The sequence below is a fragment of the Oncorhynchus mykiss genome, chromosome 19, assembly GCF_013265735.2.
Source record: "Oncorhynchus mykiss isolate Arlee chromosome 19, USDA_OmykA_1.1, whole genome shotgun sequence".
In the NCBI taxonomy this organism is placed as follows: domain Eukaryota; kingdom Metazoa; phylum Chordata; class Actinopteri; order Salmoniformes; family Salmonidae; genus Oncorhynchus; species Oncorhynchus mykiss.
Genome location: NC_048583.1, coordinates 28736395 through 29008438, shown reverse-complemented (window position 1 = coordinate 29008438; position 272044 = coordinate 28736395). Strand labels below are relative to the sequence as shown.

Sequence of the window (272044 nt, the reverse complement as noted above, 5' to 3'; positions counted from 1 at the left end):
TGGATGACAACATAGCAACACGCAATATTACCAGTATGCATGACTGACTAGCTCTAAATTTGAATTTTACGGGGACCACTAATCTCACTCTGCCCCTGCCTGTGGTATTTTACTTCTATAGTATAGACACATGCATTTACCCACTGGCTCCCATACTTTTCACTACATCATATGTGTAGGCTATAGGACCCAGGTTATACAGTACCATGCCCAATAAGATTCTCATCTCATACTTAGTATAGTAAATTACTCTTTGGCTGCTGGGGCCCAGGTGTATGAAATGGACAACCAGCGCTCGCTATACAGTAGAGAGAGAACAGATGACTGCAACAAGAGAGGACATAGAAGAAACGATAGAGAAGCAGCATCAGTTGAGGAGAATCAGTGGGATGCAGAAAGCAATTTAGTGTCTGCTGATTGGGTGGGTCTGCCAGGTAGCGCCGCTGGATCCGGTGATAAATAATAGTCTCTGTGAGCCTGTGTCTGCTCATCCATCACATCACAGCAGAGCACAGGCCGGGTCTCTGGGTCACTTGCTGATTCTGATACTGTGGCCACTTCCCCCTGGACAATGAGGAGGCAATACAGGAGGTCCGAGTGTAATGTTTTAAAGTAAAAGCCCTGCACACACATAAACGTACACGCATGCACACACTCAGACACATATACACTACATGACCAGAAGACCATTTTTCCTCCTCCGCCAACTTTACAGTTGGCACTATGCATTGGGGCAGGTAGTGTTCTCCTGGCATATGCCAAATCCAGATTAGACCGTCGGACTGATAGATGGTGAAGTGTGATTCATCACTCCAGAGAATGCATTTCCACGCTCCAGAGTCCAATCGCGGCGAGCTTTACACCACTCCAGCCAATGCTTGGCATTGCACATTGTGATCTTAGGCTTGTGTGTGGCTGCTTGGCCACAGGCCTACTACTTTGTGGCTGAGCTGTTGTTGCTCCTAGACTTTTCCACTCACAATAACAGCACTTACAGTTGATCTGAGAAGCTCTAGCAGGGCAGAAATTGACGAACTGACTTGGAAAGGTGGCATGCTATGACAGTGCCACATTGAAGTAACTGAGCTCTTTAGTTAGGCCATTCTACTGCCAATGTTTGTTTATGGAGATTGCATGGCGGTGCGCTCGATTTTATACACCTGTCAGCAACGGATGTGGCTGAAATAGCCGAATCCACAAATTTGAAAGGGTGTCCACATACTTTTGAATATATTGTGTACAAACAAACCCACATACACATGTACACACTGACATACATGGCTCATCAGCGTTGAATGATATCTCTCTTCTCATTATAGCTTACCTAAGCCACAAGTCTGCCTCTATTGTCAGGAGCACATGTAAGACATGATTATAAACATTATGGGGTGAGAGAGAGAGAGCGGTAGAGAAAGAGAGTGAGAGAGGAAGAAAGAGAGAGACCAGCTGAGAGAAAGCGGGGGGAGTGAGAGAAAGAGAAAGAGGCCAGCTGAGAGAGAGTCAGCCATAAAGTATAACACAGATAGAAAGAAGAGAGAGAGACAGATAGAGAGATAGACACAGACAGACAGATAGACAGAGGGAGAGAGAGACAGAGCGATAGAGAGAGAGAAAGGCAGACAGACAGAGAGAGAGAGAGCGAGAGAGACAGAGAGACAAAAGAGCGAAAAGATTAACTAATAAATCACAGGTCTGTCACATCATCAAATGAATGGCCCACTCGCCGTAAGTAATGGGGTCAGGCTGGTGTATTTAGCTCTGGCCCCATTTATTTTCTCAGCCATAAGTTTATTCAAATATTCAATTTTAAACACATCATAACTCAGGGTGTTGGAGGAATTGATCATCATCTGCAGTCCAAGGTCTTGGCTAAGGGTCTGTGCCCTCTAAGAGACACGCACACATGTACACATGTACACATACACACCACCACCTTCCTTTATCACCCTGCAGATTTGACTACCTCTCCTTTGAAGTCTGTCTCTTTCTCTCTGCCGGTGTGAATGATGCCATCACTATACTGTTTATCAGGTTTGGGGTGAAATCCATTTAAATTCAGGTCGAGATTGAATTTGAGGCGCTTTGTCGAGCGCTGTCGGGCAATGCGCTTTTTAAAGGCAATATCCCCGCATGAGTGGAGATCCCGTTCACGATACACGCTGCAGATGTCGGCTCAATCGGAAAGTACCTTCAAATGAAACACCCTGCAACCCACCTCAGATTGAATCCATTCAAGAAGTAAACAGAAATCACAATTGTTTTTCCAATTTACCCTACCTCTGCTGTACCTGATACCTTCCACCAGAGGGCATCAGTTTGTGGCGTAAAGCTAAAAAACTAGAAAGTGACTGTTTGACAAAAATAAACTAGAACACTTGAACATAGAGGAACAACAACCATATTAATACAAGACATGATCACTTATTTGCTTTATTTCACACTCAATAATATTAACAATGTCTAAAGAGTCCTATGGTAGACCCTCAGCTGTACAACAGCACCTCCCAACAGCGCCATCTTAGTGGAAGTATCTCAGTGTATTTACTACGTCAATCAATAATTCAACTGGATCAAAACGATCATATCAACATAGGCATGTAAATCCTGTGTCAAATGATGCTTTATGTCCAGAGTTAATTCTTCATCAAACGTCACACAAAAGGTCTGATAAAAATCTTTATCGACTTTTACATTCGGAGTAATCAAATTGTAATTAGTACGTTATTCTTTTTTTTTTTTTTTTTAAATCAGGGCATGTTATTAACATTTTTTTTTTAAATCAGGTTCCGTCATTTATACGTAGGCTTAGCAGTCATCTTATTACTGGGAATTGACGACCAACAGTTTCTGCATGTAGGAGTTAAGCCACTTCTGTCTCTCCATAGCTGTGAGCAGCTTACTCTTCTCTCTGAACGCTGCATCATCCGCCACCACGATGTTCCTCTTCTCCTCATTGTTGGAGCCCTGCGGAGCCCAGTCGCCCAGCCAGCCCTTGGCCATATCCTCGTCCATCTGCCACTGGCCCACCACTGGGAGCCACTGCTCCCCCAGGAGCTCTGCTTTGCTCTTGGCCTCACCAAAGTATGGGGCTGACATCATCTGCATGCTCCAATCACGGAGCGAGATGGAAGGGTAGAGCACCTCCCACTCCTCCCTCTTGTTGGAGTCTCCTGGATCACTTGGAGAAGAGCCTCTGGAAGCAAAGAGTAGAGCAGGATGATAGAACAATAGATCTCATTAGGAACAATACAAACACGTCTATGGATAGAACTACCATATAAGAATAAGAGTGCTCACTACCGTACGTTGTGTCTCAGTCTCAAAATACAACAGTAAAAGGGTAGATTCAGATGAAAGGAAGGCACACATCTGAGGAGAAGGGGGAAAAAGCTGCCCAGGCGAATGTCAAAATTGGTCCTGTTTCCACGGTCCTCACCTCGCCTCCTTTTCAAAATGTCAGAATGAAACAAGTTCTGTCCTCAACTCCTCTCCACGCTTCCCTCTGACATTTGGAAAAGGAGACATGGAGAAGACAGAGGATAGGCGACACAAGCGTCTCGTCATTATACCCAGTATGTCAGGTCATACCTGTGTATGGGTCGGAGGCGTGGCTGAGGGTAGCTGGAGGTCACCAGGGTCATGGCCATAAGGGTGAACAGCAGGAGGGCAGGGCGTGAGGCAGGGGGAGGAGCCACACCAGCCATCCTTAAACCCACACGACTGGCCTAACCGGCAACACAACCCACCAATCAGAATAGCACAAATTAGTGTTTTATAATTTTACCAAACAGCACATTCATAGTCACTCACTCTTTGAAATAACTCTTTCACATTTATGTTCGGTGTAAAAAATAAGCTCACACACTTTAAGCTCCTACTTTACAAGCTATATACTCAGTACCTTCTGAAATGTCAACTGTCTAGCAATCAAGGAACAAATATATAACACACACACTATCAGTACACTAGATATTCTCACTGATTTATAAAACAATGGAATTCTCGCAGAATTCTAGAGAACCCTCATTAACGTACTGGTGCAGCATAAGGAGCCAGCACTCACGTCACACAATTCAGAAATCCACATGAACTGTGAATAAATACATGAGTTACCTACTCATCTCAGGTGTACTATGTTTTATACCATCTATTGCATTTCGTCTATGCCGGTCGGTCATTGCCCATCCATATATTTATATGTACAAATTGTGTACTTAATGTACTTATTCCATCCCTTTACATAGATTTGTGGGGTAGTTGTTGTGGAATTGTTAGATTACTTGTTAGATTACTTGTTAGATATTGCCACACTGTCGGAACTAGAAGCACAAGTATCTCGCTACACTTGCAATAACATCTGCTGAGCATGTGTACGTGACCAATACAATTCGATTTGATTTGATTTGTTCTGTTCTATGCTAAGTTCTATGCTAAGAAATAAGTGCTAAATTGCTGCCAGTGGTATTTCTACTCTGCCTACTCTATTTCTTCTGCTGTTGTTTTTGTGTGCCTTTTCTTTGTTGCTTTCCTTCCGTCTTAAAACATAAGCAATCCAAAAGACACCAGAGAGCAGATTCAATTCATCATAGAATACTATAAATATATACAATATTTAAAAAAAAAAAAAAAAAAAGCACAAAAAAACTAACATTAACTTGAATGATAGGGCAAAATGTAGATTTCCGCCTAAATCGACATACCCGAACGTAATCATTTTTCATGAGATGGCCATAAACAATAACTGGCAATGTTGCATAGTCTCAGAAAGGTCTAGAACTCACCTTACTGTAAGAAAATATATATAATAAGTTGCTGAGCTTTAAAAATTCTGAAATTGACATATTTCGTGAATTCATTCAAGTCAAGCAATGTCCCAAGATTTTCCTAAACGTTGCACTTACTTTTGTTGATGAGCAGCGCCTTGTCGCCAGTACGTTGTGGCCGGGAACCTGAGTCTTCAGCTTTTTTTCTAACTTCAGGCTGGTTAGCTCTTCTGTCGTACAGCGTGGTGAAGACCGTTTGGAAGCTCCTCCAGTGGTGACCTGAGTCTCCTGTCCCCTGGGCTCCAGCTCAGACTCAGGTAATGTACCACAGGTGAACCGCTCTTACTGTGTGCGTGTGTGTGTGTGTGTGTGTGTATGGTGGAGAGGTTAAGTACTCTCAAGTGTGAGTGTGTGTGCCCAGGGGTATGTACAGCCCACAATAAAGGGAGTCAGAGTTTGCCTGCTTATATACTCCTGCTTCTGACAGGGGGTAGGGATGATGTAGGGAGGGTAGGGGTGGTAAGATGGTATGAGATAAAAAGGCCACATCTCATTGTCTCCTTTAAAAACAGACCTGAAACATCATAAACAACACCGCTGGATGGATGTCCTGTTTGGTACAATTCTTAATATAGAGACAGGAGGAATCAGAGAACGAGAGAGAGAGAGAGAGAGAGAGAGAGAGCGAGAGAGAGAGAGAGAGAGAGAGAGAGAGAGAGAGAGAGAGAGAGAGAGAGAGAGAGAGAGAGAGAGAGAGAGAGAGAGAAAGCCTGGCTTGTACCTCACAGAACATAATGATGTCTTGGGAAATCTAAAAAGTGTTTTAATCTAATAGCAGCACACATGTTGAGTCCATAACCCCGGAAGTCCTCATTCCCCGTGGTGGAATATCAGGTGGACGACATAGGGGCTAAGGGCTTGACTCAAACGGTACACAGAATACAGAGTACACAAGAGTGGTGTTTGTAGCATTAATTCTGTCTACTGCCTACGCACACCTTGGAATACGGGGAAGCAGGGAGAAGCAATGCATTGGTCTCGTTAAAATTGAAGAGTCTTTAGACACATGTCAAATACGACAAATCACTCTCAGCAAACAAAGACAGAGACACACACACACAACAGAAAACATGCACACACAAAAAAATGCGATCTTCTCTATGTGACAACTATGACGTACCGTTTACACTTCACTTTGTAAATGGTTTCTTTAGCTATCTATTGGCCAATCAAATAAATAAATATGTCCCAAAAAAGCCTCATGCAAAATGTACCGTTTCAACACCTACACTTATACCCATACCTATATTTCAACATCAATGAACACCTTAGTCATAGAAGCAGAACCGGTCTGATTGATGGCCAAAGTACTGGACATGCTCCTCTTTGTGAGACGATCAAAATGCATTTTCATACACCTGGTCTCGTTACCCAGGTGGAACTTCATTAGGTAGTCATTTAAAAATAATGGCCAGCATGGAAGGAGCTGTTTGTCAGAAGTACAGGCCCTTATACCTCCTTACCTGACGCTCATTATGGACAGACAGAGCGGAAGGAAGGAGAGGTAGAAAGAAAGACAAAGAGGGGAAGTAGGAGAGATGGGAAAATAAAAACACAGAGGGAGAGAGATAGAGAAACACAAGCGGGGAACTTTTTTTCATTTGCTTAAATCATACTTAATTAACATATATTAAGTACAATATAAATGATCTAAATTGGAACAATTGTAAATACATTTAATGCATTTAATGTCAATTTTATTTGTATTTTATTAGCATTTAAGTATATTAAATACTGTACATTTAAAATGATCTAAATTGGGACACTTTTTTTGTACCTAAGTATATTCTTAGTATATTGGACAAAGAGCAAAACAAATAGACTTTGAATACACCTGAAGAACATTTGATGTATGGTTCTTATAAATTAGAAATATACTAAAATGGTATTTGAATTTGAATTCCTGTATTTTCTTTACAAAAAAAGTGTACTTATTTATGTTTTTCAAGTATACTTTTACAAGTATACTTTTACTAATGAACCACATTAGCTATTTTAATTAGCCATGTAAAGGTTACCTTAATTGACCAAGACATCTTCTCAGCCAATGTTAACATGTTCTTTAGAAAGCAGTTGTGGCTGGAGCAGCAATTTACAAGTAACTCTTTTGAGAACTGTGCACAATTTGCATTTAACACTTTAGTTGTTCACATTATGGTAATGTATAATGTGTAATGTGTAATTAAAAATGCAACATTATTCAGTTTGAAAATGAACATCAAAACATGTGAATACTGCAGAAAAGGATGCTGGGGAATATGCACATGTTTGTGCACATGCATGAAAGTATACCTAAAATATATTTTGTGGACATTGAAGTTAAATATACTTTTTTGAAAGTATACTTTAGTATTCATACCTCTTGGATTTGTTCATTTTTTTGTTACGAAGTGAGATTAAAATTGATTTAATTGTAATTTTTTTGTCAACAATCTACACAAAATAATGTCAAAGTGGAAGATTTGTATTTAAAAAAAAAAATATTATTAGAAGTTAAATAACTAAAATATAGTCGTTGCTCCCTGAGTCAATACATGCTAGGAACACTGTTGTCAACGATTACGGCGGTGAGTCTTCTTGGGTAAGTATCTCAGAGCTTCACACACCTGGATTGTGCAATATTTATCCATTCTTTTTTTCATAATTCTTCAAGCTCTGTCAAGATGTTGGTGCTCATGACTACACAGAAATGTTCAAATCTTGCCTTTGATTTTCAAGCAGATTTAAGTCAAAACTGTAACTTGGCCACATTCGCTGTCTTCTTGGTAAGCAACTCCAGTGTAGATTTGGTCTTGTGTTTGTATGTTAAAATGTCCTGCTAAAAGGTGAATTCCTCTCCCGGCGTCTGTTGTAAAGCAGACTGAAACAGGTTTCCTCAAGGATTTTGCCTGTGCTTAATGTTAACTCCATCCCATTTCTTTTTATCCTGAAAAACTCCCCAGTATTTGCCAATGTCACGCATAGCCATACCGTGAAGCAGCCACCACCATGCTTTAAAATAAGGAGGCAGTTACTCAGTAATGTGTTCTCTTGGATTTGCCCCAAACATAAGGCTTTTGCATTTAGGCCAAAAGTTTTTTTGCATACAATATCTACAGTATATTTTGGAAAATGTTGATTGTGTATATTTGTATTATTACTTTCCCTCTGTCTTTTAAATCATTACTGTGGAGTCACTATAATGTTGTTGATCCATCCTCGGTTTTCTCCCATCACAGCCATTGAACTCTGTAACTGTTTTACAATCACCAATGGCCTCATGGTAACATTCCTATCATGACTCAGGATGAAACCCAGATGCAGAATCTTGAGGCAGATGGTTCAAGTCTCAGAGATTTACTGAATATACAGGGGCAAGAAACAAAAAAGAGACCATGTTAATATGCGGCTTTATTAACTCAACGATATGTATTTTTTACATTGTTTGCAAACTGATATGTGACACGTATTAATGCCAAAATAACATGCAACACAGGCATGCTGCCCCCAAAAAATTTAAATAAATGTTTTTTGTGTTCATTGTTGACAACGAATGACAATTAAAATTAATGACCATCGTTATGTTTGGAGGAAAAAGGGGGAGGCTTGCAAGCCGAAGAACACCATACCAACTGTGAAGCATGGGAGTGGCAGCATCATGTTGTGGGGGTGCTTTTGCTGCAGGAGGGACTGGTGCACGTCACAAAATAGATGCCATCATGAGGCTGGAAAATTATGTAGATTTATAGAAGCAACATCTCAAGACATCATTCAAGAAGTTAAAGCTTGGTCGCAAATGGGTCTTCCAAATGGGCAATGACCCCAAGCATACAGTGCCTTGCGAAAGTATTCGGCCCCCTTGAACTTTGCGACCTTTTGCCACATTTCAGGCTTCAAACATAAAGATATAAAACTGTATTTTTTTGTGAAGAATCAACAACAAACTGACATTTTTTCCCATTCCTCCTTGCAAAACAGCTCAAGCTCAGTGAGGTTGGATGGAGAGCATTTGTGAACAGCAGATTTCAGTTCTTTCCACAGATTCTCGATTGGATTCAGGTCTGGACTTTGACTTGGCCATTCTAACACCTGGATATGTTTATTTTTGAACCATTCCATTGTAGATTTTGCTTTATGTTTTGGATCATTGTCTTGTTGGAAGACAAATCTCCGTCCCAGTCTCAGGTCTTTTGCAGACTTCATCAGGTTTTCTTCCAGAATGGTCCTGTATTTGGCTCCATCCATCTTCTCATCAATTTTAACCATCTTCCCTGTCCCTGCTGAAGAAAAGCAGGCCCAAACCATGATGCTGCCACCACCATGTTTGACAGTGGGGATGGTGTGTTCAGCTGTGTTGCTTTTACGCCAAACATAACATTTTGCATTGTTGCCAAAAAGTTCAATTTTGGTTTCATCTGACCAGAGCACCTTCTTCCACATGTTTGGTGTGTCTTCCAGGTGTCTTGTGGCAAACTTTAAATGACACTTTTTATGGATATCTTTAAGAAATGGCTTTCTTCTTGCCACTCTTCCATAAAGGCCAGATTTGTGCAATATATGACTGATTGTTGTCCTATGGACAGAGTCTCCCACCTCAGCTGTAGATCTCTGCAGTTCATCCAGAGTGATCATGGGCCTCTTGGCTGCATCTCTGATCAGTCTTCTCCTTGTATGAGCTGAAAGTTTAGAGGGACGGCCAGGTCTTGGTAGATTTGCAGTGGTCTGATACTCCTTCCATTTCAATATTATCGCTTGCACAGTGCTCCTTGGGATGTTTAAAGCTTGGGAAATCTTTTTGTATCCAAATCCGGCTTTAAACTTCTTCACAACAGTATCTCGGACCTGCCTGGTGTGTTCCTTGTTCTTCATGATGCTCTCTGCGCTTTTAACGGACCTCTGAGACTATCACAGTGCAGGTGCATTTATACGGAGACTTGATTACACACAGGTGGATTGTATTTATCATCATTAGTTATTTAGGTCAACATTGGATCATTCAGAGATCCTCACTGAACTTCTGGAGAGAGTTTGCTGCACTGAAAGTAAAGGGGCTGAATAATTTTGCACGCCCAATTTTTCAGTTTTTGATTTGTTAAAAAAGTTTGAAATATCCAATAAATGTTGTTCCACTTCATGATTGTGTCCCACTAGTTGTTGATTCTTCACAAACAAATACAGTTTATATCTTTATGTTTGAAGCCTGAAATGTGGCAAAAAGTCGCAAAGTTCAAGGGGGCCGAATACTTTCGCAAGGCACTGTACTTACAAAGTTGTGGAAAAATGGCTTAAGGACAACAAAGTCAAGGTATTGGAGTGGCCATCACAAATCCCTGTCCTCAAACCTATAGAAAATGTGTGGGCAGAACTGAAAAAGTGTGGGCGAGCAAGGGGGAGATCATGACAGAAAGAGATGTGGAATGTGTAAGACTGCGAGATGTATGGAGACCGAGGGAGGCCAAGAGAAGCAACGTGATGAGGGGTAAGTAGTAAACGAGAGGCCACCTTACAAAGACATGCTGGGGTCACACTATTCTAAAACGTCCTTACAGTGCCATCGTGTCGAGCAGAGCAGGGCTAAGATAGTTACTTCTGTAGCAATGACACTAAGGGCCTGGCACAAAAAAATGTAGTCCCGAAAAAGACAGAAGAGGAAAAAGGGAAAGAAGAAGGATGAGTAAATGAGGTGCGTTTGACTCACCTCGTTTCAACGCACTCTTATGACGCTCACATAGCCTTAACCTCAACCTCTTTCTCACTGGTCTCTCTTTTTCTTCCCCTTTTTATCGCCCATGATCATTTCGCTGTAAGCTTCTCGGTACTGTCTCCTTACTGTTGTTAGCTTCATCCAATCAAATGCAAGTATACATTTCCAAATGGAGAACGACATAAAGACACTTTGTGGCATTGCATAATACCAGTTCAATGATTCTGAAACCATGTCATCTCTAAACCTCTGTGTTGCATTGCAAAGAGGATCCAAACAAAGAACTAACATATTGCATCATCGCCTTGTACACTTTATGCAAATAGGGATTCAACCAGTGGAAATGACGTCAGTGTGCTGCTAACAGCACAGCTTCCTCCACTGTCCCTGCCTCTGCTCGTAGCAACCAATTAAGCTATAAAAAAAATTGTTTTAATTTGATAATTTGATAGTTGTCGCCATTGGCGACATTTCAAGCTAGATGTGGAGTGAGCTTTCGGTAAGTTCTCAAAGCTAAAATCCATAGTTGCTACATCCATTTTGGGAATTTGAATCCATGATATTATACCCATTGATTCTTGAAGAATATAACGTATAAATGCTTTATGAGCTTAGCTCGTTTGGCAAACCCCATCAGAACCCTAAGTAGAAGCTTGTTTTACTCCATTGGTTATAAACACTGTAAATGTAAACAAACACTGTGTAGCCTCAAAACATGGTTACAACTATACTTGTGACATCATGGATGGTCAGTCCTTGCAGATTACCGACCATTTCGAATCCCACCATACCTTCTCCGCTATGCAATCTGGTTTCAGAGCTGGTCATGGGTGCACCTCAGCCACGCTCAAGGTCCTAAACGATATCTTAACCGCCATCGATAAGAAACAATACTGTGCAGCTCTATTCATTGACCTGGTTGCCTCGCCTGGTTCACCAACTACTTCTCTGATAGAGTTCAGTGTGTCAAATCGGAGGGCCTGTTGTCCGGGCCTCTGGCAGTCTCTATGGGGGTACCACAGGGTTCAATTCTTGGACCGACTCGCTTCTCTGTATACATCAAGGATGTCACTCTTGCTGCTGGTGAGTCTCTGATCCACCTCTACGCAGATGAGACCATTCTGTATACTTCTGGCCCTTCTTTGGACACTGTGTTAACAACCATCCAGACGAGCTTCAATGCCATACAACTCTCCTTCTGTGGCCTTCAATTGCTCTTAAATACAAGTAAAACTAAATGCATGCTCTTCAACCCATCGCTGCCTGCACCTGCCCGCCCGTCCAACATCACTACTCTGGATGGCTCTGACTTAGAATATGTGGACAACTACAAATACATAGGTGTCTGGTTAGACTGTAAACTCTCCTTCCAGACTCACATCACATCTCCAATCCAAAGTTAAATCTAGAATTGGCTTCCTATTTCACAACAAAGCATCCTTCACTCATGCTGCCAAACATTCCCTTGTAAAACTGACCATCCTACTGATCCTCGACTTCGGCCATGTCATTTACAAAATAGTCTCCAATACACTACTCAATAAATTGGATGCAGTCTATCCAAGTGCCATCCGTTTTGTCACCAAAGCCCCATATACTACCCACCACTGCGACCTGTACGCTCTCGTTGGCTGGCCCTCGCTTCATACTCGTCGCCAAACCCACTGGCTCCAGGTCATCTACAAGACCCTGCTAGGTAAAGTCCCCCCTTATCTCAGCTCGCTGGTCACCATAGCAGCACCCACCTGTAGCACGCACTCCAGCAGGTATATCTCTCTGGTCAACCCCAAAACCAATTCTTCCATTGGCCGCCTCTCCTTCCAGTTCTCTGCTGCCAAAAATCTCTGAAACTGGAAACACTTATCTCCCTCACTAGCTTTAAGCACCAGCTGTCAGAGCAGCTCACAGATTACTGCATCTGTACATGGCCCATCTATAATTTAGCCCAAACAACTACCTCTCCTCCTACTGTATTTATTTGTTTTGCTCCTTTGCACCCCATTATTTCTATCTCTACTTTGCACATTCTTCCACTGCAAATCTACCATTCCAGTGTTTTACTTGCTATATTGTATTTACTTCGCCACCATGGCCTTTTTTTGCCTTTACCTCCCTTATCTCACCTCACTTGCTCACATTGTATATAGACTTATTTTTCTACTGTATTATTGACTGTATGCTTGTTTTACTCCATGTGTAACTCTGTGTTGTTGTATGTGTCGAACTGCTTTGCTTTATCTTGGCCAGGTCGCAATTGTAAATGAGAACTTGTTCTCAACTTGCCTACCTGGTTAAATAAAGGTGAAATAAAAACAATTTAAGAAATCCATAGCTCTGCCTATGAATTTGAGAGTGGTTACATTTCTCCAGTCCCATCCCTCAGCTTGTTAGCAAAACAGAGGCGGGGTGGCGCTTTGTTATTGTTTCAATTAAGGACTCTGTTACGTGTGCAAACTGATAACCTCTTAGACGTCATCTCGCGTACTCTCCATCTCCCTCTCTCCTCATCTCTCCATCTCTCCCCCTCTTTATCTCTCCCGCTCTCCATCTGACATACAGACAACACACCCCCTCATTTCTTTGTACCCCCAAAACGTCATAGACAGAAAGACACCACACTCACCAACACAAATAACCTGATATATCCTTGTCCTGTCTCCTTTTGTAAGACAATATTTCACTTCATTCTGATTTTTTTGGAAAGCAAGCCAATATAACATAATTTTCCACAGAATTCTACACGGGTAAATTAGGGATTTTGTTATTCAGTGTGTGGATCAATTATATTGATACCACATTGGAATTTCTGAAAGGATCAAAAAATGTATATCCAGCATTTCTTCTCCGGATACGTCCACATGAAACAGTTTGCATACGAAAAACGACACAATTCACTTATCAAATGTGTGAAACAATAAAAGAGACACACTATATAAAGTCATGGTGACAGTTTAATTAATTACAGTATAATATGGCTTAGCACCATTAACCAATGTAAACCATGAGTGCCTGGTAGACTTAAGGGAATTGCGTTTGACCTTAATGGATGGTATTGTAACAGACACCTTCTAGAATGAGACATCAAAGGTTCTTTCAGGACATTGATGAAACCTATCCACAGCACAGCTGCAAGAGTATACAAATCCAGCAGAGCAAATACGGATATACAGAGAGTAGCAGTCTTTCTTGAGCATATAAACCCACTCAGATAATATTGGCAAGGATATTGTCATGCAAAATTCAATTAGCTAAACCATTGAACAGCTCATTGTCTGTCGGAACTGTTGAAGAAGCGTAAAGTCGGTTAAATATGAAAATGAACACCGACCAGACAGGATACACAGTCGGCCCAAATTAGACCCTATTCCCTACATCCCTACATACATATTCCCTACATAGTGCACTTAATGGTCCCCCCGGTCAAAAGTAGTGCACTACTAGGGAATAGGGAATAGGGTGCCATTTGGGATCCAAGCTGAGTCTCCTTGTCCTGATCCTTTATCTTTTAATTATCCATGCCATTGTACCCTTTCAAACTAGAGGAGGACAATATCCCTTTATCGCTGCAGCTTTGGTCAACCTTGCAGGGACTCACTGAGCAAGATGAGTCAGCGCAGAAGTCATACAGAAGCCAAAGTAAACTTGAGTGAAATTTAGACCTGAGGTCCTAGGTGTGGTGATGGTTCTCTTCTTTCACAAAGTCTCCACATGTTCTCAAACCTGAAGATGGTATTTTTATTGAAGATTGTATGGTTTGGCAGAACTATCATGTCCATCTTGGACTTGAGTCCATTTTGCTCCACTAAAGAAAAAAATCCATGTCTCGTTTTAAAATGTCTGTTGTGGTTGAGGAGGATGCCATTGCATTCCCTTGAGCAGCTCCTCAATCATTTGAGCTTCGTCTAGGCCATGCATGCACGCACCACACACACACACCTTAATATCATATCTCGATCAGACTCTTCTCCTCGTCAGGCTCTGTCTCCGCTGTGGGCGCTGGCTCCTCACTCTCTGCCTCCTGCCCTTCCGACTCTGTCCTTCCAGGCCGGTAGACAAAATGGTACTCCTTGCGGGGCTCACTGTGGTGGAAACTAGACTTGATGGTGAGGGGGGACTCCCCCGGGGCCAGGAGCTGGTAGTGGCCCTCAACTAGTACACTCAGGCTGTGGAATAGAATAGAATAAAATAGAATCAATACTTTATTGTCCATTTTGTGAGAAAGGTAAATGTATCTTTCGCCTACATCAACCATCGCAAAAGCATACACATACACTATTGACAGGCACAGTGTCAGCCGCAGAGCAGCATGCCTGGATGGAGACGTTTTTAGGGGTTAAATGCCTTGCTCAAGGGCACAACGTCAGGAGATTGTACCTGTAGAACTCTGGCTCCAGCACCTCGAACTTGTCAGCACACTGGGCACACAGGTCCTGGGCCGTGGTGGTGGGGAGAACCCCCAGGGTCTTAGTGTTAGACCCCGCCTCCAGGAACGACACATTGATGAAGTCCTGGAATGGGACCAGAGCAAAAAGCGGGAGGACATCAGATATCATGGGACGATTGTTTTCGTAGTGACAATTACAATTTCAAAGAATAATCATATAGTCTTAACTATCCAATATCCCAATACTGCGGTGACATATTGTATTGTACTCATATGGTGGTCCAAACGGACCTGTACAGATGAGCGTGACACCCGAGCCTTGTTCAGGGTGCGTCTCTTCTCCCAGCGGTGGATAGAGTCCTGGATCTCCAGACTGAGCTGCTGTGTCACCGCCTGCTTGTCATAGTTCTTTATGTGCTCCAAGGCTCCATACGTGGTCGTCAGGTAGTAGGAGCCTGGTGACACACACACAAAATATAGTCACCATTAACAGTGGTACTATCTGTGTGTTTGGGTGCAGCAGTTGGTATGAGTGTGTCCGCATGTGTGCTTGCGTGTGGTCTGTGTGTGTGCTTGTGTATGGCATTTCGTTTCTCCCTACCTTCTCCTAGCTGCAGTGCAGGGTCCATCAGCTCCATCATGTACTCTACGTCCAGTAACAGGAAGGCCATGTTGCTCCTGGCCAGGACGTACATCAGCACTGGCAGGAAGTCATCTACACCAAAGGCTTTTCCTGTTGGCAAGTCAACCGCCATCCCAATCAGTTCACGTGACAGTCAGGTATTTGTAAACGTTGGTGTCGTCAGGCAGTAATGATCGCTCATCATCAACTTCAATCTGCACTCTTATACTAGCCTTGATTTCCATGCTTCCTAACGTTCGTTTGGAGGTAGTCGAGGAAATAAGCAAGACTTGGAAGGATGGTATTGTGAGACTACTGTTACACTAGCAAACATGACAAAGATCATTATAATTATTATTATTATTATTGGCTAATTGGCTAATTCAGCTAACTGGCTACAAGCTATTTAGTCATTGTTAGTTTTCTAACCTGGATAACACTCGCCAGTCCAGCTTCCCTGCCCCATCCACCGCTGCCCCTTGGACACTGATCACTTGGCTACATAGCTGATGCATGCTGGACTGTCCATTAATTCACGGTAATCCATTCTGCTTGTTTATGTTTTATCTGTCGGCCCCAGCCGCATTTAGGCTCTGTGTGTAGTTAATCCGACCCTCTCTGCCTAATCAATCGCCATTCTACCTGCTGTTGTTGTGCTAGCTGATTAGCTGTTGTTGTCTCACCTACTGTTTTAGCTAGCTCTCCCAATTCAACACCTGTGATTACTGTATGCCTTGCTGTATGTCTCTCTCAAATGTCAATATGCCTTGTATACTGTTGTGCAGGTTAGTTATCATTGTTTTAGTTTACAATGGAGCCCCTAGTTCCACTCTTTATACCCCTGATACCTCCTTTGTCCCACCCCCCACACATGCGGTGACCTCACCCATTACAACCAGCATGTCCAGAGATACAACCTCTCTCATCATCACCCAGTGCCTGGGCTTACCTCCGCTGTACCCGCACCCCACCATACCCCTGTCTGCGCATTATGCCCTGAATATATTCTACCATGCCCAGAAACCTGCTCCTCTTATTCTCTGTCCCCAACGCCCTAGGCGACCAGTTTTGATAGCCTTCAGCCGCACCCTCATACTACTCCTTCTCTGTTCCGCGGGTGATGTGGAGGTAAACCCAGGCCCTGCATGTCCCCAGGCACCCTCATTTGTTGACTTCTGTGATCGAAAAAGCCTTGGTTTCATGCATGTCAACATCAGAAGCCTCCTCCCTAAGTGTGTCTTACTCACTGCTCTAGCACACTCTGCTAACCCTGATGTCCTTGCCGTGTCTGAATCCTGGCTCAGGAAGGCCACCAAAAATTCTGAGATTTCCATACCCAACTATAACATCTTCCGTCAAGATAGAACTGCCAAAGGGGGAGGAGTTGCAGTCTACTGCAGAGATAGCCTGCAAAGTAATGTCATACTCTCCAGGTCCATACCCAAACAGTTCGAACTACTAATTTTGAAAATTACTCTCTCCAGAAATAAGTCTCTCACTGTTGCCGCCTGCTACCGACCCCCCTCAGCTCCCAGCTGTGCCCTGGACACCATTTGTGAATTGATCGCCCCCCATCTAGCTTCAGAGTTTGTTCTGTTAGGTGACCTAAACTGGGATATGCTTAACACCCCGGCAGTCCTACAATCTAAGCTAGATGCCCTCAATCTCACTCAAATCATCAAGGAACCCACCAGGTACAACCCTAACTCTGTAAACAAGGGCACCCTCATTGACGTCATCCTGACCAACTGGCCCTCCAAATACACCTCCGCTGTCTACAACCAGGATCTCAGCGATCACTGCCTCATTGCCTGTATCCGCTACGGAGCCGCAGTCAAACGACCACCCCTCATCACTGTCAAACGCTCCCTAAAACACTTCTGTGAGCAGGCCTTTCTAATCGACCTGGCCCGGGTATCCTGGAAGGACATTGACCTCATCCCGTCAGTTGAGGATGCCTGGTCTTTCTTTAAAAGTAACTTCCTCACCATTTTAGATAAGCATGCTCCGTTCAAAAAATGCAGAACTAAGAACAGATATAGCCCCTGGTTCACTCCAGACCTGACTGCCCTCGACCAGCACAAAAACATCCTGTGGCGGACTGCGCTAACATCGAATAGTCCCCGCGATATGCAACTGTTCAGGGAAGTCAGGAACCAATACACACAGTCAGTCAGGAAAGCTAAAGCCAACTTCTTCAGGCAGAAGTTTGCATCCTGTAGCTCCAACTCCAAAAAGTTCTGGGACACTGTGAAGTCCATGGAGAACAAGAGCACCTCCTCCCAGCTGCCCACTGCACTGAGACTAGGTAACATGGTCACCACCGATAAATCCATGATTATCGAAAACTTCAACAAGCATTTCTCAACGGCTGGCCATGCCTTCCGCCTGGCTACTCCAACCTCGGACAACAGCTCCCCCCCCCCCGCAGCTACTCGCCCAAGCCTCTCCAGGTTCTCCTTTACCCAAATCCAGATAGCAGATGTCCTGAAAGAGCTGCAAAACCTGGACCCGTACAAATCAGCTGGGCTGGACAATCTGGACCCTCTATTCCTGAAACTATCCGCCGCCATTGTCGCAACCCCTATTACCAGCCTGTTCAACCTCTCTTTCATATCGTCTGAGATCCCCAAGGATTGGAAAGCTGCCGCAGTCATCCCCCTCTTCAAAGGGGGCGACACCCTGGACCCAAACTGTTACAGACCTATATCCATCCTGCCCTGCCTATCTAAGGTCTTCGAAAGCCAAGTCAACAAACAGGTCACTGACCATCTTGAATCCCACCGTACCTTCTCCGCTGTGCAATCTGGTTTCCGAGCCGGTCACGGGTGTACCTCAGCCACGCTCAAGGTACTAAACGATATCATAACCGCCATCGATAAAAGACAGTACTGTGCAGCCGTCTTCATAGACCTTGCCAAGGCTTTCGACTCTGTCAATCACCGTATTCTTATCGGCAGACTCAGTAGCCTCGGTTTTTCGGATGACTGCCTTGCCTGGTTCACCAATTACTTTGCAGACAGAGTTCAGTGTGTCAAATCGGAGGGCATGCTGTCCGGTCCTCTGGCAGTCTCTATGGGGGTGCCACAGGGTTCAATTCTCGGGCCGACTCTTTTCTCTGTATATATCAATGATGTTTCTCATGCTGCGGGCGATTCCCTGATCCACCTCTACGCAGACGACACCATTCTATATACTTCCGGCCCGTCCTTGGACACTGTGCTATCTAACCTCCAAACGAGCTTCAATGCCATACAGCACTCCTTCCGTGGCCTCCAACTGCTCTTAAACGCTAGTAAAACCAAATGCATGCTTTTCAACCGTTCGCTGCCTGCACCCGCACGCCTGACCAGCATCACCACCCTGGATGGTTCCGACCTTGAATATGTGGACATCTATAAGTACCTAGGTGTCTGGCTAGACTCTAAACTCTCCTTCCAGACCCATATCAAACATCTCCAATCGAAAATCAAATCAAGAGTCGGCTTTCTATTCCGCAACAAAGCCTCCTTCACTCACGCCGCCAAACTTACCCTAGTAAAACTGACTATCCTACCGATCCTCGACTTCGGCGACGTCATCTACAAAATTGCTTCCAACACTCTACTCAGCAAACTGGATGCAGTTTATCACAGTGCCATCCGTTTTGTCACTAAAGCACCTTATACCACCCACCACTGCGACTTGTATGCTCTAGTCGGCTGGCCCTCGCTACATATTCGTCGCCAGACCCACTGGCTCCAGGTCATCTACAAGTCCATGCTAGGTAAAGCTCCGCCTTATCTCAGTTCACTGGTTACGATGGCAACACCCATCCGTAGCACGCGCTCCAGCAGGTGTATCTCACTGATCATCCCTAAAGCCAACACCTCATTTGGCCGCCTTTCGTTCCAGTTCTCTGCTGCCTGTGACTGGAACGAATTGCAAAAATCGCTGAAGTTGGAGACTTTTATCTCCCTCACCAACTTCAAACATCTGCTATCTGAGCAGCTAACCGATCGCTGCAGCTGTACATAGTCTATTGGTAAATAGCCCACCCATTTTCACCTACCTCATCCCCATACTGTTTTTATTTATTTATTTTTATTTTTCTGCTCTTTTGCACACCAATATCTCTACCTGTACATAACCATCTGATCATTTATCACTCCAGTGTTAATCTGCATAATTGTAATTATTCGCCTACCTCATGCCTTTTGCACACAATGTATATATAGACTCCCCTTTTTTTCTACTGTGTTATTGACTTGTTAATTGTTTACTCCATGTGTAACTCTGTGTTGTCTGTTCACACTGCTATGCCTTATCTTGGCCAGGTCGCAGTTGCAAATGAGAACTTGTTCTCAACTAGCCTACCTGGTTAAATAAAGGTGAAATAAAAAAAATAAATAAAAAAAATAATTGAACCACCTAAATCTACCCGGCAACAAAGACAGTGCCTCACCTGGGCAGCCTATGGACATGGACTCATAGATGATCTTGCAGGTCTTGAGGAGCAGATCAATCTTCTTCTGAGGGGAGTACTCAAGGTGGAGGGTCATCAGCTTCAGCTGGATCTAAGATAGATAGATAGATAGATAGATAGAGAGATAGATAGATAGATAGATAGATAGATAGATAGATAGATAGATAGATAGATAGATAGATAGATAGATAGATAGATAGATAGATAGATAGATAGATAGATAGATAGATAGATAGATAGATAGATAGATAGATAGATAGATAGATAGATAGATAGATAGATAGATAGATAGATAGATAGATAGATAGATAGATACAATATTTTGGTTATGGAAAATATATTTCACAGCGGTTTAGATGGTACAATGATTCTCTACACTATACTTGTCACATATACTGAAATTAAGATAACTATTCAAATTTTAGCCATGATCCCCAACACCTTGACAGAGCTTGAATTTGTTTGTTTAAGAATAATGGGCAAATATTGCACAATCCAGGTGTGCAAAGCTCTTAGGGACTTACCCAAGACGACTCACGGCTGTAATCACTGCCAAAGGTGATTCTAACATGTATTGACTCAGGCTTGAATACTTATCTAATCAAGGTATATTCGTGTTTTAGTTTATATTCATAATTCATCTTCCACTTTGACTTTACAGAGTATTTTGTATAGATCACAAATAAATCAATTTGTAGCACAATAAAATGTGAAGAAATCCAAGGGGGGTGAATACTTTTGACACCCAGTATAGATAGGTACTTTATTAATCCCAGAGGGGAAATCCACATCGGACAAAAACACACAAGACAAATAGTCAGGAGCCATAGAAAGTGATCAAGGGGTCAAAGCAATAGCCTGCACAGAGAATCATGTGCCGTTTCAGATGCAGCCCTGTCTACCTTCTCCATGACAGGGATCTCTGGAACACTGGTGGTGACCCCCAGATCTGTGGTGGTGGTGCCCAGGACCACACTCTGGTTCTCCTTCAGCCTCTTCAGAGAGCCCCCCCTGGAGTGGATGTCCTTCAGGCCGGAGTAGACAGCCTCCCGCAGAGGCTTCAGCACAGCCTTACACAGAGCAGCCTCCATAATCACCTCTGGAGAGGTACAAGACAACAAAAAACCACGGGTTAGAAATCATTGGGGAGAGAGCATGTTGGGGCCACAGTTACTCTTCTGTGCAGTGCAAAGAGTAAAGGAGGAAACTAGAATGTGGCTACTCATGGCTGCTGGTTATTATACTCTCTACGCAAACACGGAAGCCGATTAATTAAAGTGTTTTTGGAACTATTGTCATTTTGCCTGCAATTATACTGTAGTTCTTTATGGGGGGGAAACAAATCTATCCAAATGGTTATTAATTCAGTATGAATATTATCCTCCCTTTAATATATATTGTATTCTGTATGTTACACTGTGTAAGAAAACCTGACATTCAGCATTTCATGCTGGAGGCAAAATAAGTTGTATCTCAAAGGGGACTTCTTGTAAACTGGCAACCCAGTTAAGCCATCAAATGTCAACGGTGACAACCCTCACTAACAACGATGTCTTCTGTCCCTGTTGTAATTTGATAGGTGCCACTACAAAGTCTAATTTACCACGCACAAAGAGAAGACTGGTAATGACAACTGCCTCCTGTTTGACAGGGAATAATGGTAACATAATGGGAACATTTTTGCCAAAAATCTTCAATATCCAGTGTCCAACAGGACAATTAAAGTAAGGAACAAGTGGAACTTTGACCGTGTAAGGAATGGAGGAATGGAGTGGAGTCTTTAACGCTGGGTATTGACAGATGAATGTTGAGTATATCGAGGGGAATTATGTAAGTAAGCAGGTACCTAGTTTGTCCTCTGTGTAGACGTTGGGCTCCAGGAGGTTCTGCAGCTCAGTGCTCTGGATGAGGTAACTCTTCAGCTGGGTCATCATCTGCCTGATCTCCTGCAGCAGCTCAGTGCTGGAGCTGTGCTTCCCCATGGTCTCCAGAATGTACACCCTGGGATAGATTCACTAATTAGTCGATCGAGGGTTTCTGAAGTGATCTTTATCTTGTGCCAATTTTAAGGGACATTTTCCGTGGCTGGACAAAGATAAGAGTTGAAATGAACAAGATTCTGCTTTGAATGAAAATATGTTCGGCCCTAATCAGCCCATCAACTAAGCGATTCTAAAAAAAAATCTGGTGTTGAACTGGTCCTTACCTGTAATCCTTCACCAGGTTCCCGAAGTAGGAGCTCCCGTCCCGGGACAGTTCCACCATCCTCTTCTGCAGCTTGTGGTCAGCGCTCATGAAGTTGGTGAACACACTGGAGAAGTTGACCATGGAGAGGCGTTGCTTGGCCCGGTCCAGCATGATGGTCGGGGTCCTTTTCATTGACACCTGGGGTTTGTTGGTTTTTCAATGATAAGTACTTTATTTTACAGGAAAATGTCGTGCAAATTCTCAGACAGCAACAGCAGCAAGTTAAGATTGTGGTTAGGATCATGTTAGTTACACAGCTGAGCTGCATAATAATGTTAAATGGGACTTCCTGGGGAAATAAAGGTTGAAAATAAATCAATGAAATGAATATATATACTTTGGTATTGTTGGTCCCAACGGCCCCTCCAGCCTGACTGGCCACCGTGTCGGCCTCCTCCTCTGTGCTGCTGGTAGAGTAAGAGTCATGGTCCAGTGCAGGGAGGGCCGCGCCACCATCAGGGGCGTACAGGGACACATCTGCCCCCCTGGCCTCCCTCACCTCCCCCTCAGCGATGGAAATGGCCCTCCGGGCTGGCGAGGGGATGCTGGAGGTCTGGGGGGTGTCGGATGATGCATTGATTGAAAGAAGTCCTCCACCTATCACGTCTGGGGAGAGAGTTGTAGTGGGCGTGGCCTGGGAGGGCTTATTCTTTCTGGGAGGCGGGACTGGCGGTGCGGCCCTCTTCGTCAGAGGCGCTGGTGCAGCCACGCTAACAGCGTCACTGCTGTTTGAAGTCTCTGATGTCCCTTGCCTCTGCAGTGTCTCTGTCTCACCAGCATAGGGCTCCACTCTTAACTCCTTCTTCTCCTCTACCATGTTGGTGGTGCCGTCGATGCACACCAGTGAAGCAACAGGCACTGTGCCCACACTGCCCTCCTCCTTCATCTTCCTCTTTGAGGGTGTGGTGAGGGTCAGGGGGCCTCCTTCTGGCTGGGGCGGCTCCTGTCCTGGGGGTGGGGGACGCTTCTCTGAGGGCATCCGCCGTAGGGGCACAAGTGGTATCCTGTGTGGGGGTGGCCGGGGTGCTGGGTGCTGATGTCTAGCTGTTGCTCCGTGTGGTGACAGATGCTGTAGAGGCTGAGTAGCTGCTACTGAGTCAGTGGCTGTAACTGACACCTCTCTCTCTGAGAAAATCTGAGAAGCAGCTCTCTCTCCCTCCCCACTGCCTTTGCTGCTGTTTCCTTCTCCTTTCTGCCCTAACTTGGTTGTAACTCTAAGAGGTGTGGGTGGTGAGCGTGGGGAGGGGGAATCAGACGTCCCTCTGTTCCCATGCTTGGCCCCCTGTGACAGTAACAATCCCTCAGGGGCATTAGGGGGTCGGGGTGGGGGGCGTTTGAATTTGGGGGGTACTTGGCCCTGCCCTTGGCCTGGGGTGTTCAGGCTCTGGCTCCTGAGGATGGGAGCAACGACGGGAGTGGAGGCCTCCAGGCTGCTGCAATACTCCTCAATGAAGACGGGGTTAACGTACCACAGCCGCTCGTTACCGGTCCCAGCAGACAGATGGATCTCACACGAGGAGCTGTGACCCCGGCCCTGGTCTACTGGTGTGTCCCTTTGTCCTGGCTCCTCAGAGGAACTGTTCAGCTGAGAGCCCCAGAAATCTGACAGGAGAAACTGACATTTACCCATCACACTATCACTAGAGAGCTGAACCCCAAACTGACAGTTCCATCATTAGACATTCATGTTACTCTTATGTTCAAAATATGCTGGATCTTTGTTGAATCTGGAGGGTTGTGTTGTGTGGCTATTAAAGGAGGAAGCTCGCCTTAATATATTCAGTACAGGACACTTCACTGTCTGAACATCCGCTCACTCACACATCAACACGGTTGTCACACTTCCTCTCTATTTCACCAAAAGGCTCCTACACTTTTATTTTTGCCTTACCGTGAGATAATGTGCCCCTACCCCATAGACACACCAAAGGAAGATACATTCAAAGTACCTGAGCCTAACTCCGATATCGTCTCTATATCTTCATACTTGGTTGCCTGGACGATGACCTCAGGCAACCTCAGAGTGAAAGGGAGAATATCCCTGGAAGAGAATAAATTATTATTCATTTAGAACAAGTGAATATTTTGAGTGCCAGGCTGTAGGATTTGAAGTATCAGTCTTGTCTTACCGGCTGACACAGTAGAAGGAGATGAGTTTGAAGATGGTGTCAAAGACCAGGACAGACCCTTCCAGGTAGATCACTGTTACGGGATGGAAAGGGTGGTATAACGCAAAACTGTATCAATATTGACACTGTATCAATACTGATACTAGATACTGATACTGTATAAATTCTGAAGCAACTGACAGTCATGCTTGTATACATGTTTAATTGATGGGTGGTCCTTTGGGATCAAACGACACACCCTATCCTGACATTGCAAGCGCCATGCCGTTCCAACTGAGCCACAGAGGATCACTCTACATCACAATGATCCCTTAATCATGTAGTAGGGACAGATTGGGTCTCTCTCTCTCTCTCTCTCTCTCTCTCTCTCTCTCTCTCTCTCTCTCTCTCTCTCTCTCTCTCTCTCTCTCTCTCTCTCTCTCTCTCTCTCTCTCTCTCTCTCTCTCTCTCTCTCTCTCTCTCTCTCTCTCTCTCTCTCTCTCTCTCTCTCTCTCTCTCTCTCTCTCTCTCTCTCTCTCTCTCTCTCTCTCTCTCTCTCTCTCTCTCTCTCTCATATCGTGCATAACTACACTATGGTAACTATCAATGTGCAAAGTGAAACTTAAACCCATCCAAGCCACAGACAATAACTATTTATAGAGGGGAGAAAACTTTGAAAGTTGACAGAGATGAGCAAAAGATAACAGCTTTGTTACAAGCACTTCCCAATCCTAGGCCAACACATTTACTGGACGTAGCTGCAAGGACATGCATACCAAGTGCATTTCATGCACTCCTTGACAAATATAGATTCTGAACATGCAGATATTGTTATACTGGATACTTTACATATCTGGACATTTCTCTCTCACACACACACACCTACCTGGACTCAGGGGTAGACGTAACATAGTAAATGTAAATCGGGGACATTCCAATTATACTGTATGTTGCGTTTTGTATGGTATGTATTATGGATTAGGGTTAGGGGTTAGGGTCAAGGTTAGGGTTAGTTAAGTTTGGTGGTTATATAAGACAGAAGGTTATGTTGTCTAGTCTATGAGACCAGGCTGCACACACACACACACAAACACACACACACACCTCCCTACACTGCGGCCGGGGTCTGGTGAGCTCAGAGTATCAGGAAGTCCTGTACTGTCGACATACAGCCCAGAAGAGCAGGGGACAGGAAGTTAGTACCCTCACCCTCCCCTCTCCACCACAGAAGTCACACATGTCACATAGGGCAGCTGTAGTAATGTGTTCTGTGTGTGGATGGATGGGCAAGCATCATGTGTTCTGTGTGTGTGGATGGATGGGCTAGCATCATGTGTTCTGTGTGTGTGTGGATGGATGTGGTAGCAGGACCAAGGGCTTTAACACTGATATTCCCCATATCTATTTACCACTGACTGTTCACTAGGGTTTGAGGACAGGACACAAACAGACATCCCCCTTGAGTGGGAAACTGTGAAGGCTTAGGGTTAGGACAAAGTTGTTACAAGGTGCATTACAACATTATAGACCATCTCTAGTTAGGATACTCACATGACTTCTCCTCTTTAACCAGAATGTCCTGGACCTGAAGCTCCCCCTGCTGGTTAGACACACGTACTGACAGGACCATGGCCTTCTGGTCCGGGCTTTTACGCACTAAAAAGATCTGGGTGCACAAAGTCACGCTATCAATATCATAAGGAAATATCTCTACAGTGATATTTGTTATGTCAGAAAACGATGTCTGGCCCTTCATGTGTTTGTGTGTGTGTATGTATTTGACGTCTATGTTTGCAAGTCTATGAAAGGGTGTTTGAGTAATAAATGAATCCAAATTTGAGGCTCATTATCCTCAGACAGTAACAACATGTGCCTGTGTGTTTGTGTAAAGAGAATTTGTCTGTCACTCACCCCAGGAGTTTCTTTCTTCAGTATAAGTGAGGATTTCTCCTGGGCCATGGCTAACTGCAACCACACGGGACATGTTTTGATCAGCTTCTCCAGGATACTGATGCTAGGTGGTGGGGCTGTGGCTGTGGCTGGGGTTGGGGCTGGGGCTGGGGCTGAGGAGGGCTTAGCTGAAAGAGGGACTAGTGGGGTGGGGAGAGTGGGAGACGAGGGCTTGGTAGATGGAAGAGGGGGTCTGGGGAGAGCAGGGGAGGATGGCTTCGCTATCGAGTGAGGGTGAGGAACAGGGGGTCTCGACTGGGATGGACCTGAGAGTTTTCGAGTTGCTGAGGGTCTAGGAAGAGGGGCGGAGGAGAACTTTGAGACCGGAGGAACAGGGGGAGAGGACAAAGGAGATAAGGAGGGTTTTGAGAGAGGATGAATGGGGGGAGTGGGGGGAGGGGGTTTTGCAATAGGAGGTACACAGGCAGAGGAGAGAGGAAGTGAGGAGGGATTTGGGACTTGGTGAGAGGAAAGTGCTGGTACGATTGGCTCTGAAGAAGAGAGCTCTGGGACTGAAGAGGACATATCTAAGGGGAGAGGAGGAGGAGAGACATCCAAGATATTAGGAAAAGGGATTGTAGAGGGTACTGAGACTTGAGGGGATATTGGTGTGGGGAGGAGTGAAGTAGATGCCTCTGCTAGGGGTTTGGGGAGTGGGGGGGTACAGTCCTCTGGGACAGTGGCATGAGGGACATCAGTGGTGTCAGTGGAGCCAATGGTCAAGTCAATTTGAGGAGGGAGCGGTTCAGATGCTGAAAGAAGGGGTGGTGTGGATGAGGAGGGTGAGGAGGGAGTGAGGGGTTTAGGGGGGAGGGGGGTGGAGGAGTCTAAATGGAATGGTGGTGAGGGAGTGGGGTCAGCGGGTGAGACAGGGGGTGGGGGTGAGACAGGGGGAGAGGAGGGTTTAGAGGGGGGAGTCGGGGGAGTCATCACGGGTGGTCCTGAGGAGAGGGGGGTCTAGGTGGAGGGAACGGTGCTGTTGACCCTGAAGATAAGTTAGGGGTGAGGGGGGGTCTAGGTGGGGAGCGAGGCTCAGCATTCACCCTATGGAGAGAAGTGAGGGAGAGATTAGATTTCCTTACTAATGTCCCTTAGCCATGAGTAAAGTATGGTTATATTACCCATGGCTGTGTATATCATGTACTCATTGGTGCAAAAAGTACCTACATGTAATTGTCATACTTGTGTGAAAGCGAATGTAATTGCTAAAATATACTTAAGTATCAAAAGTAAAAGCATAAATATTTTTCAAGTTCCTTATATAAAGCAAACAAGACGGCACCAATTTTTTTAATTTTTTTTGTTACACTCAGACATCATTTACAAACGAAGCATGTGTGTTTAGTGAGTCCACCAGATCAGAGGCAGTAGGGATGACCAGGGATGTTCTCTTGAGAAGTGTGTAAATTGGACCATTTTCCTTTCCTGCTAAGCATTCAAAATATAATGAGTACTTTTGAGTGTCAGGGAAAATGCATGGAGTAAAAAGTACATTCATTTCTATAGGAAATGTTGTCAAAAATACAAAAAGTAAAGTACAGATACCCAAAGAAACTACTTAAGTAGTACTTTAAAGTATTTTTCCTCAAGTACTTTACACCACCGCATGCACTGTATATTAGTCACATGTGCAGTACATAACGCACCTACGCCTGAAATATCCGTGGCTAACAGAGATCCAAGAACAACGTTTTCAGTCGTCTCAAAGGTAGTGGAGAGATCATGAAAAAAACATGTCAACCATGACTCATGCATGCCCGTCTGCAATCCTCCTCTCCAGTTAGGAACATTTCCCCACATTTCTCAGCAGATTCAGCAAATACATTTCCCCCCTGAAGCTGCCCTCTTCTCGTTTTCATCTGGATCCCCCACCCCAACCTCTTGGCAGGCAGCCCTAACTTAATTATACCCTAGAAAGATTTGTGCATGTATCAAATACTATTCATACATCATATGTTTGCTTTAAAACAATCATGTGGCCAAGGGCGGGGCTATCTTTGACGCAAGCTTTTCAAAAAAACTTTTGCAAAGTTAGGATTGTTCAGCTAGAGGCACACAACCAAAACAGTTGCTGAATTATTGTCTTCTCTTAGGTTCAGAAAAGAAAAGAGGGCGAGGCCTTGAGCCCCGAGTTGCATAGACTAAACGCCTGTCCATTTAGTTTGCCCTTGAAGAACAGATTGTTTCTACTACAGACCCTGCAGACCTTCTAGTTCTACAGCAGATTGTTTGTACATACCCAGCCAGCAAATGCTCCGGTTTCCTTAGCGAGAACAGCTGTTTTCATAATTATTTGTTTGGACGCCAAACCTATCCCTGCGTCAGTCACACACAACTCCACTGGAACAATCCATGTTGGTAGACTGAGAACTCCAAGTCCTTCTCTCTTTCGCCAATATCCTTCTTCTATCTTTTCTATTTCACACTGTGTTCCTAGCCTAAATCTGTATTTCTCACACTCCAGTCCAGCACAGTTTGCAAGAAGTTAGGTGACAGGAAAAGTATTCTTCTCTTTCTCTCTCTCTCTCTCTCTCTCTCTCTCTCTCTCTCTCTCTCTCTCTCTCTCTCTCTCTCGCTCTCTCTCTGTCTGTCCGTCTCTCTCTCCCGTCCCCCCTCCCCTCTTTCTGTGTGTCTCTACTTCCTGTCTCTGTGAACTGCAGTGCTGTCAGGAAGAGGCAGATCAGGGTGGTCAGCCTGCCCTCCCCCCTCCTCGGTCCTCTCCTCCACTCCTCTCTTAAACTCCTCCCCCCTTCACACAGCTATACTTCAGGTATGTAAGTCTTAGTTCTATACCTACCCTCTCTTCTCCCCATGTCCCACTTCTCTATCTCTCTCTCTCTCTCTCTCTCTCTCTCTCTCTCTCTCTCTCTCTCTGTCACTTAGTTCCTCAACAGTCACATCTGGCTTTTTCTTATTTTCTCTGTAAGGAGTTTGGAAACTAAAACTATAACACAGCATTACGTCTTGATTGGGTTTAGCACGAAGAAGAAGGCGTGTTTTAGCTTAAACAGATCCAGATGCCGACCCCTTTAATCCCCCCTCAAACCCAGATCCAGACACGGGGAATGTAGGGTAGTATAGCATGTGGTCGGTTTCACAGCTGCTAGCGCACACACTGCACAATGCCATTCTCATTCCCCCCTTCTTTTATAACCTGGATCGAGACTTGAAACTATAGTGAAATGCAGGGTGTGCAGAGTTTCACTGCTAGTGCACAATGGCATTCCCCCTTCTCTATCTAGCCTGGAACCCAACGGAGTTCTTCCCTCTATTTACAGCGTTTCACTCTATAATAAAAACGAAGCAATTCAATGTACATCTTTTCTACTCCTCATCTCAATCCTTACTTCTGATCAAACACATGCAACATATTTCCGAGTTGCGTATGCCTATGAACTGCATACTGTATTGGGAAATCAGTGACTAAACAGATCCCTGGCCATAGATGTCTTGTGTTTGTAATGTAGGCTACATTTAATTGAAATCTTCGCCAAACGACGGCGTAGAACGTCTTGGCGTTTCAGCCAGTGCGATTGCTTTGATTGTTTTTGATTGAGCTGTCACTATAAAATCTAACTGAGATCGGAACAAATGATTTTCCTCTTTTTGTTTATGTAACGCAAGAGCGTAGCGGAGCAGATGCTTCCTGTTAGCAGTGTGTGTGACCTCTTCTGGGCAGTGGGTTAGAGAGATAGAGGGGGGTTAGAGACTGAACCACAGTGAGCTAGTGCACCATGTGTGATCATCACAGTATGCAAGTTCCCGCTTAAATACATCACTCTAAATTAAAGGGCAATTCCATGCCGGCACCGTCCAGAAATACTTTTGATATCACATACAATATTGTTCTGGCAAATCTCACATAATAACGTAATTGGGAGAAAGGGTGTTTAACATGCTTTTTACATTTGTATCACACCCATTTAAAAAAAAAAATCATGACGAAAGTGGACATTTTAGGCTCTTTTTAGTTATAAAAATGAAAAACAAACACAGCTGCCACAAATGAAATGCCTTTTGGAGGGTCCGTAGAGTGGGCCGTCAGCTATAGGTGTCACGGACACGGATTACGCACACCTGGTCCCTAGTCCCATTGATTAGTAATTGTATAAGTGTGATATTTGTCCGTTGGTGCGTGTGAGTACCTGTGCTGTGTGTTTTGGGCTTTCGTGCCCTTGTGGATTGCGCAGACGATTACGGGTCTCATCCCGTGCATTAATCACTGTGCACTGGTGTTTTTTATTCAAGGTACTCCTCACTCTTTTGTTTTGGTTTCAACCGAGTGTTTTGTTACGTGTTTGTTTGGTCTTCGTCCCAGTGCCTTTACACGGCACGCCGTAATTTGGCCTGAGTAAAAAAAACTATTACGTATTCCTGCGCCTGTCTCCCGAATCTCTTCATACCAGCGTGACAATAGGAAAGATAAAACTTGGACACGAGACTGTCACGTTCTGACCATCGTTCGTGTGTGTTTTCCTTGTTTTAGTGTTGGTCAGGACGTGAGCTGGGTGGGCATTCTATGTTGGATGTCTTGTTTGTCTATTTCTATGTCTGGCCTGATATGGTTCTCAATCAGAGGCAGGTGTTAGTCATTGTCTCTGATTGGGAACCATATTTAGGTAGCCTGGGTTTCACTGTGTGTTTGTGGGTGATTGTTCCTGTCTCTGTGTTTGCACCAGATAGGACTGTTTAGGTTTTCACATTTCATTATTTTGTAGTTTATTCATGTATAGTTTTCCTTTATTAAACAAACATGAATCATCACAACGCTGCATTTTGGTCCGACTCTCCTTCACCTAAAGAAAACCGTTACAGAGACAGGATATGGAACTACAACAGGACATGACTTTATTCCAGTTCATCAATGATGAACATCCATGAACATCCAAATATCATCCTTACTCCTGTTAGACTATGATCTGTGAACCGTACATGGAACAGACAACATCTTGGTGTCATTATAGTCCTTATAGTGTGCTCTAAAATAGACAATATGTCTATATTCTGGAGAAAAAAATGATCACTTTAATTTATTCAACATGAAAAAATATTATCGTTAATTTCCGTTTTGCTTATTTTAACAAACTCTTCAAACACATCACATTTACAAAGAGGGCTCTCTGTTACTTTTAAAGAACTTATCAATTTTATACATACAATTGAAGTCGGAAGTTTACATACAGTGGAGAGAACAAGTATTTGATACACTGCCGATTTTGCAGGTTGTCCTACTTACAAAGCATGTAGAGGTCTGTAAGTTTAATCACAGGTACACTTCAACTGTGAGAGATGGAATCGAAAACAAAAATCCAGAAAATCACATTGTATGATTTTTAAGTAATTCATTTGCATTTTATTGCATGACATAGTATTTTATACATCAGAAAAGCAGAACTTCATATTTGGTACAGAGATCATACGTTTCCTGTAGTTCTTGACCAGGTGTGCACACACTGCAGCAGGGATTTTGGCCCACTCGTCCATACCGACCTTCTCCAGATCCTTCAGGTTTCGGGGCTGTCGCTGGGCAATACGGACTTTCAGCTCCCTCCAAAGATGTTCTATTGGGTTCAGGTCTGGAGACTGGCTACGCCACTCCAGGACCTTGAGATGCTTCTTACGGAGCCACTCCTTAGTTGCCCTGGCTTTGTGTATCTGGTCGGTGTCATGCTGGAAGACCCAGCCACGACCCATCTTCAATGCTCTTACTGGGGGAAGGAGGTTGTTGGCCAAGATCTCACGATACATGGCCCCATCCATCCTCCCCTCAATACGGTGCAGTCGTCCTGTCCACTTTGCAGAAAAGCATCCCCAAAGAATGATGTTTCCACCTCCATGCTTCACGGTTGGGATGGTGTTCTTGGGGTTGTACTCATCCTTCTTCTTCCTCCAAACCCTGGCGAGTGGAGTTTAGACCAAAAAGCTCTATTTTTGTCTCATCAGACCACATTACCTTCTCCCATTCCTCCTCTGGATCATCCAGATGGTCATTGTCAAACTTCAGACGGGCCTGGACATGCGCTGGCTTGAGCTGGGGAACCTTGCGTGCGCTGCAGGATTTTAATCCATGACGGCGTAGTGTGTTACTAATGATTTTCTTTGAGACTGTGGTCCCAGCTCTCTTCAGGTCATTGACCAGGTCCTGCCGTGTAGTTCTGGGCTGATCCCTCACCTTCCCCATGATCATTGATGCCCCACGAGGTGAGATCTTGCATGGAGCCCCAGACCGAGGGTGATTGACCGTCATCTTGAACTTCTTCCATTTTCTAATAATTGCGCCAACAGTTGTTGCCTTTTCACCAAGCTGCTTGCCTATTGTCCTGTAGCCCATCCCAGCCTTGTGCAGGTCTACAATTTTATCCCTGATGTCCTTACACAGCTCTCTGGTCTTGGCCATTGTGGAGAGGTTGGAGTCTGTTTGATTGAGTGTGTGGACAGGTGTCTTTTATAACGAGTTCAAACAGGTGCAGTTAATACAGGTAATGAGTGGAGAACAGGAGGGCTTCTTAAAGAAAAACTAACAGGTCTGTGAGAGCCGGAATTCTTACTGGTTGGTAGGTGATCAAATACTTATGTCATGCAATAAAATGCAAATGAATTACTTAAAAATCATACAATGTGATTTTCTGGATTTTTGTTTTAGATTCCGTCTCTCACAGTTGAAGTGTACCTATGATAAAAAATGACAGACCTCTACATGCTTTGTAAGTAGGACAACCTGCCAAATCTGCAGTGTATCAAATACTTGTTCTCCCCACTGTGTAAATTCAGTTTTTCAAAATTCCCGACATTTAATCAGAGTAAAAATTCCCTGTCTTAGGTCAGTTAGGATAACCACTTTATTTTAAGAATGTGAAATGTCAGAATAATAGTAGAAAGAATGATTTATTTCAGCTTTTATTTCTTTCATCACATTCCCAGTGGGTCAGAAGTTTACATACACTGAATTAGCATTTGGTAGCATTGCCTTTCAATTGTTTAACTTGGTTCAAACATTTCGAGTAGCCTTCCACAAGCTCCCACAATAAGATCGGTGAATTTTGGCCCATTCCTCCTGACAGACCTGGTGTAACTGAGTCAGGTTTGTAGGCCTCCTTGCTCGCACACGTTTTTTTAGTTCTGCCCACAAATTTTCAATAAGATTGAGGTCAGGGCTTTGTGATGGCCACTCCAATACCTTGACTTTGTTGTCCTTAAGCCATTTTGCCTTAACTTTGGAAGTATGCTTGGGGTCATTGTCCATTTGGAAGACCCATTTTCGACCAAGCTTTAACTTCCTGACTGATGTTTTGAGATGTTGCTTCAATATATTCACATAATTTTTCTTCCTCATGATGCCATTTATTTTGTGAAGTGCACCAGTCCCTCCTGCAGCAAACCACCCCCACAACATGACGCTGCCACCCCCGTGCTTCACAATTGGAATGGTGTTCTTCAGCTTGCAAGCCTCCCCCTTTTTCCTCTAAACATAATGATGGTAATTATGGCCAAACAGTTCTATTTTTGTTTCATCAGACTAGAGGACATTTCTCCAAAAAGTATGATCTTTGTCCCCATGTACAGTTGCAAACCGTAGTCTGTATTCTTTATGGTGGTTTTGGAGCAGTGGCTTCTTCCTTGCTGAGCGGCCTTTCAGGTTATGTCGATATAGGACTCGTTTTACGGTGGATATAGATACTTTTGTACCTGTTTCCTCCAGCATCTTCTCAAGGTCCTTTGCTGTTGTTCTGGGATTGATTTGCACTCTTCGCACCAAATATGTTCATCTCTAGGAGACAGAACGCGTCTCCTTCCTGAGCGGTATGACGGCTGCGTGGTCCCATGGTGTTTATACTTGCGTACTATTGTTTGTACAGATGAACGTGGTACCTTCAGCCGTTTGGAAATTGCTCCCAAGGATGAACCAGACTTGTGGAGGTCCACCATTTTTTTCTGAGGTCTTGGCTGGTTTCTTTTGATTTTCCCATTATGTCAAGCAAAGAGGCACTGAGTTTGAAGGTAGGCCTTGAAATACAGGAACATCTCCAATTGACTCAAATTATGTCAATTAGCCAATCAGAAGCTTCGAAAGCTATGACATAATTTCCTGGAATTTTCCAAGCTGTTTAAAGGCATAGCCAACTTAGTGTATGTAAACTTCTGACCCACTGGAATTGTGATACAGTGGGTTATAAGTGAAATAATCTGTCTGTAAACAATTGTTGTAAAAATTACTTGTGTCATGCACAAAGTAGATGTCCTAACCGACTTGCCAAAACTATAATTTGTTAACAAGAAATATGTGGTGTGGCTGAAAAATGACTTTTAATGACTCCAACCTAAGTTTATGTAAACTTCCGACTTCAACTGTATATATGTTGACATTATAGGTCATTAACCAATGACAGTCCTTCTGTAGCATTGCACTTTCAGCAAATCTCCAGCAGAGGGAGTTCCCTTTAAATGCATTTTCCCATTCACAGTGCTGGTGGTGCTCATAAAATGTATCAAAACTTCAAAAGTTGCAGAGAGCTCACTCTGACAAACCAGGAGAAATTAGGAGACAGGAGAACATTACTATTTATAACCCTTTTAGTTACATTGTACTTGTAATGTAACATTCTTTAACAACCATCTCTGTAGTCAGTGTTGTTACAATTTACCCAGGAGCAAGCAACTTAACCCATATGTAAAAATAATAATAATAATAATCCCAGACATGCCACTATGAAAATATTGTGTCATTTGTAACCCTAACATGTAATACATATTGCTGTTACCCCAAAGCCCGAACAACCACATGCCAATACCTTTATATTGATACAATCAAGTACCGATACACCCATCTCCTACCCTTAAATGCCCTATTTCTTACTTATAGCACCCGGTTCCTTTGCCAATACACCACATCCCTCTTACTTGCCTATCTCAGCCCTGTTACCCACTTCCCATAGGCCTGTATTCCTCAAGTCACCAACAGTAACCCTGTATCCAGCTATTCACTGTACACCTCAACCCTGTTATTTGCATATCTTAATCCCATGAGCTCTGACCTGTATATGCTAATCATTTCATAGATAAACTCAGAGTACAGTGGTATAACACATGTGACCCATCCTCATTTACTTTTTTCCGACCACAAACTTGTTGCCAGAAATTATTTGAATGGGCAAAAATACGGTGAAATCGGTGAAATAAAATGATAATAAAAAATATGTAAATCTGGACCCATTACCTGTAGGAACGTTGTGTATCCCTACACCCCATTACTCATATAAACCAGATAAATCCATGGGCATACTCATATTAGACAGGTCCACCCCAGTGCTCAAGCCTTCATAAAAAAACAGATCTAAACTTGTTTACACATGCACATGCACATTTTTTGTTAACTGGTCTACTGCTATATGTCCTCCCAAATTGTCATAAAAATAGGTGTACTTCTGCATTTCAGCCCCAAAATTCATACAGCCATGGTCTACACCTGTACTTCAGCTCCAATTTATCTACCTACACAGTCTGCACCAGTGCTTGAACCCAATTAGTAATCTAATCCAGGTCTAAATGTGCTAAAGCCTGAATACCCATAAGATGTAAACCAGGACTACCACTGCACCTCAACTCCAGTAGTCCTATAAACCAGATGTACAATACTAATATAAACAAGATCTACACCTGCATATATCAGCACAAATGACGATACATGTTATGCACGTGAGTGAGGACCCAAAAGCGGTTTAACAAAAACAGAGTCCTTTAATGTCAAAACACAGGGAAGACATAGATCCTCTTCAGATGTATATAATGGCAAAATAGACAACCCGCAGAGAGGGCGACAAATGAATCATAAAGTCCTTCTGATAATCACAGAAGTGTCCCCCTTCTTAGCAGCAGAGGAGAATAGCTGGGTTAGAGTCCCCTTCTTAGCAGCAGAGGAGAATAGCTGGGTTAGCGGCGACAGACTGCTGGTCTCTCTGGGTAGGCGCGGGTCGTAGAGGACAGAGGTACCTGATCACACGTAGCATCAGATGAACAGGCAGATTCCGACAGGACAGGACAAGGGTGAAGCAAACGAGACGATAGTTTGGTTCTGGCATGAGAAACTCAAACGAGAATCTGACAAAGACAGAAGCAGGAACAGAGAGAGAAATAGAGACCTAATCAGAGGGAAAAAGGGAACAGGTGGGAAAAGGGTGAACGAGGTAGTTAGAGAAGATGAGGAACAGCTGGGGGAAGGAGAGGAAGAGAAGGTAACCTAATACGACCAGCAGAGGGAGACGGAGTGAAGAGAAAGAACAAGACATAATGACAATACATGACAGTACCCCCCCACTCACCGAGCGCCTCCTGGCGCACTCGAGGAGGAAACCTGGTGGCAACGGAGGAAATCATCGATCAGCAAACGGTCCAGCACGTCCCGAGAGGGAACCCAACTCCTTTCCTCAGGACCGTACCCCTCCCAATCCACTAGGTACTGATGACCACGGCCCAGAGGACGCATGTCCAAAATCTTACGGACCCTGTAGATAGGTGCGCCCTCGACAAGGATGGGGGGGGGGAAGACGAGCGGGGGCGCGAAGAACGGGCTTAACACAGGAGACATGGAAGACCGGGTGGACGCGACAAAGATATCGCGGAAGAAGAAGTCGCACTGCGACAGGATTAATGATCTGAGAAATAGGGAACGGACCAATGAACCGCGGGGTCAACTTGCGAGAAGCTGTCTTAAGGGGAAGGTTCTGAGTGGAGAGCCAAACTCTCTGACCGCGACAATATATAGGACTCTTAGTTCTACGCTTATTAGCGGCTCTCACAGTCTGCGCCCTATAACGGCAAAGTGCAGACCTGACCCTCTTCCAGGTGCGCTCGCAACGTTGGACAAAAGCCTGAGCGGAGGGGACGCTGGACTCGGCGAACTGAGACGAGAACAGCGGAGGCTGGTACCCGAGGCTACTCTGAAAAGGAGATAGCCCGGTCGCAGACGAAGGAAGCGAGTTGTGGGCGTATTCTGCCCAGGGGAGCTGTTCTGACCAAGACGCAGGGTTACGAAAAGAAAGACTGCGTAAGATGCGACCAATAGTCTGATTGGCCCGTTCTGCTTGACCGTTAGACTGGGGGTGAAAGCCGGAAGAGAGACTGACGGAAGCCCCAATCAAACGGCAAAACTCCCTCCAAAATTGAGACGTGAATTGCGGACCCCTGTCCGAAACGACGTCTGACGGAAGGCCATGAATTCTGAAAACATTCTCGATGATGATTTGTGCCGTTTCTTTAGCAGAAGGGAGCTTAGCGAGGGGAATAAAATGAGCCGCCTTAGAGAACCTATCGACAACCGTAAGAATAACAGTCTTCCCCGCTGACGAAGGCAGTCCGGTGATAAAATCTAAGGCGATGTGAGACCACGGTCGAGAGGGAATGGGAAGCGGTCTAAGACGGCCGGCAGGAGGGGAGTTACCGGACTTAGTCTGCGCGCAGACCGAACAAGCAGCCACGAAACGACGCGTCATGCTCCCGAGTGGGCCACCAAAAACGCTGGCGAATGGAAGCAAGCGTACCCCGAACGCCGGGGTGGCCGGCTAACTTGGCAGAGTGAGCCCACTGAAGAACGGCCAGATGAGTAGGAACGGGAACGAAAAGAAGGTTCCTAGGACAAGCGCGCGGCGACGGAGTGTGAGTGAGTGCTTGCTTTACCTGCCTCTCAATTCCCCAGACAGTCAACCCGACAACACGCCCCTCAGGGAGAATCCCCTCGGGGTCAGTGGAGGCTACTGAAGAACTGAAGAGACGAGATAAAGCATCAGGCTTGGTGTTCTTAGAGCCCGGACGATAAGAAATTACGAACTCGAAACGAGCGAAAAACAGCGCCCAACGAGCCTGACGCGCATTAAGTCGTTTGGCAGAACGAATGTACTCAAGGTTCCTATGGTCAGTCCAAACGACAAAAGGAACGGTCGCCCCCTCCAACCACTGTCGCCATTCGCCTAGGGCTAAGCGGATGGCGAGCAGTTCGCGGTTTCCCACATCATAGTTACGTTCCGACGGCGACAGGCGATGAGAAAAATACGCGCAAGGGTGGACCTTGTCGTCAGAGAGGGAGCGCTGAGAAAGAATGGCTCCCACGCCCACCTCTGACGCGTCAACCTCGACAACGAACTGTCTAGAGACGTCAGGTGTAACAAGGATAGGTGCGGATGTAAAACGATTCTTGAGGAGATCAAAAGCTCCCTGGGCGGAAACGGACCACTTAAAGCACGTCTTGACAGAAGTAAGGGCTGTGAGAGGAGCTGCCACCTGACCAAAATTACGGATGAAACGACGATAGAAATTCGCGAAGCCGAGAAAGCGCTGCAGCTCGACGCGTGACTTAGGAACGGGCCAATCAATGACAGCTTGGACCTTAGCGGGATCCATCTTAATGCCTTCAGCGGAAATAACAGAACCGAGAAATGTGACGGAGGAGGCATGAAAAGTGCACTTCTCAGCCTTCACAAAAAGACAATTCTCTAAAAGGCGCTGGAGGACACGTCGAACGTGCTGAACATGAATCTGGAGTGACGGTGAAAAAAATCAGGATATCGTCAAGGTAAACGAAAACAAAGATGTTCAGCATGTCTCTCAGGACGTCATTGACTAATGCCTGAAAGACAGCTGGAGCGTTAGTGAGGCCGAAAGGAAGAACCCGGTATTCAAAGTGCCCTAACGGAGTGTTAAACGCCGTTTTCCACTCGTCCCCCTCCCTGATGCGCACGAGATGGTAAGCGTTACGAAGGTCCAACTTAGTGAAAAACCTGGCTCCCTGCAGGATCTCGAAGGCTGAAGACATAAGAGGGCGCGGATAACGATTCTTCACTGTTATGTCATTCAGCCCTCGATAATCTATGCAGGGGCGCAGGGACCCGTCCTTCTTCTTAACAAAAAAAAAACCCGCTCCGGCGGGAGAGGAGGAGGGGACTATGGTACCGGCGTCAAGAGCTACAGACAAATAATCTTCGAGAGCCTTACGTTCGGGAGCCGACAGAGAGTGCAGGATCTTGAAGGAGAGACCAGAGTAGTAGCGCTCACCAGTAGCCCTCCGCTTACTGATGAGCTCTGGCTTTTACTGGACATGAAGTGACAAAATGACCAGCGGAACCGCAATAGAGACAGAGGCGGTTGGTGATTCTCCGTTCCCTCTCCTTAGTCGAGATGCGGATACCCCCCAGCTGCATAGGCTCAGCACCCGAGCCGGCGGAGGAAGATGGTAGTGATGCGGAGAGGGGGGCAACGGAGAACGCGAGCTCCTTTCCACGAGCTCGGTGACGAAGATCAACCCGTCGCTCTATGCGAATAGCGAGTTCAATCAAGGAATCCACGCTGGAAGGAACCTCCCGGGAGAGAATCTCATCCTTTACCTCCGCGCGGAGACCCTCCAGAAAACGAGCGAGCAAAGCCGGCTCGTTCCAGTCACTGGAGGCAGCAAGAGTGCGAAACTCAATAGAGTAATCTGTTATGGATCGATTACCTTGACATAGGGAAGACAGGACCCTGGAAGCTTCCTCCCCAAAAACAGAACGATCAAAAACCTCGAAAGCCCTGGAAGTGGCCGGTGGATCGAGGCGGAGATGGTGAATCTGTTCTGTGAGGTCGTAGACTTGGGCGGCCAGGGTCTCAACGGCATGTCGAGCAGCAGACAATTCCTGCTCGTGTCTGCCTAGCATCGCTCCCTGGATCTCGACGGCTGAGTGGAGAGGATCCGAAGTCGCTGGGTCCATTCTTGGTCAGATTCTTCTGTTATGCACGTGAGTGAGGACCCAAAAGCGGTTTAACAAAAACAGAGTCCTTTAATGTCAAAACACAGGGAAGACATAGATCCTCTTCAGATGTATATAATGGCAAAATAGACAACCCGCAGAGAGGGCGACAAATGAATCATAAAGTCCTTCTGATAATCACAGAAGTGTCCCCCTTCTTAGCAGCAGAGGAGAATAGCTGGGTTAGAGTCCCCTTCTTAGCAGCAGAGGAGAATAGCTGGGTTAGCGGCGACAGACTGCTGGTCTCTCTGGGTAGGCGCGGGTCGTAGAGGACAGAGGTACCTGATCACACGTAGCATCAGATGAACAGGCAGATTCCGACAGGACAGGACAAGGGTGAAGCAAACGAGACGATAGTTTGGTTCTGGCATGAGAAACTCAAACGAGAATCTGACAAAGACAGAAGCAGGAACAGAGAGAGAAATAGAGACCTAATCAGAGGGAAAAAGGGAACAGGTGGGAAAAGGGTGAACGAGGTAGTTAGAGAAGATGAGGAACAGCTGGGGGAAGGAGAGGAAGAGAAGGTAACCTAATACGACCAGCAGAGGGAGACGGAGTGAAGAGAAAGAACAAGACATAATATGACAATACATGACAATACAAACCAGGTTTACACCTGTGGTTATGTCTCAATACTCTGATAAACTAGGTCTACCCTTGTGACTATACAGAACAACTCACATAAACCAGGTCTATGATTGTGCAAGAGAGAATAAATAAACCTATTGAAATTAAATATTTGTTATTACACTAATTCAATATACAGTCGTGGCCAAAAGTTTTGAGAATGACACAAATATTAATTTCCACAAAGTTTTCTGCTTCAGTGACTTTAGATATTTCTGTCAGACGTTACTATGGAATACTGAAGTATAATTACAAGCATTTCATAAATGCCAAAGGCTTTTATTGACAATTACAGTGGGGCAAAAAAGTATTTAGTCAGCCACCAATTGTGCAAGTTCTCCCACTTAAAAAGATGAGAGAGGCCTGTAATTTTCATCATAAGTACACTTCAACTATGAGAGACAAAATGAGAAGAAACAAAATCCAGAAAATCACATTGTAGGATTTTTAATGAATTTATTTGCAAATTATGGTGGAAAATAAGTATTTGGTCACCTACAAACAAGCAAGATTTCTGGCTCTCACAGACCTGTAACTTCTTCTTTAAGAGGCTCCTCTGTCCTCCACTCGTTACCTGTATTAATGGCACCTGTTTGAACTTGTTATCAGTATAAAAGACACCTGTCCACAACCTCAAACAGTCACACTCCAAACTCCACTATGGCCAAGACCAAAGAGATGTCAAAGGACACCAGAAACAAAATGGTAGACCTGCTCCAGGCTGGGAAGACTGAATCTGCAATAGGTAAGCAGCTTGGTTTGAAGTAATCAACTGTGGTGGCAATTATTAGGAAATGGAAGACATACAAGGCCACTGATAATCTCCCTCGATCTGGGACTCCACGCAAGATCTCACCCCGTGGGGTCAAAATGATCACAAGAATGGTGAGCAAAAATCCCAGAACCACACTGGGGGACCTAGTGAATGACCTGCAGAGAGCTGGGACCAAAGTAACAAAGCCTACCATCAGTAACACACTACGCCGCCAGGTACTCAAATCCTGCAGTGCCAGACGTGTCCCCCTGCTTAAGCCAGTACATATGCAAGCCCGTCTGAAGTTTGCTAGAGAGCATTTGGATGATCCAGAAGAAGATTGGGAGAATGTCATATGGTCAGATCAAAATATAACTTTTTGGTAAAAACTCAACTCGTTGTGTTTGGAGGACAAAGAATGCTGAGTTGCATCCAAAGAACATCATACCTACTGCGAAGCATGGGGGTGGAAACATCATGCTTTGGGGCTGTTTTTCTTCAAAGGGACCAGGACGACTGATTCGTGTCAAGGAAAGAATGAATGGGGCCATGTATCGTGAGATTTTGAGTGAAAACCTCCTTCCATCAGCAAGGGCATTGAAGATGAAACGTGGCTGGGTCTTTCAGCATGACAATGATCCCAAACACACCGCCCGGGCAACGAAGGAGTGGCTTCGTAAGAAGGATTTCATGGTCCTGGAATGGCCTAGCCAGTCTCCAGATCTCAACCCCATAGAAAATCTTTGGAGGGAGTTAAAAGTCTGTGTTGCCCATTAACAGCCCCAAAACATCACTGCTCTAGAGGAGATCTGCATGGAGGAATGGGCCAAAATACCAGCAACAGTGTGTGAAAACCTTGTGAAGACTTACGGAAAACGTTTGACCTCTGTCATTGCCAACAAAGGGTATATAACAAAGTATTGAGATAAACTTTGGTTATTGACCAAATACTTATTTTCCACCATAATTTGCAAATAAATTAATTAAAAATCCTACAATGTGATTTTCTGGATTTTTTTTCTCATTTTGTCTGTCATAGTTGAAGTGTACCTATGATGAAAATTACAGGCCTCTCTCATCTTTTTAAGTGGGAGAACTTGCACAATTGGTGGCTGACTAAATACTTTTTTGCCCCACTGTACATGAAGTTGATGCAAAGAGTCAATATTTCCAGTGTTGACCCTTCTTTTTTAAGACCTCTGCAATCCACGCTGGCATGCTGTCAATTAACTTCTGGGCCACATCCTGACTGATGGCAGCCCATTCTTGCATAATCAATGCTTGGTTTGTCAGAATTTGTGGGGTTTTGTTTGTCCACCCACCTCTTGAGGATTGACAACAAGTTTTCATTTGGGATTAAGGTCTGGGGAGATTCCTGGCCATGGACCCAAAATGTCAATGTTTTGTTCCCCGAGCCACTTAGTTATCACTTTTGCCTTATGGCAAGGTGCTCCATCATGCTGGAAAAGGCATTGTTTGTCACCAAACTGTTCCTGGATGGTTGGGAGAAGTTGCTCTCGGAGGATGTGTTGGTACCATTCTTTATTCATGGCTGTGTTCTTAGGCAAAATTGTGAGTGAGCCCACTCCCTTGCCTGAGAAGCAACTCCACACATGAATGGTCTCAGGATGCTTTACTGTTGGCATGACACAGGACTGATGGTAGCACTCACCTTGTCTTCTCCGGACAAGCTTTTTTCCGGATACCCCAAACAATCGGAAAGGGGATTCATCAGAGAAAATGACTTTACCCCAGTCCTCAGCATTCCAATCCCTGTTTCTTTTGCAGAATATCAGTCTGTCCCTGATGTATTTCCTGGAGAAAAGTGGCTTCTTTGCTGTCCTTTTTGACACCAGGCCATCCTCCAAAAGGCATCGCCTCACTGTGCGTGCAGATGCACTCACACCTGCCTGCTGCCATTCCTGAGCATGCTCTGTACTGGTGGTGCCCCGATCCCGCAACTGAATCAACTTTAGGAGACGGTCCTGGCGCTTGGGCGCCCTGAAGCCTTCTTCACAACAATAGAACCCCTCTCCTTGAAGTTTTTGATGATCCGATAAATGGTTGATTTAGGTGCAATCTTACTAGCAGCAATATCCTTGCCTGTGAAGCCCTTTCTGTACAAAGCATTGATGACAGCAAGTGTTTTCTTGCAGGTAACCATGGTTGACAGAGGAAAAACAATGATTCCAAGCACCATCCTCCTTTTGAAGCTTCCAGTCTGTTATTTCAACTCAATCAGCATGACAGAGTGATCTCCAGCCTTGTCCTCGTCAACACTCACACCTGTGGTCCTTTTGTGGAAGGGCTGAAATGCAGTGGAAATGTTTTTGGGGGATTGTCACGTCCTGACCTTAGTTCCTTTTTTATGTCTCTGTTTTAGTTTGGTCAGGGCGTGAGTTGAGGTGGGCATTTACTGTTTTTGTCCTAGGTTTTGTATTTCTACTTTTGGCCTGGTATGGTTCCCAATCAGAGGCAGCTGTCAATCATTGTCTCTGATTGAGAACCATACTTAGGTAGCCTGTGTTCCCACTATGATTTGTGGGTAGTTTTGTGTTTTGTGTATTCACCTAACAGAACTGTTTCGTTTCTTCCTTTCACTTTGTTATTTTGTTTTGTGTGTTCAGTCTAATAAATTAACATGGACACTTAACACGCTGCATATTGGTCCGATCCTTCATACTCCTCCTCAGACGACCAAGAGATTTGTTACAGGGATTCAGTTCATTTGCATGGCAAAGAGGGACTTTGCAATTAATTGCAATTCATCTGATCACTCTTCATAACATTCTGGAGTATATGCAAATTGCCATCATACAAACTGAGGCAGCAGACTTTGTGAAAATTAAGATTTGTGTCATTCTCAAAACTTTTGGCCACGACTGTACTGTATGGGTCAATACAAGGCCAATTCTCCCTAAAATATTACTTTTTAGAGTCAAAACCATTGATTTAAACATATGTAAAGGCTAAGGGATGGATTGAAATTTACATGATGGGTACCTGGAGGAAAATGGGGGAAGGTCATGCTTTTTCAATTTCAGTCAAGGGGAGTGTTAAGTATTTTTTTAATCTAGTCCAGGGGAGGGTCATGTAATTTGTAATGGATGAAATGTAAATATTTATCAGTGTTTAAGAATGTGTTGCTTATTAGGCTATATAACTGTTAAGTTCAAATCAAGACTCACATTGAGGGGGTATGAGAGGGTAAGCCATAAGCCTACTTTTTATTAAAGAAAATGGCAAAAAGCACAGGCCTTATTAGTTTAACATTTTGAAGAACATTAAACAGATCAGATTATATAATGTGATCTATAACAGCACTTTGGTCCGTGATGATTTATGCTAGAAACAAAAGACTCGGGGAAGACTCCAAAGTAATATGGGGGATATCATTGTTTTATTTCATTGACATTCAGAGGCTGAGCTACAACCTTCTTCAGCCGAGGAGACTGGAAAAATTGACTTTGCTTGGGAAGTAACCAAATTCTGTCACTATCAATTGATTAAGCCTTTCACTTTCTGTACAACAGAAGATGTTTAAACCCAGCCAGCTTTTAAGGGTGACCTTCTCTCATTGGGTTAAGCCACGGAAGAATAGTAGCCAGCAGGTAAAGCTTATATTTTTCTGCGTCAGTAGGCCTACTCTGTCTGTGGTGGAAAGATAGGCCTAACTTTTGTTTGAAAGCACCATGCTCAGATTCCTAATGAAGTCTCAGGTTGAATTATTTGCGAAACAAGACACACTGATTTGGCAGTAAATAAATATGATACGATGAACACATAGGCCTATCTCTCTGTCCATTCTTATCCTGTAATTTTGGTAATATTTGTGGTATTAAAAAAGATTCTGCTAATATGTAAAATGATGTAGAGTTGCATGAAATGTTTAAAAGGCTATTTTTTTTAACCTGGCCTGCAAACACGATGAGAGATTCATGCAGTGCTTTTACTATAAAGATCTATCCACCCCTAATCTTGTCCACGGTGGTCTGCGAACCCACAACCTTCTAGCCTGCAGCCCTACGCACTATCAAAATTCCTGCTTTGCCATGTAATGTTTTCAAGACGAAGAAGAGGTTATGAAACTGTACTACTAAGGCTCTGGTCTTTTCAATAAGTGAGGGTAAACGGTAGACATGTTCTCTGCTATCCACTTTATGTTTAAAGTATTATTGTGGGTATAGGGGAGGGTCACTTGTTTTTTTCAAGCGTTCAGGGAGGGTTTAGGTCAAATGTATTTTGCTAAGGAAGGCCAACCATTTTTATTTTAAGGGGGTCCGATTTTCTCTGTGTAATCCTTATTATAAATAACGTTCACTCCCTATTGGATAAGGGCAAAATCCTCTGTAAGATCATCATGATCGAGTATATTCATAACCCAACTCAACTTCAATCTAATGAAAAAAGAATAAATCTCCTATGATTAAATATACACTGAGTGTACAAAACATTAGGAACACCTAGTCTTTCCATGACAGACTAACCAGGTGAATCCAGGTGAAAGCTACAGTATGATCCCTTATTGATGTAACCTATTAAATTCACTTCAATCAGCGTAGCTAAATGGGAGGAGACAGGTTTAACAAGGATTTTTAAACCTTAAGACAATTGAGACATGGATTGTGTATGTGTGTCATTCAGAGGAAGAATGGGCAAGACAAAGATTGTGCCTTTGTACAGGGTATGGTAGTAGGTGCCATACGCACCAGTTTGAGTGTGTCAAGAACTGCAACGCTGCTGGGTTTTTTCCTGTGTGTATCAAGAATGGTCTGCCACCCAAAAGACATCCAGCCAACTTGACACAACTGTGGGAAGCATTGGAGTCAACATGGGCCAGCATCCCTGTGGAATGCTTTCGACATGGAGTCCATGCCCCTACAAATTGAGGCCATCCTGATGCCAAAAGGGGGGGGGGGGGTGTTGCAACTCAATATTAGGAAGGTGTTCCTAATGTTTTGTACACTCAGTGAATATAAAAAGTTAGAGCCACTGTATTTTCCCATAAGTCATAAATGTGACTGCTAAGGAATTTTCATATACAGTCTAGTGGCGACGCGTCATTCAAAATTAGCTAATAAAGTCGCTTACAAACATGGTCTCTTTCTTGAGTCAGGCAGCTCCAAAATGCAGATGTTTCAGCCTAGCTCAGTGGAGGGGCAGCCGGCGGAATATACAGAGCGTAGGCGTTGGTAATATTCTCTAGTTGCGCCGTGATTGGCTCGGTGTTCTGTCACTCTCCAGAGATGTTAGATCGGGTTGATGATCCAGGCTCTGGCTGGTCCACTAAAGGACATTCAGAGACTTATCCTGAAGACGGGTGTACTTCTGGAGGATTCTCCCATCTCCACAGAGGAACTATAGAGCTCCATCAGGTTCTTGGTCACCTCCCTGACCAAGGCCCTTCTCCCCAGATTGCTCAGTTTGTCCGGGTGGCCAGCTCTAGGAAGAGTCTTGGTGGTTCCAAACATCTTCCATTTTAAGAAGGATAGAGGCCACTGTGTTCTTGGGGACCTTCAGTGCTGCAGAAATATTTTGGTACCCTTCCCCAGATCTGTGCCTATACACAATCCTGTTGGAGCTCTACTGACAATTCCTTCGACCTCATGGCTTGGTTTTTGGTCTGACATGCACTGTCAACTGTGAGACCATATATAGACAGGTGTGTGCCAAATCATGTCCAATTGGTTGAATTTACCACAGTTTGACTCCAATCAAGTTGTAGAAACATCTCAAGGATGATCAATGGAAACAGGATGCACCTTAGCTCAATTTTCGAGTCTCATAGCAAAGGGTCTGAATACTTATGTAAATAAGTTATTTTTGTTTTTTTATTTTAATATATTGGCTAAAATTCTAAATTCCTATAATCGCTTTGCCATTATGGGGCATTGTGTGTTGATGAGAAGAATTTTGTTTTTTAAATCCAATATAGAAGAAGGCCGTAACAAAAGGTGTAAAAAGTCAAGGGGTCTGAATGAATACTTTCCGAATGCACTGTATATACAAAAGTATGTGGACAACCCTTCAAATTAGTGGATTTGGCTATTTCAGCCACACCCATTGCTGACAGGTGTATAAAATCAAGCACAGCCATGCAGTCTCCATACACAAACATTGGCAGTAGAATGGCCCATACATTCTAGAATGGCCCATACATCACAGGATGCCACCTTTCCAACAAGTACTTTCGTCAAATTTATATCATGCTAGAGCTGCCCCGGACAACTGTAAGTGCTGTTATTGTAAAGTGGAAACTTCTAGGAGCAACAACAGCTCAGCCGGGAAGTGGTAGGCCACACAAGGTCACAGAACGGGACCGCTGAGTGCTAAAGCGCATAGAGCGTAAAGATCGTCTGTCTTCGGTTGCAACACACACTACTGAGTTCCAAACTGCAATGGCAGCACAATAACTGTTCGTCTGGAGCTTCATGAAATGGGTTTCCATGGCTGAGCAGCCGCACACAAGCCTAAGATCACCATGCGAGTGGTGTAAAGCTCGACACCATTGGACTCTGGAGCAGTGGAAATGCGTTCACTGGAGTGATGAATCAGGCTTCACCCAGCGACACAAAACTCCCAAACAAGTGAAATGCCTTTTAGAGTCGCTTTGAGGAATATAACACTGTGTCTCGTTTTTCATGGTCTGAGAGTTCTTTAGGTGCCTTTTGGCAGACTCCAAGTGGTCTGTCATGTGCCTTTTAGCATCTGGCCACTCTCCTATAAAGGCCTGATTGGTGGAGTGCTGCAGAGATGGGTGTCCTTCCACCACAGAGGGACTCTAGAGCTCTGTCAGAGTGAGCATCAGGTTCTTGGTCTGCTCCCTGACCAAGGCCCTTTTCCCCCGATTTCTCATTTTGGCCTTTCCAAATCATGTCCAATCAATTGAATTTACCACAGTTTGAATCCAATCAAGTTGTAGAAACTTCTCAAGGATGATCATGAAAACAGGATGCACCTTAGCTCACTTTCGAGTCTAATAGCAAAGGGTCTGAATACTTGTGTAAATAAGTTATTTCTGTTTTTAATTTTTCTACATTTGCAAAACATTCTAAAAACCTGTTTTAGAATAAGGCTGTAACGTAACAACATGTGGAAAAAGGATAAGGGGTCTGAATACTTTCCAAATGCACTGTACAATCACAAAGCCACCGGGATTATGCATTACCAGGACGTGACTCAGAGCATGAGCTGACCAGCTAGCAAGTGTCTTCATTGACATTTCCAACCTCTCCCTGCCCCAGTCTGTAATACCTACATGTTTCAAGCAGACCACTATAGCCCCTGTGCCCAAAAATGCCAAGGTACATGCTTAGTTCCTTCCTCCACTCCCTGTTCACCCACGACTGCGTGGCTATGCACGACTCCAACACCATCATTGTTTGCCGACGACATGATGGTGGTAGGCCATGAGAAAGACAAAGGAGCTAATTGTAGACTACAGGAAAAGGGCAGAGCAAACCCCATTCACATCGACTGGACTTTGGTGGAGAAGGTTGAGAGCTTTAAGTTCCTTGGTGTCCACATCACTAGGAACTATCATGGTCCAAACAAACCAACACCGCGTTGAAGAGGGCATGACAACGCCTCTTCCCCCTCAGGAGGCTGAAAATATTTGGCATGGGTTCTCAGATCCTCAAAAAGATCTACAGCTGCACCATCAAGAGCCTCATGTACCCACTGGACTCTAACCCCACACTCACACATACTACACTGACACTCCAACACACACACTGATACACACACATTCCTTAACACTCTTCACACATGCTGCTGCTACTCTCATTGTTGGTTAATGGTAAGTAAGCATTTCACAGTAAGATCAACACCTGTTGTATTCGGCACATGGGACAAATAAAATTTGATGTGATGTAGATGTTTTATTAAGAGAGCGCTGCAGGCAGAGCAGGGGTCTGGGTGAGTGATAGGAGATAAGCACCAGCACGCGTGCATTTCATGACATGCTGTGTGAAAAAAAATGGCCTAGTTTTCAGTGTTCGTGCTACCCGGGTTCCTTGGGACGTCCACCCAAAAAATAGATATGTTTTATTGTCACATACTCCAGATAGTACCGTTTTACGAAGCATGTTACAAATACAATTTGACTTGATGAGCTTGGCACCTTAAACATTGTAATGGGTGCTGGACAAAAGCTCTCATGGGATTACATCCTAACTTGATGTTGGTGGGTAAAGACTCTGCACCAAGAGAGAGTGGGTGTTTCTCAATATGCATAATACCGTGCTCCACACTCTAATTCTCCGAGTACGTTCTTGTGAGGACGAGAGTGTGGAGAACGCATAAAACATTACATTTGAGATTACATCACTCTGCCTAGCTACTGTATTACCTCACGCTGCACCTCCCCATTCACTGAACCTTCTTCCAGCTAGGACAATGGCAACAAAAGAGACTAAATAAGATATACACAAAGCAAATATTTTACTTCATAATTATCAGCTAGCTGTATGTGAATTGAAATAATCTAGCTAGAAAGCTAGTTAAACAGGAAAAAATGACCTAAGACGAATGTTACGCAAGGTAGATGCAACCAATTATTTGTGGCTATCTAGCTACCTAACAGCAGTAGCTAGCCAGTTCACCTTATTGAATTACTATGGGCTTGCGATCTACACACACTACAGCGGGTATAGTAGGCAGGTTAACATGCCAAAATGAACACGGTATGTATTTATTAACATATCAAGATAAAATATTGTAATCAGGCTACATATGAGATGTGAATGGGCAACATTTCATTCTGAAGTCAGTTTATTTTTCTCTCGCTTCAGCTCAAATAGTGGCCATCATTGATTTCAATAAATTGTTCTTGTTTTTTTACATGGTTGCATCATAGTTTTGTGCATACTTTCTGTTGAAGCTTGCATACTTTTATTTCCCTTTTGACCTACTTTTTTTATGACATGATAGACAATCTGGGGAATCAAGTGTCAAACAAACATGAAGATGGCTAGAGGCAATCAAGATGGCGTGTCCTCGACAAAGGAGGTGGGGACGTTACTGCAGCAACCAAGGGGGGGAGCCACACGAGGCAATCACACTGTTATTGGAGACAAACACCAACCCGTTCCTGCTTGGTAGGCCTTCATCAGCCCTGCTTTTAGCAGGGGGGAGACTGAAATATAAAAATCATAAATATAAAATATGTTTGGTATATAATCCACTTGTCATTGTAATAAAATATCAGAACAGTAGCTACAGATACCACTGTAAACAGTAGGGTACACAAACTTAGCTGTTAAGGTGTGATCCAACGCATGCGCAAATCGCCTTCCGCCACTTGTGGAATCATATGACAGGACATGCGCACCATCGACTCTCAGTCCATATCAATGAATTTCATAAATTGCAAAGATCACATACGGATAACCTGAAGAAGGAGATTTTTTCCTACTTGGGAAGCGTAGCAGTAAGTAGCTTTCATCCAGAAGACAACCCATTGTCATTATGTGTTCATCCATCAAATTATCTACAGTCGGGGAGTTTTACGCGACTTGTCTGTGTTTTGTGAGAGGAACTAGCAAGCCTAGCTGGCTTCCACTGCTAGCGGATCTAACAATTACTAGTAGTATGCTGTGTTGGGCTAGCACAACATACTCAATTACAGGAAGACGTGAATGCTTTTAGTGTGTCGGGACGAAGTTTAGAGCATTAAAAGTTACTTGGAAAAACTGACACCAACCAGATTCCTGTTGGAACGTTACACAAATTATACCCACCCAGCGAAGTTAGCAAAATAAAGTTGGTGACAGTTTTTCCAAGTAACTTTTAATAAGTACAAGGTTGCCAACAAACAACGCATACAAAGTAGCAACGCATACGAACCTAGCTAACTAGCTGCCGAATAGGCATCAACTCACCACGTAGTTTATTCTTAATGTTTGTCCATAGGCTACCAGAGTGAGAACAGACATTTATCGGAATAAACGCGATGAGTGAAAAACGGAATGAAATAGCCCACTCCCTACCCTGTATCTTATTCTGCCGCTATACAACTTTGTATGCGTTGTTTGTTACCAACCTTGTTATTTACAACGTTTTTGGAACAGATTCCTGTTGGAAGGTTCCACAAATAATACCCACCCAACTTCGCTAGCTAGATCACTTTTGCTGGAATACCTAACAACTCCTTTGGTGGTTGGGTGTCTGTTTGCGATCACCTTGTTACAGTACAGCTGGCCTAACTGTACTTGTCAGCTGATGACCAAGCACGTCCAGCTAGTTACACTGTAACTGTAGCTAACCCCAATGAACTCATACATGAATATCAGCACAGACACTGCAGTGGAATCACCCACATTGCTACAAGTTTGCAGATAAATGATTAACAGGTGTCATGATCATGAGGTTGTGTTTGCAATAGGGGTCGACTGATTATGATTTTTCAACTTCGATACTGATTATTGGAGGACCAAAAAAAGTGTATTACAACAATACTGAATGAACACTAATTTTAACTCCGTATAATACATTATTAAAATCAATTTAGTCACAAATAATGAAACCTGTTCAATTTGCTTAAAATAATGCAAAAACACAGTGTTGGAGAAGGAAGTAAAAGTGCAACATTTGCCATGTAAAAAAAAAAAAAAAGCTAACGTTTAAGTTCCTTGCTCAGAACATGAGAACATATGAAAGCTGGTGGTTCCTTTTAACATGAGTCTTCAATATTCCAAGTTAAGTTTTAGGTTGTAGTTGTTTATAGGACTATTTCTCTCTCTACCATTTGTATTTCATATTCCTTTGAGTATTGGATGTTCTTATAGGCACTATAGTATTGCCAGCCTAATCTCGGGAGTTAATAGGCTTGAAGTCATAAACAGCGCTGTGCTTCAAGCATTGAGAAGAGCTGTTTGGATTAATGCTTACGAGCCTGCTGTTGCCTACCACCGCTCAGTCAGACTGCTCTATCAAATCATAGACTTAATTATAATAAACACACAGAAATACGAGCCTTTGGTCAGTAATATGGTCAAATCCGGAAACTATTGTTTCGAAAACAAAACGTTTTAGTCTTTCAGTGAAAATACAGAACCGTTCCATATTTTATCTAACGGGTGGTAACCCTAAATCTAAATATTGCTGTTACATTGCACAACCATCAATGTTATGTCATAATTATGTTAAATTCTGGCAAATGAATTAGTCTTTGTTAGGAAGAAATGGTATTCACACAGTTCGCAACGAGCCAAGCGGCCCAAACTCCTGCACATACCCATATCACCCGTTTGTCGAAGTAGGCTGTGATTCGATAATAAATTAACAGGCACCAAATTGATTATATGCATCGCAGGACAAGCTAGTTAAAAGAGTAATAGCGTCAACCATGTGTAGTTCGTTTTTTTTATACGTTAAGTTTAATGCTAGCTAGCAACTTACCTTGGCTCCTTGCTGCACTCACGTAACAGGTGGTCAGCCTGCCACGCAGTCTTCTCGTGGATTGCAATGTAATCAACCATAATCGGCGTCCAAAAATGCAGATTATCGATTATGAAAACTTGAAGTCGGCCCTAATTAATCGGCCATGCCGATTTTTAATCGCTCAACCTGTATTGCCATCAAATGATATGTTGACCAATGGATACCTACTGAATGTAATGTTTTAGCTAAGTGGATTGATAGTTATATGTACTTGTTGACAAAATTAGCTATTTCTGATTTATTGGCATAATTACCAACTATAACTTTTACCTGTAAAGACTTGTACATTTGTTCTGATCTGGGATATGAAACCCACAGCTAAATAATTATACTCAGCAAAAATATAAACACAACCATTCTACTGAGTTCATATAAGTAAATCAGTCAATTTTTAAGTAAATTAGGCCCTAATCTATGGATTTCATATGACTGGACAGGGGTGAAGCCATGGGTGGGCCTTGGAGGGCATGGGCCCACCCACTGGGGAGCCAGGCCCAGCCAATCAGATGGCACAATTTTATTTTCTTTCATTTACAGATATCCCGGGGCACAATTCAACAGTCAGACATAATTTACAAACAAAGCATTTTTGTTTAGTGAGTCTGCCAGGTCAGAGGCAGTAAGGATGACCAGTGATGTTCTCTTTAAGTGTGTGAATTTGACAATTTTCCTGTCCTGCTAAGCATTCAAAATGTAACAAGTACTTTTGTGTGTCAGGGAAAATGTAAGGATTAAAAAGTACATTATATTCTTTAGGAATGTAGTGGTGTAAATGTTGTCAAAAATATAAATAGTAAACTACAGATATCCCAAAAAACTACTTAAGTTGTACTTTAAAGTAGTTTTACTTAAGTACTTTACACCACTGCTTTATTACAGACACAAATACTCCTCAGCCCGTCTAGATAATCTTACAGGTGATGAAGCTGGAGGTCCTGGGCTGGGGTGGTTACACGTGGTCTGCGGTTGTGAGGCTGGTTGGACGCACTGCCAAATTATCTAAACCGATGTTGGGGAGGTGGCTTATGGTAGAGAAATTAACATTAAATTCTCTGACAACAGTTCTGGTGGGCATTACTGCAGTCAGCATCCCAATTGTGCGCTCCTTCAAAACTTGAGACATCTGTGGCATTGTTGTGACAAAACTGCACATTTTAAAGTGGTCTTTTATTGACCTCGGAACAATGTACCTGTGTAATGATCATGCTGTTTAATCAGCTTCTTGATTTGCCACACCTGTCAGGTTAATGGATTATTTTAGCAAAGGGGAAATAATTACTAACAGATGTAAACAAATGTGTGCACAACATTTTAGAGAAATAAGCTTTTTGTGCATAAGGAACATTTCTGGGATTTAATTTCAGCTCATGAAACATGGGACCAACACTTTACATTTTTATATTTTTGTCCAGTGTATTAGGCATTATAAGAAGGTGGTGAGAAATTGATAAACTTTTCTGTTCTGGTCATTTTTACCTATCTTGTACTAGACATCTCAAATCACTTGGCAGACAAATGCATGGACAGGTAGTGCCATATGCTACCTCTGTGTGTAGCCATTGTCATACTGTCTATTGCCATAAGACATTGTCAGCATGAACAACCTCAGTATGAAAGAAAAGAACGGAACGGAGGGATGTCATGTTGTAGTTGTTGAAACCTAACCTGGAGGAACTGGTTTGAGTAGAAGAGCAGGAAATGTGTGTCGTGGAGGCATGTATGGATCAGCAGGCTAGGTAAAACACTACAGTAGTTGGGCTGTATGGAGTGGAACGGTGGAAAGATGAATAGGTATGTACAGTAGATTATTTAATTGCAGTTAATCCTCATTGTTGTCATAATCATAAATGTGTGTGTGTGGTGTATTGCTGCTGGGTGTAGTGTGACAATGTATTTTTATGGTGTGAAATTGAGGACCATTTGGTGGATCATAGGGTGATGTAGCAATAGCCTATGTGTTAGGCTTACCATAAAGAATGAGCAGCAGGTTATTGTTGAAAAATAATTTGATCTCTGAGAAATTAAGGGAATTGATTGCACCTAAATTGGCCATTTTAATTTATAGGATTCAAATAATATTAAATAATTTCCGTGTCTAACATCCTATTTGGACAACTTTTTTTCTAACAATGGGTAAGACATGAGGAATCAAAAGTGGTTAGGTCATTCTACACTTCATATCCAAATAATCTGTAAGTAACATTGTTGAGTTTACACAATACATTTCTAGATCATTTTAGGATGATTTGGACATGAATTGTGATGATGCTAATATAGGTACCATTGACACACATGCTGAAAAATTACCATTTGAAACAGTGGCCAGGTATACAACCAACGCATGGGTCATACCAGAAGGGTATCCTATGGGTATACTACTCAGGGTTTTCTAAAGCTAACCAGCTTCAGTTAGCTTTACATTCCAGCTCACACTTCATCCGCACTACGACGGTGGATATTGATTGTCCACCTGCCTCTAAATCTAGCAGGTTAGAGAGGGGGAAAAAATAGGATTGACCTAAACATACAGTGGGGTCTGAAATCGACACCCATGATAAAGATCAAAAAGTGACTAAAATACTGAGATGTATTGTTTGCTCAGACAAATGGGGAGATTATATTAATTTGTGCTAATGGAATTGCTCAAAGAAAGATTTTGTTTCAGAAGAAAAGTGTACTTACTATGCCTGTGATATGTGATTGTCCAAACTAGCTATCTTAAGATGAATGCACTAAGTTAACTGTAAGTCGATCTGGATAAGAGCATCTGCTAAATGACTCAAATGTAACTGCGTGTGCATGTCGCACATCGAATGGTAAACTCTTCATTGATACAACAATGAAACGTCAATGCATGGGTGAGTCAGTGCCACATTTTTAATTTGTGCCGAAATCAAAATGAAGAAAGTTACCTTGCAAATTTAGCAGGTTATAGTGTGAAATAGGCTTTTAGAAGTGCTGTCTTTTAATTTATTACTAATCCTTAAAGGGATACTTCAGTATTTTGCCAATGAGGCCCTTAATGAACTCGTGGATAACATGTTCATGTCTCTGTGTCCAGTATGAAGGAAGTTAGAGGTAGTTTCACAAGCCAATGGTATCTGGCATCTTAAAATAATAATCACCTAATAGCAGGAACACCACCATCTAGTGGTCAGAACCTTGTAATATTAGGATGTAGAATGGGACATAAACCCAACAATTTAAATGACTAATTTCTCAGAACGGGGGGAGAGGACATCACCAAATTCACTGAGAACACGTTACATAGGATGAAGAAACAATACTTTGAGACGCAGCTACACACTACTTGTCAAACAGAAAACTGATATTATATACTCATTGTCAATTTGAGTGCAATTAATTAGGTTTATTTCACAGATATTATATTTTAACAAAATAATGTTGCAGGAATGCTAATCTTGATTAGATGATTTCAGAAAAATCTGAGACGGTGGGTGTCAATCCTCTTTCTTGTGCTTTTTGAAGTGGAACGACCCAGCACTCCGAAGAGTGAGACATTTCCTGTCTGAAATGTGCTGATGTGTTCTTAAGTTTGAGATGGTATCTTTACAGAAATATAGCCTCTCGTTTTTATAATCCAACTTGAAATTTAGAAGTTCAGCATTTAGGCCAACAATATTTAGGGAAAGGCTAAAGTGTGAAATAGGCTTTAAAAGTGCTGTCTTATTTTATTACTACTAATTAAAGTAATACTTTGGTTTGTTCTGAAATCATTTCTGTTCAGTTTTCTCAATTCAAAGACTCAATCATGGACATTCTTACTGACAGTTGTGGCTGCTTTGTGTGATGTGCTGTTGTCTGTGCCCAATAATGTTTGTGCCATGTTTTGTGTTGAAACCATGATGTTATGATGTTTGGCTACTATGCTGTGTTGTCTTAGGTCTCTCTTTATGTAGTGTTGTCTCTTGTTGTGATGTGTGTATTGTCCTATATATATATTGTATGTATTTTTAATTTGTTCTTAACTGACTTGCCTAGTTAAATAAAAGTACGCAGTTAGGCATGTGAAAAGTCAACTGAACATCACTAACAGTCAGCCAACCATCCCCTTTCCCTGTTTTTGTAGTGTGTGTGTGTGGGGAAGTTATAGTTCAGGGGTTATTGCAAAAACAGGAAATAGTTACTCTAAGCAGGTCCAAAGGAAAAGGGGGGAGCAGGAGAGGCAGAGCGAGCACAGGGGACATGTGTCCTGAGAAATTAGTTTTCAGGTTGTATACTTGTCAGCAGAGCCCTAGATACTGAACTTCTACTAGACCCTCGATAGGCCTACATCTAGGGCTAGGCTATGCCTGCTGGTCCAAACTGTCAGTACCCCTCTGGTACCAAAACATCTTAATTGCAACGGTCTTCCATCAAAGAGCTGGTCAGCATTTCACACATGAACCTTGAACAGAACATACACTACATAACTAAAAGTATGTGGAGACCTGCTTGTTGAACATCTCATTCCACATTCAGGTGTTCGATTGGAGCTGAGATTAGGGCTGTGTGCAGGCCAGTCAAGTTCTTCCCCACCGATCTCGACAAACCGTTTCTGTATGGACCTTGCTTTGTGCACGGGGGCATTGTCATGCTGAAACAGGAAGGGGCCTTTCGCAAACTATTGCCTCAATGTTGGATGCACAGAATTGACAGATGATTTTTACGCGCTTTTCAGCACTTGCCGGTCCCGTTCTGTGAGCTTGTGTGGGCCTACCACTTTCCGGCTGAGCCGTTGTTATGCCTAGAAGTTTCCACTTCACAGTAACAGCACTTACAGTTGACTGGGGCAGCTCTAGCAGGGCAGAAATTTGACGAACTGACTTATTGGAAAGGCGGCATCCTATGACAGTGCCACGTCAAGTCACTGAGCTCTTCGGTAAGACCATTCTACTGCCAATGTTTGTCTATGGTGATTGCACGGCGGTGTGCTCGATTTTTATATACCTGTCAGCAACGGGTGTGGCTGAAATGGCCAAATCCACTCATTTGAAGGGGTGTCCACACTATATATACACACTCACAATTATATCTTCTGCTGCTTTTCTCAAATGCAGTCCACAGGAATAGTGTTGTGATGTCATGTGAGCCATTAAACACTCTGGCTCCGTTCCAATATCTATGCTAGTTTAGATATTGGAACACACTGGCACTAAAACATGTGACTGAAACCGTCTCTCTCTGTCATAACCCAGTGGAGAATCCAGTGCAGCTTGTCAACCCCGAGTGTGACATCCAGTGCTAATGTGTTCCTGACTGTGGCTGCCACGTTACAATGGTGCCAAACGCATGATCCTCATTTCCCTATCAAGCGCTCCTTATCACCAGCCTCCTCATTGTCAGCATGCTTTCTGCTTAACAACACCAGGCCCTAATGTCACTGACAAGGAACCCGCCTGCTGCTGTTTCTTTTTCCACATTCCAACATTGGGCTGGCAGGAAAATAATCTCATTTGTTTAATGTTTTGCATAATTTCCCTTTATGTAGGCCTAAGTCAAACAACCTTCTTTTTTTTTATGTAGTTCCATAGTATGCCATTTCTGTCCTCAAACTTAAATGGTACCTTTTTCAGACAACTTTAAAATGTATATCTGTGATCCTGATACATGACTTATGACCCCTCGCTCTCCCTCTCCACTCCTTGTCCTTTCCCACACTCCTTCCATCCCTCTCTCTCTCTCCCTCTCCACTCCCTGTCCTTTCCCACACTCCTTCCATCCCTCTCTCCCTCTCCACTCCCTGTCCTTTCCCACACTCCTTCCATCCCTCTCTCTCTCTCCCAGGCCTCAGAGTGTAGAGCTTGGTGTGTCAGGAGGAACCTCCAACTTTGACAGCAGCAAAATGGCAGACATGTCAGTGGAAGAGATCACCATGAGGGCCAACCAAGTGACCGATGAGGTACAGCTGCCACCCGTATCCATGGGGACACCATAGGAATGCTGGGGGAATGGGGGTAGTAGGTGTTTACAATTAGCATACATTTTCCACTTCAATTTAACTAGGCTACTTAAAAAAAAAAAAAAAAAAAAAAAAATATTGACCTTAGTAGGGAATCGACTAAATGTATTACATTAATTAATTTGTCCCAAGTTTATCATAAGACATGAACAGAATGCGTCCATGATTCATATTTCCTTCAGCCTTCTGAAGAGGCAACGGGAATGTCCTTGTCTGTGTGTGTGGTGTGCGCGGCTACCACTTTGTGTATCTGTTAGCGATGATGCTAATGAAAATGGTAGTGCTGAGCGATTTAGTGCTTTTTGAGGTAAGTTCGATTATTAAAAACTAATGACGGTTTTCAATTTTGGTTTCTATTATTTTTACATGAATTGCACTATGTATTATGTGGGTTGAATTCTGAAAAACAGAATAAAATAAGTTAATAAAAGTCCCATAATGGTAGTGACTGCCCATTACTGTTCATCACTTATTAACCATCATTTATTCACATTACTTTAATAGAATATTTGTGTAAATGATTTGTTTAATTTTACATTATTTTATTCCAAGGCATCATCTCATCTCTATAGAGCTGCTGTCTGACATAATCACAATTTCAGTAGTTCAAAAGGAAATATGGCATACTTTTAAATCAAATCTAATTTTATTTGTCACATACACATGGTTAGCAGATGTTAATGCGAGTGTAGCGAAATGCTTGTGCTTCTAGTTCCGACAATGCAGTAATAACAAGTAATCTAACTAACAATTTTAAAACTGCTGTCTTGTACACAGTGTAAGGGGATAAAGAATATGTACATAAGGATATATGAATGAGTGATGGTACAGAGCAGCATAGGCAAGATACAGTAGATGGTATCGAGTACAGTATGTACAAATGAGTATGTAAACAAAGTGGCATAGTTTAAAGTGGCTAGTGATACATGTATTACATAAGGATACAGTCGATGATATAGAGTACAGTATATACGTATGCATATGAGATGAATAATGTAGGGTAAGTAACATTATATAAGGTAGCATTGTTTAAAGTGGCTAGTGATATATTTACATTTCCCCTGGAGTTGAGTCAGTGTCAGTGTGTTGGCAGCAGCCACTCAGTGTTAGTGGTGGCTGTTTAACAGTCTGATGGCCTTGAGATAGAAGCTGTTTTTCAGTCTCTCGGTCCCAGCTTTGATGCACTTGTACTGACCTCGCCTTCTGGATGATAGCGGGGTGAACAGGCAGTGGCTCGGGTGGTTGATGTCCTTGATGATCTTTATGGCCTTCCTGTGACATCGGGTGGTGTAGGTGTCCTGGAGGGCAGGTAGTTTGCCCCCGGTGATGCGTTGTGCAGACCTCACCACCCTCTGGAGAGCCTTACAGTTGAGGGCGGAGCAGTTGCCGTACCAGGCGGTGATACAGCCCGCCAGGATGCTCTCGATTGTGCATCTGTAGAAGTTTGTGAGTGCTTTTGGTGACAAGCCGAATTTCTTCAGCCTCCTGAGGTTGAAGAGGCGCTGCTGCGCCTTCTTCACGATGCTGTCTGTGTGAGTGGACCAATTCAGTTTGTCTGTGATGTGTATGCCGAGGAACTTAAAACTTGCTACCCTCTCCACTACTGTTCCATCGATGTGGATAGGGGGGTGTTCCCTCTGCTGTTTCCTGAAGTCCACAATCATCTCCTTAGTTTTGTTGACGTTGAGTGTGAGGTTATTTTCCTGACACCACACTCCGAGGGCCCTCACCTCCTCCCTGTAGGCCGTCTCGTCGTTGTTGGTAATCAAGCCTACCACTGTTGTGTCGTCCGCAAACTTGATGATTGAGTTGGAGGCGTGCGTGGCCACGCAGTCGTGGGTGAACAGGGAGTACAGGAGAGGGCTCAGAACGCACCCTTGTGGGGCCCCAGTGTTGAGGATCAGCGGGGAGGAGATGTTGTTGCCTACCCTCACCACCTGGGGGCGGCCCGTCAGGAAGTCCAGTACCCAGTTGCACAGGGCGGGGTCGAGACCCAGGGTCTCGAGCTTGATGACGAGCTTGGAGGGTACTATGGTGTTGAATGCCGAGCTGTAGTCGATGAACAGCATTCTCACATAGGTATTCCTCTTGTCCAGATGGGTTAGGGCAGTGTGCAGTGTGGTTGAGATTGCATCGTCTGTGGACCTATTTGGGCGGTAAGTAAATTGAAGTGGGTCTAGGGTGTCAGGTAGGGTGGAGGTGATATGGTCCTTGACTAGTCTCTCAAAGCACTTCATGATGACGGATGTGAGTGCTACGGGGCGGTAGTCGTTTAGCTCAGTTACCTTAGCTTTCTTGGGAACAGGAACAATGGTGGCCCTCTTGAAGCATGTGGGAACAGCAGACTGGTATAGGGATTGATTGAATATGTCCGTAAACACACCGGCCAGCTGGTCTGCGCATGCTCTGAGGGCGCGGCTGGGGATGCCGTCTGGGCCTGCAGCCTTGCGAGGGTTAACACGTTTAAATGTCTTACTCACCTCGGCTGCAGTGAAGGAGAGACCGCATGTTTTCGTTGCAGGCCGTGTCAGTGGCACTGTATTGTCCTCAAAGCGGGCAAAAAAGTTATTTAGTCTGCCTGGGAGCAAGACATCCTGGTCCGTGACTGGGCTGGATTTCTTCCTGTAGTCCGTGATTGACTGTAGACCCTGCCACATGCCTCTTGTGTCTGAGCCGTTGAATTGAGATTCTACTTTGTCTCTGTACTGGCGCTTAGCTTGTTTGATAGCCTTGCGGAGGGAATAGCTGCACTGTTTGTATTCGGTCATGTTACCAGACACCTTGCCCTGATTAAAAGCAGTGGTTCGCGCTTTCAGTTTCACACGAATGCTGCCATCAATCCACGGTTTCTGGTTAGGGAATGTTTTAATCGTTGCTATGGGAACGACATCTTCAACGCACGTTCTAATGAACTCGCACACCGAATCAGTGTATTCGTCAATGTTGTTATCTGACGCAATACGAAACATCTCCCAGTCCACGTGTTGGAAGGAGTGTGGAGTCAGCTTGGTCGGACCAGCGTTGGACAGACCTCAGCGTGGGAGCCTCTTGTTTTAGTTTCTGTCTGTAGGCAGGGATCAACAAAATGGAGTCGTGGTCAGCTTTTCCGAAAGGGGGGCGGGGCAGGGCCTTATATGCGTCGCGGAAGTTAGAGTAACAATGATCCAAGGTCTTTCCACCCCTGGTTGCGCAATCGATATGCTGATAAAATTTAGACTGCTAAATACCAACCATTAATCACTTAGATGATTTATTTTCAGCTAGAGATACCTCGCAAAGCAACTGCTTTCTATCTCTCTTGCACGTCCTCTTCTCTCAGGCCGTGTCATGACTTGACAGTCCATGTAGCCTATGTTGACCTGGCAGAATTATATCAGGATTGTTTTTCATTAATCCAGTGGGTATCTGTTTCGCAAACTCAACCATCACATGTGGCTTCAACTCAGCTTAACAGCAGCCTTTTGCTAGACCATGCACACTTGAATTAAAGGGTAACCACACCCCAAAATAAAAATGTATCAAAAAGGTGCATGTTGAAGACATTGGAAGAACTGTCCACATTTACTTTTCATCAGCCAACAAGATGAGTAGGCCTAACAAACAGCAAAAGTAGCCTGTGTCAATCTACTACCCCCCCCCATAGTACAAAAGTTAACCTACTGTATTCTGTGTGAGAAATAAATAACCAAACATAGTCTGGGAAAGTTGTGGGATGCGATAGATCCCAAATTAATACAACCACTAGCATCAAAACAACTTATTTAAACTATGTGGCTGACGCAACAGATCAGAACGTTTAGCTTAAAATGTTGATCAACTATTAGGCTATTTCTTCACTTTATGAGTTCACCAATACGCACACGGCAAGTGTATATGTTCCAAAATGCAATCAATTAGCTGAAAAACACCATTCTCAAAAGTGACCGCAAATGAGATTATACATGTAATTATTTTATTATAAAGGTGCATTTTTACGGTGAAAATTAACTTCCCCAAACTTGAAACTCGCTTGCTGTGTGTGTGTGTGTGTGTGTATATATATATGCGCCAGTTAGGCTCTACACCCCTTGTAAAGCGGATTAATGTGTTTTAAATTTAAGATGTTATTTGGCCAGTTGTGATACAAACCTTATCAAAACATATAGGCCAGGTGAGTGACTGATTGGAGAAAGTTGCAAAAAAAATGAATGTGCTGTTTCTTTCCTTACGCCACACAATCTGGGCATCGTTCACAAGTGATGGGCTAATATTGTCACCCATCAGACTATTCTTGATTTATTCTGGTCTTCACATACACCTAAATAATATAGGTGTGAAATTTGTTTTGATTTAGAATGGACCATTATCATGCACCTGTCTCAACTGGCAATGGGAAAAATACATGTCTTCTGTACACTTGAATGGTTTTCCTGTGGTTTATTTTAATTGCCAGCCAGGTAGGTTATACTCCTGTTGTAAATATAAGCAATGTGCTTAATATTAGGAAAGTTGAGAAATAAATATAGTAGGCCTAGCCTATAGAAAGCTCGTGGGGGTCCTCCTCTTTCTATTAGCGGCCATCACTCTGTTTTCTCCCGCATAGCCTATATACATTTTGCGAAACATGGGCTCTCATTAAGTGTTTGATCACATTTGCATTGATGTCAGAGGGATTAGAGGGACAATAGAGTGCTGAGCACCAGGCAGTTAGCAAGTTTGGTAGGCTACTAATGACCATCCGCAGCATCAGAGCTTGGAGAATGTCTACACGGTTTGACCGCAGTCAACAAGTGTTTGCAACTCTTTGTGAATTGCAGTATGTCATTCATTAAAAATAAAATACGTTTTTTTTTTTTTTAACTGACCCACAGATTATTCTTAAAGAATCCTGTAAAAGTCTGCCAACTTCCACAGGCTTCAAGCTTCCTTTTAAGAGGCATTTTCTCAGCTATCTGTAATACAGGTATGATTGAAGAATGAAGCGGGTGCTAATCAATGGCTTTGCTCCACAGAAAGCCGCAATTGACGTCTCCATTGTCAATAGTAGACCCATATAATATCTTTGAAAATACCATACAAGTATCATTGGCTTTTAACAATCATATTTTGGACCATATTTTCTCTCTATTGGCCTAGGTGAATCCTCACTGCGTGAATAACATCTTTATCAAAAGTTTTCATAATTTATCTGCAGGTAATCACCAAAAAGCCTACCAGCGCAAATTATGGCGCCAAATGTACGGCTTTCTTACCGATTCGGTAGGCTACTGACTACAAACATCTTTAGTTTAGAATCTTTAGTTTACTTGTAACGCATCGGAACAACACAGTTTTGTCCATTTTATATGATTTATGAATGGGGGAGGATATGAGATCGGCTTTATTCAGTCAGTACGACACCATTTAAAAACTAGTCAAGCTTGCTGTTCGTCAATCATAGCACAGTAAGCCTATGCACCAGCACTTTGTGGCTGCATATGAAACACGCTCACTTAGATTGCTAGAAGATGCATATCGTTCATTCTAGTGGGAGAGGGCTCGGGCATACTTTTTCTCTGACTTGCAAATTGTAAACAAAAAGTAGCCTAGTTAATCTGTGGGAAAAGTACCCGGCTGAAAACGATTGTGTAGCCGACAGCCGGCGCTAGTGGAAACCACTGATCTAAGCAAAGAAGTTATTCAGGTCCAGGTTAGTAAAACTGTTCTATTAACACTATACTAAATAGTGTGGTCCTCTGACATTTTGATTCTAATCTTTATCTCGTCTTACCAACCTGAATTTCTCTCTCCGTCTTTCTCTCTCTCTCTCCTTGCTGCCTGACTGACAGACTGATACCTATGTGCTGGGTTTAGGACAACATGGCTTGGGGTAAACTGTCACAGTAACCTCTTACTGTACCACACACACACACACACACACACACACACAGTTTTGAGTGGTTCGGACAAAAGGTAAGCTTAGAAATGTCAGGGGTGAATCATTTTCAACTCTGTTAGCTTAAGCCATTTTAGTGAGGTGGCATAGTGTAGCCGCTCATACTGCTGAAGTCGTCATACCCTGAGTCATCCTTTCTCCTAGCTCTACCTCCTAGTGCTCCTCTGCTGTAGGCTACACCTTTCAGAGTCTTTCACACTCAGTCCTGTCCTGCCTCTCTTGTTGTTATTATTAGGTCCTCTGTCTCACCTGACTGCATTCCATCATTACGCCATGTCACCTGCTGCTGCTGTTATGTTGTGTATTGATGTGCTGCTGGGAGGGAGATGGTTCCTGCCTGATTTGAATTATTCTACCTCGCCTGACCAGGCACAGTAAACTGGGCTAGTCACGGGGTATACCGTGTCTCTTCCTCGCCTAACTGATTTTAAAATGAGGCCATTGTTGTATTTTAGACCAATAGAACCTAGTCTTTGTGTTTCCTAGACCTAGAGCATCCGCCCAGGATTGCCTGTACCCCTAAAAGACACTGACGTCTGTCTGTCCAGCTGTCATGTTCATGCATTCGGAAGGAATTCAGACCCCCTCGACTTTTTCCACATTCTTGTTACATTACAGCCTTATTCTAAAATGGATTAAGTCGTTTTCCCCGTATTAATCTACACACAATACCCCAAAATGACAAAGCAAAAACAGGTTTTTAGAGATGTTTGCAAATGTATAGAAAAATTTGGAAATATCACATTTACATAAGTATTCAGACCCTTTACTCCATACTTTGTTGAAGCACCTTTGGCAGTGATAACAGCCTCAAGTCTTCTTGGGTATGACGCTACATTTTTGGCACACCTGTATATGGGGAGTTTCTCCCATTCTTCTCTGCAGATCCTCTCAAGCTCTGTCAGATTGGGTGGGGAGCGTTGCTGCACAGTTATTTTCAGGTCTATCCAGGCTTTGTCCCAAAGCCGCTCCTGCGTTGTCTTAGCGGTGTGCTAAAGGTCGCTGTCCTGTTGGAAGGTGAACCTTTGCCCCCAGTCTGAGGTCCTGGGCTCTCTGGAGCAGGTTTTCATCAAGAATCTCTCTCTACTTTTCTCTGTTCATCTTTCCCTCGATCCTGAATGGTCTCCCAGTCCCTGCCGCTGAAAAACATCCCCACAGCATTATGCTGCCACCACCATGCTTCACCGTAGGGATGGTGCCAGGTTTCCTCCAGACGTGACGCTTGGCATTCAGTCCAAAGATTTAAATCTTGTTTCTCATGGTTTGCCTTTCGGCAAACTCCAAGTGGGCTGTCATGCTTTTTACTGAGAAGTGACTTCCGTCTGGCCGCTCTACCATAAAGGCCTGATTTGGTAGAGTGCTGCAAAGATGGGAGAACGTTCCAGAAGGACAACCATCTTGGTTACCTCCCTGACCAAGACTCTTCTCCCTCAATTGTTCAATTTGGCCGAGCAGCCAGCTCTAGGAAGAGTTTTGGTGGTTCCAAACTGCTTCCATTTTAAGAATGATAAAGGCCACTCTGTTTTGGGGGACCTTCAATGCTGCAGACATTTGTTGGTACCCTTCCCCGGGTCTGTGCCTCGACACAATCCTATCTCGGAGCTCTACGGACAATTCCTTCGACCTCTTGGCTTGGTTTTTGCTGTCAAGTGTGGGACCATTATAAAGACAAGTGTGTGTGTGTGTGTGTGCCTTTCCAAATCATGTCCAATCAATTGAATTTACCACAGGTGGACTCCAATCAAGTTGTAGAAACATCTTGAGGGTGATCAATGGAAACAGGATGCAGCTGAGCTCAATTTTGAGTCTCATAGCAAAAGGGTCTGGATACTTATGTAAATATAAGGTATTGCTGTTTATTTGTAATACATTTGCAAAAACAATTCCCTGTTTTCGCTTTGTCATTATGGAGTATTGTGTGTAGATTGATTTAATCCATTTTAGAACAAGGCTGTAACATGGAAAAAGGGACGCGGTCTGAATATTGTATGTACTACTTGTAACATTACTGCTTTGTTCCTCTATTGTCCTCCCCCCAGTCCTTGGAGAGCACCAGGCGGATGCTACAGATGGCTGAGGAGGTGAGAAAGATTATTGCCCTTATAAGTTATCTGAACTGTGGTCTTTGAGTTCCTGATGTGGTGCTGAACTGTGGTCTTTTCTTGTGTCCACAGAGCAGGCAGACTGGTGTCAATACCATTGAAATGCTGGACCAACAGGGGGGTGAGTCAGAGATACATGGTTCACCACTACCAAGTACCAGCTCTGGAACGCCATCTTTTGCTAGAGGGCGATTCCAAAAATATTTATCTTACAGTGGTTGCTCAACTAAAAGTTTTGAGATTATGCTGTGGGATTTAGAGGTAATGTGTGGTTTAGTATGGTACCCTGTGCCACTGCTTCAACCCCTGAGGGTTTTTTTGTTGTTGTAGAAACACTAGAATGTTAGGCTACACTTCTTAAAATCAATCCCATATACTAAGGTTTTAAATTCTCTAGTACAGACAATATTGAAGGCTATCAAATGCTTCTCAAAGATGCCCTCTGGTGGTCAAACTTGCATTAATGGCAACAATGGCTGACAATTAAATAACATGCCGCAATATTGCGACAAGGTGTGCTGCGGTATGACACAGTGGTTCTTCCTGTAAAAGTTGCATCTCATATTGTTCTGGTAGTTCTCACATAGAAATTTCACTGGGAGGAAGGATTTTTAAATATTATTTTTACATTTATATCACATTATTTTGGGCCATTTTAATTTTTAATTATTTTATGTAAAACTGAATTCAAATTTCAACAATCTTCAAGTTCTGGAATTGGTATTAGACTGACTTTTTAAATTGGAATTGTAAAACATTTAGTTTAATTTGAATTCAGTATTTTTACATTTTCCAGTAAATGGAATTAATGCACATAGTATCAAACATTGGCTACAGGATTTGTTCTAAATCATTTCAACTTGTATTTCTATATTTCCAGTATATCATAAGTATTCACCCCACTTTGATCAAAACAATTCTAATAAATACATGCCAGTGGAATTGAAATGGATTTAGTTCTGATTTCTTGTTATTGATCTATTCAAAATACTCCAATGTCAACACATTTTATTTAAAAAATAACATATAGCTGTTGTGGAAGTGTTCACCCCTTTTATTAAGGCACGGGTAAAATAGTTCCGGAGTAAAAATTGGCTTTACATATCACATAAATTACATTAACCCTTCCTCTGTACCCCATACATGTGTAAGGGCCCTCAGTCAAGTATTGCATTATAAGCACAGACTCAACTACAAAGATCGGGGAGTGATTGGTAGAAGGGTAACAATAAATAAAATCTGATATTGAATGTCTCTTTAAGCATGGTCAAGTTAATAATTATGTTGTGGATGATGTATTAAACCACACAGACACATCAAAGATAGTCTTTCTGAACTGAGCTGCAGAACAGGAAGGAAACTGCCTAAGTGGTGTCACCATGAGGCCATTGGCCATTTTTAAAGCAGCTGCGGGCTTCAATGACTATGAAGGGAGAAAACAACTGAGAATGGAGCAACAAAATTGTACTTACTCCAGAATAATGACCTAAATGTGAAAATAAGAATTAAAGTATACAGAAGATATTCCAAAACATGGATCCTGTATGCAACAAAGGAACTACAGTAATACTGCATAAAAACACCACAAAGGAATAAAATGTTTGGCCTAAATGCCTGCGAGTAAGCATTTTATTGGACAGTGAATACCATGTGTATCCTGTACATACCACTAATAATAATAACTTCAAACACAACACATCACTTGGTAAATGCTTGAAAATCTATGGCAAGACTTGAAAATTGCTGTCTAGGTGTGATCCCCCAACACCTCGAGTATGTTTATATGCACACTAATAATTCGATATTAAACTGCTTATGGCAGTAGGCAGATTATGCAACAGTCATGCAAACGCCTTACTCTGCCTACCTTAATCGGCGTACGGTCAAGATTGAAGTAAGCGAACGTCGGTTAAAACACCCGGTTTTCTGCGCCATCTTTCACGTTTACCAGGACCCGTAAACGCCTTACTCGGCGTTCCAGCGGTGCGTTTGATCTGCACGTGTTTGAGAACCAGCCAAGTGAAGCCTGCCTCATTTTAAAAGAATAATGGGCAAATATTACATCATCCAGGTGTGCAAAGCTCTTCGTTACCGAAGACTCACAGCTGTAATCACTTTTTTTTTGTTCTTCTTCCATTTTGGTATTGTGTCGATCAAGGACAACAAAAAAATCACATTGAAATGATTTTTAATCACACTTTGTAACGCAACAGAATGTGAACAAATCCAAGGGGTGGGGGAATGCTTCTGATACCCACTGTAGCTATGCTGTCTGAATAGTGATATGATACACCTGAGGGAATTGAATTCTAATTGGAATTTGTGGAATTGTTGGGGATAATATTGAAATACTGGAATGTACCTACAATTGGAATTGAGACGAACCTGGAATTTGAATTAAATTGAATTTACAGGGAGAGAGAATTTAATTAGACTTGAACATAAATATAATTATTTGTGCACTGTAAATTGACCACAACTAAGCCCAATATGAAATTGTATTTTAAAAATAACAAGTTCATACCTTGATTCCATTTAGACACAAACATTTAACTTTATTTGTGGGAATACTTGGGAACATTTCCTAAACTAAACGAATTTTCCTGGTGATTCTAGTCTTTTTAAAATTATTTTTTAATCTAAAAAAAAAACATCCCTTTCGGGCAGGTTTTGCCGCGCGGGCCGCTCGTTTCCGACCCCTGATACTGTCTAAAATATGTCAAAACATTTACTAAATCAAAAAGGGTACTTTTTGAGATGGTCATGTTGAATAAATTGAATGTGTATTTCTAAATCTAGACATTCTCCATATTTTAGGGCACACTATAAGGAGTCATTTTAAAAAGGGCCTAAAATGGCTACTTTCATCATGATTTGTAAAAAGCATATCAAACATCCTTCCTCCCCAAAGTCTCTACGTGAGAATTGCCAGTGCAATCTAAGATACCAAATATATTTCTGGGCCTTCCTGTTGTGGAATCGCCCTAGAGAAGACATTGTCATTGATCATCAAAACCATTAAACATTTTTTTTAAAAACAAGCCAGGTTTTCATTTCAGTAATTTGTTTTTAATGTTGCATTTCCCTGAGCTGGATCTTTTTGATGTTCTGTTTGTGTAACAGAGCAACTGAAGCGTACGGAGGAGGGTATGGACCAGATCAACCAGGATATGAGACAGGCTGAGAAGAACCTGACTGACCTGTCCAAGTGCTGTGGCCTCTGTGTCTGCCCCTGTGACAGGTAGCAAACTGTAACCTAACCTTTCAGCTACCTAACCTCACTTCTGTCTGCTACGCTGGAAATGAGTCGTCGTAACTTTCTGTACTGTACCTTCTGTAGTGATAGCTCTCACAGTTTCCTAGCATGTTTTAATCTATCTTCCCCTGAAGTTGTCCCCTGATTTGATTGGCGGACTGAATTACTTTTATTGATCTTGTCCATCAGGGTAACGTCCATAGAGCATGACTCTAAGTACAAGCGTACCTGGGGAATGGGTGATGGTGGCAGTGCAGGTGGAGGAGAGGGAGTGGACAGCTCGGTGGTGTCCACTCAACCAGCAGGCATCCGTAATGGACAGGCCAACCAGCAGCAGTCCACGGGGGGACCTTACGTCAAGAGGTGAGTGAAACCAGTCAACCATATAATACACACCTAGAATTTATTAGCCGGTCCCAAGTCACTCTTGCTTCCTTTGCCCTTTCAATGTTTGCAGATCTGTAAGGTGGCCGGCAATATGGTGGAAGGTCCATCGCTACATTGATTTTACTTATCTAGACCCTTCAGATCTGGTAAAATTGAAGGGTTTAGAGCTATCAAGCAAGAGCAAGAAGTCTCATGAAAATGCATATGAGATTAGTAGATATTTATGTAACGTGTCCCTTTCTCTCCCCCAGGATAACCAACGATGCTCGGGAGGATGAGATGGAGGAGAATCTGGACCAGGTGGGCAGCATCATAGGCAACCTGAAGAACATGGCCATGGACATGGGCTCTGAGATAGACAAGCAGAACAAACATATCGACCGCATCACAGATAAGGTGGGTTGTCGTCATAGCTGGGCTGTGTTATCCAATCCATACACTGCCTCACTCCTTACGGCTTTATTATACTGCGAGGCTCTCTTTCTATGGGCTATCTTCTTTTTTTTTCTCTCACTAATTGGTCTTTGGACAAATCTGATTGGACAAAACACCGAACCGGGCTGCCTGTATAAACGCAGCCGTGGATGTCACCAGTATGCTCTGGAGGTCTTTGTGAGCAAAAGTTTACCATGTTAGATCAATGCAAACTTCAGTCATTTAAAAGAGAAGAGATTATTATGAAGAGATTATTATTATTATTATTTTTTTTTAAATTTTTTACAGTTTAGTCTTTCACCTTCCTACACCTCAGATACCTTAGTCAAGTCTGTGGTATATTTCTCTAGTGTACCATGAGGCTGCCTAACGTTGGCCTCCACTGTCAAGGAAGTGCTACTGTTGCACTAAGTGATGGAAATGTAGACGTGTTCATCCACCTCTCACCTGGTGTCTGTACTGTCTCTCTCTCTCTATCTCTCTCTCTCAGGCGGACATGAACAAAGCACGTATCGACGAAGCCAACCAGCGAGCTAACAAGCTCATCAAGTAGACCTACCTGCTCTCGCTTCAGCATCCACTTTGACTCTGCCTCAGCTTGCATGTGCACACATGTACAGACTAGTGTTTTAAATATACAATACATACTCACACGCACACCTTGAACAAAGATAATCAACCAGCACAAAAACCCATTGAACCACACTTGCCTTCTCTGTAATGATATATGTAAATATGCACACACACACACACACTCTTATTGTGCCTTTTATGACTAGATGAAAGTCCTCGCCCGGGGCCCAATCCCTAGTATGTGACCCGGTGAATCACTTCTCCAGGCGTTGTGAGATCTGTGCCCATATTCATAAAGCGTCACAGAGTAGGAGTCCTAATGTGGGAGAAGTTGCGCAGGACAGGGGACCCGCTCCTAGATCAGCACTCCTACCCTGAAATGCTTTATTTATACAAGCCCTGATAATCCTCCGTGCGTTCTAGGAGTATAACGTGGAACGCCACCAGATTCACAGCCATATGCGTCTGTCGCCCCCCGGAGGTCTAAAGGTGTCACAGAGGCTGTATCCGCTTCGGGGTATGCAGGGCAAGGTTGTGAGAGATGACGCTTTAGGTCATGGGTGTCAAACTAATTTTTTCCCGGGGGCCGCATTTGATCTTTAATGAGGTCCGGAGGGCCACACTGAGAATCGATTATATTTCCTCACCGTCAAAATTAGCTTTTGGCATTTTCAATGCTCCCTGACTGTCTAGTTTTCATTTCGGTGATTCATTGGCGAGCTGGACACTGTCAAGAAACTGTATAAATGTAGGTCCATTTAATCTTTACAGTTTCGATTTGGTCATTTGTCATTATAAAGTGTATGGAGTTTTCTGGACCCCCCCCCCCCCCCCCCCCCCATCCAGCCGTATGTTTAACACCCCTGCTTTAAATCCTGTCATTTGGTTCCTGGCTCTTGTAATTATTGTAATTGTATCCAATTGTTATTGTTTGAAATTATGTGCCTATTTAATTATTCAAATAAAGTTAGCTTTTTTTAACCTCCCCCCCATTTATCCCCCTTTTAATGCAATGGTTGATCTATTAAGTTCTATGCTGGAAGAATTGTAGCAATACCTCTTTGATCAAGAGTAACAACTAATATTAATGGAAGATCTTAGCATGGTTTGGCACTCAGGCTAGCAGAGTCTGTCTGTTTGTGCAAAACTCCTTGTTCCTCATTTGCTTTACAATGAGCAATGGAGTTGGTAACAGTACAAACAGATCTGGGACCAGGCTACACCTCTGCCACCAATGGATCAAGTGCTGTACTTCATCTCAATGTTATTTCACTCATTTTCATTTGAACTGCCTCGTTGTCACCTGAGAGGCCTTACTGCCTGTTTCTTGGAAAGGGCAAAGTGGCTGTGTTGTAACAGCCTTGTCCCCAAAACGGCTCTTCTGTCAGTAACCTACTCATCCAGAAATGTCCCATCAGTGTCTTTCCTTACTTTCGCCTATAAATATTTGTAAGAAAATGTCAAACAAAATGTTATTTTCTTCTGCATTCAGGTATACTTTTGGTCAGTTATTGGTTTCCTACAGAGTGAACTAGACTGTTATCCAAGGCTGTATTTAAACCAAAGTGACACTGAAAGACTTCAGAGTGTCTTAATATTAGTCGTTAATGCTACTGCTACATTATATTTCTGTCTTGATGCTGTTGGTTCAACACCAGTGTGGGGTTACCGACTGTAATGTAAACTCAGCAACGGCCTCTTTAAGTTTGAATATGTCGAGGAACACAGCTTGTTCTGTCTGGATGATTGTTTAACATAATAAAAGTGCCTTTTTTTATTTTTTATTTCAGCAACAGATTTGTTCTTTCTGTTTAAAAGTTGTTATATTTGTATAATTCATTAAACTCTTCAGTAAAACCTCGTTTGAGCTTTGAATTTACTCAAGCAAGGCACCCTTATGGCGGCTGACCCCGCTGCTCACCTTGCTCTCTACCCAGTGTGTGTGTTGCCTGGGGGGAACATACAGTAACTCCAAACTATCGGTTTATGAGTTTATTTTCAAGTTCACCTCTCAATGTAATAGACATTTTCTGTCAACATTTTGGGATATTTTACATAGCTTGTAGAGAGTAGAAAATGCTGATTTTAAAAACCACTACACAGAGGACTGGAAGATCAAGACGTTGAGTTTAGTATGTGGTGAGTAGATGTGAGGGTGGGAAAGTGTAATGGATGAAGGATCTAGAGGGACAGTACAGCCAGTACATTTTAAAAGGCAATGTGTAGCAGGTTTGGGGTCAATTCGATTTAGAGTGATTACCCCTAAAAAGCAACTTCGCGTTTTGGACACAACCTATGTAGTATCAATTTCAGTAAAACATTTATTCTAGTGTCAAAATGGATTACAATGTGACATGTACAGTGCATTCGTAAAGTATTCCGACCCCTTGACTTTTTCCACATTGTTGTTTTTCCAGATGGTTGTTGTTCTGGAAGGTTCTCCCATCTCCACAGAGGAACTCTGGCTCTCTGCTGGAGTGAACGTCGAGTTCTTGGTCACCTCCCTGACCAAAGCCCTTCTCCTGCAACTGCTCAGTTTGGCCGGGCGGCCAGCTCTAGGAAGAGTCTTGGTGGTTCCAAACTTCTTCCATTTTAATAATGATGGTGGCCACTGTTCTTGGGGACCTGTTTCAGAAATGTTTTTGGTACCCGTCCCCAGATCTGTTTCTCAACATATTCCTGTCTCTGAGCTTTACGAACAATTCCTTCGACCTCTTGGCTTGATTTTTGTTCTGACAACTGTGGGCACCTTATGTAGACAGGTGTGTGCCTTTTCTAAATCATGTCCAATCAATTGAATTTACCACAGGTGGACTCCAATCATGTTGTAGAAACATCTCAAGGATGATACAATGGAAACAGGATGCATTTGAGCTCAATTTCGAGTCTCATAGCAAAGGGTCTGAATACTTGTGTAAATAAGGTGTCTGTTTTGCAAATGTATTAAATAAAATGTTCTAAAAACCTGTTTTCACTTTGTCATTATAGGGTTGTATGTTTATGTATATATGAATATATATATATATATATATATATATATATTTTTTTTTAAATCCATTTTAGAATAAGGGTGTAACTTAATGTGGGCAAAGTCCAGGGGTCTGAATATTTTCTGTAAATAGGTCATTTTGTTTTGGCATTCGATATCACACACCAGCAACCAACCAACCAGCACAAAGGAAGGGGGTATACCTGATTACAAAGGAAAAACAAACTACACAAACAATGTTGGACTGTCAGTAGTCAAATATATGAGTATATTTTCCTAGTTCCATTATATACTGTACATGTATAGATTTAGGTGAAGTAAAAGAAAATATTTGAGAATGGATTCCTTTTTAAAATATGTATCATTAACTTTACTAATGTCATTGAGGGGAAAAAAATGAAATTTGAATATTCTGACGGTCGATTTCAAATTAAATACTTTTTTTTCTGGTTTTCCACATTGCACATCGTTGTCTTTACCCGTCTTCAACGCTTTCTGTATTTCCATACATACATACATACATACATTCATTTTGACACATTCTTCCATTATGAATTTTCATACTGTGTGGGTTTTGGAAAAGCAATTTAGATTTGATTGACCCCCAATTTTTATCCTCGATTTGACAGACTAAAAAAGTATTTCTGTCTCCGATTTATGTAATTGAAGATGTTTTGAGTGAAACCAAACAAAGTGTGATAGAATCAGTTGCATATGTCTCTGCAGTCCAAAGTAAAAGACCAATCGGGTTGGTCTAGTTTGAGTGTGAGTCCTAGATTCAATCAGATCAAGCGTTTACCGGCAATAGCAGACACTCGCATAGAGGATGTGGATTTGACAAATCTAACACAGTTCCATCACCTACACTGTCAAAAACAACCGCTATGCAGAGGTTGGCTAAAGCAGAGCTGATTGAAGAGCCCGAATAATATCACGACACTATAGCACCATATAAAAAATAAAAAAAACATGCATCTTTAGATACAGTACCAGACAAATGTTTGGACACACCACCTCATTCAAAGCTGGTTGAGAGAATGCCTTGAATGACTAGGTGTGTCCAAACTTTTGACTGGTACTGTGTATAGATATGAGATTCGATACACAGGTGTTTTAGGCATAGGCTATTTCAAGTTCTCAGCAACAGAGATGGCCACAGTGCTATTCTGGTAAAAGTCATGTTTGAAAGTAATTGAGTTGATTTTTGTTTTAGGTAAAAGCACGACAATAATAAGGTATCATTATTGTCTTTCAATTGTGTTACTTTCATCATCTCAGCTAAAACAGTCTATAACATCCAATTTCGGTAATGTTATTTGGCTTTCACAGTGCATAGGACAATTAGTTTGCATACTTGCTGTTGTACTTGTCGTGCATGCAGGTATTGTGCTGTGCAGCACTGTACAATGTCTCACTCTCTTTCAGGCAACACTAGGCCTATCATTGAATTAGCTAAAATAGCATTTACAAAGCTCTACAAAGAAAATAGCTACCATACCCAAACCTGATGATTTTATGACATGAGCTCCAAATGTACAAACATTCTTCAGTTGAGTGTCAAAAGAACATTCCTGTGCTTTTAATTAACTATTTAAAAGTAGCATATTTAGTCAAAGAGGAAACAAAAAGAGAAAGAAAAAGGTGGACATTTGCGTTGCTACACTGGCTTTAAATACACTCCGCAGCATGAGCGAAGGTTTAAATCTAAAAACGACAATATCTCATGTATTTTATTGTAAAAAAAAAAAATCAATATTTTAAGGTGATAAAAATCTGTCTTACTGATTGTACACTACTTCTGCCCATGTGACGGAAATATCGTCAGTCAGTCCTCACTTCTTCTTTGTGAAGCGACTGAACCCCCTCTTCTCCTTGTCTTTCTTGTCTTTCGCTGGCTCTGTGGTGGTGGAGGAGGAAGGAGGGGGCAAGCTGTGGGCCCGGGCCCCTGCGGACCCTGAGGGTCCTACCTCTTCCTGCGCCAGGGGCTTCACTGCCTTCTCCATCGCCTGGGTCCAAAGATCCAGCTCCTTCTGAAATAACCATTTATGTTCAATATATTTCATTGCATTCGGGTGTTGGGGTTAAGATTGCTACAATATTTAACGTTCCTAATACATTGACAGATGTAACACAGCTGCACTGTGATTTAATTCCAGAAAGAGCAGAAAGCTGATCTTTTAGATGGTTCAACAGAGCTGTATTTTGCTGACTGATTGACTGACTGATATAGTATAACATGAGTATTTAGAAGTGCATGAAGAACTCACCTTTTCTTTACACTGGAACAAGTACTCACTACCATCGCCAAGCCTGGAAGAGAGACAGCCCAAAATGAACAACATTCAGTACGGAATTCAAACAAAAAGTGCAATTAACGGAGCGTGTGAATCACAGGTGGTTGGTCGGCAACTTAATTGGGGAGGACGGTCTCGCGGTAATGGCTGGAGCGGAATGGGCGGAATGGTATCAAATACAGCAAACACATGGTTCCCAGGTGTTTTGATGCCATTCCATTCGCTCCGTTCCAGCCATTATTATGAGCCGTTCCTCCCCTTGGCAGCCTCCACTGATGTGAACTATGTAAACTGAGAGACTCCGGGATCCTCGCCTCAGTTTGAATACGTGCTTCTTCTTCTTGTAGTTGGTCAGGACTTCACAACTGGCGTTGCCGAGCGACAGAGGGTCCTCTCCGTGGTAGGTGGAGCCATGGCTGATGCTCTTGGCGTCCTTATAGACAGACAGCTGACCAGGCTTCAGCACACAGTACAGGTTGTTCCAGGACCTGTGAGAGGACAGGAGCACAAACACATTTAGCTGGAGGAGACCTTAACCAAGATACATAGGCATCCCAAGCTTACCCCAAACTATTTGAATTATCTTGCGGTAGAGCCATGAACTTGAATGATATTAATTTGAACTATACTTTATATCCTATCTACTGTAAGGCCTCGATTCAATCCGATTGAGCGCTAACCTGTGTTGGCAGATATCCGCATAGCGGATGTTTTGGAGGTGTAACTGCGGTATGAGCTGACAAATACACTATTTAGACAAAAGTATGTTGACACCCCTTCAAATTAGTGGATTTGGCTTTTTCAGCCACACTCGTTGCTGACAGGTGTTAAAATCGATCACACAGACAGGGAATGTCCATAGACAAACATTGGCAGTAGAATGGCCTTACTGAAGAGCTCAGTGACTTTCAACGTGGCACCGTCATAGGATGCCACCTTTCCAACAAGTCAGTTTGCCAAATTTCTGCCCTGCTAGAGCTGCCCCGGGCCAACTGTAAGTGCTGTTATTGTGAAGTGGAAACATCTAGGATCAACAACGGCTCAGTCGCGAAGTGGTAGGCCACACAAGCTCACAGAATGGGAACGTCAAGTGCTGAAGCGCGTAGCGCGTAAAAATTGTCTCACTACTGAACTGCCCCTGGAACATCAGCACAACAACTGTTCGCCGGGAGCTTCATGAAATGGGTTTCCATGGCCGAGCAGCTGCGCACAAGCCTAAGATCACCATGTGCAATGCTAAGCGTCGCCTGGAGTGGTGTAAAGCAAGCCAACATTGGACTCTGGAGCAGCGAAAACACGTTCTCTGGAGTGATGAATCACGCTTCACCATCTGGCAGTCCGACAGGAATCTGGGTTTGGCGGATGCAAGGACAATGCTACCTGCCCCAATGCATAATGCTAACTGTAAAGTTTGGTGGAGGAGGAATAATGGTCTGGGGCTGTTTTCATGTTTTGGGGAGGTCCCTTAGTTCCAGTGAAGGGAAATCGTAACGCTACGGCAAACAATAACATTCTAGACAATTCTGTGCTTCCAACTTTGTGGCAACAGTTTGGGGAAGGCCCTTTACTGTTTCAGCATGACAATGCCCCGTGCAAGGTCCATACAGAAATTGCTAGGTCCATACAGAAATAGTTTGTTTAGACCGGTGTGGAAGAACTTGACAGAGGCCTGACCTCAACCCCAGTGAACACCTTTGGGATAAATTGGAACGCCGACTGCGAGCCAGACCTAATCGGCCAACATCAGTGCCCGACCTCACTAATCTTGTTGTGGCTGAATGGAAGCAAGTCCCTGCAGCAATGTTCCAGCATCTAGTGGAAAGCCTTCCCAGAAGAGTGGAGGCTCCATATTAATGCCCATGATTTTGGAATGAGATGCTTGACGAGCAGGTGACCACATACTTTTGGTCATGTGATGTAGATGAGCGGCTGCTCTTGTATGTCACAAACCACTCCCTTCCTTATTATCACTAGCAAGTTAGATGTTCAAAACGGCAATAGAAAGTTGACTCTTAAGGCATGTTTTCATGTTCATTTGGACGGGGGATGTTTATCTGTCTAATTGAGGTGTAGACAATAGAATACGTGGCTGCATAGGATTTGTCCGATTAGAAAGTTGGGTGGTTTCATTGCATCCAATTGCAGTGTCCACAGCAAGCTAAAGCAAGGAGCCACTTGTGGATTTGATGGTTCTAACACAGTTTTACCTCTTACACCGCCAAAACAACCCTTGTGCGGTTGTGCGGGTGTTGGTTAGCGCGGATCTGATCAAATGTAGCCCGCAGTCGAGTGAGTGCAATGGTACCTTCTTATAATACCCCAAATGATAACAAGAATGTTACACGTTATGTGGATAGTCCATCTATAGATGCTCTACAGACTCACTAACCTTTCCACTATCTACTCACCCTAGCTCTAACCCTAACCTTAACCCTTATCCTAACCCAAAACTTCACCGTAACCCTAACCATAGCCTTAGCAAGAAGTTGTTAATGAGCAGATAGTTTGTTGATTGTATGGCCTTCTGTAGAGCATCTACAGATAGAACATCTGGTCTATCCAAATAAAGTGTGACCTAAAAAAATAACTGAATTCTACGCAAATCATTTTCGTATCTACCTGTTAGAAGTCTTCTTCCCAGCAGCCTCCAGGTCGTGTTTGCGTCCCAGCATGCCCTCCTGCAGAACAGCCTTAGCACTGAGGGGTTCAGCGGGCAGGGTAGTGGCCCTGATCTCCCCCTCCCTGAGGGTCTGTCCAGACACAGAGGCATCCAGCAGCTCCAGAGAGCTAGCCTCCTGCAAGCCAGCCTCCTGCATCTCAGAGAGCATGGGCATTGTGGAGTCACCTGCTGTCCCCTCCAACTGACCTGAACTTGCCTCCACCACTGCTCCAGATGCAGGCTGGGAAATGAGTGAGGGAGAGAGGGAATATGATATATATTTTTTTTTAATGTATAATCAATATCATATCCTTATATACAGATTGGGAATAATATTGTCAGAGATGGTCATTTTGTCAGCATACATTAGCTCAGTACGAACCAGTGTCTGCTCTTCAATGGTGTAGAGCTGAGAAGAGTCCTCAGCAAACCCAGTGTCTTCTCTCCTGCTCTCCATCTGTGAGCGCTGCTGCTCCTCTGTTACAATCTGCTGCATCTCCTGCTGCTGCTTCCTCAACTCCAACAGCTCCAACTGAGAGAGAGACACAGACATAGAATGGAGTCATTTTCACCCGCAAATAGAGGTAAGGCATAGATACACACACACACTGCACTTGTTAATGTGAAAAATGGGGACATCAGGATAAAAACCGGCTAAAGGAGACAGATTTACACAGATCACAAACAAACAACACCCCCCCCCCCTACCTCCCCCTCCCAAACACACACACAATCCTATCCACAATATACCGTAGTAAGTCTCTCCAGTGCTGAGAAGCGCTCCTCCCAGGTGGCGGTGGACTTCTCAAAGGCTTCATGTCTCTTCAGCAGTTTCTCCACCTCGTCTACCGTCTGTCCCAAGTCCTTGCTGGCCACGTATGGCTCCTGAGCCACGAGCCACGACTCCGCCACCGAGGCATCCCGTGCAAACTGGCACACCTCCAACACTGGGACATCACACAAGAGAAGACCGATGTGTAAGTATGCTATATGGACCCAGGCCTTGTGTTTTTGTGTTCACTCTGATCTATAATACCGTATCAGGAAGGAGGGGAAAAGGGAGGGTTGTTGTTGTTGCTGTACTCACAGAGCCTGAGCCAGTCCCACCGGTCCTCCCACTTGATCATCATTTCCTTTCTCTTCTCCCTCTGCTGGCTCAGCTTAATACTTATCTGACAGAGAATGAGGATGACAGCAATAGGGATGGTCAGATGAATTCAGTTTTCAAATGAGGTAGAGTCACAAGGTACGGAAATAGCCACATATCTGAAAGAATTTAGTAGAGCCCCAGGCTCTTCCCCAATTCAACTTTACTTGATTGCTTGCATACGCTCTCCTCGCCTTCTCAAAACACATTGGAGGAGAAGATCTGAGGGAAGGGAGAGGCGTGGAGATTTGATATAGAGCCCTGGTGTTCCTCACCTCAACAGAGTCTTTGTGTTTGCGAGCCAGCAGAGCTTTGCCGTGCTCCTCACATTCAGAGAACTTGGGTCCACGCTGGTTGATCTCTGACATAATCCCTTGGTGGTATTTCATCAGCAACTCTACTGATGACACGTCCCTGAGGAGAGAGAGGTAGAAACAACATGTGATCATCTAGCTTTATCGCTCTATCCTATATCTCTCCATCCTCTATTCCTCCACCCCTCACCCTTCCTTTCTCCCTTCATCCCATCTCCCCTCCGTTTCCCCAGTCCACTCTCTCCTCCGTTTCCTGTTGTTTAGTCATTTTGAAGATTTTTTTCTCTGCATATATTCAGTGTGTGTGGTATACACCTTGTGACAATTAAACCCACAACTGTGGTTGCAAATACCTGGCTCCAACCAACAGAGCCATGGGATCCCCTTTCCTCCCCTGTCCTGTTCACCTTAAACTCAGAACACAGAACAAAGTTTCGCCTGCACTAGCTAGCTAGCATTTATGTTAACAGTCTGTCACATGAGATTACCGTGGTTTCTCCTGTGTCTCTATCTGTTGTATGGTGCTCTCCATCCAGGCCATGAGGTCTCGAACCATGGTGAAGAAGCGGAACTTATCAGCTGTCTCCTCCAGGCGTCTCCTGCGGCCGTCACAGGCATCCAGCAAGGCTTTCCAGGCCTCCACCACCTCCTTCTCCTGGGTCTGGATCTCCACAGCCTGGTCCCCAGCGTACTGGGCATGCAGACGGACCGCTGTCTCCTGGAATTGCTGCACCTGGTGGGGGAGGAGGAGGGAGGTTGCGGTGATGAACTTAGATATAGAATCTCTATGGAGGTGATTATGAGAGAGCAACCCTTGTGAGAGCAAAAGTACAAGATGGTGTTATAATACTGTTATTGCATCAAATGGTTGTTTTATGGAATATAATAGGGCTCTTAGAACACTCATCTGTGCGTAGTCTTCTGAGTTGGGCCTCTGGGGGCTTAATGCTCACAGTGGATTTACAATGCCTTTGGTGATTTAACCTAAAGACCGCATTCCATAGCATGAGTTGGTGTTTGTGTACTGGTTGGTACCAGGGCGGAGATGGCTCAGGTGTGTATAATGATGAGGGGAACCTTGTTTTTGGGGCCAGACCCTGGTTTCCAAACAATGAGAACAGTTTTTACAGCAGATACTGTCTGCTGTGAATTATTCATTTCTTTCATACGAATCCTAACCTTGTGACCCATTCCACACATCTGTTGTTTGTCATGTAGACTCTGCCACCGATCTTGCCATTTAAAAGATCTTTGTATCCTTTGTGTCGGGGCGCTCAATGAATCATCTAAGAGTGGTTCGTTGACCAGCCATCGTAACTGCAGAGCACTCACATCATTCACTTGTGTGTGTGGTGTGACATGCTTTCCTTATTAATATGTGAATAAAGATGTAGTTTAAGTATAACTCTGACTTGTGTGATGAGTTTGTCTCTCCTCATTTGATAATACAGAAATGAACCACGACACCCTCGATGTAGAAGACTTTCAATCCCATTTCCCATATTTTCTTTATCGTCCTTCGAGACGGATTCGAGCGACTCCAATCACGACTGGCGTTCAGTGTTATTGCAATGTGTTGTTACAGGGAGGCCACCAAGGCATACAAAAACAAATGCTGTCTTACAACTACTCACCTTGATATAACTTGAAATGTACATGGCTGTACACTAAGTCCTATCTCTAAATCAGCATAACACCTCTTAATATCTTAACGCTGCCTCTCCCATTGACCTCTCAAACAAACTCCAGGCTCCCCAGGTAGTAGAGGGTTAAGGTGTACCTGTTTTCCCAGGGCGCTGATGTCCCTCTCGAAGGCGGCGTGCATGCGGTGGAACGTATCTGCCTTGCTGAAGTCTTCTCCCAGGTCAGCAGGAATCTCATTATGTTTCTCCTGGATCTGAGCCACCAGCTCCTTCCCATCATCGAAGTACCTGAGAACCACCAGGGCATTCACTGCTGAGCACTCACTGTACCACTACTGTAGTATACAACTGTAATCTGTCAGAAGTCAGATCTCAACTGTCTATGAAAGGAAAAATTAAACGTCTTCACTGTCTAAAAAAATGACAAATGATTGTCTTGTGTTTGCCTTGTGTGTTTGTCTTGTGTGTTTGAGCCTAGGCATACAAAGCCAAAAACAGTTAGGGGCATTAATGGACTATTTGCCAACCAATTGTGTCCAGACTCACTTGAGCAGGTCATATGAGGCTTGTAGGAGCTGAGCGCGAGTGTCTATGAGTTCCAGCAGGTCAGCCCAGCTCTCATTGACGCTGTCCTTCCACTCGGCCATGGCAGAAGCCTCTGTGTGGCCCGCCTCAATCAGTTCGTCTATGGTCTGATTCACATAGTCCACACGCTCCTGCCCCACCGTCCCTGTCTCCCGGGCAAAGTCACGGAACTTGTCCCTCAGGAGCTGGACGGTTTAGATTTGGGGAGGGAAAAGAAAAAGGAAATAGTTTCAAAAATACGAGAGCTCAATCACAAGAGCTCTCAAGCTTGGATATACTCCATGAGAATACAGAACATTACAGAGAGAACCAATGCAAGGTGTGACTTCACATTCGTGCTTGGACCATTCTCCATCCCTTCAGCCACCTAGAAAGACCCATTAACTCGATCGTCTCCCCCCCCCCCCCCCCCCCCCCCCGCGCTTTTTCAAGAACCCCATGGAAGCTCATAGAAACCCTCCAGAGGTCCTAGACTGAGAATCCCTGGCCTCTGTATTTGGTATGTATTCCACCCTCACCGTGACATGGTCCAGGTCCTGTCCCATCTCCTGGGAGGAGGCCACCACATCCCTCTCAGCGATCAAGTGCTCCAGATCCTCCACCTCTCGGCTCAGCAGGAAGTGATGATAGGCATGGTCCAGCTTCCTCCTGCGGTCCTCTGCCATGTCCTTCAGACCAGCGTACTGCTTATCTACCTGGCCCTGACGACGGATGACAGACTCACTATCGGGAGGGAGGAAGGGAGAGGGAGAGAAAGAGCGAGTGACTGACAAGAGGAGACAAGTCATCATCATGCATCAAGATGTATCATAGCTGTCTGATCTTTGTATGGTAAGGGACCCAATCGTAACCACACCCATCACTCTCAATACTGTTACACAGTGAGGAACAAGAGACCAATCCTAAAAAGGGAGGATTCTCCACATGTATGCAACATAGTCTGAGGCCTACAGAGGAGGTAGTGATACTATACTGTGGTACTATACTGTACTATACTGTAGTACCCAAGGTAAGCTGACTGAACCCTAAATATCTAGGTTCCACTCACCCATCAGGGTGGTCCTCGTTGAGCATCTTCTGTGCGCGGTCAGCCAGCTTCTGGATGGCGTCTGAGTAGTCATCTACAGCCTCCTTCATGATCAGGTGACGCTTCAACATCAACATGGCTCCCCGCTCATCCTTAAGAGAGGTGGAGAGGGGGAGAAATGAACACTTTAAAGCCACAATCTTTTATATGTTTTTTTTTCAGCCAAACAGCATCCCCACCGCTTGGTTTACTATGAGGGATGAGATTGGACAAATGTCACCACTCTCGATTCACCAGTGGAGCTATCGTTGCAAGGACTGACAGTCCATAAGATCAACTTTATCGTTGTAAATATATTTGGAGTACAATGCCTTGGCCTTCTCATCAGCAATCATGTAGAGTTCCTGCTCTTCTATTCAAATCTCAGCCTCCTCCCCTCCTCTCCCATCTCTCCTCCCATTTCCTCTCCTCCACTCAGCCTCCTTACCTTGGCTTTCTCATCAGTGATCATGTATAGCTCCTCCTCTCCTATCCAGGCCTCAGCTTCATCAGCGTCATTAAAGTACTGTTGGGCCAGGTTAGATCCGTTCAGCCTGTCTCTCCTCTTAGCCATCTCATCCTGCAGCCGAGACCACACCTCCTCCAGCTCCTTCACCTGGAATCAGGGACACAATACATAACAAAAACAGTATCAGTAACACACCTTTTTCAAAAACCAACTGTTGAAAACAAGCAAAAAATGGGAAGAGGTGGAAGGAACAGAGGGCGAGGAGACGGGACACAGGGTAGAAAACAAGAAGTGTGCACGGGCATGTGCACGTGCAATCGTGAGCAGGTGCACACCTGCTGTCCAATACGCTCAGCCTCCGGCCCGCCCGCCTCTGTTGCGGCCGATGTCATCCTCCGGCCACGCTCCAACACCTCATCCACCCGGGGCTGGTGACCCTCCATCTCCCTCTGTAATGTCTGGTTCTTCTTCAACAGCATTTGGACCGCTTGGAGATTGTTGCCGTGTTCATCTGACATCGCAAGGGGCAACCTCTCCTCGACCCAGAGCTGCGATAGAGAGAGAAAAGGAGAGAGAACAGAACGGTGAAACACATAGTGTTCATGTCAGCATTTCTCTGAGGAAGCATTCTGACACGTTTCAGGTGGAAACAACAGCGCCGTAGTGGCGATGATGATAATCTGAAAGGCATCCTCACAATCTCATCAGCCAGGTCCCTGTAGAACTGGTGCACGGACTTGGCTGCCTCCAGCTTGCCCCTGCGCTGGGACAGGGGGTTGAGGAGCTGCTGGAAGTCCATCTGGATAGCTTGCTGCTCAGTCTCAAGCTGGTCCTCCCTGCTCCCGGCTAGGCCTCCGTGCTTCTCGACAGCCTTCTGGAGCTCTTCCAGCTCCCGCGCACGGTCACGCACCTGGTTCTCTGTTTGCTAGAGGAGGAGGGGGGGGGGGGGGGGGTTAAACTAGTGGCTGGATAGACTCAACAAGAAGATTGGAACTCTACGGCTTTTGGTCCGGAGTCTAAAGTGTTATTGTTTGATCAACCTCCGAAACTGGGGGAGGGACATTAGACAGACACACCCCTTCACACACACACACACCTGGTGCTTCTTGAGCAGGATGTTAGCGTTTGTGAGGTCCTTGACCTCCTCGTCTCCCTGTAGCTCCTTCTGCAGCTCAGCCAGCCACTTCTTGATGTCGGCCTGACTCTGGTCAAACAGCTCGGAGCGGTTAGCATCAAACAACAGACGGGCCTTGTCCTCGGCAGTGGACTCCAGCTTGTCCCACAGCTCGTGCAGCTTCGCCAGACGCTCTGTCACGATGGGCTCGAACTCAGGTTTGGCATCCATCAGCTCCTGACCCTCCTGTGGATGAGAAGACGGGACAGCGTTAGAAAGGACACAGGGGAAACGCTCATACTTGTTATATCATCCATCAGCGTCTGTGGCACATGTATGAGAAGTAATATGGATGGGATGTGCACCAGGAATAATTCAAGTAGGCTATATGGTTACTGGGATAGACTAGCGTCATGTCCAGTGGGTGTACGTGTACATTAAGCTGCCTCACGATCCACAAACAGAAGATCATGCCTTTTGGGACATTCTGGCTCGCTTTGTATATTACTATTTCAATCCAAAATAAGCATGTTAAGAGAACAGAAACCGAAGCCAGTTCAGCTAGATGCCTTTGCGAAGAGCAGGGTTGATGTTAAAACGTCACATGGACAATATTCTTACTTATTACACCATGTGGCATATAGCAAGGATGTGACCACAAGGACACATAGAAACTGATACTGTAGTGGAGCGAGTGTACAGGCTCTGACAGCTCAGTGTAGCTACGTCACTTTGCACCTTGCGCGCGCGCACACACACACACACACACACACACACACACACACACACACACACACACACACACACACACACACACACCTGGTCTATTTTGTTCAGCCAGTCTTTGTTGGAGGACAGCTCAGCCATGAAGGCCTGATGTTTCTTCCACTTGGTGTGAATGTTCCTGTCCCCGTCATACGACACGTCCTGAGCCGTCAACATCTTCTCGTTTATCCACAGAGTGAGCTGGAGAGAGGGAGAGGAGAGAGGGTATGGAGAGGGGGGGGGGGGCGGATGGACATAGGGATTGAGAGGGGGAGAGGAGAGGATGGAGGGGTGGGGAGATGGAGGTGAGAGGCGGATTGAGAAAGGATAGTTGAGAGGATGGAGAGAGGGAGTGGAGAGGGAGAGGATGGGGAGAGGGAGTGGAGAGGGAGAGGATGGAACGGAGACGGAGAGGATGGGGAGAGGGAGTGGAGAGGGAGAGGGAGAGGATGGAATGAGGGAGTGGAGAGGATAGAGAGAGGGAGTGGCGAGGTGGAGGATAGAGAGACGGAGATCAACACAGAGTCAGCACAGACAAGAACAGTAGTAAGAAGTAAGACAGGAACACATTTGCTGTATCGTGTTACCAAAAAATGAATAAAATATCTTACATCCTGTGTGTTTTGCAGGAAGTGTTGAAGATCACGGTTATCCTTGAGTACCCCTGTAACCTCGTTGGCTTTGTCTCTGTTCTTGTGGTACCTGCAGATCGAAAACACACAGACACAACAGAACAACACGTTAGACTCAATGTTTGAAAAGACAACTAAAACGAGCATCTCTTATTCGAGTCCCTCCCTGTTTCAGTCCATTTTTCTCAGTTTGGTGCCTAATGAACATGACCCAAGTCCCCACAACAAAGACTGATGGTAGGGTGTAAACAACACATGCAATCCCCTCTAATGAACCTTTCCAGTTCCAGCCCCAGCGCCACACAGTAAAGAGTATTTACTAAAGACCTTACTTCCACAGCCCCCCCACCCCTCCTGATCTCTCAGTATAGCTATCACTACCTCCTCTGGGTTGAAGAAAACTCTCTCTGCGATCAATACCCATCATAGCAGGCACCCGGTGCCCTCCAACCGTCTCCCTCCCAGCAGAGTAGAGTGAAGCCGGATGGGATGATAATGGTGTGTGTTAATGGGAGAAGGAGCTCCCTCCCTCGCCTCTCCCCCCTCCACTAGAACAATGTTAACACGAATTATGTATTGCTGACCTAGCTGACTCAGAATGGCAGGCTAATAGCAAGCTGAACTACTGTACAGTATGTCTACGTCCCAAATGGCACCCCATTCTCTTTACAGTGCACTAGTTTTAGCCAGGACACATAGGGCTCTACGTAGGAAGTACTGCACTATGAAGGGAATGGGGTGCCATTTGGGACACAGACTATGTGTTTCATGCTCCTTAAAGTGGAAGTATGATAGCTAGCTGAACTACAGTATGTGATTAACACTCACTACTGAGGGAACAGACAAAACAAGTATAGGTCAATAGGTCAGATAAAATAAAGTAGAGATTTTCTCTGTGAAAGTTCATTACAATATGTACAGACAGATCCTCTTATAAACCCATGGCTGACATTAGAATTAATTGAATGAAAGAGAGCCATTTGTATTCATTTATAGTTATTTATTTTAATTTTATTAATCAAGCAGATATTAGAGCAGAAAAAGATCCAAGACTAACCTGTCATGGATTAGGTCCATCTTATCTTGGACCCTGGGGGAGTAGAGGTTCCCCCTGTCAACCAATTTCTGTCCCCCCTCCAGCATGCTGGCGATCTTCTCTATGTTCGCGTCCATGGTGCAGACAAAGTCCTCGTGTCTCTTCAGGGCCTGCTCTGCTCCGTCCAGGGTGTCAGGCTTGTCCGTGTGGGCCAGAGTGTACTCCTGAAGTAAAAAAAGAAAGAATCCACAACCATTACGTTTGGTGCTGACTAACAGAAGATAAGCTACATCAATGTACTCTTGACCCACCACAGTCACAAACATAGCACAGCACCCTTCAAATTGTTCACTTTCTGCTTTACAGTTTTCGATTTTCATTGGGGTTTTTAACTCTATTCATATTCCATGTTTAAATGTTAAAAACGTTATTTGCCATGTGTAATGAATACATCGAAAATCATACTCACTCCAGCATTCACAGTAAAACCCACAATAAAAACACAATACAAAGACAACAGGGAAATGGTATACTGTAGTAAAGGGGAAATCACAATATTATTGGTTTATCTTCATACGTATGTAAACCTTTATTTCGCTAAGTTAGTAATTAGCTAGGTTTCCATCCAATTGGCGACAGATTTCCATGGGAATATTCTATAATCCACATGAAACAATATGCGTATTTTCCCACCAGAGATGTATTTCCATCAAATTGACTTGTTGTGGACAAAACGGCTGTGGGTGATGACGTAGTGCACATAAAAAAAACTTTTGCAGTTCAATTTCCATGTTCAGAATGAAAAAAACAACTTAAACTCACATTTTCAACTCCACTGACGTCACATTGTTTTAAATATATATACAGTGCCTTGCGAAAGTATTCAGCCCCCTTGAACTTTGCGAACTTTTGCCACATTTCAGGCTTCAAACATAAAGATATAAAACTGTATTTTTTTGTGAAGAATCAACAACAAGTGGGACACAATCATGAAGTGGAACGACATTTATTGGATATTTCAAACTTTTTTAACAAATCAAAAACTGAAAAATTGGGCGTGCAAAATTATTCAGCCCCCTTAAGTTAATACTTTGTAGCGCCACCTTTTGCTGCGATTACAGCTGTAAGTCGCTTGGGGTATGTCTCTATCAGTTTTGCACATCGAGAGACTGACATTTTTTCCCATTCCTCCTTGCAAAACAGCTCGAGCTCAGTGAGGTTGGATGGAGAGCATTTGTGAACAGCAGTTTTCAGTTCTCTCCACAGGTTCTCGATTGGATTTAGGTCTGGACTTTGACTTGGCCATTCTAACACCTGGATATGTTTATTTTTGAACCATTCCATTGTAGATTTTGCTGTATGTTTTGTCTTGTTGGAAGACAAATCTCCGTCCCAGTCTCAGGTCTTTTGCAGACACCATCAGGTTTTCTTCCAGAATGGTCCTGTATTTGGCTCCATCCCATCTTCCCATCAATTTTAACCATCTTCCCTGTCCCTGCTGAAGAAAAGCAGGCCCAAACCATGATGCTGCAACCACCATGTTTGACAGTGGGGATGGTGTGGTCAGGGTGATGAGCTGTGTTGCTTTTACGCCAAACATAACGTTTTGCATTGTTGCCAAAAAGTTCAATTTTGGTTTCATCTGACCAGAGCTCCTTCTTCCACATGTTTGGTGTGTCTCCCAGGTGGCTTGTGGCAAACTTTAAATGACACTTTTTATGGATATCTTTAAGAAATGGCTTTCTTCTTGCCACTCTTCCATAAAGGCCAGATTTGTGCAATATATGACTGATTGTTGTCCTATGGACAGAGTCTCCCACCTCAGCTGTAGATCTCTGCAGTTCATCCAGAGTGATCATGGGCCTCTTGGCTGCATCTCTGATCAGTCTTCTCCTTGTATGAGCTGAAAGTTTAGAGGGACGGCCAGGTCTTGGTAGATTTGCAGTGGTCTGATACTCCTTCCATTTCAATATTATCGCTTGCACAGTGCTCCTTGGGATGTTTAAAGCTTGGGAAATCTTTTTGTATCCAAATCCGGCTTTAAACTTCTTCACAACAGTATCTCGGACCTGCCTGGTGTGTTCCTTGTTCTTCATGATGCTCTCTGCGCTTTTAACGGACCTCTGAGACTATCACAGTGCAGGTGCATTTATACGGAGACTTGATTACACACAGGTGGATTGTATTTATCATCATTAGTCATTTAGGTTGGATTTGGATCATTCAGAGATCCTCACTGAACTTCTGGAGAGAGTTTGCTGCACTACAAAGTATTAACTTAAGGGGGCTGAATAATTTTACACGCCCAATTTTTCAGTTTTTGATTTGTTAAAAAAGTTTGAAATATCCAATAAATGTTGTTCCACTTCATGATTGTGTCCCACTTGTTGTTGATTCTTCACAAAAAAATACAGTTTTATATCTTTATGTTTGAAGCCTGAAATGTGGCAAAAGGTTGCAAAGTTCAAGGGGGCCGAATACTTTCGCAAGGCACTGTATATCGAACGTGACCACTCCGGTGTTGGCACGTGCGCTCTAGCCAACAGCTCGCATTTACAGTGTGGGTATAGCCTATATGATGAGATTATTATAGACAAAAGAGCGAGATTATTTTTATTTGTCAAACGGCAACCAAGCATCGATCGTTATGTTACCAGAATAAGACTCAATATTTATTGGAAAGGGGCATCAAGCTCATAATAATAGATACATAATAGATACATCTATACATAATAGATACATCTATACATAATAGATAAAAGCGTCTGCTAAATGACATATATTATTGCATTATCGTCACCTTGCACATTCACCTACCTGTGAAGTTCAAAACCAATTTCATCTGTAGCCTAATAAACTGCGTGCTTTCCCAAGTCGTATTGCATCGCTTGCCATGTTATTAAATTCTAATTCAAATCAAGTTTTTACTTACCGGTCCATTTCAAACTATGCTGAGTTAATGATACAATAGAAAAATATAAATAGTGACACGAGGAATAAATACACAGTGAATAAGGAATAAAAATAAAGTAAAAGTAGCATGACTATACAACGCATTCAGAAAGTATTCAGACCCCTTGACTTTTTCCACATTTTGTTACGTTACAGCTTTATTCCAAAACGGATCAAATTGTTTTCCCCCGCATCAATCTACACACAATATCCTATAATGACAAAGCAAAACATGTTTTTAGAAATTTTGGCACATTTATTCAAAATAAAAAACTTAAACATCACATTTACAGGCAGCGATTACAGCCTCGAGTCAAGCTGCAAGCTTGGCACACCTGTATTTGGGGAGTTTCTCCCATTCTTCTCTGCAAATCCTCTCAAGCTCTGTCAGGTTGGATGAGGAGTGTTACTGCACAGCTATTTTCAGCTCTCTCCATTGAAATTTGATTGTGTTCAAGTCTGGGCTCTGGCTGGGCTCCGCAAAGACATTCAGAGACTTGTCCTGAAGCCACTTCTGCATTGTCTTGGCTGAGTGCTTAGGGTCGTTGTCCTATTGGAAGGTGAACCTTTGCCCCAGTCTGAGGTCCTGGGCGCTCTGGAGCAAGTTTTCATCAATGATCTATCTCTCTGTACATTGCTCCATTCATATTTCCCTTGATCCTGACTAGTCTCCCAGACCCTGCCACTGAAAAACATCCCCACAACATGATGATTCTTCCACCATGCTTCACCGTAGGGATGGTGCCAGGTTTCCTCCAGATGTGACTCTTGGCATTCAGACCAAAGAGTTCAATCTTGGTTTCATCAGACCAAATAATCTTGTTTCTCATGGTCAGAAAGTCTTTAGGTGCCTTTTGGCAAACTCCAAGTGGGCTGTCATGTGCCTTTTCCTGAAGAGTGGCTTCCGTCTGGTCACTCTACAATAAAGGCCTGATTGGTGGAGTGCTGCAGAGATGGTTGTCCTTCTGGAAGATTTTCCAATCTCCACAGAGGAACTGGATCTCTGTCAGAGTGACCATTGGATTCTTGGTCACCTCCCTGACCAAGGCCCTTCTCCCTCGATTGCTCAGTTTGGCCGGGTGGCCAGCTCTAGAAAGAGTCTTGGTGGTTCCAAACCTCTTCCATTTAAGAATGATGGAGGCCACTGTGTTCTTGGGGACCTTCAATGCTGCAGAAATGTTTTGATACCCTTCCCCAGATCTGTGCCTTGACACAATCCTGTTTCAGAGCTCTACGGACAATTATTTTCGACCTCATGGGTTGGTTTTTGCTCTGACATGCACTGCTAACTGTGGGACCTTATATAGACAGCTGTGCGCCTTTCCAAATCATGTCCAATCAATTGAATTTACCACAGGTGGACTCTAATCAAGGAGGATCAATGGAAACAGAATGCACCTGAGCTCAATTTCGAGTCTCAAAAGCAAAAGGTCTGAATACTTACTGTGTGAGTGTGTGGGTAAAGTGTGTGTGCATAGAGTCAGTGCAAGAGAGTTAGTACGAAAAAGGGTCAATGCAGGTAGTCCAGGTAGCCATTTGATGATCTATTTAGCAGTCTTGTTTACAAGTCTTATGGCTTGATTCTTTGACCATGTTTTGGGCCTTCCTCTGCCACCGCCTGGTATAGAGTTCCAGGATGGTAGGGAGCTCGGCCCCAGTGATGTACTGGGCCGTATGTACTACCCTATCAATACCTGCCCATAAAAGCGTTTCCACCGCTATTTCTCACATAATTAATCTTACCAACACAAAAGATCCCACGTCGTCTAGGGAATTTTTGTTTTGTCGACATTGGGAAAGTTTACCGAAAAATGTGCTGTTTCCATCAGGCTGTGACAGCCTATACTTTATTCACATAAAACGGTTGGATGGAAACCAGGTTAAGGACAACAATTGCTTTCTTTCAATATAACAACCTGGTATCACAACGTTGGTTTATCTCACCTGGTTGTTGAGGATGGTCTCCACCTGCTTGGCGTCCCTCATGAACTGCTGGAATCCCAGGCCCTGGTCCAGGAAGCCCTTCCTACTATCCCACATCTTGTGGAGCTCGTCCCAGCCGCGGTCCAGACCCTTCAGCCTCTTGTCCAACTCCTGGTATTGAGGGTCATCCAGCTGGCCCTGGGTCACCGCCACGCCCATGTCCCTCACCTAACGTAATAATAATCATAATATGCCATTTAGCAGACATTTTTATCCAAGCAACTTACAGTGCAGTGACTGTAAACATTTCAGTATATGTGGCTCCAGCAGGAATCCAACCCACGACCCTGGCATCACTAGCACCACGATCTTACTAACGGAGTCCCACAGGATCCAATTTTTTTGTCACTGCCTTGACAACTCTTTGTAAAACTATCCCCACTGTTCTTAACAAACTTCACAACTTGAAACTAACCTTGTAGTAGTCCTCCTCGTGTGTGCCCATGTCATCATGCACGGCGTCATGGAGACTCAGCAGCTGCTCTGCCTGGGGCAGAGTCTCAGGCATGTCCTCGGACGCCACAGACTTCTGGGTCTTGAAGAGCCAGGACTGGAAGTCATCCATGTCCTGCAGGAAGTTCTGCAGCTTGGACACCTCTCCCAGAGACTCCTACAATACAACTGTATTAGTCCATTTGTTATGGAGAAGTGCAACCACAAAAATGTGTTTTCTGCTTTTTTCCCGACACAGACACACACGCACAAAGATACGCACGCATGCACACACATACCTCCCGGTCCTTCAGGGTGGCCTTCAGGTTATCCCAGGCTGCGTCCAGCTCGGCTCGTCTAGCCAGGATGTCTGCAGCGTTGTCCGGGTGATCCTTGGCCAGCTGGTCCGCCTCACTCCGCAGGAAGGTGAGCTTGTCTCCGATGGCGGCCAGGTCGCGCTCCATGCCATAGAGTTTCCTCTGGATGGTCATGACAGCGTTCAGATCATTGCCCAGTTCCTGGGTGGATTCGATGACCCGGGTTTTGTCTCGAATCCAGGACTCTGTCTCGTCACACTCCAGGCCATAGTTGTGGTAGCTGAGAGCAGAGTCCACCTTCCGCTTCCTCTCTTCAAACATGGCCTTGAAGGCCTCCCACCTGGAAGAGAAAGAGACAGACCAGAGGGTTAATACTAATGTTACTGTAGACTGTGGATCATAATGACGACATGTCCTTTTTGCTACGAGTGTATACTACATCTACACATGAACATCACATCATCATGAGTCTCACCTCTTATTTAGTCTCGTCTGGCATTCCTTCACCTCTTTGGTACGAGGGTGCCTGCTGTCCTCAAGCTGCTTCACTGCTTTGTTGACATCATCAACCCGTGACTGGACGTTAGCCATGTCTGAAGAAAGTATACTCAACCTGGGAAGGAAAGAAATTGTAAGCACTAAATCAAACAGTATGTACCAGAGCAAGCAGGTTACATTCAGAGAAGCGACCAATGCCCATCAGTCAGTCAAAACTGTAACCCGCATTTGCAGAGATCTGATAGAGATGTGATTGGTGTCAGATTTATACAACTGTAAATGTACTGTTTAACATTGCTGGTACCCCAACAATATGACATGACGTCATATCTGTGGTTTGTACCTGTTCTGCACCACCTCCAAATCCTCTAGTTTCTCAGGCACATCCAGCCCTACCAGCCAGGTCTCCTTCTCGCCCATCCACAGCTCACAGGCGTCTGTCTCGCTGAAGATGATGTACAGGGCCATGGCATCATCCAGCTTCTTCTGTCGCATGTCGCACAGGGACATCAGCTCCATGTACAGGTCTCTGATTTCCGTCAGACGTCTCTGGATGTCTGGCGTGTTACGCAGCTCCTCGGGTAGCGCCGCCGCCTGGTCACAGAAAGTTCTAGGTTTATTAGCCATATGTAATAAATACATTGGGGAAATCTGGGGAAATCATCAGAGCTCTTACAATAAAAACAGCATTAAAAACAGTAAGATTAATCTGGACGAATTTCAACAAATATACACATATGTGACAACTAGCGGTTAAAATCATGATGCTAACATAATCTAGTAGATCCGAATTGTAAAGCTATGTAGAGTATAGTAGCACAGGTTTTATAGGCAAGAACCAGCCATTTGGTCAGTCAGGTATTTTACCTGTTTGGTCAGAGCGTCAATGGTGGCTCCGTTCTTGGCCACGCTGTCCCTTAGGCCTCTGTGTCTCTTCAGCAGCCTCTGGGTGGTATACTCATCATGACCCACTTCATCACTAGTCATCTGCCTCTTGGCATCCAGCAGCCAGGCCTTCAGGTCATCAGCCTCTCCCTGGAACTGGAAGAACCTCTGGGTGTCCTGAAGGTTCTGCCTTCTGAACGCCGCCAGCTCCTCCAGCTGCTGCCACTGCCTCCTCACATCCTCCATGCGATCCCCGACCTTACGATAACATAAACAAAAAAAATATGACTTTATTGTCCCCATGGGCACATTGTATTTGTGGCCATGTGCATACATATATTAAAGACATGTATAAACACATGGTATAGACAGTTACAAACAAAAGAAATACAGTCAACGTGGGGGGAAAAAAGTTACTTGTGGTGTGTCGAAGTGTCCAGCCTGGATTATCTTGTCTCCTTCATCCATGATCTCCCGCAAGTGGACACGGCGGGCCCCCAGCTCGTCCTCGAAGGCACTGTGTTTGCTCTGCAGAGTCAGCACACTGGTCAGGTCCTTGCCGTAGTCCAGCGAGGAGAGGATGTGCTCCTTCTCCTTGATCCAGCTCTCCAGCTCGGCCATCTAAGATAAAACAAGGTACACTTCATAGTCATTTATCACAGAGACACTGAAATGTGCATTTTTCTTTATAAGAAAAAAAGCAGATATATTTTATAGTCAATTATCACAAAAACCCCTTGAGAAACCCACGGAGAGGTTGGAGGACAGGGTCCGCCGCAGTGCGTCGCCCCTGCCGTAGGCCCTTGCTTAAGGGTAAGACCTTTCAGTTGCCTACCTCTGTAGCCTACATACCTCCCAGAAGAAGTTCCAGAGGCGTCGGGACTGCTCCAGTCGGGCACGGCGCTGGGCTGCCAGGGCACACAGCTCCTGGTAACACAGGTCTAGGTGTTGCACCCGGTCCTTAATCACCTGGGGGTCACAGGGCTTGTAGCCTGGGAGGTGAGGACGGGGGAAGATTTAAAAACAAGAGCTTTTTGGCATGATTATGTACTGTGTCTTTTGGGTTAATACTTGACATGAAGGTATCTTTCGGGTTACACGTTAGAAAGGGAAAGAAAGGGAAAGGGCGATACATAGTCAGTTATACAACGGAACGCATTCAACTGAAATGTGTCTTCCACATTTAACCCCTAACCCCTCTGAATCAGAGAGGTGCAGGGGGGGCTGCCTTAATCGACATCCACGTCATCGGATGAAGGTATCTCTTGGGTTACACTTCACCTGAAGGTATCTGTTGGATTACACTTAACATCTAGGTATGCTAAAAAGGATAATGTAAAGTGTTACCCTCTTTTGTTAGATGGGATGTACGGTCCAAGTACAAGACCAGTTGCTAAGGAGGGACAATTCAATGAATAGGAAAGTCGACTGCACTCACTGTCTCCATTGGCAAACTTGAGAGCAGCTGCATTGGCGTTGTGAACTCTCTCTGCCTGCACTGCGATGTCAGCCTCCACCAGAGCATGCTTCTGGAGCAGGTCCTCCACCTCCAACAGGTGCTTCCCAAAGTCAGGAGACAGGAGCCGAGCCTGGGGACATACCACAGGTTCAGGGGTCAGGGTTGAGAGGAAGAGGTGGCGGGGGTAAGGAAGGGGTCAAACATGGCAAAGGAATGTTCTGGCGTACAGATGTGGGAGCGTAATTTGACCCGTAGTTTTGTCGCAACAAAATATTACTGCAGAAACGGGATGTGAACGTTTAGTCCATAATGATGCTTGATAGGTGGTTAGGCTAAAGTGCAATACTGTTAATATAACCATGTGTTAGTGTGGGTTTTCAGTGAATTTATGAACATCATGAATACATCTGCATTTCCTGGTGCAGGAAAATTCTCAGCAACAAAAGAGTGATTAAATGAAATCCTACATCTATAGCTATAGCAGGGAGAAAGCTAACATATTCTTCTGTATGAATATAGATTCTAACCTTTAACCAACATGGCTTTTTCAGATTCATAATTTATAGATTCTGCACAGTGGTAGGCAACTAGATTCAGTCGCGGGCCAATTTTCAAACAAAAATGTCCAAACTCTCTCTCTCTATATATATATATATATAATACTAAAACTTTGGGGGTCCCAAAAAAGTTTTTGGGCCTACGGACCACCTGTTGCCGACCTCTGGCCTATGATGTCTGTTTCCAATGGCTCAGTGGGTTAGCTAGCAAGTAACACAAGGGTTATAGGTTCGATTGCAGCAGGGGCTAGATATAGTGAAAACAACATGTACTATCAACATCTATAATTCTGCAAGTCACCTTCGATACATCATTTCTATGACCCTACTATTAATAATCTACCTTCATCTCATCGATCCAGTTGATAATGTACAACATCTCCTGGAAGATCCTCTGCAGGGTGAGGTTCTTGTCCAGGCGTGCTCTGCGAGCATTCAATAGTTCCAGTAGGTAATCCCGTAGCCTCAGGATGTTGTCCTTGCGCACGTCGATGCGCTTGGCGTCATGGTAGAGCTCAGACTGCAGCTCTTTCGAGATAGCCACTATGCCCTGGATGCGTTCCTCGTAGGCAGCGATGTCCGTCTCGATGGCGTCGTGCTTCTTCTTCGCCGCTTCCACCGCCGGCAGGTCGTAGCCAAAGTTGTCCTGAAGGGGGAAGGTGGGGGATGTTTCAGAGGTGAAGAGGTTAAACTGTTACGTATGTCTATTTGGAGAAGGAGGGTATTCTGACTTGAGATCTGTAAAAGTTTTCGCTCAATTATTCCACTGACATCAATGAAGGAATTTCGGTCCACTTATCTCAGCTCTGAATTGGCCCCAAAATGAATAGCGCATGTCTGTTTTGTTATGGACTATATGTGTGAAGGTGTGCTGTCCAAGTGGACATATTACCTGTGCCACCAGTCTCTGGTTCTCCAGTAGCCAGGTCTCTCTCATGGCAGCTTTCCTGTCAAAGCGTCTGGCCATCTGCTCCAGCTTCTCCTGGCGAATCAGCTCGTCTCTCAGGACACGCTCCCTCTCATGCTCCTCGCGTTCTAGGTGCTCCCAGGCCTGCAGAGGGCAACATGGTTGTTTAAAGTGCCAGCTGGCTACCGTAGGATCTCGTTATAATAAGTAATTATTCTATCTTTGTGCTTGTTAGCTTTGTCGGTTAATAAATGACCCATTACTGAATTGACTAAATGTGTCTCCTCCATTCCTGAATCCTGGCAGACTCAAAATAGCGTCAGTAAGTACGGAACCAGCCGACTAAATCAAACTTACACTCTTTGTTTCAGTATTACTGAAAACCCAGGTCTCTTACCCTGTTGATATCAGCCACTAGAGCCCCGTCCTTCGGGGTGTATACCCTCTGGTTGTTGGCTCTCATACGGCTCTGGATTGTGAACAGCAGCATCTCAAGGTGACCTTTCTCCTGGAACCTTGTCCATCACAGACAAAACAATAAACACTGTGTCAGAACCAGTACTTGTTGACCAGCACAGGAGGTTGGTGGCACCTTAATTGGGGAAGACGGGCTTGTGGTAATGGCTGGAGCGGGACAAGTGGAATGGTATCAGACGTGTTTTCATGCTAGAACTAGTGTTACAAACTTGCGGAAATGTTCCCCAAATTCCCAGTTTCGCATTTGGAGGATTCATGGAGGATTTCTAGAAAAACTTGATGTTTTGGGGGAAAATATAGTGGATTTGTGCAACCCTAGTTGGGGTATATTGTATTAAGGCATGCTGGTGTGACTAACTTGGGTGGTTTCTCCACTGTGCGGTAGGAGTTGAAAGCTTGGAGCTGCTGCTGGACACCAGTTAGAGAGTTGGCCAGTTTACGGTTGTTCAGGACGATGATGGTCTGCTCTATCCACATCAGCAGGTCTGACGATAGGGTCTCGTACTTGTCAATCATCTTCTCTGTCTCTATGGCATGGTCTAGCACCTAAAGGATGGACACAGAGGGTGAGGTTACCCAAGCGCTTTGATGTTTGGGTAAACAAAGCAAGCACGGATGTACACACGCACACACACAAGCATATACACACTGCATTATTTATCCCATCCTTACCTTGCCAACTCTCTTCCCCTCCACTGCTAGTGCCTTCATCTTGGAGAAGTAGTGGTAGAATGCTACAACATATGTGATGATGGACTTCTCATCTGGGTTCTCCGTGAACACATCTGCAAACAAACAGACAGTCCATGAAAGTTAGAAGATCACTGGACTCTTTTATTTCAGCCTTGAGTTCAGCTCATAAAGACTAGAAAGGACCGGTTACCCGAACACAGGTAAAGCGTAGTCCTGGACTTAAAAGCTATTTCAATAGAGATTATCCATTAAGCTTTTTAGTCCAGGTCTAGGTTTAATCTGTGTCTGGGAAAATGGCCCATAGTTCTAGATGAGGGAACATGAAATTGTAACTTGCCTTCGGGGTCTAACAGTTTGGTCACGCCAAGCTTCTGCTCTGCTACATTGAAGGCATTCTGGAGGTTATGGGTTGGGTTGGACTTCTTCAGGCCACCATAGTCCACCAGGTCTGGCCTGAGAGATTGAGAGAGAGTGAGAGTGAGAGTGAGAGTGAGAGTGAGAGTGAGAGAGAGAGAGAGAGAGAGAGAGAGAGAGAGAGAGAGAGAGAGAGAGAGAGAGATTTGCCTGCAAGGAGATCCATCGGAGATGGTATGGCATTATACACGGCATTATATCTCTTCTTACCTGTGTTTGTGTATGAGAGCATTGAACGCAATGCCATCTTTCCAACTGGTGGTGAAGTTGGTGATGTTCACATTCGGATATCTGTAAAAACACAAGAAGGACAAAGAGTCAATGTCACGGACTGACCTCAATCACAAACTGATCCCAGTAGTTTAGAGGACTTAGCAGCGTAATCAGATAAACTGATCTCTAATCAAGATGGCGTTATCCAGGCAACCCTGATCATTGATCATTTTGCGGTTCCAATGTCTCAGTGAGTTAGAGCATGGTTGTTGGCAACATCAGGGCTGAGGGCACAGAATTCCATATAGAAGCTCTATGGGTCCTATTCTCACACGGGCCAAACATCCTGAATATATGTGTCTCTGTCAACGCTGACAGTTCTGTTAGCTGCTTTGGATAAAATAGTCTACTAAATAAGACTCTTTTTTTCAATCTCACCCAGCAGTCTTCATCTGGCACCAGAGTAGCAGTGCGTCCTTGGCTGTGCGGCTTTCCCGTTGGGTCCCGTCTGCCTGTCCCATCTCCACCACAATGTCTTGGATCTGTAGGTCAGGGACAGGCAGGACAGACAGTCAACTACAGTAACGACAATGGAGTGGACACTAGACCAGATTGTTCTTACGTGGTAGAGGAGACAAGACCTACATAATGAAACCTAAATGTTATAGGGCATGTAGTGTATACATATTGTACATTTGAAAATGGAAGAATGTTTAGGCATAAACTGCCCATTTCCTATTTTAGGTTGAAGTACGAAGTGTATATTTTATCAGTATGAACCTATGAAAACAAGGTTGATCAAGTAATGTTTTAATTTACACTAATCGTAACCTTAGTTAAAACTGTTGATTTCCAAGGTTCCTATTTTCCCACTAACTGCACACACACACACACACGCACGCACGCACGCACGCACGCACACACACACACACACACACACACACGCGCACACGCACACGCATACAAATGCATGTACACACACAAACACACACAGCTATTTTCCCACCAACACACACACCAGAACGAACGAACGCACACACATCCAGACACACCTATTTTCCCACACACACTGTCAGTAATTAGAACAGTGATTTTATCTGTGAGACATACCGCTCCTCAGAGAGGCTAAATTTAGCACCGCTTTGCTTCTCTTCTCCTCCGTTTGTTCTGATGCTACGTAGGGATGCCGACAGAGGCTAGCTAGTCGTCTCCTCTTTTTCCCTCTCCTCCTTTTTGAAGGTGTGAATAATGCAGCAGCAAGGGCATATTGTTTGAACTAGCAAAGCTAAAAATAACAATAGGCTGTCAAATTGAAAATAAATACTGGATCAGCCTGTTCCCAGATAAAATAATCTAACACACGGTATGTTTTGTTTGGGATGTGGTTTTAGTTCTAGCACCAGATAAGGTCAGCTGTTGGCTGAAACCAGACCGTATACAGCTCCAGCCAGAGGGGATTTACGTTGAGTTCTAGTTGATTTTGTAACCAGTGTTGTTGTTATAGTGGTTAGCTAACTCACCAAGCCTAGTGGTCCCAAATCAGTTTGTTCTATCTTGCCACCTAGACAAAGAAGTTGGCAATACAGAACAAACAGATCTGGGACCAGGCTAGCAGAGGGTGGTTTAAATTTAGGCCATTTTGTAACCTGTGTTTTTTTTGTGGTTGGCTAGAAGAAGAAGAATCCTAACTCACCTGGAATCTGAGGATGATGGTCCAGATGAGTCCCAGGATGAGGCGGTGGTTGCCGTCGACGATGTCGTGTGATCCCATGTTCTCCAGGTGGACCCTCTGCTCCTTGAGGAACTGCAGGGCCTTGTCCACGTTCTCCAGGCAGTGGATACGCATACGACCCTTAGTGGGCTTGGGCTGGGGGGAGAGAGGGAGAGGATGGAGAGTAAGGGGCGGAGATAGGAAGGGAGAGAGAAGAGAGAGAGGAATAGAACGTAAACGTGTATTGTGTTGTGTGTAGTGTGTAGTGTGTTGTGTAGTGTGTGTTGTGTGTAGTGTGGTATTTAGTGCAGTGAAGTGATTAATGAGACTGCGACGAGTATTTCCATTCTGATCTGGACATCATCAGATCATGTCATAACAGGGACAAAGAAAGCACGCAGACTAAACACACATACAATACATCATAAATACACATACCGTCCAGGCCGTCCACACACACGCCCACGTACCAGTTTCTCTTCGGAGAGGACCTCCAGTAGTTTGATGAGCATGCGTCCATCCCTGAGGTCCAGGTACAGGTCAACGATACGGCAGTTGACCCGCGACAGGATGGAGTTGACCCACTTAGTGAAGGTCTTCTTCTGGACCGCCTCGCGCTCATCTGGAGGTAGACAGAAAGAGAACTAGGTTAGACAGTAATAACCTAGGAGTTTGTTTTGTTGGGGTTCATTCACCCAAGCACCTCTATACCAGTGGAATCTGAACTGTAAAAGAAGTGTTATACTTTTTGCTTTATCCTTTACGGGGGGGGGGGGGGGGGGTGTACATTATGGAACGTATCAACGTAGCAGGACACAAACCAACTGTGGGCAGTTGCGTGAAGAAAAACTCAAGGCTTGACTGAGTAATTGTTGAGAACAGACATTAGAATCCACAAGGCCTCTGAGAGTAGGAACATCAACGTTGTTGTGAGTTATGTAAGTTTGAATATCATGTCTCCCTACTGGTTAAGAGCAGGAGATCACAGTCACACTTTAAAGTCCCCATCAACACACTGTCAGCGTTTCAAATGGCACCATATTCCTCATTTAGTGCAGTACTTTTGACCAGGGTCCACAGTGTGTGTGTGTGTGTGTGTGTGTGTGTCCCAAATATAAGAGTGCAAAATACTGCATCCTTAATGACTTGTACTATAAATGATTCAGGCCCTCAGCCTGTGTAGAACAGAGACAGAGAGAAAGACAGAGTGAGAGAGAGGGAGAGAGAGAGAGAGACAGAGAGAGAGGGAGAGAGACAGAGAGAGAGAGGGAGAGAGAGAAAGGGGTAAGAGAGAGGGAGACAGAAAAGAGGGAAGATAGAGAGAGTGAGAGATGGGAAGAGAGGGAGAGAGAAAGAGAGGGAGGCATGGGAAGAGTGAGAGAGCAACACACACTAAGAGAGTGGAAGGGAGGTAACCCCGAGATAGAGGGAGAAAGTAGGAGGACAAGCAGCTAGAGGGAAAGGTGAATGAGAGAAAATGGGGATAGAGAGAAAATTATACTGGTGGGGACAAGAGAGAGATGTAAGCTTCTAAGCCTGGTCTGTAGAGACCAAAATAGGAACATTTTTGACAAAAAAAAGAGTCCTTGCTTTTGAATCACTCAAAATTACATGTCATCATTGCTCTCACATCTATTCTCTGCATTGCCAAAATGTAACAAATCTGTCACCTTTGGCCATGTTATATAGTCCTATATTACATAAGAGACCAGGCAGTATTGTTAAATGAGTCATGTCCCATTCTGTTTCTTGCCTGGTAAATAACAAGGAGCCTACTGCACAACATTCACGTGGATCACCCCCACCATAATGAAAAAGTCATGACAAATAAAACGCACAACGCGCATCACAAATGGCCCCCTATTTCCTACGTAGTGCACTACTTTTGACCAGGGCTCACACTTCTCCCATCCAGGCCAGGTCTGTATCAGTACAGGCTGAACTAAATACTACTATGTTGTTTCACATGCTGCTGCTTCCCACTGATTTCCAGCCCTATCCGCACTCTGACTCCAGCGAGCGACAGCCACAAGACACATGACTTATTGATGCTGATGGGTTTTCCCCTGTACACAGGCAGAGCCAGAGAGCCAGAGAAAGAGCCACGCTCTTAGAATAAAATGTGTTCCCTGTCCCCATAGGAGAACCCTTTAAAGAACTTTTTTGGTTCCAGGTAGAACCATTTTGGTTCAAGGTAGAACCCTTTCCACAGAGGGTTCTACCTGGAACCAAAAAGGGTTACCTTGTGGGGACAGCCGAAGAACTCTTTTGGAGTGCAGAGCCAGGCTGTTTCCCCACAGTTAGCAGAGAGCTGGGCTAGCCACATCCAGCAGAGTCAGCCCAGCCGAGTCAGCCCAGCAGTCAGCCCAGCAGAGTCAGCCCAGCAGAGTCAGCCCAGCCGAGTCAGCCCAGCAGAGTCAGCCCAGCAGAGTCAGCCCAGCAGAGTCAGCCTAGCAGAGTCAGCCCAGCAGAGTCAGCCCAGCCGAGTCAGCCCAGCAGAGTCAGCCCAGCAGAGTCAGCCCAGCAGAGTCAGCCTAGCAGTCAGCCCAGCAGAGTCAGCCCAGCAGAGTCAGCCCAGCAGAGTCAGCCTAGCAGAGTCAGCCCAGCAGAGTCAGCCCAGCCGAGTCAGCCCAGCAGAGTCAGCCCAGCAGAGTCAGCCCAGCAGAGTCAGCCTAGCAGAGTCAGCCCAGCAGAGTCAGCCTAGCAGAGTCAGCCTAGCAGTCAGCCCAGCAGAGTCAGCCCAGCAGAGAGCCCAGCAGAGCAGAGTCAGCCTAGCAGAGTCAGCCCAGCAGAGTCAGCCCAGCAGAGTCAGCCCAGCAGAGTCAGCCCATCATAGCCTGAGACCATAGGACGTAAAGAGGAAAGGACTGGTAGTGTTACCTGCGGGTATGTAATCTCGGTTAACCCAGAACTAAAATCATGGTTTATGTTTACGTAGATGTCCACGAGAGATTAGTTTAGCTGGTATGTAACCTCGACTTGGAATCCATAACTAAATCAACTGTGTTGACGAGCTACTCCATTTGTCATATTAATGTTTGAAGTCTGCCATGAGAGACTATAGCGGCCTCTGCAACCGCCCACGGCTAAACACAAGAGCAGAGAACACAACACACTGTAAAAAAAGCCAACCAATTGCTTAACCAGCGTTATTCTGGGAGTTGGGTGGACTTCATAAGGACAGGAAATGTAGCTAATGTGTCAAAGTTTGTTCACTCAACAAACGTTGCTCACAGTGAGCTGGATGTATAAAACCTTGTCGAGTGAATGTTTTTCAATGTGTGTTTGCCTTTGTAAGTCAACACTGTATGTTGGTTCAGCTATATGCCCAAGTGTTGAGCAAACTCACAATCCTATCGCAGCTGGTTACCTTGCAATACGTTGAATCAGCAAACTCTGCTCGAAGTGAGCTGAATTAGAACAAGTTTGTTGAGTAAAATGAGAAATGTTTGTTTGCCCAAAACCAAGCAAAACCACGGCCATCGCTATCATATTTCTCAGCGCGCTCTATTGATTTCCACAATTGTTTGTTTCAATACCTGTTTTTTTTGCGTGTACATTGATTGGTTGATTCATTTTATGCTACACAAGCATCAATAACATTTATTTTTCTAAACGAATCCAATCTCTTAGCAGTTTGACTTTTTGCACTCGTTACTGAGATGGCTGTTCCAGTTCAGAGGCCCTGGCAGTAATCACTCTTCCATGCCCTGGCAGTCATTCTCAATGCAGGTTGTGTGGGAAACTGGTCAAATTATGTTTGTAGTGTAGCTAGCCACTGCATGGCTCTGAATTGTCATAAAGAGTTCCGTTTTGCACCGGGAAATATGCAAATAAGGCACAATAAATTCTCAAGTTGAATTGTATGTTCACGCAACCCAAAATTCTAAGTTGAGGGAACATGCGATTCAAACTTGAGAATGTGTGTTGGTTCAGCTAAAGTCATATGCCCAAATTCCCAATCCTATTGCAGCTGGTTATTGTACACTGAATTACCTTTTTTTTACAGTGCACAACACAACGAGACAACGGGCAGAGCACAACGCAACACATCTGCAGCAGTCAAAACAGAGTCAGAACAAGCCATTAACAAAACCTGGCGGAGCCCGTGGTCTAGAAGCCCGGTTCAATCCCCACGTCCACCCTTTCTACTATTCTCCCACTTGCCTGTCTCACCCCCCCCCCCCCCCCCCACAAAAAAACGTAGATATCCTTCTATAACCAGAATACAACCTGACAACCTGACCAGTTTAGTCCGTTGGGAAGAGTGCTGCAGGAGTCTGGGTCTGGTGTGGAGCATGGTTGATGAGAGGACAGACTGACAGAGACACCGGGGTAGCAGAGGCACCCAGCACAGCTAAGCAACACCCACCCAGGCAGTGGGGAAAGACTTTTTAATGACATCATTTCAACTCAACACACAAGCCGCCTGAAGGAATCTGGAACAGGAGCAGGGTGAGAGGACAGAGACAAAGTAGAGGTAGAAATAAACAATGCATTGCAGACAGGTACAATGTATGACATTGTTACTCTAGCAGATACACAAAGACACACAACAGAGACAGAATGAAGTACAGTTGGCGGAGCGCAGCACAACGGAGATATAACACGCAGACAAGACAGAAAGACGTAACACTAACAAACGCATGATGGAATAACAAAAGCATAGGTCATGAATCAATATGAGGCAGGAGAGATGATGAAGACATAAACAGAAACACAGAGAGAGTACCAGGTTACATCATGGGAAAGAGAGTTGTGTGCATCCGCATTTGGGTGAATCCAGGGGGCTTTATTCAAAACACTCTGACTTTGAAGAGTTTCACATCTCTATAAGAATCCCCTGAGCCCATTAGACAGCAGCGGTCGGCTAAATGTTGAAATATACCAGAGAGAATAAATGAAAGTATGTCTCTCTCTTTCTCTTTCCAACCTGTCCTCTTGTCTTCCTCCTCTCCTCTCTCCTCCTCCTAATGTGTTTATGTCATCAGGGAGCTGGCTAGAACAAGCTAACGTAAATTCACAGTGACGGACAACCGCTCTCTTTGAAAATCGAATAACGGAGAGAGAAATGAGCAGTTAGGAGAGGAGGAGAAAAGGAAGAGAGGAGGGATGGATTATTCAATAGCTGTTCAACACAGTCATCTGTGGCAAACATGACGTTTCTGAATAGTCCCACAGCTCATCAGGAGAAAAGAAACCAAATGAATATGAATGCAGCTAGTGTTTACGTTACGTCATACCACGGTGGCGGCAGGTGAAAATAGTTCACGTGAAAGGTGAATGTGGCTAGTGTAACGGAGGGGTGGTAGCGCTGCTAACAAGGCAATTCGGGGAACACGATAATCATACATAATCAATCCCGCTCTGATGAAATGGGAACGAAAGGTTGCAACAACGGCCTGCCGTGAATGGTAGAGGGGGAAAAGAAAAACACGGCGTGTCCTTTTTAGGAGTTTGCTCCATGAAATATTCAGATCAAACTCAGCGAACAATTGGTGCATAGCCACTGCTTCCTGAACAAGAAATAAATAAATGCACACACATTAAAAAAGGGCCACTACAGTGGAAGCACAGCTCTTTTCCCCCGACTCTCCAGCTCACACGCCAGCAGGAACAATCAAACCACCCACATGCTCGCTTGCATCACAAGCTAGACCTCGCCATCAACCCCTCCCCCGCCTCAATCTGTCCCAAACACAGAGAGAGGGATGGGAAGGGCACACAAGGAAACGGTGCTCTCTTTTTTTACCCACTGTGGGGTTGGAGGTGAGAGGTGGGAGGGACAAATTCCCATCACCACCATCCCCACCACCACCACTGCAAGACTGGACCTTAACCCTAACCCTGAGCGGTGGGAATGAGAGAGGGTGGGCCGTGAACCCACCTCTACCATCACCACCCCCAGCCCCAGACTGGACCTCGACAGTAACTTGTAGCTAGTGTCCAACCCACTACCAACACCATCACCCCCAGACCAGTCTGGACACCAGATACCTTGCAGCTGCCTGAAGCGTCCATCCAGGATGGAGTTGAAGCAGATGTTGGAGGTACTGTAGCTCAGCCACCTCGCCTTCTTCATACTCCTGCCAGAGGTGGAGGCGTAGGAGGAGGTGGTAGGGGGCGGAGCGGGGCGCGGGAGAGAGGGGACATGACGCTGCTGACGCCTGGCGGGGGTGCAGGTGGAGGAGGACGAGGAGGAAGAGGAGATGGGGGAGAGACCCAGACCCAGTCTCAGAGGATGAGGTGCTCCAGATCCTGTCTTGGATATAACCCGGAGGGTCCCATTCCTCTCAGGCTGGTTCTCTGGCTCCTGCCTGGTCCTCCCATCGCCCTTAGCTTCCCTCCTCAGGGCTCTGTGGATGGGTGGGGTGCTCCGGCTGCGGCTGCTGCTGCTCAGAGTTGCCCGGAGCGGGGTCTCTCTTCCTGGGGTGATGGCTCTGTCCCTGGTGGCCTCTCTGTAACTGTCCCTGTCCCTCCCTAGCGCCACTCCACTGGATCGGAGGTCTGTGGAGGTCTCTCTGTTGGTTTCCCGGGTCACCCTGGTCTTCAGGCTGATCTTCACCTCTCGGAGCCGAGGCTGGGTGACGGCACGCAACAGACATGGAGACGGGCTGCTCATCTTGAGTCCTGAGTCCTGACCCCAACAATGGAGGGAGTCTGCAGGACCTGGAGTATGGAGCTGGGAGAGATGCTCAGCTCAGCAGCACTCCACTTCTCTCCTCTTCTCTCTCACACTCTCTCACTCTGTCCTCTTCTCCTGTTCCCTCTACCTCTCCCGTATGACTCTCTCCTGTTCCCACCCCTCTCTCTCGCTCTCTCTCTCTCCCTCACTCTCTTTCTCAGCTCAGCTCGGAGTGGTTCTTTCTCCAGCGCACCAGCCATGCATACAATATGTTCCAGGCTGCACACAAGTGTTCCTGACAAGGCTGTGCACCCCCCCCCCCCCCCCAACTAAATGGGACGTGTAGGTTGGAGGGCTTATCCTTTGCACATGCCTCAGTGATCATACATTTTAAACAGTGGGTGAACATCTTCATCACAGTGGATCAGACAAGGCATTCCCAACCTGAATTTTAGAAGGTTATGACTTTAGATGTAGAGTCGATGTTTGTTGTAGGGTCTAACATGTTGTGTCATGTAAGTGTAATCTCATTATGAACAGCTCAGACAGTAGATGTAGCTCACACTACTACTTCCTCTTTCCATTGCCTACCTCATTCTCTCTCCCCCTTCCCTCTCTCTTTCATTCTCTCCCTCCCTCGCTCTTTCTCTGGCATTCTCTCTTTCATCCCCCCCCTCTCTGTCTGTGACAGGACACTGATTGCATTACAGAGACAACAGTGCAGTAACACAACACACCAGCTAGCTACACTCTTAGAGCATAAGGTGCCAAAAGGGTTATTTGGTTGTCGCCATAGGAGAACCCTTTGAAAAACCATTTCTGGCTCCAGGTAGAACCTATTTGGTTCGGCCTCCCGAGTGGCGCAGCTGTCTAAGTCACTGTGTCTCAGTGCTAGAGGCGTCACTACAGATCCAGGTTCTATCCCGCTGACACGGTCGCCAGTTGGACGGTGTTTCCTCCGACACATTGGCGCGACTGGATTGCGGGTTCAGCGAGCAGTGTGTCAGGAAGCAGTGCGGCTTGGCGGGGTCGTGTTTCTGGAGGGCGCATGGCTCTTGAACTTCGCCTCTCCCGAATCCGTACGGGAGTTGCAGCGATGGGACAAGACTGCAACTACCAATTGGATATTGCGAAAAAGGGGTCAAAAGTACCAACAAAAATTTGAAATAATGTGGAGTTGTCCATGGCATCACTGACCCTACCACTGTGTGTGGCTATAGAGCTATGTGCCCCTCACCTCTGCATCTCCAGTCCCATGGTTCATCTGTTCCCATGTTCCATAGACGGAGGTACTATTTAAAAGGCCTTCAGAGTGAGTACTTATTGGCCCCAAAGGTGTGTCACTGATTACAATCTCAGGCAGATATCCCAGAGATCCAAGCTATCCGCATCTTTCAAACCCTATTTCCATATAGTGCACTACTTTTGACCAGAGCCAATGGGTCCTGGTCAAAATGGCGCAATAAATAGGGAAACATGGTGCCATTTGGGACTCGGGGGGGGGGGGGGGGGGGCAGCTGTCCACATCGCTCACACTGGAGCATTCTGGGAATGTGCAAATGATCCCAGCAACTTTAGGGGTATGTGTGTGTGTGTGTGGGGGGGGGGGGGGGGGGGGGGGGTAAGAGAGACTGTACGTATGATAAGTCTCAACTGCTCTGCTGGGAGTGTGTGTGGCTGACAGCCAAACTCAGACATGATGATACAAGGCTCAAAGCTATCAGGGACTTATTAAACATACTGCACAGCATAAACAAGCCTAGATAGTATTCTGCCACTGCCATCTTTCATGTTTTCTTATATGGACAGAATATAGACATTGAAATAGATGAGACATATGGATGGAAATGGAAATACAAGGAGTGGTGGGACTAGCATTTGATCCCATGCAGGCATGCACTGTAAGCGGTGGTACTAGCTGCTCGTGGCTAGCTAGATCATCCCCAGGCTTAGCGTTTTGCCAAGAGGCTGATTCATATAATAGCTGATTCCAAGAGACAGTAGGTGACAGAGAACGACCCATAAGGGAAAAACACCCCAATAACACAACCCAGCCCACATCAGAGCCCTAGGTCTCCCCTCCCAGCTCCAACTCACCTGTTAGGGTTTTGATGCGTGACCTCTCAAAAAGTCGTACAGAGCTCTTGTCATTGTCCAGCTCCTCTTCCAGCAGCTCGAAGCGCGTGTTGATGCGGCTATACTGCTGAGTGATCTCCACGTTGTCGAAGTCCGTGGTGGACGTCATGGCAGCAGCCAGCTTGGCGGTGGGACGGGGGCCGTTGGCTGGGGTGAGGTAATTGGGGGCCAGGGACAGCCTCAGCTGCTCTGGGAGGGGAGGATGAGGAGTGGAGGAGGGAGATATACAGTAGAATGGACCTCACACAGCAGGACGTCTGAAAGAAGGAGAAATAAAGAGCTATTAGCATTGATGTTTTTTCCATCTTTGTTTCACAGACATATGTGTGGAGACAGGGTTTTCTATCAAAGGTCAATGGCTGTATTATGTTCTGGGTAGGATAGTTGTATTATGTTATGGGTAGGATAGTTGTATTATGTTATGGGTATGATAGCTGTATTATGTTATGGGTATGATATATGTATTATGTTCTGGGTATGATATCTGTATTATGTTATGGGTAGGATATCTGTATTTTGTTATGGGTAGAATATCTGTATTATGTTATGGGTAGGATATCTGTATTATGTTATGGGTATGATAGCTGTATTATGTTATGGGTAGAATATCTGTATTATGTTATGGGTAGGATATCTGTATTATGTTATGGGTAGAATATCTGTATTATGTTATGGGTAGAATATCTGTATTATGTTATGGGTATGATATCTGTATTATGTTATGGGTATGATATCTGTATTATGTTATGGGTATGATAGTTGTATTATGTTATGGGTATGATATCTGTATTATGTTATGGGTAGAATATCTGTATTATGTTATGGGTATGATAGTTGTATTATGTTATGGGTATGATATCTGTATTATGTTATGGGTAGAATATCTGTATTATGTTATGGGTATGATAGTTGTATTATGTTATGGGTATGATATCTGTATTATGTTATGGGTATGATATCTGTATTATGTTATGGGTATGATAGTTGTATTATGTTATGGGTATGATATCTGTATTATGTTATGGGTAGGATATCTGTATTATGTTATGGGTAGAATATCTGTATTATGTTATGGGTAGAATATCTGTATTATGTTATGGGTAGGATATCTGTATTATGTTATGGGTATGATATCTGTATTATGTTATGGGTATGATATCTGTATTATGTTATGGGTATGATAGTTGTATTATGTTATGGGTATGATATCTGTATTATGTTATGGGTAGAATATCTGTATTATGTTATGGGTATGATAGTTGTATTATGTTATGTGTATGATATCTGTATTATGTTATGGGTAGGATATCTGTATTATGTTATGGGTAGAAAATCTGTATTATGTTATGGGTAGAATATCTGTATTATGTTATGGGTAGGATATCTGTATTATGTTATGGGTAGAATATCTGTATTATGTTATGGGTACAATAGTTGTATTATGTTATGGGTATGATAGCTGTATTATGTTATGGGTATGATATCTGTATTATGTTATGTGTTATGATATCTGTTTTATGTTATGGGTAGGATAGTTGTATTATGTTATGAGTATGATATCTGTATTATGTTATGGGTATGATAGCTGTATTATGTTATGGGTAGGATAGTTGTATTATGTTATGGGTATGATAGCTGTATTATGTTATGGGTATGATATCTGTATTATGTTATGGGTAGGATAGTTGTATTATGTTATGGGTATGATATCTGTATGGGTATGATATCTGTATTATGTTATGGGTATGATATCTGTATTATGTTATGGGTAGGATAGTTGTATTATGTTATGGGTATGATATCTGTATGGGTATGATATCTGTATTATGTTATGGGTAGGATATCTGTATTATGTTATGGGTAGAATATCTGTATTATGTTATGGGTAGAATATCTGTATTATGTTATGGGTAGGATATCTGTATTATGTTATGGGTATGATATCTGTATTATGTTATGGGTATGATATCTGTATTATGTTATGGGTATGATAGTTGTATTATGTTATGGGTATGATATCTGTATTATGTTATGGGTAGAATATCTGTATTATGTTATGGGTATGATAGTTGTATTATGTTATGTGTATGATATCTGTATTATGTTATGGGTAGGATATCTGTATTATGTTATGGGTAGAAAATCTGTATTATGTTATGGGTAGAATATCTGTATTATGTTATGGGTAGGATATCTGTATTATGTTATGGGTAGAATATCTGTATTATGTTATGGGTACAATAGTTGTATTATGTTATGGGTATGATAGCTGTATTATGTTATGGGTATGATATCTGTATTATGTTATGTGTTATGATATCTGTTTTATGTTATGGGTAGGATAGTTGTATTATGTTATGAGTATGATATCTGTATTATGTTATGGGTATGATAGCTGTATTATGTTATGGGTAGGATAGTTGTATTATGTTATGGGTATGATAGCTGTATTATGTTATGGGTATGATATCTGTATTATGTTATGGGTAGGATAGTTGTATTATGTTATGGGTATGATATCTGTATGGGTATGATATCTGTATTATGTTATGGGTATGATATCTGTATTATGTTATGGGTAGGATAGTTGTATTATGTTATGGGTATGATATCTGTATGGGTATGATATCTGTATTATGTTATGGGTAGGATAGTTGTATTATGTTATGGGTATGATAGCTGTATTATGTTATGGGTATGATATCTGTATTATGTTATGGGTAGGATAGTTGTATTATGTTATGGGTATGATATCTGTATGGGTATGATATCTGTATTATGTTATGGGTAGGATAGTTGTATTATGTTATGGGTATGATAGCTGTATTATGTTATGGGTATGATATCTGTATTATGTTATGGGTATGATATCTGTATTATGTTATGGGTAGGATAGTTGTATTATGTTATGGGTATGATATCTGTATGGGTATGATATCTGTATTATGTTATGGGTAGGAGAGTTGTATTATGTTATGTGTATGATAGCTGTATTATGTTATGGGTATGATATCTGTATCATATTATGGGTATGATATCTGTATTATGTTATGGGTAGGATAATTGTATTATGTTATGGGTAGGATAGCTATATTATGTTATGGGTATGATAGCTGTATTATGTTATGGGTATGATATCTGTATTATGTTATGGGTAGGATAGTTGTATTATGTTATGGGTATGATATCTGTATTATGTTATGGGTATGATATCTGTATTATGTTATGGGTAGGATAGTTGTATTATGTTATGGGTATGATAGCTGTATTATGTTATGGGTATGATATCTGTATTATGTTATGAGTATGATATCTGTATTATGTTTTGGGTATGATATCTGTATTATGTTATGGGTAGGATAGTTGTATTATGTTATGGGTATGATAGCTGTATTATGTTATGGGTAGGATGGTTGTATTATGTTATGGTTATGATATCTGTATTATGTTATGGGTATGATATCTGTATTATGTTATGGGTATGATATCTGTATGGGTATGATATCTGTATTATGTTATGGGTATGATATCTGTATTATGTTATGGGTATGATATCTGTATTATGTTATGGGTAGGATAGTTGTATTATGTTATGGGTATGATAGCTGTATTATGTTATGGGTATGATATCTGTATTATGTTATAGGTAGGATAGTTATATTATGTTATGGGTATGATAGCTGTATTATGTTATGGGTATGATATCTGTATTATGTTATGGGTATGATATCTGTATTATGTTATGGGTAGGATAGTTGTATTATGTTATGGGTATGATATCTGTATGGGTATGATATCTGTATTATGTTATGGGTAGGAGAGTTGTATTATGTTATGTGTATGATAGCTGTATTATGTTATGGGTATGATATCTGTATCATATTATGGGTATGATATCTGTATTATGTTATGGGTAGGATAATTGTATTATGTTATGGGTAGGATAGCTATATTATGTTATGGGTATGATAGCTGTATTATGTTCGGGTAGGATAGCTGTATTATGTTATGGGTATGATATCTGTATTATGTTATGGGTAGGATAGTTGTATTATGTTATGGGTATGATATCGGTATTATGTTATGGGTATGATATCTGTATTATGTTATGGGTAGGATAGTTGTATTATGTTATGGGTATGATAGCTGTATTATGTTATGGGTATGATATCTGTATTATGTTATGGGTATGATATCTGTATTATGTTATGGGTATGATATCTGTATTATGTTATGGGTAGGAGAGTTGTATTATGTTATGGGTATGATAGCTGTATTATGTTATGGGTAGGATGGTTGTATTATGTTATGGTTATGATATCTGTATTATGTTATGGGTATGATATCTGTATTATGTTATGGGTATGATATCTGTATGGGTATGATATCTGTATTATGTTATGGGTATGATATCTGTATTATGTTATGGGTAGGATAGTTGTATTATGTTATGGGTATGATATCTGTATGGGTATGATATCTGTATTATGTTATGGGTATGATATCTGTATTATGTTATGGGTATGATATCTGTATTATGTTATGGGTATGATATCTGTATGGGTATGATAGCTGTATTATGTTATGGGTATGATATCTGTATTATGTTATGGGTAGGATAGTTGTATTATGTTATGGGTATGATATCTGTATGGGTATGATATCTGTATTATGTTATGGGTATGATATCTGTATTATGTTATGGGTATGATATCTGTATTATGTTATGGGTAGGATAGTTGTATTATGTTATGGGTATGATATCTGTATGGGTATGATATCTGTATTATGTTATGGGTATGATATCTGTATGGGTATGATATCTGTATGGGTATGATATCTGTATTATGTTATGGGTATGATATCTGTATGGGTATGATATCTGTATTATGTTATGGGTATGATATCTGTATTATGTTATGGGTATGATATCTGTATTATGTTATGGGTAGGATAGTTGTATTATGTTATGGGTATGATATCTGTATGGGTATGATATCTGTATTATGTTATGGGTATGATATCTGTATTATGTTATGGGTAGGATAGTTGTATTATGTTATGGGTATGATATCTGTATGGGTATGATATCTGTATTATGTTATGGGTAGGATAGTTGTATTATGTTATGGGTATGATAGCTGTATTATGTTATGGGTATGATATCTGTATTATGTTATGGGTAGGATAGTTGTATTATGTTATGGGTATGATATCTGTATGGGTATGATATCTGTATTATGTTATGGGTAGGATAGTTGTATTATGTTATGGGTATGATAGCTGTATTATGTTATGGGTATGATATCTGTATTATGTTATGGGTATGATATCTGTATTATGTTATGGGTAGGATAGTTGTATTATGTTATGGGTATGATATCTGTATGGGTATGATATCTGTATTATGTTATGGGTAGGAGAGTTGTATTATGTTATGTGTATGATAGCTGTATTATGTTATGGGTATGATATCTGTATCATATTATGGGTATGATATCTGTATTATGTTATGGGTAGGATAATTGTATTATGTTATGGGTAGGATAGCTATATTATGTTATGGGTATGATAGCTGTATTATGTTATGGGTATGATATCTGTATTATGTTATGGGTAGGATAGTTGTATTATGTTATGGGTATGATATCTGTATTATGTTATGGGTATGATATCTGTATTATGTTATGGGTAGGATAGTTGTATTATGTTATGGGTATGATAGCTGTATTATGTTATGGGTATGATATCTGTATTATGTTATGAGTATGATATCTGTATTATGTTTTGGGTATGATATCTGTATTATGTTATGGGTAGGATAGTTGTATTATGTTATGGGTATGATATCTGTATGGGTATGATATCTGTATTATGTTATGGGTAGGAGAGTTGTATTATGTTATGTGTATGATAGCTGTATTATGTTATGGGTATGATATCTGTATCATATTATGGGTATGATATCTGTATTATGTTATGGGTAGGATAATTGTATTATGTTATGGGTAGGATAGCTATATTATGTTATGGGTATGATAGCTGTATTATGTTATGGGTATGATATCTGTATTATGTTATGGGTAGGATAGTTGTATTATGTTATGGGTATGATATCTGTATTATGTTATGGGTATGATATCTGTATTATGTTATGGGTAGGATAGTTGTATTATGTTATGGGTATGATAGCTGTATTATGTTATGGGTATGATATCTGTATTATGTTATGAGTATGATATCTGTATTATGTTTTGGGTATGATATCTGTATTATGTTATGGGTAGGATAGTTGTATTATGTTATGGGTATGATAGCTGTATTATGTTATGGGTAGGATGGTTGTATTATGTTATGGTTATGATATCTGTATTATGTTATGGGTATGATATCTGTATTATGTTATGGGTATGATATCTGTATGGGTATGATATCTGTATTATGTTATGGGTATGATATCTGTATTATGTTATGGGTATGATATCTGTATTATGTTATGGGTAGGATAGTTGTATTATGTTATGGGTATGATAGCTGTATTATGTTATGGGTATGATATCTGTATTATGTTATGGGTAGGATAGTTGTATTATGTTATGGGTATGATAGCTGTATTATGTTATGGGTATGATATCTGTATTATGTTATGGGTATGATATCTGTATTATGTTATGGGTAGGATAGTTGTATTATGTTATGGGTATGATATCTGTATGGGTATGATATCTGTATTATGTTATGGGTAGGAGAGTTGTATTATGTTATGTGTATGATAGCTGTATTATGTTATGGGTATGATATCTGTATCATATTATGGGTATGATATCTGTATTATGTTATGGGTAGGATAATTGTATTATGTTATGGGTAGGATAGCTATATTATGTTATGGGTATGATAGCTGTATTATGTTCGGGTAGGATAGCTGTATTATGTTATGGGTATGATATCTGTATTATGTTATGGGTAGGATAGTTGTATTATGTTATGGGTATGATATCTGTATTATGTTATGGGTATGATATCTGTATTATGTTATGGGTAGGATAGTTGTATTATGTTATGGGTATGATAGCTGTATTATGTTATGGGTATGATATCTGTATTATGTTATGGGTATGATATCTGTATTATGTTATGGGTATGATATCTGTATTATGTTATGGGTAGGAGAGTTGTATTATGTTATGGGTATGATAGCTGTATTATGTTATGGGTAGGATGGTTGTATTATGTTATGGTTATGATATCTGTATTATGTTATGGGTATGATATCTGTATTATGTTATGGGTATGATATCTGTATGGGTATGATATCTGTATTATGTTATGGGTATGATATCTGTATTATGTTATGGGTAGGATAGTTGTATTATGTTATGGGTATGATATCTGTATGGGTATGATATCTGTATTATGTTATGGGTATGATATCTGTATTATGTTATGGGTATGATATCTGTATTATGTTATGGGTATGATATCTGTATGGGTATGATAGCTGTATTATGTTATGGGTATGATATCTGTATTATGTTATGGGTAGGATAGTTGTATTATGTTATGGGTATGATATCTGTATGGGTATGATATCTGTATTATGTTATGGGTATGATATCTGTATTATGTTATGGGTATGATATCTGTATTATGTTATGGGTAGGATAGTTGTATTATGTTATGGGTATGATATCTGTATGGGTATGATATCTGTATTATGTTATGGGTATGATATCTGTATGGGTATGATATCTGTATGGGTATGATATCTGTATTATGTTATGGGTATGATATCTGTATGGGTATGATATCTGTATTATGTTATGGGTATGATATCTGTATTATGTTATGGGTATGATATCTGTATTATGTTATGGGTAGGATAGTTGTATTATGTTATGGGTATGATATCTGTATGGGTATGATATCTGTATTATGTTATGGGTATGATATCTGTATTATGTTATGGGTAGGATAGTTGTATTATGTTATGGGTATGATATCTGTATGGGTATGATATCTGTATTATGTTATGGGTAGGATAGTTGTATTATGTTATGGGTATGATAGCTGTATTATGTTATGGGTATGATATCTGTATTATGTTATGGGTAGGATAGTTGTATTATGTTATGGGTATGATATCTGTATGGGTATGATATCTGTATTATGTTATGGGTAGGATAGTTGTATTATGTTATGGGTATGATAGCTGTATTATGTTATGGGTATGATATCTGTATTATGTTATGGGTATGATATCTGTATTATGTTATGGGTAGGATAGTTGTATTATGTTATGGGTATGATATCTGTATGGGTATGATATCTGTATTATGTTATGGGTAGGAGAGTTGTATTATGTTATGTGTATGATAGCTGTATTATGTTATGGGTATGATATCTGTATCATATTATGGGTATGATATCTGTATTATGTTATGGGTAGGATAATTGTATTATGTTATGGGTAGGATAGCTATATTATGTTATGGGTATGATAGCTGTATTATGTTATGGGTATGATATCTGTATTATGTTATGGGTAGGATAGTTGTATTATGTTATGGGTATGATATCTGTATTATGTTATGGGTATGATATCTGTATTATGTTATGGGTAGGATAGTTGTATTATGTTATGGGTATGATATCTGTATTATGTTATGGGTATGATATCTGTATTATGTTATGGGTATGATATCTGTATTATGTTATGGGTATGATATCTGTATTATGTTATGGGTAGGATAGTTGTATTATGTTATGGGTATGATAGCTGTATTATGTTATGGGTATGATATCTGTATTATGTTATGGGTAGGATAGTTGTATTATGTTATGGGTATGATAGCTGTATTATGTTATGGGTATGATATCTGTATTATGTTATGGGTATGATATCTGTATTATGTTATGGGTAGGATAGTTGTATTATGTTATGGGTATGATATCTGTATGGGTATGATATCTGTATTATGTTATGGGTAGGAGAGTTGTATTATGTTATGTGTATGATAGCTGTATTATGTTATGGGTATGATATCTGTATCATATTATGGGTATGATATCTGTATTATGTTATGGGTAGGATAATTGTATTATGTTATGGGTAGGATAGCTATATTATGTTATGGGTATGATAGCTGTATTATGTTCGGGTAGGATAGCTGTATTATGTTATGGGTATGATATCTGTATTATGTTATGGGTAGGATAGTTGTATTATGTTATGGGTATGATATCTGTATTATGTTATGGGTATGATATCTGTATTATGTTACGGGTAGGATAGTTGTATTATGTTATGGGTATGATAGCTGTATTATGTTATGGGTATGATATCTGTATTATGTTATGGGTATGATATCTGTATTATGTTATGGGTATGATATCTGTATTATGTTATGGGTAGGAGAGTTGTATTATGTTATGGGTATGATAGCTGTATTATGTTATGGGTAGGATGGTTGTATTATGTTATGGTTATGATATCTGTATTATGTTATGGGTATGATATCTGTATTATGTTATGGGTATGATATCTGTATGGGTATGATATCTGTATTATGTTATGGGTATGATATCTGTATTATGTTATGGGTAGGATAGTTGTATTATGTTATGGGTATGATATCTGTATGGGTATGATATCTGTATTATGTTATGGGTATGATATCTGTATTATGTTATGGGTATGATATCTGTATTATGTTATGGGTATGATATCTGTATGGGTATGATAGCTGTATTATGTTATGGGTATGATATCTGTATTATGTTATGGGTAGGATAGTTGTATTATGTTATGGGTATGATATCTGTATGGGTATGATATCTGTATTATGTTATGGGTATGATATCTGTATTATGTTATGGGTATGATATCTGTATTATGTTATGGGTAGGATAGTTGTATTATGTTATGGGTATGATATCTGTATGGGTATGATATCTGTATTATGTTATGGGTATGATATCTGTATGGGTATGATATCTGTATGGGTATGATATCTGTATTATGTTATGGGTATGATATCTGTATGGGTATGATATCTGTATTATGTTATGGGTATGATATCTGTATTATGTTATGGGTATGATATCTGTATTATGTTATGGGTAGGATAGTTGTATTATGTTATGGGTATGATATCTGTATGGGTATGATATCTGTATTATGTTATGGGTAGGATAGTTGTATTATGTGTATGCATAAAACAAAATAAAGAACCCAGAAGACTACCTGTTTATGTGTTGTGCATATGTTGTCTGTCAATGGTTATTCTTACTTGTTTTGTACACCAGAGGGCACTATATGTTGGGGTCATGGGTCACTGGTCAGTGTGTGTATATAGGTAGCACAGGTGACCAGGAAGTGTTAGCACAGGTGAGAGGAGAGCACATATAGTTGTTACCGTGTCACAGATATAGCTTTTAGAATGCATCTCTCTCTGCACCTCTTCTATAGGAATATGTGTTTTGGAGCTATTTATATTTTATATACCCAATAAATGAGAATTTCACCCAGAAAGAGTAACGTTTGGAAAGTTGATTTTTGTGGACGTGTTATGGACAGCTCTCTCCTGTGCCAGTGGCTTTTCATAGGGAATCGCCTCTACATGAAGTCTTGCTAAAATATACTAGTGGCAAGTAGCCTAGCGGTTAAGAGCGTTTGGCCAGTAACTGAAATGTTGCTTAGTTGAATCCCTGAGCCAACTAGGTGAAACAAATCTGCCGATGAGCCCTTGAGCAAGGCACTTAACACTAATTGCTACTGTAAGTAACTCTGGATAAGAGTGTCTGTTAAATGATGTTAGGGAAGAGAGGGAAATGGAAATACAAAAACACCTCCCTTTATATGTTAGTATTTAGTATAAAAAAAGACTGCCTGTCCAAAATCTACAATTTCAAACAAAAAGATGGCAGACTATAGGAAGACAAGAAACTGTTCTGAATGTAAAGCAAAAATTCCAAGAGAAGAAATGCTGTAACATACATCCTAGGAATGTATACTGTTTTGTTTACAATCTTTTGCTGCTATTTAGGAATCACAAGTAGTTCCCTTCACTCCTCAAGTCACTCATCCCTCATCAGCCGTGGCCATTTTGAGCCTGACATATCCCCCAACCGTCACAGAGTGGGGTGTGTGTGTGTATGGAAAGGCGGGTAAAGGTTAGCCACCAAGATAGCTCTATCTTAGTGCAGCGTGCCGCTCTTATCACCCCACACAAGGGAAGGGCAACCCCCTATCTGTCTCTACTGGGGAACTTGATGAATGTTACGCACAAACCGCCGTCCTGTGATGCTGTACGGTCAACGTTTCAACTGTAAATGTGGGTCTGTGTGTTTCTGCTGGCTACATCTGGTTTCATGTTAGTGTGGCTGGGAGGCAGGTCGCCTAACAGTAACAGAAAGGTCAATGGTTTGAATCCATGAGCTGACTAGGCAACAAAAAAAATTGGTTGATGTGCCCTTGAGCAAGGCACTTAACCCTACTTGCTCTGGATAGGAGTGTCTGCTAAATATTGTGTGGGAATGTGTCTGTACAGTCCAATGAATATAAGCATTTTATTGGACGGTGAATACCATGTTTATCCTGCACTTACGAATAAAATAATACAACTTGAAACATACTGTGTCTCAACTGCATCTCAAGGATTCAGTCCAACCCGGTATGATTACTTTGAGTTCTACTCACATGTTCAGAGGTGTGACTGTACCATCTTTGTTGTGGAGATACAGTCACACTATGCACATTACCTCTCCCCTCCCCTTACACGACAAAGTCAACCTCTGGTTTTAAGGAGATAAAAGGATGACTGGTTCTTTTCCATTCAGAGAAGGGGCCCTGGTTGTGGTTACGTAGTATACAGTGGTGTGAGTCCCGGTGGATTGAGACTCAGTTTAGCCTTTATAGATCATAATAAATAAGAGGGAGGATCGTAGATCAGCACTTCCTTTTTTTAATTGTATTTTATTTATTTCACCTCTATTTAACCAGGTAAGACCCACTGAGGTTAAGAACCTCTTTTGCGAGGGCGACCTGGCAAGAAGGCAAAACAGGGAAATGGCAGCGTGTCCATAAAATATTACCAAAAGAAAACATACAAAATGCAAAACAAAAGACAACGTGTCACAAGTTACGAATACAATTGAATATTACAAACAGCTGCGGTTATCACAAACAGTGTTGTCAATCAGAGTCTTAAAAACAGGCAAGGACTAACTCCCTAATTTCACTAACTATCTTTTGAAGCATGGTCCAGGATGAAGGGGCATTATGGGAAAAATATTGTTTCCCCATTTCAGTTCTAGCTGTAGGAACAGACAGGGACAACAGCGACTGTGAGCGAAGACTATATTGAGTGACTGATCTGCTCGGTAAGGAACAGAGATACTCTAAGGCGCTTTGTGAATTCAGGCCCAGGTCTCCCTCCTCCTCATCTCTGTATCAGTCCCGTGCAGGGGGATGTTATCAGACATAACCCTACCTCCACCCACTGACTAGCAGCACAGGGGATCCCCTTATCACCGCACACACAACCTGGGCTAGCTCCAACAGAGCAGGCATGTCCCTACGCTATGTGACGTGCACGTCTGCTGACACCATTAAATCCACTAGCCTAACTGCATGAAACCCAGGACGCCATGTTGCTCTGGGCCAAACTGACGACAGGAGCACATGTCATGGCATAGCCTCTCTGGATTCTACATGGCATGGACAAAGACTACCTCTTCACTGAACTGGCAACCTCTACCCAGGCACAGCTTAGTTCAGGTGGAGGCAGAAACCTTAGCCCCATTACAGTCCTTGCCAATTATAATATCAAAAACACCAGCTGGGTACATTCAGCAAGATACGTCTTTCAATCAATCATCCTGATTGAATAGTGATTAGACCGCCTATTCAAACCTTTTCAAATTAATTTCATGATAGCTAGAGAGGGGAATGGAAATACAAAAACACCTCCCTTTGTGTAAAATATAAAGGCTAACACAAAACAACCGAGCAGGAACCATGGCAACTAACTAGAGAACACAGCCAGACAATGTTCCATCTGTAATTCTTGGATTTTCTGAGTAGCATGGAAAGTGGAGAGGGAGAAAGGAGAGATGGCAGATGGGTGTGGTTAGGAGGACTAGCGACTCAACGTGTGGGAAAGTGTAACAGCAACAGCTGGAGTGAGGTCTTGTGTCATCTCGTCTTCGCATGGTGAAAATCTGGTAGAGGCAAACACTGCCAGGGAAGCTGCCCCACAGTGAATAAAGAAAAAGCTATATCAAAGAGTGTGACAGAGAGAGACAGGAGGGGCAATCATCTACCTTGCTCCCCTACACTCGGGGGACAGTCTGAGATCTGTCATTCCTGCTTCTGATAGATTGTTAATATCTATAGATTGTCCTCTAATGCACAACTATACCTGCCACACAGACAGAGACAACACTACACCATATACTTTTCATAGACACTACCACAACATATCAATCTACACATAAAAAGATCGCACTGGGCACAGACGTCATTTCAAGGTCTATTTTTGATTTACATTTGAGTTGTCATGAATTCAACGTGAAATCAAAAAAAAATATCACCATGACATTTGATTTGGGTAAAAAAAATCTGCACATTTAAATTCGGGGGTTGAAATTACGTTGCTGGTTTTGAATTCCTGAGCTGACTAGGTGAAATCTGTTGATGTGCCCTTAAGCAAGGTACTTCACCCTACGTGCTCTGAATAAGAGTGTCTGATAAAAATGACTGAAACGGAATGGTCAAGTGGCTTCATGTTGATTTTAATATTGAGTTAAACCCTCATTAATTTAGGATATGAACATGACAGTATATTATATTACTATACCATTTGTAGCCTACTAGAATGGCAATACTAAACCCTGTTTGGACCGCCATAACATGTGAGTTTGATCTTAGGTGAGGTTAGGGACAGTATTGGGTGTTCCAAAATAGGGGAGGGTTGTCAAACTTCTGGGGGGCTTTGGGGAGGGTTGTATGGTTTTTTATTGGGCACAGGGGAGGGTAGAGAGTTTTCTCCCAGGTTTGCATTCGCTCTTTTGCAGGTTGTACTATATCATTTCTTCCATCCTAGCCAAATGTCTTCATCTGCTTCCATGCGCCTCCCCCATATCAAGGTGTTTTGGTACTACCCTCATGCGCAACATTTTTCTGCGAGGTAACTTTTACTATACCACAGGTCAATATAGTCTACCAGTCTGTCTATCCTGCCCACTATCCACTATTAATAGTGACAATAGTGGTAGGTGGAGCATTTGTACATATTTGCAATAGGCTATTAGCAATCATACCACACGTAAAAGCATTCAAAGCTGCAATTTTCAATATGAATCCACAATAACAACTATGAATAGCTGATAGGCAGTGGAGAGGCCAGGTGCATCACTGTGCATGAAAGAACAGTGAAGACATGAGACACACAGCTGGAAATGATCCCCTATTAGATCTTGTTTAGAGACAATACAGGCAGAGCAAGCATTAAGCCTCCTCTCCAATACGAGGGCTTTTCCTCGCGCACCTAGAACGCTTCAATATAGCCTAAATATTTGTCATTTGAAATGTGTTACACTGTATATGTGGCATAAACACAACCCGTCACCATGTTTTCAATCTGATTTGTCTACTTTAAAAGTCTCCTCTGGGCATACGCACATTTGTCCAAAATATCATTCCAGCATCCTCAAAATGGCTTGATATCAACCAGGTCTCCATCCGACCTTTTTATGCAAGTAAAGTACATGTTGGATTACAAATTGTCACCACATCCTGGGAAAGAATGCAGTTTATCAGGCCAGAGTTTCCCAAACTCGGTCCTGTCCCCCTGGGTGTACGTTTTGTTTCCCCCTGGGTGCACGTTTTGTTTCCCCCTGGGTGTACGTTTTGTTTCCCCCTGGGTGTACGTTTTGTTTCCCCCTGGGTGCACGTTTTGTTTCCCCCTGGGTGCACGTTTTGTTTCCCCCTGGGTGTACGTTTTGTTTCCCCCTGGGTGTACGTTTTGTTTCCCCCTGGGTGTACGTTTTGTTTCCCCCTGGGTGCACGTTTTGTTTCCCCCGGGTGTACGTTTTGTTTCCCCCTGGGTGTACGTTTTGTTTCCCCCTGGGTGCACGTTTTGTTTCCCCCTGGGTGCACGTTTTGTTTCCCCCTGGGTGCACGTTTTGTTTCCTCCTGGGTGTACGTTTTGTTTCCTCCTGGGTGCACGTTTTGTTTTCTCCTGGGTGTACGTTTTGTTTCCCCCTGGGTGTACGTTTTGTTTCCCCCTGGGTGTACGTTTTGTTTCCCCCTGGGTGCACGTTTTGTTTCCTCCTGGCTGCACGTTTTGGTTTAATGCCCTAGCACTACACAGCTGATTCAAATTACCAACTCAGCATCAAGCTTTGATTATTTGAATCAGCTGTGTGGTGCTAGGGCAAAAACCAAAATGTGCACCCAGGGAGGGCCTCAGGACTGAGTTTGGGTAACCTTGTATTAGGCTACATGTTAAATAATGATGAACTTCACAGGGTGGTAAAAGTGCATGGGGATGATCTTGATGCTCCATTCAATAAATATCGAGGGTCTTATTCTTGTGACATGTTGATTGGCTGCCATTTGACAAATTAAATTAATTAAATAAAACAAATTGGCCTGTAGGCTGCAAGTTGGGGAACCCGAAAGACTGTGGAAATAATAGTATTAATAGTATTAATTGAACTTGAAATTGAACCACAGAATTATCACTGACTCAGCCCCCAGGTACCTATCCAACAAAAAATTCATTTGTTAGTGTCCAAATCAAATCAAATTGTATTTGTCACATGCGCCGAATACAACAGGTGTAGTAGACCTTACAGTGAAATGCTTACTTACAAGCCCTTAACCAACAATGGAGTTTTAAGAAAATACTAAGAGACTCTAATATTCACTGTTTTAAATATGCGTCTATCTGGTAGGAATACATTGTCAAATACCTGCGCTTTTGAGTGGAACAAAGTACCACAGCAACTCAAAGCCATACCAACCATAACCACTTTTTAAGGTCAAAAGCTGCCTTATGTGTGAACAGTATATATTTTTGGGATTGTTTCTCTGTAATATGTCTGTATCTATGTCATTTATATGTATTTATATACAAAAAAAGATAGGGACCACAATGGAAATAAGTCCTGACTTTATTGCACAATCATGGTCACTTTTAAAAATCGTTGTAATGTGTGTATATACAGTGCATTCGGATACTATTTACACCCGTTGACTTTTTCCACATTTGATTACGTGACAGACTTATTCTAAAATGTATTAAATAGTTTGTTTTACCTCATCGATCTACACACAGTACCACATAATGACAGAGCAAAAACAGGTTTTTAGACATGTTGGCAAATGTACTAAAAATACAATTATGAAATATCACATTTACATACAGTACCAGTCAAAAGTTTGGCCACACCTACTCATTCCAGGGTTTTTCTTTTTTTAAAATTATTTTCTACATTGTAGAATAACAGTGAAGACATCAAAACTATGAAATAACACGTAGGGAATCTTAGTAAACAAAAAAGTGTTAAACAAATCAAAATATATTTTATATTTGAGATTCTTCAAAGTAGCCACCCTTTACATTGATGACAGCTTTGCACACTTTTGGCATTCTCTCAACCAGCTTCATGAGGTAGGCACCTCGAATGCGTTTCAATTAACAGGTGTGCCTTGTTAAAAGTTCATTGGTGAAATTTCTTCCCTTCTTAATGTGTTTGAGCCAATCAGCTGTGTTGTGACAAGGGAATGGTGGTACACAGAAAATAGCCCTATTTGGTAAAAGACCAAGTCCATATTATGGCAAGAACAGCTCAAATAAGCAAAGAGAAACAGCAGTCCATCATTACTTTAAGACAGTCATTCCGGAAAATGTCAAGAAGTTTCTTCAAGTGCAGTCGCAAAAACCATCATTCACTATGATGAAACTGGCTCTCATGAGGACCGCCACAGGAAAGGAAGACCCAGAGTTACCTCTGCTGCAGAGGATAAGTTCTTAAGCGTTAGCAGCCTCATAAATCGGCAATTAACTGCACCTCAGATTGCAGCCTAAATAAATGCTTCACAGAGTTCAAGTAACAGACACATCTCCCCATCAACTGTGCAGAGAAGACTATGTGAACCAGGCAAATTGCTGCAAAGAAACCACTACTAAAGAGAATCTGTTCTTTGGTGTGATAAATCAAAATTTTAGATTTTTGGTTCCAACCGCCGTGTCTTTGTGAGACGCAGATTAGGTGAAAGGATGATCTCTGCATGTGTGGTTCCCACCATTAAGCATGGAGGAGGAGGTGTGGTGGTGCTTTGCTGGTGACACTTTGCTGGTGACACTGTCAGTGATTTATTTAGATTTCAAGGCACACTTAACCACCACGGCTAACACAGCATTCTGCAGCGATATGCCATCCCATCTGGTTTGCACTTAGTTGTACTATCATTTAATTTTCAACAGGACAATGACCCAAAAACACACTTCCAGGATGTGTAAAGGCTATTTAACCGAGAAGGAGAGTGATGGAGTGCTGCATCAAATTAACTGTGTGAATTTAAGGATGCTCCCTCTAATTCTCTCTCTCGCTTTCTCTTTTTCTTCTCTCTGAGGACCCGAGCCCTAGGTGACTCCTTGCTGTCCCCCGTCCACCTGGTCGTGCTGCTGCTCCAGTTTCAACTGTTCTGCCTGCAGCTGTGGAACCCTGACCTGTACACCGAACGTGCTACCTTGTCCCGGACCTGCTGTTTTCGACTCTCTCTACCGCACCTGCTGTCTCTAACACTGAATGATAGGCTATGAAAAGCCAACTGACATTTACTCCTGAGGTGCGGACCTGTTGCACCCTCTACAACCACTGTCATTATTATTATTTGACCCTGCTGGTCATCTATGGACGTTTGAACATCTTGGCCATGTACTGTTATAATCTCCACCCGGCACAGCCAGAAGATGACTGGTCACCCCTCAAAGCCTGGTTCCTCTCTAGGTTTCTTCCTAGGGAGTTTTTCCTAGCCACGGTGCATCTACATCTGCATTGCTTGCTGTTTGGGGTTTTAAGATGGGTTTCTGTACAGCACTTTGTGACATTGGCTGATGCAAAAAGGGCTTTATAAATACATTTGATTGCTTGATTGGTTGATGAACTGGCCTCCACAATCACCCAACCTCAACCTAATTGAGATGGTTTGGTATGAGTTGGACCGCAGAGTGAAGAAAATGCAGCCAACAACTGCTCAGCATATGTGGGAACTCCTTCAAGACTGTTGAATTCCAAGCTACTTTGAAGAATCTCAAATATATACAAAAAATATTTGTTTAACACTTTTTTGGTTACTACATGATTCCATGTGTTATTTCATAGTTTTGATGTCTTCACTATTATTCTACAATTTAGAAAATAGTAAAAAAATAAACAAAACCCTTGAATGAGTAGAGTGTCCAAAATTTTGACTGGTACTGTAAGTATTCAGACCTTATACACAATTGTTTGTTGAAGCACCTTTGGCAGCGATTACAGCCTCGAGTCTTCTTGGGTATGACACTACAAGCTTGGCACACTTGTATTTGGGGAATTTTTCCCATTCTTCTCTGCAGATCCTCTCAAGCTCTGTCAGGTTGGATGGGGTTCATTGCTGCACAGCTATTTTCAGGTCTCTCCAGAGATGTTCGATAGGGTTCAAGTCCGGGCTCTGGCTGGGCCACTCAAGGACATTCAGAGACTTGTCCTGCAGCCACTTCTGCGTAGTCTAGGCTGTGTGCTTAGGGTCATTGTCCTGTTGGAAGGTGAACCGTCTCCCCGCTCTGTAGCAGATTTTCATTTAAAAAATCCTGTTCTTTGGCCGTTCATGTTTGTCACGTCCTGACCTTAGTTCCTTTTTTAACTATCTCTATTTTGGTTTGGTCAGGGCGTGAGTTGGGGTGGGCATTCTATGTTTTGTTCTATGTTTTGTATTTCTGTGTTTGGCCTGGTATGATTCCCAATCAGAGGCAGCTGTCTATCGTTGTCTCTGATTGAGAACCATACTTAGGTAGCCTTTTCCCACCTGTGTTTTGTGGGTAATTATTTTTCTGTGTGTGTTTGTGTGCACCTCGGTTGCGTCACGCTCTTTGCGGTTTACTTTTTGGTTGTTTCGGTTTCACTTTCATTAAAAGATGTGGAACTACATGCACGCTGCGCCTTGGTCGATTTATGACAGGGAGTTTGAGGATAACGAGCGTGACAATGTTTCCCTCGATCCTGACTGGTCTCCCAGTCACTGGCGCTGAAAAACATCCCCGCAGCATGATGCTGCCACAACCATGCTTCACTGTTAGGGATGGTGCCAGGTTTCCTCCAGACGTGACGCTTGGCATTCAGGCTTAAGAGTTCAATCTTGGTTTCATCAGACCAGAGAATCTTGCTTTTCGTGGTCTGAGAGTCCTTTAGGTGCCTTTTGGCAAACTCCAAATGGGCTGTTGTGCTTTTTACTGAGGAGTGGCTTCCTTCCGTCTGGCAACTCTACCATAAAGGCATTGGTGGAGTGCTACCAAGATGGTTGTCCTTCTGGAAGGTTCTCCTATCTCCACAGAGAAACTCTGGAGCTCTGTCAAAGTGACCATCCGGTTTTTGGTCACCTCCCTGACCAAGGCCCTTCTCCCCCAATTGCTCAGTTTGGCCGGACGGCCAGTTCTAGGAAGAGTCATGGTGGTTGCAAACTTCTTCCATTTAAGAATGATGGAGGCTACTGTGTTCTTGGAGACCTTCAATGCTGCAGAAATATTTTGGTACCCTTCCACAGATCTGTGCCTCGACACAATCCTGTCTCAGTGCTCTACAGACAATTCCTTCAACCTCATGGCTTGGTTTTTACTCTGACATGCACTGTCAAATGTGGGAACTTATATAGACAGGTGTGTCACTTTCCAAATCATGTTCAATCAATTGAATTTACCACAGGTGGACTCCAATCAAGTTGTAGAAACATCTCAATGATGATCAATGAAAACAGGATGCACCTGAGCTCAATTTCGAGTCTCATAGCAAGTACTTTTGTAAATAAGGTATTTCTGTTTTTTAATTTGAATAAATTAGCAAAAGATTCTAAAAAAAACGTTTTGCTTAGTCATTTTTGGGTATTGTGTGTAGATTAATGAGGACATTTTTTTATTTAATACATTTTTAACTGACAATTTACATCTATCAATCTAAACTGTGTAGCAGACATTTGATGAATGGAAAGAGACATCTGTTACAAAACACCAACAAGTTTAATGACATTCATAGATTGTCAAGCCAAGCCTTCTGTACTGGGTAGGCCTACAAGGTAGGGAGGGATGTATGTTCTGTTTGCCGAGATTGACATAGTCTATTTATTGTGGTGTTGAAAACGTAAACCATGATATTAAAGCGCCCGAAGTCGGTACGCTTTGCTGATTGATTGATTAAAGCACAGAAACCTGTTGGTGAAAAAAATTGTTATATAGTTATAAATAGGAATAAAAATGTTGAAAATATAATTTCCCCCTAGCTGGCCATTTTGTGCAGCTGGCTCTGATCCTGGTGTAGGCCTAGTGAAACAGGCAGGGAGAGTGAGCTCGTCGGTGGTAGTGATCCGCGAAACCTCAACCTTCTGGCTGGTAGCCCTGCGTGGCACCGACTGCGCCACAAAAGCATGCTGGTGTGGTCTATATCCACGTTTATAAACACACGGTTACTATTTGTGGTGGTCAATATTATTTTTAGTTAATTCTATGATGGGGAGGGTGTGCAATTATTTTACACTACAAGGGGAGGGTCATGTGAAAATATAATTTATGTTGGGATTGCATTTTTTATGACACCTTGAGTTGGTATGGACATTTTTTCGCCTCAATACTGCATCCCGCTCTTGTAGAGTAGAGTGCAGCGTGTAAGTAAAATTATATAACAGTTACATACTCCTAGAGTGGAGAGGAGCACCTAGTCTGTGTATTCTTGCAGCAACCGAATTGCCCTTTAAGGAAAGAAAATATATATTATATTTTATTATATTATTCTCCATGTGCCAAAGGCAAGGAGTGGAGAGAGCTCTATGTGGCCTTGTGTATGAAGAGGATTAAAGAAAGTAGTATCCCTCCAGCAGTCAACAATTTTGAGACAATATTTTTGTCTTCATCTCTCTCCCCTCTCTTTGAAAACGATGTAATGTTTCCAATAACACTAGAAAGGATGGGCAGCAAGCGAAGCGCCCTTTGGATTTCTGTCAGTAGAAGCGCGCAGAATATGCATCAAGACCGTTATGACCCCGCATAGCGCGCGCGCCAAAAGTTCACCTAAACACCCGCCTACCGAGTACCGAATTAAATCCTTTCAAAGTTAAAATGATAAAATCTGAATAATATATGTCAGAACAATAAGCAACAAATACAAAACTGAAATGTAGCCTATGATACAACAGTTTATCTATCGTGGTATTTGAAAGGAAGGGAATGTCCTTCACCAAGTTTTGCATTGAGCAACAACAGGTGGTAAGCAAAATTTGTCTTTGGTGTCTACATTTAGAAATGAATCGCACTGAAAGACCACTATGTCAATAAATATATTTGTAAACAGTATTCTCAATAATAATCTAACACATAACCATTATCATTTTAAGAATGTAAATAGTTCACCTGTATGAATTTACATGAAACGTTTCCCTATCAAAGAAACTCACCTTTGCTTGATTTAATCCTGTAGGAAAATATACACCTTCTGATGTCCCTCGAATTAAAAGCCAATTATAATCCCATTGAAGCTTCCCACCGGTCCTGGTCACGGCAGTGGACTCCGCACAGAGGGAATGGTCTTGGAGAGCCAGAGGGGCAAGGTGGAGAAAGGGGTTGTAAATCTTGCGGTCCAAAAGCTGCGGCCGAGCACACAGCACGCTCATTTCTCATTTCCGTCAGCCAGTGAGCCATCGGTTGACCCATCCAATGTGTTAAAAATAAAGTAGACGCATCTAGTACATGATCTCCGTGCGCAGGGGACAGACATTCCTGTCATGAGCTGGTGACTTTAAATGGCAGCTATAGACACACTTCTGTGTGGTGGGGTGCGCCCCCTCCCCTCCTCTCACCGCCTGGCTGTCGGTCTGGTCTAATTGGAACGCATAACAACCTCCGCCCCCGCCAGAAATGTCACCTCCACTACTCTGCTCCCACCGGGTCCTCATTCAAACAAGCCAGTGCTTCACTCCAGCAAGCTATAGCAGTGTACATACAGTGTAGACGCTCCACTATTTAATGTAATGATTCATTGATTGTGGTCAAATTTAAAACATTGTTGATCATGGCCAACATTGCATACCATACAAATAAATTGGAGGGCGGCAACAATCAGCATACACATGGACATACTGTTGAGTAGGCTAAGTTAGTACATCATGGATATGTTTAAGTCTAGGGGCTATAGTCAGGAACTGGACAACAGCCCTGCAATTTACAATGAATATACCTCATATTTACACAGCTAAACAAGTGACAAGCTGCAGCAGGTATGTACACATTTTAAAATATGTCAAGTTTATATAGGAAAATAACACACACTCATTTGCATTTCTTTAGGATTAGAATATATAGTTATTAAAATAAACAACATAATAAAACAAAAATAATTATACATATTGACATGGTGTTATACATTCATGTCACATAATAGGCACTTGTAAAAATATGGATAAAAATAAAACTCAGTACAAAAAGGTTGTCAGTCAGCTACTTCATTGTTCTATCCCCGGGGAAACTAGATCTTTCATATCAGTTCCTTCTTCTTTTGGTTTCCCCGGGGACCTTCTTCCTGTGACACTGTGCAGTACAACAACTAGAGCAAAACTAATGTCCTGAACCGTCAACAAAACACATAATATGGCTTTTTAAAGGTTGGATCTCAAAAACGGTGCATGACTTGCCTGAAGCGTCAACTAATTAACAGATGAATAGGCTTGGTCTATTATTGGCCGACTAATATGTCTTCTCTCTATCTCACCAACACCATTGCGAAACACCTTCCATTATAGCATGGTCAGAGATCTGTTTGTGCTGTCTTGTTAATCAACGTTCAGAGAAAAACCCATTGTTCATTATATCCTCAAAGCATATGGTTTACTACATGACTCTATGTGAAATGACCAGTATTGCATATATGCAGGGCTAATAACATTGTCATTGGGAGACAGTAGAAACAAAGTAGTATGGTACATACAAATCTGACTAAGAAACAGATAAGGACCTATAGACTCAGCTTATATGGTTTTGGGGCTATAGTTTACAGTATGTTACTTAGTGTTAGCTTTACAGCTACACCAAATAAGTGGTTGCATATTTTTTTCTTCCTTTAGACTACAATTCTTAACCCTTTAAAAGTGCTCACCCTGCTTCTGTTTTTGGTTCAAAAAAATATTTTAAAAAAGATGAGGGACGGGCCTGGAGAAATGTAACCACTCTAAAAATGCACAGACAGAGCTGTGGATGCAAGGACTGACCATCCGTGATGTCAACATTGTAGTTCTAATCACGTGGTTGAGGCTACACACCGTCTGTCTACATCTACATGGTTTACAGACATTGGAGTAAAACAAGCTTCTATTTTGGGTTCTTGTCGGGGTACGACAGTTGAACTAAGCTCATGGGGCATTTCTAAGTTATACTCTTCAAGAATCAATTGGTATATAATCATTAATTTGGAAGTCTGAAAATGGATGTGGACACTAAGGATTCTAGCTTTAATGGTAGTGAGTGGGTAAAGTGTGCTGTGCCTTGGGACGCTACCATAGGATTCAGAGGATAAGAATCATGTCATTAAGTGGTCTTTATAGTGGTTAGGACTGAGGCTGAGGCCTGTGAAATGGGAGGCAAATCATGTTGTATCATAAATCAGTAATTATGGAAGTAGTACAACTGAGTCTCACAGTACAGATAGATTAAATAGAGGAATGGGCAATAGGAGACATCATTTTGCGTTATATATAAATCGGTGTTTTTATGAAACGTTTGGGGAATTGTAAACCTTCAGGAGCCTGGGGTCTCTCTGATCAGAAGTTGCAGTAACGCAGTAAGATCTGTTGGATGGGCCAAATCTAGGAGCCAGCCCCTCAAATCCTCCCTGACACCCAGTCCACACCACTTAAACTTTAGCAAGATACGATTAAGATTGCTAAAAGCATACATATTAAACACAGATCTACAATTAACGATTTTAAACACAAAATACTCAAATATGTACTGACATACATATTTTTATAAAAATAAATGTACATAAAAAAAGCTGCATGATACTTCGTATCACAAAATCAATGTCATCAGTGCTCTTCATAAGGTTAAAATCAAGTACATAAATTCAGGTGCAAATTGAAAGAGAGAAGATCAGATTCCGGACATAGGTCTAAGTGCTCACTGTTACATCTGTGGCCTTTAACCTGGGGCCTGTTCATTAAGGCCCACCGTAGCAAAATGTTTTGAAACATAACACAAAAATGATTATTTCTTATTGGACAAGTCCAAATAGCCCCTCACTTTTTCAGTCAGTTTTCTTCAATTTGGTGACTAATGAACACGACCCTGGCCAGCTGTCAGTCTCACAGAGAGAAAAGGGAATCGAGCTCTGCCAGGACTGCAGCCTGTCTCCTAGCCACTGTTCCCAACAGCCTCTGTGGGAAGGATGGAGTGCCAAGGTCGACCTGAAAGACAGGAGGACAAAAAGTGAGCCAAAGGGAGGGATGGAAAAGAGAAGGGGAGGGGAGGAAGAAAAGAGAGAGGAAGAGAGACTCCACATTGACATAAGGAATCATTAAGCATATCTGCATCTGAAGTGCTCTTAAGAACTGTTGATGTAAAACAAGATTGATAAATCATTTTGATGAATTGATTGATAGATTTTTCAGACCACTCTACATTGACATACAGTACACGGGTTCCTGTCTCACCTGCAGCAGGTAGATGACCCTGACAACCTCTCGGCCGTGGCGTGTGATTGGCTGAAGGACCCAGGCGCTAGGCAACATCTCCCCTCGGATTGCCTCCACACTGGGCCGAGGGAGAGACTCCTCGAAGACTGACTGCACGGCCAGCACACAAAGGTCATCCTAGGAGAGAGAAGAGGGCACTGAGTTAGGCTTTTTCCTGACCATGTAAAAAAATAAACATGTTAAAAAAACATGTAGCCTTTTGCTGCACCTATCCGGTGTATGTGACAATAACATTTAAACTCCTGGCTATAGGGCAGTAAGAATCATTGCCCCTGAAATGATGTTCTCTGTCCCCCTGATTCCACATAGCAAATTCTCCAGTGTTAAATCCACACTGACAGTGTTCAATTTCACACTGGTACAGTGTCTACACGGGTCCACACTTTTCTGTATTAAATGAACACACTGCTTAGTGCCTTGCCTTTCAAGTGAGAAACCGCTCATCACTATATTTGTTAGTGACAGAGACATCCATTTTCAGTCCTGTGGCCTTCACCAACTGAGATCCTATGCTTATTTATGTTATCATGATGTAGAATTCCTATTGGAATCGAGCCAGGGTGGGGAAATTCAGCAATTTACATTTTTATTCACCCACAACCTGCATTCAGAATTACCTTAAGCATCTAAACTGGAACCACCATTTCAGTAACAGGTGCAATAAGTCCAAGTAACAGATTGGATAAGTTTAGAAAAATAAATTTATATTTGAGTAGCATAAGATTAATTAATAAATGTACAGTACATGCTAAAACATAGATTTTAAGATTTTAAAAAATCTACCTGCAACAGCGCATGCTGGGAAATATGATAATGATGGGCAAGGTTTTTGTTTAACACTGGTTATTACCACCATTACTTATGTTATTTTACACCAATGGGTGTTAATTGAACACTTAAGAGAGTTAATTTAACACCTGAATCAACTCTAGAAATGTTACACTGAAAAATCAACACTAGGTAACACTGGCCAATTTGCTGTGCAGTTAAACATTTAAAACAATTCTTAGTAAGAAAGAGCAGTTGGGACTTGGAAGTCAAGTGGTCCATTAAGTGTGTAGCTTCTGACCTGTGACCTCTGACCCTACTGACCTGTCGTGACTGGGTGCTGATGCAGCAGAAGTCTCTGGGCTGTTTGAGGTGGCAGCAGGACGGGTCTGTCAACAGGTACACTGAGGAGAAACACATGGAAAAGCATGAGGAAAATTACAATTGGATTCTGAATTTCACTTTACTTCCTGGAAGTAATTTGTCTGAACTGAAACGGAATGACTCCGACATGGAAAGAAGGTGCATTTGCCAAAACGCCTGTTTTAACATGGGCAGCAGCATTGAAGGCTTTCACCATTTTCAAATAGAGAATTGACCTCAACCCTGCTATACTCCAGCCAGCAGACTCACCCAGCTGAGTGCTGTCATCTAGTGGCCGTGTCCGGGCTGAGTGGATAGCCTTGTGGTACAGGTGGGTCTTGGAGTGGTCTCGGACCATGCTCCACAGGCTGGCCAGGGGCCTCTCTAGCTCCACCGCCCCCAGGAAGGAGTGCACTGACGGACTAGAGGAGGGCTTGTAGAAGGCCTGGACACCTCGCTCTAGCCCCTGGTACCTGAGAGAGAGAGGACAGGGAGGTAGTTAAAACATAGTATCTCATTTCTGTGTACCTACAGTCACGTATAACATGTTTTGCTGACACTTGACTTAAAGCCTGCAGGTGTGCTTTCTGATGCTTTATAACTTAAGGGTGTATGAGCATTTGTCCTGTGTTATAATATGGGTTATGCGGAGTGTTAACCATGTGTTCTCTCAGAAGTCTTTACAAATGATTATGAAAATGACAGGAGGAGAAACCATAGTGCAACTCACCTCCAACCAGCAGCAGCCTTCCCCCTTACTAGGTTCCCCATGTCACCAGCAGCAGCCAAGCGCACCTGGAGGCACAGGTGAGAACAGCACAGCTGTTTATTCTACACAATGTTCACATAAATAGTGTTGACATGAGATAATTACTCAGCTGATGGATTTGGTCAGAGCATGCAGTACATCCACAACAACGGCTGAAGGTTGTGTAACAGGTGGATGGGCGAGGAGGAGAAGCCATAGAAATAGGATGAGCACATTCTACTTTTAATGGAGAAGCGTCATATTCTACCTCAGCCATAGCGCGGCCAAGCAGACAGGATGTGAGGTCCTGATAGGCTGTAGATAAAGAGGAGGCAGAGCCGAAGGAGGCTGTGCGCGGGCGTAGGCTGGTGGGAGATGACGGTGAGGATGACATCAGAGGGTCAGACCCTGACACACCGGGCTCCAGCCGTACATCTACAGAAGACACAGGAGAAGAAGACACGAATGGCAGTGTTTCCGCTGCAGTCATTTGAAGATGCTGGAACTGTCCGCCTTTTCTTTTCCTTTGCAAACAAAACCAGTAATGAACAGACATAGAAGAATAGTCTATTTGCCTAGTCGGCTTGTTGTTGTGTGTTCTATTCGAGAGAATCATTCATCTCGAGGCGCTTTCAAGTTGCGAGTGCCATCGGGAGGGAAATACATATTCTGACAAGCAGTCAATGGACAACAATTCCTGTAATCGCGGGTGAAAACAGCTTTAACGGTTTTAAATGGGGTGAAACACCAACCTACCAACAAACAAACAAAAAGTATAATTGTCGTGACTTAAAACATAGTGATGAGACAGATGACATTTTTTGTTGAGCGAGACTAGTAGCAACCAGGGAAAGTGTTGGGGGGGGGGGAATTGCGACATGAAGTGGTTTCTGTGAAAAGTACAGGTGGGTGGCAGGTCACCCAAAGTTACCCTAACAGGTCAGCCTACGTTATATTCACTGTGTTTATGCAAGTTTTGTGGGACCTAAAATTCAACAGGATGCTAACTATACTGAACAAAAATATAAATGCAACATGCAACAATTTAAGTGATTTTACTGAGTTACAGATCATATGAGGAAATCAGTCAATTGAAATAAATTAATTAAGCCCCAATCTATAGAAGTCACATGCGTGGGCATATAAATATGCATCTGTTGGTCACAGATACCTTAAAAAAAATGTCAGGGACGTGGATCAGAAAACCAGTCAGTATCTGGTGAGACCACCATTTGCCTCATACAGAGCTACACATCTCCTTCGCGTATGTCACGTTCTGACCTTAGTTCCTTTGTTATGTCTTTGTTTTAGTATGGTCAGGACGTGAGTTGGGTGGGTTTGTCTATGTTTCCGTTTTCTATGTTGTGTTTTTGCTTTTGGCCTGGTACGGTTCTCAATCAGAGGCAGGTGTCGTTAGTTGTCTCTGATTGAGAATCATACTTAGGTAGCCTTTTCCCACTTGTGTTTCGTGGGTGTTTATTTTCTGTGTCTGTGTGTTCCACACAGAACTGTTTCGGTTGGTTATTTCACGTGTCGTTTATTGTTTTGTTTCAGTGTTCGATTGTTTTAGTAAAGAGCATGAACACGTACGTGCGAAGTTGCTGGATATCGGCAGGAACTGAAATACGCTGTCGTACCACATCGATCCAGAGCATCCCAAACATGCTCAAGGGGTGACATGTCTGGTGAGTATGCAGGCTATGGAAGAACTGGGATATTTTCAACTTCCAGGAATTGTGTACAGATCCTTGCGACATGGGGCCGTGCATTATCATGCCCATACATGAGTTGATGGCAGCAGATGAATGGCATGACAACGGGCTTCAGGATCTCATCATGGTATCTATGTTCATTCAAATTGCCATTGATAAAATGCAAATGTGTTTGTTGTCCGTAGCTTATGCCTGCCCATACCATAACCCCACCGCGAGCATGGGGCACTCTGTTCACAAAGTTGACATCAGTAAATTGCTCACCCACACAATGCACGTGGTGTGCGGTTGTGAGGCTGGTTGGATGCGCTGCCAAATACTCTAAAACGACATTGGTGGCAGCTTATGGTAGAGAAATGAACATTAAATGATCTGGCAACAGCTCTGCTGGACATTCCTGCAGTCATCATGCCAATTGCAAGCTCCCTCAAACTTAAGACATCTGTGGCATTGTGTTCTGTGACAAAACTGCAAATTTTAGAGTGGCTTTTGATTGTCCCCAGCACAAGGTGCACCTGTGTAATGATCATGCTGTTTAACCATATTCTTGATATAGAATTAGTTAGTGAGAAATGCTCACTAACAAGGATGCAAACAAATTTGTGCACAAAATGTGAGAGAAATATGCTTTTTGTGTGTATGGAAAATTTCTGGGATCTTTTATTTCAGCTCATGAAACATGGGACCAACACTTTACATGTTGCGTTTGTATTTTTTGTTCGGTATAGTTAAAATATCACGTTTAGATCCAGCTAATGATGAGCCCAATAGGGTAAATGCAGATAGGCAACCCCATGCTTCAGCCTATTTGTTTATAGCCATAATGCTGCATCAGTTGGGCTACAGGTGATAATGCTTATTGCTAATAGCATACCTGATAATATGAACCATGCACAGTCTACATGCATGGTCCAATGTTTTACCAATATATTATTGGGCTCGTTTCTGGAGGTGGAAATTCTATTTTAGAGGGTGTCAGCATCATTCTATTTTCATTCATTTTGGAGTAGAACATCCTTTTAAAAAGTCACCATAACTGAGATTCAGCTACCTTTTCTCCTCACTGAAAAACACATTTTTCAGAGGAAACACTGCTAATGGTTAATTTGAGTAATCAAAATATTACAATTGTTTGTTGAAAATTAGGAAGTAGAGAGTGGCTCAGGGGGACTCCAGGCGGAAGATGCAAATGTAGATGCCCCAAAACAAAACAGTTGAAGCTCCGTTTACTTTTATTTTTTACTTAACACTTATTTTTCTTAAAACTGCATTGTTGGTTAAGGGCTTATAAGTAAGCATTTCACTGTAAGGTCTACCTACACCTGTTGTATAACATGTGACAAATACAATGGGATTTGACTTGATAAAGGAATTGATGCCAGGCTGCCAAACAGGCTTTAGACCATCAGAAGTTGGAGAGATGTTGTCTCTGCCTTGTGTGCATGAAGAAAGCGGCTGTTGGTAATGGTAGTGAGTCACTCAATCCTTACCTTGGGCAGAGAGCCAGGCACGCTGGGTCGTCACACTCTGAGAACCACAGATGGGAGGGCGAGACCTGACCTTCAGCCCATTTATACCGTTATCCGGGACCCCAGTGACCTTGGACCAGACAAAAACCACACAGAGAATTCCTTAGACTCTTATTTATTTGTAGTTGATTTAAATAGGGACAAAAACAAACTACGACTGTCAAACTTAACGGGCGGGAAGAGGTGGGAAACATGGTTTCCAGGTGGGGAGGGAGGATGCTAATGTTGTTTTTCAAGTGGCAGCCCACATGTACCGTAAAGTATGAAATATGAAAGGCAAATATTATAACTGAATGTATGAACATATCTGAATTAATATTATTTTGAATGTTATTCCTGTACCCCCCGTCTGAAAAAAATGACAAGCTAAATAAAAAGTTGATCACAAAAAAATATAAGTAGCTAGCCTTATCTGCTAACGTTAGCTAGCTACTGTAGCTAACCAAAAAAATACGATTTACAAATGCCTTGATTCAACTAACTTCCCACAATGACTTTAATCTGAACAGGACATCCATTCTTTTTAGTTACTGTTTTTGTTGTAGTTCTCAGGTCAAAAGATTTAAGCAATTGTAGTAGTAGTAGCTTGGGACTAGTTTATGTTGAAGAACATGAATAAGTAGCCCAGGCTAGATCTAATATCTGTATTATATTTTACATGAACTCAGACCTGGTTGATCTGTTGTTATTGTCTTCTGTGGAAATAATTATGATTTTTTTTGGAAGGATCTACACACAATACCACATAATGACAGAGCAAAAACAGATTTTTAGAAATGTTTGCAAATGTATTAAAAATACAATTCTGAAATATCACATTTACATACAGTACCAGTCAAATGTTTGGACACACCTACTCATTCCAGGGTATTTCTTTATTCAGACTATTTTCTACATTGTAGAATAATAGTGAAGACATCAAAACTATGAAATAACACATATGGAATCATGTAGTAACCAAAAAAGTGTTAAACAAATCTAAATATATTTCCATTTTGAGATTCTTCAAAGTAGACACCCTTTGCCCTGATGACAGCTTTGCACACTCTTGGCATTCTCTCAACCAGCTTAATGAGCTAGTCACCTGGAATGCTTGAAGGAGTTGCCACATATGCTGAGCACTTGTTAGCTGCTTTTCCTTCACTCTGCGGTCCAACTCATCTCAAACCTTCTCAATTGGGTTGAGATTGGGTGATTGTGGAGGCCAGGTCATCTGATGCAGCACTCCATCACTCTCCTTCTTGGTCAAATAGCTCTTACACAGCCTGGAGGTGTGTTTTGGGTCATTGACATGTTGAAAAAACCAATGATAGTCCCACTAAGTGCAAACCAGATGGGATGGCGTATTGCTGCAGAATGCTGTGGTAGCCATACTGCTTAAGTGTGCCTTGAATTCTAAATAAATCACAGACAGTGTCACGAGCAAAGTGTCACACCATCACACCTCCTCCTCCATGCTTCACGGTGGGAGCCACACATGCAGAGATCATCCGTTCACGTACTCTGCGTCTCACAAAGACACGGCGGGTGGAACCAAAAATCTCACATTTTGACTCATCAAACCAAAAGACAGATTTTCATTGGTCTAATGTCCATTGCACGTGTTTATTGGCCCAAGCAAGTCTCTTCTTATTATTGGTGTCCTTTAGTAGTGATTTCTTTGCAGCAATTCGACCATGAAGGCCTGATTCACACAATCTCCTCTGAACAGTTGATGTTGAGATGTGTCTGTTACTTGAATTCTGTGAAGCATTTATTTGGGCTGCAAACTGAGGTGCAGTTAATTGCCGATTTCTGAGGCTGGTAACTCTAAAGAACTTATCCTCCGCAGCAGAGGAAACTCTGGGTCTTCCTTTCCAGTGGCGGTCCTCATGAGAGCCAGTTTCATCATAGCGAATGATGGTTTTTGCGACTGCACTTGAAATCTCTTGACATTTTCTGGATTGTTGTTTCTCTTTGCTTATTTGAGCTGTTCTTGCCATAATATGGACTTGGTCTTTTACCAACTCTACCTTGTCACAACACAACTGATTGCCTGAAACTTTAACCAAATAGGGCTATTTTCTGTGTACCACCATTACCTTACAGCTGATTGGCTCAAACACATTAAGAAGAAAATAAATTCCACCAATTACCTTTTAAAAAGGCACACCTGTTAATTGAAATGCATTCCAGGTGACTACTTCATGAAGCTGGTTGAGATAATGCTAAGGGTGTACAAAGCTGTTATCAAGGCAAAGGGTGGCTACTTTGAAGAATCTCAAATATAAAATATATTTAGATGTGTTAAACACGTTTTTGGTTACTACATGTGTGTTATTTCATAGTTTAAATGTCTTCACTATTCTTCTACAATGTAGAAAATAGTCTAAATAAATAAAAACCCTGGAATGAGTAGGTGTGTCCAAACGTTTGACTGGTACTGTATGTTACAATGCAGCTTTACTGTGTTGGAATGGTGTCAGCGTACTCCAAAAACAGAATGATGTGGGTGAATACCGGTCATTCAAAATATTCATGCGAGGTGTCCACTGATTAGCCAGCTAATCCTCCTCAGGAGGATGACATCATCCTCTATGAGAAAATAGCAAGCCTTTTTTAAACAGTCTGTTTTAGATACGGGTTTGAAGTGGGGGGGTTTTCCCTCCAATTTATGCTTTGGCCATAAGTATAGGATGTGTCAACAGCAATATTTGCGTCTGAGTTAACAGAATACGAACTTTTAAAAAGTGAGATTTTCACTGGACAGTTACTTTAAGTTTGGTTTACAGTAGGTCTACCGTTAGGCTTTACTTCGTAACATTTCGTTTTTCAGGGACAGTGCACATGAATCAACATATCTGTAAGTGTGCCCGTTTTGGGCATAAAAAAGCAACAAAAAATGTCTTCAAAAACTAGTACAGTACCTCCTGTGTCAGTGAGGGTCTACTGCCGTCCCTCAGCTGAGCTGTGTTGCCACTGTTGTAGCCAGAGGTTGGTCCAGAGGATAGGCTCAGACTCGACCCAGTGCATAATGTACTGCTGCTGACTCTGGTCCGATACCGCAAGTCATCCTAAATGTGAATGAATAATCAGTAGACAGAGAAGAAGAAAGATAGATGTTTTAGGAAAACAGCACAGATCAGGGGACAGCACACACTACATATACAAAATTATGTGGACACACTTTCAAATTAGTGAATTTGGCTATTTCAGCCACACTCGTTGCTGACAGGTGTTAACAATCGAGCACACAGCCATGCAATCTCCATTGACAAACATTGGCAGTAGAATGGTCTTATTGGAGAGCGCAGTGACTTTCAACGTGGCACCGTCATAGGATGCCACCTTTCCAAAAGGTCAGTTGGTCAAATTTCTGCCCTGCTAGAGCTGCCCCGGTCAACTGTAAGTGCTGTTATTGTGAAGTGGGAATCTCTAGGAGCAACAGCGGCTCAGCGCACAGAACGGGAAGCGTGTAAAAATGGTCTGTCCTCGGTTGCAACACTCACTACCGAGTTCCAAACTGCATCTGGAAGCAACGTCAGCACAAGAACTGAAACATGAAATGGGTTTCCATGGCTGAGCTCCTAGAGCTCACACAAGCCTAAGATCACCATGTGCAATGCCAAGCTTTGGCTGGAGTGGTGTAAAGCTTGTCGCCATTGGACGCTGGAGCAGTGGAAATACATTCTCTGGAGGGACTATTCACGCTTCACAATTTGGCGGATGGCAGGAGTTTGGTGGATGGCAGGAGAACGCTACTTGCCTGAATGCTTAGTGCCAACTGTAAAGTTTGATGGAGTGAGAATAATGGTCTGGGGCTGTTTTTCATGGTTCGGGCTAGACCCCTTAGTTCCAGTGAAGGGAAATCTTAATTCTACAGCATAAAATGACATTCTAGATGATTCTGTGCTTCAAACTTTGTGGCAGTTTGGGGAAGGCCCTTTCCTGTTTCAGCATTACAATGCCCTTGTGCACAAAACGAGGTCCATACAGAAATGGTCCATACAGAAATTGTCTGGCCTGCACAGAGCCCTGACCTCAACCCCATCGAACACCTTTGGAGATGAATTTGAACGCCGACTGCAAGCGAGACCTAATCGCCCAACATCAGTGCCCGACCTCACTAATCTTGTTGTGGCTGAATGGAAGCAAGTCCCCGCAGCAATGTTCCAACATCTAGTGGAAAGCCTTTCCCAGAAGAGTGGAGGCTGTTATAGCAGCAAAGTGGGGACCAACCCCATATTAATGCCCATGATTTAGGAATGAAATGTTCGATGAGCAGGTGTCCACATCATTCTGGTCATGTCGTGTAAGTCTTTCGATATAAGGGGAGATCTTGTCGTGAAAAAGAGCTCCACCTTCTAATCAATTGTATTTATGGATGTATCCCTTGAACCGTCTCTCATTGAAAAACATTGAAACAATTATTTCACCTTAAATTCCTATTACTATCAACTCAAATATGAGTTCAGGTGAGCCTTCGCTTCTTTTATTATTATTTGATTGCACTTAGCTTGTATGTATAGCCTAGTGGCTCATTGAGATAAAACAATTTCTAATGATTATGTTTCAAGGTAAATGGCAAATTCTAGCACAAAATAAAAATATAAATAGTGTGTCTCGTTAATCAATAGGCCACGTTAAAATATACCTGGGTGATATTTGGATGTCTGTGAATCAGGAGACACAGAGACACCCAAAAAAATCAAGGCAACACCCATTATAGAAACGAGGACAGTGAAAAATCATCGTTTAGCCCCTTTGGATTCGCATTGTCTAAGGATTATGATCATTTTGTATGTCCAAACATTAATATTCAAATAAAATCCAATGTTATTTGTCACATGCACCGAATACAACAGGTGTAGGTAGACCTTACAGTGAAATGCTGATGACAAAGTGCCGTTTTTTATTACTATTATAGGCATTATTTTATAGGTGACCTTAAGTCGGAATATTGATTAATTGACCCCATGAAATGTGGATTAACCAATTTATGTCGCCTAATATAATGTGTTGTCAGCAATTCAATCACACCTTTTACCAAAATTAGTATATATATATATTTTTTTTTAAATGTACCTTATTCTTAGTCCACCGTCCTTTTTATCGCCGCATTTGAACTATTATTTTCATTTTCCTACTCTTCAAGGACTCTACTAACAGGAATGGTGCACTTTTAATCCCTGACCAGGGAATCATGTTCCCCCCCGAGTCCATTGTCAATGGATACGGAGGGAGGTGACCGAAAGGCTTTATTATAGAATTAATGGAGAAAATATGCTGAATACATCTTGAGGCTTTCGACTAACTATGGAGTGTGAAACTAGGACTTCCTGCTGGGACTAACCTTGACCACCTGAGACAGAGCCTGTTGCTGGAGACGTCTCTTCTCCTGCTCTGTCCTCTCGCGGAGCCGTTCCCGTGCATGCGCTATTTCCGTCCTGGCTTCCTCGCGGGCACGGCCGTAGTCACGCAGCAGCTGCTCGATCTCAGAGGGATAATGACCCTCTCCTCTGGGGGGATCTGGGATCCTGGGGAAAGACAGATTTACAATCAATCAATTGATAAATTAATCCACAGATATAACCCTCTTTACAACAGAGACTAAATAATCTGACATTGAAAACTGTTGAGCAATTTAGCACCAAAATATTATTTGGTCTGGATCCGGTCTTACCTACTGCCCTCCATTTCTTCTTGGCGGAGATGTTGGAGGCACTCTCTGCGTTGGCTAGGCAAGGTTGAAACCCTGGAGGAGGATATGGCTTTTTGAGGAGGGGATCGGAGGTGAGAAGGGGATCGGGATTGAGGAGGGGAATGGGGGTAGTTATGTTTGCTGGGGCTGAGGCTGCGAGCCCGACGACAGTTCTGAAGCCGAGTGTCCCTCTCCTGCCTCAAACCCTCGATGCTGCTCCGGTGCCTGAAACAAGAGGAACATAGAGAAAAATGTACATTTTAAAAAAACTACAATTTTATAGTTATCTAATTACATCATAATATCAAGACAATCACATACATAAGGCCTTTTTCTTTCTTAATCACATACATACGGCCATTTCTAGCCTTACCGTTCATAGAGCTGCTGTTTAGTAGGGACAGCGGATGGTTCCTCCTCCTTGGTTCCTCCAGAAGTTAGGATCTTCAACAGCATGTCTGTCTCTCCCAGACCGTAGTGTAGCTTTGCTTCGGTCAGCTCCACGGTCAGCTGATGAGGGTTCATGTTCAGTTGGACTGTAGCCATGACCTGCTCTCGCTCCTTACGCAGCCTCTCTATCTCCCTCGTCTTCCTGATCTTCTGGAACGTGAACTCTGGACTCAGACTGGACCACTCTGGCTGGTTCCTCTGTGCTTTGTGACCAGTGGGTAGATATATGGCTGGTTTCATTGAACTACTAATCTGTCCTCTGTCAGATGGATGCTGGCTGATACCGGACCAGTTGGTAAACTTGTTGTGCACCGGTAGGTCCTCAGGGAGACACTGGCAATCTCGCTGCTGTGGCGAGTGTTGGAAGTTGGAAGTGTGGGTGACTGGGTTGATGTTCACAAGGACGTCTGTGTTGCACTCACTTGGGGCCAATGACACCATGTCATCCTCCTGAACCTGGACGGTGTTGTCACTGAGAGGGGAATGATCATAAGCACCACTGAAGCACTCTACTGGGCCCTCTGAGGGTCGACAGTGGTGGTAGTCTATTGAATGTCTCCTGTGGCTTAGTTGATCTCCAAAAGAAGAGATGGATTTCTCCTCCTTTTTGGACACATCCGTATGCCTGAAGGTGAGAGAGGTGTGGTTCAGTAGTGTGACTCCATTACTGCTTAGAACAGAAGGAAGAGAACATCTTGGACTTTGGCTGGTTTTGTGCCATGTGCTCATTTCCCCTTCTTCTTCGTGGCTGACAATTCTGGTTTCATTGTGGATGTATTTATCAATGGACGAACTAAGACTTTCTGAGCGTCCATCATCAGACCCTTTTGGGCTTGAATTGCTGAGGGCACTCACGTTCTCGAGAGATAATGATCCCGTTGATTTTGTGGTGGACATATCACAAGGCTTCTCACACAGATGAAGGGAGTCATGTCCTGATAGCTTATCATTCTTTGTGAAAGATACGCATGTTTTCTGTTCGCTGAAATTTAAACAAGGTGTTGACTGGCACTCTTTTTGGGGCGAAATGTGTTCTTTACTTCTATTTTGCATCTCAAGCTTCTGTTGTTCTTTGAGACTCTGTAAAGACGTTCTACTGCTCTGGTTGGAACCAGCCCTAGGACTTACAGTGAGAATGGGTGAGCATGCGCGATCTGTGGAGCTCGCTTGTTTTATACAGCCTATTCCTGGGTCACTCCTTCTCAAGATGTTACGGCTTTCTGGTCTGAGTATTTCTGACAAATTATTGCAGACTTCAGAGACTCCCAAGCTTTTGGAGAAGGACACTCTCTCAGGTTTGCAGTCCTCATTGCTTCTACAATGAACGGCAGGACTTGAATGGCTGTGACATTGGACAACAGTCTCCAGAGAAGGCACTTTGTGAGGGACACTCTCTGGTTCCAAGATATATCTTTGGTTAACAGTGGAGACATTGAGTCGCAGGTCAGGAATGCTCTGAATCCTATCATCTGGACTGTTCTTGAGTTGATGTTGAAGGGGGAGCTCTTTCTCTTGTGACACATTAAGAACTTCTGAGCCAATCACTTTGACTATCACATTAACTTCATGAGCTTTGGACCTCTCCGTGGACAGAGTTTGGTTGATAAACATTTTGTCTTGAATGGTTGTTGAAGTCCTTTCAGTCTGGATCCCAATATCTACTGCAGTTTGTGTTGAGCAGTCTCTCTTGGTCCAATCTCTGGAGGAGTACAGATGAGATGAATATTTAACATTTCTTATCGGACTATCGCCAGACCTCATACCCTGAACATTTCCCAGAAGATCGGAAGTGTTGTGTATCAGCTGAGAGAGATGCTCAGACATGTTTTGAAGGCTGGCCCATGTGGTGGTGTTTCTACTGGCCTCTTTATTCTTCTGCAACACTGGTACCTGAGTGCTGCTCAGTCTGTGATGGTTGTTCCTCCTCTGTAGATCACTATGGTTGATTGTTGTCTTAGTCATGGTTTCTTGAGTCATGGTTGTCTGGGTGCTGTGGTCACATGTGGTGTGTGTTTCAGGACTCTGAAACCCCTTAGACTGAGACTCCTGCTCTGAGGAGTAGACCAACATGATCTCATCTACCTGGCCAGAGCTGTTACCAGGATCTCCAGATACATCATGGCAAGAAGAAGAGTTACAACTCATGGTCCGGATCAGTGGTTGATTGTGATCGTCAATACTAGAGACTTGGTTAGTACATCCTTTCAGATGGGCTTTGGGGGACGTTTGACCTTTTAAATCTTCTTCCATGCTGCTCAGGGTGCTGGAGAGTCCCTTGTTGTTGGCGTAAGTGCTCAGGTGGGAGTTGAAAGGAGAGTTCTGTACGTTTAAACCGTTGTCGACACTGCAGCATCTAGTGATGCGTTTGTCAGTGGAATCCAGCATGGGGGATTTGCAAGATATGTCAGCAGCACTTCCAAACACTTGGTTCTTGTAGCACCTTTGGTTTGGCTCTTCTTCTTGCCATTGGTGAACAAAGGGATTGACGTCACTGGAGGCAAAATGCATTGGCGAATCCTGAGGCTTTGGTGTGTAGTGTGACATCTTATTTTCTTTGATACTGGAAGCCATGATTTTCTCCCGAATGGTCCTTTTCTCCATTGCAAGAGTATGTGCTGATTGTCCATTGAGGCTGTGTTCTTTCTTACCCAAACTGATGCCAACTCCAGCTTTATCGTCATATTCAGCCGGGGTCGGGACAGTACAAGCTTCCATATTGTGATTGTCTTTTGACTGTGGTGATTGTCTTTTCACTGGAGGAATTGCTGCACCATTGCATTGATTGACCTCTAATTTCCCATGAGTTTGAGATTCAGGCTTCATTCTTGTTGATGAAGATCTGCTTCGATGCAACCTGGGAATTATTTTCTGTTCTTCGTCTGAGGAAGACTTGAGTGTGGAGTCAGAGGATGAGCTAGGAGGTGCCTGGACTTTGGACCTTCTGAACCTCTTGGACGTTCCCTTTTTGCAATGAACAACAGTACCACCACTGAACTGATGGGGTTGCCTGAAATTAGATGTTTTGTTATTTCCCTTTCTGGACATGATATCTCCGCAAATGTCCCCCAATATCTTCATATTAGCATCACTACTTCCCTGTGTTATTTGGGATGTAGAAGATCCCTTACTATTCATTTCACTTGGTACGTCAAAGGAGGATACAGGAGACTTTGTCCGTGTTTTTTCTGTCATTGACCCCTGTTCATTGTTTGCTATTTGGCAATCTTTGGTATTGTCCGAGGCAAAGTTTCTCACATTGCACTGAGCCTTCAGCCATTTTTCAATATGGCATTTGTTGTGTTTTACACTGGGATGTTTATTTTTAGGATCAGGATCGACGGTTACACAAGTGTTATGAAATGTGTCTACCTGAGTTTCAGATGAGCACTTTGACTGTGGTAGTTCCTTACTGAGATTTGTGGCATAAGGGGTGTCTTTTTGGAACTCTTTTCTGACCTCTTTCTCCTCTAGCTTCTGTGATTCACATAAAATGTCACAGTGAAGACTGACAGTCAGAGTTTTTATAGCATCGACAGACTGTGGATTATTTGAGCGTATTTGACTGTTGTGGTGCTTGTCAATGTCTTCTGGTGTACGTTGAAGTCTGCCTTTGTTAGAGAGTGAATCTACAGCTGCATGCCGATCACGATCCTTTAGATCAAGTTGTCCACCTGCACCTGTTGGGGAGATCAATTTGCATTGGTTCTTGTTTTTGCCTTGAACCTCTGAATCCATTATGATGTCCCTTAAATGTGCAAAGGCCTTATTTGGTGGCGTAGTCACTGAGGACATTGTTCCTTGGCAGTTCTGGAGAGGTTGTAGAGCACTAGGTTTCAGGGTTTGCTGAGGTGAACCAGCCTGGTTGACAGTTTGCTTATCATTATTACCAAGACAGTTAAGATGAGGATGATACTTCTCAGGACCTGTTTGTTTCTTTATGTTGCCCATATGTTGAAAAGGGACATCTCTTTCCAACCTTTTCCCTTGAGAAACTAAGCATTCTTTGGGTATGGTGGTAGTGAAAGTAGACCCTGAAGAATGTCCCATTGGTAGCAGTACAGGTTTGTTGATGTATTCAGGTTGCCCTTGGTTGTTCAATGCCAGACTTAATTTGATCTCATGGCTTTTTACAATGAAAGATGCAGCACCAGAATTTACACTTGCTTGATCATTTGCTGCTATGACAGCACAGCCAGAAGCATCCAGACCCTTGTCAACATCAGTTATTCCATGTTTCAGTGGCACCTCTCTTACTTTCTTTCGAATGCTCTGACTTAACTGGGACTCGGAGGGGATCTTTGTCGTACCGTCTGAATCATTGTCTTTGGTAATGAAACTTGATTGTTTCATGGAAATTAATATGAGGGAAGTAGAGTGTCTAAGAACTTTTTCATGGCTTAGATTTTCCATGTCTGTCATGTTGTCCATCTTCAGCTTCTCAGAACAGATAAGAGACTTTTCTGATGTCGAACAAGAGACAGGCTTAATGCTCCTCAGTGGGGCGGCTACTTGATGATTACTAACTATTTGTAGATCCTTTGGGGAATCACATTTGTTAGGATTACTGGTTGGCAAGGCATTAAGGCTTTGACTACTTTGACTCTCTAGTTCACTGTTACTGTTGTCTCCATCCCCATCTATACCTGACATCCTCATATGCTCCTTTACCACCTCTGAGATTCGCTGGTCTATTGGACTACAGTTACTGTCCCCATGGTGAGGTCCCCATCTACCATTTTCTACATCTCTTCTCTTGCCATCTGAGATCAGCTTTTCACCCTGCCTTTGAACTTCTATTTCTTCACCTTGATTTACTTCTCTTGTCTTTATAATAACTGCACTCTCTCCGAAAGGAGTGCCTTTATGGCCATCTGTTTCAATGGTTTTATGGTCACATGGGGAGAAATGTTCTTGGGATATGTGCACAGACACTGACATTGCTGAGGTATCTTGTTGGAAGTTATCTTCATTGCAGCCCAGATTTAGTTTAAATGAATCAACTGCAAATGAGGTTTGTTTGTCTTTTAATTCACTAGTGTTATTTTTGTCATCTGACCAAATAACTTCCTGGCTGTTCTTGACAGTGGAGAATGTACAAAAATCCCCTTCATTGCTCCTCTTTGGAATTTTCAAGCTGCCAATGAAACTGTCCTGCAGGACTTTGTTCCTCTTTCTGGGATTTTTACAAGATGCTTTGAAAGACTCCTGCTCTGGTGACAAACAATTCTGCTCTGTGACTTTGGCTCCAAGATTTTGCAGCAATTTAAACTCACTTTTAATTGATGTGTCTTTGGTATTGCTAGCTTCACAAAACTCCTCCTCTCTGACTTCTTCCACGTCTCCATCTACATTGAATAGGTCATTATCTCCAGAAGGATTCTTTGGGGCACTTTCAATGTCCAATGTCTCGTTCAACATGCCAACTTCAGGTTTAGGTAATGTTTCCTGCTGCATCTGATGCCCATGGAACATTGCAGCCTCCAATGTTGACGGGATGCATTGAGTCTTATAGTCAATGGTTGGAGAAAATGCAGATCTATGCGAAGGAATCTCTGATGAGACATCTCCATTTTCATTGTTGCAAAAGCCTGGATCATCAATAGACACCTTCAGCAAACCTTCTGTACTGACTGTCTGCCTTTTAAAATAGTCTTCGCAACATACTGGCTCCTGAATCAATGGTATCATTATATGTGGTGCTGCCGTTTGGAGGAGCTGAGAATTATGTAAATTCAAAGTATCAGTTGTCCCCCCTGAAACCCCAAGTCTTTGTTCCTCTACTGTGACATATTCTCCCTCTGTTCCATCAGTAGATGCGGAGCTATGGGATTCAGTGGATCCAAATACACTCAGAGAGTCAGATAGATCGGCACTGACGGGGCTGGGACAACTGCTGCTGTCCAATGCACCGTGACTAAACACCGTCCTCCTCCTCAACACGGCAGAGTCCCTGGGTATCCTGGGACTATCTGCTGCATCAGTGGAGGACCAGGCGTCTGTAAGCGCTAGCAAACTCTCTGGCTCCCTCACACTACAGCTACTTAGAGAGCGAGGACTGCCGGTCAACATGGTGTGGACGTGCCCAAGCTCCTCACTCAACTTTGATACAGTGTCTCTACACCTGGGTTCTTTCGCTGACTGCTTCTGGTACCGTGATTCCTTCGTCGTGCCGGTTGCTTCATTGACTCCTGTTTTAGGACCGCCATGATGGCTCCAGTGAACCTCTGCAGGCATTTCATTTGGTTTCCCAATGTCTTCGATTCCCTCTCCAGTTTGCTGAATATCTGAAGCCATGCTCATGGTCTTTTCAATCGAAGGATTGAGACCCCTCGCCACAGAGTGACTGGGTACTTCCCCAGTCCATCTCTGTGCCAGCCTAGATACAACATGTTTCCCTCTGCTCTCCATAGCGAGTGAGTCCTTTGACATCTGACTGTCTTCGCTCTCTGCTTCGCTCTGGATAGCCTCCTCCTGCTTCAGCTGCTCTGCCAAAGCTGTGGCATAGGCCGAGGACAGGGAGTCCATGGAGAACAAGCTGTCACAGTCTGAGGAGTGGTCACCCTCCCTTTCCTCTTCTTCCTCACTGTCATACTCCTCCCATCCTGCCAGTCCCTGCGGTCTCTGCACCCACCTTAGGATGCTAGTCTGGTTTATCAGAGTCTCTGCACTGTGCCACCGTCTTTGTCTCTGCCTACAATCATGCGAAGGAGTCTTCTGATCAAGATCCTCACACGAGACAGTTGTTTTCATCGTGCATTTCTTTCTGCTCATATTGGCTTCTTCTACACCTCGGTTTTGTTTCCAGTGAAATCGGCTAGCTGTTTTAACAGTGGGCTTGGTCCTTCTAATCAGTCCTGATGGTGGCTTTCTAAACACCCTAGCCAACACGGTCTTTATTCCAGGGCCGACTGAGTGTGATAAGACCTTCCGGATGGTCTCCAAGCCCTTTCTACCTCCACGGGGAAGGCTCTTCACTGCCTTACATTGAGTCTTCTGAGTCTGACTGCTGGATTTGCTTACTGTAACTGTTGGTTCCTTCACGATGGCATTACTGCTTGACTGTAAAGTCCCACCACTTTGTGATTGCGATGGGTTCGGATTGTTCTTGAATGTAAATTCAAGCCCACGTTTTGGAAGCAGTGGTTTCCTCTCGGGTCTTTCACGACATGGTGGCTGAGCTAGAGCCTCCTCCTCGTCCTTCACAGGCAGCTTAAGGTTCTCAGAGGAACTGGTTCTGCCCCTCCACCCCTGCTCCTGACTACTGGGTCCTGTTCCTGAGGAGAATGTGTTGGAGCGACTCCTCGTCCTTTCGCGTGGAAGACATTCGTCAGACACCCACTGTCTTGAGTTGATGGATCCAAATGTCAGTTCAGATGGTTTGTTTCTCTTCAGGAAGTGGCTGTTGGGGAAAACAAAACGGGGGGTAAAGAAATACATTATCCTTTACACCATGCCTGTGTAATTCCTTTATACTAGTCAAATATTGGCTTGAATATATATATTTGTGAGAGACTTCATACTGACCTGAAGATTGGGGTGTGTTGGGGGTACAATCGGGACAGAAGGTCCGATGAGAAAGAATGCCTGCGCAAGACAGGTTGAAGTCCTCTGGAACTTGAGGAGGACACTAGTTCAGGGGAAGCAGGGCTCTCTAGACCTGGTGGCAGGGCCTTCTCCAGCCGCTGCAGTTCCCTCTTAGCTTCTAGTAGATGGCGCTTGCGAGCGATCCTCTCCAGCTGGTAGTGAAGTCTTTTGCGTTGAAATCGGGTCTCGGCGCGCCGCAAGGCGTGATGTCGTAACAGCTCCTCCTGAACAACCTTCTTCCTGTTTAGAACAACTTTAGAGGGAGGGGCCACTGTTTGACCACACCCTTCCTCAGAACCTTCCGAACCTTCCGTTAGCAGGCTGTCTAGGATGGGAGCTGGAATAGGATCAGTCTGTACACCAAACTCCTGAGTTCCTTTTTCCTCTAACGTTATAGCTGCCAGACGCTGCTTCTCCTGCAGAATCCACTGCTGGACTATAGACAGGAAACAAATGACATGCATAAATTAAATAAGCACTATCTGCACATACAAACTTTAACAACATATTTTTCAGATCCGCTCCCTTACGTATTTTTTTTGGACAGTGAAGCTAAAACTTTTAATTTGGCTCTATTCTTTAGCATGTTTTTTTACCATATGTTTCATATGAGGCGACAGTACATAATGTCACCTTTTATTTAAGGTTATTTTCATACATATCTGTTTTACCATTTAGAAATGAAAGCACTTTATGTGTCTATTTCCCACATTTGAAGGTGTATTAAGTAGTTTGACAAATTCACTTACACAGGTATGTGTATTAAAGTAGTCAAAAATTGAGTATTCGGTACCAATATTCCTAACACAATGCCTACATCAAGCTTGTGACTCTACATGTCATGTACTGTCATGTTGTGTCTTGTTTCTGTCCTTTCCCTTCACCCTGTCTCCCTCTGCTGGTCGTTGTTAGGTTACCTTTTCTCCCCCTCTTTTCCCCAGCTGTGCCTTGTCTCCTCCTAACTACCTCGTCACCCCTTTTCCCACCTGTTCCCTTTTTCCCTCTGATTAGGTCTCTATATCTCTCTCTGTTCCTGCTCCTGTCCTTGTCGGATTCTTGTTTGTGTTGTTCATGCCTGAACCAGACTATCGTCATGTTTGCTGCAACCTTGTCCTGTCCTGTCGGAACCTGCCGGTCCATCTGAGCCTACGTTTTGTTTTGTTATTAAAGAAGCTCTGTTTACGTTAATTCGCTTTTGGGTCCTCATTCACGCACCGTAACAGAAGAATCCGACCATTAATTGGTCTAGTAATTCTATCCTCTCCTGGAACGTCTCTTGTCATGTGAAATGTTTAATGTCTGCTATCCCTCCTGTTTCCTCTGTCTCTTCTTCACAGGAGGAGCCTGGTGATTTGACAGGGGTGCCGGAGGAATATCACGATCTGCGCATGGTGTTCAGTCGGTCCAGGGCCACCTCTCTTCCTCCACACCGGTCGTATGATTGTAGTATTGATCTCCTTCCGGGAACCACTCCCCCCCGGGGTAGACTATACTCTCTGTCGGCTCCCGAACGTAAGGCTCTCGAAGATTATTTGTCTGTAGCTCTTGCCGCCGGTACCATAGTCCCCTCCTCCTCTCCCGCCGGAGCGGGGTTTTTTTTTGTTAAGAAGAAGGACGGGTCCCTGCGCCCCTGCATAGATTATCGAGGGCTGAATGACATAACAGTGAAGAATCGTTATCCGCTTCCTCTTATGTCTTCAGCCTTCGAGATCCTGCAGGGAGCCAGGTTTTTCACTAAGTTGGACCTTCGTAACGCTTACCATCTCGTGCGCATCAGGGAGGGGGACGAGTGGAAGACGGCGTTTAACACTCCGTTAGGGCACTTTGAATACCGGGTTCTTCCTTTCGGCCTCGCTAACGCTCCAGCTGTCTTTCAGGCATTAGTCAATGATGTCCTGAGAGACATGCTGAACATCTTTGTTTTCGTTTACCTTGACGATATCCTGATTTTTTTCACCGTCACTCCAGATTCATGTTCAGCACGTTCGACGTGTCCTCCAGCGCCTTTTAGAGAATTGTCTTTTTGTGAAGGCTGAGAAGTGCTCTTTTCATGCCTCCTCCGTCACATTTCTCGGTTCTGTTATTTCCGCTGAAGGCATTAAGATGGATCCCGCTAAGGTCCAAGCTGTCATTGATTGGCCCGTCCCTAAGTCACGCGTCGAGTTGCAGCGCTTTCTCGGCTTCGCGAACTTCTATCGTCGTTTCATCCGTAATTTCGGTCAGGTGGCAGCCCCTCTCACAGCCCTTACTTCTGTCAAGACGTGCTTTAAGTGGTCCGTTTCCGCCCAGGGAGCTTTTGATCTCCTCAAGAATCGTTTTACATCCGCACCTATCCTTGTTACACCTGACGTCTCTAGACAGTTCATTGTCGAGGTTGACGCGTCAGAGGTGGGCGTGGGAGCCATTCTTTCTCAGCGCTCCTTCTCTGACGACAAGGTCCATCCTTGCGCGTATTTTTCTCATCGCCTGTCGCCGTCGGAACGTAACTATGATGTGGGAAACCGCGAACTGCTCGCCATCCGCTTAGCCCTAGGCGAATGGCGACAGTGGTTGGAGGGGGCGACCGTTCCTTTTGTCGTTTGGACTGACCATAGGAACCTTGAGTACATCCGTTCTGCCAAACGACTTAATGCGCGTCAGGCGCGCTGGGCGCTGTTTTTCGCTCGTTTCGAGTTCGTGATTTCTTATCGTCCGGGCACTAAGAACACCAAGCCTGATGCTTTATCTCGTCTCTTCAGTTCTTCAGTAGCCTCCACTGACCCCGAGGGGATTCTCCCTGAGGGGCGTGTTGTCGGGTTGACTGTCTGGGGAATTGAGAGGCAGGTAAAGCAAGCACTCACTCAAACTCCGTCGCCGCGCGCTTGTCCCAGGAACCTTCTTTTCGTTCCCGTTCCTACTCGTCTGGCCGTTCTTCAGTGGGCTCACTCTGCCAAGTTAGCCGGCCACCCTGGCGTTCGGGGTACGCTTGCTTCCATTCGCCAGCGCTTTTGGTGGCCCACCCGGGAGCATGACACGCGTCGCTTCGTGGCTGCTTGTTCGGTCTGCGCGCAGACTAAGTCCGGTAACTCTCCTCCTGCCGGCCGTCTCAGGCCGCTTCCCATTCCCTCTCGACCGTGGTCTCACATCGCCTTAGATTTTGTCACCGGACTGCCTTCGTCAGCGGGGAAGACTGTTATTCTTACGGTTGTCGACAGGTTCTCTAAGGCGGCTCATTTTATTCCCCTTGCTAAGCTTCCTTCTGCTAAAGAGACGGCACAAATCATCATCGAGAATGTTTTCAGAATTCATGGCCTTCCGTCAGACGTAGTTTCGGACAGAGGTCCGCAATTCACGTCTCAATTTTGGAGGGAGTTTTGCCGTTTGATTGGGGCTTCCGTCAGTCTCTCTTCCGGCTTTCACCCCCAGTCTAACGGTCAAGCAGAACGGGCCAATCAGACTATTGGTCGCATCTTACGCAGTCTTTCTTTTCGCAACCCTGCGTCTTGGTCAGAACAGCTCCCCTGGGCAGAATACGCCCACAACTCGCTTCCTTCGTCTGCGACCGGGCTATCTCCTTTTCAGAGTAGCCTCGGGTACCAGCCTCCGCTGTTCTCATCTCAGTTCGCCGAGTCCAGCGTCCCCTCCGCTCAGGCTTTTGTCCAACGTTGCGAGCGCACCTGGAAGAGGGTCAGGTCTGCACTTTGCCGTTATAGGGCGCAGACTGTGAGGGCTGCTAATAAGCGTAGAACTAAGAGTCCTAGATATTGTCGCGGTCAGAGAGTTTGGCTCTCCACTCAGAACCTTCCCCTTAAGACCACTTCTCGCAAGTTGACCCCGCGGTTCATTGGTCCGTTCCGTATTTCTCAGGTCATTAATCCTGTCGCAGTTCGACTTCTTCTTCCGCGATACCTTCGTCGCGTCCACCCGGTCTTCCATGTCTCCTGTATCAAGCCCGTTCTTCGCGCCCCCGCTCGTCTTCCCCCCCCCCCCCCCCCATCCTTGTCGAGGGCGCACCCATCTACAGGGTCCGTAGGATTTTGGACATGCGTCCTCGGGGCCGTGGTCATCAGTACCTAGTAGATTGGGAGGGGTACGGTCCTGAGGAGAGGAGTTGGGTTCCCTCTCGGGACGTGCTGGACCGGGCGCTGATCGATGATTTCCTCCGTTGCCGCCAGGTTTCCTCCTCGAGTGCGCCAGGAGGCGCTCGGTGAGTGGGGGGGTACTGTCATGTACTGTCATGTTGTGTCTTGTTTCTGTCCTTTCCCTTCACCCTGTCTCCCTCTGCTGGTCGTTGTTAGGTTACCTTTTCTCCCCCTCTTTTCCCCAGCTGTGCCTTGTCTCCTCCTAACTACCTCGTCACCCCTTTTCCCACCTGTTCCCTTTTTCCCTCTGATTAGGTCTCTATATCTCTCTCTGTTCCTGCTCCTGTCCTTGTCGGATTCTTGTTTGTGTTGTTCATGCCTGAACCAGACTATCGTCATGTTTGCTGCAACCTTGTCCTGTCCTGTCGGAACCTGCCGGTCCATCTGAGCCTACGTTTTGTTTTGTTATTAAAGAAGCTCTGTTTACGTTAATTCGCTTTTGGGTCCTCATTCACGCACCGTAACACTACAAAGATGTTGGATGCATTTGCAGTTTGTCTTTGCTGTGTTTCACATTATGTTGTGCCCAATATACATCACTGGTAAATAATCTATTGTGTCATTTTAGAGTCACTTTCACTGTAAATAAGAATAGAAGATGTTTCTAAACACTTCTACATTCATGTGAATGCTAGCATGATTATGGATAATCATGAATGAATCATGAATAATGAGGAGTGAGAAAGTTAGAGGCGTAAATATCCTACCCCCAAGACATGCTAACCTCTCACCATACCCCCCCCCAAAATGCTAATATTGGTTATGATATTTAAAAGCCTCTAACTTTCTCACTGTTCATTATTCACAATTCATTCATTATTATCCGCAATCATGGTAGCATCCACATTAACGTAGAAGTATTGTGAAATTAAAACATTTGATCTTCAAATATGAATCATTTAGGAAAGGGGGATACCTAGTCAGTGGCACAACTGAATGCATTCAACCAAAATGTGTCTCCCGCATTTAACCCAACCCCCCCTGAATCAGAGAGGTGCGGCGGGCTGCCTTAATCGACGTCATCGGCGCCCTGGGAGCAGTTGTTGTTGTGGGTTAACTGCCTTACTCAAGGGCAGAACGACGCATTTTTCCACCTTTTCCGTCTCGGGAATCCGAACCAGCGACGTTTCGGTTACAGGCCGAACGCTCTTAACGCTATGCTACCCCCAGCATCCAAAATGCTGGAGTGTAGAGTCAAATTAAAAGTCCTAGCTTCACTGTCCAACTAAATACAGAGGGGAGTGTATAATGTTCTGTGACAAAAATGCAAAACATGTTATCTATTTCTCTTTACATCTCTAATGTATCAAAACATGTCTCTACTGAGAGACAGGTCAAATCCACATTCAAGCTATTCTCTCAAAGTATTCTGTACGTTATGTATTGTACTGAGTACCGTGTGACTCGATGAAGGTGTGCTACTCACTGTCAATGTGTTGTTGTCTCAGACGGGCCTGTTCGCTCTCCAGGTCTCTCTCAGCCCGTCTCTGTTCAGTCTGGATCTCCTGGCGTAAACACTCCACGTACCCCCTTCGCTCCTCCACGTACTTCACCTGGACCTCTACACACTGCGGCTTGCTGGCTGGATCCTCTCCTTCAGCCACACAGTACCCGGTCTGTCCCAGGACCACCTCTCCTCCAAGCCTGTTCACATAGACATAAATACAAATGAGTGAGAAGTAGGGCCAGAACACAGACGTCACCAAATACCAAATAAAAGCAGAATTCATTCCAATGGAATAGAGATAGTTGAAAACAAATCTTCATCGAGCCTACACATTTTCAGTAATCTGTTCAAAGACGTTCTACGACAATTTTACCTCAGCGCAGTAAAGCTTTCGTTAAGGACAGAGATCCCTAAAACACTGAGACCTCTGGCTCCTTGCCTAAGCAGAGTTTTAATGAGAGCTAATGTTAGAGTTTAATGCAGCGTCTCTCCTGTAACCAAGCAACGGCCCAGCCGTGTCTGTAAACAACAAACTATGATTCCACCAAGACACTGATAAAAAAAAAATGAGAACACCTTCCCCATGCTGGCCCATGTTGACTCCAATGCTTCCCACAGTTGTGTTAATTGGACCATTCTTGATACATACAGGAAACTGTTGAGCGTGAAAAACCCAGCAGCGGTGGAGTTCTTGACTCAACCCGGTGCGCCTGGCACCTACTGTACTACCATACCCCGTTCAAAGGCACTTCAATCTTTTGTCTTGCCCATTCACCCTCTGAATGGCACGAATACACAATCCACGTCTCAATTGTCTCAATGCTTAAAAATACTTATTTCACCTGTCTCCCCCCCCCCCCCCCCCCCCCCTTCATCTACACTGATCGAAAAGGATTTAACATGTGACATCAATAAGGGATCATAGCTTTCACCTAAATTCACCTGGTCAGTCTGTGTCACGTCTATGTACATTGTAAGCACTCGCTCTCTGTCGTTCTGTACACAGAAACATGCATGAAGCATTACTAGCCATTAATCCTTTGTACCAGTGGTAGGTTGTACTACATAAAATACATAGAAAATATGTATTCCATGAGTCTACTATGAGAGCTCAGCAGAATCCTTTCAGCACATGGTGTAGTGTAGTTCAGAGATGCTCCTGGCCTGTGCTTGTCAGTGGGTGCTGGTTAGTTTAGATTGAGTGTGTGTGTGTGTATTCGTTTACCTGGGGTCCGAGGTTAAGGATCGAAGGTCACTGTAGCTGCAGTTCAGTGCACCCTCACTGGCCTGTCAAGAAGAGGATGTCGTTAGGTATCATCATCCCCACCACCATCACTATCGTCATCATCATCATCATATTTATGCTCAGGAGTACCCACCCGTCTGCGTTCCCTCAGGACTGCAGCCTCTGCTGGGTGGTTGAACCGGAACTTGTGAACACCTCCAATCGTGATCACTGACCCTGAAGACAGAGAGATATATACCAAAAAATGTTACACAGTTGTTGGGCCTCCAAGTGCTACTCTACACGCTCCTAGCTGCACAGCTTACTCTGGCACTGTTGTTACTGTAAACTGAAGTGTAACAAGACAGACACTCTTTGACAAGGGATTCAGAAGAGAGTGTTTGAGAACTAGGTGAGGGCCTACCTTGGGCCAGTCTGCAGGGCTCTGTCACCTCCCTGTCGTTGACCATGCAGACACTCCCTGGCAGCGGCCTCAGGGTGACCACCCCAGACTGGTTTTCTATCTCACAGGTGGCGCCGCCCTGGAGGACTGGAGGGGAAAGACATACACTAAGGAACTCCAAAAATCAAACACATTTGAAGTTGCAAATGCTTCTCCAAAAGACATGTACTGCATGCACGAGATCTATCTAATACTCACGTAGGATATATCAATATGACAGATAATAAACAGAGAACATAGGAGATATCAATATGACAGAGAACATAGGAGATATCAATATGACAGAGAACATAGGAGATATCAATATGACAGATAATAAACAGAGAACATAGGAGATATCAATATGACAGATAATAAACAGAGAACATAGGAGATATCAATATGACAGAGAACATAGGAGATATCAATATGACAGATAATAAACAGAGAACATAGGAAATATCAATATGACAGATAATAAACAGAGAACATAGGAAATATCAAGATGACAGATAATAAACAGAGAACATAGGAGATATCAATATGACAGAGAACATAGGAGATATCAATATGAAAGATAATAAACAGAGAACATAGGAGATATCAATATGAAAGATAATAAACAGAGAACATAGGATATATCAATATGACAGATAATAAACCGAGAACATAGGAGACATCAATATGACATCAGCCTACCTATTTGTGGTTCAACCAGTTTGTCCTGAGGTCCAATCGTGGTCACCCCCTCCTACAACAGAGGGTAGTGAAGAGTTCAGGATGACAGAGGGTTTAAACAGTGGATGGGAGAAAAAAAACATGTCAACAAACGCACGGTTGGGTGTGCCTAAAACAAACATTTCATAACAGAACATTGCCACATGACGTTCTACTACACTAAGCATGACTCTCACAGGCCTCAGAGCCCTACACTTAGGCTTGCTTTCAGGAAAACAAGTATTTGTTTACCAAATGCTATCTTGTGGGATAAAAAGGCTAGCTTATGTAACTACAGCCCCACTACAGGAGCAGTATGGATTCCAAGGTGGTTTCTGCTCTTTAAATACAGGAAGTGGCATAATCATCGGCCCTAAAGCCATTCTAGTCGTTGTCAGAATCAGGATAGGCGTAGGTCCACAGAGCCCGTGCCTCACAACGGGGGGAGAAAAGGAGAGGGGACAGAGTGAAAACGCACCTCGTCTTAACATCGAGCAGTACAAAGAGAGAGAAGGAAGAACAGGGAGGGAGAATCTAGTAGACAAAAAAAAAGAGAAACATTTCAGTCATAGAAAGAAGCAAAAGAAGAAGTGTAGTGCAGAGAAACATGTAGAATGTGAGTTCCGTGGATGTGTGTCTGTGTCTGTGCGTGTGTGTGTCTGTGTCTGTGCGTGTCTGTGCTCGCGCGCGTGTGTGCCAGCGTCCATGCGTATGCACGCTCGTACCGTGAGCTGATAGAAGCTGACTCCGGTGCTGAGTATGTTCCGGTCCAGGGAAATAGGGTGTGGTACCAGGGCGTGGATGAGGATATGTGTATTAGTATCCGAAGGTGTGTATTATATATACCCTGAGGTGATAGAAGGTGACCCCGGTGCTGAGTACATCCCGGTCCAGTGTAATAAGGTGTGGTAACAGGGAGTGTATGAGAAAACCAGCCCGGTCTCTGTTGATATCCACACTGTACTGTTCCAACAGCTCCTTCTTGTCCCGCCAGCTCTCTGACCAGTCCTTCGTCAGCTGATCCACCTGGAGGAGGGAAGATTAGGGTCAGGCAGAGTGGAGAGGAGTCAGGAGCATAGATTGTGTAAAGAAGACAAGACGTGGTAATATTTACTAAAAGTGACGGTACACAGTTCTAGCGGGAAGTCTGATAGATGAGCCTCTCTACCTTTAGTTCGTTCTGTAACACCATGTCGGACAGACTGCCGTCTCGCTCGTCGCTCAGAGAAGGGCTGGGATTCCGCTGCTGTGAAGGAATTACCACAGACATTTTGGTCAACGTCACAAGACAAAGGCAGTAATAACCTAGAATTGAAATGACTTCAAATCGTTTTTTCCCCCCAATAACACTGCTGGTGCATGCGATTATAAATCCTAGTGAAAACCCCGATCCCGTGGAACCAGTACCATCTCGAAGCTGAGCAGCATGCTCTTCAGCCTGTCAATCTCCTCACGTAGCTCTCTGATCAACCTCACACTGGCATCCTGTCGGGAGGCAAGACAAGATCCTTTACGATATTCAGACACTAGCACAACCAAACACTCAGAGGCAATGGAAAGGACGCAAAAGCAAACTCTACCACTAATATTGTAGCCCCAACCGGTACACAACCCCAGGTCCCTACAACTGTCAGTCCGACACCTCTATCGTTACGTCGAGAGGTCATAACCTCTTGACAAGGCTCACTAGGTGGTGGACGAAAGGTCGCAGCAACATACAACAGAACGCTCAGAACACTCGCCTCGTTGACGCGTGGCTTGTTGACGATGTTCCTGGCGTGAGCAGCATAGCGCAGGGTGCTGAGAGTCTCGTTGTAGCTTCTGCAGGACGGGGACACGGCTGCAAGACAGAGGCAGGGGGGTCAGATACATAGTTGGGATAATAACGCTACAGTACCCTCATTCCAACCACTGACTGGACTCATTCAGCGACAACGGTCTTTCTTCAGTGCTGTCGTCTAGACAAACGATTGCCCATCGTACATTGCCAAATGACTAAATCATAAGTGCACCAAGAGAAAACGTGATCACTATTCCCACTCCCACTAGTTGACGCAAATGTGCAACGCAATGCCAATATTCCTCACTCACTGGCGATCATGATGGTCTTGGAGTTTCCTCCCAGGCTGTCTTTGAGGAGCCATGTGAGGACAGAGTCCCTGTAGGGGATGAAGCAGTGTCTTCTCCCTCCTCCTCCTCCCCCTCCTCCCCCAGACAGAGAGCTGGTCTGGCTGCCCACAGTGCTGCCTGCATCGCCCTCACTGGCCACGCTGTTGATGCTCTGACAACTACTGGACATCTGGGAGTTCTGGGCTGGAAAGGGACCGACGTAGTTCAGGATTGATGTTTTATTGGAGATAGCCGTACACAGGGGAGACAAGGGGAGAGTTAGGTTACAGAGACAGAGAAAGGGAAAGAGACGGGGACAGGACAGAGACAGGGACAGGACAGAGACAGGGACAGGACAGAGACAGAGAAAGGGAAAGAGACAGGGACAGGACAGCGACAGGACAGAGACAGGACAGAGACAGGGACAGGACAGAGACAGGACAGAGACAGATAAAGGGAAAGAGACAGGACAGAGACAGAGACAGGACAGAGACAGGTGCAAAAGATAGGGACAATGAGAGGAAAGGACAAGAGACAAGGACAGGGAGAGATACAGGGACAGGGGGGGAGGATTGGGTTAGGGGTAGGGTAGTCTCACTTGGCTAGTCTTACAGAACAGAAGATAAGTAGGGCACTGGGTCAGTTACGTGAGGCACAGTGCTGTACGGAGAGCACATCTACAAATATCAGCCTGTACGAATGAAAGATGTGCATGTATGTACAGCATGATCTGTGTACTGAAAGCTAAGTGGATTCTGACAAGGAGATGGTAGAACACAGATAGGAAGACAGTACTTCCCAATAAAAAAGTCCCGTTTAATATTTACCCAGAGCAGAGATGACGATACCCAGGGTCACCAGAGATTTGTTGATGTTGGATCCCTCAGTGAGTCGGTCTCTGCAGTAGTGGGGGTCTGCTCTCTCGCTGTCAGGCAGAGCAACAACAACACACTGGAACATCGCAAATTCTAGAGAAACGCAACGCTGGAAATGGTACCATAGCAAAAAGCTACTGTGTGATAAAAAGAGACTGCCGGGTCAGTGAACCCACAGTCATGGCAGAAGAGATCCACTAGGAGGCAGCTTGCTCATGGATACTGAGACCTGTATCTGGGATGATTAGGCATCTGGGAACACGCAGGGCTAACCTCTTCAACAAACTCACCTGCCAGCCAGGTCTACCAGGTGGATCTTGCTGACGATCTCTGAGGGAAGGTTATTCTCCAGAATAGCCTGCATGGGGACGAATAAACAGACTGGAATAACTACTGTGACTGATGGATCGGCAGGGTCGTGACCTGGGCGAGTGAATCCAAGTGCTGGGATTGGATTGACGCCGGGTTGGGACCTCACCTGGGTGTACTGGATGGTGAAGATGGCATGGGATCTGCTGCTGGCATCGTGGATGTGTGTTGCCGCGGTGATGCGGTTGGCGATGCCCTCCTCCAATAGCTCCACCGCCTGCTTGTAGTCAGACACTACGTGCTGGGACAGGTCTGTGGAGAGGAGAGGAGAGGAGAGGAGAGGAGAGGAGAGGAGAGGAGAGGAGAGGAGAGGAGAGGAGAGGAGAGGAGAGGGACAGACAGAGACAGACAGACAGAAAGCAGTTATCAATACCACCTAAAAATATGCAGAATCATATCAAACAGAATAATAACGTTTAATTGAACAACATTGTCTGAGTTGGCAGTGATGTGCGATTAGGAAGTGTTGAGGAACTAAGTTACTACAATGTGGTTCAGCTGAATCACGTCTGGTGTCTCGCACAGCCACAAAAACCCTCCAATCGCTTTTAACTTCCCAAGTGATGATGTAACATCATCCTTTTTCTGCAGTAAACTTAGAAGTCAATGGTGAGGAAAACTATTTTTGCACATTTCTTAGACCAAGAGACTTAATGGTGGTAAGGGGTTGGGGGAACCAGATAGAGAAAGAGAGAGGAGACTCTGGAGAACCAAACATTATAATCTGGTCTGTGTGTAGAGTACAGCAATGTGCTTCATGCTGCCACCAGGAAGTGACATCCCTTCCTGTGATGCTCGGGGAGTTTTCCTGATACAGACAATGAGTGGATGTTGGGCTTGAGGGAATAGAGGGAAGAGGGGGAGACGGAGAGAGGGAGAGAGAGAAAGAGAAGTGATGAAAGAAAAAAGAGAGAGAGTGAGAGAGTAAGAAAGAGAGAGAGAGGCAGAGAGAACGAGAGAGGCAAAGGGAGAGAGAGAGCGAGGGAGGGAGAGGGAGAAAAAGAGAGAGCAAAGTGCAGAGCCTGGGTTCAAGCCGAGATTGCAACTGAACTCTAAAATAAGCATGCAAACCCTTTATCTTTACACTGCTCACCACAGCTACACAACATATCCACTGAGTTGGTGAGTGAATCCTATCCCGCACATACGCATTCCACCCCACACATTGGATCGGTGTAAATTTGGACTTAATGGGTATTGTATCTACCAACCACTACGGCTTCATGTAGTAGACACTTGTTCGGTCCCCTCACCTTGTACGTAGGGTCCCTTCTCAGGGTGCTCCCTAACCCGTAGGGAGTCTGTCTTCTTCCGCTCTCTGCCTCGCAGCAGGTCACGGACACGCTCATTATAGACCTCCAGAAAGCTGCAGGTGAAGGAGAGTAAAATGCACCGTCACAAGGAACTGGCACGACACCTAGATACCAATGTGCGCTCACTGAGAGCTGGAGTCAGGCGATCACTCAAGGAGAAATAGGCAAACACACAGCCCCCTCGTACCTGATCTCAACCCTGCTGGAGTTTTGTCCTTCGGGGAAGGTGGCGTCAGATCTGAACAGGCCCTGGAGAGAAAAGATAAACAACCAAATCAATCTGGCGCTGAGTCGTCTTGTGTGATCCACAGAGCAGAAATAGTACAGCGCTCCTGTGAATAACTTGAATGAACAACTTATTACTGCCGAATGAGGATTTCGGGTATGAGCCCTGGTTCAGCGTGCATAGGAGCGTGCATAGGAGCGTGCATAGGAGCGTGCATAGGAGCATGCATAGGAGGCAACGTCACGACAACTATACCGGTCCTGGAGATACCAGACAGGTGGAACAGGTCAATAAGCCAGAACACTACCTCACGAGACCCTCTAGACTGAATTATGGGACCGATTCCTTACCTGACAAATCCTGGGGGTCAGGCCCATGGAGTCCTGAGAGGAGAAGAGGAGGAGGAGGAGAGCGCGAGGGAGGAAAAGAGAAGAGTCATTCACTTTATTGGCACTGTGCCTCCAAATCAAATCAAATCACTGTGCCTCCTTTCAACACACAGCAGAGAACGCCAAACGGGGGTGTTCCAGATTATATGAGAGGTAACACTGTCCTGACAACACTTTATAAGTGCCGTCGTAATGCATTATACCTGCATAAAGTCAAGCGTTATAACCCTTCCTCACCTGCGTGCCCATCATGGTGTAGGTCTTGCCGGTGCCAGTCTGCCCGTAGGCAAACAGACAGACGTTGTAGCCCTCTGACGCCCCGGCCAGCACCGACACTCCCAGGTCCTGGAACACCTACAGGAGAGCACACAAACACACAACCAGTATGAAGAAAAGACGACATGGTGTCGGGCGACAAGAAGACTACGGACAAGCAGTGTTTTCTTAAATTCTACGCGTAAAGGTCGACAGTTAAAGGGCAGAGGCGTGGGCGAGAGCAGCTGGCGCCCTCGGTGTGATACATGGTGTGCTTCTATGGCTGTATTCAGAATAAGTTCAGCCAGACACAACGCTGAGGAACCCAGCCGGTGGCCTCGGTTGTTGCTTCCCTGCAGAGGTGTTCGGGTAAGAAGCAGAGCCAGGGAAGTGCTAAGGAGAACAGAGTCAGGAGGTCAGCTAATACTGAGAGCAAACACTCTGCTAGAGCTAGGAGGAGGGCCGGGAGGCTGGGTGGCAGGGCGGGAAGGTGGGGGAGTTGAAAGCGAGTCGCCGAGCAGGCAAATAAACCTCTCGAAAGGAGCGTAAGAGCGCAGTGTCCCTGAGGAGGTCCCATACCTATAGCCACATAGCCAGTATGGGCACATTGCTTCCCTTCCACCCCTCGGCCAGGGAGAGATCAGAGAGAGGGGGTTGAAGGAGTACCCGCTGCCCAGGCCTGAGGACATGCTTGACCCCCAGCAGCCCAGCCAGCAGGCCCAGACCCAGGTAAACACACCAGCAGCAGCAGGAAGTTGATCCAGAGCCAGACCCTAGACACAGCACATTCTCCTTCATAACCACAACACAGAGGATCCGTGAGGGGGGCCCAGACCCACTGAGAGTTTAGGGAACATTGAGACGGCATGAGGGGAGGAGTTCTCCCACACTGCTCCCCCAGCACAAACAATCACACAGGTTTCAACACAGATCCACTCCTCCCTTAGAAGCTCTCAGCCAACAGAACTGGAGCTATACGTTACTGGAGCTATACGTTACTGGAGCTATACGTTACTGGAGCTATACGTTATTGGAGCTATACGTTATTGAAGCTACACGTTACTGGAGCGATACCTTACTGGAGCTATACGTTACTGGAGCTATACGTTACTGGAGCTATACTTTACACAAACCCAGATCAATCAACAGCATCACTACTGCAATGCATCCTGTCTCTCCTAACAGCTAGCAGCAGGCCAACACACGTGAGATTTGAGGTTTGGTTACGCGATCACTGCCTTGTGTCTTATCTAATGGTTATTTCCCCACATGCCAACACAGAAACAACCAAACAAGCACACACACACACAAAGTATCTCAGACGAAAATCAACAGCATCAATGCATCATGTCTCTCCTAACAGCTAGCAGCAGGCCAACACACGTGATATTTGAGGTTTGGTTACGCGATCACTACCAGTAGCCTTGTGTCTTATCTAATGGTTATTTCCCCACATGCCAACACAGAAACAGTCAAATAACTACAGCACCCAGTAACCCAATAAAGACGTGTACATGTCTACGTGCCAACAGGCAAACCCTTACGGCAGTAACAGTCTATCAACGTCACCATAGGATGCCTCAACAGCAGGAGAGAGGAGGAGAGAGGGTACTGGGTAGGCTGTTGTTATCCTACAAAGGAATGCACAACAAACCTATTGCAGTGGGTTTCAACCCACTAATGGTTTTATTTTAGATTTAAAAAAAATTAAAAAATTGATAATAACAGTGGGAAGTGTAAATGGTATTATAAGCTTTTGACAATGCAAAATATTTACAATAACAATAATAGATCACTGCTAAAATGAACTAAATTTGACCTCTGAGATATTTTATGTTTAAAAAAATCCTCGACTCGTGAATGGTGGTCCTCAAGAGCTTTTGACAGTGATTTTGGTGGCCCCCGTGACGGAACAGGTTGGGAACCGCTGACCTATTAGTTTGATAAGTGCACAGAGGGTGGGAGCACTAGTCTGGTCCCAGATCTGTTTGTGCTGTTTAGCCAACTCCATCATGACCATGATGAACATAAGAGCTGGCAAGACAGCACAAACACATGTAGGGCCAGGCTATGGGAGCAGTGGTTGTAAATTCAAAGTGTGTTTGTGTGGAAAGTCAATTAGCAGAGCTAGCAAAAAAAAGAGTATTCATTACGAATGCTGTGCTGTTGTAGTCAGTCTACATGATGTGTTTGGCTGTTGAAGAAGCGAGACTAGTACATTGTGTGTTTGGTTGTAAGTTATGCTGACTGTAGTGCAGTGGAATCCAGAACACCAAGCTATGCCCCCCTGTAACTCTGCTGCTTGAATAGGGGTTCCCCACCCACACCACAAAGGGCCGTGACACTCCTGTCCCCGTAGCATTCGTTACGCTGGACTCTGTCTCTCTCCCTCCCTCCTGTCCCCCTCTCTCCACCTCAATCTTGCCCCCCCCCCCCGCACTACTGTCCCCCCCCTCCATCTCTCTCGATAGATCAAACTCTCCTCCCTATCCTCACTAGCAGACAGAATCAATAGTAACCTTGTTAAAGCAGAAACTCTCAGCACACAAAAAGCACGAAACTCCACGTCACCGCACTACTGTCAACTCTTCACTCTTTCTATACTGACCTTGAGTATGCACACACCTCTCCATTATCACAATGACTTCTACAGGCAGGGAGGTATTACTGAAGATGAATAACACAGGCCCTGACATCATCTGAATCAGTCTATTGTGTCTCATCATTGTCATGTAACAATCATTTTGGCAGAGGGCTATCCCTGCTGCGGACGGCATCCCTGAAAGACCACAATAGGCTCTCACTGCTCCAACCTACTTTCGCAGAGCCCTGGCCTGGCGGCACAGCAAACTGGGAGGTATGTGGCCAACAAAGCAGACCTGTGTGGTAAGGGACACAGTGCATTATGGGGCTGCTGACTAACTAACTATCCAGATTCAAGCAGGTCATAAAGAGAATTGCCTGCCTGTCTGTCTGCCTGCCTGCCTGCCTGCCTGCCTGACTGACTGCCTGACTGCGAGATAGTGCGAGAGTTCGTGTGAGAGTACATGTGTGTTTGTGTAGGTGTTGCTATGTGTCCAACCAGCCCAGAGGAAACTGTATCTGAATACAATGACTAAAGGCTTGGCGTTTGCATTCCTTCTCTTGACAAAAACAGAAACAAATACAAACCTACTTCACAATGAAGGGAGGAAAGCAGAATATAGATTCCACTCTGGCAAGGAAGCACAGGTCAAAACCATCAGGCCAAACAGGGGGACAGGAAGGGGGAAGCAGTGGGAGACCATGGTGACCGACTGAAGGTTTAGCTGGTGTGTGTCTTCAAGTTATAACAATCGGAAATCAGTATTTTTGGGTGCAGATTTTAAAAAACTTTTTTTTTATACCTTTATTTAACTAGGCAAGTCGGTTAAGAACACATTCTTATTTTCAATGGCGGCCTAGGAACGGTGGGTTAACTGCCTTGTTCAGGGGCAGAATGACAGATTTTCACCTTGTCAGCTCGGGGGATGCAATCTTACAACCTTACAGTTAACTAGTCCAACGCAATAACGACCTGCCTCTCTCTCGTTGCACTCCACAAGGAGACTGCCTGTTACGCGAATGCAGTAAGCCAAGATAAGTTGCATTAAACTTATCTTATAAAAAACAATCCATCATAATCACTAGTTAACTACACATGGTTGATGATATTACTAGATATTATCTAGCGTGTCCTGCGTTGCATATAATCTGACTGAGCAAGTATCTAAGTATCTGACTGAGCGGTGGTAGGCAGAAGCGGGCCCGTAAACTTTCATTCAAACAGCACTTTCGTGCTGGCAATACTAAAGTGCCTATAAGAACATCCAATAGTCAAAGGTTAATGAAATACAAATGGTATAGAGGGAAATAGTCCTATAATTCCTATAATAACTACAACCTAAAACTTCTTACCTGGGTATATTGAAGACTCATGTTAAAAGGAACCACCAGCTTTCATATGTTCTCATGTTCTGAGCAAGGAACTGAAACGTTAGCTTTCTTACATAGCACATATTGCACTTTTACTTTCTTCTCCAACACTTTGTTTTTGCATTATTTAAACCAAATTGAACATGTTTCATTATTTACTTGATGCTAAATTGATTTTATTTATGTTTTATATTAAGTTAAAATAAGTGTTCATTCAGTATTGTTGTAATTGTCATTATTACAAATACATTAAAAAAATTAAAATCAGCCGATTAATCGGTATCAGCTTTTTTGGTCCTGTTGAAAAATCCTAATCGGTCGACCTCTAGTGTGTACTGTAAAACCAAGTGTTTAGGATCTGAACACACAACGAAACACTTTCCTGTAACACTTTTTAAACGCGCCAAGGCATTTAGAATTTCAATGAAAACGCATCAGAGTGTTTAGATTGTAAACCCCAGAACACGTTTATTTGCTGTAACACTTTTTAAACACATGAACATGTTTATTCAGCACAAGGAATTTAGAGGGGGGGGGGGGGGGGTTAGGGTTAGGGGTTAGAGGGGGTTAGAGGGGGGGGGGGGGGGGGGGGGGGGTTGTTCTAAAAATCTAGGGCGTAAAGCCATATCTGCATATTTCCCAACAGGCCTTTCAAGTGAATGTGAGAGATGCCCACCCATGACTGTGTTTGTTAGTGACAGACGTATGGTTGTTGAATTCAATAACTTCTCTTCCTGAAGCTTTCACCAAGTGACTGCATAAGTTAAAGTGTTAATTACAAGTTAGCCCTCTATGACCACATATTATACATTTCATAAGGCATTTAGTTATGACCTACTCATCCTCAACATTGTGGTCTCCAGCCAGAGCGAGGAAATCCAACAATTGGAATATTTTTTCATGTCATGTTCAGTTGGGCTGAAATGTAGGCAAGGTGACAGACATTCCTAACACTGATGGAATGGAAAAGTCACATCAATTTCTAATGACTGAATGCAGGACGATCGGCAATGAAACACTAGTGTTTAAAATAGATATAGGTGTTCTCCTGGTTGGAAACTGGAAACCGCTGACTATTATGTTTAATCTGGCATTCTAAACCCCTGCGTTTAAGACGAGGACACTTATTGGCTAATCTAAATGCCTAATCTTTAAGTTTTAAACACTGACGTTTAGGTTATAAATGGGTCACGTGTTTCACGGATTTACAGTGTGTCGGCATGTGTGAGTGCGTGTGGGGACAAGGAGAGTCCACTCCAGAAATGGGTCAGTCCAAGCAGAGGTCAGATCTGGAGCGAGCCGACCCAGAATCCCCCCCTCTCTCAGGACCATGACGTCTTCTGATAAACAAGGGAAGGGCAGATTTTGTCGGCAGAAGATCTGAACCTGGATAACAGCTGTTTATAAGAGCTTGTTTTGAAACGTGGATACTTTTTTAGATTGGAAGCCTGTAATGTCTGGAGCGTGTCAATGGAAAGGAAAAACAGAACGGGTGGGGGGAGAGAGAGAGATTGGGAGAAGAAGGAGAGAGAAAAAGAGAGATGGAGGCAGGCAGCTGTAATGGTGCTTATTAATGGTCTCAGTCTACTAATCATTGGCTGTGGTGGACTGACTACAGTGGCCGGGTCTGTTTTCATGTGGCCTGCTCTACACCAGCCCCTGGACTGGAAAACTCCTTACTTTTCTCTGTCTGTCTGTCTGTCAATGCAAGTGCTCTTCTATGAAGCCAAGAGACAAAAAAAAACACAATTACTTATACTTTCCTACTACTACACACACACATTACACATCTCATATAGTAAGGGGGATCCTTGGGCTAAAACAGTGGGCATTGGTTGGGCAATTGGGAAACGTAAAGAAACAGACACAGCAGCCATAATCCAACAGAACCAGGGCCGTATTCACAAAGGAGAGCTGAGCTAGAATCAGGCCCCCCTCTTTCTATGTAATCTTACTCTAAAAAGGCAAAACTGATCCTATATCAGCACTCCTACTTTAAGACTCTTTGTGAATACAGGCCCAGGTCTCACGGTTAGTGCTGCACTCTCGCCAAGAATGGACAGGACAGCTGCATTGGAACTGGAACCTACAACATGGGTCAGTCAGTCCGTTTCAGTCCCACACTTTCCAACTAGGTTGACACCAACACTGCAGCTGGACCCTGAGCAGATATTAGACAAAAGTCTAGCTTTTGTTTAGCATGAGGAATACATGCTGTTATTGGAGATGGGAGTCGACTAAACTCGACTCCACGATTATGGAGTTGAGCGGATACTAGTGCGGCTACTACCGACGTCAGATAAAAGGACGTTTTTGATCAAAAACTACAGATTTCAGCGATTTAATTTCATGTGACGTCGGAGCTCCTGTATGCCCCCACACTAGTCGCCGGCTCAACTCCATCGTAAATTGTGAAGCTGAGTTTAGTCGGCTAACGTGTATCCTAACTTTCTGAGATATGAGCGAGAGAAAAAGGGTAAGAGGGACAGATAGTGAAGCTGGGGGAGGTGTTGAGGGAGGGGGCAGGAAAAACTAGTGAAACACAGAGAGAGGCAGAACGACGACAGAGAGAGAGAGAGAGATAGGGAGGAAGAACATTGGCTGGAGTTCAACAGTGTTCTCATTCATTTGACATACTTTGACAGAATTTGTAGGTCAAATTAGCATATAAGGGCAGGGAGGCGGGAGTGAGGGAAGGGAGACACTGCGGGTTACACAGATAAGCTGTTAGACATTATTCATGCCTGCCTACACATGGGAGGGAGGGGGTGAGAGAGAGAGAGTGCGAGAGAGCGAGAGTGCGAGAGAGAGAGACAGTTGGGAGGATGAGGGGACAGGGATATAGTAAAGCGTAGGGAGAAAACAACTGAGTTTTTTTAGATTGTTTTATTCTTTAAATTTGATGGAACCTATATTTAACTACGCAAGTCAGTTAAGAACAAATTCTCATTTACAATGACGGCCTACACCGGCCAAACCCGGACGACGCTGGGCCAATTGTGCGCCGGCCCTATGGGACTCCCAATCACGGCCGGCTGTGATACGGCCTGGATTCAAACCAGGGTGTCTGTAGTGATGCCTCTAGCACTGAGATGCAGTGCCTTCTACCGCTGCGCCACTCGGGAGCCCTAAAACAGCATAGATAAAGAAGGCATTCAACTTTTCAGCAAACATTTCTAACTCCAACTGTCACCGCAACAACTGACACTGGGGCAAACGCTCGACCTTAAACATATAAATAAAACACTCGCCCATATCTGTAACGACTCTGTTGCTCCTCCCTCTACCGCTTGTTAAAGCAACCAGAGAGAGGGAGCGTTAACGAGAGAAAGAGAAAGAGGGAAATAGCCGTGTTAATGGCAGGGTCCAGGGAATGAGAATGTTTAAGCACCCAGAACCCTCTCTGGCCGAAAGGTTTTAATGACAGGGAAAGAAAACAGAGAAGGGGAAGGTGGACAGGGAATGGCTTCCCCAGACTGTAGCCTCCCTTACAAAAAAAACACATATTACATTTGCATTTTCACAAGTTCTGCAACATTGAAGGTCCCCCAAAACACAGTGGCCTCCATCATTTTCAAACAGAAGAAGTTAGGAACCACCAAGACTCTTCCTAGAGCTGGCCGCCCGGCAAAACTGAGCAATCGGGGGAAAAGGGCCTTGGTCAGGGAGGTGACCAAGAACCCGATGGTCACTCTGACAGAGCTCCAGAGTTCAAGAAGGACAACCATCTCTGCAGCACTCCACCAATCAGGTCTTTATGGTAGAGTGGCCAGACGGAAGCCACTCTTCACTAAAAGACACATAACTGCCTGCTTGGAGTTTGCCTAAAGGCACCTAAAGACTCTCAGACCATGAGAAACAAGATTCCCTGGTCTGACGAAACCAAGATCGAACTCTTTGGCCTGAATGCCAAGTGTTACGTCTGGAGGAAACCTGTCACCATCCCTATGGTGAAGCATGGTGGTGGCAGCATCATATTGTGGGGATACTTTTCAGCAGCAAGGACTGGAAGACTAGTCAGGATCGAGGGAAAGATGAATGGAGCAAAGTTCAGAGAGATCCATGATGAAAACCTGCTCCAAAGTGCTCCGGACCTCAGACTGGGTCGAAGGTTCACCTTCCAACAGGACAACGACACTAAGCACACAGCCAAGACAACATAGCAGTAGCTTCGGGACAAGTCTCTGAATGTCCTTGAGTGGCCCTGCCAGAGCCCGGACTTGAACCCGATCTAACATCTCTGGAGAGACCTGAAAATAGCTGTGCAGCAATGCTCCCCATCCAACCTGACCGAGCTTGAGAGGATCTGCAGAGGAGAATGGGAGAAACTCCCCAAATACAGGTGTGCCAAGCTTGTAGTGTCATACCCAAGAAGACGCGAGGCTGTAATTGCTGCCTAAGGTAAAGTAAAGAGTCTGAATACTTATGTAAATGTGTTATTTCAGTTTGTGCAAAAACTTCTAAAAACCAGTTTTTGCTTTGTCATTATGGGGTATTGTGTGTAGATTGATGAGGGGGAAAAAACATTTTTGAATAAGGCTTTAACGTAACAAAATGTGGAAAAAGTCAAGGGGTTTGAATACTTTCTGAAGGCACTGTATATTATTTTTTTGTATATATTTCCCCCTAACCCTACCAACCCTCCCCTAATTGGAGAAACTAATGGACAACAATTATTAGGATTCTACTTTCAGGGTAGCCTAGTGGTTAGAGCGTTGGACTAGTAACCGAAAGGTTGCAAGTTCAAATCCCCGAGCTGACAAGGTACAAATTTGTCGTTCTGCCCCTGAACAGGCAGTTAACCCACTGTTCCTGGGCCGTCATTGAAAATAAGAATTTGTTCTTAACTGACTTGCCTAGTTAAATAAAGGTAAAATAAATATATAAAATATATATACATTTTACAGACAGTGTATTTTAATACCAACCTTCATCTACCCTCAACCCCTCTCATCCACCCTCAACCCCTCTCATCTATCTCTGAAGACCATCCAGACTAAGTTCCTCCATTTATTTTTGTTCTTCTTGTAACTTATTCTGTCCCTCCATGCCTCAAGTTAACTATTTGTATATCTTTTTTTCCGCATTGTCTGAAAGCGTTTAAAATTCACTGAAAACATCAACATACATCATCTATATAGCTAAAAACAATGTGATGGCAAAACCAATTGACTTTGAGGTTAAAGAAAGTGTGTTCATCAATTTACCCGATTTTGCTAACCGTTACTTTGAACAAAATGAGAACGCAATTATTATTGTAATACTTTTTGTAAATTACAGCTCGATTTGAGCAAGTGACGAATTTGCTGGTAATCCCAGCAAATCCTGCGATCAACTCGATTACATTTTTGAATCGTTTGACAACCCTAGTTGACATTAAAATGTGGAAATGCACATGTGAACGTGTATCGGACACGAGCCGGTCGTGTTTGCTCACGGTCACGTGATGAGGTAGCCCCGCCTGCGCCTTATTAAAAATGAGTGTTGTCCTTCATGGTCAAGACGTTGGCTTCTCCTGTGGGAGTCACGGGTTCTAAACCCGCCGGTTACAAAAACACACGTGATACTTATACTGGACTGGAAATATTGGGGAAACACACACAGTATGTCTGTAATTTGTTCACGCGTGTTCTTTCAACAGTGTGATTTTTTTTTTTCATGTGTTTTTTTTTGTATGGCGTGGCTGTCTCATCTGCTATACTCTCTGTAGGGGTGCAGTATAGGGGTTTATTCTGGTCTGCTATTACCATCACTGGTCCAGAGAACTGCAAGTATGCAGAGATACGGGCAGCAACACCATGTGCTTACTAAGATAAAATTAAATTAGAATACTTTTTTTTGTCCATCACAGGTGCTCCACATTTTTTTTTAAATCAGGATTTTATAAGCGTCTAAGCAAGACCAAACTATTGATGTCTTTGTGGCTTGTGAGTGTCCGTACCTAGTCTAATTGTCTGCCATTAGATTAAATATGTGTGGGAGTCATGGTTCCTTTGACCAGTCCGTCAGTAAAGTGGATTCAAGCTCACTAGTGTGGAATACAGTGTGAGAGGAAAATGCACACCAATCACTGTGAAGCACAGAGCCGTTCTGCTTCTTCCTATAGCACGACTAACACACAGACCTAGAAATACCAAGAGCATAATCAAGTCATGAACACAGCATGGGGGGAGGGAGGGAGAGAGAGAGAGAGAGAAAGAGAGAGAGAGAGACGAGAATGAGAGAGAAAGAGACGAGAATGAGAAAGAGAGAGAGAGACGAGAATGATAAAGAGAGAGAAAGAGACGAGAATGAGAAAGAGAGAAAGAGTGACGAGAATGATAAAGAGAGAGAAAGAGATGAGAATGAGAACGAGAGAGAGAGAGACAGAGAATTCCAGAGGTGGAGGAGGGGAATGGGCAGGGGGTCGACAGAACCGCCCATTTCTCGTCTGCCAAACTCACAGCTGCTCCACTAAGTCATTTTTCACAGTTAGATTTCAGCCCAAAAGACGTCATTGGACAGGATCTGAATCTGGAGCTCAATGCTGGGTTTTATTACCAAATGAAGTCAGCTTGGAGCTTGGACCGGGGTGTTTTTGCTCTCCCTCCCTCATTCCCTCCCTCCTCGTTCTCTCTTCTCCATCTCTCTCTCTCTCTTTACCCCAATATATTCTCCTCCTCCCCCCTCTCTCTGTCTCCTCTCATCCCCCCTCTCTCACTCCCTCTTCCACCCTCCTCTCTCTGTGCTCCAGATGATTCCCGGTTCTCAGCTATTTCCGTTTTCCATCTATTTAAATGCCCCAGTCCTTCAACGACTTTTGGTTAAATGTCCCATGTTAATTAAACATAGAAGAGAATATATTACGCAGTAAGTATACACATCTAACACTTACAAAATGAGTGCTTAAATAAATAGGGCCATTTTCTCTCTCTAGTTCACCACTACCTCAACAGCTGGGCTCCATTATGGATTATATCTCTTATTCTGCTCTGTTCCAAAGCTTAACTCCGTAGTGAATACCTCGGAGCTCTCATTCTCTCTCTTTTTCTCTCTCGCTCCCTTCCTCCTCTCACCTTCCCCTCCTTTCTACTCTCCCTCTCTCTCTTCTCCAGTTCACTCCTTCTTTCTGACTGAGTGGAGAGCATGCAGTTAAACCTCCTCTGGAGAACACTCCACCAGCCCACTGTCACTGCAGCATGTACCATAACAAGTCAACGTCATTGACACCCCTAAAGATCCCTATAAATAAAGCAGTCAAATGTTTCGTATTTGGTCCTAAATTCCTGGCATGCAATGCATCAAGCTTGTGACTCTACAAACTCGTTGGATGCATTTGCTGTTTGTTTTGGTTGTGTTTCAGATCATTTTGTGCAAAATAGAAATCAATGGTAAATAATGTGTAGTGTCATACTGTGGTGACGTTTATTGTAAATAAGAATAGAATAGGTTTCTAAACACTTCTACATTCATGCGGATGCTACCATGATTACAGATAATCCTGAATGAATCGTGAATAATGTTGAGTGAGGAAGTTACAGAGGGGTCAAAGATCATTGCGTGCTAGGAATACTGGAACAAATACTAAAAGTTTAACTACTTTATTTATAAGAATCTTTAGCGGTGTCAATAATTTTGACCCCTGCCTTTTTGAGAGAAGAAAAACACGACTTTCTCTTTTCCAGAGCAATTTCATTAGTATAAAACAATATTATTTCCCCAAATGTTTTTTTTGCATACAATACATAGCTCGGCATTTGAATTATTTACTTTGTACAGTCATTATGGCTAAGCTTTATCAAGGGGTGTCAATAATTGCAGACCCCACAGTATGTGTTCTTTTTCATTCTGTGGCATATACAACACATCCAGACAGTACAGAGCAACACAGCAGAGCTCTAGCAGCTCGGAGTGGTGGGAATAGGGGGGGTTTGCTCTGGAGCAGTCTCAGAGGGGTGTGGTCGGGGTAGAGACTGGAGGAGCAGGAGTTAGGTTGGAGTTTCCCCTCCCCCCTCCATGGGTCTCAGATTGGCTCAGTCCCTCTGGGCTCAACAGGAAGTTAAGCCAGGAGGACAACGTCTTCTCTGGACACACACGACTACACTACAGCGCTCCGACATGTTGCTTGAGAAAAACACAAGGCTAAGTCGTGACTTTAGTGCTTGGCACCAGTGGGAAGAAAATGAATCTGTCGCTTATCTAAAATGGCGAGACTTTTTTAATGGAATTAAAGATTATAGGTAGGTCTATTACACGAGTGGTACTATTAAGGGAGAAAAACTCTTTTTTTAATAAGTAGAGATGAAGTCGGAACCTTAGCCAAATACATTTAAACTCAGTTTTTCACAATTCCTGACATTTAATCAGAGTAAAAATTAGGTCAGTTAGGATCACCACTTTATTGTAAGAATGTGACATGTCAGAATAATAGTAGAGAGAGTGATTTATTTCAGCTTTTATTTCTTTCATCACATTCCCAGTGGGTCAGAAGTTTACATACACTCAATTAGTATTTGGTAGCATTGCCTTTCAATTGTTTAACTTGGGTCAAACGTTTCGGGTAGCCTTCCACAAGCTTCCCACAATATGTTGGATGAATTTTGGCCTATTTCTCCTGACAGAGCTTGTGTAACTGAGTCAGGTTTGTAGGCCTCCTTGCTCGCACACGCTTTTTCAGTTCTGCTCACAAATTTTCCATAGGATTGATGTCAGGGATTTGTGATGGCCACTCCAATACCTTTGACTTTGTTGTCCTTAAGCCATTTTGCCACAACTTTGGAAGTATGCTTGGGGTCATTGTCCATTTAGAAGACCCATTTGCGACCAAGCTTTAACTTCCTGACGGATGTCTTGAGATGTTGTTTCAATATATCCACATAATTTTCCATCCTCATGCCGCCATCTAATTTGTGAAGTACACCAGTCCCTCCTGCAGCAAAGCACCCCCACAACATGATGCCGCCACCCCGTGCTTCACGGTCGGGATGGTGTTCTTCAGCTTGCAAGCCTCCTCCTTTTCCCTCCAAACATAACGATGGTCATTATGGCCAAACAGTTTTATTTTTGTTTCATCAGATCTTTGTCCCCATGAACAGTTGCAAACTGTAGTCTGGCTTTTTCTATGGCGGTTTTGGAGCAGTGGCTTCTTCCTTGCTGTGTGGCCTTTCAGGTTATGTCAATATAGGACTCGTTTTACTGTGGATATTTGATACTTTTGTACCTGTTTCCTCCAGCATCTTCACAAGGTCCTTTGCTGTTGTTCTGGGATTGATTTTCACTTTTCATCTCAAGGAGACAGAACGCGTCTCCTTCCTGAGAGGTATGACGGCTGCGTGGTCCCATGGTGTTTATACTTGCGTACTATTGTTTGTACAGATGAACGTGGTACCTTCAGGCGTTTGGAAATTGCTCCCAAGGATGAACCAGACTTGTGGAGGTCTACAAATTTCTTTCTGAGGTCTTGGCTGATTTCTTTTGATTTTCCCATGATGTCAAGCAAAGTGGCACTGAGTTTGAAGGTAGGTCTTGAAATACATCCACAGGTACACCTCCAATTGACTCAAATTATGTCAATTAGCATATCAGAAGCTTCGAAAGCCATGACATAATTTTCTGGAATTTTCCAAGCTGTTTAAAGGCACAGTCAATTTAGTGTATAATCTTCTGACCCACTGGAATTGTGATACAGTGAATTATAAGTGAAATAATCTGTCTGTGAACAATTGTTGGAAAAATTACTTGTGTCATGCACAAAGTTGATGTCCTACCCGACTTGCCAAAACTTTAGTTTGTTAACAAGACATTTGTGGAGTGGTTGAAAAACGAGTTTTCATGAATCCAACCTAACTGTATGTAAACTTCCGACTTCAACTGTGTGTCTGCGTATGAAAGTCTGGGGAAAGTATGAACTGCTGAGGGTATTAAGTGTTCTGAAACTGCACAAACAACACAGACTTTTTGTCATCTGCCCTTACGACCAGTCCTTCGTGTTAGCCTCAGGTCACCTAGTCGTTTTATTCAACACTGTACTCAAATGTTGTCAACATACAGCACTGTAAATAGTGTTTCGTCTACATTATTTGGGACAGAACCTAGAGAGAAGGGTAGACCTAGCAACTATCTGTGACGTGTGGCCAGTAAATGTCAGCTCTGTTGCCACTGTCAGAGTTTGCGTGGAACAGCCACACACTTAAAGGCCTCAGAAAGAGGTCAGATTGTGACCCTGCTCCACAGAAGTAAAGAGAAAACACACACACTAACAACAATATATTGTATCTCTATGCCGTGCCCCTGTTGCCCCTCCCCCTCGCCCACCACGGGTCACCAGAGGAATGTAGTGGCAGGGCCACCCCACCAGCACCCTCTGACTGGGCACAACTCAGAGATGAAGAGAATGGGGCAATAGAGAAAGAGAGAGACAGAGAGAGAGGGAGGGATGAAAGAGTGACACAGACAGAGAGAGAGAGACAGAGAGAGAGGAAGGGATGAAAGAGTGACACAGACAGAGAGAGAGAGACAGAGAGGGAGGGAGGGATGAAAGAGTGGCACAGACAGAGAGAGAGAGACAGAGAGAGAGGGAGGGATGAAAGAGTGACACAGACAGAGAGAGAGAGACAGAGAGAGAGGGAGGGATGAAAGAGTGACACAGACAGAGAGAGAGAGACAGAGAGAGAGGGAGGGATGAAAGAGTGACAGACAGAGAGAGAGATACAGAGAGAGAGGGAGGGATGAAAGAGTGACACAGACAGAGAGAGAGAGACAGAGAGAGAGGGAGGGATGAAAGAGTGACACAGACAGAGAGAGAGAGACAGAGAGAGGTGAAAGAGTGACACAGACAGAGAGAGAGAGACAGAGAGAGAGGGAGGGATGAAAGAGTGACACAGACAGAGAGAGAGAGAGACAGAGAGAGAGAGGGAGGGATGAAAGAGTGACACAGACAGAGAGAGAGAGACAGAGAGAGAGGGAGGGATGAAAGAGTGACACAGACAGAGAGAGAGAGACAGAGAGGGAGGGAGGGATGAAAGAGTGACACAGACAGAGAGAGAGAGACAGAGAGAGAGGGAGGGATGAAAGAGTGACACAGACAGAGAGAGAGAGCCAGAGAGAGAGAGAGAGAGACAGAGAGAGAGAGACTGTATATAGACATAACAAGACATTTGAACTGAGGGAGGGATGGGAGGGATGACAGAGAGAGAGAGACAGAGAGAGAGATACAGAGAGAGAGGGAGGGTGAAAGAGTGACACAGACAGAGAGAGAGAGAGACAGAGAGAGAGGGAGGGATGAAAGAGTGACACAGACAGAGAGAGAGAGACAGAGAGAGAGGGAGGGATGAAAGAGTGACACAGACAGAGAGAGAGAGACAGAGAGAGAGGGAGGGATGAAAGAGTGACACAGACAGAGATAGAGAGACAGAGAGAGGTGAAAGAGTGACACAGACAGAGAGAGAGAGACAGAGAGAGAGGGAGGGATGAAAGAGTGACACAGACAGAGAGAGAGAGAGACAGAGAGAGAGAGGGAGGGATGAAAGAGTGACACAGACAGAGAGAGAGAGACAGAGAGAGAGGGAGGGATGAAAGAGTGACACAGACAGAGAGAGAGAGACAGAGAGGGAGGGAGGGATGAAAGAGTGACACAGACAGAGAGAGAGAGACAGAGAGAGAGGGAGGGATGAAAGAGTGACACAGACAGAGAGAGAGAGCCAGAGAGAGAGCGAGAGAGACAGAGAGAGAGAGACTGTATATAGACATAACAAGACATTTGAACTGTCTTTATTCTTTTGGAACCTGTGTGAGTGTAATATTTACTGTTCCCTTTTAATTGTTTATTTCACTTTTGTTTATCCATTTCACTTGCTTCGGCAACGTAAACATACGTTTCCCATACCAATAAAGCCGAGTGAATTGAATTGAGAGCGAGCGAGAGAGGAAAGAGCGCTGTGTTTTGCTTCAGCGAGTGGGCCGTCACAGCTCGTACACACACACACACACACACACACAAAGACACTTCTCAGGGGAGAGACAGCAGAGGAGAGGCAGAGAGGGTGGAGGAGAGGGTGGAGGGTGGAACTCTCCAGTCTTCACAGACAGAGACCAGAACAAAATCATTGGATCTAGACCAAGCCATGGTGGTCCAAGGCTTTTCCCATGTCATGGTACTTGTCTTCAACACCAAAGGCAACATTCCTTGCATAGCTTGTCCTTAATTGAAATGCTTGTTTGTAAATAAATCAGCCAGGAATCAGAACAAGACAATGCAGAATACATCAAGTTTGAGTTGTATAAACGGAGGTCCAACTAACATGACACAATGGCCTCTGCTAGTCTGGATCTGAGGGGGTGGGTCTTATTCTGGCTCCTCCTCCCATCAGTACCAGGAAAAACAGTAGCACCCACCAATCAAAGCAGCACAAACAGATTTAATCAGCCAATCACAGAGACATAAAAGAGAATCTAAGGCCCGCACAAATCAAATCAATATCCAAGACATTTTGTTTCTTTCCAAACACAGTATTATTTCCCTTGGACGTCTTCCTTCAGTTCAGGTTGTGATTCCCCGTGCCTGCCCAACGTCCCCCCCCTGGCTGCCTCACACACAAATGCCAGGGTGGTGTTCCTTAGGGCACATCATGACCGTGGAAAAACACTTGATTGGACAAGTACAGATAGTACATTTCACTCCCATTTCGTGCTTACTGACACCCACCCCTGCCAACACCCCCAAGGCTGCCTGGGCACGCACATGCCCGATGCCGCCACTCAACCGGCACGAAACCCGGTACAAGAACAGCTCAAATCAAAAACAAACAAACAACACGCAGGACTCCCTCTTACCTCCTCCTGTGAGGCGTAGTGTGGTTCCTCTGGGGACACAGACCAGTAACAGTAGTCAAAACCAAACTCCAGCACCTTCTCCCTGGAGTCTCCATGGACGTCCTGACGTCCATCCAGCTGGGGGGGGGGGGGGGGCACAGACAGAGAGACAGTGAGACAACAGACAGTCAGTTAGGGACAAATGTCAGAGGTACGGTTTAAGCTGTACTGACACACGTGCCCGTTTTGCTGTACATTCAAATCGGGTCTTCAAAATAACGTGACGAGGCGTATTCTTTACGGGACTGAGGTTACAGGGTTACAGCCCAGACAAGAGAACCGGCGTTACCCTGTGTTACTGCTAGAAACAACCACTTAAAATCAACTACAGTGTCAGCATTACTAATGAGACTGACTGCCCTGGTGTTGACTGTTGACTAAGGGCCATGCCACGAAGGGGGCAACTGAAGCAGAGCATGTATCTACACGCCCGGACAGAACTGTTGAGCTGTTGCTCTGGACAACTTTAGTTTACAGCCAACTGAGCATCATTTCACAAGCAGTACTCTCATCTTGTGCGCGAGACCTTACAAACCGTCGACCTCGTACGTATCTTCACCGTGATACTGTCAAGCCTTTCTCTTAACGCGTAGATATCGTTGTACAGTGCATTCGGAAAGTACTCAGACCCCCTTCCCATTTTCCACATTTTGTTACGTCACAGCCTTGTTCAAAAATTTGATTTCTCATCAATCTACACACAACACCCTATAATGACAAAGTGAAAACAGGTTTGTAAAAATGTTTGCAAATGTATAAAACATTTTATTTTTTTTACATAAGTATTTAGACCCTTTGCTATGAGACTCGAAATTGAGTTCAGTTGCATCCTGTTACAGCAAACGGCAAACACTGGTCTATATAAGGACACACAGTTGACTGTGCATGTCAGAGCAAAAACCAAGACATGAGGTCGAAGGAACTGTCCATAGAGCTCCGAGACAGGATTGTGTCGAGGCACAGACCTGGGGAAGGGTATCAAAACAATTTTTTGCAGCATTGAAGGTCCCCAAGAACACAGTTGCCTCCATCATTCTTAAACAGAAGAAGTTAGGAACCACCAAGACTCTTCCTAGAGCTGGCCACCCGGACAAACTGAGCAAACGGGGTAGAACAACCTTCGTCAGGGAGGTGACCGAGAACCCGATGGTCACTCTGACAGAGCTCCAAAGTTCCTCTGTGGAGATGGGAGAACCTTCCAGAAGGACAACCATCTTTGCAGCTCTCCACCTATCAGGCCTTTACGGTAGAGTGGTCACTCTTTATGGTAGGACGCCACTCCTCAGTAAAAAAAAGCCATTTGGAGTTTGCCAAAAGGCACCTAAAGACTCTCAAAACATGAGAAACAAGATTCTCTGGTCCGATGAAACCAAGATTGAAATATCTGTCCTGAATGCCAAGCGTTACATCTGGTGGAAACCTGGCACCATCCCTACGGTGAAGCATGGTGGTGGCAGCATCATACTGTGGGGATGTTTTTCAGCAGCAGGGACTGGGAGTCTAGTCAGGATCGAGGGAAGGATAAACAGAGCAAAGTACAGAGAGCTCCATGATGAAAACCTGCTCCAGAGTGCTCAGGACCTCAGAATGTGGGCGAAGGTTCAACTTCCAACAGGACAACGACATTAAGCACACAGACAAGGCAACACAGGAGTGGCTGGAACCCGATTGAACATCTCTGGAGAGACCAGAAAATAGCTGTGCAGCGACTCTCCCCATCCAACCTGACGGAGCTTGAGAGGATCTGCAGAGAAGAATAGGAGAAACTCCAGAAACACAGGTGTGCCAAGCTTGTAGTGTCATACACAAGAAGACTCAAAGCTGTAATCACTGCCAAATGTGCTTCAACAAAGTACTGAATAAAGGGTCTGTATACTTATGTAATTATGGAAAGATTTTTATTTTTAATACATTTGCAAAAATGTCTAAAAACCTGTTTTTGCTTTGCCATCAAATCCAATAAAAATCCAATAAATGTTTATTTGTCACATGCGCCGAATACAACAATGCAGTTAAGAAAATATTTACTAAATAAACTAAAGTAAAAAATAATAGTAACACAACAAAATAACAATAACGAGGCTATATACAGGGGGTACCGAGTCAGTGTGCGGGGGTACAGGTTAGTCGAGGTAAATAGTACATGTAGGTGGGAGTAAAGTATTGTGTGTAGACTGATGAGGAAAAAATAAATTAATTGAAATACATTTTAGAATAAGGCTGTAACGTAACAACATTCGGAAAAAGTCAAGGGGTCTGAATACTTCCCGAATGCACTGTATGTACAGCTGACATCACCATCGTTTCAGAACACACTCGGTTTAAGGGGATCAGGTTGAGCAGGGCCCATACGAGTAGTTATTTGGGATGCACAGTTGTAGATCAGGGATTCTGCACAGTCTGACAGTAATCAAGTCGATCTCCAATGAAGTTTCTAACAGCAGCATTAGGCCACACTAAAGCTATTCATTCCTCACAGCCAATTGACTGCAGTGAAAACCTGCTACTTCAGCCATGCACCATTGTTATGATACTAAACAATAGCCTTGCTTCGGATGGCTGATCTGAGAGTGAAACCACATAGCACACAGGCTTAGATATGGTGTGTGAGCTCGCCTCTGTGGTCATTACTCTATCCATCCGTCTATCTCCATTTCTGCCTCCTCCGTTCCTTCATTGCCCTGCTCTCCCGTCCTTCTTCAACGTTGCCCTCTCTCTCCCATCCGAGCGTGTGTGTGTTCATTCTCCTCTTCCCCTCTTTTCACTTTCTCCATCTTAATCCAAACTGTCCCACTTGCCTAAAATAATTATTCCCATAACAGCAGGACACCATATGTGGCTCGTCTCTTTCACATCATTTCTAAAAACACATATCCTCTCCCTTCTCTAACTTCTGCCGTAAACATCTCCAGCCCTGAACAACCAGCGATAATATTGATAATATTGCAAAGCTGAACATTCACACTCAAGAAACTTGATTTTGAGTCACTAAGAGGGGGTAATAAAGCATTGTCCTCCTAATTGCTGGATCTGGGAGGCAATAATTAGATTGGGGGGGGGGGCTGTCACAGATACTCAGTCACGCTACAGAGACGGTTTTAAACCACTTGCTCTAACAAAGGTATGAGGGTTGTAACTTGGGTTGTAACAACTTCGAGTGTCCTATTGGAGTGTGTGTATGAGTGTCGTGGTGTCTGTGGGAGGATCCCTTTGCCTGTGTGTGTGTTTGTGTGTGTGTGTGTTTCTACATGTGTGTGCGTGCCTGTGGGCCCTGTGTATGACAGTCCCTCCCTCTAAGTGTCTCTGAGTGTGTGAGGCAGTGTGTGTGAGGGAGTGTAGGCTCTGCATAATCATTATAAACAATATTGGATTGAGACAGCAAAGGGCCCAGTCCTGAGTGTAAACATCCTGTGTGTAAGAGACACATACCCTCTGGATGCCCCCACCTCCTCGAAACCTGCTGCCCTCAACCTGCCCTACACACATAAACAGTCCGTCAAGATCGCCGCCTCAGCTCTGATGTTGATTGAGAGATACAGTGGGGAGAAGTATTTGATACACTGCCGATTTTGCAGGTTTTCCTACTTACAAAGCATGTAGAGGTCTGTAATTTTTTATCATAGGTACACTTCAACTGTGAGAGACGGAATCTAAAACAAAAATCCAGAAAATCACATTATATGATTTTTAAGTCATTAATTAGCATTTGTAGGAAAACCTGCAAAATCGGCAGTGTATCAAATATTTGTTCTACCCACTGTATATTGGCCAATATCAAAGAGCAATAGAACATGAGAATATCATATACAGTATCAGGGGTTCCTCAAGGGTTCTTTGGGAAGGGTGATGGGTTCTTTGTGGAACCACGATGACTCAAAAAACCCTTTGAGCTCTTCGATGGTTCTTTACAGTTCATAAAGGGGTTCTTTGCTCTTTTAGTGAGGAGTAAAATGTTGGGGAGGCGGCTGATTACAATGTTTTGGGGGCGTAGTTTGAGCACAGCTCTTTTTGTGCAACCGTGAGTGAGAGTGTCATTCCAGTTGATCTCATCTGTTGTGTTATGCCATTCTATAAAACCATGGCCAGTGATGTGTCTTGTGAAAGACTCATGTGTGGCCTTGTGTCAATTGAGGACAGTTGACTAAATCAGCCAGGGATCCCCAGCTGTTCCAGAAGGTAGCTCGCTTGTTTGAACTAGCCAATTAACACAATAATAACACCTATGGAAATGTAACAATATAATATGGCTGAGCAGAATAAAAATCCCTGTATGGTTCTACAAAAGGGTCTACAAAAGAACCTTTCAGATTTTTTATAGAACCCACCTTTCTCATTCTCCATAAAGGTTCTATAAAGAACCATAAAAAAGGGTTGTAACTATAGTAGAGCCCTTTTCCGCTATAGTATATAGAACCTTTTTCAGTGGTTCTTTATAGAACCTTAGGAAAGGGTTCTTTATACCCCCATACAGGTTCCATTTAGAACCTTATGACCATGGTTCTTTATTGAACCTTTAAGAGATGGTTCTATATAGCCCCAAATAAGGGTTCTGCTTTGGTTACAAGAAAAATAACCCCAATCTAATACTATTTAGGAGACATTTGTGTGTGTGTGTGTGTGTATCAGAGTCACCTGTGCAGTTACATGCTGGGTAAAAAGCCAGTATGGCACTCACCTTAGTATTCTTTATCCTAACCAACTTGTCCTCCACCTGCACAGCTAGCCTCCCTCCATCCACACCTTCCCTGTGAAAGGCAGAGTGATAGACATTGTGTTAGTATACTTTCCTTTGTATAGTTTCACGCATTTGCCCACATTAACTACACATTATAATTGCCCAGTCAGGGGGTGTATTGGGGAGACGGGTAACAGATGTGGGGGGAGACGGAAAGTCGTGGTGGACAGACATGACCACGAACTGGTGGTCCTCTGTAGCTGTTAGTAGAGCACGGCACCTGTAAAGTCAGGATAGTGGGCTGAATTCCTGGGACCACCCGTACCTAAAAAAGTATGCACACCTGATTGACAGTCGCTTTGGATAAAAGCGCCTGCTATATTATTATATATTAGCTGAGTGTGAGAGGTAATAACAGAAACTAATAAATGTGACAGGCCATGTCCTTCATTCATCAGCTCTTCTGATCTACCCACGTTGCTCAGTTAGACAGGAAGGCTACATGAGACCAATCACTAATTACATTAACGATCGTTACAGAGACATCATTTCATCGGCGCTACCTTTTCAAACTCTGTTTTATGTACTTTGCCTTTGTGACGTTTAAAGAGGGAGGGACACCAGACAAAAATCTAGCAAGCGCTACTTGAGACTAGTGACATGAGACTATTACATGGTGTCAAAGACAATCCCCAAAATCTAGGAATTGGGGAGAGTTGGAAAAATACTGTCCAGTTCTTATTCAAAAGAAAACAGTCCAAACGGGCCCTGCAAAGAGTCCCTCGGGTGAGAAAGCTTGAGCCATTCCTTGGACAAAAGCCCATGTTTGTGTGTGTGTGTGTGTGAGAGAGTCTGTGTGTGTGTGTGTGTGCTCCAGATGCTGACTCTGGACACATATGATGCAACAGAATGAAATCTGAGGCTGTAGAAGAGTAGAGCTGAATGAGTTTAAAACTCCTTGAGCGACAATGGGGGATTGCAACAATGAGGGACACTGTAATAGTACTTAGAACTTCTCTGTCCTTGGTCTGGGTGTGTGAGGCGGGGTAGATACATCAGACCAGGGACTCTGTTGGAAGTTGTAATAAGCACATGCTCCACCACGTGGGATTCATTTTGCCAACCCCAGCAGCCCAACCCAAAACCACGACAACCTCAAGAGAGACGGCTTCTAACTGGGGTTCGACCAGCATGAATGGAAGGAGGAAGGAAGGAGATGGAAAATAAAATGAGGCCTCTTCTGTTTTGACACAAACTGAAATATTACTCAAATGTATTGACACTTTGTAACACATGCAGTAGCTAGTGCTGTCCTCTCTGTTTCTCTGTCTCTCTCTTTCTCTCACTCTCCAAAGTGTTCACAACATACTGTAGCCAATTGGAAAGAGTCGGATTGGCTGTCAGTTGGCAAAGGATAGATTACGTAGGGCCCTATTGGTCCTTTGAGAAACATGTAACAGCTTGGGTTCTCCTGTTATCTCTGTGTCTCAATGCAAAGCCTGAATGATGGCATGACAGCGACAATTACACTGTACCGAAGGGCAAAACACCTTTCCATTAACACATGAACACACACACAACAGCACCAACTTAAATCCCTGTAAAAGACACAACCAGGAAGCATGTATTTGCATGACAGTGAATTTGAGCTATTAAGTCCCCCTTTGTAATGCAAAGCGCAAGGAAAGGATTTAAAACAACCAATGATGTTCAGGCAAAGACTTTAAAAAAATAAGTTTTATAGTTAGGCCTATATTTCTTGGCCAAAGGCAATGGCAAAATATAGTTAACTTAAATTTGATTTAACTGTACAACCCCACCCCCTAAGCACCCCAAAGGACCTTTAACTCGACATACTGTTGTAATTTGGGCTAATAGGAGGGTGCTTGTGGGGTACAGTGCTTACTACACTAGTCTAGCTACCCCAATAAAAACATGTTTATGCCGCTGTAAAATAGACACACAAAAAAGTTTTCCCATGACTGTTTCGCCAACAAATGTAGCTTGTTAGATTGCGATATGGGTGATATAACAAACGGGATACGTATTCACTAGAAGGCAGCACACATTAATTTGTTCTAACACGGTAATTACAATATTGTTGTTACTGTGGCATATAGATTACTACTTCAGTAATTGCATAATAATGGAGACAATAGATTTTTCAAAATGTCAACGTAAATGTTTTTATTCTGACAGTGTAGCTTTGCCCTATACCTGCTGTCAGTGGCCTTTCAAGAAGTAACCTGCAAACTGAGACCGAGGATGTATGCACAGTATATAAATCATGCACATTTAAGGCATATAGGCGACCTACATCTTATCATCATGACATTAAATACATTCTATCGGAAAGTAGGCAAGAGATCGAATGAGCTGGGGCTGCCCAATTCAGTCCAATTCCCATGCGTAGTAACACTGACAACACACAACAGCAGAATAAATCACAGCTATTGTCATCTACTCTAAAAATGATCATTTGCATACGAAGCAAGGCAAGTTAGTAGTCCAACTTTATTGACAGTGAACTCAGAATTGAAGAGAAATAGGCTGAATTTACCTTGCGTTGAGAGGGCGAACTCGAATGGCGACTTTCACGTTTGCCATAGTTCCGCTCTTGGTAAAGGCGACTAGTTATGCTATAAACACCCCTTAATAATTACATTCACCCGTTAAAACGGGAAAATGTGTATTCACCGTCCGTCAATTAAGACATCGCTCACGAGAAAGAGCCTCTTCGTCCGGACGCTCAACGGACAGTGAGACACACTGAACGCAACTTCCTGCTGGCCTGGAGTCTGTGTTGAGAGACCGAGTGAGGCGGAGCAGCTCAGAGGACGCTTGCCTTGCCATTAGAAAACATGGGGCATATAAGATTTCACAAGTGCATTAAATTCCCTGATGAAAATGTGTTCATGCAAATACAGTAGGCCTACAGTGACAAAGAAAAATGACAATGAAAAGGACCCACCCCCAATAATATATCTTCATTAGCTCAATCAAAAGCATTGAAAAGACAGCCAAAGCCTACATACAGAAACACTTCTAACCGTTTAGTCTCAAAGAATACATATTTATTATTTTTCAATATGTGACAGGCAGCATGCGAAAATGTAAAGTTTAAAAGCAGCAGACAATCGTGGTACCATTAAGTCCAACGTGAACTAAACATTATTACAAATGCACAGAAAGCATCCATGAACACACAAAATCACGAGTGACGGTTAAAGGCATTGTGTTACACTCTTAAGTGCTTCTGAGACCAACACAAATACATATTTATCTGTGAACATTTAGAAATGGCACATTCCTTGGCCCAATAACAAATCATCCCCCAGCCAGCCCTTACCCACTATTGCTGAATGTTGACACATACAGTATCTACTATAATCCTTTCAGACCTACATATGTCTAGGGCAGTAGGGGTCGAGTAGGGATTGGTTTCTCATGTTTTTGTTGTCCATTTTTGATTTACTAGTGTCTGTCCATCAAGTTAGTTATTATTTTATTGATGTTGCACCCCTCGTTCTCAGCCTTCTGGTACACCCTTCCCCCTGGCCTATGGCTCCACCACAAGTCCTGAGCAGCAGGACTTTTTGGTTCCCATTTGCACCTCTAAACAGGACAGTGTCAGCCGGTCCCAACTCGCTCCCTACTGCATCCCTTTGGCCCTAACCCTTACCCTAACGATGTTTGCGGCTAGGGCTTAGTCTGAACTGACTGTGGCTGGCTGTACAGAGTGATGTTCCAGGTGATTGTCTCCTCTGTTCTGTACACAATGGCTGTTCATCTAAACACGGTCTGTGTGTGTTTAACATCTCAGGAACCTAGAACGGCACTATGGACTGACTGGCCAGAGTAGTAGAGTTCAGCTACACCTGTCAGTGACATATGTCTTCTAACAGACTGGGCAGTGTTGGCCAACAGAGCATGTGTCTCTCAGAGCCATGTGTTTTTTTTTGTCGAGATGGTTAGTTGGCTCCCTCTACAGGTTGTGGTGAGACCTGCAACATGTCCATGTGGTTCTGAAGCTCAGGCAGAGGAAGGGATGTGGTGGAAGAGGACTGCTGCTGGATCTTCTCTATGAATTCCTAAATAGCGAAAAGAGAGATAGTTATTCACAAGCAGCCATAGAGTGTATATCTAACAGTTGTCAGGTTTCGCTTGACTAAATTCTCTTGAACAGTTATTACAATGAGCACCACCGATTTCCAGTTCCACGCAGTGCGGAGGAGACAGACATGTTTCAAGTTTCAAGCAAACAATCACCGTTGGCCAGGGTAACTGTGACAGCTTCCTCCAATGAGAGACCACTTCTTCTTCTCCCAGAATCTCCCGCTCTACCAGCTGTCTGACCAGGAACAGAAAGTTGTCCCACTGTAGAGATATGACAGAGAGCATGCTGGTTTATCTGGGGGGCATAAAAGCTGAGCTTCCCATACTCGCGTCTACAGAATTGTCGATGAAATAAGGTTGACATAATTACATTTAGGATGACATTTACATGTAGACAATTTAGCAGATGCAATTTTCCAGGGAAACCACCACATATCAGTCAATGCAAGTCATTTCTTCAATACATACACAACCGGTCAAATGGTCAAGGGTTTTTCTTTATTTTTACTATTTTCTACATTGTAGAATAATGGTGAAGACATCAAAACTATGAAATAACACATAGTATTGTTGAGATTCTTCAAAGTAGCCACCCTTTGCCTTGATGACAGATTTGCACATGCTTGGCATTCTCTCAACCAGCATCATGAGGCTTCACCTGGAATGCATTTCAATTGACAGGTGTGCCTTCTTAAAAAGTTAATTTGAGGAATTTCTTTCCTTCTTAATGCGTTTGAGCCAATCAGTTGTGTTGTGACAAAGTAGGGGGGTATACAGAAGATGGTCCTTTATCAAACAGGGCTAAGTCCATATTATGGCAAGAACAACTCAAATAAGCAAAGAGAAACAACAGTCATCATTACTTTAAGATATGAAGATCAGTCAATGGGGAACATTTCAAGAGTGCAGTGGCAAAAACCATCAAGCGCTATGATGAAACTGGCTCTCATGAGGACCGCAACAGGAATGGAAGACACATAGTTACCTCTGCTGCAGAGGATAAGTTCATTACCAGCCTCAGATATTGCAGCCCAAATAACTGCTTCAGAGTTCAAGTAACAGACATCTCAACATCAACTGTTCAGAGGAGACTGTGTGAATCAGGCCTTCAAGGTCAAATTGCTGCAAAGAAACCACTACAAAAGGACAACAATAATAAGAAGAGACTTGCTTGGGCCAAGATACAAGAGTAATAGACATTAGACGGGTGGAAATTTGTTGTTTGGTCTCGAGTCCAAATCTGAGATTTTTGGTTCTAACCGCCGTGTCTTTGTGAGATGTGGTGTGGGTGAACGGATGATCTCCACGTGTATTTCCCACCGGAAAGCATGGAGGAGGTGATGTTATGGTGTGGGGGTGCTTTGCTGGTGACAAGTCTGTGATTTATTTAGAATTCAAGGGACAAGTAACTAGCATGGCTTCCAATCTGGTTTGGGCTTAGTGGGACTATCATTTGTTTTTCAACAGGACATTGACCCAACACACCTCCAGGCTGTGTAAGGGCTATTTGACCAAGAAGGAGAGGGATAGAGTGCTGCATCAGATGACCTGGCCTCCACAATCACCCGACCTCAACCCAATTGAGATGGTTTCGGATGAGTCGGACTGCAGAGCGGAGGACAAATCAGCCAAGCGCTCAGCATATGTGGGAACTCCTTCAAGACTGCTGGAAAAGTATTCCAGGTGAAACTGGTTGAGAAAATGCCAAGAATGTGCAAAGCTGTCATCAAGGCAAAGGGTGGCTATTTGAAGAATCTCAAACATGTTTAACACTTTTGGTAACTACATGATTCCATGTGTTACTTCATAGTTTTGATATCTTCAGTATTATTCTACAATGTTGAAAATAGTGAAAATAAAAGAACCTCTTGAATGAGTAGGTGTTCTAAAACTTTTGACCGGTAGTATACATATTCTGCTTCAACTACACACAGCTGAAGTCGGAAGTTTACATACACCTTAGCCAAATAAATTTAAACTAAGTTTTTACACAATTCCTGACATTTAATCAAAGTAAAAATATCATTTCTTAGGTCAGTAAGGATCACCACTCATTTTAAGAATATGAAATGTCAGAATAATAGTAGAGAAAATGATTTATTTCAGCTTTTATATTTTTCATCACATTCCCAGTGGGTCAGAAGTTTACATACACTCAATCAGTATTTGGTAGCATTGCCTTTCAATTGTTTAACTTGGGTCAAATGTGTTGGGTAGCCTTCCACAAGCTTCCCACAATAAGTTTGGTGAATTTTGGCCCATTCCTCCAGACAGAAAGGGTGTAATGGAGTCAGGTTTGTAGGCTTCCTTGCTCGCACACGCTTTTTCAGTTACAGTGCCTTGCGAAAGTATTCGGCCCCCTTGAACTTTGCGACCTTTTGCCACATTTCAGGGTTCAAACATAAAGATATAAAACTGTATTTTTTTGTGAAGAATCAACAACAAGTGGGACACAATCATGAAGTGGAACGACATTTATTGGATATTTCAAACTTTTTTAACAAATCAAAAACTGAAAAATTGGGCGTGCAAAATTATTCAGCCCCCTTAAGTTAATACTTTGTAGCGCCACCTTTTGCTGCGATTACAGCTGTAAGTCGCTTGGGGTATGTCTCTATCAGTTTTGCACATCGAGAGACTGACATTTTTTCCCATTCCTCCTTGCAAAACAGGTCGAGCTCAGTGAGGTTGGATGGAGAGCATTTGTGAACAGCAGTTTTCAGTTCTTTCCACAGATTCTCGATTGGATTCAGGTCTGGACTTTGACTTGGCCATTCTAACACCTGGATATGTTTATTTTTGAACCATTCCATTGTAGATTTTGCTTTATGTTTTGGATCATTGTCTTGTTGGAAGACAAATCTCCGTCCCAGTCTCAGGTCTTTTGCAGACTCCATCAGGTTTTCTTCCAGAATGGTCCTGTATTTGGCTCCATCCATCTTCCCATCAATTTTAACCATTTTCCCTGTCCCTGCTGAAGAAAAGCAGGCCCAAACCATGATGCTGCCACCACCATGTTTGACAGTGGGGATGGTGTGTTCAGCTGTGTTGCTTTTACGCCAAACATAACATTCTGCATTGTTGCCAAAAAGTTCAATTTTGGTTTCATCTGACCAGAGCACCTTCTTCCACATGTTTGGTGTGTCTCCCAGGTGGCTTGTGGAAAACTTTAAACAACACTTTTTATGGATATCTTTAAGAAATGGCTTTCTTCTTGCCACTCTTCCATAAAGGCCAGATTTGTGCAATATACGACTGATTGTTGTCCTATGGACAGAGTCTCCCACCTCAGCTGTAGATCTCTGCAGTTCATCCAGAGTGATCATATGGGCCTCTTGGCTGCATCTCTGATCAGTCTTCTCCTTGTATGAGCTGAAAGTTTAGAGGGACGGCCAGGTCTTGGTAGATTTGCAGTGGTCTGATACTCCTTCCATTTCAATATTATCGCTTGCACAGTGCTCCTTGGGATGTTTAAAGCTTGGGAAATCTTTTTGTATCCAACTTCTTCACAACAGTATCTCGGACCTGCCTGGTGTGTTCCTTGTTCTTCATGATGCTCTCTGCGCTTTTAACGGACCTCTGAGACTATCACAGTGCAGGTGCATTTATACGGAGACTTGATTACACACAGGTGGATTGTATTTATCATCATTAGTCGTTTAGGTCAACATTGGATCATTCAGAGATCCTCACTGAACTTCTGGAGAGAGTTTGCTGCACTGAAAGTAAAGGGGCTGAATAATTTTGCACGCCCAATTTTTCAGTTTTTGATTTGTTAATTAAAAAAGTTTGAAATATCCAATAAATGTCGTTCCACTTCATGATTGTGTCCCACTTGTTGTTGATTCTTCACAAAAAAAATACAGTTTTATATCTTTATGTTTGAACCCTGAAATGTGGCAAAAGTTCAAGGGGGCCGAATACTTTCGCAAGGCACTGTATGCCCCCAAATTTTCTATAGGATTGAGGTCAGAGATTTGTGATGGCCACTCACATTTAGAAGACCCATTTGCAACCAAGCTTTAACTTCCTGACTGATGTCTTGAGATGTTGCTTCAATATATCCACATCATTTTCCATCCTCATGCCGCCATCTATTTTGTGAAGTGCACCAGTCCCTCCTGCAGCAAAGCACCCCCACAACATGATGCTGCCACCCCCGTACAGATGAACGTGTACAGATGAACGTGGTATCTTCAGGCGTTTGGAAATTGCTCCCAAGGATGAACCAGACTTGTGGAGGTCTACAATTTTTTTCTGAGGTCTTGGCTGATTTCTTTTGATTTTCCCCATGATGTCAAGCAGAGGCACTGAATTTGAAGGTAGGCCTTGAAATACATCCACAGGTACACCTCCAATTGACTCAAACGAGGTCAATTAGCCTATCAGAAGCTTCTAAAGTCATGATATTTTCCAAGCTGTTTAAAGGCACAGTCAACGTAGTGTATGTAAACTTCTGACCTACTGGAATTGTGACACAGTGAATTAAAAGTGAAATAATCTGTCTGTAAATCATTTTTGGAAAGATTACTTGTGTAATGCACAAAGTAGATGTCCTTACAGACTTGCCAAAACTATATTTTGTTAACAAAACATTTGTGGAGTGGTTAAAAATCGAGTTTTAATGACTCCAACCTCAGTGTAAGTAAACATCCGACTTCAACTGTATAAACAAAAACATAACATACACCAAGTAGCTATGCACATGTAGGCTATACTGAGACGTACCTGTGAGTCGCTGGCCATGAGGACAGCACTGAGTGTCATTTCTGTGAAGAGCAGGTGGAGGGGGGCTGATGAACAACAGTCTCTCCCCCACAGGAGGATCAACTGCTCCAGCAGGACTTTGATTGAACAGCCTACCCTTTGGACTGGTGAGTCTGGTAATACTGGATCAGGAGACACTGTCCTATCACATTCCTCCTGTGGGGACACCATGGGCAGCTCCCCTGAAACTGTGCATACACACAAATTCAACGATGATAAACAGTAGGTCTCATCTGGCTTCATTCCATAATGTATATGCTGTAGCCAACCCTTGTCCTACAGGACATGCACTGAGGGCATGATAACAATGGAGGTCTTGGCAACAGGCAAATTAATGTACACAGTGTACAAAACATTAGGAACACCTTACTAATATTGAGTTGCACCCCCCTTTTTCCCTCAGAACAGCCTGAATTTGTCGGGACATGGTGTCAAAACCGTTCCACAGGGATGCTGGCCCATGTTGACTCCAATGCTTCCCACAGTTGTGTCCAGTTGGCTGGATGTCCTTTGGGTGGTGGACCGTTCTTGATACACACAGGAAACTGTCGAGCGTAAAAAAACCAGCAGCGTTGCAGTTCTTGACGCACTCAAACCGGTGCGCCTGGCACCTACGACCATACCCCATTCAAAAGGCACTTAAATATTTTGTCTTGCCCGTTCACCCGCTGAATGACACACAATGCATGTCTCGAGGCTTTAAAATCTGTCTCCTCCCCTTCAATCTACATTGATTAAAGTGACATCAATAAGGGATAATAGCTTTCACCTCCTCCTCATGGAAAGAGCAGGTGGTCCTAATGTTTCATACACTCAGTGCATCTCCCCCCGACCTGGTTTCTAGCCGTAGTCCCAGCTCTCGTCATCTTACCTAGTTTACAGGCTAGTAGGACGGTGCAACGTATCAGCATCTGTTCAGGCATTGGGAATGAGAACTGTGAAGTAATAGGTAGGAGGGAGAGGGGAGAGAATAAATACAAATCAAAAACAAAACTTGTAGCATACATGTCTAGGTCTGTGGCCGTCATGACATTCCGCCAGCCGGTAACTGTCATGCAAATGACAGCCGTTCTCACGTTTATTTGACCATTATTTAACAAACACGTTTAGCATCTCCAAGCCGGCACGCATGCAAACCGCTGATGGCCGCAGTTGAAACATCTACAGTGCATTTGGAAAGTATTCACACCCCACATTGTTAACTTACAGCCTTATTCTAAAATGGATTAAATACATTTTTTCCCCTCATCAATCGACACAAAATACCCCATAATGACAAAGAGAAAACAGGCTTAGATTTCTGGCAAATGTACTAAAAATAAAAAACCGAAATAACTTATTTAAATAAGCATTCAGACCCTTTACTATGAGACTCAAAATTGAGCTCAGGTGCAGCCTGTTTCCATTGATCATCCTTGAGATGTTTCTACAACTTGTTGAGTCTACCTGTGGTAAATTCAATTGATTGGACATGATTTGGAAAGGCGCGCACCTGTGTGTGAGATATATATATAAATATAAATATAAGGTCCCACAGTTGACAGTGCATGTCAGAGCAAAAACCAAGTCATGAGGTCGAAGGAATTGTACGTAGAGCTCCGAGACAGGATTGTGTTGGGGCACAGATCTAGGGATGGGTATCAAAAAATGACTGCAGCATTGAAGGTCCCCAAGATCACAGTGGCTTCCATTATTCTTAAAATGAAGAAGTTTGGAACTACCGCCCTGCCAAACTGAGCAATCGGGGAAGAAGGGCCTTGGTCAGGGAGGTGACGAAGAAGCCAATGGTCACTCTTGGTCCAGTACTACTCTCCCATCTCCTCTGTGGAGATGGGAGAACCTTTCAGAAGGACAACCATCTCTGCAGCACTTCACCAATCAGGCCTTTATGCGGAAGCCACTCAGTAAAAAGCCACGACAGCGCGCTTGGAGTTTGCTAAAAGGCACCTAAAGAACTCACAGACCATGAGAAACAAGATTCTCTGGTCTGATTGAACTCCTTGGCCTTAATGCCAAGAGTCACGTCTGGAGGAAACCTGGCCCCATCTCTACAGTAAAGCATGGTGGTGGTAGAATCATGCTGTGGGGATGTTTCTCAGCAGCAGGGACTGGGAGACTAGTCAGGATCGAGGGAAAGATGAAAGGAGCAAAGTACAGTGAGATCCATGATGAAAACCTGCTCCCGAGCGCTCGGCAACTCAGCCTGGGGAAAATGTTCACCTTCCAACAGGACAACGACCCGTTAGCACACAGCCAAGACAATGCAGGAGTGGCTTCGGGACAAATCTGTGAATGTCCTTGAGTGGCCCTGCCAGAGCCCGGACTTGAACACGATCAAACATTTCTGGAGAAACCTGAAAAAAGCTGTGCAACGACGTTCCCCATCCAACCTGACAGAGCTTGAGAGGATCTGCAGAGAAGAATGGAAGAAACTCCCCAAAAACAGGTGTGCCAAGCTTGTAGCGTCATACCCAAGAAGACTTGATGCTGTACTCGCTGCCAAAGGTGCTTCAACAAAGTACTGAGTAAAAGGTTTGAATACTTAAGTCATTTTATTTTTAATACATTTGAAAACTCTTCTTAAAACCCGTTTCTGCTTTGTCATTATGGGGTATTGTGTGTAGATTGATGAGGGGGGAAAAAAACACTTGAATACATTAGAATAAGGTGGTAACATAAAATGTGAAAAAAGTGGAGGAGTCTGAATACTTTTTGAATGCACTGCATTTATTTTAGGGTTAGGCAGGTCTAAAAAAAAAAACATTAAAATGTATTTCATATTAGTGTATTCTGAGTCGGCCTAATGCACGTTATCTGGCCATGCCAATGGCACCCTCGGCCTGTAGGTAGTCTGTTAAGATATGCTTATAAATCCTGTGACATTATTTACCTATCCCCCCCATTCCCGAGCGAGCGCACACTGCGCATATGTAGCGCTATGTTGAGAGTAAAAGTGATCATTTGAAACAAGTCCTATACACTAGATTTAGAGTTACTTGGCAACTTTAGTTGTGAATGACACAAACCTTAGAAAAGATATATGGGCTGCATGATGTGATTATAGGGTATTGATGATTTGGGAAAGTTGCAACAAAAAAAGAAGAAGCTGGTGCTCTGTTCCTTGCTTCAGGCTGAACATGCCGTTCTCTCGTCAAGTGATCATATTTTCACTATTCTAAATGTAATCTTGTCTTTACTATCATGTAAAAGTAGTTTTAATTTAGAATGGGCCATATATCAAAATGGGCAGAAACAGGGGCATGGGAAAAAATACATGTCCTCCACTTGCACTTGAATAGTGAATGGAGGTTGTGCTTTCTTGCGGTTCCTTTTATGCTGGGTAGGCTACTCCGGTTTTACAGTAGAGCAATGTGCATAATATTAGCAGCTGAGAAATAAATATATTAACACTAGAAAGCTGGGATCCTCTTTCTAGTGGCAACCATCAGAACTCTGCTTTCACACAGGATTGCATGTAGAAATGTCTGGGCTCATAAGAACACTTATTTCACTTCACGCGTCAACCCGTTTGAGGAGCAAGCCTCTCGCTGCGTGACAGGTGATATTCTACCTAAACTCTGTATGCCATGGGCTCTCTAACCCAGTTCCTGCAGCTACCCTGTGCTTCATTTGGGAAAGCAAGCGAAATCTGTTCACGAACATCGATAGTAACATGTTTAACCAACGAAACACATTTCATTAAACTGTTGACAGCCCCCGTCTCCGCGTCCTCGAGAAAGTATTGAAGGAGAGAGAAGAGACGGAAACGCATGGTGGTGAGATATTAATTATGATAATATATTTTTTTTAAAGACCCTATTAGTAGGCTATTCAAGATCAAATACAAATTCACTATAATTGTAGGCTAACTATACTCGGTAAGTGAATGAACCAACTGCATCACCTAGGCCTATACGTTCTCTCCCAGACTCATGGATAGAACATTTGGAGCGTATCATAAGGTAACCATGCCATTCAGTATGCATAATAATACAGTCCACACTCAAAGGTGATTACTAGAGTTTTGTTGAATTTTGGAGTAGCCTAATAGGCTAGACAATTGTTTACCAAAGACATCTTAAATCTGTTGTATTTTTTTAAAATGTTTTTCTGCCGTGCGTAATATGCGGTAGGCTATATAGGCCTATTGTATAACGCCATTTTAATTCAGGCTTTATACAGGCCTATGCATAAGCTTTAATATGCCAATGGGTGTTCTACATGAGATGCCTTAAATGCTTTGCATTAATCATCACCTTAGAAAGCTCTGTCCATTTAGTTGTGTTTGGCTTTGAAACAACATCCACAACGACCACGTTTTCCACTCAGTTTCCACCTGTTGTTGAACTTCTTTCTTCAGAGTGATCGATCACAGTGAGGTCAAACAATGTAGACTAACAGTGAGTTTCAAAAGCATGACACTGTTTTGATTAGATTTTCAATTGGATTTGCATTGATGTCAGAGTGGGTTAGAGGGACAACCGAGACCTGAGTACCAGACCATTAGTGACCTGATGATCGTTAGAGAGTTGGGTACTGCCAACGCATCAGTGCCATTCATGTCAAAGCGCACAGATTACCGTGACTCAAACGGTCACGTGGAATTTTGACTGCGGTCATGACTGCAAGTGTGGAGGTAATACGGTCACCACAACAGCCCTATGCAGGACCTCTATCTGAACCATAAGCCCATGTTCATTGCGGGAGTATAAAGCATGTGTTAATCAGGACCAAGGTGATAACAGCTTGCGGTACCTTTTTGCAGCTCAGTGTGTCTCCTACTTTTCCCAGTAGAGCGTTCAGCTGTAGACAAGTCAACGCCTCCTTTTCAGACCTCGGACCTACTGCAATACTCAACACCTCCTGTAGGGGGCACAATCATCCTCTTTTATATTATCATCAATAAGATTGATTCACCAGAGCTGAACCTCACATAATCTACCATTATTCTGATAGAAGTATGAGAGCATAAAATCAATCTATCAAAGTCAAATCAAATTTTATTGGTCGCATACACATATTTAGTAAATGTTTTTGCGGATGTAGCGAAACGCTTGTGTTCCTAGCTCCAAACTAGTGTCTATAATAAGGATAGCATTACATCCTGGCATTCTTCATTCATTAGAACATTACCTTAATCTCTACCAGGACATCAGATGGTAGTGGTGCACTGTGGGGGCAGTCTGGAGGGCAGGACGTCACAGCCTCCTCCTTGCCCATGTCCCGTTTTGGGGTACGTGACTGCTCCTGGGAGACTGCTGCAGTTCCAGCTCCAGCTTTAGCCACAAGACCAGAACCTTCCACACCACTAGCCTCTGGGCTGGGAAGAGACTTCATCACACGGTCAAACGTTGTTTTCCACTCTCGCTTGACCAGGGCTGTGATGTTGGAGGAGAGCCAGCTATAGGCCTTCTCAGTGGCCAGGCGCTTGGTGATGTTCTCAGACGTAGTGAGAACCTGGCGGGAGAGACAACGCATGTTAGCATCGTCAGCAAGGACTGATTTAGCTATAGCTATTTTATTAAGAAAGAAAATGTACCGCAAGTGTGACACGCGGTTGTCTCACCTAGCGATCTTTAGACCGATGCACTAACTGTATGTCGCTCTAGATAAGAGCATCTGCTAAATGACTAGACCAGAGTTAAAAGAGCAACGCTGAATAGACTTACAGCGGGAGACGTCTCGTCAGGAAGAAGAACCCGGATGGCTTCTGGACCCTTCTCACTGCAAAACCTGAACGCACAAGAGTCTGTAGTCAAAGCACTACAAAAATTATAGTCACACCCCATACAGACCTGGGTTTAAAAATAGTACCATAGGCAGGGCTTGCACTTTAGGGACCATTTCATTGGCAAGCTCCATGAATCAAGTTTATAACCACATACAGACAAAACCATGTGTACCTGGTAGCTCTCTCTAGAGCCTCCTGGCCCCCGTCACAGAGTTGAGCACAGATGGAGTCGTTGAGTATCAGAGGGTTGGCCCCTGGTGAGATCAGCCCCTCCCTCAGCAACCTCTCTCCACCACGGACCAGCTCACACACCAGCGTGACCCTGCAACACACAGTCACATGATACTACACGTATCAACACAGACACCTAAAAAAACAGTAGATACATACGACCACTATATTATGTACGAGTGTACAAAACATTAGGAACACCTCTTTCCATGACATAGGCTGACCAAGTGAAAGCTTTGATCATCTATTGATGACACCTGTTAAATCCACTTCAAACAATCTGGATGAATGGGAGGAGGTGGGTTAAAGAAGGATTTTTAGGCCTTCAGACATGGATTCTGTTTGTGCCATTCAGAGGGTGAATGAGCAAGACAAAATATTTAAGTGCCTTTGAACGGGGTATGGTCGTAGGTGCCAGGCACACCGGTTTGGGTGGGTCAAGAACTGCAAAGCCGCTGGGTTTTTCACGCTCAACAGTTTCCCGTGTGTCTCAAGAACAGTACACCACCCAAAGGACATCCAGCCAACTGGACACAACTGTGGGAAGCATTAGAGTCAACATGGGCCAGCATCCCTGTGGAACAGTTGACACATTGTAGAGTCCATGCCCTGGCAAACTGAGGCTGTTCTGAGGGCAAAAGGGGGTGCAACTCAATATTAGAAAGGTGTTCCTAATGTTTTGTACACTCAGTGTATACTGTGTACACACACACACACACACACGACAGTACCCACTTCATATGTTTGACACAGTTGGATCCCACCCTCTCAGCTACAAACTCCACCGTTCGTCTGAGAGATGGAGGCTGGTTATGGAAGAAGGCTTGCTCCAAATCCACCTTTACAGACAAAGGTGACAACACAGTCAAATCAACGTGCTTCTAGAGACACTTTTCTTCGTATTTAGTATGCTTTGCTGGGAAGAGGAGAGACGGTCAGAAAGATAATAGGAGAGTATCACATAGGCAGTACGTCAGATTGGAACCCGGGGCACTAACCACTAGGCCAGCTACTCCTAGAATCGTACCTGTAGTTTTTGCTGTGACCTGGTGGTGGTGGGGGTACCTCTTAGCTCAGCAGAGGTAGGGGTGATCTTACGGATGAGGCCTCCACCCCTGGCAGAGCTACCGGCCACAAAGGCAGCGAGGAGCTTACGGAACTCACCTGAAAACAACAGATAATCAAACAGCTACAATTGTGAGAACACCATTTGGGGCCCCTGCAGAAGACTTTGCACACGTAGAAATAGAATAACTATTGTCTATTGCCGGGGTTGGGGAGGAACGGATTAGATGTAAGGGATTACAAAAACAACGGTAACTGTAATCCGTTACCAGCAAAAATATTGTAATCAGATTAGATACTTTTGAAAAACTAGATGATTACTTTTAAATTCAGAACGGATGTTTGCGAGAAAATTTTTAAAAAAACGGACACTTCTGTTGTTTTCTCAATGACATTCAAATCAGCATTGAAAAAAGGCGCAAGCTTAAGTTTGTTCCACCTGAGCGACTCGGCTACAGTCCAAGCTGTGTCTTCCAATGGTGCGACTGCTGTCGGCATCCAAAGATTATCCAACTTGAATAAAGGCTTGGAGGTACGGCTGACAGCAGGGGTGTAGTCTACGGCGATACGGATATCACTTATTATTGACATCTACATAGCGCATTGATGTGAATCACACAGCTACTCTCTGATTTAGCTATTTGCGCCTTACGGATTGTGGATGGCTGTTCACAAATCTAAATGTGTATTTCAAGAAGTTTAAGCTGCCTATCAATCATTATTCTTGAAACCAGTGGACAGCCAGTGAAAAATGCACTCTTGCAACAGCTGCATAGCTCGGATCCAAGCCTATGGAATAAAAGTGGGGCTTTTATTGCTCAATCTAATTCATTAAAAAAATCCATAGGCTTAATGGACACATGCTCAAACTCGCACACTTTTGATAAACTTAACAAGGGGCAATCTGTAGTTGCTACATACATTTTTGGACTTATAAATTATATCAATGTACAGATATAATTTAATGTAGCAGTAAGTGATGGTTAGAAGAAGCTCACATAACCAACCCATAAAGTACAATTTTACCTCCATATATGGCCAGCTATGTAAACATTAACATTGATTTATCCTGCAATAGATGTCGTTCAATTGGTAACATACATTTTTGTCTTCCTAAAATGCCTCTCAAGGGCAAAGTAATCTAAAAGTAATTGAATGTAATCAGATTACATTACTGAGTTTTGGTAAACCAAAAGTTGCGTTACTGATTACAATTTTGGACGTGTAACTAGCAACTAACGGATTACATTTAGAAAGTAACATACCCAACGCTGTCTATTACTATAAATTACTCCATTTCTATGGATGTACCCACCCAGGAAAGGACAGCAGGTGTAGAGGAGCTGTTGGTCCACCAGGGGGAGACAGTCCTAAAATAAACAAAAAAACAAGTTCATCAAAACTCATGAAAAGACCGTGGCATTTCGCCTTCAAATGTAATTGAGAAGAGCCATTCCAGTTTACTCACAAGTCCCTGGACGTTGGTCTGGCTCTCCTCTAGCTCGACAGCTACAGCGAAATCAGTAGTGAAGAAAAGCTCCTCCGGGATCACTGGGATCTGGAACAGCCAGCCTAGAACAGCCACCATGAGAAGCTGATTCAGGTAACACACCTCTCCTTCTCTGGACAGCACCATCCGCCTAAGAGACACACACACACACTGGGTCAGGACTTCAGATCACGAGAGAGACGGGGAAGCAGAGTGGAAAGGGAGAAATAGAGGGAGAAGGAGAGAGATGGGTAGAAAGAGAAAGGGAGAAATGAAGGAAGAAACTAGAGACAGGAAGAAGGTAAAAGGAGAGGGGAGGAGTGAGAACACATGCAAGAGAGAGAGTGAAAGCACTAAAAAAGGAGAATGATAGAGAAAGTAACACACACCTGTATAGGCTGAGCAGCAGTCCCAGAACGGTCCTGTAGCAGAGGAGGAAGGGACCGGTGAAGTCCAGCATGGAGAGGAACTCCACCAGCCAGGGCACAGTCAGGATGGTCCGTCTCCTACGAACACAGCTACGCAGGACCGCACACACATCCAGCACAGACATACTCTGAGAATGGAGGGAAGGAAAAAGCACAGAGGAGGGAAGCTTGTAATAAAATTGTTATCTTCTGCAGATGGATGAAAAAATATGCCTCTTCCAACCAGGGTGAGGGTCAGTGACATTTCAATTCAGTCAATTCTGGTTTGAAGTCTACTTCCTGAATTGCTTCCACCGACTACTATTCCAAGTCTGGTGCCACAGTACCTTGCTGCGGAGGTTGGCAGTAGCCTCCTGTATCTCCCTGGAGGGCCTCTCAGAGGTCTGGTATGGCAGGAAGGAGATATAACCCAGGAACTTAGCTAGGAGACGAGCCAACAGCAGGACAGAGGAGAAACGCTGCTTCTCATCCTGAGAGAGAGATGAGGTGGCACAGAGAGAGGGCGAGAGAGAGGAGATATGGGAAAGGGGGGTATTAAAACAAGAAAATATATTCTCCACCAAGCCCCATTCTGATTGAGGTGAGAGATCTTGCACCAGGTCTACAGAGTAATCAGTGCTGACTTGTTGTTCCATGTCTCCCTCGGCACTGGAGACCACGGGAGCCAGGACAGACACCTCGTCAAGCTGGAGGAGCTGCTGACACAGACTGTCCTTCAGGTGCTGGTTCAGCTGGCAGCTAGGACAGAGAGGTATGGTTATGGGTAGACGTTCACCCAAATGACAAATCAGGATACTTCCGCATCTGTATAGATCTGAGAACAATCAGTCCGTATAAGATCTCTGCAAAATGCATAAGTAGTGTTTAACACTGCAGGAACTCGATCAATATGATTTGACAATCTGGTAATCTGCAAAATGCGACTGCATTGTATCCAAGCTGGAACACCACTGTCAATCTCACCAGCTTGCGGTCTTTAAGAAGTCCCTGAAGAACTCCTGGTGTCCCGGGAAGGCGGGTGGAGGACAGGGTCCCAGAATGCCTTGGGGCTGGATCAGACGCTCCTCCAGACGCTTTAGACGCCCCAGGCTGTCTGCTCCCAGCATGCCTAGTAGGTCCGCGTCGGGGGTGTCGCCCGGGGAGCCCAAAGCACGGGGACCTTTGCACATCTAGAGGGAGAGAGGGGTGTTAGCGAGAGAGAGAGCAAGAGTGTGTGTGTGTAATTGCACCATCCCAATTCCATACCTGCACCAACTGCTTGAGGAAGAGTCTGGCGAAATGAGAGTGGTTTCCAGTGGAGTTCAGTTGACTCACCATTCCTCTGAAAGGAGGAAGCACAACAGCACCACCATTATAACATGACCAATAACAAGGCCTACTCCTATAAAAAAGACATCACATTTTGCTGGAACCAGAGCCTTTTTATAGTCCAGGAATAGGCTTAAACTCGTTCTGTGAAACTGGCCATTAGTTTGCTACCACTAGTATTGGTCTTACCTGACCCTACTGCCTAATTCAGCTTCAAACTCCCATCTAGGTTCCTTGTGGAAGTCTTCCCACTCTCGCAGCACCTCGTAGAAAATATCCCTCTGCTTCTTGAAGGTGTGGAAGGCCTTGTCACTGCTGAAGTTGGAGCGGTTGTCAGTGGCAGGCTGGAACGGGACAGAGTGGATGAAGGTGTCCACAGAGGGCGAGACCTGGAAGGGAAGAGAGAGAGGGCTGGGCTCAATTACATTCCAATTCATTGCTTTGCGAGTAGGAAAATGTGAATTCCTGTTTACTTTGGAGTTGACTGAAGAGAACAAAACATGAGTGTATTAGTGTTCTTGTCATGTTGGGTTATGTACCTTGGCTGTGCTGGAGTCCTGGGCCAGAGTCAGTCTGTTCCTCAGGGACGGAGAGAAGCAGGTCACCCTCTCGTTCTCAGCCAAGAGACGCAGGGTGTCTTTGTCCAGGTGAGACACCAACCTGACACAGACAAAGATTGTTTTAACCTTTATTTCACCAGGTTGTCACATTGATGTCAAATTACCTCTTTTAAAGGGAGACCTAGCCAAGAGTGCAGGTCCGGTATAAACACATATGGAGCCAGACTATCATAGGATTCAAATCTTAAATGTTCAGTATAATATGCCCAGGAAGAACTCACTCAAACTGATTCTCCAGCACCCTGACAGAGAAGTAGACACAGTTGTGCACCTTGCTGAGATAGCCTCTTTCCAGGACATCTGTGTAGATCAAACACAAAGGGTTTAGCAGTCATATTGTCACCAATAAAATATTATTAACCCACACATTTAAATAAATACATTTGCGCTGAAAGAAAGAATATTACAAAACTCCATCCATACTGATTACTGGTCATGTTGAAGAATCTCCACCTCTCACCTAACGTCCCCATACTTAGATCCTTGTCCTCTTCCTCTGTGACGGCTGGTGTTCTAGATGTCAGAAGCTGCAGCACAAAGAACAGTTCCAGGAACACGTTGGGAACTAGGTTCTCTGTCAGAAAGAGATAGACCAAACACAACATTAGAATCTTCACCAGAATTAATGTTATTACACAACAGTAATTAAAAAATATATATTAATATATTTTTTTTTTTAATCGCACTAAATGCACATTACTTCAACTAAAGTACTTAAAATCTTACAAAAAAGCAGATTTCCAAAAGAACACATTTTGATTATATAACTAGCCAACCCTAGCCTGGTTACAGATCTGTTGTGCCAACTTCTATGATCAATGAAGACAGCACAAAAATATCTGGGACCAACACAAGGACCAGGTTAACCCCCCTCTGGCATGAAACACTGTCTCCCCCTACAGGTCATATACCAGAGATGCAGGTGCAGTAGAGGTCAGCCAGAAGGTCCAGTTCAGAGGTCAAGGTGACTTTAGAGGGGTCAGGATTCAAACCCAGGGTGACAGGGGTAATTTTGGAGCCTGATACTGGCCGGAGCCCTGGTTTGGTAGGGGTACAGGGGTCCAAAGAGGTGGGTAAAGGGGAGCCCTGCTGGGCTCGTTTACACCTACAAGAAACAAGTAACAGATTGAAAATGACAGCAAAGGAAAAAATGAGATAATTGAGATTGACAGAGGTAGAAAAAGGACTGGTTTCATGATCCCAAATAAGACTACTCCTGGATTTTTTTAAAACTTTCAATTGAGATTTTCCATTCAAAACAATTTTTTGTCCAGGATTTGGCTGTGTTTGGGAAATCAGTCCTAGAAGGTGTGTGTTATAAATGGTGACTGGCCTTCTTAACCCACTTACTTCACTTTCTTTAGCAGTTCTCTCTCCTCCTGCAGACTGAGAGGGGGGCTGCCCACGTTCAGGGCCCCAGTGATGCTCCCTTCGATGGCCCCAGTGACTGCCTCGGGGACTGGGGAAGGGCTGGAGGGCCTGGTGCTGAAGGGGGTGGAAGTGAAACAGGTCTTCGGTCTGGAGTGAGGCCGCTCTGCACTGACTGGGGTTGGGTTGATCCTCCGAGATGGTTTTGTATGCAGTCTAGTGGAGAAAGAAGTGGGGAGGACAGAACAGTATGATAAAAATAACATTGTTGTTCATTGTTTTGGTTGAAGTAAGATATTTTTGATTGATCTCTTATTGAATTCACAGGTGAGAACGTTTCATTCAGTGTTCTTAAATTCAATTCAAGGCATAGAACAGAACTCACGCTGGTGATGCATGCGACATCCCCATAGGTGGGAAGTCTTCCAGATTGGTTAAGTTGAGCTGGACCAGAGTTGTCATCTGAGCCATTGGAGGTGACACAGCTGGGTCACCCATTTTATTAGCCCCTCCTCCCCTTCCCTTCCTCCCACCACCCTCAGATCTTCCTGGCCCCACCTCGTCAGTCTGGAACACACCACGCCCCCCACCCTGCCTTCCCTGCCCTCCCATCCCAGCACTCCTCCTGCGGCCACGCGGCTGCTGCTGGACCCCCAGGCTGAGACTGTGGTGGTGCTGGAGCTCTGGAGGTGACGGCATGAAATCCCCCAAACTGGCTCTCTGGGTGGAGCGGCGCTCTGAGGGAGTGTGCCTGGAGGTGGAGGATGGAGCAGGGCTCCTGGCTGAGCTGAAGGAAGGACTACTGAGGGCACTGATCCCACCCAGGCAGTGGGAGCCAGATGGGGGTTGGGTAGTATCCCACTCAGCCCCAGGAGACAGGGAGGGAGTGGAGGAGAATAGCTGTACACGGCTGGCACTACGAGGACCGGTTCCAGGTCCGGTAGATCTGCAGTCCCCCCTATGCTCACTGGAGAAGCCTGGCCCCTGCTGAGAGGGCTGGGAGACCCTGGGGTGGCTGGGGGTCTTGGCGGGTGTGGCAGGGCCATGGGTGAGGGTGGAGCAGCTCTGCTCTCGCAGGAAGTTCAACAGGAAAGGAACAAACTCCTGTCTTTCGATCTTCAGTGGCTTACACCATGCCAAGCTGTCACTGTCCTGTTGTGACAATAACAGTAGGAAGAATGTATGAGAACATCTCAAGAATATCTAGCTACATAACGTTAACTAGCTATCTTGAAGTGGTCATCATTAGCTAGCAATACTTTCATAAAGAACTAGTTACGTTAGTTGATGACCTGATTTACATCATTCTGAAGATGATACGACAGGTAGCGAGTTGTCAGTTGACTAGCTGGTAAGCTATTGATTTCTTAACAGTTAGCTAGCAAACTGGCTAGCTAGCCTAGTTTCCATATTGAAAACAGCAGGTGAGCGAGCAGTGGAAAAAGTTTTGTTTACATCCGTTCCACGATGACATTTCGCAGCGCACGCAAAACTATTGAAACCAGGCCCCACGAAATCCACTTAATCTCGGGTTTGCAATTGTCACTTACCCCGTCGTGTTTTAACCATTCTACGGCCTTGATAGCTTCCACTTCCTTCTGCAGCAGCGATTCCAAAAGAGCCGCCATTCTGGTCTGAGCAGGCGCCGTCTGGCACTCTGCCTGCTGCTTGGAGTTGGGGGCGTACCAGAATGGGAGCAGGCGCGCGAATGTCGCTACTGCATTGCCCTGGGGCGCGCTCCAGAAACAGGACAGCATGTCTACTTCCGTCAGATCATTTCCTGCGACGGACAAATCAACGTTTAAGTGCAAACAGCACTCAAACCGGAACCGGTTCCAATATTACGTGAAAATACTAGGCAAATGTGACATTTGCATTACAATAGTGCACTGTTGCAGACCACTTCTCAAATAAAATAAATAGGCAAACAGTTTAGGTGTTTTCTGCATGCTGAATGAGTATTTTATTTATAACCAGTTTATAAAAATAAAATACAAAATAATTGTAAACGAAAAAAAAAAACACTGTACAAGGCATTGATATGGTACAAATAATAAAATAAGCATACATAATTACAGTTATGTACAATGTCGATCCTCCTCTTGTTACATTCTTTCCTTGTGACTGTACATACATTTCAAAACCGTTACATTGCAACACAGGACTAAAACGTGAAGCATCTCAAGAAATATCTAAAACTGAAGTCACACAGGCAATGGGTCTCAACGATGAGCATCACTACCCAATACATCAATAAATCAATTTGTTGTTGTTGTTGTTTTTACATTTGGCCTTTTGGCCCAAAAACACAGTATCTGTGGCCATGAATGAGTACAATCAATGGACCACAGATACAGGTAGGCTATGACACGTGACACCTTCACAATCACACCACCATACAGTCAGTGGCAAATCATAATCTCAGTCCAAAAAGTAACATTATAAACTGGGTGCTTTGAGCCCTGAATGCAGATTGGCTGACAGCCATGGTATATCAGACTGTATACCACGTGCATGACAAAACATTTATTTTTACTGCTCTAATTACGTTGGTAACCGGTTTATAATAACAATAGAGCAACAGGGGGGGTTTGTGGTATATGGCCAATATACCACTACTAAGGGCTGTATCCAGGCACTCCGCATTGCGTAGTGCTTAAAAAGAACAGACCTTAGCCGTGGTATATTGTCCATATACCACACCCCCCAGGCCTTACTGCTTAAATATACCACTTTTTTGTGCAATAATAACAATAAAATGCAAATATTATGAATGGATTGATATTTTCCCAAAATCAGCAGCACTTTATTCCTTCAGCACTTTCCTTTTATTAAAGCCTTTAGTAAAGCAATAAGTTACGGTTAATCAAGATGACCTTTTAAATAAATACATTAAACTTTTTACAGGTATATAATAAACATTTTGAGCAACTACAGCTGAAGTCAGTTAGCTTATGGAAGTTCCGAATAACCTAGAATTGAAAAGATCACTCACTGCTTGGTGTGGTACTACTGTATATGTACTGTACATTCGTATCACAATCTCTGGATGTAAAAACAGAGCTTTATCATACACCTTAAAACACATTTCTGATTCCAGAATCCAGACACAGCTCAGTGGTCAAATGGCTATTGGCTACTGCCGGTGACTTCAAACATTCTGTCCAGTCAATGGACAACTTGATTGGATCAAATTGGCCAATAAGAGCAGAGGTGCCCACAGAAAGAAAAGCTAGATATCTGAAAGCCAAACACCAATACTCTGCCTCTAATCTGCTGGATAAATCATTTCCACAGATCTGTAAAGGCAGGCAAGACGGGACTGACAACACGCCTATCAAGGATGGAAAGGGACTCGGGAGAACCCTATACAGTCTATGGAAGAACCTGACAGTAGCTTGGTGGCTAAGCAGTGGAGTGATCCTCAGCACAGAGTAGACAAACAGACAGACAGTTCAGTCATCCCTTGCTTACACAGCCAAGGAAAGAGAAGAGACATGATTAAGGCGGCCGACTGACTGAACACTGTCTGTGTCTAGCCTTGGGATAAGTCATATCATAGCTGCTCTGTGAAACGGTTCCCACTAGATGGGCAGGCTGCAGAAAAACAAAATTTGCTTTTTGGTCTTAATTGAAGGTTAGGCATAAGGTCAGCACTGAGGTTAGGGTTAAGGTTAGGTTTAAAACCAGATTTTAAAAAGAGAACTTGTAGAAATAGGCTAGGGCTTATGACTTTGCAACTTGGCCAGATAGTGACGACGCTGTGAGACAGAGGGGTTTTTCAAGGTTGCCCACATGTTGCATAGATCATCAGATCATGAAGTAATTGATGGGGTTCCCGCTATGTTAAACACTACGCCCACATTTGTAGAGATCTACGTTGAATCAGATCTGTATCAGCTTGTCTGCAATGTAAGCAACCTGGAACGCCACCAGGCTGTATGCAGCCAAGTACCAAGACAATCTATCACATTGGACCAAGTAAAACAACTCACTTGACATCCAGTACTGTATATCATGACAGAGCAATGGAGTCCATCTCATAGAGCAGTGGTATAGTAGATACCTCCCACTGCATATTGGTTGTATAAGGTTTGGGTGGGAACCAGATTTTCATAGCGTCTTACCGTTTTTGATGCACAAAACAATTTAGGCAACAGAGATCTTGATCCAGGAGGGAGTTGAATGTCTCTGTTATAACCAAGAAGCTTGATCTTAACATCTTGCCACTTAGCTAGCAAGTTAGGAAACTAAATGCATAGCTGGAGCCCTGAGCTGGATATCATTTATTTGACACATTTTAGATTTCTTATAGCGATACTTAACTTATATTTATTATATAAGCAGTGGCGTAGCACGCACCCCCCCCCCCCCCCCCCCCCCCCCCCCAAAAAAAAAAACCCAAAACGTTTGTTTTTTAAACGGTATTAAAAATTATACCGTCGGTATTTCGCCAGCATCCTTTTTCAGGAGTATTACCGAATCAGTCAGTGCAGTAGTCCTAGGATTATGAGCGTTTGGAGAGCTAGAAAAGCAGATCAATGCTGTGGACCAGGTGGGACGATAAGAGTGAAGAGTGATCGAGATTGTGAGGAGAAATAGAAAACGAAACAAATTAAATATTCCAACCAAAATACATACGGTACTATCCAACAAGAAGAAGAATTCCCTTTCAGACATTCACAATGCATTATGGGAACTGGTATGCTGCTTACTTTACTGATTGGTTGATTGTTTGGTTTTTCTCTTTTCTTGGTAGGCAGCGCATGCAAGGAGTAATAGTGCTGGAAGCAGTGGTTAGTTATATTACAGTATCTTACAAGCAGAGGTGGTGGGGAGAGGTAGCCCGTGTTTCAGTCGGTTTCTGCTATCATTCCACTCCTTGCTACTCCTTTTCATTCCAATGTGGGGCAATAACACGGAGTACAAGGAGTGGAATGTCAGAACAAAACCGGTTCTGGATTTCAGGCTAGAGGGGGGGGGGGGGGTAGAAGAAAGGTCAGGTGAGGGAGGTTTTAAATGATAGTGTTCATTGAAATTGTGGTTGGTTCTCAAACAATACATGAACTCTGAGGTAATAGTGCACACAACATACAGTATGTCATTACAAAAGAAACAAAACATTCTCTTGCACATGTTTTTTTTTTTATCCTTTGGGAAGTTTGAAACACTGATTTGGTATACGATACATGATATTTATATGGTATAAATAGCATGACATTATTTGACATAAATATTGGACCTGTCATAACATTTAGACAAACAGGATATCGAAGTTTTAGTTTAAAACATTCCCTTTCTTTAATATCTTAAATAAAAATGTTCTTTCTTAAAATAATGTCTGAATAAATAAAATAAAACCATTCACTTTGCTTCCTTTTCCTTGTGGTGAATAATATAAAGTTACACTCACATGAAGAGGACTGTCTTTGAAGCTGGCACAATTTTTTGCAGGGGGTCATTTTGTAAAAATGAGAATCATAGCCTACTTTGTAGTGAAACCAGGAGCTGCCCAAAGTGCCAAGGCAAGGCACACATTAAGACAAGTGTTTATTATACAGTAATAATCATTATAACTTAGTGTTGCCTTGTATTCACTACTACTGTTATAAAGTTATCAGCAGGCTGTGTCCAAATTCTCCCCAAGTGTGCAGTTCCCTCCCATCCATGCATTTAAAATCGCTGGATTGGTGTAAGCATGGGCAAGGCTAGGGAGGGTTGCCATCATATTTCTTACACCATTACTTTTACGTCCAAGGCAGAAGGGTAAAGAATTAGGACGCAAAGTCAGACTCCTTTCTCAAGAGGAGCATATAAAGGGAATCAAGGCCCAGTTACTAGTATTCAATCGCACACTTACTTTGACATTTAGGTTCCCCCAATCAATCAATCAATCAACACAGTAGGCACAAGTAGGTGTGTGAGCTCACACACACACTATACGATTGTATTAAAGGAAGGATCGCTCAAAATGATCACTTCTTTCACTGATCGATCGATTGCTTTAGATGCCTTTGAAATAAAGGACCCTCGCTATACAGTACATCTGAAGTCAAAGACGGAGAGAGAGAGAGAGTGTAACTGGTGTGACAGGAGCGTCAAAATATAAATAAATAGGATCTGTAGATAGTGTACATTTCTCTCGAGGGCTTCATGGCCCTACATGTAGGCCTGCTATGCACTGCGCTCCCTAGGCCAGTACAGAGGAAACACAATAGAACAAGCCAATATAATAATGGTTAGTGATTAATACACAAGTGCTCATCCACTGAATTTCCACCATGAGCGTCCTAGGGTAATCTGAATGAAGTGTGTTCACTTTCACTGAGGAGATGAGGGAAGTAAGTACCCCAACATTTTACACACAGCATGACGCATCTGGATACTTTTTGCATGAAGTATGACCGCTTAAAGTGGGCTTATAAATGAGTGATTAAACGATGACACAATGGAAGGAATAAGAGGAGAAAGAGTGAAGGATTTACAAGTGAAAGAGATAGAGGACAGCGGGGTGTGGGGAGAAACTGAACGGGGAGGAGAGGGGGGGGGGGGGGGGCATTAAGTTCAGTATTCTCTGACAGAGGCCTCAGATCCTCATCATGATCGTCTGGTCTGTATGAACATCCCACCCTCTGCTGTGGCAACAACACTGACCTCCCAGGGCCTACTCGCAAAGCATCTCAGGATAGGAGTGCTGATCTAGGATAAGTTTAGTGATTTATTATTATTTACGTACTTCATGAATAAGATTACAATGACAGAGGGGACCTGCTCTTACCCTGAGACGCTTTAATAAATAGGCCCAGAGCTTCCTGTGGGCCAGGCTTGGACCAGAGCTGGAGCAGTGGGCCACTATCTGCTGCTCAGCTTGCTGGAGCACTTCCTCTCTCTTTCCTCGCGGCTGCAGACTTTCCCCCTGGGGGCGTGCTGGTGGAAGGGGCCGGTGCGGGCCTGGCGACTGCAGCAAGTCTCCTGGTGGTGAGGGTAGGAGCGCCGGGGAGGAGGGGGGGACCCGGAGAAGCTAGGAGGGGATCGGGACCGACCGAAACAAACCCCTCCTCCTCTCTCTCCCCCGCGGTGTTCGTGGCGGGAGGGGGAGGAGGAGACAGAGCGCTGTAGAGAGGAGGAGCTGCGTGGAGATGCGCTGGAGCTCCGGTGGTGATGGTGGTGGGGGGAGTTGGTCAGGCTACACATGCCCATCCGGGAGCCTCCGTGCTGAGCTGAGGAGCGGCCGTGGTGGGGGGAGCCGCGGACAGAACCACCACCATGACCATGGTGCATGAGCTGGGCCAGGCAGGTCAGGAGGTCTGAGTCGCTGGTGCTGCCCGCTCGAATTCGGTAACGCCTCAGCCTTGGGTGGAGGATGGAATATGGAGAATGGGTTTGTAACTTTAGATATACATTGTAAATTGAGATCATTAAGGCAAAATGAGAGTAATTCAGCTGAATGATAGTAGCCTCATCCCAGATCTGTTTGTGTCCAAACAGTAGCATGACAATGACCATAGGAGTTGGCAAGGCAGCACAAACAGATCTGGGACCAGGCTACTATGACAGATGGCATAGACAGGTAATAAAAACTAATAATGAAGAGTTATATTACCTGCCCTCCACTGCAGGGCGACTGGGTGGCTTGCCCGGGGGTGGGCGTGGTAGGTACTGTGCAGCTCGCTCCTGCTCTGTGGCCGGGTTAGGAAGGTTAACAGGGCGAGGGATCCTGCTCTTACGGGACAGGGGGCTGGAGGAGGAGGACAGGGAGGGGGCATCGTCCCCCTGGCGGTCGGAGCGTGACCCCAGGAATGACTCATCGGCCGTCTCAGAGCGGTCCGAGGCGGAGGACAGCTGTTCCCCGCGGGGGAGTGAGGCCATCATGGAGCCGCGGTGGGAGAGAGAGGGAGAGGCTGTGGGAGAGGGGGCTGGGTGGTGGCCTCCTCCCTGGTGGTGGTGGGCTTTCTTCTGAAGCAGCTTCTCCATGGCAGAGCCAGGAGTGGGGAGGAGGTCCAGCAGACTGGAGGGTTCCAGGACAGGGATACGGCTCAGCCTGCGGGAGGGGTTCCTACGGGGGGCGGAGGGCAGGGAGGAGGGGGTTAGTGCTGGGGCTGGGTCACTGGTCTCCACCCCATCTCCCCTATCTGGCCGGGGCTGGTCACTCTCATGGTCCTTCAGCTCTGGGAAGGCTCCACTGCTGCCATCCCCCTGGCCGTAAGCTGGGGGAGAGAGATGGCCGTTGACTAGCCCTAATACTGGGCTGTGGGGGGAGCGGGGGGAGCGTGGAGAATGAGAACGGGGAGAATTAGGAGAAACGGGAGAGCGAGGGGAGTGAGGAGAAGACATTCGGCTTGGCACAGGACTGTGGGCTTTGGTATGGGTCTGGGTGTTGGTGTCTCCTCCGTTGACCAGGGTATCTGCCAGGAGGTCATCCAGAGTGGTGGGACTGGCGGGCTGGCTGCCAGGCTGGGTAAAGGTATGGTTAGGGGTGGGCAGGCGCTCCTGGCCCTGGGAGGAGTGGATATCAGCGGTAGCAGTATTATCCTGCGGCTGCTTGGCCTCAGCTGCGGCTTCACCTCGTCTCTCCAGCAGGAGGCAATGTGGAGCACTGTCTGAGCCTGACTGGGACCGCTGAGCTGTCAACTACAGATAGAGATGGGGAGAGGGAGAAAGACAGACGGAGAGAGACAGAGAGAGAGAGAAATAGAGTCAAATGGCAACATTGTAAGAGATCATGTGAAAAGATTTAATTAAGATCAAGGAAATGTCAGTTAAGTTGTTAGTCAGTATCAAACCAGCAACAAGACAGATCTGGGTCAAATAGTATAGATAATGTATTTTATTTAACTTGGAGTTTTGGGACTATTCCATTGTACCTGGAAAGCTAAACTAAGTACCCCTCAAGTATTTGACACATGTATTTGACCCAGGTCTGCAATAAGAACAAAAACATTTACACAACCATGCATGGGACTACAAATGAGAGAAAGAGAGGGTCAGGTTGAGTTTTTAGAAAAGAAAGAGCGAACAGGAGAAGAGGAAAGGACAAAAGACAGAGACAATCACCAAAACAAAAGTTACTGTCACGTAACCTGTTGTCATGGCTCCACATTCTAAACACACACATACTCCAATCAGAAAGCTCCCTGAGCAAGGTTGGACTCAATTCAGTCAATTCAGGAAGTAAACTGACATTCAAATTCCAATGTTCAACATCGCTTTTCAATCAAGAAAAGTGGAAGTGCAATTTCCGTTTACATTCTGAATTGAAAAGGAATTGAAATAGAATTGACCGAATTCCTTCCCTTGACACGAGGACACATTGATCTGAGCGTGCTCAGTCTGCATCACAATGATCTGCTGTTCCCTGGAGAGAGCAGCCTGCCTGATGACAACACAACAACACAACAGCCAAACAAACGCACTAGCAGCAAAAGGAAACAAAAAAGAAGCAGAACAACCAAACAAAACTTGTAAAAAAGGACAGGAAGAAACTAATAGCTGAGGGAGGAAGGTAGGCGGTGTGTTATGGTTAAGATAGAGACGACTGATTGGTTAGTGGCCTCAGGGCGGAGTGGGCGGCAAGATCATCACCTGCTGAAGTTGGGCACGTGTGATGCGTATAACGGAAGGGAACCTGCTGTTGGCGGCACCCGCCGGGATCGCGGGCAGTTTCCTGCGCCCGGTGGGCGATTGGTTACGGGCGGAACCGGGGTGAGGTGGTGGAGGTAGGGAGGCGTGGCAGGAGGAACAGGAGGTGGGACGGAGGAGGTGCTGTTGGTGGTTGGCTGAATAGCTGTGCCTCATTCCAGGAGGGTCCCTTTGGTGCAGGGGGTCCGACAGGGTGGTGAGGAGGGTCTGGGTGTGCGGGCTGGGGGAACGCAGGAACAGAGGACTGGACGTCCTGGCCAAAACCTCCTCGGGCAGGGAAGGAGGAGAGGTGGGGAGCTAAGAGTACGGGAGGAGGTGGGAGAGGGAAGGAGGGAGGGACAGAGGATGGGAGAGGAGAGGAGAGGAGAGGAGGAGAGGAAGTGTGGAGTGAGAGGTGATGAGAGGGAGGGTGAAAAGAGAGGGAAGGTGGTGAAAGAGGAGAGATGGTTTGAACAGGTAGAGTGCGGGGAGAGAAATAGGAAGAGTTGAAGGTGTGGAGAGAGGGTAGTGTGGGGGAAATGGGCGGATTGGCATGGGGGTGGGGGTGAGAAAGGAGGAGTATAGCATATATTTAAAACTTTGAGGGAGTGGACGGCGAGGTGGGAGGAATCCTGAGATCTAAAACGTCTCCTTAGAGGAATCGCATGAGTCAGTGTACAATCTATTACTTCATATAGCACCGTTTGTGAAAGGGTCAACCCAGGACAAGAATTCAAGAGTAGAAAAATCAACATAGCAAATGAAAGTTGTAAATAAAGAGCAAATAATGATATCAAATGCAAATCAAAGTGCCCTTTCAAGCAACAGCCACTCTCAAACAAAACCATTGTCTGAGGAGTATCTGTAGTTTTACCAAGCTCACACAAGAAAAGAAACAAGCTCACATGACATTAGTGATCACAATCACATTTCACTTCAATCCACAGCAAGATGCTACTGTTGACCCAGATGAATGAAGCATCCTACCGTGTCTAGTTCTGTGTAAGGTGTATTACACTTTCAGTAAACATTGCATGATATGTCTTTACCTGTGTGAGGTATTTAATAGTGACGTGTATTACAGTTAAGCATGTAATATAATAGTGAAGTGTGTTACAGCGAGATATGTAATAGTAAAGTGTGTTACAGTGAGGTGCGTAATATAATAGTGAAGTGAGCTAATGAGGTATGTAATATAATAGTGAAGTGTGTTACAGTGAGGTATGTAATAGTGATGTGTGTTACAGTGAGGTAGGTAATATAATAGTGATGTGTGTTACAGTGAGGTATGTAATATAATAGTGATGTGTGTTACAGTGAGGTATGTAATATAATAGTGATGTGTGTTACAGTGAGGTAGGTAATATATTAGTGAAGTCTGTTACAGTGAGGTATGTAATATAATTGTGAAGTGTGTTACAGTGAGGTATGTAATATAATTGTGAAGTGTGTTACAGTGAGGTATGTAATATAATAGTGATGTGTGTTACAGTGAGGTAGGTAATATAATAGTGATGTGTGTTACAGTGAGGTATGTAATAGTGATGTGTGTTACAGTGAGGTATGTAATATAATAGTGAAGTCTGTTACAGTGAGGTATGTAATATAATTGTGAAGTGTGTTACAGTGAGGTATGTAATATAATTGTGAAGTGTGTTACAGTGAGGTATGTAATATAAAAGTGAAGTGTGTTATAGTGAGATATGTAATAGTAATGTGTATTACAGTGAGGTATGTAATATAATAGTGAAGTGTGTTACAGTGAGGTACGTAATATACTAGTGAAGTGTATTACAGTGAGGTATGTAGTAGTGATGTGTGTTACAGTGAGGTATGTAATATAATTGTGAAGTGTGTTACAGTGAGGTAGGTAATATAAAAGTGAAGTGTGTTATAGTGAGATATGTAATAGTAATGTGTATTACAGTGAGGTATGTAATATAATAGTGAAGTGTGTTACAGTGAAGTATGTAATAGTGATGTGTGTTACAGTGAGGTATGTAATATAATAGTGATGTGTGTTACAGTGAGGTATGTAATAGTGATGTGTGTTACAGTGAGGTATGTAATATACTAGTGAAGTGTATTACAGTGAGGTATGTAGTAGTGATGTGTGTTACAGTGAGGTATGTAATATAATTGTGAAGTGTGTTACAGTGAGGTAGGTAATATAAAAGTGAAGTGTGTTATAGTGAGATATGTAATAGTAATGTGTATTACAGTGAGGTATGTAATATAATAGTGAAGTGTGTTACAGTGAAGTATGTAATAGTGATGTGTGTTACAGTGAGGTAGGTAATATAATAGTGATGTGTGTTACAGTGAGGTATGTAATAGTGATGTGTGTTACAGTGAGGTATGTAATATAATAGTGATGTGTGTTACAGTGAGGTAGGTAATATAATAGTGAAGTCTGTTACAGTGAGGTATGTAATATAATTGTGAAGTGTGTTACAGTGAGGTATGTAATATAATTGTGAAGTGTGTTACAGTGAGGTATGTAATATAAAAGTGAAGTGTGTTATAGTGAGATATGTAATAGTAATGTGTATTACAGTGAGGTATGTAATATAATAGTGAAGTGTGTTACAGTGAGGTACGTAATATACTAGTGAAGTGTATTACAGTGAGGTATGTAGTAGTGATGTGTGTTACAGTGAGGTATGTAATATAATTGTGAAGTGTGTTACAGTGAGGTAGGTAATATAAAAGTGAAGTGTGTTATAGTGAGATATGTAATAGTAATGTGTATTACAGTGAGGTATGTAATATACTAGTGAAGTGTGTTACAGTGAAGTATGTAATATAATAGTGAAGTGTGTTACAGTGAGGTATGTAATATAATTGTGAAGTGTGTTACAGTGAGGTATGTAATATAACAGTGGAGTGTTACAGTGGGGTACGTAATATAATAGTGAAGTGAATTACAGCGAGGTATGTAATATTAAAGTGTGTTACAGTGAGGTATGTAATATAATAGTGAAGTGTGTTACAGTGAAGTATGTAATAGTGATGTGTGTTACAGTGAGATAGGTAATATAATAGTGAAGTGTGTTACAGTGAGGTAGATAATGTAATAGTGAAGTGTGTTACAGTGAGGTATGTAATATAATAGTGAAGTGTGTTACAGTGAGGTATGTAATATAATTGTGAAATGTGTTACAGTGAGGTATGTAATAGTGAAGTGTGTTACAGTGAGGTACGTAATATAATAGTGGAGTGTGTTACAGTGAGGTATGTAATAGTGGAGTGTGTTACAGTGAGGTATGTAATAGTGAAGTGTGTTACAGTGAGGTATGTAATATAATAGCGGAGTGTGTTACAGTGAGGTATGTAATAGACTTGTGAAGTGTTTTACAGTGAGGTATGTAATATAATTGTGAAGTGTGCTACAGTAAGGTATGTAATATAATAGTGAAGTGTGTTACAGTGAGGTGTGTAATATAATAGTGAAGTGTGTTACAGTGAGGTATGTAATAAAATAGCGGAGTGTGTTACAGTGAACTGTGTAATACTAGTCCACGAGGTCCTTACCTGTGTGAGTACTCCCTCAGCCAGGCCCTCAGCAGGGCTAGTCGGGGTGATGGGGGGCACGCTTCCCGGGTGTCCCACACTCAGCTCCAGCCTGTCCACTCTAGGGGGTCCTGTCCTGGACCCTGGTGACCCCTGGAGGTTCCCATTCCTGTCCCCATGGACCTGACCAGGACTTGGGCTCCCCCTTGACCCCTGGCCTGCCCCCAGGGGTACCTCCAGCACCTCCAGGTCCTCTTCTTCCTCCTCAGAGGGGCTGGTCGTAGCCTTCGCCCCAGTTCCAGTCCCTGGGGACTCGCTGGGCCTCTCCACCATCACCCACTCCCTGGAGTCCACCTCACCCCTGCCGGAGCTCAGGTTGAGGGCCACAAAGCCTCCGCTGCTGGGTGCCCCCTCGCCTTGCTCCAGGGAGCCAGGGGAGTGAGGGGAGACAGGTTTGGGTGAGCTACCATTGGTGCCACCACCAGATATGAACTCCTCGTCGTAGTGCCAGACTCGGTCAGAACCACCAGCTCGACCTAGAGCTGTGGCACCAACAGCAGGTACAGACACACCCTGGCCCACCTCAGACCCCTTCTCCTGCTGCTGCTGCCCACAACCCTGCTGCTTCACTGAGCTGGAGAGAGAGAAAGACATTAACATGTTAGTCATTTGGCAGGTGTTCTTATGCAGAGCGACTTACAGTCAGGGCATTCAGAGAAGACAGGACAGGAGTAGGGCTGTTGTGGTGACTGTATTACCTCCACACCTGCAGTCATGACCGCAGTCAAATTCCACGTGACCGTTTGAGTCACGGTAATCTCCTATGCGCTTTGACATGAATGGCACTGATGCGTTGGAAGTACCCAACTCTCTAACGATCATCAGGTCACTAATGGTCTGGTACTCAGGTCTCTGTTGTCCCTCTAACCACTCTGACATCAATGCAAATACAATTGAAAATCACAAACACTTATCATCTAGGGCCTCCCGAGTGGCGCAGTGGTCTAGCAGTGCTAGCTGTGCCACTAGAGATTCTGGGTTCGAGTCCAGGTTCTGGGGCGGCGCAGAAGTGGTCCAGTGTCGTCCGGATTAGGGGAGGGTTTGGCCGGCAGGGATGTCCTTGTCCCATCGCGACACATTGGTGCGGCTGGTTTCCGGGTTAAGTGGGCACTGTGTCAAGAAGCAGTGCGGCTCGGTTGGGTTGTGTTTCAGAGGACGCACAGCTCTCTCCCACGTCCGTACGGGAGTTACAGCAATGAGACAAGACTGTAACTACCAATTGGATACAGTGAAATGGACGCTTACTAAAGTGGTGATTCATTCTCAGCATTTAAGAAGTTGCAAGTCCATTGCATTTTAGAGTTTATACTCAATCCCCCCCAACAAGCCTGAATTAAAATAACAATTGTGCTGTTATGCAATAGCCTAATATACAAAATTCAACAAAACTCTAGTAATCACCTTTGAGCGTGGACTGTGTTATTATGCATACTGGATGGCCTGGTTACCTTATGCTACGCTCCAAATGTTCTATCCATGAGTCTGGGAGAGAATGTATAGGCCAAGTCGATGATGTTGGTTCACGGATTGCACAGGGTGGCTTACAGAGTAGTTTGTCTATAGTGAATTTGTTCATTCCTTTCCCAAGCGCGTAAAGAGAGAGGGGCTGTCAACAGCTTAATAAAATATATTTAGTTGGGAAAACATTTCTGTCGATGTTCCCAAACAGATTTCACTTAGTTTCCCAAAATGAATCACTAGATAGCTGCAGGAACTGGGTTAGAGAGCCCATGGCATACAGAGTTTAGGTAGAATATCACCTGTCACGCAGTGAGAGGCTGCTCCTCAAACGGGTTGACGTGTGAAGTGAAATAAGTGTTCTTATAAGCCCAGAGATTTCTACATGCAATCCTGTGTGAAAGCAGAGTACTGATGGTTGCTACTAGAAAGAGGAGGATCCCAGCTTTCTAGTGCTAATTTATTTATTTCTCAGCTAAGTCCCATTCCTGGTTGTAAGTAATAGTGTAGAAGCATAGAGATACAGGGGGTTAGTAAGGGTACTGACCATGCCTCCAGGAAGCGTTCAGGGCTGGGCTTGGCCTCTAGGGTCAACCTCCTGTCCAGCTCAAAGCTGTGGATGTTACGAAGCTTCCTGAGCAGAGGACCACCACCGTCCTGCCCGGAGGCCCCCACCATCTCAGAGTGTACCCGGACAGGAGAGCCCAGACTGGGGTTGGCGTGTGGGCTCTGGAGACCCCCCTGGTTGTTGCTGTGCTCCTCCTCTGTGGCTGCCTGGTGGGGATGGAACCAGGGGATGGAGTGGTAAAGGATATGGGTGTGTGTATACATGTGTGCTGGTGTGTATGTGTGTGTGGGTGTGTTCACGTGTGTGTGTTCACGTGTGTGTGTGTGTGTGTGTTTACCTTCCAGACAGCTGTCTTGATGCGGTTGCGGTCATGGTCCAGCATCTCCCAGACGTCAGCTTCCTGGTTGGCCCGGGGCATGCTGGGGGATCCAGGGAGGCGTTCTGGAGGAGGGTTGTTCTCCCCATTGTCACTGAGCTGCTCGTCCTGCAGCACGTCATCCGTGTTCTCCCTCGCCAGGTCCCCAGGGACCAGGGACGCATTCGCCATTCTGGAATCATAGAGTAGAGGTTACTATGGTGTCACTAACTGACAGCAACTGGAAGATTCATCCATTCATTCAACAGGTAGATTCATTCATTCATTCTGTAAAGAAGTGATAGTTGTTTTTAAAACCAGTGTGCGATTGTGAAAGAAACAAGAAACCCCTAAACCCTCAGTGGACTTTCAAACAGCTAGTCCATGATTCCCAGTCTCTTACCCCATGTGTGCAGGTGTGAGGCGTGTGTGGTGCTGTGGTGTGGTGGCTGTGGCGTTGATGCTCAGAGTGCCATCAGACCCAGTCCTCTCCCAGTCATACGGGTCATTCTCCACCACGTTGTAGGTCTTCATACTGTTGTCAAACACTGACATCAGCAGCTACAACACAACAGGAAGTCACATGATGTAATATCCTGAGATACCTAAGGACTTGTACGACATCACAGACTGACTGGCTGACTGATACTTAGTACTCCAAGAGGGATCAGACATTCAGACACTCATTGCTATGACATTTTGAAGACAATCCAAGATTATGTAGACAATCAGTCATTCTGCAAAAAGACACTGAGTATACCAAACATAAGGCACAACTTCCTAATATTGAGTTGCGCACCCCACAGGGATACTGGTCCATGTTGACTCCAATGCTTCCCAGAGCTGTGTCAAGTTGGCTGGATGCCATTTGAGTGGTGGACCATTTCTGATACACACAGGAAACTGTTGAGTGTGAAAAACCCAGGAGCATTGCAGTTCTTGACATAAACTGGTGCGCCTGGCACCTACTACCATATCCTGTTCAAAGGCACTTCCATTTTTTACATACACAATCCATCTCTCAATTGTCTCAAGGCTTAAAAATCCTTCTTTATTCTGTCTTTATTCTGTAGACAACAATTGACTGTGAATAGGGCTGGGTGGCCATTTGATTAGTTGTTCAGCAGTCTTATGGCTTGGGGGTAGAAGCTGTTAAGAAGCTTTTTGGTCCTATACTTGGTGCTCCGGTACCGTTTGCTGTGTGGTAGCAAAGAGAACAGTCTATGACGGCTGACTGGAGTCTGGGCATTCCTCTGACACCGCCTAGTATATATGTCCTGGATGTCAGGAAGCTTGGCCCCAGTGATGTACGGGCTGAACCCACTTCCCTCTGTAGTGCCATTAGGGTCAGATGCCGAGCAGTTTCTATACCAGGCAGTGATGTAACCGGTCAAGATGCTCTCGATGGTTCAGCTGTAGAACTTTGAGGATCTGGGGACCCATGACAAATCTTTTCAGTCACTTGAGGGGAGGGGAAAGGTGTTGTCATGCCCTCTCCACAACTGTCTTGGTGTGTTTGGACCGTTATAGTTTGTTGGTGATGTGGACACCAAGGAACTTGAAACTCTCGACCCGCTCCACTTCAGGGAGGTGTTTAGTCCCAGGTCCTTAGCTTTGTGGGTACTATGGTGTTGAACGCTGAGCTGTAGTCAATGAAAAGCATTCTCAAATAGGTGTTCCTTTTGTCCAGGTGGGAAAGGGCAGTGTGGAGTGCAGAAGAGATTGCATCATCTGTGGAGCTGTTGTGGCAGTATGCGAATTGGAGTGGGTCTAGGGTTTCTGGCATGATGGTGTTGATGTGAGCCATGACCAGCCTTTCTAAGCACTTCATGGCTACCGACATGAGTGCTACGGGGCGGTAATCATTTAGGCAGGTTACCTTCGCTTCCTTGGGCACAGGGACTATGGTGGTCTGTTTGAAACATAGATAGGTATTACAGACTCGGCCAGGGAGACATTGAAAATGTCAGTGAAGACACTTGCCAGTTTGTCCGCGCATGCTTTGAGTACATGTCCTGGTAATCCTTCTGGCCCCGCGGCTTTGCGAATGTTGACCTGTTTAAAGGTCTTGCTCACATCGGCTATGGAGAGAATGATCACACAGTCGTCCGGAACAGCTGGTGTTCTCATGCATGCTTCAGTGTTGAAGCCTACACCTTCACAATAAATCCATTATTTATTTTAAACAGGTCTAAAGAAGCGTGATATGAAGAAAATGTGGTCTATTTCAGAAGAAAAGAATAGCATACTATGAGTTGTCCTTATGTTAGGTCCTTCTCTGGCTTTGTCAAATGCTTTGCTTAGAATTCCGTAGCATTATTTTATAGTTTGAAGAATACAATTTAAAAAAGCTGAATAAAATAGAAAGGATATTTTCTCCAAATTATTTGAGGGAGTGCGCACATGTGGCTATTCTGTATTGAACGGTTAACAAATAAATTGGTACTCCTATACGCTTAATTTAGAGTTAATGTAACTTTAGGTGTTCTGCAAACTTTGAGCTATATGTTTAGATCTTTAATACATTGTAAGGCTGCATGATGAGACTCTAATGATGATTTGAAAAAAGTTGCTTGAAAGGCATGAGCTCTCAGTCACTCATTCCCAATTTGACAAGCACTTGATAATGCCTAGAATTTCACGGTGGCGTCCCCTTTGTGTGGAGGTAATGCACCCTAAAAAAATCCATGCCTTTTGCGGCCAGAGGCCATTGTACTCTTCTCGCTGAGTGCTGCGCGCTCCATCATGTGATTGGGTCTTTCTCACAGGCTACAAGTGAAGACAGACAAATCGGGGACGTAACTGCTCGCCTCCTTATCCAATTCCGAGGTGCATATTGAAGATATTGGAAGAACTGTCCACGTTTACCTTTCATCTGCCAACAAGATGAGTAGGCCTAAAGAACAGCAAAAATACTTGCCTATGTCAATCTACTATCTCCCATAGTACAAAAGGGCGACCTATTCTATTCTGTGCAATAAATAAATATTCCAAACATAGTCTGGGACTGCTGTGGGATGCGATAGATCCCAAATGAATATAACCACTAGCATAAAAAAAAGCTTTTTTTACGCAATGTGGCTGACGCAACAGATCAGAACGTTTAACTTAAAATGTTGATCAACTATTAGGCTATTTCTTCACATTATAAGCGCAGCAAATGCGCACACGGTAGTAGGCTATAAGCGCGAATGTTGCATGAGCGGAAAACACCATTATCAAAAGTGACCGCAAATGCGATTATGAATGTAATGCTTTTATTATGAAGGTGCATTTTTATGGTGAAAATGATCTTCCCCAAACTTGAAACTCACGCGCCGCTTATGTATTGCAGGCTCGATCCACTTTAGTTGTGGTACAAACCTTATTAAAACATGTAGGTCAACGGGCTAGGCTACATGAGGTGTGCGATAATATATGTGTGACATTTGTTTTGATTTAGAATGGACCATTATCGTGTACCTGTCTCGAAACAGGGACAGTGGGAAAAAATACACATCATCTATCCACTTGAATAGTGAATGGAGGACAGTTTTCCCCATGGTTGATTTTCATGCCAGTCAGGAAGGCTATACTCCTGTTGTAAAGAGAAGCAGTGTGCTTAATATTAGGAAAGTAAAAAAAAAAAAGTAAAAAAAATACAGTAGGCCTAGCCTATAGAAAACGTATCCTCCTCCTAAGTAGAAGCCATCACTCTGTTATCTCACACAACTGCATAGCCTATTGAAATGTTGCGCTACATCAGCTCATGAAGTGTTTGATTCAATTTTCAAAGACATTTGCATTGATGTCAGAGTGATTAGAGGGACAATAGAGTGCCACAGTTACCACGTTTGGTAGGCTACTAACAATCACCAGCAGCATCAGAGCTTGGAGAAGCCTAATTACCGTGACTAAACGGTCACGTGAAATTTGACTGCCTTCACGACTCGTGACCACCAGCGCGGCGGTAATACGGTCACCGCAACAGCCCTAACTGTGACTTCCTGTATATTGACACACATGGAACTAACACAGTGCTTAGTTGTAAACAGTTAAAAGATACAGGTACTGTATACACACACATGCAGTAGGCTCAGGGAGAGAGATATGTCATGTTACCACCCGCCCACACAGTTACCTGATAGTCTGGTTTGGTGAAGTAGTCCAGGTTAGAGATGTGATCCAGGAAGACAGTGAACTCAGCAGGCAGGTGTTTCAGCATGAGCCTGTGGTCATAGGTGTCCTTCAGCTTCCCTACATGCTCCTGGGGAGGGTTCACACATGTTACAGTGGAACTATTTTTTATCTATGCACACAGGAGAACGAGTACATTCCTATGCAGTGACGTCAGAGCTGTGACATAAGTTAGTGTTTAGCTAAAGGTAATGTTGCCACTACGAGTCGTGTACGTCTGTAGCCTGACTATTGTTTCAGAGACTGCTGATTGGTTGGTGTACATGATGGAATGTTCAAGCTAGATGCTTACCTTGTCTTTGATCTTTCTCCATGGCAACTGGCCAACCATGAACTCCACCAGCATGTAGAAGAGAGACCACAGGTCGTCATGCCGACCCATCTCCTTGTTCTTGTGTGCATTGACGGACGCGTAGCGGACTGTACCTCTGAACCCTGCTACTGGTCGTGGCTGGGGGAGAAAGAGAGACTTCACAAGCTGCTGGACGACTAACACAGTAGGAATCTTACATGACAAACAAACAGACACAGCCAGTTTCCCGGACATAGATAGAAACCTAGTCCTGGACTAAAGAAGCTATTTCAATTGAGATTCTCCATTAAACATGCTTTTTAGTCTAGCACTAGGCTTAATCTGTGTCCGGAAAAACCGCCCCCCCAGTGTTTAACCACACTCAACAGCACAGACGCTTACCGGTCGGACCTCTTGGCAGGAGTTAGTAAACTGGCGAGCTAGACCAAAGTCCAGCATGTAGCAGGTCCTACAGGTACTGGGGAAACGGCCCATGGCAAAGTTGGACTAGGAGAGAGATGGGGAAAGAAGAAGAAGAAGAAGAAGAAAGAGAAAGAGAGAGAGAAAGAGAGAGAGAGAGAGAGAGAGAGAGAGGATTTAAATAACAACTATCAGTCTGATTCTCTTCACCAACACAGATATACATCTCTTTTTTCCAAAAAGTCATACCCGCTCATAGGGCTGTGGCGGTCATGACATTTTGGCAGCCGGTTATTGCCATGCAAAAGTCTGCCGGTCTCATGGTAACGGACCATTAATTAACATGAACATGTTTAGCATCTCCAGGCCTCCACACATACAAGCCGCATATAAGCCACTGATGCAGACCGTCCGGAAAAATCTACATTTAAAAAAAGCATATTAAATCATTTGAAAATACAACATCACAATAACTATTTTAGGCAGGTCTAAAGAAAGATTATATAAAGAATATGTATTTTTAGAAGAACAGTATATGATTTGGCCTACTGTATGTTATCTGGCTATGCTCCATGCCATAGGCTGTATGCTTGTTCATTTAGCAGACTAGATATTTGTACAAGTCCTGTGCCATTATTTTATATTTGTAACGATGTACGCTGAGAGTCGGGAAGCAAGTTCAGGGAGTGAAAACATTTAATAAATAAATGAACAAAACAAGAAACACGAACAGCACACCGACATGAAACAGGAACAATGACGACTGGGGAAGAAACCAAAGAGAGTGATATAAAGGGCAGGTGATCAAGGAGGTGATGGAGTCCAGGTGAGTGTCATTATGTGCGTACCGCTGGTGACAGGTGTGCGCCCTAACGAGCAGCCTGGTGACCTAAAGGCCAGAGAGGGAGCGCGTGACAATATTATATGATTGTATAGTAACAAGAATAGAATTGAACTTAGCTGAATAAAATAGAAAGGATATTTTTCCCATTCCGGAGCGAGAGTGCACATATGAAGTGGCTATGTTGAGCATAAAAGCTATCATTTGAAACAGGTCCTATAAATGATGTAGCAACGAAATCTTAAATCAGTATTTTTTGTATGTTTTTCTGACATGTGTAATATGCGGTAGGCTATGCATTGTATAACAGCACAATCATTATTTACATTTTTTAACGGGCTTGGGATCATATATACAGTATGCCTATGCATATTGCGTACGCATAAGCTCTAATATGCATATGAGTGTTCTAAATGAATCATCACCTTAGAAAGCGTTGTCCATTTCCTTGCGTTGGGCTTTAACACAACATCCACAACGACCACGTTTTCCACTCAGTTTCAACCTGTTGTTGAACTTCTTTCTTCAAAGTGATCAATCACAGTGAGGTAAGTTTTAAAAGCACATACTGTTTTGATGATTAGTGTTTGATGTGATTTTCAATTGTATTTGCATTGATGTCAGAGTGGTTAGAGGGACAACAGGGACCTGAGTACCAGGCCATTAGTGATAAGTGCATAAGTGATTAGTGCATAAGAGGAGATTACCGTGACTCAACAGTCACCTAGGATTTTACTGCGGTCATGACTGCCGGTGTGGCGGGTAAAACGGTCACCGCAACAGCCCTAACCCCACCCCCCCCCACACACACACACACCTCTGACCCCGTCTCACCGGTTTGATGTCTCGGTGCAGGAAGCCAACAGAGTGGATGCTCTCTATAGCTTCTAGTATCTGTCGTCCCAGTCTCAGGGTGGTGCTGATTGTAAAGGTGCCCCGCGTCATACTCCGCCGCAGGTCGGCCAGGTTACGACCCTGAAGCTCCATCACCACGTAGTTGAAGCGATCATTGCGGCCGCACCCAACAAAGCGACACACGTGGTCTTTACCTGGGGGAGAATGGAATACAATTCAAATTGAATAGAATAGATTTGATAAAACGATCAAGCATTATCTAATCTAACCATCATCTAACCTCAATCTGATACAGCATGTGTATACAGTGGGGCAAAAAAGTATTTAGTCAGACACCAATTGGGCAAGTTCTCCCACTTAAAAAGATGAGAGAGGCCTGTAATTTTCATCATAGGTACACTTCAACTATGACAGACAAAATGAGGGAAAAAAATACAGAAAATCACATTGTAGGATTTTTAATGAATTTATTTGCAAATTATGGTGGAAAATAAGTATTTGATCAATAACAAAAGTTTATCTCAATACTTTGTTATATACCCTTTGTTGGCAATGACAGAGGTCAAACGTTTTCTGTAAGTCTTCACAAGGTTTTCACACACTGTTGCTGGTATTTTGTCTCATTCCTCCATGCAGATCTCCTCTAGAGCAGTGATGTTTTGGGGCTGTTGCTGGGCAACACAGACTTTCAACTCCCTCCAAAGACTTCTATGGGGTTGAGATCTGGAGACTGGCTAGGCCACTCCAGGACCTTGAAATGCTTCTTACGAAGCCACTCCTTCGTTGCCCGGGTGGTGTGTTTGGGATCATTGTCATGCTGAAAGACCCAGCCACGTTTCATCTTCAATGCCCTTGCAGATGGAAGGAGGTTTTCACTCAAAATCTCACGATACATGGCCCCATTCATTCTTTCATTTACACGGATCAGTCGTCCGTGTCCACTGGTCCCTTTGCAGAAAAACAGCCCCAAAGCATGATGTTTCCACCCCCATGCTTCACAGTAGGTATGGTGTTCTTTGGATGCAACTCAGCATTCTTTGTCCTCCAAACACGACGAGTTGAGTTTTTACCAAAAAGTTAAATTTTGGTTTCATCTGACAATATGACATTCTCCCAATCTTCTTCTGGATCATCCAAATGCTCTCTAGCAAACTTCAGACGGGCCTGGACATGTACTGGCTTAAACAGGGGGACACGTCTGGCACTGCAGTCCCTGGCGGCGTAGTGTGTTACTGGTGGTAGGCTTTGTTACTTTGATCCCAGCTCTCTGCAGGTCATTTACTAGGTCCCCCGTGTGGTTCTGGGATTTTTGCTTACCGTTCTTGTGATCATTTTGACCCCACGGGGTAAGATCCTGCGTGGAGCCCCAGATCGAGGGAGATTATCAGTGGTCTTGTATGTCTTCCATTTCCTAATAATTGCTCCCACAGTTGATTTCTTCAAACCAAGCTGCTTACCTATTGCAGATTCAGTCTTCCCAGCTTGGTGCAGGTCTACAATCTTGTTTCTGGTGTCCTTTGACAGCTCTTTGGTCTTGGCCATAGTGGAGTTTGGAGTGTGACTGTTTGAGGTTGTGGACAGGTGTCTTTTATACTGATAGCAAGTTCAAACATGTGCCACTAATACAGGTAACAAGTGGAGGACAGAGGAGCCTCTTAAAGAAGAAGTTACAGGTCTGTGAGAACCAGAAATCTTGCTTGTTTGTAGGTGACCAAATACTTATTTTCCACCATAATTTGCAAATAAACTCATTAAAAATCCTACAATGTGATTTTCTGGATTTTTTTTCTCATTTTGTCTGTCAACACTGTCTAGTACACTGTTGAAATGTACCTATGATGAAAATTACAGGCCTCTCTCATCTTTTTAAGTGGGAGAACTTGCACAATTGGTGACTGACTAAATACTTTTTTGCCCCACTGTATTTCTACTGGCCATCCAATGTGCTCCACTGCCCCCCCCCCCCCCCCCCAACCAGCCCACAACTCGCCTCTGACAGCTTGCCCGTGGCCCATGCTGATTTATGGTGTGTGTGTGTGTGTGCACGTCTCAGGGGACTCTGCCGCACAGCCCGACTCCGGCCACACCCTTCAGCACAGGGAGAGACCCCACTCTTACTCTCCCGTACACTCAATCTTTCACTACATTCTCGACCACATCTTCCCTCTCTCTCTCTCGTCCTTTTCCTCCTCCCATTCCCGGCATCATTATATTTGACGGCGTACAAATGCTCGAGAAGTGTGAGAAGGCCTACCATACATGTTTTTTCTCCCATAAAATAATCTACAAAGGCTTCCTTTAAGCCTTTCAGTCAATGTCTGTTGAGAAAAAGAGGCTCGAGGAAACATGTTGGGGGATGGGAGAACGGGAAGAGTTGAGCACGTTTCAAGTTACATCCTCTTTCCCTCAGGACGCTATAGAACCATAATCCTCTAGCACACAACCATTATACACACACACACACACACTCACACACGGACACACAACCATTAGAAAGCAAACATGATCCTTCTCAGACCATTGATTTTCGGGAACGAGCTAAAAAAAAAATGGCAGAGAGGGGAAAAGGGCAGGGAGAAGGAAGAGAGGGAAAACAAGAAAATTACAAAAAGAGAGCAGAGAGAGAGAAACAGAAAGACAGACAGAGGGGTAGAAGGCCAGGGAGAAGAGAGAGGAAGTAAGAAAAAGAAAACAAAATGCCCCCCAAAGGAACTCCTCTCCTAATTGGTCTGTGGATCTGCTGCTATGAAGGAGGATTTTATCAGGAGTTTGATTTGAAGCCAGGCTAGGGTCATTTACATTTAGAAATGTAACCTTATTTAACTAGGCAAGTCAGTTAAGAACAAATTCTTATTTACAATGACGGCCTACAACGGCCAAACCCAGACGACGCTGGGCCAATTGTGCGCCGCCCTGTGGACTCCCAATCACGACCGTTGTGATACAGCCTGGATTCGAACCAGGGTGTCTGTAGTGATGCCGCAAGCATTGAGATGCAGTGCCTTAGACCACTGCACCACTCGGGAGCCCCCTAAACACAGCAGTAGTGATGCCCTTTTACACTCTGTGTCCTGTATCCCCGCTGCCAACACTTCCTTGTTTTCTCTCTTTCCATCTCTACATATTATCCTTCAGTGTCAGTATCACCTTGCCTTATAAAATAGAGCATGTACCTTTAAGAAAATATAAATTCAATTTATTGAGATTACATTAGGTTAAATGTCTACTTTGAAATTACTACTGGTCTGGTTAGGAGAGGTTGAGTTTACGGCCGAGGTAGTTGAGTTTTGGGCAGGGAGTATGTGGTTGAGGTTAGGACAGGGGGCTTGTGGTTGAGTTTAGGGCAGATGGCTTGTGGTTGAGTTTAGGGCAGGGCAGGGGGTTGTGGTTGAGTTTAGGGCAGGGGGTTGTGGTTGAGTTTAGGGCAGGGGGTTGTGGTTGAGTTTAGGGCAGAGCAGGGGGTTGTGGTTGAGTTTAGGGCAGGGCAGGGGGTTGTGGTTGAGTTTAGGGCAGGGGGTTGTGGTTGAGTTTAGGGCAGGGGGTTGTGATTGAGTTTAGGGCAGGGCAGGGGGTTGTGGTTGAGTTTAGTGTAGGGTGGGCAGGGGGCAGAAGCCAGAGGGCAGGTTAAGTGCAGGTAATTGCTGTCTTACCCTGGAGTTTCTTGAGGACAGCCACCTCCATCTTGAGGACCTGTTTGGGCTGCAGTGCCGACTCCACCTTCAGAGCAACGCTGACCCTGGTCAGCAGGTCCAACGCCTCGTAGATCTCTCCGAAGCCCCCGCCACCAATCTTCTTTGCCTACACACACATCCCAAGTCAAAACAGCATGTCATAATGTGGAAAACATAGGCTTCATTATTTTATTTTTCAAATCTTCCCATCACCCTTCCTCTTCCAAACTTCCTCCTTCCCATTACCACAGACATATTTACATGTTACTCCCTCTCTTATCAGTATCCACACATACACACATTTCCCCACCTCCTACACACACACACACACATTTCCCCACCCCCTACACACACACACACAATTGTGTGTGTCAGAAGCAGCTCATCTCAAATGGATTAGCAGTGGCAGAGTTACGTAACATCAGTATCTCAGTCAGTACTATACACAGGAAGAGGAGCCATGGCGCTGTACTTTGTTACTGCCTAGTATTCCTCTCAGGCCCAGTCCCAGCTACACACACACGCACGTGCAAGTACACACACACACACACACACACACACACACACACACACACACACACACAAACTCCAGCAAGCACACACACACACACACACACCACGCCCTGGTGGAGCGGAGAGGACAGGGGGACACGGCCAAGGCCTGAGTGCTGAGAAAAGCACACTGAGTGGCTACAAATAGCCGCTCTGCTGCTATATTAAGTTCCACTCCACTTCGTGACAGAAAGCTGCATGTGCACTGCACACAAAGGGAGTTGACCCCAGACTGTCCAGGACAGTAGGTGAGACGGAGAAGATAGGGACATAGGGGAGAGTTTCAGCAACGCCTGGAGGACAAAGATAGCCTTGTTGTGAGGAATTGGTGCTTGCAGAGGGGGTGAAAACACGACATAGCTTAAGGGTGCGAGACACACAGACGTAAGCTTAAACACACACACACACACACTTACCACTTTCCATCGTTCCTTGACCAGGACAAGCACAGTTAGGATGTCGGCTTGCTCTGTCGCTGTAGCACTCATTCCGTCGGTGGTGGACTCACTGCTGCTTCCTTTAGGCTTTCCCTGCGACTCTTGCTACCCACGACCGGCCTTATTAGATTGTGCCGGGCATCAGGACCCTGTGGAAACCTAACCAACAGGCCAGGAGAGAGGCGGGACACACAGAAGACCACCACCACAGTCAACGTACCGGCCCATTCAGACATAGCTTTGATTGACGCTTCCCTCTACAAGGGCGTCATATCGTCATCAAAATCAAATGGATTTCTAAAGCCCTTTGTACATCAGCGCATGTCATAGAGTGCGTATACATATGTTGTTGATGTCAAGTGCTGGATGCAGGAGGAATGTCAACGAGCCTGTGTAGACGATATGCTGAGGACAGCTGAAGTAGGGGCTTATGGGTCTTATGACTGAAACCTGGATATTGAAAGTTGACTTCCCGGGTTGAGGAGTAGCCCGTGCTAACTAAGCCTATTTTATGCTGCATGGCCTAAGTGCAGCTGCCACAACTGCTGCTCCCAGTTGTCTCATGCAAGCTCTCTCTCTCTCGAGCCCACAGCACAGCTCCACACACCCATCATTTATTTAATTCACCTTCTAAATTGTTTCCCCATATATCTAGTAATTCATGTATCCTAAATGTATATACTGCTGTTCTTTTCCTCTTTTGCCAATATCATGAGTATTTACAGTGCGCAAGGCTAATTATGTGTCGAGGAAATGTTTGGTGAAGCTGCACTCATTGTGAGGCATTTCAGGTTCATATTTAAATGCAGTATTTGACACTTTTTCAATCTTCCAAGTGCATGCGATGTTCAGAGATACATGAACACTCGCTGCACTGACGAGAAAGAAGAGTGTTTATTTCCATATTGTAATGTGTTTGAAGTTCGCGTCTCGGCGCTTCTATGACTTCTTGTCCGCCATGTCTGTGCGTAAGGGGAGCGCACACGGGTGAGCGACTGCATGATACGTTTTGCCGCCTGTTGGCCTGCAGAACTATTGCTGTGAAATGCATCTATATTCATTCAATTGAAAGTATTCCTGCTTTGAGGATAAGCCAGGAATGTTTAAGAGCCTAACTATGTAAATGGGGGTACAATGAAGATGCCGTTACATGCTGTAATTCCAGATTTATGTAAAAGAGCTCCATGATTAACGGTATGGACCAGAGGGAGGGGTCATAGGTATAAAGGTACCCGTTTCACCTGTGAACTTCAGTTAAGCTCTGGTATGTCATCTGTGTGGGGAGACTGTCCACAGCCTGGTATACCCCCAACCTGCTATAGTGGGTTTGGAGGAGTAGGCCTGATTGAGGCTTAAGTTTCCCACTTCTATTCAAAACTGTCTATTCAAAGTCTGTTCATTTTGTTAATACCTTTGTGGATAATGTAAGTATTCATTGGATTTCGACATTCACCTGGAACGACCTTTCACTGTTAATAAACTGGACACTATTTTGCTGCCTCGTGCTATTTACTGCCCTTAAGGCTGCTCTTAACTTCTGGTCTCTACCACAGTGATGAGAACTTTTTGTCCGTGGCCTTAGCTCAGCAGCAGCGCTCTCTGCTCACTCTCGCTCTCTCTCCGCCTCTCTCTCTCTCCCCCCCCTTCCTCTTCCTCCCGCTCTCTCCCTCCATCTCCTCTCCTTCAGACTGCAGAGGGCAGCAGTCATGAAGTCAAAGCACCACTCCATGGATGTCAGGGGCTTTTTTTTAAAGGACACAAGATAGTTCAAGTTCCAGATAAGACCGGCAGAGTAGCATGCATTTAGTGTGGTGTAGCGACAGTAGAGAAAAGATAAGCGTGTCTGGGAAAAGAGTGATGTTAAGAGATTGGCTGGATTCCTGTCTGAATATAGGCCTAATCAGTGCAGAAGCAGCAGCAGGCCAAAATGAAACTCTGTCTGAAGGTCAAAATGAGAAACATCCATCTTCCACTAAAACCCTGAGGCAGGAAAGTTACACAGTCAGGGAAGCCCAACCTCCCTGTCTCTGTGTGAGAAGCCACCAATACAACGCACTCTGCAGTAGCCTACATTTCAAGGACACAGAGGCTTTATTCCAATCTCCTCCTTCCATGGAGTTCGATACATTTCTGTTAGAAAAACAGCACTAGTTTGTACAGTGGAAGTAGTATCCTCTCTTCAATCTCTCCATCTGGGGCAATAATAATTTATTACATTTGTAAAGCGCTTTTCATTTTACAGAATCACCTCAAAGTGTTCATAAAGCACTATACAAAATACTATCTGTATTTATAATGCATCTCAGAGTGCTGATCTAGGATCAGTCTTGACTTTCAGATCATAATGATCTGGATAGGGAAAACCTGTTCCTAGATCAGCACTCCTTCTTTGAGATAGTTTATGAATACAGGGCCAGAAAGCAGCCTGCTGCCTCAGAGCCAGTCCAGAACCATTCCACTCAGCCAGCAGGTGGCTGGTCCACATGGTTGTGGAATGAATCCAAAATGGCACCCTACTCCCTTTTAAGTGCACCACTTTTGCAAAAGTAGTGCACCATAGCCTATAGGGTATAGGCTGCCATTTGGGACCTATTTGTGTGACTCACTGATCAACAAAACACTGCTGTCCTGACACTTCTCAATGCAAATCATGAATCCGAATAACACATTGGTTGCAGAGATTTGGTATTAGACCAGTCATCATAAATCTTTGACACCCATCTCAGTCTCACTGTGAATCATGCTGCCTGACTCCATGGCAATTGAACTATTTAAATGTGCTGCCTGCTGCACTGCTCTCCGGAGAACTGGAAGACTACATGACACAGTAATAGAGCAGTAATGATGAAATGACAGATGGATATCTGTTGGATAGGCCTGCTTCCATTCCTATGACTCTGAGCAGTCACCCACCCCACCCTGTTAGAGGGTGTTGCAGCAGCCTCAGCCTGACCCAGTGGACCAGAGACACCTTCCAACCTATTCCTTATATAGAGCCCGAGCTTTGGTCAAAAGCAGTGGACAACGTAGGGAAAAGGGTGCCATTTGCGAAGGCCTCCTCTGGAGATGAAAGGAGTGAGTGTCTGATTCCCGAGCTGCTGCCGCTGCCACGGGCCTGGCTGTTCAGTCATCTCTCTGTTTAAAGCCCTGGAGCTTTGCCAGCATGGGGATGGGATGGGTAAGCCCTGCTCCATCCCCGGCCAGGCCCGTTCCATCTCCACCCAAAGAATGATGTTACAGTACAGAGTGAGTGGGCATGATAGTAGGGAATGATGTTGGGATCATCTCTCTCAATATCAGAACCTTACTACAGTGCATGTAGTTGATCAATGACTGAATCAAGTAGGTACTGATTGTTTGTATGCCTCTCTGTGTTGTAATGTTCGCCTGTACTGTTGATAAGATATTCTTCTCAACTAACTTGTTCTGGATCTTGAATCAGGTGGCATAATAATCATGTCAATGATAACATCTTTTCCACACCATGTCAAGCTATGAATTCAGTACTGTACTACCTGAGTGACAAAGCTGATATGAAAAATGTATTTGCTTGTGGATTGCAGCTTGCTGTACATCTCCTCTCCCCCTCCCATGAATGGCATGTGGTCAATACACAATAGAAATGCGCATGACTTTACAGGCAGCTGTTACAATGCAATGACTATGTAACTGGCTAATTGGTGGTTGCAATGTGCCACCTCCGCGCCTGTTGTTGCATAGCGAAGCTGCGTAATTAGCTAGCCTAGTGGATTTACGATTGCGCGTACACGCACAGCGTACACACGGGCTATGCTAGAGTGCCTCTTTGCATTGATTTAACTATGGGGAACGCGTTGCGTTCTAGAATATAATCGTACTGCATCTAGCTATGGAACGACCTTGGCAGCGACGCTATACTCCATCACTCCGTTTAAAATGTAGCTAATGTGGCCTACTCTATCCCTGTATGTTGACATCAGCTAATGTTCGCTAGCTGTCAGTGTCATCCGATTGCATAGCAGCGGTGTCCATACCTTGGCCGCTCCAATCCTTGATCCCAAAGAAGCCGGGTGTGGTTACTAAAAATCCGTTATGTTTGTCTTGATGGAATGTTGAGACATCGAGTGGAATTCCATAGTGGTTGTGTTATCCATGTGGTGTTGATGCTGCAGCTGATGTTCACACGCACACATGTGAATTTAGCAGCAGGGATTATGAGTTTTATCTAATCGTCCCTTTTCTCCTTCTCTCTCACTGTCACCTCAGCATCTCTCTCTCGATCGCTACAGATCCGTGACGTGTTAGCTACTCTTCTCTGATGATCTGCCTGCCTGCCCGCGCGTTCACGATCCTATCCCCCTCGCAACAGCTCGCTATGTGAACGAGCGTGGGCTTTAAAGCGCTAGTGCACGTGTATTATGAATCATGAGCGTGGCCGCGCCCAATATTCTCTAATAATACATTTGTACATTGCGTATTTGTTTGCCCGATAGGAGGTGCCCAGCCTTTAGTTACTATTACACGCTCTTGCAAGTGTAGCCTCGTATTAGAATTTCACCCCCTCTATTATATTATATTAAATTGTATTATATTCTATTTTCTTTCTTTCATTTTAATCAGGCTTTTTTTCATCAATGAAGATCCAGATATGACAGCATTGTAGAAGTTGTTGCATAAGCATAGTGTTGTGTGAAAACAACATGCTTCCGCACGATATCATGTGTGCTTTGATATTGTCTCTCTACCACATTTTATGAGTCCTTGTATGAATAACCATAATTCACTGAGCATTTTCTAAAAGATAAGCATTAGATTTGTAAGAATAACATACTTCAAAAGAGCATGAAGATTATGTTAAAAACTGCTCATTTAGATTTGGAGCCAATCCCAACCAATTACATCTCAACCTCTAATTCTTGCCACTTGAACATTGCTTATCTATTAATAAGTATTAGGAAACGGGAATGTGCTAGGTTCTCTCACGTGTTGCTTACACCTATCTGGTTGTGTATGTATTTTCAGAAGTGCAACGAGCAAATCAACAAGAAACTAGGAACAGAGTCAAGAGATTTGGTTTGGAACTGGACCCTAAATTACACCCGCGCAGGGATTTGTGGGAGTGATTCATACAGCGATGACGTAGCCATGCACAACCGGTCAGTATGGTATTTCCTTATAGCTAGCTTTTTCAAAACAATCTGAGAGGACAATGTTTCGTGTGTAGCTCGATCTGGCTATGGTCGCAAATGGAAATCGAACGGTCTGAGTGGCCAGCGGCTCAATGTAGTTAGTAGCTAATACAGCTAGCAGAGTGTGTTGATGTTGCTCTCGCCAGTATTCTGTCCAGTAGATCCCCACCGCTCTTTCGTCACTACAGGATGCTCAAGCTGTTCGGAGCGCTAGTTCTTGTGGGACTAGCACTGGCGTGCTTAGCTTCCTGGGTGCTGGAGAGCTATGACACCTCCTGGCACCCCAAACGGAGTGTTCCTCAGTTCAACGCCGGGGATGGAGAGGAGGCTAGGACATGTCTTCCTCCGTATCCCGGCGGCGAATTGGATAACATATTCTGGTTCGTGCAGGTGAGTGGATCCAGCTTCTAACTCGATTTGCTAGCTAATTGCTAACTTGCTAACTAAGTGTTGTGACTGTCAGTGTCAATTGTCAGGGTGACAGCTGTTAGCAAGTGAGTAGCCCACTGGGTAGTAGTGGTCATGTAACAATCCTTTTTTGCCTTTTTGGGTGCTGTGCTGTCATGCATGGACAAAGTTGGCACCAGCCAGCCATCAGGTTTTAAACATTGAACCCAGTTGTAACTAGCTAGGTAATAAGTAATATGTTTGTTGACTAGAGGAGGGGATGTACCAAGTGGAATATCTTGTCAAAACGAGCTAGATGATGCCCTAGTTTGTGCTTTTAACCCCTGAATTATGTCCTGTACCCGCACAGGTGTCTGACATTCATATCAGTCGATTCCATGACAAAAAACGAATTTATGACTTTGAGAAGTTCTGCACTAATACCGTTGAAGTGATCCAACCTGCTCTTGTGCTCGCAACGGGTACGTCAGCCATTGCTTCTTGCTCATTAGTTTATTAACAGCCCCCAAACATTACAGCTTGCAGAGTTTCTGCACTATCACAAGAGCAGCCATGAATCTGAAGTGAGTTATTATTTCTCATAAGTCACTCTGTCTGTCCACCTAACAGGAGACCTGACGGATGCGAAGACCGAGAGCAAGGTGGGCTCCCTGCAGCATGAGGTGGAGTGGCAGGCCTATCACGACATCCTGAAGAGGTCTCGGGTGCTGGAACGCACAAAATGGATTGACATCCGCGGAAACCATGGTGACTAATATAATATACCTCCTCTGATATTCTCTTACACTTCATGATTTCTAGAATTCCCCCCCCCCCAAAAAAAATCGGGAAGATAGATTGGTATGGAATTGGGTCGTAAATGTCTAGAAATCCGCAAAGCCAGTCAGTTGAATTGGACTTGGAAGGGTTTTTTCGGCTGTCCCCATAGGAGAACCCTTTTTGGTTACAGGTAAAATCCTTTTTGGTTCCATATAGAACCCTCTGTGGAAAGGGTTTTACATTGAACCCAAAATGATTCTACCTAAAACCAAAATGGTTCTACCTGGAACCAAAAAGGGTTCTTCAAAGGGTTATCCTATGGGGAGAGCTGAAGAACCCTTTTAGGTTCTAGAGAGCACCTTGCTTTCTAAGAGTGTAGAATATGTAAAGAATCCACACACCTACAGATATGTGCATTCTTTGTGAATTTTACCTCAAAGCTGAGCAGTCAGGACCATCACTGCTTAATGCCCCTCCATTGATATTGAATCACAAATGCTATTCAGGTTGAAACAAGAGATCTCCTACAGCCTAACTGTCCACTACAACCCATTGTTAAAGACGCTTCAAAAGAGCCTTTCTCTGGTTGACATTAGTTCAGTACAGAATAGATCGTAACAGCGGGACATTTAGGCTATGTGAGTCCCTGTGGTTACTGGTAAGGATAGATGTTAATCAACAGGGATGAGGGAATTAATACCAAGGTTAGATACCTTGGCCAGGATATGGTATGTGGTTCATTATGTTTTGCAAGGTCTCTCTTACTTAGCTACATTCCTGTTTTTATTATGTTTCTGACAGATGCCTTCAATATTATTTCCTTGGATAGTGTCAACAACTACTACAGGTCAGTGTTCACTCTTGCCTGCTATATCTGGAATGAATGTTGTTTACATGTGTCAAAGACATACAGTAGGCCCTTCCAACTCAGCTCTGGACCTCGAAGCCAGTTCCACTGCGCTCTCTCATTGTTCCCCTCTATTCAGGGACTGATTTAGACCTGGGACACCAGGTGGGTGCAATTAATTATGCGGTAGAACAGAAAACCAGCAGGTTCTGGACCTCGTAGGGTCAGAGTTGAATACCCCTGAAATATGACAAGTGTCACTGATTCATGTTCAGAGACTCCTACTAGTTATATGACTATCTTTCTAGCAACCAGCTCTCTCTAGTGTAGCTAGTGTGAGTGAGTTGCCTCTCTGCGTTCGCTTGTCTGTGTAACATGAGCACTAGACTTATTAACATTGATTCTAGCTATCTGAGCTAGATATAAAGCTATCTAAAGCCAGATATACAATTTACAAGCTGATTCAAATGATCAAAGCTTGATGATTAGTTGATTATTGGAATCAGCTGTGTAGTACTAGGGCAAAAACCAAAACGTGCACCCCTTGGGGTCCCGAGGACCGAGTTTGGGAGACCCTGCTCCACAGTTTGTAGCTCATTCTCTTTTTGAAACACAGTCTCTCAAAATATGACATCTGTCTCGTGTCTGCATGGTAATTGTTGAGGTTTGTTCCTTGTCCGTTTTAAATGAATAGGTTCTCCGCTTCTCCATCATAAAACAAGGCAGAGGTGTTGAGAGCAACATGCACACCACACTGCATGCAGTCACGAACTCGGCCACACAATAATGATGCCTGTTTTTATTCCCAGGAAATACTCAGCCAATCAGAAAGTTGGCTCCTTTCACTATGTCCACAAGACTCCCTTCGGCAACTACTCCTTCATCTGTGCTGATGCAACCATCACCCCCGGACCCAAGCGGCCGTACAACTTCTATGGCATTCTCAACCAGGTACAGTATGCCCCCAACCAGCTTAACACCAGCCTGGTCCCAGATCTGTTTGGCATTACAACAACCATATGAGTTGGCTATACAACACAAACTGATCTGGGAGCAGGCTAGCGCAACAAAACGAAATACTTTCCCACCCTACTCTGTCATTAATTTAAACATAAGACTGAGACATTACAGTCTATTTGTGTAATATTTTTTTTTAAAGTCCTGCAACACCATACATTACAGACTCAGATGGACCTGTTGGCATCCTTCAGGACTGAGAGCCACAGCAGCAACCAGACCATCTGGTTTGGCCACTACACCACTTCAACGGTCATCTCCCCCTTTCCAGGGCTGAGAGGCGTGATGAGGTAACAACATGTTTGTGGATTTCTATAAGCCTGTCTTCATGTTAGTCTGCCTCTCTAATTTAAACACCCTCTAAACAGGTTTTGGATAATTAACTAGTATACTGTTGTTATAACTGTTCTGACATAGGTCAGTTGTAGTTATAACATAGTTAATAGCATAGTGGAAATGGTAAAATAAGGTTCCCGAAAGACCATTCAATTATATTTATTGCCAACGCTTTTCGGAACAAGCTCCTTTAAAGCACTTTTGCAACACAGTGTCCGAACGTTATACATACTCAATAGCACAGTTATTGAATCCAGTTAGTTGAGATTTTTGTACCATATACATCTGTGATGTAATTGTTACCTATGCGTAGCTCGGCTGTAGCGTACCTGTGTGGTCACCTACACACTCTGGGCGGCCTGATGCCTGTACTACACAGCAGACACCCCGAGGGCACCCTGGAACTCGAGCTAGGTGACTGGATGGACAATCGCAGGTAAGTCTAAAGATGCATCATATTTTTTTACACGCTCACTCACTCACTCACTCACTCACTCACTCACTCAGGCTCAGACAAACACATACATCTGTATTTGTGGTCTGTTTAAATTGTGCTACAAATAAAGTTTACACACAACACCGATATATTCATTTTCTCTCTCTTTCTCGGTCATTCTGTCCCTCTTTCTCCCCCTCTTTCTTCCTTTCTCCCCCTCTTTCTTTCTTCCTTTCTCCCCCTCTCTTCAGGTACAGAGTGCTGGCGTTTGACCACGACCTGCTGAGTTTCATGGACCTAAAGTTTCAGCAGTGGCCTGCAGTACTCATCACCAACCCCAAGGAGGCGCAGTACCTCCATCCTGGAGTGGAGCCACTGGGGAGAATACAAAGCTCTACCCACATCAGGTGTCCCCTCTGTGTGTGTGCTTCTCAACCCTAAACCCCATGCCATGACCTCTAACCTACACCACCATACAGAATCACCATCACCCACTCTGCCTTTTTTACACACATATACCATACCATCTATCTCTCTATTCCATAAAACGATCACCCTTTTCACACTACTCAGCCGAACTGAACTGGTTACACATCCACCACAGTTGCTGGGCCTGTGCTGGACAGGGTAATATGCAAAGAAAATATTGGAACCAGTACAGTTCAGCACAATAGTGGGTCAGCACAATAGTGTGAAAAGGTTCTTTATCACCTACAGTTGAAGTCGGAAGTTTCGATACACTTAGGTTGGAGTCGTTTTTCAACCTCTCCACAAATTTCTTGTTAACAACTATAGTTTTGGCAAGTCGGTTAGGACATCTACTTTGTGCATGACAAGTAATTTTTCCAACAATTGTTTACAGACAGATTATTTCACTTATAATTCACTGTATCACAATTCCAGTGGGTCAGAAGTTTATATACACTAAGTTGACTGTGCCTTTTAAACAGCTTGGAAAATTCCAGAAAATGATGTTATGGCTTTAAAGCTTCTGATAGGCTAATTGACATCATTTGAGTCAATTTGAGGTGTATCTGTGGATGCATTTCAAGGCCGACCTTCAAACTCAGTCCCTCTTTGCTTGACATCATGGGAAAATTTAAATAAATCAGGCAAGACCTCAGAAAACACATTGTAGACCTCCACAAGTCTGGTTCATCTTTGGGAGCAATTGCCAAACGCCTGAAGGTACCATGTTCTTCTGTACAAACAATAGTATGCAAGTATAAACACCATGGGACCACGCAGCCGTCATACCGCTCAGGAAGGAGTCCTATATCGACAACCTGAAAGGCCGCTCTGCAAGGAAGAAGCCACTGCTCCAAACCTCAATAAAAAAGCCAGACTACGGTTTGCAACTGCACATGGGGACAAAGATCATACTTTTTGGAGAAATGTCCTCTGGTCTGATGAAACAAAAATATAACTATTTGGCCATAATGACCATCGTTATGTTTGGAGGGAAAAGGGGGAGGCTTGCAAGCTGAAGAACACCATCCCAACTGTGAAGCACAGGGTGGCAGCATCATGTTGTGGGGGTGCTTTGCTGCAGGAGGGACTGGTGCACTTCACAAAATAGATAGCATCTTAAGGAAGGAAAATTATGTGGATACATTGAAGCAACATCTCAAGACATCAGTCAGGAAGTTAAAGCTTGGTCGCAAATGGGTCTTCCAAATGGACAATGACCCCAAGCATACTTCCAAAGTTGTGGCAAAATGGCTTAAGGACAACAATGTCAAGGTATTGGAGTGGCCATCACAAAGCCCTGACCTCAATCCGATAGAAATTTTGTGAGCACACCTGAAAAAGCATGTGTGAGGAAGGAGGCCTACAAACCTGACACAGTTACACCAGCTCTGTCAGGAGGAATGGGCCAAAATTCACCCAACTTATTGTGGGAAGCTTGTGTAAGGCTACCTGAAAAGTTTGACAATTGAAAGGAAATGCTACCAAATACTAATTGAGTGTATGTAAACTTCTGACCCACTGGGAATGTGATAAAAGAAATAAAAGCTGAAATAAATCACTCTACTATTATTCTGACATTTCACATTCTTAAAATAAAGTGGTGATCCTAACTGACCTAAGACGGGGAATTTTTACTAGGATTAAATGTCAGGAATTGTGAAAAACTGAGTTTAAATGTATTTGGCAAAGGTGTATGTAAACCTCTGACTTCAACTGTATCTCCATACCACAAAGTTTGTCAACAATGTTTTATTTTGGCTCACCTGTCTCTGCAGATGTGTGTGATAATCTTCCCCTATCCTCCTGTATTCTAACCCTGGCCTCTCCGGTCCCCTCAGGATCCTGGCCTTCTCTGATGCCCCGGTCACAGCAGTTCACGTCAGCGTGGACGGGGTGGAGATGGGTGAAGGCCAGTCTGCTGGAGGTCCTCTGTATGTGGTGCCATGGGAACCCTCGCTCTACCTCGCTGGGCTGCACACTGTCACTGTCAAAGTGAAGGTTGCACAACACCCATTACCTCATATCTTCTATTATATAGACATGCTAAGAGGTTGTCAAATGTTTTAAAAAGTTGTTCAAAAGTTATCCAATGTTTTCTCAGATAGCTACCAGATGTTTTTTTACTAGTTTTTTTACTATTACTTCAGGTGATGTGGCCTCTCTTATTCTGTGTGCGTGTTTTTGTGTTAGGACGCGGTGGGGCGGTCGACTTTCCGAGAACAGCTCTTCACCCTGGAAGAGGACCTCTCCCCCAGCTTTGGTTTCTTCCAGTCCTTCATCCTGCTCACTGACCACTACATTCTGGTAAGAAGACAAAGAACAATACTTGATTGTCCTGTCAGACTTGAGATACGAACGGGCGACCTTCCAGTTGTTGACCTGCCTCTCTCCCTGTACGTTATTTGCTGACTCAACCTCTATAGCAAAAGTTCTTCTAACATTTAACCATCATGTCTTCACCAGCTGTGCTCTGTAGACCTACTGTATAAACGGTCCTGTCTGTCCACAGGCCCGGGTAGCCTTTGTCGCCGGGATGCTGCTGAATATTGGAGTGCTTGTGGCGTTCAGGTTCATGCCTCTGCCCTCTGTCAGAGGTGAGATCCGCCAGACACTCCTGTCACGTCAACCATGGTAGTATCAAGCTGGTTGTTACCTGTGTGAAAATTGCCATAGTTATTGTTCTCAGCCATCCTATACAGTGAAAGAAAAGCTAGGATTTTTGCATATATCATTCCACACATAACCTCATGTTGATAAATACACGTATTGTCTGTAATACGCAATTTGTTGTCTGTGACAACTCTTTTCGTCGATTTGTAGTTTTCAATCTTACCTGTTTTCCTGTGTCTCCCAGGGTCTTCAAGTCTGTCCTCTTGCGCCTGTCTGTCCCTGCACTTGGTCAGTAAAGCAGACACTTTCTACTACTCTCTACTGCTCTTCAACCTCTGCACTGCCTTAGGTGAGTTTCCTACTGGGTCCAGAGGACAACCATCCATTAAACTCTGTCTCTTCACTCTGTCTCAACTTGCTCCCTACCCCTTGCCTGTGTCCTTTCAACATTTATAGAGCTGTAAGGTGTTAGCCTGTAATCCTTTCTTTGATTATACCTATCCAGACCCTTCATATCCTCAAACATCTTAGGGTTAGGGCCAAGGGGAAATATGCCAATTAGCACTGACTGTTGTGTCCGTCTACTCACCCTCTGTCTCTTTGCAGGTCCCTGGTTCATAGGAGAGTTGATTGATGGTCACAGTGGGGCTTGCTTTGCCTTCGGAGTGGTTATCGACGGACACTTCCTCGAGGGAAGTCTCACTTATGTTGTTGGGGTGGGGCAGGTGAGGAGGCTGGTAATTTAGTCAGGATCATTATGAGATGATATTGAGAGATACGGCGTTCATACATGCTCATGACAGGTCTTAGTGCAATGATAACTGCATTATAATACGTCATGCCTGGTCGCTTTTAGTAAAGTTCTACCAGATGTATAAAGAAGGGGGAGACTTTAAGGCAGTGGTCCTTTTTCCCTTAAAAAGGGTTACCTGTAGTTCAAACTCTTATCCCTGTGTCTTCCTTCCATTTCCCCAACAGCTGCTCTTCTTTAACATGCCTCTCACCTGTTACCTGTGCTGGAGCCTTCACCTGCGTAGTCGTGGTAACTCCTTCCGCTCACACTTCTTGCGTCCGGGCTATCGGTGGAAGACTCTGGGGGTGCATACGGCCATGTTGCTGCTGCTAGCCTGGCAGGGATACTCTTGTTACTTCCTGCTGGAGACATATGGACCGCTGGCCTTCTTCCTGTCCCCAGTCCGCACGTGGGCAGTAGGGATCGCCCTGCTATTGGTCTATCGCGCCTGGAAGGGCCCCGCCCCCTGTCTCCGTGACAACAGCAAGACAACCACAGCCTCTTGACAGTTGTACTTATTTTCTTGATTTTCTTTCCACTGGGGGATTCTCTTAGTTATGCAAACTACATTGGCTCTACTTTTCTATCCCATATTTCAAACTACTCTTTTGTGCAAAGTTGTTTCTCGCTCTCCCTTCAAAGCTACTTTCCCCTCATCCTATTTCCCACATTTTTAAACCGTTTAATAGTTTCATATGCATGTTAGTGTATTGCATGTGTAGACCACACCCCTATACACAGTCAGCGCAATGAAGGTGTTCGTACAGTGAAGACACTAGTTCAGTATATATTGTGGATAGAATTGATTGTTCAGCCAATGACTGCTGTTCCTCAAAGCTGATTGAAGAGTCTCTCACCGCTGTATTCTGCTGTGGTAAACGTATGTATTAGTTGTCCACTTGAGACTTGATTTGTAGCGGTTATTCAATTCAAAGTGTTGCCTCGGCCAACTGCCACATCACCACTGCCAGAGGATACATAGTCAGTCCTGCTCTGGCAGGTTTTGTATTTGGTTATTGCAAACTAGTTATATTTTTACATAGGTATAGCAGACCAATCACCCACCGGAGGTAGTTTTAATTTTTATTTTGAGCTCTGAGAATCTGGCTTAAGATAACAGCTGTTACTCAGGAATGGGAGTACTTGAACCAAAAAGACTGATGACCCATTTTATATATATTCAATATTAGCTCAGTGGTGAATCTATCCACTTAAAGCATGTTAAATAATAGCAAGGGTGCAATGATGTGAGATTGTTATTTTGTATTATTTCCTTGATGGTTATTCTCTATTGAGAAGTTGATTTGGGCAGCTGTGTGTTATGTATAGAACGCAGATATTTTGGGGAGTTTCAGACCAGCACTGGGCGCTCGACTTACACTGAAATAGGTGTTGGTACTGTTTGTATTTACAGTGCCTTGCGAAAGTATTCGGCCCCCTTGAACTTTGCAACCTTTTGCCACATTTCAGGCTTCAAACATAAAGATATAAAACTGTATTTTTTTGTGAAGAATCAACAACAAGTGGGACACAATCATGAAGTGGAACGACATTTATTGGATATTTCAAACTTTAACAAATCAAAAACTGAAAAATTGGGCGTGCAAAATTATTCAGCCCCTTTACTTTCAGTGCAGCAAACTCTCTCCAGAAGTTCAGTGAGGATCTCTGAATGATCCAATGTTGACCTAAATGACTGATGATAAATACAATCCACCTGTGTGTAATCAAGTCTCCGTATAAATGCACCTGCACTGTGATAGTCTCAGAGGTCCGTTAAAAGCGCAGAGAGCATCATGAAGAACAAGGAACACACCAGGCAGGTCCGAGATACTGTTGTGAAGAAGTTTAAAGCCGGATTTGGATACAAAAAGATTTCCCAAGCTTTAAACATCCCAAGGAGCACTGTGCAAGCGATAATATTGAAATGGAAGGAGTATCAGACCACTGCAAATCTACCAAGACCTGGCCGTCCCTCTAAACTTTCAGCTCATACAAGGAGAAGACTGATCAGAGATGCAGCCAAGAGGCCCATGATCACTCTGGATGAACTGCAGAGATCTACAGCTGAGGTGGGAGACTCTGTCCATAGGACAACAATCAGTCGTATATTGCACAAATCTGGCCTTTATGGAAGAGTGGCAAGAAGAAAGCTATTTCTTAAAGATATCCATAAAGTGTTGTTTAAAGTTTGCCACAAGCCACCTGGGAGACACACCAAACATGTGGAAGGTGCTCTGGTCAGATGAAACCAAAATTGAACTTTTTGGCAACAATGCAAAACGTTATGTTTGGCGTAAAAGCAACACAGCTGAACACACCATCCCCACTGTCAAACATGGTGGTGGCAGCATCATGGTTTGGGCCTGCTTTTCTTCAGCAGAGACAGGGAAGATGGTTAAAATTGATGGGAAGATGGATGGAGCCAAATACAGGACCATTCTGGAAGAAAACCTGATGGAGTCTGCAAAAGACCTGAGACTGGGACGGAGATTTGTCTTCCAACAAGACAATGATCCAAAACATAAAGCAAAATCTACAATGGAATGGTTCAAAAATAAACATATCCAGGTGTTAGAATGGCCAAGTCAAAGTCCAGACCTGAATCCAATCGAGAATCTGTGGAAAGAACTGAAAACTGCTGTTCACAAATGCTCTCCATCCAACCTCACTGAGCTCGAGCTGTTTTGCAAGGAGGAATGGGAAAACATTTTAGTCTCTCGATGTGCAAAACTGATAGAGACATACCCCCAAGCGACTTACAGCTGTAATCGCAGCAAAAGGTGGCGCTACAAAGTATTAACTTAAGGGGGCTGAATAATTTTGCACGCCCAATTTTTCAGTTTTTGATTTGTTAGTTTGAAATATCCAATAAATGTCGTTCCACTTCATGATTGTGTCCCACTTGTTGTTGATTCTTCACAAAAAAAGTTTTATATCTTTATGTTTGAAGCCTGAAATGTGGCAAAAGGTCGCAAAGTTCAAGGGGGCCGAATACTTTCGCAAGGCACTGTAGGTGCAGGAGCGTCACAATATTTTTGAGCTAATATTCATTAAGAGGAACATGGAGCTCAAGCAGTAGAAATGTTGAGGTCAAGCACTACTCTGGACTCAGGTTGGGGTTCAAGTTCTACATTGAATTAAGAAAATTGGAATTTAAGTTGAATAATGACTAAACTTTACTGATAGCGCCGCCCACAAGCAATGTGACATGGCGTCCACACCCAAGGGTTGAACAGTCTCTTTACCACTATGGCCACATCCCATTGTCCTCTTTTCCCCTGGGATGGGATCTTCAGTCAAGGAGTTGTGGTTCTCCTTTATAGAATGTATCAAAGTTCGTATTGGTCCCATGTATCAGGGTTCATTAGAGCATCGCACAAGTTGCCCAATGCTGATTATGAAGTGGAGATCAGAGGTTACATAACGATTGTCCAGAGCTGTACTTTTTATTCATGGTCAGCTTTAACACCAGAATGTGAAGGGTTGGCTGACTCAGTTTCACCAGCAGTTGCCCCAAGCTAGGTAGGTAGCCTGGGTGCCAGTCTGATTTTGCCAACTCCTCGTCAGGCCAAACATAACAAGTCCATAAGGACTTTGCATGAGAGCAGAATTAAACTGGCATCTGGGCAGAGCATAACCACTACTTTGATGTTTGCTGTAATGTTACGCTCATAAAATAGATTGTGGCAAGTGTAAAATCAGATACCATTTTCAAATTGATCATTGATTTTATTAATGGTTTATAGTGCTGTGAAATAAATTGTTTAGTCAAATGGAATGAGATCTAAGACTTCATTGAATTCTTTGCAATTTAGCATGTTGATAATTAGACTGTCACAGATCGGTTAAGTACATTAAAGGTTATAAGAAAAGAGACATTCAGTACAGTGTTGTAACTACAAATAATTTTATTCAGTCCATCCAGTTATTGTCAGTATAGAAATCAAAGGCAGGAAGTAGTGTAAAAAAAAAAAAAAAAGCTTGTGATTCCAGTAGCTTCTGATGGTGCCACCAGGGATTTGAATCAATCTGATATTTTAATGATCTGTTTACCAATGTTTCCTCCTTTCATCATGGAGCAAAAGGCCACTGCAAAATAAAGTAAAGCTCAATTCTCAGGTTTGTGGTAAAATGATTTTAAGATGGTCATTTAAGTGCAACTACACCATTACCAGCGACACTTACCTCCCATATTCTCAATGCCATTTACTACCGTCTCCAACACCTGAAGGGAGAATGGAGGGACAAATCATATAGTGCAAAAAAGACACTCAGATATGGGGGTCAAGCTGAGGGGGAAGGTTGAGTAACTACTTCTGGCAACATGGCGCCACTGTTCACCATGTGCTCAAAAAACTAATATTTTACCAGTTGTCTGTGCAGTTGGTCCTTGTGGGTCATAATTTGAGAAAAAATATCCACAGGAAAGAATAAATTTACCCAACTTAAGAGCGCCTGTAGGTATATGGTTCTGTCGGCTTGCATCTCGATGCCGTCACATGTAAAGCACACTATGTAAATAGCTGAATGTAACCGAACATTGCTGACCGAAGCACATTTCCTGTCAATCAGCCGGAAGCGCTTGAGTCGTATTGCGCCTCACCTGGGGTGTATTCATTGATCGGATTCCGTTGCAAAATGTTTAATCTGTTGTGAAAGTACAAAAACGACAGAATATAAAGACAAGCGTTCTGAAAGTCGTTTTAATAACACTTACCTTTGGATAATTTGTCTCAAATTTCCACCCACCTAAGGGCGAAATCAACAGGCAAAAAAAAAAAAAAAGGTAGTTCAAATGAAGTGTATGCAACATTCTGATTTGTAAAGAGGGCGGACTGAGACTTCCACACTCAGATTTGAAAGCTATCAAGGCTTCAATCAAAAAGAAAAATCTGACTAGTCAACTATTCTGATTAGGTGACTCAGTTGATCAGTCAATCAGAAAAACCTGAAAATATCAGATAGTGGCCACTGACTTTGGTATTTGATCAGTTTGGTGTTGAAAGCCCCCCCCCCCCCCCCCCCCCCCCCCCAAGTAACGACCTTAAATGTAGCACCATGTTGGTAGAAAAGTGAAGAACCCTCGTGAGAGAGGTCTACTACGTTTTAAACTTCAGAACTTCCAAGTATACAAAACATCAAGATGGACTCAGACAGACTTTGCCTTGCCTTGATCTGCCCCTCTCTGACCCACTGACTGAGCTGGATTATGCCGGCTTCGTGTTTCTCCATGTAGTTCAGCACCGTGAACCGCTCCCTGGTGGGATAGAGTAGAGCTTTCTAACACAGATGCAGACTGGGCCACCTAGCAGCTCAGGCATCTCAAATGTGTTAGAACCGCTTACAGATTAATCAAATATTTAGTAATACACTTCACAAATGACTATATTAAGTATACCATAATCATGTAAAGTACTACTGCAACGCCAAATGGTCCTTCAGTTACCTGAGAGACAGACCATAGAGTACCTGGTTATGTTTTTACTTTTCAGTGCCTCCCGAGTCTCATCACAGAGAGGTGGTGGGTAGGGCACGTCCTTGTTGTACTGGGAGATCTGTCCACAAAGGATCACGTGACCATCATTGTTCATCTGGAGATGAATGAAGGGAAGAGGAATGCGTGTCAGTCACTATCAGGGTGGACAGAGCAAAACTGCTCCATACTGCAGCGCCCCCCCCCCCCCCCCCCCCCCACTAATTGAGTCAGGTGTGAGGAGGGTTGGGAATTAAGGTCTTTAAGGTAATTCTTGCAGGAACATGTGGTGTGAGCCATTGTCTTTACACTGTACCACTTAGATGGTGTAAGTGTCCCACAATACCGTCGGAAGTAGTGGGGGAGCCATCTCTTAAAGATTTCAATCGAGCCGTCTCCTTACACCAGTCTCTCCTGGACCTAGTTTGTGACTGAAATTCATTTTTTTTGCATATCCTACTGAAATGTGTTCTTTCCTGCAGTCTGAACAGACAAAAAAGGTCACATTGGATAGGAGATTTCACTTTTGGTGATTTGAAGTCAAACGAAACAGATTCCTGGCCATGTGAATTGTCAAATCTGATTTGCCCTGTGGTTGACTGTTTTTTGGCATCTTGTTGCTTGCTAGATACTCTATTGAGAAGAACGTGGTAGCCAACTAGCATATTGTTTACAAGCAAATGAGTGAATGTCCTAGAAAGCGAGACAGCTAACATTGCCTAGCTAGTTGAGTGCTGTGGCTAGCCCAAAAGGACTAGGATAATCTTATCTTGAGGCTTTAAAGTGTTCTTACACTGATTTTGAAACTGCAATGCAACTGGAAAAACGTCCACGGCAGGCACTGTCGTCGCAATCTTGCTACATAACTTCTGAGTGATGGGAAGCAGGAGCACCAATCATCCTACACTACTGCACACACCCGTTGTTATTCTGACAACTAGTGTAGCCACTTCAAATGATTGCCGTCTGAGGACACAAATTGAGTACTATATAGGTAGAGAACATTGAAAACAAGGCTAGGTCAATAATGCAATTCTGACAAATGCAGATAGAACCACAGTCCCAATCTCAATATCCTGTCTGCGTCAAGACGCCTAAAGACAGTAAAGCCTGCTTACCTGTGCTATTACAGCATCGCTTATGGGCCCTCCCACATTGTCAAAGTAGACATCCACTCCATTAGGACAACTTTCTTTCAGTGCTGTGGCTACATCCCCCTGACGGTAGTTGACTGCTGCAGAGAACCCCAGATCCTCCACAAGGACTCTGCACTTCTCATCAGACCCACAGATCCCCACCACCCTGGTACAGCCATCCACACGACCAATCTGGAGAGCAGGAGGAACACAGAAACCCTGCTAGTCAAAGTCATCTCTTGCGTCCCATCACCTCACCCTTGTAAAACGCATTGATGGAAAATGTCAGAGGGACCTTGGAACGCAAGTGTTTTGGGGGCAAGTATAGAGAATGTGAGGATAGACAAATGACAACCACTATTCAAAGAGACCCTACCATGTTTAACGAGATCAGGTTACTGTAACATGCTTGTGTTTACCTGCCCAGCTACGGACCCACAAGCCCCTGCAGCTCCACTGACCACCATGGTCTGATTGGCTCCGTCGGTCACATGACCCTTCTCTCTAACACCCAATAGTGCAGTGAGACCAGGCATGCCAACTGCACCCAGGAAGTAGGATATGTGTCCATCAACCAGCTGTGGCTCAACCTGTAGAAAACTTAGATAATTTTAGAAAAACAAAACAGTCCAAGAACATAGCTATACTGTACAGGCTCCTTCCTATATAGGCACGATTTCAGAAACTATGGTGGATCTGCTCATCTCAGTAGTATGAAAAGGGCACTAGACCGATATACTGAAGCAAAAACCCTGTCTTAAGTCAGTTAGGCGCACCACTTCATTGTAATGTCAGAATAGAGATTATTTAATTCAGCTTTTAATTCTTTCATCACATTCCCAGTGGATCAGAAGTTTACATACTGAGTACTTGGTAGCATTGCCATTAAATTGTTTAACTTGTTAAGGCGGAAACCCTCGACAACATCCGCTGAAAAGGCAGAGAGCGCGAAATTCAGAAACATTTAACTGTCATACATTCACAAGTGCAATACACCAAATTAAAAGCTTCACTTCTTGTTAATCTACCATCGTGTCAGATTTCAAAAAGGCTTTACAGCGAAAGCACACCATATGATTATTTTAGGTCAGAGCCTAGTCACAAAAAACAGCCATTTTCCAGCCAAAGAGAGGAGTCACAAAAAGCAAAGAAATAAAAATTCATCACTAACCTTTGATGATCATCAGATGGCACTCATAGGACTTCAATAAAGTTCATATTTATATCCAAAAACCTCAGTTTACATTGGCACTTTACAGTCTGTAATGTTGTGCCTCAAACAGCCGAGAGCCACATGAATTTACAGAAACTCAAACTTTGATAAAAGAGAACTATTATGTACAGAATTATAGATATACTTAATGCAACCGCTGTCAGATTTCAAAAAAGCTTTACAGAAAAAGCAAACCATGCAATAATCTGAGTACGGCGCTCAGACACAAACAAGCCATGCAGATACCTGCCATGTTGTGGAGTCAGTAAGTCAGAAAAATAATTATGACCAAAGGTAAGTGAATATTTATCAGAATGCACTCCCAGGAATCCCAGTGCCACAATAAATGTTTGATTTGTTCGATAATGTCCATCATTTATGTCCAAATACCTCCTTTTGTTAGCGTGTTTAGTAAACAAATCCAAACTCACAATGCGCGGGCAAGTCCAGGCAAAAGTTCAAAACGTTATTTCGTAGAAACATGTCAAACGATGTATAGAATCAATCCTTAGGATGTTAACATATATCTTCAATAATGTTCCAACTGGAGAATTCCTTTCTCTTTAGAAATGCAAATAGAACGCAGGTCGCTCATGGGTGCGCGTGTGATCAGCTCATTCGCCCCCACTTCAGTAGTAGCCTCAAACAAGGTTCTAAAGACTGACAACTAGTGGAAGCCTTAGGCAGTGCAATATGACCCCATAGACACTATATTTGATAGGCAATGAGTTGAAAAACTACAAACCTCAGATTTCCCACTTCCTAGTTGGATTTCAGGTTCTCACCTGCCATACGAGTTCTGTTATACACAGACATCATTCAAACAGTTTTAGAAACTTCAGAGTGTTCTATCCAATACTACAAATAACATGTAGCTTCTGGGCCCGAGTAGCAGGACGTTTACTCTGGGCACGCTTTTCATCCGAACGTGAAAATGCTTCCCCCTATCCCAAACGTGTCAGGTAGCCTTATACAAGTTTCCCACAATAAGTTGGGTGAATTTTGGCCCACTCCTGACAAAGCTGGTGTAACAGAGTCAGGTTTGTAGGCCTCTTTGCGCGCACACGCGTTAACAGTTCTTCCCACAAATTTATGGAATTGAGGTCAGGGCTTTGTGATGGCCACTCCAATACCTTGACATTGTTGTCCTTAAGCCATTTTGCCACAACTTTGGAAGTATGCTTGGGGTCATTGTCCATTTGGAAGACCCATTTGCGACCAATCTTTAACTTCCTGACTGATGTCTTGAGATGTTGCTTCAATATCCACAATTTTCCATCCTCATAACTCAATCTATTTTGTGAAGTGCACCAGTCCCTCCTGCAGCAAAGCACCCCCACAACATGATGCTGCCACCACCGTGCTTCACGGTTGGGATGGTGTTCTTCGGCTTGCAAGCATCCCCTTTTACCTCCAAGCATAACAATGGTCTTTATGGTTCTATTTTTGTTTCATCAGACCAGAGGACATTTCTCCAAAAAGTTCAATCCTAGTCCCCATGTGGCTTCTTCCTTGCTGAGCGGCCTCTCGGGTTATGTCGATATAGGACTCGTTTTACTGTGGATAGATATTTGTACCCGTTTCTTCCAGCATCGTCACAAGGTCCTTTGCTGTTGTTCTGGGATTGATTTGCACTTTACGCACCAAAGTACGTTCATCTCTAGGAGACAGAAAGCATCTCCTTCCTGAGCAGTATGACAGCTGCGTGGTACCATGGGGTTTACTTGCATACTCTTGTTTGTACAGATGAACGTGGTACCTTCAGGCATTTGGAAATTGCGCCCAAGGATGAACCAGACTTGTGGAGGGCTACCATTTGTTTTCGGAGGTCTTGGCTGATTTATTTTGATTCTCCCATTATGTCAAGCACAGAGGCACTGAGTTTGAAGGTCGGCCTTGAAATACAGCCACACCTCCAATTGACTCAAATGATGTCAATTAGCCTATAAGAAACTTCTAAAGCCATGACATTTTCTGGAATTTTCCAAGCTGTTTGAAGGTAGTCAACTTAGTGCATATAAACTTCTGACTCACTGGAATTGTGACAGTGAATTATAAGTGAAATAATCGGTCTGTAAACAATTGTTGGAAAAATGTATTGTGTCATGCACAAAGTAGATATCCTAACTGACTTGCCAAAACTATAGTTTGTTAACAAGAAATTTGTGGAGTAGTTGAAAAACAAGTTAATGACTCCAACCTAACTGTATGTAAACTTCCGACGTCAACTGTATATGGCCAATATACCACAGCTAAGGGCTATTCTTAAGACATCTAGGCACTCCGTTTTGTCTTAAGAATAGCCCTTAGCTGTGGTATATTGGCCCTATTCACCACAAACTCCCGAGGTGCCTTATTGCCATTATAATCTGGTTAGAGCAGTAACAAAAACAAAAAACACACAAAAAAATCATACCTGTGATATATGGTGATATACCACAGCTGTCAGCAAGTCAGCATTCAGGGCTCGAACTACCCAGTTTATAATGTAGGATAGATAAACTAGTGGATGGATGATAAACTAAACCTACCTTCTGTAAGAGCTTTTCATCCATCAAACATTGTGTCTGCCAGTGCCAGTTGAACGAGGTGACCATGTCATCCACAGAGAGGCCATCGCAGCGGCTTAACTCAACCACCCCGACGCCTCCACCGTCCACACACTCAGACAGCCCCCATGGAGCCAGGTACTCAGCGCCTGTGTCTTCGTTCATGCGACATCGCTACAAGACGAATATGGAATGTCATTATGAACAGTGTATTTGTTTAGGGTACCTTACCATAACTTAACTGGGCACTTGTGAAAGTAAAATGGCTGTTTGTATGCCTATAATTGCATTTCATGCAGGTGTTAACCATATCTTTATATAGCCTATATAAAATAGGAAACTTATCGTAGGTTACTAATGGTCCCATTTTGTTTATTTCATGCACATTTGATAGTCAGCAAAGTGCAGACAAATTTCATATTTTCTTTCTAGCCATGCATCACCATGTAAGGGTCAACAGACAGGAAGAGGGTCCGGACAAGGACTTGTCCTTCTTTCAGAAAAGGTCCTACAATCGCCTCTTCCACACGGAAATGACCAGGGACTGGCTCTCCATCAGTCCCTGTAAAACACAAACATAGAAGAGCCATTCTGAGGGTTCTGCTCCGGACGGAGCAATTGGAAAATAATTTAGGTTGCAACCCCTGGTCATAACTGACTTGAAGTTAGGATCATTTATGCAGCAGGTTATGATAATTAGGTTAAGGTTCACTCTGGAAAGAGTCACGAACACGATGATGTTCTCAGTTTCTCTACGACCCCCACAAGTGTCACAGGACTCATCTGAAGGTAACCATACAAAACAAAAGGAAGTATGGAGGTAGTTTTATGCAACCAAAAAAAAAAAGGGGTTAAATGTTAAAAACAAATATTTCCTGACCTCTCTTATTTGGGGTGGCAGGTGGTTAGAGCATTGGGCCAGCAACCAAAAGATTGGCAACTAAGGGATTTGATCCAGCAAAGTAAAAATCTGTCCTTCTACCCCTGAACAAAGCCTTTAACCCACTGTTCCCCAGTAGGCCGAAATTGTATATAAGAATGTTCTTAACCTACTTGCCTAGTTTATACCTAAAGGGTATAACCTAAAGGGTATAAAGTCCCACACAATTTTTCCTTAGCCAAAAAAATAAGTCTTGTTACCTTATATGAATGTATTTATGGGCTATAGTAGTAAAGCCCCTACACCATTAAACTGAGGTTGTCACATGCGCTGAATACAAGTGTAGATTTTAACATGCTTTAAGAAAAAAAAATCCCAACAATGCAGTTAATATTGTAATGAAACAGCAGGGAGCTGGTCTCGAACCCGAGGTCCGGCGCGCTGTCGGCTGTGCGCAGGGTCTATAAACCCAGGGTCGAGATAGAGATATATATTAGTAACTAGGCAAGTCGGTTAAAAACAAAGAACAAATTCTAAATTACAACTGACTTGTTCAGGGGCAGTTTTACATTCGATCCAGCAATTTTTCGGTTACTGGCCCAACGCTTTAACCATTAGGCTAGAGCACAATTAGTCAGGAGGCGTGTAAAACCGCAGCCATTCCCTCGAACGCCATTAAATAATCTTTGATAGTGTTTACCGTGCTCACGTCGCATTGGAATTTCGCGCTTACGTAGCCAAAAGGCATGCAGATGACTATAATGACATTGTTCTGTCTGAAATCGCAATGAGCAAGAACAATTAGCAAGATATTTGACCGGATTTATAAATGTGAAGCATCCGGTTGGTGTTTCCTCTCACTACCACATATGGTGATGAGGAACCCCAGTGGCCGACAGTAGAAGGAATTTGGTCAACATTCTGCATATTCTCTCATTGATTAAACATTTGATCTCCAAAGTGCTGTTTCCAAAGCTATCATTCTAAAAAAATTGCGTTCAGGAACGCAAGGGAGAATTGCGATATTGCACACAGGAATTTGAGTAGGTGTTCCCTAACGGAAATATGGCTCCGCCCACCTTGCTTTTTCTGCCCACTATAATTAATTTGACTCAATAGCGCCATCTGCTTGCGTTTGGACGACCACCTATGCTAATTACAGCTAACTGTATGTAAATATTGCAGTGTTTCTATCTTTACAGCTAATAAAATGGACAAGGGACCCAACCAAAGATGTCCGTTTGGAAACCGGTTTTTTTTGTACGCGTTTATTTGCAATCCTACCCATACAAGAGTTGCAGTCAGGAACTTTTGACGAAGTTATGCTGCATTCACGTACTAGTTGGAACTAGGACAATTTCGACATACTAACCTGCTTGAAAGCGGCACGTGCATAACTACAACCAGATGGCAAGTTGTACATTTGAGTTTAGTTCCGACTTGGGTGTGAATGCCGTAACGCCATTAATGCGATGCTAATCATTGACCAGTCGTTTCAAAAAAAGTTAACAACTATTTTCATTCATACACGCGCTAGGGTACAATTGACCGCTATATGAGAATTATACAGTGTATCACACAGCTGAGAAGTCTACACATACCAGGTCGGGAGTTAAGCACCACTCTCTGCACAAGCAACATATTCTCTCGTCAAAATGGCAGAAGTAAACGTTGTTTTTATTGAAGTCTTTCTTCTTCGATTAGGTTTAATGGCGGTTGGCATCCAATAAATGTTGCATCACCGCCACCTACTAGACTGGAGTATAACTCCCTTAACTTATAAGTATAACTACCTTATACTTATATCATTTTTACATTTAAAATATCAACAACAACAAAAATGTTTGACTAAAAATACTCTACCATCTAATACACTCACAAAAACAAAACAAAAATGACCATACACCACTATACCTCTCTGCAGCTGCCACCACAACCTCTATTTTCTGCTACTTACAGTACAGTTGATAACCATTACTATAAATGCCATGTACTGGTACAGATCTACCACTCACACCACTCCTCTCAGGATCCCTCCCCCTTGACCCATCTTCCTCTACTTTCTTCACTGCCTCAGCATATGACAACTTCTACACTACTCTAACCCTGGAAACCTCAACCTGCCTCTCCGAGGCCCCATTGGCACCCCATACAATCAACACGTACCACTACTTTCCCCAATGCTACACGTTCCTCTGTCTCATGCTTCATTTAAGTAATGGAAAATTTGCACAATTATCAATATATTATCGATATACTGTTCACTAGTTATCATACAAAGAATAATAAAAATTATTCTAGAAGATATGTCTTTTTTCCTAAAGGTCAACAATGTTTTTTGGTGCATACCCTATCATTTATTTCACTGTACAACATTTTCTTTCTGTTGTGTTGCAATTAAAGGGGCGGGGTCCACTGAACTCAGGAGCGCTTCTAGTTAAAGAGTGGCCAATCAGCTTAAACACAATCTTTGTTCCATATTAGACATACATACATAATTCCCAGTCCATTGTGTCACGGTAAAAGATGGGCCCATTCTACTCAGGACAACTTCTAGTTTCCAAATCCACAGAGTTTTCGCCCAGAGAAGCGTCAGTGCTCATTTTGCAGACCTTAAATAGTGGCCTATCAGCTGAAATGCAGTGTGTTTTTATATTGGACATAACGCTACATATTTCACAGTGCAAAATGATTTTGAACCATAAACGAGGTTATATAAAGTGTTGCAGGACATCTACTGTGGTCAAACAGCTTAATGTAGAGTGCCTGGACAAATATACAAATGGACAAATGTACAAATATAGCACTGTACAGGAAAAACAATTGATTGTTTGTGTCCATAAAACCAGGGTTCAGTCTGCACTTTTGTTCTGTCGCTTTAACTGTTTACTGACTGACTAATTACAAAACAATAAATTAACTATTTTAGCTTCCTCTTTGTTTGCTTCCAGTTTGAAATAAAACACCATTCTATACTAGTCTTGTACTCTTGGCTTGCCCTGTACTGGAGGTGACAAATTATGACTATTAGCAGGTGATTCGGTGAGAAGCTAACTGCTTAAGTGAAACACTGGAAATAATGTGATCAGTAGATGGAGTGTTAACTGACTGGCATACCTGTAAATGACCCACATTATCCTAATGATGAGACGGCTGCAGACTTCACTCATTTAAATCAGCCAGCCTTTACTTGCCAAAACGTGCATCAGGTCAAGTGTTCTGGTTAGACAAATAAAATATATTTTTTGAGGCAGTATTTATATTTTTATTTATTTATTTAACTAGGCAAGTCAGTTAATAAAAAAATTCTTATTTTCAACAACAGCCTAGGAACAGTGGGTTAACTGCCTTGTTCAGGGGCAGAACGACAGATTTTTACCTTGTCAGCTTGAGGATTTGGTCTTGCAACCTTTCGGTTACTAGTCCAATGCTCTAACCACTAGGCTACCTGCCGCTCCAAGTATCCCAGTAAGATCGTGTTGCTACAGGTTAGTATCACCCCCACTTTTTCCTTCTTAAAATGACAATGTTGATTCAAGCAGTTTGTGCCCACTGGGTTGATACCCATGAGATGTAGAGGATCTTGCATATTATTTAAAACTTCTGTTTTACTGTTGATCAATTTCACAAAAAGTATTTAATTCAATTCATTGAAATATTTGTAATGAATAAGCTTTTTTGAACAAATATCTCGACTTTTTGAATAAACAATGTTTTTTTTGTAGAACGAGTGTACACTTTGTGGATTTGGAAACTACAAGTGCTCCTGGTATAAGGGCACAAGGCGAGACCCAGATGCAGACATAGGAGGAAGATGGTTAGAGTCCAAGATGTTTATTAACAACCCAAAAGGGGTAGGCAAGAGAATGGTCATGGACAGGCAAAAGGTCAAAACCAGTTCAGAGATCCAGAGGTACAGAATGGGAGGCAGGCTCGAGGTCAGGGCAGGCAGAATAGAATGGAGTCCAGAAAACAGGGAAAGGCCAAAACGGGGAGGACTAGTAGACAAGAATGGAACAGTCAACACACTGGTTGACTTGAACATACAAGACAAACTGGCACAGTGAGACAGGAAACACAGGAATAAATATACCAGGGAAAATAAGCAACACCTGGAGGGGGTGGAGACAATCACAAGGACAGGTGAAACAGATCAGGGTGTGACACCTGGGTCAAATGGACCCCCCCTTTTACTGTGATTCAAGGTACAGAAAATTGTGTACTTTGCAGTATATACACAATATATACAAAAGTATGTGGACAAAGCTTCAAATTTGTGAATTCGGCTATTCAGTCACATCTGTTGCTGACAGCACACAGCCATACAATCTCCATAGAAAAACATTGGCAGTAGAATGGTTTTACTGAAGAGCTCAGTGACTTTCACCGTGCCACTGTTATAGGATGCCACCTTTCCAACAAGTCAGTTCGTCAAATTTCTGCCCTGCTAGAGCTGCCCCTGTCAACTGTAAGTGCTGTTACTGTGAAGTGGAAACGTCTAGGAGCAACAACGGTTCAGCCGCAAAGTGGTAGGCCACACAAGATCACAGAACGGGACCGCCGATTGCTGAAGCGCATAGTGCGTAAAATCATCTGTACTCAGTTGCAACACTCAGTACAGGGTTCCAAACTGCCTGTTGAAGCAACGTCAGTGCAAGAACTGTTCGTCAGGAGCTTCATGAAGTGGGTTTCCATGGCCGAGCAGCCGCACACAAGCCTAAGATCACCATGCGCAATGCCAAGCTTTGGCTGGAGTTGGACTCCATTGGACTCTGGAGCAGTGGAAACGCGTTCTCTGGAGTGATGAATCACGATTCACCATCTGACAGTCCGACGTATGAATCTGGGTTTGGCGGATGCCAGGCGAACACTACCTGCCCCAATGCATAGTGCCAACTGTAAAGTTTGGTGGAGGTGGAATAATGGTCTGTGGCTGTTTTTCATGGTTCGGGCTAGGCCCCTTAGTTCCAGTAAAGGGAAATCTTAATGCTATAGCATGCAATGACATTTTAGACAATTCTATGCTTCCAACTTTGTGGCAACAGTTCGGGGAAGGCCCTTTCTTGTTTCAGAATGGCAATGCCCCTGCGCAAGGTCCATACAGAAATTATTTGTCTAGATCGGTGTGGAAGAACTTGACTGGCCTGCACAGAGCCCTGACCTCAACCCCATCGGACACGTTTGGGCTGAATTGGAATGGCGACTGCAAGCCAGGCCTAATCCCCCCAACATCAGTGCCCAACCTCACTAATGCTGCTGTTCCTGCATCAATGTTCCAACATCTAGTGGAAAGCCTTTCCAGAAGAGTGGAGACTGTTATAGCAGCAAAGGGGTGGATCTACTCCATATTAATGCCCCTGACTACTGTAGCTGGAAATGGCAGATTTTTAATGGTATATTTACAGAGGCGTACAGAGGCCCATTATCAGCAACCATCCCTCCTGTGTTCCAATGGCACGTTGTGTTAGCTAATCCCAAGTTTATAATTTTAAAAGGCTAATTGATCATTAGAAAACCCTTTTTAAATTATGTTAGCACAGCTGAAAACTGTTGTCCTGATTAAAGAAGCAATAAAACTGGCCTTCTTTATACTAGTTGAGTATCTGGAGCATTTGTGGGTTTTGATAACAGGCTCAAAATGGCCAGAAACAAATAACTTTCCAGCGGACCCGGGCAAACTGTCTCTTACCAGAAAAGAAAGAGTGGGAGGCCCTGGTGCACAACTGAGCAAGACGACAAGTACATTAGAGTGTCTAGTTTGAGAAACAGATGCCTCACAAGTCCTCAACTTGCAGCTTCATTAAATAGTACCTGCAAAACACCAGTCTCAATGTCAACAGTGTTAGCTGATGCTGTGCACCGTTAGCTGTGCTAACATAATTGCAAAAGGGTTTTCTAATGATCAATTAGCTTTTTAAAATGATTAACTTGGATTAGCTAACACAATGTGCCATTAACAATGTCTACACTGTATTTCTGATCAATTTGATGTTATTTTAAATGGACAAAAAAGTGATTTTCTTTCAAAAACAAGGACATTTCTAAGTGACCCCAAACTTTTAAACAGTAGTGTATTTTTGGTGTCCAACATGAAAAACGGATTGGATATAGGCTGATAGGCCACTCTGTAAGGGCTGCAGAATGAGCAGTGAAGTTCTGGGAAACTCTGTGGATTTGGAAAGAACTGACTCCGCTTTTACTGCGACTCAGTGTAGGCTACAGGAAATTGTGTTACACTGCAATACAGTGCCTTCAGAAAGTATTCACACTACATTACTTTTCCCACTTTTTGTTGTGTTACAGCCTGAATTTAAAATTGATTAAATTGAGATTTGTCATTGGCTGACTCATAATATCCCATAATGTCAAAGTGGAATTATGTTTTGAGACTTTTTGGTTGCGCTAATTGCACTGTATATAACCTGGTTCAAGCATTCATAACATTATCTTGAAGCACAGTTATGCCAAAACGTTGGTGATTTACCCAATAAATTACTGAGAGCTTGTATAGATATTTCACCTAAATTTAACCAGGTAGGCAAGTTGAGAACAAGTTCTCATTTACAATTGCAACCTGGCCAAGATTAAGCAAAGCAGTTTGACACAGTTACACATGGAGTAAAACAGTCAATACAGTAGAAAAATAAGTCCATATACAATGTGAACAAATGAGGTGAGATAAGGGTGGTAAAGGGAAAAAAAGGCCATTGTGGCAAAGTAAATACAATATAGCAAGTAAAACACTGGTATGGTAGATTTGCAGTGGAAGAATGTGCAAAGTAGAAATAATGGGGTGCAAAGGAGCAAAATAAACAAATACAGAAAGAGGTAGTTGTTTGGGCTAAATTATAGATGGGCCATGTACAGGTGCAGTAATCTGTGAGCTGCTCTGACAGCTGGTGCTTAAAGCTAGTGAGGGAGATACTGTATATACACACACAATACTCTGCCCATATATTTAACTAGGCAAGTCAGTTAAGAACCAATTCTTGTTTACTATGACAGCCTACACCGGCTGACGCTGGGCCAATTGTGCGCCACACTATTGGACTCCCAATCACAGCCGGTTGTGATACAGCCTGGATTCAAACTAGGGTCTGTAGTGACACCTCAAGCACTAAGATACAGTGCCTTCAACCGCTGTGCCACTCAGGAGCATATGAAGTAATGTATATACAATATTTATAGCCATAAATTTAGTGAAAAGCTGTAAACATACACATTGTTTCACATCCTTTAATAAACAGATTCATGAACACAATAGGCTACAACCCGCTTCACAGCTCCCATGGAAAAGTCTATTGTAGCTTCATGCTGACAAAAGAGTAGCAGAGGAAGGAGTTCGCTTCTTCAGCAATGTTCTCTAAAATATTACGTGTTACAGTGGTGTGTCGCTCATCTCTGTACCCCACACAGCCGAAATCTTTCTGTCCCACAGTCGAGCAGTGAATTTCAAACACAGATGCAACTGCCAAGACCAGGGAGGATTTCCAATGCCTCGCAAAGGGCACCTATTGGTAGATGGGTAAAAATAAAACAAACATTGAATATCCGTTTGAGCATGGTGAAGTTATTAATCTTTGGGTGGTGTATCAATACACCCCAGTCACAAAGATACAGACATCCTTCCTAAGGAAACACTCAGGGATTTCACCATGAGGCCAATGGTATCTTTAAAACAGTTACAGAGTTGAATGGCTGTGATAAGAGAAAACTGTGGATGGATCAACATTGTAGTTACTTCACAGAATAAAAATATTCCAAAACATGCATCCTGTTTATAATAAGGCACTAAAGCAAAACTGCAAAAAAAAAAAAAAAGGCAAAGAAATGTACTTTATATTCTGAATACTAAGAATTGTGTTTGTGGCAAATCCTACACAACACTATCAGAACTCAGGATAAGACCCAGATGCAGACAGCTAGAGTCAGATGTTTATTGACCCAAACCGGGGTTAGGTAAAAGACAGGTCAAAGGCAGGCAGATGTCCGTAATCCAGGGCAGAGTCAATAAGGTACAGAACAGCAGGCAGGGTCGGCGTCAGGACAGGCAGAGGTTCGAAAACGGGTCAGAGTCAGACAGGTACAGAACGGTAGGCAGGCTCGGGGTCAGGGCAGGCAGAACGGTCAGAACCGGGGAAACTAGGAAACAGAACTTGAGAAAGCACAGAGACGGCAAAACATGCTGGTAAGACAAACTGGCAGAAAAACAGAACACAGATATAAATACACTGGGGATAATGGGCAACACCTGTAGGGGGGGGGGGGGGGTGGAGACAAGTACAAAGATAAGTGAAACAGATGAGGGTGTGACAAACATCAGAGTACCACTTCATATTTTTAAGCATGGTGGTTGCTGCATCATGTTATGGGTATGCTTGCCATCGGCAAGGACTAGGAAGTTTAGGATAAAATTCAATGGAATAGAGCTAAGCACAGGGAAAACCTGGGTCAGTATGCTTTCCAACAGACACTCACTTCAGCAGGACAATAACCTAAAACAAGGCCAAATGTACACTGGAGTTGCTAACCAAGATGACATTGAATGTTCCTGAGTGGCCTAGTTACAGTTTTGACTTAAATCAGCTTGAAAATCTAAGGCAAGACTTGAAAATGGCTGTCTAGTGATGATCAACCACCAACTTGACAGAACTTGAAGACTATTAAAAAGAATAATGTGCAAATATTATACAATCCATGTGTGCAAAGATCTTAGAGACTTACATTAAGACTCACAGCTGCCAAAGGAGATTCTAACATGTGAATACTTATGTAAATGAGATGTGTATTTCATTTTCAAAAAATGTGCAAAAAATGTATAAAAACATGTTCACTTTGTCATTATGGGGTATTGGGTGAGAAAAAAGTATATTTAATCAATTTTGAATTCAGGCTGTAACAAAACTAGGAATAAGTCAAGGGGCGCTCCCGCGATATGCAACTTTTCAGGGAAGTTAGGAACCAATATGCACAGACATTTAGGAAAGCAAAGGCTAGCTTTTTCAAACAGAAATTCTCATCCTGTAGCACAAACTCCAAAAAGTTATGGGACACTAAAGTCCATGGAGAATAAGAGCACCTCCCAGCTGCCCACTGCACTGAGGCTAGGAAACACTCACCACCAATAAATCCATGATAATTGAGAATTTCAATAAGCATTTTTCTACGGCTGGCCATGCTTTCCACCTGGCTACCCCTACCCGGTCAACAGCCCTGCACCCCCCCCACAGCAACTTGCCCAAGCCTCCCCCATTTCTCTTTCACCCAAATCCAGATAGCTGATGTTGTGAAAGAGCTGCAAACTCTGGACCCCTACAAATCAGCCAGGCTAGATAATCCGGACCCTCTCTAAAATTCTGCCAAAATTGATGCAAACCCTGTCCACCTCTTTCGTATCGTCTGAGATCCCCAAAGATTGGGAAGCTGCCACACTCATCCCCCTCTTCAAAAGGGGGAGACCCAAATTGCTACAGACCTATATCTATCCTACCTTTAAGGTCTTCAAAAGACAAGTTAACAAAACAGATCACCGACCATGTCGAATCCCACCATACCTTCTCCGCTATGCAATCTGGTTTCCGAGCTGGTGATGGGTGCACCTCAGCCACGCTCAAGGTTCTAAACGATATCATAACCGCCATCGATAAGAGACAATATGTAACAAATGTCATCGGGAGAAGCAGAAGAGGACCAAGGTGCAGCGTGGTAAGTATTCATAATGCGTTTAATAAATACAAACACCTGACCAAAAACAATAACCAAACAGTTCTGCAAGGTAGAAAACAACTACCCACAAACACAGGTGGGAACAGGCTACCTAAGTATGGTTCTCAATCAGAGACAACGATTGACAGCTGCCTCTGATTGGGAACCATACCAGGCCAAACACATAGAAATACAACACACAGAACAAAACATAGAATGAATAACATGGAATGCCCACCCCAACTCACGCCCTGACCAAACCAAAATAGAGACATAAAAAAAGAACTAAGGTCAGGACGTGACACAATACTGTGCAACTGTATTGGCCAAGGCTTTTGACTCTGTCAATCACCACATTCTTATCGGCAGACTCAACAGCCTTGATTTCTCAAATGACTGCCTCGCCTGGTTCACCAACTACTTCTCAGACAGAGTTCAGTGTGTCAAATCGGAGGGCCTGTTGTCCGGACCTCTGGCAGTCTCTATGGGGGTGTCACATGGTTCAATTCTCAGGCCGACTCTTTTCTCTGTATACATCAATGATGTCGCTCTTGCTGCTGGTGATTCTCTGATCCGCCTCTACGCAGACGACACCATTTTGTATACTTCTGGCACTTCTTTGGACACTGTGTTAACTAACCTCCAGACGAGCTTCAATGCCATACAACTCTCCTTCCGTGGCCAACTGCTCTGAAATGCAAGTGAAACTAAATGCATGCTATTCAACCGATCGCTGCCCACACCTGCCTGCCCATCCAGCAACACTACTCTGGACGGTTCTGACTTAGATTATGTGGACAACTACAAATACCTAGGTGTCTGGTTAGACTGTAAACTCTCCTTCCAGACTCACATTAAGCATCTCCAATCCAAAATTAAATCTAGAATCGGCTTCCTATTTCGCAACAAAGCATCCTTCACTCATGCTGCCAAACATACCCTCGTAAAACTGACTATCCTTCCGATCCTTGGCTTCGGCGATGTCATCTACAAAATAGCCTCCAACACTTTACTCAGCAAATTGGA

General features: G+C 43.7%; 9 protein-coding genes across 20 annotated transcripts; 2 read left to right on the top strand and 7 right to left on the bottom strand.

The window, feature by feature from the left end:
- Nucleotides 1-2405: 2405 nt before the first annotated feature.
- Nucleotides 2406-5209, bottom strand: LOC110497634 (tuberoinfundibular peptide of 39 residues). Its single transcript, XM_021573874.2, has 3 exons — nt 4902-5209; nt 3589-3725; nt 2406-3193 (listed from the first exon to the last, which is right to left on the bottom strand). Exons 2-3 carry the CDS (start codon nt 3702-3704, stop codon nt 2821-2823), a joined length of 489 nt encoding a protein of 162 aa, XP_021429549.1. The 5' UTR covers nt 3705-3725; nt 4902-5209; the 3' UTR covers nt 2406-2820.
- An 8230-nt stretch (nt 5210-13439) lies between these two features.
- On the bottom strand, nt 13440-29014 carry LOC110497633 (ras and Rab interactor 3). The gene is made up of 14 exons (XM_021573873.2): nt 28522-29014; nt 26244-27326; nt 25884-25998; nt 24354-24426; nt 24174-24265; nt 22562-23826; nt 22184-22362; nt 21824-21978; nt 20880-21076; nt 19957-20068; nt 15492-15623; nt 15182-15345; nt 14881-15014; nt 13440-14669 (listed from the first exon to the last, which is right to left on the bottom strand). Exons 2-14 carry the CDS (start codon nt 27210-27212, stop codon nt 14450-14452), a joined length of 3807 nt encoding a protein of 1268 aa, XP_021429548.2. The 5' UTR covers nt 27213-27326; nt 28522-29014; the 3' UTR covers nt 13440-14449.
- A 21694-nt stretch (nt 29015-50708) lies between these two features.
- On the top strand, nt 50709-73360 carry LOC110497632 (synaptosomal-associated protein 23). 2 transcript variants are annotated; one of them, XM_021573872.2, is made up of 8 exons: nt 50709-50862; nt 58662-58776; nt 66790-66831; nt 66925-66973; nt 69976-70093; nt 70298-70471; nt 70747-70891; nt 71421-73360. In XM_021573872.2, exons 2-8 carry the CDS (start codon nt 58720-58722, stop codon nt 71481-71483), a joined length of 648 nt encoding a protein of 215 aa, XP_021429547.1. In that variant the 5' UTR covers nt 50709-50862; nt 58662-58719; the 3' UTR covers nt 71484-73360. The 2 variants fall into 2 exon arrangements, with proteins under 2 accessions (XP_021429547.1, XP_021429546.1); XM_021573871.2 differs by lacking the exon at nt 50709-50862 and adding an exon at nt 54540-54665.
- A 1194-nt stretch (nt 73361-74554) lies between these two features.
- On the bottom strand, nt 74555-132570 carry sptb (spectrin, beta, erythrocytic). 3 transcript variants are annotated; one of them, XM_036954604.1, is made up of 41 exons: nt 132188-132570; nt 110437-110732; nt 102185-102336; nt 101697-101870; nt 100442-100545; nt 100001-100081; nt 99714-99829; nt 99356-99468; nt 99042-99229; nt 98604-98721; nt 98192-98350; nt 97643-97945; nt 96722-96872; nt 96136-96275; nt 95701-95904; nt 95266-95541; nt 94742-94992; nt 94376-94513; nt 93883-94240; nt 93567-93761; nt 93113-93319; nt 88238-88440; nt 87160-87250; nt 86603-86749; nt 85766-86029; nt 85367-85594; nt 85005-85217; nt 84649-84816; nt 84183-84313; nt 83653-83857; nt 83096-83319; nt 82687-82837; nt 81395-81639; nt 80868-81006; nt 80533-80617; nt 80196-80392; nt 79828-79977; nt 79406-79686; nt 77101-77274; nt 76760-76802; nt 74555-76519 (listed from the first exon to the last, which is right to left on the bottom strand). In XM_036954604.1, exons 2-41 carry the CDS (start codon nt 110582-110584, stop codon nt 76325-76327), a joined length of 7110 nt encoding a protein of 2369 aa, XP_036810499.1. In that variant the 5' UTR covers nt 110585-110732; nt 132188-132570; the 3' UTR covers nt 74555-76324. The 3 variants fall into 3 exon arrangements, with proteins under 3 accessions (XP_036810499.1, XP_036810498.1, XP_036810500.1); XM_036954603.1 differs by having other exon boundaries at nt 74555-76522; nt 132188-132569; XM_036954605.1 differs by lacking the exons at nt 110437-110732; nt 132188-132570 and adding an exon at nt 105948-106029 and having other exon boundaries at nt 74555-76522.
- A 160-nt stretch (nt 132571-132730) lies between these two features.
- Nucleotides 132731-192198, bottom strand: stard9 (StAR-related lipid transfer (START) domain containing 9). Its single transcript, XM_036954602.1, has 32 exons — nt 191836-192198; nt 189276-189345; nt 184562-184678; nt 167780-167896; nt 167504-167536; nt 167115-167176; nt 166868-166980; nt 165724-165866; nt 165536-165603; nt 165198-165295; nt 164353-164574; nt 164004-164101; nt 163669-163746; nt 163430-163507; nt 163108-163287; nt 162244-162295; nt 161527-161652; nt 161257-161339; nt 161103-161164; nt 159857-160074; nt 154250-154745; nt 146649-154124; nt 146258-146500; nt 145928-146111; nt 143502-143648; nt 140557-140665; nt 137623-137789; nt 137337-137401; nt 136877-137079; nt 136568-136647; nt 135434-135592; nt 132731-135187 (listed from the first exon to the last, which is right to left on the bottom strand). Exons 1-32 carry the CDS (start codon nt 191880-191882, stop codon nt 135086-135088), a joined length of 11496 nt encoding a protein of 3831 aa, XP_036810497.1. The 5' UTR covers nt 191883-192198; the 3' UTR covers nt 132731-135085.
- Nucleotides 192199-192332: 134 nt separating this feature from the next.
- Nucleotides 192333-212178, bottom strand: cdan1 (codanin 1). The gene is made up of 25 exons (XM_021573868.2): nt 211949-212178; nt 210784-211550; nt 210381-210614; nt 209942-210135; nt 209491-209604; nt 209252-209330; nt 208950-209070; nt 208600-208799; nt 208348-208423; nt 208066-208271; nt 207726-207840; nt 207429-207572; nt 207064-207230; nt 206654-206825; nt 206501-206555; nt 205148-205284; nt 204856-204959; nt 204062-204211; nt 203828-203891; nt 203292-203615; nt 202914-203021; nt 199030-199093; nt 198120-198346; nt 193545-193652; nt 192333-193366 (listed from the first exon to the last, which is right to left on the bottom strand). The coding sequence occupies exons 1-25, from the start codon at nt 212153-212155 to the stop codon at nt 193247-193249; spliced, it is 4257 nt and encodes a 1418-aa protein (XP_021429543.2). The 5' UTR covers nt 212156-212178; the 3' UTR covers nt 192333-193246.
- Nucleotides 212179-212334: 156 nt separating this feature from the next.
- On the bottom strand, nt 212335-248534 carry ttbk2a (tau tubulin kinase 2a). Of its 3 annotated transcripts, none has more exons than XM_036954606.1 (14): nt 248420-248534; nt 237194-237373; nt 236205-236352; nt 232534-232748; nt 230841-230945; nt 230439-230597; nt 230091-230216; nt 226374-226531; nt 225953-226163; nt 225595-225821; nt 223551-224163; nt 219981-220334; nt 218002-219029; nt 212335-217749 (listed from the first exon to the last, which is right to left on the bottom strand). In XM_036954606.1, the coding sequence occupies exons 2-14, from the start codon at nt 237263-237265 to the stop codon at nt 217251-217253; spliced, it is 3915 nt and encodes a 1304-aa protein (XP_036810501.1). In that variant the 5' UTR covers nt 237266-237373; nt 248420-248534; the 3' UTR covers nt 212335-217250. The 3 variants fall into 3 exon arrangements, with proteins under 3 accessions (XP_036810501.1, XP_021429539.2, XP_036810502.1); XM_021573864.2 differs by lacking the exon at nt 248420-248534 and adding an exon at nt 241228-241546; XM_036954607.1 differs by lacking the exons at nt 219981-220334; nt 248420-248534 and adding an exon at nt 241228-241546.
- On the top strand, nt 242236-251180 carry tmem62 (transmembrane protein 62). The gene is made up of 14 exons (XM_036954608.1): nt 242236-242772; nt 243140-243251; nt 243400-243537; nt 244351-244396; nt 245206-245347; nt 245579-245703; nt 246063-246185; nt 246437-246592; nt 248495-248654; nt 248847-248960; nt 249166-249250; nt 249511-249615; nt 249873-249991; nt 250245-251180. Exons 1-14 carry the CDS (start codon nt 242572-242574, stop codon nt 250563-250565), a joined length of 1947 nt encoding a protein of 648 aa, XP_036810503.1. The 5' UTR covers nt 242236-242571; the 3' UTR covers nt 250566-251180.
- Nucleotides 251181-253945: 2765 nt separating this feature from the next.
- Nucleotides 253946-263047, bottom strand: ptgr2 (prostaglandin reductase 2). Of its 7 annotated transcripts, XM_021573128.2 has the most exons (10): nt 262915-263046; nt 260877-260995; nt 260416-260607; nt 257091-257261; nt 256654-256890; nt 255532-255653; nt 255232-255319; nt 254780-254811; nt 254248-254287; nt 253946-254151 (listed from the first exon to the last, which is right to left on the bottom strand). In XM_021573128.2, exons 1-9 carry the CDS (start codon nt 262952-262954, stop codon nt 254272-254274), a joined length of 1017 nt encoding a protein of 338 aa, XP_021428803.2. In that variant the 5' UTR covers nt 262955-263046; the 3' UTR covers nt 253946-254151; nt 254248-254271.
- Between the last annotated feature and the right edge of the window lie 8997 nt (nt 263048-272044).

Excerpts from the sequence above, each read along its gene's own strand:
- ptgr2 (XM_021573125.2), bottom strand. The coding sequence starts at position 262,954 with ATGTTGCTTGTGCAGAGAGTGGTGCTTAACTCCCGACCTG. Across the intron at positions 260,996-262,914 it reads GGTGCTTAACTCCCGACCTG|GGACTGATGGAGAGCCAGTC; the intron begins GTATGTGTAGAC and ends TGTGTTTTACAG. Across the intron at positions 254,288-255,231 it reads TCAGAGAGGGGCAGATCAAG|GTGTTGGAGACGGTAGTAAA; the intron begins GCAAGGCAAAGT and ends TTCTCCCTTCAG.
- sptb (XM_036954603.1), bottom strand. The coding sequence starts at position 110,584 with ATGACGTCCACCACGGACTTCGACAACGTGGAGATCACTCAGCAGTAT. Across the intron at positions 88,441-93,112 it reads AGACCATCCTCAACAACCAG|GAGTACACTCTGGCCCACAC; the intron begins GTGAGATAAACC and ends TTTTTACTTCAG. Across the intron at positions 79,687-79,827 it reads CCATTGAAGAGCAGACACTG|CCTGCATCTGGAGCAGTGGT; the intron begins GTTCGTACTGAG and ends CTCATTTCCCAG.
- stard9 (XM_036954602.1), bottom strand. The coding sequence starts at position 191,882 with ATGGCAAACGTGAAAGTCGCCATTCGAGTTCGCCCTCTCAACGCAAG. Across the intron at positions 162,296-163,107 it reads TCACCTTCTATCACCTCAGG|GAGGGGGTGACCACGATTGG; the intron begins GTATATATAATA and ends CCTCTGTTGTAG. Across the intron at positions 137,790-140,556 it reads TGCCTGGCTCTCTGCCCAAG|ATGTACGGCTGGAGCCCGGT; the intron begins GTAAGGATTGAG and ends TGTCTTCTGTAG.
- tmem62 (XM_036954608.1), top strand. The coding sequence starts at position 242,572 with ATGCTCAAGCTGTTCGGAGCGCTAGTTCTTGTGGGACTAGCACTGGCG. Across the intron at positions 246,186-246,436 it reads GACTGGATGGACAATCGCAG|GTACAGAGTGCTGGCGTTTG; the intron begins GTAAGTCTAAAG and ends CCCTCTCTTCAG. Across the intron at positions 248,655-248,846 it reads CTGTCACTGTCAAAGTGAAG|GACGCGGTGGGGCGGTCGAC; the intron begins GTTGCACAACAC and ends TTTTTGTGTTAG.
- LOC110497634 (XM_021573874.2), bottom strand. The coding sequence starts at position 3,704 with ATGGCTGGTGTGGCTCCTCCCCCTGCCTCACGCCCTGCCCTCCTGCTG. Across the intron at positions 3,194-3,588 it reads CGCCTCCGACCCATACACAG|AGGCTCTTCTCCAAGTGATC; the intron begins GTATGACCTGAC and ends CTTTGCTTCCAG.
- LOC110497633 (XM_021573873.2), bottom strand. The coding sequence starts at position 27,212 with ATGACTCCCCCGACTCCCCCCTCTAAACCCTCCTCTCCCCCTGTCTCA. Across the intron at positions 24,266-24,353 it reads TCCTTCTACTGTGTCAGCCG|GGATATTCTCCCTTTCACTC; the intron begins GTAAGACAAGAC and ends ATTCTCTTCCAG. Across the intron at positions 15,015-15,181 it reads TGTCACGCTCATCTGTACAG|GACTTCATCAATGTGTCGTT; the intron begins GTCCGTTTGGAC and ends GTCCCATTCCAG.
- LOC110497632 (XM_021573871.2), top strand. The coding sequence starts at position 54,637 with ATGGAGTGGAACGGTGGAAAGATGAATAG. Across the intron at positions 58,777-66,789 it reads CCAACCAAGTGACCGATGAG|TCCTTGGAGAGCACCAGGCG; the intron begins GTACAGCTGCCA and ends TCCTCCCCCCAG. Across the intron at positions 70,472-70,746 it reads GGGGGACCTTACGTCAAGAG|GATAACCAACGATGCTCGGG; the intron begins GTGAGTGAAACC and ends TCTCTCCCCCAG.
- cdan1 (XM_021573868.2), bottom strand. The coding sequence starts at position 212,155 with ATGCTGTCCTGTTTCTGGAGCGCGCCCCAGGGCAATGCAGTAGCGACA. Across the intron at positions 204,212-204,855 it reads AACTGTGTCAAACATATGAA|GGTCACGCTGGTGTGTGAGC; the intron begins GTGGGTACTGTC and ends TGTGTGTTGCAG. Across the intron at positions 199,094-202,913 it reads ACACACTGAGCTGCAAAAAG|TTCTCATTCCCAATGCCTGA; the intron begins GTACCGCAAGCT and ends ATTACTTCACAG.
- ttbk2a (XM_036954606.1), bottom strand. The coding sequence starts at position 237,265 with ATGAGTGCTACAGCGACAGAGCAAGCCGACATCCTAACTGTGCTTGTC. Across the intron at positions 226,532-230,090 it reads TCACCAAACCAGACTATCAG|CTGCTGATGTCAGTGTTTGA; the intron begins GTAACTGTGTGG and ends GTTGTGTTGTAG. Across the intron at positions 220,335-223,550 it reads CTGAGGGAGTACTCACACAG|CTCCCCACCTCTCCTCCTTC; the intron begins GTAAGGACCTCG and ends CCGTACTCTTAG.